The 288,358-nt window shown below is 47.4% G+C and overlaps 9 protein-coding genes and 1 long non-coding RNA gene across 27 annotated transcripts; 3 read left to right on the forward strand and 7 right to left on the reverse strand.

Moving 5' to 3' along the window:
* Window positions 1–17,900: 17,900 nt before the first annotated feature.
* On the reverse strand, window positions 17,901–34,034 carry LOC142929756 (uncharacterized). The gene is made up of 3 exons (XR_012945908.1): window positions 33,737–34,034; window positions 22,383–22,517; window positions 17,901–19,691 (listed from the first exon to the last, which is right to left on the reverse strand). It is a non-coding gene; the product is annotated as an uncharacterized LOC142929756 (long non-coding RNA).
* Window positions 34,035–38,530: 4,496 nt separating this feature from the next.
* Window positions 38,531–98,547, reverse strand: LOC116948740 (parathyroid hormone/parathyroid hormone-related peptide receptor-like). Of its 2 annotated transcripts, XM_032965776.2 has the most exons (13): window positions 96,000–98,547; window positions 83,197–83,299; window positions 73,221–73,331; window positions 65,192–65,310; window positions 61,921–62,012; window positions 59,133–59,352; window positions 53,105–53,261; window positions 52,247–52,307; window positions 50,538–50,604; window positions 49,841–49,935; window positions 48,941–49,079; window positions 48,609–48,650; window positions 38,531–43,694 (listed from the first exon to the last, which is right to left on the reverse strand). In XM_032965776.2, the coding sequence occupies exons 1-13, from the start codon at window positions 96,042–96,044 to the stop codon at window positions 43,359–43,361; spliced, it is 1,587 nt and encodes a 528-aa protein (XP_032821667.1). In that variant the 5' UTR covers window positions 96,045–98,547; the 3' UTR covers window positions 38,531–43,358. The 2 variants fall into 2 exon arrangements, with proteins under 2 accessions (XP_032821667.1, XP_075927843.1); XM_076071728.1 differs by lacking the exon at window positions 48,941–49,079.
* Window positions 98,548–98,645: 98 nt separating this feature from the next.
* On the reverse strand, window positions 98,646–138,922 carry LOC116948739 (uncharacterized). 8 transcript variants are annotated; one of them, XM_076071725.1, is made up of 22 exons: window positions 138,737–138,922; window positions 127,531–127,651; window positions 125,193–125,465; window positions 124,167–124,278; window positions 122,116–122,151; window positions 121,751–121,912; window positions 118,495–118,803; window positions 118,061–118,219; window positions 117,545–117,703; window positions 116,706–116,812; window positions 115,437–115,685; window positions 114,560–114,761; window positions 113,715–113,798; window positions 112,958–113,077; window positions 111,617–111,849; window positions 110,933–110,992; window positions 109,661–109,714; window positions 108,858–108,947; window positions 106,988–107,069; window positions 106,194–106,426; window positions 104,953–105,043; window positions 98,646–101,138 (listed from the first exon to the last, which is right to left on the reverse strand). In XM_076071725.1, the coding sequence occupies exons 3-21, from the start codon at window positions 125,448–125,450 to the stop codon at window positions 104,960–104,962; spliced, it is 2,793 nt and encodes a 930-aa protein (XP_075927840.1). In that variant the 5' UTR covers window positions 125,451–125,465; window positions 127,531–127,651; window positions 138,737–138,922; the 3' UTR covers window positions 98,646–101,138; window positions 104,953–104,959. The 8 variants fall into 8 exon arrangements, with proteins under 8 accessions (XP_075927840.1, XP_075927841.1, XP_032821662.2 ...); XM_076071726.1 differs by lacking the exon at window positions 127,531–127,651 and having other exon boundaries at window positions 122,116–122,148; XM_032965771.2 differs by lacking the exon at window positions 127,531–127,651 and having other exon boundaries at window positions 112,964–113,077.
* Window positions 138,923–142,400: 3,478 nt separating this feature from the next.
* On the reverse strand, window positions 142,401–151,639 carry LOC116948741 (myosin light polypeptide 6-like). The gene is made up of 7 exons (XM_032965777.2): window positions 151,430–151,639; window positions 147,852–147,879; window positions 145,919–146,062; window positions 145,585–145,758; window positions 144,355–144,432; window positions 143,576–143,612; window positions 142,401–142,646 (listed from the first exon to the last, which is right to left on the reverse strand). The coding sequence occupies exons 1-6, from the start codon at window positions 151,553–151,555 to the stop codon at window positions 143,584–143,586; spliced, it is 579 nt and encodes a 192-aa protein (XP_032821668.1). The 5' UTR covers window positions 151,556–151,639; the 3' UTR covers window positions 142,401–142,646; window positions 143,576–143,583.
* Window positions 151,636–165,088, forward strand: LOC142929755 (uncharacterized). Its single transcript, XM_076071591.1, has 4 exons — window positions 151,636–151,680; window positions 152,184–153,436; window positions 160,462–160,848; window positions 164,708–165,088. The coding sequence occupies exons 1-3, from the start codon at window positions 151,636–151,638 to the stop codon at window positions 160,481–160,483; spliced, it is 1,320 nt and encodes a 439-aa protein (XP_075927706.1). The 3' UTR covers window positions 160,484–160,848; window positions 164,708–165,088.
* Window positions 165,089–168,309: 3,221 nt separating this feature from the next.
* On the reverse strand, window positions 168,310–178,267 carry LOC116948742 (transmembrane and ubiquitin-like domain-containing protein 2). The gene is made up of 3 exons (XM_032965779.2): window positions 178,137–178,267; window positions 173,866–174,535; window positions 168,310–173,535 (listed from the first exon to the last, which is right to left on the reverse strand). The coding sequence occupies exons 2-3, from the start codon at window positions 174,510–174,512 to the stop codon at window positions 173,130–173,132; spliced, it is 1,053 nt and encodes a 350-aa protein (XP_032821670.1). The 5' UTR covers window positions 174,513–174,535; window positions 178,137–178,267; the 3' UTR covers window positions 168,310–173,129.
* A 4,961-nt stretch (window positions 178,268–183,228) lies between these two features.
* LOC116948743 (melanoregulin-like) lies at window positions 183,229–207,118 on the reverse strand. Of its 2 annotated transcripts, none has more exons than XM_032965780.2 (5): window positions 205,941–207,118; window positions 189,706–189,880; window positions 187,666–187,756; window positions 187,042–187,208; window positions 183,229–186,745 (listed from the first exon to the last, which is right to left on the reverse strand). In XM_032965780.2, the coding sequence occupies exons 1-5, from the start codon at window positions 206,036–206,038 to the stop codon at window positions 186,419–186,421; spliced, it is 858 nt and encodes a 285-aa protein (XP_032821671.2). In that variant the 5' UTR covers window positions 206,039–207,118; the 3' UTR covers window positions 183,229–186,418. The 2 variants fall into 2 exon arrangements, with proteins under 2 accessions (XP_032821671.2, XP_032821672.2); XM_032965781.2 differs by lacking the exon at window positions 205,941–207,118 and adding an exon at window positions 190,092–190,391.
* A 17,633-nt stretch (window positions 207,119–224,751) lies between these two features.
* On the forward strand, window positions 224,752–235,097 carry ENDOU (endonuclease, poly(U) specific). Its single transcript, XM_032965301.2, has 9 exons — window positions 224,752–224,860; window positions 225,089–225,211; window positions 226,304–226,417; window positions 227,192–227,369; window positions 227,920–228,122; window positions 229,746–229,859; window positions 233,101–233,207; window positions 233,732–233,874; window positions 234,180–235,097. Exons 1-9 carry the CDS (start codon window positions 224,788–224,790, stop codon window positions 234,292–234,294), a joined length of 1,170 nt encoding a protein of 389 aa, XP_032821192.1. The 5' UTR covers window positions 224,752–224,787; the 3' UTR covers window positions 234,295–235,097.
* Window positions 235,098–235,934: 837 nt separating this feature from the next.
* On the reverse strand, window positions 235,935–269,660 carry LOC116948744 (nck-associated protein 1). Of its 8 annotated transcripts, none has more exons than XM_076071730.1 (33): window positions 269,438–269,660; window positions 266,422–266,439; window positions 263,709–263,819; window positions 262,362–262,448; window positions 261,915–261,971; window positions 261,576–261,718; window positions 257,812–257,902; window positions 256,923–257,060; window positions 256,622–256,670; window positions 256,247–256,403; window positions 255,995–256,051; window positions 255,741–255,837; window positions 255,316–255,425; window positions 254,743–254,875; window positions 253,718–253,799; window positions 253,189–253,247; window positions 252,015–252,160; window positions 251,262–251,394; window positions 250,381–250,494; window positions 247,950–248,069; window positions 247,424–247,563; window positions 245,739–245,870; window positions 244,655–244,873; window positions 244,089–244,219; window positions 243,694–243,791; window positions 243,134–243,227; window positions 242,919–243,001; window positions 242,369–242,449; window positions 241,659–241,752; window positions 240,982–241,098; window positions 240,734–240,843; window positions 240,092–240,181; window positions 235,935–239,505 (listed from the first exon to the last, which is right to left on the reverse strand). In XM_076071730.1, exons 1-33 carry the CDS (start codon window positions 269,540–269,542, stop codon window positions 239,389–239,391), a joined length of 3,513 nt encoding a protein of 1,170 aa, XP_075927845.1. In that variant the 5' UTR covers window positions 269,543–269,660; the 3' UTR covers window positions 235,935–239,388. The 8 variants fall into 8 exon arrangements, with proteins under 8 accessions (XP_075927845.1, XP_075927844.1, XP_075927848.1 ...); XM_076071729.1 differs by having other exon boundaries at window positions 262,362–262,454; XM_076071733.1 differs by lacking the exon at window positions 266,422–266,439.
* A 1,299-nt stretch (window positions 269,661–270,959) lies between these two features.
* Window positions 270,960–275,251, forward strand: LOC116948745 (uncharacterized). Of its 2 annotated transcripts, XM_032965786.2 has the most exons (2): window positions 270,960–272,548; window positions 274,020–275,251. In XM_032965786.2, exons 1-2 carry the CDS (start codon window positions 272,247–272,249, stop codon window positions 275,038–275,040), a joined length of 1,323 nt encoding a protein of 440 aa, XP_032821677.1. In that variant the 5' UTR covers window positions 270,960–272,246; the 3' UTR covers window positions 275,041–275,251. The 2 variants fall into 2 exon arrangements, with proteins under 2 accessions (XP_032821677.1, XP_032821678.1); XM_032965787.2 differs by lacking the exon at window positions 270,960–272,548 and having other exon boundaries at window positions 272,909–275,251.
* Window positions 275,252–288,358: the final 13,107 nt, after the last annotated feature.

Genomic DNA, 288,358 nt, shown 5'->3' on the forward strand with positions numbered 1-288,358 from the left:
AATGGAGATGTAAAAGTGCACAGCTCCAGTGGCTTCCAAATATCGGAAGGAAGAGCGTCCCAGACGGCCGCAGAAGTGCATCTGAAAGCGAGCGATGCGGTGACCACCGTCTTTGTTCGATGGATAGCCAACAGGGGACCGGAGTTCCCGTGATGGTTGATGCTCCTTGACCAGATCAGCAAGGTGTTGTGCTACATTTCGAGAAAGCACTGTGTGTAATAAGTGCGACCATGTAACATATTCGTTCGGCAATCGGCACTATCCATAAGAGATTTTTTGGTGAGATCGCGTAAATAATTTACGCGATCTCACCAAAAAACCTATATTATGGATGATATTGGTCGCGAAAGCCTTCGTGTTAAACTAACCGGCACTATGTCCGACGTTCCGCTCCACGTGCTGTGGGAGCTTCTTCGGGAACGTAATCAAGCGGCTCACTTTCTCCCTCAATGGAATTCCGGCACGCGGAGCGAAACATCGGGGGCATCGCGGCGAACGCACGCGCGCCACGAGCCGACACCCCACAGATGGCGGAGTGTGAAGGACCGCGCAGCGAGGCCGACCCCGCGGTCTCGCCTCCAGCCACGCGACCAGCGACCCTCATGCCACCCCCGCTGTTTAGTGCCGTCTCGTAGCAGGGGGTTGACTTATAAAAGCCAGGCCAGAGGCAGTGGCCGTGCGGCCGTCCTATTTAAATTCTGGCTCCGTGTCCATGCCCCCCCCCCCTCCACCATCGCCACCGCTGGGTTAATGCGTTATATTTAGCGCTGGTTGTGCATTTATGGCAATGACCGGACAGTAGAGCCCCCCCCCCCCCGTCTCAACCGGCGGGACGAGCGTAAGACACAGGACCCGGACGCGTGATGGGAAGCCGGCCTTGCGCTTCAGCTCGCTCATTTACGTTTGGGTAGATTCACCTCCCTCCTACGCTGTGGGAAGACACAAAGAGTCGGTAAAACACGATAACTCACACGGCGAAGCGTGAATCGACGAGTCAAGGACCCAGCGAAGTCATTTATAAGTGGAAATCAAGGTTGGAAAAACAAATCTGTAGCTTTGAGTAGAAGGGTAAAGGCGCAGCCCTGCAATGACTTGGCTCACGCCGCTGCTGCTGCTGAAACGGCCTCCGCCAGCGTGAGATGCCGAGAGCCCATCCGGAGGATATTTAGGCATCTTCTACCATGCTGGACAGATGTCTTAGAAGAGGTGCGAGAACCCCCACGCTTTTCATCCGACCACAATTCTACAGAGAGCGGGGAGAGTAAAGAAACTCGCCTATCGCCTCTACTGCCTCGCCTCGTGGGTTGCCTGCTGGCCGCCGCAGTGCCAGCGTCTCGGACTTTTTAGTACAACACCGACCGCTACAGCACGAGGAATCCCAATGGAATACAATGGAGATTTTAAGTCTGAAAATGTTTAAACACCCTATAATATGGCATTATCTAAATGTTTAAACACACCATACAGCTCACATTGACATTTGAAAGCAGCTGCAGAGGGAAGGTATAGCGACTATTGATTTGCCTGCGACCAAACCGTCCTGAATGAGCCCAACTGTCAGATGTCCTGGTCAGTACTGGATGGGTGCCCACACGTAGGGCTCGCAAGGTGTTGTAGGAACTCCCACACGCCAAGGAACTCATTAATGGAATTGGCCAAAACCCTTATGATTTTTAAACAAATACTGTATTGCGTTGTGATCACAGTGGTTACCACAAATTATTTCGTCAAGGATCATAAACCATCACGCGAACTCCGGTCATCCTCGCAGCGGATTTGGCGATCTATCAAACAAAGACGGTGGTCTCTGCATCACGCGCTTTCAGATGCGCTTCTGCGGCCGTCTGGAACGCTCTTGCTTCCGATATCAGGAAGCCACTGGGGGCTATGATGCACTTTTCAACCATCGAGATTGAAAACTAATTTCTTTATCAATCCTCTCTGTGTTCGGTTCGTTGTCCTTCCCCCGGCACCTCCGATTAGCACGGTTGGCTAGGTATGGCGCGAAAGAAGTTTGTAAGCATATTTATTTATTTATACGTTTGTCGCCGTGCGATAATTATCCCGGTTTGAAGCAACGCGTGAGTGCCTCCATGCAGCCCGAGTCGACACGCGAATCAACAGGTAAGCACGCGAATCAACAGGTAAGCAAGCACGCGAATCGACAGGTAAGCACGCGAATCGACAGGTAAGCACGCGAATCGACAGGCAAGCACGCGAATCGACAGGTAAGCACGCGAATAAACAGGTAAGCACGCGAATAAACAGGTAAGCACGCGAATAAACAGGTAAGCACGCGAATAAACAGGTAAGCACGCGAATAAACAGGTAAGCACGCGAATAAACAGATAAGCACGCGAATCAACAGGTAAGTAAGCACGCGAATCAACAGGTAAGCACGCGAATCAACAGGTAAGTAAGCACGCGAATCAACAGGTAAGCACGCGAATCAACAGGTAAGCAAGCACGCGAATCAATAGGTAAGCACGCGAATCAACAGGTAAGCACGCGAATCAAGTTTGCAAGAAAATAAATTAAAGCAAAAAAAAAGTGCTTCATTAAAATGAACCCGCGGTCTACCGTGGGCCAAGCCCGAGTCACGCTTCTGTCTCTCGCAGCGAGAGAGCCGCAGAAGGCAGCAGCGCGACCCCACGGCCCTTGAGGACTTCCTTGAGCGATGGGGCCGCCCTGAAAGCAAAGACGCACGGTCACTTAATTGTGATTCGTACTCTACCTTTAAATCTTGTTATTAATACCCTCACTGTGAGACTGATGTCTTCCCCTGAACCCAATACACGGTGCAACTAACATAACATAGTTATAGCTTACATTTGCTTGTATACGGGTTGAAACACATCCGTAGTAGCTATTCCAGTAAAGTGAGAGTGGGGAGCAAAGAGGGTTGGGGTGGGGCGCTGCAGTAGTAAAATTGACAATTGGTTAAAATATTGACGTGCATTATTCACACATTGATTTCTCGGAAGCATTTGGGGTCAGGCAAAGAGGGGGTGCTCGGTTGGAACAGACTGCGACGAGGGGAGCCACGGCACAAGAGACGCCAGACGACGACTGGGCGGTGCACTGCGTGGGCAGAGCGAGAGAGCACCACAGGGGACGACAGAGGCGCCCCCTGTGGTGCTCATCTTCAAATCGCGTTGGCCCCAACGCCATTCTGCTGCTGTCACTCAGCAGCTGTCTGACGAACTCGACACAGACCCAGTCTCTGAGCTTCCTGCGAGCGTGACGCACCGAAGGTGAAGCCCCGCTCTCAAGCCACTGTCGGGTGAAGGCCTCCCTCTCCACGCCGTCGGTCGTGAGAGTTGTTTGACCATACTTCACCACGCTGGTCAGTGCGGGTTGGTGATGGAGGCGTCCAGGACTAACTCGACGCTAACGTGAGCCGTAGCTGGGAATCAAACTCGGCTAACTTGGTTTAAAGGCTATTGATTGAAATTACAATAAGGAAACGCCGGGGTTAAGATTACTCGACACTAATTGACTTAAATACGTTTTCTAGATTTGAAGCTTTCGTGACTGCAAGGATCCATACTCTTTGGTTCTATTCGGTAAAGACACGGTAAAGTCACGTAGGTGACTTTACCGAATAGAACCAAAGAGTTTAAATACGTTTTACAAACTATATTCTAATTGTGTATTCTGTGTCAACTCACGAGACGTAAGTCTCGGAGCTGGCTATCAGTGCATCACATATGTCCAGTAGGGAGGAGTGAAAAGGTTACAACAAATAATATAAACAATACACAAACCGAGAGGAGTGCAAACTAAAGGAAAGCTAAGCAAGTCACTAAATAAAGTATACTCGTACAACTTGCATAAGTACATTAATTCCTTCAGATTGTTCAACACCAAATACCATCTTGGGCAAGGCAGCAACACAAAACCAGTCCCAGACCACACCAAGGCAATAAAATCACACATTAAAATCACACAATAAAATCACACATTAAAATTGAACATTAAAATTGAACATTAAAATTGAACTATCGATACATGGGCAAGGATCAAAGCTACAAATCACATGACCAAATGTGGTTGTAACTACTTTTGAAGTTAATCAAATAAAGTAGACCCTTTTATCCACAGTAGGGGCACCGCTTGTATCTCTACAAATATTGGATTGCCACTTGTCAATGTAATTTACAAATGTATTTCTTAGAACTAGAATTAAAATTATTTTAAAACCTAACGTAATGGATGTGTTTTGCGTGCAGCGATTAGTGACCGGGCAGCAACGAAGCACAGACAACTCGCTCCACTCGAGGCTGCGGCTTTATTCATCGGTGGTGGCCGATTCCCAGATTCAAATGCTCCGAGTCCCGAGTCACGTGCTGACCTCTCAAATTGACTTGGCATAGTTGCATTGTAAAAAAAATGATTTTTAGAGAGAGAAAAAAATCATTGATCGTTAAAAACTGGATCAGTGGTTTAAAATCTTTCCCGAGTATGGCATTAACGGGCAGGGTGAGAGTGTCTCAGTGCGTGGTTAACTCTTACGAGTCCTGCTTGGGGCGTCAACTCAGCTTTGCATCTCTCAGTGGTCAATGAAATGAATTAGCCTTTTCCGGGAAGCCAACACTGGTTGTATCCTATACCGTACATAGACTTACTCCTACCATAAGAATGTGGAATTTCTACCACTGACTCTGCACTAAAAACAGAACATGAGCCCCGCCTTACACTGGTGTTGAGTGGGGGAACCGCTTTGACTTGCTACGCCTTTATCCAGCAGTGGATAGGTCGTGGCAGATGGAGAATAAACCAAGCCTGCAATACCGTGCGCGCACAGCGGGTGGCAAGTGTGCCACGCCAGAAATGCAAAGCAAACAGAAAAAAATAATGTCACCTAAGTAACACGGTTATTAATGTATGTTGAACTTCTTTCACATCGTACGTAGCCAACCGTGCTAATCGGAGGTGCGGGAGATGGATAAACTAATCACAACACACAGTTCTGAATAATTGAGTTTTCAATATATATAATTAAAATGTGTATAGCTCCAGTGGGTTCTTAATATCGGAAGGAAGAGCGTCCCAGACGCGCGATACAGTGAACATCTCTGTTCGATGGTCACCCAAAAGCCACTGCGAGGATGACCGGCGTTCGCGTGATGGTTTATGCTCCTTGACGAGATCAGCAAGGTATCGTGGTTCATTTGTGTCAAGCACGTTGTGTAGTGAGACCTTAAAACGTATTCGTTCGGCAACCGTTGTAATAAGCACGTTGTAATAATGTAAACAAGAGAATGGGCACGTGCAAAGGAGATGTATGGGTTGCCCACCTATTTTGGTCACCAATAAATCGCTGCCCATCTCCAACACAGCAGTATTTTTAGCATCCTGTCTGCAAGCTGTTTTGGGAAACATGAATATTGTAAAGTCACGTAGAATGGAAATAAAATAATAAAAATAAAACATAACGTGAGAATTTTATTTTATTATGTTTTATTTTAGTTTTATTTTTATTCTAGATTTGAAGCTTTCGTGACTGCAAGGATTCATACTCTTTGGTTCTATTCGGTAAAGTCACGTAGGTAAAACAAATAAAAATAAATTGAAATAAAATAAAAGAAACAATTAAAACACGACGTTTCGGAGTCAAAGCAAGCTTCCGTCTTCAGGTGGGACCAGTCACAGCAAAATCGCTGCACCAAGTGGTGAGGTTCTGGGAACCTCGAGCTTAAATACAGGTTGAGGGGGGGGGCATGTAGGGGACTTTAGTGGAGTGCGGAGCTGAGTTAATCCGTCTTTTGTTGTGTAGATGGGTCATTGTGTGTGTGTGCAATATAAACGGGAGAAAATAGAAGAAAATTAAAGAAGATCGTCGAGGATATGCTGTACGGGGGCAGTAGAAAAAATGGAAATAGAAAAGTTCGGAAAAAAAATATCTTTGGTATACCACTGCTTGAAATTGCTGTTAGAAATTAGTTAACGTTTGGAATGATTTAAAACGTCTTTCTGGGGCTCTGGGAACCGTGGCCCCTCCCACACCCCCCCCCCCCCTTTAACCTGTATTTAAACTCGAGGTTCCCAGATCCCCAGAAAGACGTTTTAACATACCAAACGTTAACTAATTTCTAACAGTAATTTCAAGCAGTGGTATACCAAACATATATTTTTTTCCGAACTATTCTATATCCCTTTTTTCTACTGCCCCCGTACAGCATATCCTTGACGATCTTCTTTAATTTTCTTCTATTTTTCCCCGTTTATATTGCACACACACAATGACCCATCTACACAACAAAAGACGGATTAACTCAGCTCCGCACTCCACTAAAGTTCCCTACATGCCCCCCCCCCCTCAACCTGTATTTAAGCTCGAGGTTCCCAGAACCTCACCACTTGGTGCAGCGATTTTGCTGTGACTGGTCCCACCTGAAGACGGAAGCTTGCTTTGACTCCGAAACGTCGTGTTTTAATTGTTTCTTTTATTTTATTTCAATTTATTTTTATTTGTTTTACCTACGTGACTTTACCGAATAGAACCAAAGAGTATGTATTTTTAGTATTTTATTTCCATTCTACGTGACTTTACCGAAAGAACCAAGCAGATGAGTCCCTGCAGTCACGAAAGCTTTAAATCGAAAAATGAATATTGTATTTAAAGTATTTATTTTGTTTTCATTCTTTAATTTCTAATCATTGTCTTTGTTGTTATTTCTGGCGGCTCCCATGGGGACTTGAGGTGGTGGAGATTCTCTCCGAGCTGTGATTGTGTAACTTGCTGACCCGCCCCAACTGGACATCTGTAAAAAAAAAGAGTTTTATAGCTGATCGGATTCCTCCAGGATAAATTAAGACTCTCATTCTGATTTTTCGAAAGCGAAGACTGCCGAGTCCCTCCTCCGAGACACTTCCAGCTCGACGGTTTCCAGAAGCCACTCCATGACCCGAACTTCAATCCCCCAGGCGAGACGTGTGGGGTTAGAGGTTGGAGCTCAGTTTTGGATTGCCACCCATCCTGGTTCTCCCGGGACATCCCCTTCTTGAGGTAGCTGAGGAATCCCAATGTCTTCCGGATACATTCATTCCAGCCTGTCAGTTGCGTAATAACACACGTCTCAAGACAATTCGTCTACACGTAGCCTCCCCTCTTCTAGCGGTGTGCGATATCCTTCTTCCCATGTTTGATCAGTCCAGTTGTAATACGTCAGGCGGTGGCAGCGAAAGCTCCGTGTCCAACTCACACTCGCCCTCTGGAGTATTTGGTGGCAGCGAGATCCGAGCGGGTGATGGAGGAAGGGAAGGAGGGAGGTAGGAAGGGAGAGAGAATGGGACCGAGGTGGGGTGGGGTAGTGAGGGGAGGAGTGACACAGAAGCCACCTTTCACTGATGGCTTGTAATTGCAAAATTGTCACATTGAGCGCAAAATCTCTGGCGGCAATCGACGGCGCCGGCGCGATGTCCCCTGCGGCCCATCGATGTCGCCCCGTCCCGAGCCCTCGGATCTTCTTCATGAGGTCACTTGGCGTGGTGGCCACTCGCTCCTCGCTGGGCCCGACAGCAGCGAGACCCCGGGAGTCGCGCGACAGCAAAGCGACGGTGGGGCAGGAAGGGAGATCGAGGAAAATAATTCTGATTAAAACGGACCTCCTGTCCACATCCACTTTATTTTTTTCTGTAAGATCTCTTAAACTAAAACCGAACTATTTTTTTACCAGGTAAGGCCCACTGAGCTACACAGCTATTTTTCAGAAGCGACCTGGCCACAAATGATAGCTTAACCAAGTGGCTTATCATGTGGGGATGTATTGCAGCCAAATAATCTAAACGCATGTTTCTAAATCCCTTGCCCTGTGGAGGCCTACAATATGATATCATGCCCGCGTAATATTTGCTTGTTTAAAATAATATATATTTTAAATACGATCACTGAATCAGCCAGATGGAACACGATCTCAAAAGCTCCGCAGGTTTGAGTCTGCATCGATGGATTGAGGGCCACCACGCACACAGACAGGTTGCTATAAGTGCCTGCTACGGGGGTGCGTGGTGGACAGAGGGCAGTGCAGCAAACATCAATTGTTGTGCTGCACTGCTATGCTCCACACCTTCACCAACTCACGCTGACCTGCGTGAAGTTTAGTCAAATAGCCCTCACGGCGAGGGAAGGCCCTCATCCAGCAGTATATTGACATTATTAATATTATTTAATTCTACTGAGCGAGCGGAATGTTGAGTTAAATTTCCGGTTTGGGAGTTAACCATCATTCCTGGGGGGTCGATAAAATAGGTGCCATGTTGTGATGAAGCCAACAGTGTTTGTTTTATAAACTCGCCCCCGCCAAGGGAATGTGGAATTTGCAGTCGCCGAAGGTTACAACCGGTGCGCGAGCACCGCCCCCACGCTCATTTGACAGGGGCACGACCGACTCGGTTTTATTAAACAAACGCCCCCCCCAGCCCCCCAAAGATCGAGCTCCGTGAATCACAGGCGGCGACCGTGGGGGTAGGGGGGGGGGGCTACGTCACCACCCCGCCGCCGCCTCCTCCTGCTGCTGCTCCCCTCCCGCTTGGCGCGCGAGTCACGTGGGGCGGCATTGTGCGCGCGTGACACCTGCAGGGCGGACAGTGGGGGTATCATTTTGTCATTTCAGAAATAAAAGCAGCCTCCGGCATCGGAAAACATTTTTTTACGGACAAATAAAGGAAAGCAAAAAAAAATGCTCAGCGGAACTCAAGCGGGTAGAGGCCACGGAACTTAATTTTTAAAGATGCGACGTTTATTTTTCCCTTAAATAGATTTCTGCCCGTGTGCTCTTCGGTATGACAATGCGACACGGAGCTCACCTGAATTTCGATTTAAAGCTTTCGTGACTGCAATGATTCATCTTCTTTGGTTCTTTCGGTAAAGTCACGTAGAATGAGAATAAAAAAATAAATAGATAAAATAAAATAACACAATAATATTCTCACGACGTTTCGGCCACAACACAAGCGGCCTTCATCAGGTGAAGGGACGAGACTGTCTGGTAGGACAGCGCTGGAGTGAAAGAGCTCTTTCACTCCAGCGCTGTCCTAGGCGCTGGTAGGACAGCGCTGGAGTGAAAGAGCTCTTTCACTCCAGCGCTGTCCTACCAGACAGTCTCGTCCCTTCACCTGATGAAGGCCGCTTGTGTTGTGGCCGAAACGTCGTGAGAATATTATTGTGTTATTTTATTTTATCAATTTATTATTTTATTCTCATTCTACGTGACTTTACCGAAAGAACCAAAGAAGAGGAGCTCACCTGATTATGAATTCACGTGGAAACATTTCCCTATTTGCACCACAACTTCTCTTTTGTAGCGTCAGGAACTTGAAGGTCATGATGCGTCACGGTGCCGAAAAGAAATAACAACTTTTACATTTGCAGACACAATCCTGCAGAAAGCCTTCTCGTAATCTCTACCCACACCGTCGGATATTGATGTGCTGCTCACACAATCTATGCAAGATAGTTTCTGCATGAAGCTAGCAAGCGTGCGTCACACCGCACAGACTGCTCCGGAAACCGACGAAGACAATCCGTGCACAGGATTTAAAGTGAAATCTTAAACAATGAGACCGAGCGATGACATCCGTTCGTTGGTGAGCACACTGGGCCGTGACGAGAGGCCTTCATCTCGCATCGGATAAAGAATTCATGACGATGAGCTTACTTTTATGGAAATGCATTTCAAAACAGGACGGTGCACAGACCGTTGAACTCGGGATAGTCGAGGCCAAGAGTAATGAGTTCCTGTGCGATGTTGACAAATGTAAGCAAGAGTGTGTGTCATGTGAGGCGACGAAGGCGCACTGCACACGACTGACCACTCACACACTGATTGCACGGAAGGCCACCCTTGTCCACGCACAGATAAGAGCAGTCGTGTCGCGCGAACTATCAGTGTGCACGTCACACTCGAGAAAGAAATGGCAGAAGCGGAGACGCATCATCATCAAATCATTTGTCAGCTGGCACGGAACAGGAAGGAATTTCTCTAGATGTTGTCAATGTCATTGTTGCCAGTCCATCATTTTATGCCGTGTGGTAAATTATGCCAATGCCATGGACTCGTGGGTGACTCACAGGAATTTCGTTTTGGGAGCGCAGGCTCAAAATGCCAAGTGACCAGCAACAAACAGCACTGTAGTGGGTGCAGTAGATAAGAGATAATAGGTCTGCCGAGTCGAGCGAGGTCGGTATAAGAACTTGGCTTGAACACATCGTGGATGAGACTAAACGGTCAGGGGCTGGCAGTGGGACAAGTCCTTAAACACCGGTGGCGGGAATCCGCGAGTGAAGTTCATGGCTACCGCTGGGCTACAGTTACCGTTCGGGTTGACAGCAGTGCTGAGTTTCTCACTGAATATTTTCCGGGTTGCTGTCAGGCTGGAGTAGCCGGCACGTGACTCGTAGCCACAACCATAGCGAGAGATATACTGGATGCGGTGTGCCGGGAGCGGAAATATTTTCTGCTCTCGCCGACCCAGAAAACCCCGGTTTGTAGCGACAAGACGTTGTGCGCGAGTGGGCGACACGTGCTCGAGTGGGTGACACGTGCTCGCAGAGGACTCGTGGCTGTGAATTGTAATTCGCGTCTTGGGGCCAATTGACGGGGGTCGTCGCATTTCACAGGTACACGAGGCAGAGCGAGCTCACGCGTGTTTTTTTTTTTAAATCCGACACGTGCTCCGTTACCCGTGCCACTAATTGGTGAGCGTCCAGTTGTGGAATTCCCATGAAACATGCATGAAGGTCATCGTTAAGAATCCGCACTCGTGCAAACTAAGCTTCTCCCAGTTGTTGTTATGGACGGTGTTTTCCAGCGGTTTACGTAATCCGCGTTGATGATGTTGTTGTTGTTGTCTTCCCGTCACCTCCTACTGCTGGGCAACAGCCTCCCCCCCATTTTGTTCCATTCCTGGAATCGCTCCTGCTCGGTCGTGACCTCCGAACTCTGCGATGTCGTCTCTTCCGCCGTCTCCCTCTGCTTCCCTTCTCTATTCGGCCTCCACTCCGTGCTTCTTCTCTCGTCTCTCATCAGCGGTTCTCATCCCGCGTCCTCCTGCCCATTCCTTCCTGATTGCTGTCGCTTTGACACCGGCGAAGTCGGTGAGCGCTACTTCTCTATTTCTGAGCCCACCTCGCCGACTCACTCCTCACGACCTTCTCTCCACAGATCAGAAGAAGCAGAGGCAAATCATCAAATCGTGGTCAGCGGGTTGGGCTTATCAAGGGTATTGCTCCAGTCAACAAAGGCACAAAGCAAACAAAATTAAATCCTCCCGCTCTGTACAAGCCCAGGCAGTGTCTCGGTGTTGATGGCGTTATCCCCACTCACTCACCGCGCCTCATCCGCTCTCACCGACGCAAATGAAATGCATTACCGAGTCGATAAGTGTAGCATTGCAACTTGAACCGATAGAGAAAACTATGGCAACCCGACACACGCTTGCGCCGATTCTTTCTCCCAAGTAAATTTTAATCGACGTGCGCTTTTTTTCGCTGGGAACAGTGCGCGCGCACTTGGCATTGCGAGCCCACAGACGTCCGACAGACGTCCGTTCCGAGCAGAGGGCACAGCTCGGAGTCTCCCAGCGGAGAAGGAATCGCGACCCGGCCTTCCTCTTTCCCAGGAGGGCTCTTAATTAATCACCTGCAAACGCACTTGTCGGAGGGTCTCAAGGATGCGCCAAAAAGCACGGATTCCCCGATTTGCATAAGCGGAGACGAATGAGGAAATTAAAAGAGATCAGAGGAGAGAAAAAAATACAAAATAAAAAAAATAGTATTCCAATCTCGAAACCCGGATCGCGTTTTGATTCTCTCTCCATCAACGCTCACAAACAAATTGTCTGTCATCAGATACTGCGCAGACTGCCCCGTGCGCGAAGCCCATTTGCGATTTTAATGAAACTGCCATCACTTTTCATTAGGCGGCTGCAATCTGATTAAGCAGAGGTGGTGGTGGGGGGGTTATTGTTGCCGGGATTTTAATTTCGTTGGACGGACGCCTGGCTCCCGGGTCTTGCCCCGCGCAGTTGTGAAGGGTTCGACCGTCTTTGTCTTTCCATCGTTTGCATTTTGATCGCCAAGTAGCAGCGCCCACGCCGCGCCCACCGGCAGAGAGACGTCGGCGAAACGGGCCGCGAATGACAATGCCGCTGATGAGCCATTATCTGACAATGTATGGATTAGCCTGTGCAGCGCACAGCTAGGTTACAAGGCCGTCAAAGGAGGGAGGAAGATGTTATTACAACGGTCTTGAGGTAAGTGCTGTGTGTACGAGCAGGTAATTGACAGATAACGCCGATTCTGCCCGTGACCCAGAATGCTTAAGCCCAGACCCTCGGGTGACAATATTCTCGTCTCTCGTGAAATCTGGAAACATCTCTCCACTGCCGAGTGTCGAGTGGTCAATAGGTGTCTCATCTTAATTGGCTCGCACAGTGGCCCCGGGCCACCTGCTGCGAGTGCCGGACAGTTAATGGGGCTATTGAGCTCATTGAGGATAATGATACCTCAGCTGACGATGGGGAACACGTGATGGTGTTGATGATAAGTCTCGTGGCAGTGCAATTTTATTGCATCGTCACTGCGGCGAGGAGGCGAGGTTCGTGATGAGCGCAGAGAATGTGCGGGAGACCCATCTACACACGACAAACAGAGAAATGTTGTGGACAGTAAAGCAAGTAGGTTATGGATCTTTCTGGCGACGTTCGGTGTTATTCTCGCGTTCGCGAGGGTTTTTTTTCTCTCTCGGAATTTTCCTAACATCGCAAGGCTGGACTCCTATTGCGAGATGGTCCTGGGCCCCACCGACGATTTCCAGAGCCTAAAATCCACTTTCTCCTTTTCCTGGCCAAAAGCGGACGGCGCAGCTGCAACGCCTCGTGGCCGTCGCGTCACGAGCATGGTGGCCAAAGCTACGAGTTGGGACCCCCTGACATCCACCGTGAGATGTGTTTTCAACAACAGTGAAAAGGAATAGCACTAATTTAAAGCGAGGTTTAATATTAGTTCATTTTTTTATGAAAATGCTGAATGATGCGATGACGCAAGAGGAGCGGCGATATTTTGCCTAGGAACGACCGCGCGAGACAAATCAAATACCGGGGTCCCACCTAACCGATTGCCCCACCTGACCGATTGCCCCACCTGACCGATTGCCCCACCTGACCGATTGCCCCACCTGACCGATTGCCCCACCTGACCGATTGCCCCACCTGACCGATTGCCCCACCTGACAGATTGCCCCACCTGACCGATTGCCCCACCACCTGAGCCTATGATGTCGTTACGACTACGCCACTGCTTCATGGCCACCGCTCCACAATTGCAATTGCTTAAGGAACGAATCGGAGCAGCGATATGCGTCGCCTGAACAACAGCACACGCGACTCGTCATCTGGGGAAAGCGGTGGCACGAGAGGTCACGCCCTGCGCCAGACGGGTTTCCATTGAGCGACGTTCATGTCGCGCACGATTTTGTAATTGGTTCAACAACCGCCGCTTTGTCATCCGCATTACATGCAGTCGTTAATTTTCTCTTCAAGGCATTGAAACTGCCTCTCTGTTGACCTGCTCGCCTTGTTATTCTCCCCCACGTATCCTCATCCGCCGCGTTGACTCTCGCACCTGTAGCTCCACCTCCTGTCCGTCTCGTACAACGGGGGTGTTTCGGTCGCTTGCGTGATTGGTCACCGAGGGTGTAGCGGTGCAATCTTCCCATAACGAGTGTGGCGTTCGCCCATCCAGAGGCACGGCGGACAAGATTTTGACAGTACGACAACTGCAAGAGAAATGCCGGGAACAAAAGCAACCACTTTGCATGACCTTTATAGACCTTACAAAAGCCTTAGACTACTCTGAACCCGTCATGTCCTCTGGCGTATTCTGTAAAAATTCGGCTGCCCTGACAAATTCACGAGGGTACTGCGACTGTTGCATGACACCGTGCTTAGCAACAGTGCTCAGTAACAGTGGTGCAGAAATTGAACCCTTCACAAGGTGTAAACCGGGGCAGGGGGGGGGGGTTAAACAGGGCTGCGTCATTGCGCCCCCACCCTGTTGGCAATCTTCATTGGTGTTATCCTCCACCTCACAGGCCAAAATCTGCCTCAGGGAATCCAAATCCTGTAGATAGCAGACAGCAGCACTATTTAACCTCAACAGGTTCAAGGCAAAGAGCCAAGTTTCTCCACCACTTCCATCATGGAGCTCCAGTATGCAGATAACAATGCCATCACTGCCCGCTCGGAAGACATGCAGTCCATCCTGGATGCCTTCGCAAAGGAACACAAGCTTGATAGGTCTGGCCCTAAACATAAAAGATGCAAATCCTCCACCAACCACCATCTAACAAGACAACACCGGCCCCAGAAATTAATTCTGACAAAACTACCCTCGAAAATATGGATCACTTCCCCTACCTTCGCAGCCTTCTCTCCTCCTCCGAAGCCAATATCGACGTGGAAATACACCACCACCACCACCACGGCCTTCGCTGTGCCAGTGGAGACTGTGCCAAACTGGGGAAAAAAGTCTTTGAAGATCGCGATATCCCGATCAAACGCAGCCGGAGGCTCTTCCCACTCTACTGTATGGGGCCTAAACCTGGACCACATATAGTAGGCACCTTAAAGCCCTGGAGGAGTCGCACCAACAAAGTCGCCTCTGCCACCAAGAAGGGCCACAACCACCACCAAGAAGGGCCACAACCACCACCACGTGACCCTTGCTCACACTGCAGCAGAGTCTGTGGCTCTGGGATCGGCCTTTTCAGTCATTTGAAGATCCACAAACAGGACCCGCCAGGAGGACAATCATATTCGACCTCGAGTGATCGCCGATGATGACCGGTGCAGTCAATCAATCGAATATCGATTATTTAGCTCGTCATGTGCAGTCACCGCACGGTTATATATTTATATATATAAGAACCCATCTTTTAATCAAACCGTGATCCATGCATTGCGCCCAATCGTTGAATTGCCGGCGTTGGGAGTGGGTTGATTTCTACTCAAATCCCCACAGCTCACAAACTCTGTTGGTGTGGCGGTGCCGCAGCCTCACTATGACTGGGCTGCTGCTTCGGACTCGCGTGGAACAGCCCCAGTGGTGACACTGGATTCTGTGCGCGGCCTCTGCCCCGTCGTCACGAGTTTGCTTATTCCAGGTGCTCGGTGCCTTCTAAGCCGGGTCCCACACACGAGCATCAGTTGCGCAACCAAATCGACTGCAACTTCTTTGTCCACATCAGAGCGAGTAGGCGTGCAACGAGGAAACTAAACAGAGCGTTCAGGACCGTAACACGCGACGAACTGCGTCGCTACAAATCGCCGAGCAGATCGACGCTTGATAGTCCACAGTCTGTCTACTTTGAGCAACCGGTTGAGAGCGACTCTGTTGCACGCAACAGGGTTGCGCGACAATCGTGACGGCGCGCTCGGCGGCTCCCGGGCACGGAGGATGCTCGGTGGGCTCCGAGGAGCGCCGACTCAGGACGGGGGGGGGGGGCTGGGGGTGGGGGGGCAAGGGTGGGGGTGGAACAGACGACCACCGTCTTCCGCGAAAATCGCACTCCACGAGCCAAGAATAAACCGCAGGCGGTAATCAGCGATGCTCGCGAGGTGCACAAAGGCGGCGCCGTTACCGCAGCTGATTACCGCGCGCTCGAATCGGAGGCGAGGCAAGCGGCGAAAGTGCCAAGCGCGGCGGCGGCGGCGGCGGCTCCTCCTCTCAACACCTGGACCCATTCACGCGGAGCGACAAACACGACAATTAGGACATCTACTGATATTTTGGTAAATTGCCCTGCGAGATGTGTCTGCTAAGAGGGTGACGTTATTTGGCCATGAAATTACCTACATTGAATGTGCAGTGGGAGGGAGGACTTGCCGTGGTGGAGAGAGGCCGGGCAGAGGCCGGACAGAGGCTGTGGGGACACAGGGGTAAATACTGGAGACGACATTGGAGAAATGCTGCAACAACAACAAAAACAGCGCGAGGCTGCAGAGAAGTTGGGCAAGATCTTAGAACTCCGTGCAGACCTTCATAACTTTCAAACCCATAAATATCACAGCCTGTGCACACAGTCACAATTAGAGCCCTAAATGGACACGAAGCGGAGGCAACAATCGCATTTTCACCATCTCCTTTTCAAACGAGTAGTGCCAGACCATCAATCTGAGGGAAATGGGCGCTGTTGCAGAATTATATTTTTATGTCTTTTTTTCTCCATCTTCTTCCTTTCTTTCCTCCCTCTTTTTATTCCGATAACCCAAACAACGGGACTCGCCTCTGCCGCAGACAGATTAATTCGTCATTCTGTTGCAGCCCATTGATTTTTGTGTCTGCGGAGCGTGCCGAGAGAGTTATCAAGCATGGTAATTCATTTTAGAGCACGGCTTATTGATCTGGTAGGAAATCCGCACGAAGCGGCGTTCTCAGCGCCACGCTCGGTGTGGCCGCAGATTAAACCGAGGAGGCGGACCGCGGCTGAAAGCGCCCCCATGCGAGTGTGGTTTGCTTTGAAATAATGCCGTGAAAAAAGCCCCAAATAATAAAGTCGCTTTGGAATTTACACCCCTGAAAGGAAATGCTAACACGCTGCATAACACGTAGGCAATTGCCTTCCCTATAACCCAAACAAACTGTTGGGGCAAGTATCGTGAGCGACCAGCTATGAAGGCCGGCATGGCACACCAGGGGGTGGGTGGCCAGCACCACGGTCGGCCGCCTTTGTCTCCCCAGTGGCGATGTTTACACACCGCACCAGGTACTCATTTGAGCCCGAGTCGACCTAGGGGAGGCTCAGTTAAGATATTCGTCAGCGATGTTGGCCGTGAGCGGGAATCGAACTCGGGTCGCCGAGTTCGTCTTGAGACGTGTTACACACACGTGCGCGGTAATTGAAGAAAATTACTGAATACAGATTCTGTTCCTCCTTGGGGTGATATTTCTCTCCTGACGAGATCACGGGGTCAATGTTTTAGGGCAGCGGGCTCTTTCCAAAGTTTCTATACGAATGTATGTTTTCGAAGGTAGATAAATGAACCTCTGAACATTGTTGCTGCAATGATTTGCTGCACAGCACGTTCGATTTGTTTGGGTATCTCGTCGCTCCCCCTCCCCCAATTCCAGTCGTGCTCTTGGCATGACGCCGTGTCGCGAATAAATGTGGTAATTATACTCTGCAGCGGGCAGTGTATCTCAATGTGTGAGAGAATGGCCAGAGAAGAAGACATCACAGAACTACTTGTGAATCACGGTCATTTGCACCTCTTTATCCGCACTAAGAAAACCACGTTAAAATGCAGTATTATAAATCCATCCAAAATATTTAAGTCTCGTGGATTAAATAAGCCAAAGTAAAAAACACATTATGGATTTTTTTTGTGCAGTCATGGGTGACTAGGCTGAGACCATGAATCCTCTACACTTGAGGACTCCGTTTAATCTCACGCGGTTAAAACTCACACGTCAAACGCCACACAGTGTTCACTCGCTGGACACTGCAGGTCACAACATTTCTTCCTGTGCCCCTTTTGCCCGCACTACTACACTCTGCAATTTCCTCCCATATCCCGTCTTTTCCAAAGTTCGTATAACCTTGCTTAATGCAAGAAAGCACACCCTATCTTACCTATTAGCTTAGCATTATTGGGACCTATGGGTCTGCGCTCAGCAGCCTCATAATAAACACATTGCAGGATCTCAGCAGTGCAATGCCTACCCAGTGCTCACTCAGAGACCCCCTGCCAGCCACCTGCGTAACAAATTTCTAAATCCCACTTTCATTGCTGCAAATATTCTAAACCAAGAAGTGATATATTTTATAGCGGTCGCTTGCCGAGCCGACTCGCTTGACCTTTCAGGGACTTCCTGTCTGGCATTCGGGGGAAATGTGCACAAGCATCATAACTGGGTCGCTCGCTCGAAACGATTGCAGTAAGTGTAGTCTGCTCTGATCCATTACAGAGATCGCCGTGTGATGGGAGGACCATGCCCAGCGTTCAAGAATTCTGCCGATCAAGGTCCTTCGCCGATAGCAATCTCATCGCCGCTCATCTCCTGACAACGTTTCCAGGTTTCTGCTTCGTATATAATAAACTCGCCGCATCCAAGCAACGGACGCCACGAATCGCAGCCGTTTGTACAGTGGGTTATTATTATATATTTTTGCCAGATATAGATGCATCCATAAAACATAGTCTAAATGCACCGTTAATGTGATCATAGAGCACGTCTCACCAATTACTGCTGCTTGTAATTCGGACGAAATTGTATAGGGCAGAAGGACACACGAACGACGCCTCTAAAATTCATACAACTCCATTAAGGTGAAGCGGCTGTGCGTGCGTCAATGCTTTTGGTTATTTAGAGGTTACAATTCGCCGTTAAATACCAACCAAGTTGGGCAGGAAACTGACCGGGGCTAGTCAAGTAACGACTACACCATCGGTGTATTAATTCGATCTCACGTGACGCGGTTGTTTTTGTCCAGATTTACGTTTGCTTCTTTGCTGCCATTTATTTATTCGGCTTTTCTCTCGTCGTTTTGTCGACCCAGGGGCAGGGTCACCTCTCGCAACCGAGACCCCATCCTGGTCGCTCGACGGCTAACGTGGTTAAGCAAAATAAACTTGAATTAGAATCAATCATCACCCTCACGATGCACGCGCGTGAGTTTTTTTTTTAAATAAAATTATATGCAAATGAGGTTGTATGGTGGTGGTGGCGCGGTGTCAGTGGGCTGGGTACCCGGCACTAAACGTGGTGAAGTATGGTCAAATACCCCCCCCTAATGCCCGATATGACGTGGAGAAAAAAAACCCTACAATCCAGCAGTGGACTAGCAAAGGGCTATAAACTAAACAATGTATTTACGTCAAGCGAGCACACAAAATTGTATAAAGACGAAAAATATGCAAATCAAACAAGACTGTCAAATTCAGACGGGCGAGAATTTGTTGTAGAATCAAATTGTTGAGGGCTCAGATGCCCCATGCCTCGTTATTGTATTTACTGATTATGCTTGTTCACCCAGGAAAGCGTTTGACTCAGCTTGCTTTGAAAACACGGCACAAAGCCGCTTTTAAACATAATCAAAACGAGCGAGCAATCTGCCATCCTGTGTCGACGCAAAAAGTCCGTTGATGTCCGCTAACAGCGGCTCATCGTCTGCCCGAGTGATGACCAATTCTGATAATTGGCTGCAATTTACCGGGTGGCTCAAATAGAGAGTTCCCTCAGGACCTGCATGCCCATTCAGCTCGGGTTGCCACCTCTGAGGTACAAAACGCCAGGACACAGCATCGGAAAACGAAAAAAGAATGCCTCACAAGACTGGAAGAGCGGAGAAGCGCAAGCAAAAGTTTTATTTGCCGTGAGTGGTGCATCATTATTATTATTATTACGCTACTGACAAAAAAACAGGGATTTTAACGTCCCGGGGACATTTACGGATTCCAGCTTCTTCAAAAAGAGGACAGTAGGCAATCGCTATGAGCAGCAAATGTCAGAACGATGGAGGTGAACGTTGCCACACTGGAGGGCGTCCATGCCTCAAGGCTGGGGGCCCAGTGCTCCGAGCCAGATGACGAGGCACGTCTGAAGGTCTTCAATACGTCTGAAGGTCTTCAATACGAGAGGCACCGCAACCCGCCGACGGCTGGGAGCCCAATTGATGGCTCTTAAGCTGGAGAAAATTAATTATGAATCGATACCTGCATGTACTTAAAAGGCAATTCATCCTAATTGGCTTCTCGTCAAATTATAGCGCGCCTCCCCAAGATGGCGCATCCTGCCTGGTGCAATGAAGTTTGTAAACCGCTTTTGCCGAAACGGATGCCACTTATCGTCAACCAGCCAATCGCGCTGGACTTTTTGACGGCCGAATTGCTGACGAATGGTCGAGTTGCTGATGATTGGTCGAGTTGCTGATGATTGGACGATTAGTCCATTGGGGATTAGTCGAGAGGCGTTCGATGTAAATTAGTCACAAAGCGTTTCAGAGATTAGACTTTTCTTGTATTATAGAGAAATATAATTGATCCCTTTGCTTGAAAATAGAGGACATCAATCAATTGACAATTCATAGAGATATGTGATTATCTCTGAACTAAGCATTGGAGGTGCATTTTTTTTATTGCATTCGCTTCACTTGAGATTTTTTTTCCCAGCTGAATGAAACGTGATATTTATATGTTTAAACTAAGATTCATAATGCATGCACACAATGTTATATGTATGGGGACTTTTTCTATTATGGGGTTATTAATCCAACGACTGTGGATTCGTTGCAGCAAAACAAAAAAAATGTATTCCAACAAAGCAAATCATGCAAGCCAGTTTCTTAGTGAACTAAATATTCTACTTGACCAGCCACGGGAAGCGGCTGAGACGCCACGTGTTTTACCAAATTATCACCTACAGCCATTCACGCATTCTCAGTGACCACCCAAAAAAAAACTGAAATCGCAGCCAAATTTTTTCAGTTGAACTTCGGCGGCGGTTCATTCAGCATCGCGTAAGCTCTCGACTCTGTGAGACGAATCTCTCTGATGTTTAAAAAAAAAAGCAACCTCCTCCCCGGTAAGACATCGCGTGCAACACGAGACCACACGGCGTGGCACTTATCTGCGCACTGCAACTGTTGGGACAGACAAATTGGCGTGCCGAGCGAACTTAGGGGATTAATGACATTTTGAGGTGAGGAATAAATGGGCCCCGTGCTCTAGTCTGGAGAAGCGCGTCAACTCCGTCCCACGGCAAATCCATCACGCGGGGTCGGGCTGCACGCTCCGTGCGAGCGGGACGCGCGGGGCGTTCGCTCTGGGTGGGGGTGGAAATGTTTGGAGCTGCATCCCAAAGTACAGACCCCCCCCCCCTCCGCGTGTTCAACGCGCGCGTTACTAATTTATGTGATTGGGGGGCAGCGGCTCTCTCGCTGTACCGCAATGGATCGCTCACTCCGCTGCTGGCGGGATTGAGCCTCCACTCGACAGAGCTCCAGAGGGCGAGAATATTTGGCCTCCGCTTCCACGCTGCACGGATGCTTTGTAAGCAGTGGGAGTAACCACACTTTCCCCCCCACTGCATGGGACTAACCACACTTTCCCCCCACTGCATGGGACCTGCCGATTAACTTGGTTGTTAGTCATTTATTAATAAATTGGCAAATTTGTTTGCGTTTCATTTGTTGATAGTTTTATGATCACAGATGGGTTAATTTGATTCAGGTCACGTGTGGTGGGGTAAAGTGTGGGTGCCCCCACCTTGTCCAACACGTCTGGCCAGTGTGCACGAGTCGGTCAAATGCCCTCTCAGAGGGGCTCTCAAAGCTCCCTCTCTTGGAGACCTTTCTGCCATCCGTGGCATGAACAAGTAATTATAGTGCTGTACCTTTAAATCACGTATTACATTTGGATCTGTTAACTATTGATAAGTAGGCATGCACGGATACATCAATCAACATTGATTCTTGCGCTTACGATGCATGAGGCGTATAAGAATGTATCCTTATATTTGATTCATGTGTGCTGTATGCAATTGGTTCACATAATAACCACACACTTCCAGCAGCAAGACAGTCAACCCGTATTTTATCTGGACTGGAATATAATTCATGCTCGGTGACTCGACACATATAAATTAAAGTTCGGCTGAAATAAATTACCTTGCAGCCACGAGAATTGACAGACTGGGCACGGACACGAAACTGTGACACCACCAACACGAACTGTGACACCACCAACGCGAACTGTGACACCACCAACGCGAACTGTGACACCACCAACACGAACTGTGACACCACCAACACGAACTGTGACACCACCAACACGAACTGTGACACCACCAACACGAACTGTGACACCACCAACACGAACTGTGACACCACCAACACGAACTGTGACACCACCAACACGAACTGTGACACCACCAACACGAACTGTGACACCACCAACACGAACTGTGACACCACCAACACGAACTGTGACACCACCAACACGAACTGTGACAATTCATCGTGCTCGTTGGTTCTTTCGGTAAAGTCACGTATGTAGAAATAAAGCAACACGAGCAATCTTCATCAGGTGGAACAACCACAGCAGCATTTTCTTGCTGTGGTTGTTTTTACCTGATGAGGATTGCTTGTGTTGCGATCGAAACGTCGTGATTTGTATTATTTTATTTCTACCCACGTGGCTTTACCGAAAGAACCAAACAGTGTGGATTCCTGCAGTCACGAAAGCTTCAAATCAAGATTTAATTCATCGTGCGGCAAGGGCAGCCGATCGCTGTGTGACTTTTGCAGTACACGGTGTCGCTCATTCTTTATTTGTAGACTGCACAGTCACAGAAAGCAGTGCCATTGACGTGTTGTCACCTCCGGTGTTGACGGTGTCTCCTCTGGCAGATGCAATCCGTGTCCGAGACACGCGCTCTCCGATGTGCGTAGTCGGGTCGTATCGCGTGCTGTTTGGCGTGACGTCCGACGTTTCGCTCCACGTGCTGGGAGCTTCTTCAGGGATTGAGCAATATCATGTGAAATATTAAATTTAGCCGCCTACAACTGACCAATGAGTTTTATCGTGAGAACTCGGTTTAGACTACGGCATCGATTTTACAATGAGGCTGGCAGCGGTGGTGCAGTGGTTAGAGCACTGCGCTATGAGCCGATGTTAGATTCCTGGTGGCGGCAAGCATCAGTAACGAGTGCACATTCTGAACTGGTCTTGGACCGCCCTCCCCAGCCCACTTCATCCCACACGGACCAACTTGGTGAAGTATGGTTAAGCAACCTCCATATCCGAGACGACTTTGATTGACAACGGGCAGAGATATGTTTGTGTAACAATGCCACTTAACATGACCTGTAATAGTGGTACGGGTAGATCGTGGCGTTTGAATTGACCACATCTCCTAGGTCCGATGGTCCCGGAGATCGGACGAGGGGCATGGCGGTGCCAACAGAGAGCCGTTCAGCTGGAGATGCCGTCTGCAGGCGAAGGCGCCATTCGCAAGTTTCCTCGGCAAACACTCCATCGCGCAGACACTGCAGCTGTCTCACAATTATGATTACCCCGTTCCTTAACAAGTCCCGCTAGATGTCCCTTTCGCGCTAATCGCTAACGTTGCAGTAATCAAGCATCAAATACCTGCACTGTAGTAGATTATTTGCAGAGAGATATTATTATTATTATTCCCACAGAGGCATTAACATTTAAAGTCACACATCTGGATGCAGCATGGCGAGTTTTAAAAGGGAAAGATAAAGGTGCAGCTCTGCTCTCGCCACTGGGAGTGGAATTACCCCTCCAGTAAATAGAGCTCAAGGGTATTCCTATAGGGAGCGGATTATGGCCTCTGGACAGTATTTGGCCTACTCGTCCAGGCCACACGGTCAAATGGTCCTGCCGCTTTACAGCTGCATGGGAGCCCCAATCTTCGTTCAACCCCGGTCGGCTCTCGCTTCATTCGCAGCTCGCGTGACCCAGTCGAAGGCGCAGGGAAGACCACTTCATCTCAAACGCTTCCCACTCGGGTTCTTAATAAAGGAATTCACTCAATCATTCGGATCGGCTGCAAAATGCTCACTGCACGATTACACGAAGAGAGTGCTTCCAGCCTAAGTCCGGGCAAGAAGATTGTCGCCTCATCCCAACGGTGGTAATCCAATTCTCACTTTCTTAATGGAACTTCGGGAGAGGAAAAAAAATCGCTCTTGCCAGCTTTTCGGAAATCATGGGACAATGCAGCATTGATTGTAAGATAAGGGACAGTTATCACCTTCTCCCAGCTCAAGACGCGTCTCGTGGGATCGGATGGCCAGCTATGGCCAGAGGTCACATTGGGTCGGCTGAAGGATTGCTCTTCGCTGCGGCAATCTGCAGGGAACGCGGCAGATACCGCGGTAACATTATCTCCGAGATGCAGGGCCTCGAGTGAGATGTCACGCGACAAGGAGTGTTGGGACGACACTCGGGAGAGATGCGAAGCCGTTCGTGAGCCCCTCGGAGGAAGAGGGGGGGGGGGGGCGTTGCGCGCTCGGGGGCGCAAGGGGGTGGGGGGAGGCGTCGTGCGATCGCGGGTTTTGGGGGGGGGGGTTGGGGTGTCGCGCGCTCGGGGATGTGGAAGGGGGCGGGGGGGGGTGCTGGGGGGGGGGTGTCGCGTGCTCGTGAAACGTTTAACCCCGCGTTGTGTTTCTCTCTGTCGTGTTATTGACGAAGGCGGCGACCACCACCGCGACAGCCCCGCCAATGTCCATCGCGGTAACTGAGCACCGTCACTGGGACGGATGACAGCGGACGCGTGAACGAATGAGCGTTTCCCCGTTTGACACCGCTTGCCGCAACGGCACTCAATCTCGCAAGGTTCTCATCGCATTCGAGGTGCTGCTCTACAACAAGGGTAACAAATAGAACCGACAACGGGGCGAGGAAATCGCCTCGGCGTGCAGGTGTCGCATGGATTAATAACTTCGCAGGATCGCGAGAGGTGGAGGCTGCTTTGGGGAGGCCTTCATCCAGCAGTGGATTGACCATGGCTGCCGATAATGATTTGTAGAGCACGGTACCGAGAATCGGCGCGCATTGTGCTGTCACGGGCAGATGGACATCTCCCGGATATCTGTGACAAAGGGCTTCATAGCTCATCGGATGCTGCCAGTATATACATAATGAATAGCTTTCTGAGATATCTCCAGCCATACCGGGACGCTTCATAGGAGGTTCACTCCGTGCGAACAGTCACACTCGAACCGACGGCAGGAGATCACCATGAACACTGCAGTTGAACTCGACAGCCACACACCTCGTGTGTATAACCTACGATAAGTGTCGGGTTATAGCAGCAACCTTAATAACTAGAAAGTTCGCTTGATTGAACAAATGCTGCTTGATAATGTTTGGTCTGGGAAGCCAATATGCCGATGGATTTACAATGTTGAGTTTGTGAGGAGACCAAAGATAATATTATTATTGAAAATATAACTTGAAAATATAACTTGAAAATAAAATATACAGTACATTTACATGTGCGTACAGCCTTCTCGCCCCCCCCCCCCCCCACGTTGTGTGGTTCGTGGGGGTTATTTGAGCATACTTCACCACACTGGCCAGCGCACGTTGCCGAAACATTCCCACGAATGACTTCAACTTCGCGCGCACAAACCGCATCCCGATTACGTCGCGGCAGTGCGCGTGGCTCGCAGAGTTCAAAGTTCAAATCCCAGTCGCAGTGGGGGGTGGGGGGTCAACTCAGCCCATTATCCCTCCAAGGAAGACAATTGCTACCAGCATGCAGAAAAATGAATGGTGGTTGACCTATGAGAAGATTCGCAGCCACCATAGGAATGTGGAATTTCCACCACTGGCGTGGGTCTCTAAACAGCCCAGTGCTTAATTGAGCGGGAATCCACCACAATTGGCATGGATAGAGAAGTTTGTTGGGCTCCAAATGATCATGAACCCTAATTAACCCAAAAAAATTAACCCTAATTAACTACAATAATATGTATTGGTCGGCCTAATTGTATTGAACCGATCTCATGGTCCAGTGGTCTATGTGATCGCACAGTAATGAGGTTATGGATGTTTATAAGCCCACTAATAAAGATATAGTTGCGTATTAATGAGGAAAATACCCACTTTACATACATCAGGGCTTAATTTCAGCCAGAGCTGTCCGGGGCTGAGCTCCAGAAAATACCCCCCCCCCCAACCCCAGCTGTCAACGGAGGACAGGGTCTGGGGGGGGGGGGTGGTCGGTCTTGAAAAATATTCTGACGATAATTGAATTCCTGTTCAAGCGTCGCCACCGGATTGGATTTTTTTTACAACTATTGGCACCCTTGGCGCCAACAAATCTACTCAAATTGAAAGACACTTGGCAATCATGGCTCCCTACTACGGTACTGCAAAACGTCGGCAGGACCCCTGCTGAAAGCACATGCAGGCCTGGGACTCGGTGAGGCTTCCTTGGGCAAACAAGCGGCCTGAAAACAAACCCACGGACGAGAGTAACGAGATGCCGTGACCACCATGCGCCGCTGATGCAGATGCAGAGCAACCACAATTTCACATTCAGCTGGTCACGCCAGACAACCGCATCAGGAACAGCGGAGTTTGTCGCCGTGATGTCTCCTTCGTATTTGTGGATTGGGCATTGCATCATTATATGTTGTGTGGTTTGTTCTGGATGGCAAGTCACACATTGGAGAGTTTACCATTTGTGCATTAGGTATCCGCATCTGCCATGGTTGGTATGAATGCGGTACGGATGCGGATTAGGGTGGACCATGCGCTTGGTGGAAGATCCAAAACAGGCATTTTCTACGTTGGGTCTTTCACAAGGAGTTTGTTCTTGATTAGGTGCTTTCGTGACTGCAGGAATTACTCACAAGGAGTTTGTTTGCGACTTCTTTTGAACTCCATTCAGCTCCGTGTCCCATTGTGATCGCAGCAGCGGCGTTCACAATGGGACATAGACCGCGAGCGCTGCGGAGCGCGGCGCTTGCTGCGACAGAAGCCGAGGTGCGTTTTGATGGAGACGCGGACTGCGTGGGAGGGAGGGGGCCCCGCGCGGGCGACCTCGTGCCCAGGAGAGGCGGACGCTGTGAAGCAACTCCATTAACCCGACGTCTGCCAGGAACAGGGGGGCTGCTCTCGGGTCGCCGTGGCGGACAGATGGACCCAGAGAGAGGAGGAGGGAGGGGAAGGAGAGACGCGTCGAGGCGGATTGTCCCGTCCCTGGATGTCCCTGGCTGCCAAGACCGATGATGGCCGCTCGCCGCCTTGCAACATGCGTCTCGAAAGGTGGAATCAACGATATCAAGCGTGGGCCATCTGCTCTGGCTCGCTCCACTCATGCAACCAATTCGGTGCAATTTATTTGAGCGGGAGGAAAGCCTCGCCCCGAGGCATGAGACTGCTTCAGCAGCAGGCAGCACAGGGATATTTGTTCAGTTCTTTAAAAGTCAAGAAAGGTGCTGCTCCAAAACGTCTTCCTCACGCCACCGCTGCTGGCAGTGGGACCCCCTTCTACAGCGAGCTCTATGGACCCCCCCCCCCCCCCCCCATCGTGGAGAGTACGTTGGCCTACTCTTTCATGATGGCCAGACGTCTTGGAAGAGGTGGCCGTACCCAACTTTGCCGCACCACACGCGACCTACTAATCAACTAAGTGCAATCGGGTACCTATTTATTTATACTGCCATTTAAGAAACTTTCGCTATCGCCGGGAGGGCGGATCAAACGAGCGTCCTCTGGATTGCAAGGCCGCCTTGCTAACCATCATCATTATGGCAGCAACCCCTGAATCAATACGACGTCATGTATCCGTGTTGGAAAGCCTCACTCCAGTCGCGTCCAGCATCGGAGTGTTTGTGCAGTTTCTAAAGGAGGGCTTTGTTTTTTACGTGCGAGGGAGCTGCTGATGCTGCTCCAGCAGCAGCAAGAGCAGCGCCTGCCCCTTGTAGGTGGTTTGTCGCGCTGGTTGTGCTCTCGTACGTGTGCTCGGGTCGTACCGCGGCGTCCTATGGCACGATGTCCGACGTTTCGCTCCCGAAAACGGAATTTCAATTCCCGAAGTTCCAATATCACGCGGGGAGAAAAGCGTTGGGCATCACGCAGAACGACACGAGGTGCCGCCTGAACGCGCGTGGGAGAATACAAACCCAAGCGCGCCCGGCAAAAACACGAAACAATCCACTCGCTCCGGATTTGTCCTGTTTCTTACCGCCCGCGCACACGCGGTGACCACCGACTGTGTGCGGTGAAATGACACGGTGTGGAGTAACAAGGGGACGATGTCCCGCGGAGTCGTTGGGAAATCGAGGCGCGGATTTACAGCTGCTGCAGAGCTCTCCAAGGGTCAAGGGTTCGGGGAAGAGCACGCGGGGAGCACGCGGGGAGCACGCGGGGAGCACTCAAGAGCCACTCGGCCGCGTTCCGTTTGGAGCCGACTTCATTTCCAACATTGAGGAGTCCCAGCGAGCGGTATTCCAAGGGAATAAACGAAGAGGCCGTTGGTGTTGGCGTGACGGTGGGCACGGCGACTCCCCCCATCCCCCCTCTGCCCCCTCCCCCTGGTCGCTGGGTCGTCGTGGGGCAGGGGTCGCATGACACGAGGAGGGCGACTTAAGAACGCCTCCTCTGCCCATTGCTACGGCAACACAAACATATTCCAAGGTGGAAATTAAAATGAAGTTAAATATTCATAGCATTGGAGCTATTAAGCCACCAGAAGCACTCATCAAAGCTTCAAAGCAAAACATATTCTTCAAAGAACATGGTAATTAGATGTTTTGTGGATGAACAAAACACGCATTATGTTACAAAGTTATTAGCAGTAAATACACGGCTCTCTTAATATCCATTTCCACACTCACGTTGGTACATTTGGTACGCGCAAAAAGACAACGTCTGTAGAAACCCTGGTGAAAAAAATATACCGCGCACGATCACTGCCATCAAGTCACCGCGACACATTCTTATTTACTCAGCAAAGCATCGCCGAGTCTCAAGACTCTCTCACAAGTGTCCTGAAGTGGGATGTTTGGCCCATTTCATATTGACGAATGCTGTGCCAGGTGGGAGGAAACTGGAGTAAGGAGGCGACAATCCATGCACGCGAGGAGAAAACGACGCTTGCGAGGTCCTCGCGGGCGAGGTTCGAGACGATTCTCTCTGCTCATGGACACTTCGCAGCGCAGCGGGTTTGGGAGTTTCACAAATCTTTACGTGATCCATCAACCCTCATTTGGTTCACTCATTTGATGTCAGTTATCCAAATGTGAAATTCCATCGCTTCGCTAATGCTCTCGACTACTCTGCTCCCATCTAACGCACACTTTGATCATGAGCGGTCGAGTCTTTGTGATAACTTCACCTGCAATTACATTTGACTCATATCCCCGTGTTTGCACATCAGTACAATATTCCGTTTCACATTTCTTTCCAATATAACTTTAATTTGTGATTGTACCATCAATCTAATAAGAATCTGCCAGAATCAACTTAACTACTGGTAATTTATAACACTAACAATTTTTTAATATTTTGAAATTTACCTATTTTCAATGAGAAAACGTGGTGTGCATTTGTGTCATTCCTTCACGTAAAGTCTTGGACACAAAAGCAAAGTTTGTGGGGAATAATAGCCATTTTCTACTTTTTAGGCATGAGCAATTACAAAATAACACTTACTACCCAGGGATAAAAATCGTGTTACATAGTGTAATTTAACATCAATTAACGTTTGTGAAATATTTTCGATTTTTCATGTGAGAGCTGTTTTTTTATTCCGAATTCTGTTTGCCTCATTGCTGTTTATTCGTTTTGCTTTCGTCGTTTTGCTGACCCAGGCGAGTCTTGTAAATTATATTCAGTACCCTCCTTATCTCTTGGGTTCCCATCTGTTTGCAATTACAGTGAGGGAAAAAAGTATTGGATCCCCTGCTGATTTTGTACGTTTGCCCACTGACGAAGAAATGATCAATCTATAATTTTAATGGTAGGTTTATTTGAACAGTGAGAGACAGAATAACAACAAAAAAAATCCAGAAAAACGCATGTCAAAATGTTATAAATTGATTTGCATTTTAATGAGGGAAATAAGTATTTGACCCCTCTGCAAAATATGACTTAGTACTTGGTGGCAAAACCCTTGTTGGCAATCACAGAGGTCAGACGTTTCTTGTAGTTGGCCAGCAGGTTTGCACACATCTCAGGAGGGATTTTGTCCCACTCCTCTTTGCAGATCTTCTCCAAGTCATTAAGGTTTTAGAGGCTGACGTTTGGAAACTCGAACCTTCACGTCCCTCGACATATTTTCTATGGGATTAAGGTCTGGAGACTGACTAGGCCACTCCAGGACCTTAATGTGCTTCTTCTTGAGCCACTCCTTTGTTGCCTTGGCCGTGTATTTTGGGTCATTGTCATGCAGGAATACCCATCCACGACCTATTATCAATGCCTTGGCTGAGGGAAGGAGGTTCTCACCCAAGATTTGACGGTACATGGCCCCGTCCATCGTCCCTTGGATGCGGTGAAGTTGTCCTGTCCCCTTAGCAGAAAAACACCCCCAAAGCATAATGTTTCCATCTCCATGTTTGACGGTGGGGATGGTGTTCTTGGGGTCATAGGCAGCATTCCTCCTCCTCCAAACACAGCGAGTTGAGTTGATGCCAAAGAGCTCCATTTTGGTGTCATCTGACCACAACACTTTCACCCAGTTGTCCTCTGAATCATTCAGATGTTCATTGGCAAACTTCAGACGGGCATGTATATGTGCTTTCTTGAGCAGGGGGACCTTGCGGGCGCTGCAGGATTTCAGTCCTTCACGGCGTAGTGTGTTACGAATTGTTTTCTTGGTGGCTATGGTCCCAGCTGCCTTGAGATCATTGACAAGATCCTCCCGTGTAGTTCTGGGCTGATTCCTCACCGTTCTCATGATCATTGCAACTCCACGAGGTGAGATCTTACATGGAGCCCCAGGCTGAGGGAGATTGACAGTTCTTTTGTGTTTCTTCGATTTGCGAATAATCGCACCAACTGTTGTCACCTTCTCACCAAGCTGCTTGGCAATGGTCTTGTAGCCCATTCCAGCCTTGTGTAGGTCTACAATCTTGTCCCTGACATCCTTGGAGAGCTCTTTGGTCTTGGCCATGGTGGAGAGTTTGGAATCTGATTGATTGATTGCTTCTGTGGACAGGTGTCTTTTATACAGGTAACAAGCTGAGATTAGGAGCACTCCCTTTAAGAGTGTGCTCCTAATCACAGCTCGTTACCTGTATAAAAGACACCTGGGAGCCAGAAATCATTCTTATTGAGAGGGGGTCAAATACTTATTTCCCTCATTAAAATGCAAATCAATTTATAACATTTTTGACATGCGTTTTTTTGGATTGTTTTGTTGTTATTCTGTCTCTCACTGTTCAAATAAACCTGCCATTAAAATTATAGACTGATCATTTCTTTGTCAGTGGGCAAACATACAAAATCAGCAGGGGATCAAATACTTTTTTTCCCTCACTGTAGTACGGTTGGCTACGTACGGTGCGAAAGGTCTACATAGATGCACAATTCATATTGGTTGCACAAAATCTACTTTAAACCCTCGCCTCGCAAGCGATGGATCACAGGCACGTGACCTGCAAACATCATGAACACCGATCCCTCTCTCCCCAAATCCTTCCGTCTTCCCTCTGCTCCTCATTCCAAGCGAAGCATCTGGCCACGGAGGCGAGATGTTATTTGCCTCGCCTGGTATGCAGGAGATCATGGGTTCGATCCCGACTGTGACGCCTGCTGTTTTTTTTTAGAATTTCCATGCTCTCCCCGTGGTGGCGTTGATTTTTCTCTGGGTCCTCCGGTTTTTCCCTCCACGTTATACATTTCCACGTGATAAGCCACTTCGTTGAGCTATCATTTGTGACCAGGTCGTGCTTCTTTAAAAAAGCTACATAGCTCAGTGGGCCTTACCTGGAAAACATTTTTGTTTAGTTTTTGTTTGTCAATGGTAACAGGGGAATGGCTTTTGTTGCAAGACTGGCTTTCAAGAGAGCCCAATGAATCGTGTGTTCGTTCTTCATCTCTCATTAGTTCGCTCTGCGAGGGCAAATATTGGAAAACCAATATCACAGCAAGAAATGCCCGATGGGGAGAAATCAGATCAATGAAAGCAGGACCAGCCAATTGCGAATGCTCAACGATTTCACGAATAAATAAATATTACAAAAAGGTGAAAACCAAAACAGCCTTGATCACCGACTGCATAAAATATATCTTGGCCACGTGACCTCAATCCAGTTACTTTCCTTTTTGTGTTTCTTACTGTTACGTATCTATATATATTGTTATGCAAGTAAGATTCAAACGAAGAACACGAGATAGACAGAAGTGGTTTTCTGTTCGGACCTTTCACCTCTCTCCTCTCCCGGTGCCCCCCCTCCCCCACCAGGCAAGGAGGTCAGAGATGAAGCAGCGCAAGCCGCATCAATATTCCGTTCTCTCTTCTGACTCAATAAACCTTCTCTTTATCACGAACGCGCTGACCATTTCACAAATGACTCTGGCAGCAGTAATGCATCCTTGCTACGCCCGTCGGGGAGCGGATAACGGGGAATGAGCCCGGCGATCCCCTTGGGGGGAGGGGGGGGTCAACGCAATTTTGTGTCCGCTAGTGCAGCTTCCTCACCTCCACTCGCAGCTGTAAGGTTCACCAGGACACGGCGCAACTTTTAAAAGATTGAAATTGGAAAAAAAATTACGCCACTCGGTTCGCTGGCACGCGCGGACACGGTCCAATAACAGCAAAAGCAGAGCATAAAATACGGGGAGAAGATTAAGCTCGTACCTATTGAGCAACGACTCAGCGGTTAGTACAATGCACGATGAATTTCGGCACCCAAGTTTGATTCCCGGCCACGGCCAACGTTGGTGCCGAGTGACATCTGAACCGGTCCTGGGTCCCGCACTTCCCCTACACAAGCCTCGTGGCTGACAGTCAGCAGTGGATTGACAAAAAGCTGCAATTTATGCCTATTCAAATTGATGAAACGGATATCAGCCCGTTAAATAATAATAATGCAACTAGCTTAGAGAGTGCACTGAACGCTCTGGGAAAGGCTACAAAGGGCAAGTTATTTTTATATGCCTAGTTTTATCAAAATTATAATAAAACGGCATCTATTTAATTTTATACTCAATCGCACGGTTAGCAGCGAGTGAAATAATTTGATGCCAGATTTCCAGTTTGCGGTTTTTTAACGTTATCCAACTATGCCATTTGTATACATGTTATCGCAGCGGATCGTTCGCGATTTTTTGTGTTAATAGGTGAAGCCGCAGCTACAATTTCTCCTACGCCACTGCGAGCGGAAACGGCTCGACTCGAGCGAATTCTTCACATTGACGAGACATCTTGGAAGAGGTGGGCGTACCCACACTTTACCCCACCACATAGGACATATCGAATGACCCAACTGTGAGTATACACATTTATACTGCTGGGCGGACAGAGGTGGGATGGGTGGGAAGAGATGGAAGGAGCTTGACCAATTGTTTAAACTGCCATACCGGAAAATGTAATCGAACCGACAATCTCTGATTGCAAGTACAGTGTGCCGACCACAATAACACACGATAGATGCGCTCTCAGCTGATAGTCAACAGGCAGCAAACAACACTTCCCCTCCCCTGTGGATTCCATGAATTGTCACAAATTTGAGGGTTACAATTTGATTCGGAAACCAATTCTTTACCCCCCCCCCCCCATCGTAGTGATTGTGGCAGCATGTAGTGGCAGCAGGGGTTACGTGAACCAATTTTATACAAGCCACGTTGAAGTATTTTTGTCAATCCACTGCTGAAGGCCACTCCACGCCATCGAGAGGATGAGCTTGCTTGAACATAAAAACGACACTTTTTATTTTACCAGGTAAGACCAACCGAGCTATGTAGCCCTTTCTCAAAAGCGACTTGGTCCCAATTGATAGCTCAACGAAGTGGCTTATCACGTGGAAATCTATAGCAGCCAAATAGCCTAAACACATGTCTCTAAATATAGGGAAAACTAGAGGACCCGGAGGAACATCCACGCGACCACGGGAAGATGCAAACTCCAATTATACAGGCGTCATGGTCGGGATAAAACCCACGACCTCCTGTATCTACCAGGCGAGGTAGTCAACGTCGCGCCTCGCCAGTTACTGCCCAAGAATTGCCCACACGGTCTCACCGAAGTCTGTTTCAGTTCCATTTCCAGCTTCCCCCCACCTGCTCCCGCGGATCCTGGAATCTCAATCTATAATCAGCCCCGGCTCTTGCCCCTACTACTGGTTGCGATGAATATTTAAAACTGCCAAAAATGTGTTCGCTCATCCACGCATTGCCGGGTCTTTTTATGTTGCAGAGCCAAAACCATTCAACCATTGGGGTGGTGTCTTGATCATCTACCCTCCCCCCCCACCTCAATGATTTCACCTGTGCTCCCATTGCATGTAACCCCCTCCAGGCCAATCAGTATCGGTGATTGTCTTTGCTGATCACCCCCTGCTCCCTCTCACAACCGGTTTCAAGACCGGTTCTTACTGCGTCTCAGCTGCATACTGCATTCCTACAGCGGGTATAACGAAAGCCGCCCAATTACCACCCCGCCTATCCAGCTTCACCAATTAATATAGCAGTGTATTATTATGCACGTTCGCCAAGGAAAGTCTCACGAATATTTTCAGAAGAGCCCTGTCAAATTTTCGCAGTCGGGGGTGATGAAGAATTTTAATTGCGTAATTTATAGGTGAATATCTTTTTTTTCAAATTTGCTAAATGTGGACCATGTGCCTTGACCTATGTTGCCACACTGATAACCATGTAGCCAGGAAACCTACCACTACACGAAACTACCAAAACTCAGAGGGTAAGATGAAGATAAGGGAAATGAAAGGAAAATATTATACTTGTGTTAAAAATATGCTGCATAGGCTAAGATTGAAAAGCCCAAGCCCAAGAGATGTGTTGTCGTGTCCCAGTGTCAACCCACGAGACCAACTCCACCTGTGCGCTACCACCGTGCGGAATCATCAATGTGAATCGATGATACAATGCTTAGCTTGCTCCTCAAGTCAGGAGTAACTTGTGCAGCAATGCGTGCTTGTAGGAGATGATTGGAAGATCCGAATAACAGCTGCGAGTTCAACTCGCTCGGCTTGCATCATCACTCAGCCACTTTGTTCGCTTTGGTTGAGCGGACAGGCGCCGAGCTCTGCGCTGTCACGGAGGACGCCACTCCACGTGCGGCTCCCGCCGTCATCCTCAACAACACGACGAGCAATCCTGGAGCTCGATTCGCAACACACGAACCCCCGTGGTGTTTGGGCGCGTCAGCACGTCACGATGCCTCCAGATAATGCTTCCTTTCGAGCGTGCGTCCTCCTCATCTCTGCGCCGCACAAGCAACGTCGGTCTCGACGGCGCAGGGAGCGAGTGGTAACATAATTTACGGAGTCTGATAATGATGATGGTTGTTGTTGTTGGTGGTGGTGGTTGTTGGCGTGGCAGTGACTGAGTGAAGTTTGAGCAGAGAGCGCGTGAAGGACGAAATCGTTTGAGTAATTCGCGTGTCGAGGTGCCCCGAGCAGGCGGGTCACGACGCACAGATTCAGCAACTAAACCCAATTCCTATCCTCGCGGTTCGAGACAAATGCGCAGTCCTGAAATTCCTCGCTCGCGCCACTGCTGGCAGAAGAGCCCCCGCAAAAGGGCAGCGATTGAGAGCCCGTCTCGACTCTAGGAGGTTGAATATTGCGTGTGAATGGATGATTTACGATGTACACAAATCCTCTCAGCTCGTATGCGGGTTGGGCAAAGCGAGCAAACAAAACTGCACAAACAAGAACGAAGATAAACTACACTCGAGATAAAAAAACACACGAGAGATTATATATATTTAACATTAAGCCAAACGTTGTTCATCTATCGTCAAGTTTCGAGGAGGCGATATCAGGAGACGATGTCAGGGGGCGATGTCAGGGACGATGTCAGAGACGATGTCAGGGGACGATGTCAGGGACGATGTCAGGGGACGATGTCAGGGGACAATGTCAGAGACGATGTCAGGGGGCGATGTCAGGGACAATGTCAGGAGACGATGTCAGGGGACGATGTCAGGGACGATGTCAGGGACGATGTCAGGGGACAATGTCAGGGACAATGTCAGGGGACGATGTCAGGGGACGATGTCAGGGGACGATGTCAGGGACGATGTTAGGGGACAATGTCAGGGGACGATGTCAGAGAAAATGTCAGGGGACGATGTCAGGGGACGATGTCAGGGGACGATGTCAGGGGACGATGTCAGGGACGATGTCAGAGACGATGTCAGGGGACGATGTCAGGGGACGATGTCAGGGACGATGTCAGAGACGATGTCAGGGGGCGATGTCAGGGGGCGATGTCAGGGGACAATGTCAGGGGACGATGTCAGGGACAATGTCAGGGGACGATGTTAGAGACGATGTCAGGGGGCGATGTCAGGGGACGATGTCAGAAACGATGTCAGGGGACGATGTCAGGGGGCGATGTCAGGGGACGATGTCAGGGGACGATGTCAGGGACAATGTCAGGGGACGATGTCAGAGACGATGTCAGGGGGCGATGTCAGGGGACGATGTCAGAGACGATGTCAGGGACGATGTCAGGGGGCGATGTCAGGGGACGATGTCAGGGGGCGATGTCAGGGGACGATGTCAGAGACGATGTCAGGGGGCGATGTCAGGGGACGATGTCAGAGACGATGTCAGGGGGCGATGTCAGGGTACGTCAAGAAAACGTCGCCCCCCCCCCTCTCCACCACCTCCCGACTGCCGCTTGCCTACTCGTTTATTTTCCTTCCATCGCAAATTGGACGCCTACTTCTTTTTTCCGTTAATAACTTCAAATAGACGTTCTATTAAACAATGAAGATCTCGGCGGTGGCTATTTCGGCGGCGTTTTGTAACGTTGGCAGCACGATCGACCTTGCGAGGCGACAGCTTTGAGCGCGTGGCGCACGCAGGAGGCGGCGGCGGCGGCGGCGGCGTCCTGCAACTCACGGCCGGCTGCCTGGTGGGGGCATCACCGACACCGTCAACGCCGATGCTGAGTGACACACAAATTAGGCCTCATTGCAATTCACGACGACAGCTCCGTGAACAAGGGGAGTGGACCCCCTCTCGTTTTATGCATCGGGTTTTTGCGTTAATAAAGCGCGACCGGCCTGCATTAGATTAGGGGCTCGTTTAGCATATTATAATTCCATCAATTAACGCAAGCGTTATTGTTTGTTACCGCAGCCACATTTATCCGTGAAAAGTGTGCGTAAAAGCATTCGTCAAACATACACGAAAGAGGTGGCAGGGATTTTTTGAGAGCAGTTGACATTTTCCGCAACCAGCGTTACGAAAAACGGGTGCGTGATCAACCTCAGCGTGATCACTACGACCACCATCATCGTCACAACCCCATCACTATCCCCACTGCCATCATTACCATCATAACCACCACCACCACCAAAATCAGATATAACACCAGCCCCATCACAATGGGACATAACACCACTATAACCCATCACCACCAGCCTGCAGTCATATTCGTTCCAAATTGTAATTCAGAAAACTTCTTCTGAAGAAGAATAAGCAACATCCACACATTATCGGTGCAGCATCCTCCTACCCTTACATCTCTGGTCGTGTCAGCCCCTGAGATGAACGTACACGGAGTGAGAGCCACTTCTGGTGAATCAGTAGCCAAAGAAAACGATCCCTGACCTTCGAAACGGCCTTTCAATGGGCAGCACATGGGCAGGTTCACACGAGTAGCCTGAGAACCCCGTTTTAGAAGAGCTCTTCCAGCCAAAGAGATGAGAATTCGCCTCTTCCAGCAGTAGAGGCGACGAGACGGCCTCCACCTTGAGGAGACGCCATCTGCCAATCCCCCAACTTCACCAGAAGATGTTGTCAATCACCTGGAGAACCAGAAGATTCTGTTAACTACCTGGAGAACCAGAAGATTCTGTCAACCACCTGGAGAACCAGAAGATTCTGTCAACCACCTGGAGAAGTCCAGAAGATTCTGTCAACCACCTGGAGAAGTCCAGAAGATGCTGTCAACCACCTGGAGAAGTCCAGAGACCGGTGTGGAGGAGAAACTCCGACTACAGCTTGGGGTCATTAGCACAGACGACTTGGGGAGCACTGCTGCAGACTTTGTTGTATTGTGTGTTGTTGTAACGTTCTGACCCGCCCCTACCAGACATCTGGAAAACAACTTTATAGCTCGTGGGATTTCTCCAGTGTCAATATTTTGTTTCTTAATACGTTAAGGCCTGTGACTCGTGTACAGTCCTCACTCTTGCTTGGAACACCTCGTCAGTCTGGTTCTACCTGGAGTTACCTGAACAATGTTGCCTTGGCAGTGTCTGGGGATACCTGGATAGTAAATTATATTATTTAAACTATTTTGATTTTACCAGGTAAGAAGGCCCACCGAGCTATGTAGCTCTTTTTCAAAAGCGACCTGGCCACAAATGATAGTTCAACTAAGTGGCTTATTATGCGGACATTGTACAGCAGCCACATTCTCTAAACCCTTGCTTCAGTGTCATGAGTTACCTGGACAGTGCTGCCTGGTCAGTGTCTGGAGATACCCAGAGTTCCTGCGAACCTACGAACTCGCCTGTGATTTGCGACCAGTCCTACAGCCAACCCTACGACCTCGTTAAGGCTGCCTAGATCCTGAGAATGAATCAGAGCAAGCCGTTAAACAAAAGCGAAATTGTTAAACTGCGGTCAATCCTTCTGTATTGAAATTACATTCTCCAAACAGATTTTCATGACTGCCTCTGACGGTTGTTGTAGACAAGCGATACCCTTCGTCTCGATGCTTCCATTGCTATTACCCTGGACAAACTCAAATATTCGTGCCGAGATCATTGCCCTTGCGAACTGCGTAGTTGACACCGTTACTGCGAGTTACAGATTCACACCAGACGTACATCCACATTCACTTGTGATTTTATTTAGACAGTTGATTGTATTGGTGAGAGGGCCGAGGGAGAAATAAACATCTCGAAAGACCGGGCTCAGTGTGACTGGGCTCGTTCCCGACTGCGACTGCCTGTACAATAATTCGGTGGAGGCATGGGGGAGAGCCTCCTCAAAGTCTCCCACATTAGAAGCGATAACCAAGACCAACCATCACAATCACGTAAATACATAAATAGGCATACATATAAATAACTTATCACATGTACAGACATTGTTCGTGGAGATCATTCAGATCACAATAAAAGAGCATTTACACACCGACCAATCACGTAAGCAAGTTGGGTTTTAAAATATTTTTCTACTGTCGACCGCCTACGTACTCACAAATAGATTGTGGAAAAGACCACTCAACATCAAACATTACGGTGCCTGGCCAGTACTCACGATTAAAAGGCAGTGAAAATTGATGTAATTGTCATTTAAGCGCTCATAAAGCAAGGCATATATTAAGAACGTTTTCAGTACATTAAGTTTTTTATACATTTTATTCACAGCAACGTTAGAAGTTTCTGAAAGTCTGCATTGGAGAAATAAAGGCATTTATATTGATGGAAAAACATGCTTTACCCTTTTGATTTAAAGCTTTCTTGACTGCAGTGATTCATATTCTTGGTTCTTTCGGTAAAGTCACGTTGAAGGGAAACAATAAAATAAAAATATATAAAATAATAAAATTCTCACGACGTTTCGACTGTAACACAAACAGTCATCATCAGGTGTGAAAACCAACGGCAAGAAACATTTGAAAGAAGTGGCGGTTTGTAATTATTTATTTTTAAACGTTAGCACCACGGATAGCGATTTTACAGTTTGTTTAGATGGACGAGTCCATCTATTGATTTAAAGCTTTCGTGACTGCAGTAATTCATATTCTTAGTTTTTTTCGGTAAAGTCACGTTGAAAAGAAACAACAAAATAATAAAATATATATATTTTTCAACGTGACTTTACCGAAAAAACTAAGAATATGAGTCCATCTATGTTCGGAAAAGAGGAGGGGGAAGACGAAAAATTAATGTATGCTGTCTGAAAGCCACCGTAAGCATGAACAATCAATTAAGACCCGAAATGGTTTATCAAATCCTTCCAATGATTGCTAAGCCAGAATCCATCTTCTCGGTTGAAATTGTCTCTGTGTTTGTATATGTGGATAGCCTCATGAACGAATCTCTCATGGTAGCCAGATGGCTTGCAAAGAACCTCTGTCTTGGAGAAGTCAATGTCATGTGAGCCTACTGAATTATAACAGTGATCTGCCACGGCCGAGGTGTTGGTCCTACCGTGTTTAAGGTCTGCTTTGTGTTCACGAATGCGGTCCGAGACATGTCGTTTGGTTTCTCCAATGGGTAGCTTTCCTATAGACAGAGTGGCTCATTGAACCATCAGGTCTCTTTTTTATTAGGACATCCAAAAAAGGTAGCTTGCCATCTTTTCGACTTCCATGGTAAATCTGTCTACAGGAAAGCTATCCATACGGATGCTTATCTGAAACCGGATTCCCACCACCATCCATCACAGAAGAATTCTCTCATCAAGACTCTGCACCATAGAGCCCAATGCATATCTGACCAGGAACACATAGGCAGTGAACTCAAGCACGTACACCAAGCTCTTAAGGCTAATGGTTACTCCGACTATACAATCCGCAAAGCTATCACTCAAACCATGAAGAAGGACCCTCTTGAGAAGCCTTTCAAAACCATCATTTTACCCTACATTGCGGGGATCACAAAAAAGATCTCCAAAATCTTGAATAAACACAAGATCCAGGTCCGTTTCAACACATTACATAAAATCCGTGATCTGGCTCCGTCTGTAAAAGATGTGATTCCGGACATATAGTACCTTGGTGTCTACAAACTAAGTTGCCTCTGTGGTAGTAGTTACATTGGAGAAACCAAACGACATGTCTCGGACCGCATTCGTGAACACAAAGCAGACCTTAAACACGGTAGGACCAACACCTCGGCCGTGGCAGATCACTGTTATAATTCAGTAGGCTCAAATGACATTGACTTCTCCAAGACAGAGGTTCTTTGCAAGCCATCTGGCTACCATGAGAGATTCGTTCATGAGGCTATCCACATATACAAACACAGAGACAATTTCACCGGAGAAGATGGATTCTGGCTTAGCAATCATTGGAAGGATTTGATAAACCATTTCGGGTCTTAATTGATTGTTCACGCTTACGGTGGCTTTCAGACAGCATAAATTAATTTTTCGTCTTCCCCCTCCTCTTTTCCGAACATAGATGGACTCGTCCATCTAAACAAACTGTAAAATCGCTATCCGTGGTGCTAACGTTTAAAAATAAATAATTACAAACCGCCACTTCTTTCAAATGTTTCTTGCCGTTGGTTTTCACACCTGATGATGACTGTTTGTGTTACAGTCGAAACGTCGTGAGAATTTTATTGTTTTATATATATTTTATTATTTTATTGTTTCCCTCCAATGTGACTTTACCGAAAGAACTAATAATATGCTTTACCCTGTTCAGATTTGCTACTAACAGTCCTTACAACAATTAATGGAAGTGAACTACAGGAAATTAAATACATAATTAATAAAGGCGGCTGCTCAGTTGTACCCAGGATAGACATGAGCAATAGGAACGTCACGTAAAACAACAACAACAACAACAACAAGTTCACTTAACTAGTGGAGAAGTCAAAGGCACACAACTAGAAAATAGCACGGTTTGGCTACATACGGAGTGAAAGAAGTTCAACATACAGCAGAATCTGTGGCGAGCAGAGAATGTCAGCAAATCAAAATCATGAAATAAAGAGACAAACGAGAGCAGGTTGCAATGCTCTTGTAAAAGTGAGCTTAATATAAAAATGAGCGTACCAATGCGCCTAAAGAAGAACGTTCTTAGGATGGCGTGAGGGGGGGGCTGAAAAGTGTGCAAAGGAGCACAGCGGTGCATGCTTGGAGTGACACACACAGCAAGAGGAACACATGCACTGGAAAACAATATTGACTTGTCAGACAAATAAGCTTGGGTAGAGCACATCCAGAGATGGGATGCGTGCCAGTGGTCGAGACTGACGATGAAGTGGCAGCCAGATGAGGGAAGGGGCCGGAGAGAAGATCCACCAGGGAGATGGAGTGATGAAATCAGCATTCGCCGCAGGTGCTCTCCGGATTGGTAAATCGCAGATTTGTGAAAGACGACGACGGCTTGGTAAATTACTTCATTCAGCAGTTGATAGATCACGGCTGATCATCACGATGCTGATGATGAAATAGGCAGTTTAACACATAGGCTTTTGCGACCAATATTATCCATAATAAAGGCTTTTTTCGGGTTAGATTGCGTAGATACAAATAGGACTGTCTTCACAATTCTGGCTATTGCCTGATGGAGCTGGTTGTAATCACCAGCGAAATGTCATATTCGAATTGTAAATTGTGTGAGTTTACTCTCCAACACACCGGTGTGCTGAACTAGTAGTGAATTGACACGTTTTGTTGATGTGACAAACCTTACTCATTGGCTGTCGGGTGGTGGCGGGTTTAACGACACATTTATATTTACACGATCTAACCCAAAAAAAACATTTATTATGGATGAAATAGGCAGTTTAATACATTGATGTTCTTTGTCCGCTCGCAGTCGGGAAGCTTTGTGGGACGGTGATGAAAGGCGACAGGGAGAGAAGTGGCCAGCTAGCGAGACGGGAGAGGGCACGCAGCGCCCCAGGAACCGCGGAGCTGCCATTGTCCCACACATCATCAGCTACACGCCACCACGGCGCGACAAAACGCTAAAATAAATAACGCGCGATCTTAACAGGAGCTAATACACATTACATACCATGTTACAATGCAGTCAGGTATAACTTAAAATGGTCTCAGTGGAACATTAAACATTGTTTGACACATTTTTAAAATTATAAAATAAATGTTAATTGTAAATAAATAAAGTTGAGTGTTTTTTTTTAATGCACCATAAATAATTCACCCAGGTTGTGTGTTTTCAGCAGAGATCCCATTAGTTTAACTTCAATGTCAGATCCACCGTTGTTGGAAATCCCGCTCGAGTATGCAGCGACTTGGTGTGACGACGTCCACAGCGGAAGCACCTCGACGGGCTGCTGCAGAAAACATCTGAGAGTTGTAAGTCGTCGTTTCACTCAGAGAGTCTCTTCCTTGATAGCGGTTCATCTCCTTGATTCTCTCAACAGCTGCGCAGTGAAAACTCTCTATGGTTCTGTTAGGCTTCTCGGATCACCAACATGTGCTCATCATCAAATGGTCCACCAACCCTGGTCGCTGAGCAAGATCGTATGTAAGGAAGTCGATGCTGAAACACGTTGTGTGCTTTCTCTTTCCCTCCCAAGAAGCACTTTTGTCAATAGTAAAACACAAACATGGATGCACATACCAACGTACTACAACAACAGTTGCCATTCACCCCTAAGTGGTGATGGTGATGTCACTTAAGTACCTGTGCCAGATTAGGTGTACTCTGTGGTCACATGAAGCATCGAAAACTCGCTGACAGTTCACAGGACATATCCATGTGTTAGCTATAACATAACTAAACTAGCAGTGGCATGACATGGTTGGAATAGGTGCAGATTCAAGGCAAGATATGGGGCTCCTTGTCCATTTCCTAAATTTCAGTAATCTGGCACCTGGGCCCCAGCAGCCAGAGGGCCACAGTTCAGTTGCACCTCCTGCACACTTGATAGCTACGCCACTGGCGCACACGCACACACGCAAGCACACAGACACAAATACCTTGATCCCCGGCCTCATCCTGCCTCAAATCACCGACTCGTGCGAGTGTTTGGATCGCCACTGGTGGCCGCGATGGTGCTGTGGGTCCTTGGAAAAGAAGGTGACGGTAACGGGGGCGGCCACCGCCACCTTCCCAGCGTCCTCCGTGGCGCCCCCCTCCTCGCTGCACACGTGGGTCGAGGGTTGCTGCGACGTGCCGCCAGCGCCCGCTGAGGAGGGCCACGAGGGCCGGCGCCGACGCGACGCCCCGGCCCTGTGGCCTCCGCCCGTGCCCAGCAGGCCCGAGCCCCTGCGGCTCCTCCTGTCCAGGTCCTGAGCCAGATTCCACTGAGCCCACGCCTTGCGGATTTCATTCTGAACCTGTGTGGGGAGAACACCTTGACACCTCAGTTGAACATTGAGGCTTTCACGACCTAATCCAAAAAATCTTTATTATGGACCTTGAAACCTCATTCAATAATTCACTCGATCATTTATATAATAATTAAATACATTTGGTACTCACGCCATTCTTACAGCGCAAAGGCCATCATCAGGAACACAGGTGCGGTGTTTCCCAGTGTGCAGTACTTTCACAAGTAGGGAACAATGCCACTATATGTAATCCCAATTGAGTAATTTGCAGATTTTTTTTCAATTTAGGAACTTTAAACCATAATGCCAGCAAACGGCCACCCCTCGATCTAAGCAGGGAACGTCATGGCATTATATTCATGCTCAATAGGTTACAACACAAGTCTGCAAAATATCTTCTGGATAATGTATTCCTCCCTGAGTAAATTCCCATGATGTGAGAAGCGCCTCCACCCTGTTCCTGCTGAAAGTCCTCCACTCCGTGAGAACCAAAGTCGGTTTAAAATCCATTCGTGTGGCGGGCGATAATCTCTAGAATAACCAAGCGAAAATGGTTGGGATAAACACCTCGGCATCCTCGTCATACGTGTACGTGCAAATGATCGCTCTGCTTTGTAGACTTTAAGTTACAAATGTTTTGTGTATGTGATGCATTCTACTAGCCTTGCATTTTTGTCTGTTGGTTGTACCATGTTGATGCACGACCTTGCCATTTGGAACTTGGCCACGTACAGTTGTTATTGGATTGTTTTATTCGTGTAATTTTTGTGGTTGCTGCAACCAGGTTTTCTATTGTGTAACTGGGCTCCCATTCAAAATGAGCGTTTATTGCCCAATGGGTTCTAACTGTGCAAAAATAATACCGAACAAAGCACACACTCTCCTACTCCTTTTGAATAACATCACGGGATATTTTAAACGTCCACTGGGAAGCAGACATGTGTACCTCTACAGTTCATTACACCCGCAGCATTAACCAGGGTGGCCTCCCGGATTCAAACCGCGAACCTCTGCGAGGATGAGCAGCGAACAAACTGCCCCGGCTTCATCACCATTTTCACTCGCAGCACACGATCCACTCCTTTGCAAAACGACCGTTAACTTCGTGCGTCATACTCGTTAAAAAAGACGAGCCCAAAGGAATAAACATTTATCTGCCCAACATGCAGATAATTCGCCATGAATGACCGCTGGTTTGAAAACGGCTCTTGATTGCTCTGACAAAAACCTGCTCACGTTCAACAAATATAAAAACCCAGTTGATGGTAATATCATGTAAGAGCTGACACTTCCCCTCTCACTCCCATCATATTTAATGATGTTATAGTTGGTCGCACTAAAACCATCAATCTGCTTGCCACAACAATCTGATCTGACCTGTCATGGATCGGCTGTGTTGCTATTGTGGCTAAGGACGAATCGAAGAAGCTTGGATTTATTTTCTGTGCCCAATTTTGCACTTCATTTCATTTTTTTGTATCGAGTGTTGAACCAGCTGGGCCAGGGTTGGGCAGAGATGCTGCCCATTTTTCACCAAGGCAACCGGACAGCACAGACTTAAGTATTTCTTAACTTATCACAAAAACAATTAATATTCTTAGCTCTTTCGGTAAACAATATATTTTATTATTTTATTGTTTCCCTTCAACGCGACTTTACCGAAAGAGCTAAGAATATGAATTACTGCAGTCACGAAAGCTTTAAATCAAAATTTAAAAACAATTAAATTAACAATTACATATATTTAAGGACACACAAGTTTAACAACAAATATACATCGACTTAAAGCTTTCGTGACTGCAGGAATCCATATTCTTGGATCTTTCGGTAAAGTCACGTAGATAGGATCAAAGAAAATAACAAAAATAACAAAAAACTACGATGTTTCGATCGCAACACAAGCAATCGTCATCGTCTCCTGATGACGATTGCTTGCAACATAAAATAAAAAAATAAAAAGCAGTTTCTCGTTCAAAAGAGCACAGGATAGGGTGGGTGAGATAATCCACAGGACAACCACTGTTGACTCCACAGAGTGGTACTCGTTTTACCATTCCCAGAGGGACGAGGGGCGTATGGACCCCAACTGGGATTTGAACTCCGAACCTTGTGATGGTGAGGCAGTGCACTCTTATCTAGCCAATGCATCACTCGACTGGAGGGGGTAGAATACTACAAGTAATATTTCATAGTGGGAGGGATAGGTTGGCTACGTACGGCGGGAAAGAAGTTCAACACAGATACATGATGCTATGAACCTGGTTACCTGACTTCATTTCCCAGCCACGGCTAACGTAAGTGGCGAGTTATATCGGTTCTAGTTGAACCCTTTAACAAACCAGTGGTGAATAATGGTGAAAAAACCTCACGGGTTTGGCATTGCATGTAGAAGCCTTCATACAGTCGTGGATTAACAAGTGGCTGTGAATTATTGCAGCTCAGCTGCCCGCTACGACACCAGTTCAGCTACTCGTTACCACGCGAAATGCAAGGATGAATACAAAATGTCAGTGACAGATGAACTGAGATATGATCACCGCAATATTATCAGCCTGCCACTTACATTACAGCAATTGTTAAACATCACAAATTATATTTCGATTTAATATATAGTATCGTAATTGTATAGCGAATATATAAAGTGAATATACAGCAGTGTGGTATACAGTAGGGTTGGTAGAATAATACATAGTGTAATATTACAAGTCTAATATTTTATAGTCTAAAGTATAGGGTAGTGTATAGTAACGCATTGTATAATTCAAGGGTGGGGTTTGTCTATGGCAGTGTATATTACGGTGTATAGTCGTGTAATGTAGAAAAAAGTTTAGTTGGAGACATATCAATATAATGCATAATGTTAGAGCTTACATTGGGGGGTGTATACGACATTATACAATGTAGTTTAGATTGGAAGGTATAACATTGCAATGTATAGTAGTCTAATTCATAACAAAGTTGTAACGCAACACAGGACAGAGCAGCGCATCGTGGCTGTTTCTCCCCCCTCCTCCGTTCCGAGCATAGATGGACTCGTCCGTCTGAACAAAGCTCGTCGCTTTCCGTGGTGCTAACGTTGAAAAGAAAAAACCGCCACCCATTTTTTAGCCATATGGCATTGTAATGTATAACGTCTTATTGTTAGTAGATCAGCTGTATGGAGAGTATATTGAGTTTATTGATAACATTGATGTAGTTTATATTTTAGTTTTTTATTAGTTTACTATATGCTATTCATTATATAGTGTAGTGTATACCCAGTTACTTTATGTTAATAGCTCAACTTATTGAAGAATATATTGAGTACATTTATTATATTGATGTAGTTTATACTTAGTTTTTTCACATCGGTTTATTGTATGATAGTTGGGTAGTTGCAGTCCTTTAGCGTCCATATACTAAATGCCTCTGTTGATATATAAACTTTGACTTTAACATAGCTATTTCCGTGACCAGTTACATGCTAATCCCTCACATTAACATCATGCTAATCTCCCAGTTACATGCTAATTTATAACTTTAGCACCCTGTTGATCCAACACTTTAACACAGCTATTTCAATGCTAAATTCTCCTGTTTGATATGTAAACTCCTTTGTCAAGGTGCTCTGCTCCTCCCACCCAGCTTAAAAGACGCTGCAAATCTTAGCAGCGTTCATTGAAGCGCTGTCGTCCCGACAGTTCTGTTCCTTCACCTGAAGAAGGCTACTTGTGTTGTGGCCGAAACGTCGTGAGAATTTTATTTTATTATGTTTCATTTTTATTATTTTATTTCCATTCTACGTGACTTTACCGAAAGAACCAAGAAGATGAATCACAAATTATTTGAAATAAGTAGTTAGATTTCCACTGTTCCAATCGTTGTGTGAAAACACTGTGGAAAGGGAACGTTGTTAATCCATCTCCCATGACCACTCATTACTCACGGCACTCTGCGCTGTCACCCAGCACAGAGTTTTCCCTTCCCAATGTACATTTCTAAACTCGCTTAATGGTTTTGCGATCAACTGTATATTTCGTTGCAACGAACATTGCACGAACATTGAGGAGCGCGATATCGAGTCAATGCCGGTCTGGCACCTGGCGCTGTTCGTGGATGCCCAGCGAGCACAACGCTAAACTTGTTTTTGCCTCGTTATTTATGCGGTGCTCGTCTCGAGGCAGAAGACATTAAAAGTTCAAGTCGAGGGCAGTCGGCGCATTTCAAATTAAACCCGGCTCTACGATCTCGTTATTTTTTATGCGTAATGAGGCGTGCGACGTTCAAAATATCCAGCGGCACCGGTCAGAGGGCAGTGCGCTCCCGCCCCCACCCCCCCTACCGCACCCAAGGACGGACGCCTCCAGTGTGTGCTCACGTCCGCGTGGCACGGGAGACGCTCCCCTTGCGAGACGCATTGCAGCACTATTTTTGCCAATCCTAATTGGCAATTCATAACGGCCGAGAAAGCCTCGTATGGAGGACGATTGTTTTTGTCTGGATAAACCTCAAGCGCAGGGAAAGAATAGCAATCATTACTTATCTCCGGCTCGCACGCTCGCCGCAACGACGGGGAGCGGCCGGCTTAGAGTCAGCAGCGTGAAATGAGGGGTTAAGAGGCGATCGCCCTGGGCCCGTCGCTGTGGCAGCGCGAGTGGAGAGCGCTCTGTATAATCGCCGTTCCTCGTGGGTCGGTCCCCCGTATGGGGGCCGCCCCGTGCATCCCGTCGTTGCCCGCCCTAAGTGCAAACGGCCGCGCTTAATTCACGCCCCCACGAAAGATCCAGACGCGGCCGTCGCTGCCGCCGTGGGCGAGCGCGTTCCGAGGCCGCTCGGTCGACGGCCACCGCGTCGGGTTGAGCAATGAAACGAAGTCGTTTCCGGATTGGCGTCGCGCAGGGCGACGCTTCCGCGAGAACGGATCGCATGTTCGCAACTCACCTCCCCATTGCAGAAGCAGTAGATGATGGCCACGAATAAGCCCTGCGGGGAGACAATGACGGCAGGAGGTTGAGCAATGACATGTCACGCAATCCGGCAACGGGAGTGACATGGCCACGGACAGGGCAGTGAGCGAGCGGACAAATGGGGATTATTGAGTGAGCAAGCGAGGCAATGAGTGAACAGGTAAACGAGTGAGTGAGCAAGAGAACAAGTGATCGAGTAATCGAGGGAGTGAGTGAGTGAACAAGCAATCAGGTAAGTGGGTAAGTAAGCGAGCAAGTGAACAAATTATTGAGTAATCGAACAAATGAGCTGGTATCACAGGGAACCTGGAGCGAGTTGAAGAACATATCGAAGTACATGCGCGCCTTCCAGAGCCACCCGTCCACGGATTCCGACATGCCGGCAAACACCATGTAGTGCGCTCCGAACAGCAGCGTCAGCACGAGCGAGGACTTCGCCAGTTTCCTGCGAGTGCAGACGGCCGTCAGTCAGTGCCGCTCTGCGCTCCCGAGGCGGCGCTTCCGTTTAGCGTCGTGACTGCATCAGGGCGTTGGGTTGTTCCTTTTTCATCAGAGAAGCCGGTCAATTGAGTGTTTTGCGGTGAACAGAGGTGTCATGAAAACGACTGACGAGAGACAAATTTAACCACGTGGTGGAGGCGGAATAGAAAAGCAAAGAGAAGCAGAGGGAGACAGCGGTAGAGACAACAGCAGCGAGATGACATCGCAGATTTCGGAGGTTACGAGTGGGCAGGAGCGACTCAGGAAAGTAAGGAAGTAAATGAAATGAAATGGGGGAGGCCCTTTGTTACAGGTGAAGAGCAATGACAACCAGTAACATCATTTGTAGCTCGTGTTTTTCAGCCCGTGTTTTTTCCCCTGATGAATATTTGCATGTTGATTTATGGACGCACAATTATTAATAAACATCATGCATTTATATGCATAAGTCCGACTCTCTTTACACTGCACGGAGTTCATAATTCAGGCAGCCTGTGAGTAATAAGGCCGAGTCCCGTAGATGCTGCCGTTTCGACTGGGCACCCCACAGCGTGCGACTGGGCACCCCAGAGCGTGAGACTGGGCACCCCACAGCGTGCGGGGTATTTATTCTCATGCCCCACGAAGGTGCTCCGTGCTGTGAACGATCATAATTACGAATGAACCAATCACTCTCTCCATCTTCGGCTCCCTGCCCACCATGCAGCCCTGACTGTGCCAACTCACGTGTACTGACGCCGAGCATCATAGCGGCCGGCGTTCGTCTCCCGTAGTTTCGTCGCCAGGACACGAACGATGTTGACAAAGAAAGCGAAATTCACCTGCGGGCAACAGCGGCGCCGATCGCGCCTCTTAGGCGGAAACTCCCAGCGAGGTCTGGATGGTGACGGTGGAAGAGGAGGCAGTGGAAGGGGAGGAAGTGCAAGGGGAGGAGGTGCAAGGGGAGGCGGTGGAGAGGAGATGACCTAACACCATCCCAAGGTGTGATGATGCCTGACTCGTACTGACGAGGGGTTCACTTGCCCGAGGGCAGCGGCGACGCCGGGAATCAGCGGAAGCTAAATGCACAATTTCCAACCTGACCGATTTAAACTGTATGCTGCCGAAATTGAAACAATTTTACCACGTACTGACGTAATTACAAAGCTATTCATATTGCGTTATATTTACATTTAAAACATTTCTTCATGCAATAAAAAAAAATCGGTATGTGGTCAAAGGATTTAAATATTGACTGCCTCCCGCTTAAATCGGTGGTGGGTCTGGAAAGTATGCTGCCATAGCAATGTCGAATTTCTACCACTGCCTGATGGCTGTGAATGGACACAGGAACCGCGAACCTCTCCTGGTCTGAGCACAGAGATGCCGGCCTTGGCACTGTGGCATTGTCTGTGACTGTCCTTTATGCTGGAGCGCCACTTACTGTGTTTGCAATGATCATGGGTGCCTGGTAGATCCACTTAATGTTGCCGGCGTTGATGTTCCAGCATCTGGAAATGAATTCACATCACGCACACTAATATCATAATTTTAGACCCACCAATGCTGGATAAACGCCTCCCCATGCCGTGTGAGGAAATTCTTTTTTTTTATACCCAACTTTACCAGACTGGGCAGTGCAAGTTGGTAATGGAGGGGAGGGGTGCCCGGACCGGTTCAGAAAATCACTCGCAACTTAGGTTAGCCATGTCCAGGAATCAAACTCAAGTAGCAGGGTCCATAGCGCAGAGCATGGCAACAGTCTACCCGAGCACACAATATAGCCAGATGAGACACCGTCAACACCGGAGGTGACAACACGTCAATGGCACTGCTTTCTGTGACTGTGCAGTCTACAAATAAAGAATGAGCGGCAACGTTTGCTGCAAAAGTCACGCAGCGATCGGCTGCCCTTGCCGCACGATGAATTCAATCTTGATTTGAAGATTTCGTGACTTTAGGAATCCATACTCTTTGGTTCTTTCGGTAAAGTCACGTAGGTAGAACATAAAATACATCCCAATGCAGGACCCTGCATTGGGATGTTTGGCCAATATGACTAATGTTTTACATGTCAGAAGAAACTGGAGTAGCCGGAGAAAATCAAGACATTTGTGACTCTATCCAGTGAGGGGACCAAACTCTCTGTGGACCAAACCCATTGCTGTACTGCCATTCCCTGGCACTTACCAGCCCCACGACTGCATCGACTGGCATGCACTGGCTGAGACCGAGAGGCCGGACAGCAGAAGCAGACGAAGACTGTGGTATGGATACCGTGCAGGAGAAATGTTGACTGTGCGCAGGAATCGTCATGGTTACGTTGCGGTGACGACAAAACGAACCGATACACAACGTGAAGCAAACGCCTTGCTGAAGGCGCGTTGACTAGGGGCGTGGACACATTATCTGTGTATCCTGGCGTGAGTAACCTGGGGGGTGGGGTGAGGGAGCACTGCACCGAAAAGTTTGAGAACCACCGAGTGAAAACCAAGGGGGCACACAACCCACGACCGGTTGCTCGGACACAAAAATATTTGGCTTTGTTGTTGGAATTAATGGCAACGACCTTGCAGACACACGGCTGTGATAACAACCTGGGCAATCAGGAGTCGCTGGTCCCGTGGGAAATTTGGAGCTTGTTTGGTTTGCGCTCTTCCTATTTTTGGGTTTTCATTCAATTGTCAATTAACAGGCGTTTGTGCAAGCTCGTTGCACAGTATTTTCAGATGACATTGTATTTTAAATTATTTGCGGATGTGCTTTTTATTTATTTTATATATAAAAATTACTTTCTGTACATTTTGTGGAGTTAGTGGCTCATAGGGAGTGTAAGTTAGCAGATAAAATCCCAGCCAGAGGCAGACTGATATCACAAACAGCATGGCCATCAGAATCAACGTCGTTGTCATCATTCAGCATTCACTTAATCATTATTATAGTTATCGTCATCATCATGATTGTCATCAATCGTTATCCTTTTGGGGTAATGAAATGAGTACTGCTCCAAATGAGCATTGGCTGTTCTCACGACAGGTCCAGCCACAGTAATGTGGAATATCCATCACTGGCTAGTGGCACTGTGTGTGGTGCTGGCGTGAGCACGACGGAGATCGGTGAGCGAGGGGGAGCCAAGCGACGATCGCTCCTCACCTGGTGTCGGCGAGCACGGCACGCACGACGGCCCAGGCGCCGACGAACAGCGTCGGGAACCCTGGGCGCCCAACGCCACCATTGCGCAACAAAACAACAACGACATCGAGCGGCCGAAATAAACAAAATCAACAACACAGTCAGGCACAGATAAATGGATTGGAGCGGACAATTGCAGGGGCCGTATCTCGTCGCGCGCCACGTATGCATGAGGCTCTCTCTGGGGGAACGCGGTGCCTCCGAGATAACCTCCCCCCGCACCCCTCTATTTGTGGCCGGGCACCGGCTGGCTCGCTCTGTGAGAAGAAGCCACGACGCTGTCTTTGTGCATGCGGCGGTGGTGGCGGCAGCAGCAGCTGCAGCAACCGCCGGCTGTGTCCCTACTTGCTCTGCAGTGCCTGCACCATGGAGTGCGCGCAGTGGAATTCTGGGTTACCATAGGGACTAGGGTTGCGAGTTTACATTTAACAAATGGCCTCCAATTAAATTGAAAAGATTAAAAAGCAACTGGAAGATTACGCTCGCCACCTTCAAGTTTCTCCATGGCCTCTCCTCCCTCTTCTACTCTCAATCTACACTCCTCCACGCACTCTCTGCTACCCAGGTAAGGCCAGACTGAGCTATATAGCTCTTTTTCAGAAGCGACCTGGCCACAAATGATAGCCTAATGGAATGGCTTATCACGTGGAAATTTACAGCTTGAGCCAAAGACTCTAAAACCTCCAGTCCAACCTCTGTCGGAGGTCACTCCTCTCTTTTGCCCACTCGGTCTGCAACTTCCCCCCTCCACCCCCGCCCGTTTGAATGGGCCCTTTTCACTTTTCGAAAGTGTTCATCGCAGTATCCATGACCTCTCACCCCAGCCGATGAAGATGTAGGTCCACAGGTGTTTGGTGCGGTTGGAGAAGAAGCTCATGAAGACCAAACTGTGCAGGTAGAGACCCTCGGCGAACACCCAGTAGTAGTTGGTGGCCAGGAAGTAGAGGAAGAAGATGACGGACAACTTACAGCCCAGCTGCGGAGAGAGCACGGAGTGGCGCGTCAGTTCAGACGTCGCCCTCGGGGGATTCTCTGCGGGCAATGTCCCTTGTACAGAGCTCTGACGGGACGATTGTCATCATCGGCGACGGTCAATCCACTGCTGGATGAAGGCCTTCCCTGAAGCCACGGCCCACCTCTCGCGACCGTAATCATCCACGCGGTCAACGCCGATTACGTCGTACGCACGCACGCACGGACGTACGACGATCGACGGGGCCTTCGTTTTCAGGGCCAAACGATGCAGTGAATAAAGCAGGCGCCTCCGAGATGCGAGAAGCATCTCGGAGGAGGCCAGCCGGTCGTCAGCAGGATGACAAATGCACGCGGAGCACCGCATAATTGGGGGTCGTCGTGCCGAGGGACGTGCGAAGCGGTCCCTCGGCTGCGGTCTGCAAGCGATAAGCGAGGACGACGCTGACGGCGTCGCTCCGAGTGACGGAGCCGTGCCGGAGGAACTCCAGCCGGTCTGCGTCTCCTGCTACGGGGCCGTCACCTGCGAGTCCGCCTGCCTCGTTTGTACCTCCAATTAAACCCCGGGTTCGTTTCAAACAATACATCTTGTGCTTTTAATAGCGCACCTACAGTCAGGCAATTATCGATAAACTTACCAGAGAATTACGATTGCTGTGCAGAGGCGTGGCCGTGTGTGTGCAGTGAGTGGTGTGTGTGTGTAGTGGGTGGTGTGTGTAGTGGGTGGTGTGTGTAGTGGGTGGTGTGTGTAGTGGGTGGTGTGTGTGTGTAGTGGGTGGTGTGTGTAGTGGGTGGTGTGTGTAGTGGGTGGTGTGTGTGTAGTGGGTGGTGTGTGTGTAGTGGGTGGTGTGTGTGTGTAGTGGGTGGTGTGTGTGTAGTGGGTGGTGTGTGTAGTGGGTGGTGTGTGTAGTGGGTGGTGTGTGTAGTGGGTGGTGTGTGTGTAGTGGGTGGTGTGTGTAGTGGGTGGTGTGTGTGTGTAGTGGGTGGTGTGTGTAGTGGGTGGTGTGTGTAGTGGGTGGTGTGTGTGTAGTGGGTGGTGTGTGCAGTGAGTGGTGTGTGTGTGTAGTGGGTGGTGTGTGTGTAGTGGGTGGTGTGTGTGTGTAGTGAGTGGTGTGTGTAGTGGGTGGTGTGTGTAGTGGGTGGTGTGTGTGTGTAGTGGGTGGTGTGTGTGTAGTGGGTGGTGTGTGTAGTGGGTGGTGTGTGTAGTGGGTGGTGTGTGTAGTGGGTGGTGTGTGTAGTGGGTGGTGTGTGTGTGTAGTGAGTGGTGTGTATAGTGGGTGGTGTCTGTGTGAAGTGGGTGGTGTGTGTGTGTAGTGGGTGGTGTGTGTGTGTGTAGTGGGTGGTGTGTGTAGTGGGTGGTGTGTGTGTGTAGTGAGTGGTGTGTATAGTGGGTGGTGTCTGTGTGAAGTGGGTGGGGCGTGGGTGTAGTGAGTGGTGTGTGTGTAGTGGGTGGTGTGTGTGTGTAGTGTGTGTGTAAAGTGATTGGTGTGTGTGCAATGGGTGGTGTGTGTGTGTAGTGAGTGGTGTGTGCAGTGGGTGGTGTGTGTGCAGTGGGTGATGTGTGTGTGTAGTGAGTGGTGTGTGTGTGTAGTGGGTGGTGTGTGTGCGTAGTGGGTGGTGTGTGTGTGTAGTGAGTGGTGTGTGTGCGTAGTGGGTGGTGTGTGTGCGTAGTGGGTGGTATGTGCGTAGTGGGTGGTGTGTGTGCGTAGTGGGTGGTGTGTGTGCGTAGTGGGTGGTGTGTGTGTAGTGTGTGTGTAAAGTGATTGGTGTGTGTGCAGTGGGTGGTGTGTGTGTGCAGTGGGTGGTGTGTGTGTGTGTAGTGGGTGGTGTGTGTATGTAGTGGGTGGTGTGTGTGTGTAGTGGGTGGTGTGTGTGTAGTGGGTGGTGTGTGTAGGTGTGTGTAGGTGTGTGTGTAGCGTGGTGTCATGTGCGGAGTGAAGGCTCCAGCCCCCCTTCTAAATTCTTATAATCTAGATGTATTCATTTTTTACATCGACTATCATGTCCACGTTGAGTTTTTGTATGATCCCCCCCGCACCCCACTTTGAATGAGCTCCACACTGCAGGGATGGCGCGTGGTGGTGAGGTGTGTGAAGTGGTGAGGTGTGTGAAGTGGTGAGGTGGTGAGGTGGTGAGGTGTGTGAAGTGGTGAGGTGGTGAGGTTTGTGAAGTGTGAGGTGGTGAGGTGGTGAAGTGGTGAGGTGGTGAGGTGGTGAGGTGGTGAGGTGGTGAGGTGGTGAGGTGGTGAGGTTTGTGAAGTGGTGAGGTGTGTGAAGTGGTGAGGTGGTGAGGTGTGTGAAGTGTGAGGTGGTGAGGTGGTGAGGTGGTGAGGTGGTGAGGTGGTGAGGTGTGTGAAGTGGTGAGGTGGTGAGGTGGTGAGGTGGTGAGGTGTGTGAAGTGGTGAGGTGGTGAGGTGGTGAAGTGGTGAGGTGGTGAGGTGGTGAGGTGGTGAGGTGGTGAGGTGGTGAGGTGGTGAAGTGGTGAGGTGGTGAGGTGGTGAAGTGTGAAGTGGTGAGGTGGTGAGGTTTGTGAAGTGGTGAGGTGGTGAGGTGGTGAGGTGTGTGAAGTGGTGAGGTGGTGAGGTGGTGAAGTGTGAAGTGGTGAGGTGGTGAGGTTTGTGAAGTGTGAGGTGGTGAGGTGGTGAGGTGGTGAAGTGGTGAGGTGTGTGAAGTGGTGAGGTGGTGAGGTGGTGAGATGGTGAGGTGGTGAGGTGGTGAAGTGGTGAGGTGTGTGAAGTGGTGAGGTGGTGAGGTGGTGAGGTGGTGAGGTGTGTGAAGTGGTGAGGTGTGTGAAGTGGTGAGGTGGTGAGGTGTGTGAAGTGGTGAGGTGGTGAGGTGGTGAGGTGTGTGAAGTGGTGAGGTGTGTGAAGTGGTGAGGTGGTGAGGTGTGTGAAGTGGTGAGGTGGTGAGGTGGTGAGGTGTGTGAAGTGGTGAGGTGTGTGAAGTGGTGAGGTGGTGAGGTGTGTGAAGTGGTGAGGTGGTGAGGTTTGTGAAGTGTGAGGTGGTGAGGTGGTGAGGTGGTGAGGTGGTGAGGTTTGTGAAGTGGTGAGGTGGTGAGGTGGTGAGGTGGTGAAGTGGTGAGGTGGTGAGGTGGTGAGGTGGTGAGGTGGTGAAGTGGTGAGGTGGTGAGGTGTACCTCTCAGCCATGCCACGGCCGACCCACTCGGGGTCACGAGTGGGTCCAGGCCACTCGTGACCCCGACCCACTGGCTCGGGTCGCGGTGATCGCGGTGTGAGAGGAAAAGGGGGGAAAGAGGGGGGGGGGGGAAGGGGGGAGGGGGGGAGGGGCTACTGGCACCCCGACGCTGCGCCGCGACCGCGGTCGTCGCTGAGCGACTTGTGCCGGGTGGGACCGATTGCGACATCGCTCCACCCTGGACCCCATCGCCTCCACCCTGGACCCCATCGCCTCCACCCTGGACCCCATCGCCTCCACCCTGGACCCTATCGCCTCCACCCTGGACCCCATCATCTCCACCCTGGACCCCATCGCCTCCACCCTGGACCCCATCGCCTCCACCCTGGACCCCATCGCCTCCACCCTGGACCCCATCGCTCTCACAGCGCGCCGTGGGCGAGTGCAGGCGACGATCGCCGAGGCGGCGGTGCCCCACAGCGATCAGCGCCTGGGTCTGAGTCGCCGTTCTGTGAGCAGTGAGCCGGCCCTCCCCGCGCTCTGTGAGCAGTGAGCCGGCCCTCCCCGCGTTCTGTGAGCAGTGAGCCGGCTCTCCCCGCGCTCTGTGAGCAGTGAGCCGGCCCTCCCCGCGCTCTGTGAGCAGTGAGCCGGCCCTCCCCGCGCTCTGTGAGCAGTGAGCCGGCCCTCCCCGCGCTCTGCCTGGGTTTCCTCTGGGATCTCCGGTTTCCGCACACAGATAACAAAAAACACACTGGCGAAGCGTCGTACTCAGATTGTAAATGTTGTGGCTTGGCTCTCCAACACACCGGTGTGCTGTACTAGTGACGAATTGGCATGTTCTGTTTACGTGACAACCCCTTACTAGTTGGCTGTGTCGGGTGGTAGCGGGTTTAACGACACAATTATATATTTTCGCGATATAACCCCAAAAAAAACCTTTATGATGTAATTGTTGTTGGCCAAAACATTTCAATGCTGAAAAACGACCCGCAAATGACTCAACAGGGGATGACAAAGAGCAGCACGCGGGGCCGGCCACACCACCGCCGACGGCTCCGCCTGCCTCGTCCGCAACGCCGCTCGCGACCCCCGAGGCGCGGACCACGGCAGCTGTGCCGCCCGCAGCAACTGCTGCTGCTGCTGCCGCTGCTGCAGCGACTAACTGCTGCTGCAGCGACGAGCTGCTGCCGCTGCTGCAGCGACTAACTGCTGCTGCAGCGACGAGCTGCTGCTGCTGCCGCTGCTGCAGCGACTAACTGCTGCTGCAGCGACGAGCTGCTGCTGCTGCCGCTGCTGCAGCGACTAACTGCTGCTGCAGCGACGAGCTGCTGCTGCTGCTGCTGCCGCTGACGGCGCCACGCCGTGTCCACGGGACGCGGCCGGCGGTGGGGAGGGGCGGGCAGTGTTGGGGTGGCGGACTTGGAGCAGCAGTCGCAGCAGCAACAGAAGAAGCATCATTAACAGCATCATAGACAGCAGCAGAAGCAGCAGCACCCAGCAGCCCCCCCCCCCCAGTCATAGCAGCAGTAAAACGAGTACCGGCGGCAGCAGTAGCTGCTGCAGCAGCGGAGTGGGGGTCAGGACCCCTGGGGGGGGGTGTCCGCGTGTCGCGCGTGCAGAGACGCTCACGTTGATGAAGCAGCGCGCCAAGATAAATGACCTCGCACACTGCAGCGCAGTGAAATATGAACCAGAGAATGGAAACCCTCGAAATCGAGTGACAGCCCAATGAGACAATGCATTACATGCAACGTTGCGATGTGCTCACGGTTATAAATACCTCGCAAGTAACTCTCGGGATACGATATATTAGAGGCCTAGCCAAGTCACTGCTCGTCAAACGCCGCGGCTAGGCCATGTCAGTCTGGAGGGTTGTTTAACCATACTTCACCACGCTAGTTCGTGTGTGTAGGTCAACATGACTGGTGTAATAAGTACCCCATACATATATAACAATTTTAATTATATAAACACGGAATCTATTGATATCAATCATATAATTTATGAATGAGCTTTCACCTGATTCAATTATTTACTAAACTGTCATATCCAAGTGCCTCGCTGATCAAACGAGTGTTGGTGCTGTGCTCGTGGTGGAAATTCCACGTGCCCATGGCAGACGCCAGTCCCTCCGCAGGACAAGTGCTGTTGACAACTCACAAAGCGGTACAACTCACAATGCGTTGTTGTGTCAAGGTAATGCGCAGTGTTGCGATTGCGGGCTCATTGCCAGTGCTGGCTAAAGGACCTCCACTAGGGGGAGCTCTCTTTATCCCCCTACCGTGGATATTTTCGCTCAACTCCTCCACAATGACCACACCTCTCTTCTTTAAGTTTTTATTGCAACAAAACGGGAGCCCCGCTACAATGCGCCAATGGACTTTAGGAGGGGTGGTGGGGAACAGAAAATCGACGAGAATTACAGCTGACCGTCCGTAGTGGGAGGGGGGATCGTGCCTGCAGCCCCAGCCAAGTGGGGACCCCGCGTTGTGGGGGGTTGAATATTTATATGGGGGAGAGGGGGGGAATGGCCAGACATCTTTAAAATTACGTATGAGTACCCTAACTTTACCCCCACCACGTGAGACCTGGAGATCCACTGACCGTGGTGAACGCATTCACAAGCACCGCCGATGAGGACGGTTAGCTATATACGGTGCAAAAGAAGTTCAACACGCGTACGCACACATTCATACGGCTGGGCGGACTGGGGCAGCGGCCAGACGGAGGGGGAACTCACGTAGGGGGACTTGTCGAGCGTCGGCACGGCCGTGAAGGTCCGTAGCTCCTCCAGCAAGACCGCGTCGGCGTCGCCGCCCTCGGCCCAGGAGCCCACGATGGCCCCCGCCTTGGGCATCACCGCCTCGATCATGATGTTGCACACGAAGAAGCTCGCCCCTCGCAGGATGAAGGACACGAACAGGTGCATGTGGATGTAGTTGCGTGTGCAGTGCAGCTTCCTTAGGCACAGCGGGGAGAGGATGGGAGAAGGCTTTACTTCCACCCGGGTGAAATTTAATTTCACCTGGGTTGGCGACCCAGAATATTTCTGCACGCCCGACGCAACCGCACCCGGTGTACCTCTTGCTGCAAGTACAAATCACGTGTCACCTACCGCAATCCGCCAGCGATCCAGAAAACATTCCGTGAGAAATTAAACGCTGGGAGTATTTATCAGGTGTGAGGCGGAACAACTGCACCAGGGCCCAAGGGCCAGACGGGCCTAGATGGTTAGAGTTAGGGGTAGGGCTAGCTTTCGGCTTGCGTGCTTTTCCCACAAATTGGGTGCCTCCCCTTCCCTGTCGCAAATGACGGCCTTCTCCTTTACCATCTCCGCCGCTCAATTCCGGTGTTCGCGGCACCTGCACGGGAATCTCACTCGGGAATGCCACGGCAACCTCGCCACCTGCACTGCGTCTCTCGGGACGGGGAGGGAACCACGTCGGGCGGAGCCGCTGATCCGATCGGTGGGATCAGCGGCTCCTGCGTCGCTCCCCAGCCCCATCCCCCCGACTCCCCCAGGGGTTCGTGCTGCGCGAGCGTGCGGGGAAGGGGCCTCGGTGGTGTCCGTCACTGGCTCGCCTCTTGCAGCAGCCGCAGCCGTCGCCCCGAGCGCACCGCGCCGCTTGCCCACGAGCCCCAGAATCCTCAGCTTCAGCTTCTATCCAATTTACCAAATGCCCTTTAATTAGTGTCTATTAAGCCGGCCCCATTTAGCATTCTAACTCGGTTACTCGCAGGGCTACAAAAGGCCACAAATAAATAATCAATTGCCAAACTGCTTGGGAAGGGAGGCGGCCGAACCCCCTCAGAGCTCAAATCCTGGGGGTCTTTACGGTTCGATCGACACAATAAGTGTGATTGTTTGGCGCGCGATCACAGCCCGCGGCAAACCGCGCCGCTCCCAACAAACGGCGCTGGCAGCCAGCGCCAAAGTGACTGAGACCTCAAGCCGCTATCATCGATAGCGGGAGAATGAGGACGCAGACTGTGTGTGTGCGTGCTTGCGTGTGCGTGCATGCATTGTGTGCGTGTGCTTGTGTGCGTGTGTGCATTGTGTGCATGTGCGTGTGTGCATTGTGTGCATGTGCTTGTGTGCGTGCGTGCGCGCATGTGTGCGTGTGCGCGTGTGTGTTCGTGCGCGTGTGTGTGCGCGTGTGTGCGTGTGTGTGTGCGTGTGTGTGTGTGTGCGTGTGTGTGTGTGTGTGCGTGTCTGTGCGTGTGTGCGTGCGCGCATTTCACGCAAGTCACACAGTCAGCGTGGGATGGCGAGATTGCTCGGAGTTTCAGGCGTCTTGTTAAAATGGAATTAGGATTTTTTAATTTACAGCTAAAGTGTCTTTACTGCAAAGACTCGCTGAGCTGCGCACGTCTCAGTTACACGCGCGACAGCCAAGAGAAAACAATAATTGATTTTTGATGATTATCCGGGTCAGGGTAATTAGGCCTGGCCACAGACGCTATTGAGCTGTGGTGACATTTAAGCAGACACGAGCGTTGGCACCTTTGCTCTTCGTCAACAACGAATGCCACGAGAGCATTAATGTCCAATTTGGATGAGACTATTTGTGCTTCTGAAAAGTGACTTTAGGCATTTTTCCAACTGCTTGAGCTCCTGTAAATCACCCCCCTCTGTTTGGCCTAAACAAGAGGATCGAGTGCTGCTGGCGAGCAACTTTCAAATCCTGCGCGTCGCAGGAAGGCGTTGTGGTCGTGTGGCTGGCACCACACACAACTTGTCACCTTTATGATAAAGGTGACAATTCGTAACAGCGCGCCACCACACAGCAACCGCTCGCTCTCCAACAGAGAAAGAGGACAACCCAGAGGCGCGAGGAGGAGCCACAGGCAAGTGGCGAAGGCAACAACCATGTGATGAACTGGTCTTCTACATATGAAGGTGTTGTTAGCCAATGAGTCAGTGTTGACATGCGGAAGTAAACCGGAGCACTCGGAGATGTCATTCAGGGGGGGCAACGCTCTGCCCCTAAAAGATGGAATAGACAGAGTCCACATGTTTGCTGTACTGCTCTCTCCTGAGGGGCCAGGTTATGGCACGCCCATGGGGTTCCACAGCATCTGTGCGATTCACCAAACCTCGCTTCCACAGTGCTGGATCAGTGCTGGATGACAGGCCATCACTGCCCAGTGTTGGTGTTTAAAACAGAGCACTGGGGATTCGTTGAGGCCGAGTAAACCTACAGCAGGTCCAAGTAAATGTGGATGCCACGGTGGCGAGATGTTAACTACCTCATATGGGTTGGATCCCGACCATGACGCCTGTATATTCGGAGTTCTCCCCGTGGTCACGTGGTTTTTTCTCCGAGTCCTCGGGTTTTTCCTTCCATATTTAGAATCAACAACACGCGTTTAGAGTATTTGGCTGCAATAAAGTCACTTCATTGAGCTATCATTTGTGGCCAGGTCACTTCTGAAACAGAGCTATATAGCTCAGTGGGGCCTTACCTGGTAAAATAAAAAAATAGTTTATTAACAGTTGAATGTCCAGTGTGGCCACGCAGACCTACTTGAGGTAGGCGAGGATGGAGAGTGCGACGAAGAGCGAGGCCATGGACACCGAGTAGCCGATGGTGGAGAGCGTGTACAGGCGGTGGATCTCCTACGCTCGCACAAAGACAAAGGTCCTCTAGAGCCTACACAGGTTGTTGGGACAAGGTGCTGTTGGCGAGCACTTACACAGGCCGACTCGGCACCACGCCCCGGCAGTCTTCGTCTCCCCAGTGCTGATGTTTACACACCGCATCAGGTACTCGTTTTGGCTGAGTTCACCTAGGGGAGGCCCGTGAACGGTTCATATATTCATCACTAAAGTGGCTGCACACACACATGCAGAGCCATACAGTATATGCAAATGCACATGCAAGAACACATGCACAAACATGTGCACACAAGTCATACACAATTGCACAAACACACAAATGCAAATACACATTTTCACAGCCATAAACATAGGGAAACATAAAGACACAAAGAAATATAAACACAAGCACGCATGCATGCATGTTGTATATAAATGCACACACAGAATACGCACATAATCATTTCTTAGCGTTCATAATTTTTAATGTCAATAAAACAAAGATGTTCTGATGATCAAAGTCAAATTCAGTGATCATCAAACTGTAAGAATATTCAACAAAACATCTGCGTTGGCAGTGGTACACAAGCACAACTAAATACTGTCTCTATGTGGCCTCAAAAGGAAAAAATATACAACAGGTGAAGTTTAAGGCAATAGCTCTTTTTCATAGTACACAAATCATTTAAATAATGAATGTACTATGAAGAAGGGTCATTGCCTGAAACGTTACCTATTATAATATGCTCTACCTTTTAAGCCCATACGGTGTTAACTTTGTGTCAACAAGAGTGTGTTTGTGTGTGTGTGCAAGTATTGGTTTGCAAACTGAGGCTATCAGAATCAGTCTTTATTTAGACTGGAGGAATCCGATGAGCTATGATAAGCCATCACCTCTCGCTCGACCTGGAATCCCAGGTTTAACCACGGTCGGCTGAACACCTTAACACCCTGAACGGACGTATGTTTGTATGTATGTATGTATAATGTCTTTCGCACCGTACGTATCCAACCGTGCTAATCGGAGGTGTGGGGTAAGGACAACAAACAAAACACAAGAAGCAGTTCTAAAGAAATGCGTTTTTAATTTAGACGGTTTAAATGTGTACAGGTCCAATGGCTTCCTCATATCGGAAGCAATAGCGTTCCAGACGGCTGCAGAAACACGCATCTGAAAGCGCCGCGCGATGATGATGCGGCGAACGTCAAACGCGGCACCTCAGCCCCCAAACCCGCGGTGGGCCTCCTGACGGCCACCTCCTGCCCGAGTGGCACCCCACTGGGCCCCGAGGGCTTTCTCCTCATCGTCCTCATCATTCACTTAACACGTCGATTCGCGGCCTGCTCAGCACAGTTCCGAAGCGGCCAAGGCCCCCCTGCTGGGTTGAGCAGGGAGGCCTGCACGGGCGGGGATGTAGCTGGAGGCGTGGTGCAAGGCAGATTGGCGACAGACCATTATGGATGGTGCACTGTTCGCTAAGGCCAGCGGTGGTCTGAGGGCAGACATTGCTGCTGCTGCCTGGCTAACAAAACACAATAAAACACTTCACGAATAGGTTTTTGCGGCCAATTATGATTACTAGTTCATAAACCCTGTCTTCCCCAGGAAAAAGTTTTCAATAAATATAATAATTAACTTGATGTGACTTTTCATAATTTTTATCCACGATCAGACACTTACAACTACTTCAAAAATGTGTATATTCCACGAAACAAGAAATTGACGACTTGATTAAACTTCGTATATTTTAAGACGTACCCATCGGAAACCACAATAAAAAAATTAATGAACTTAATACTCTATGAGGGGAAGCTCCTATATTTTATCGTTTTCGAATTACAGTAAATCCTTGGATTGCGAGTAACTTGGTCTTCGAGTGTTTTGCAAGACGAGCAAAAGTTTTAATTAAATATTAATTTGATAAACGAGCAAGGTCTTGCAATACGAGTAGTACGTATACGCTTTGTCTGCCGCGCATCACGTGATCACAACGGATATACGAGTGCTTCGGATTACAAACACATTTCCGGAACGAATTATGTTCGCAATCCAAGGTTTTACTGTATTCCGATTTGAACAAATTAAAAAGCGTATTTTTTTTGTTCAAAACCGTTTGAATCAGAAATATCTCAAAACCAATAAAAGATAGAATGGTTCTCACTTAAATTTTATTTGCTATTTAACGCTCTATCAAACGACAAAAAACGCAATCTTGTATTTTGAAAGGTTTCTGAATGACACGCACAGACATGTTTATGGGGAACTTAAAATCGAGATTTGGTGGGCCTTCAACTGAAAAATCTAGAATTTGTTTTTATTTTTCCTATTTTGTGTGTCCTAAAAGCTACTTATGGACCAAATTTCAGCTTCCTACCTCGTCGTGAAGGATCCTCGAGGTTTTTGAGAAATACAGATTAAGGTCTTCATTTATCTAGATGCTTGAATTTTTGGTCGGGTGGTGAAGGTTTCATAATGACACAGATTTGGTCAGATCATTACGTGGCCTGATCCAAAACTCGATTACTGTTTAAATCCACGTCCACCATACCGTCAACACGCCTTGGCAACACTTCTCGAAGCGTTGGCCGTTCTCGCAGCGAGCCAGCAATGTGTCCTTGACGGCATCTCCCTGCCCACCCGTCACCTGAGGTCCATTTTTGTCTGATCGTGTTTGTCAACACACACACACACACGTGTTCGTGTATCTGTGTATGTGTCAACACACACACACACACGTGTTCGTGTATCTGTGTAGGTGGTGGCGCAGTGGTTAGCGCTGAGCAAATAACACCGACGAACCAAGTTCGATTTACGCTCACGACCAATAACAGTGGTGCATATCTTTAACCCGGTCCTGTACCTCCCCTAGGTCCACTCAGCCTCAAATGAGGATCTGGTGCGGTGTGTAAAACATCACCATAGGAAGGCAAAGGCGTCCGGGCGTGGTGCTGGCCACCCACCCTCTCGTATGCCGTGCCAACCTTCATAGCTGCTCGCTAACAGCACTTGCCCCAACAGTCTGTTAAGGCTACACGGGGGATCTTTGTCTCTAGGAGTTAACCGGAAAACCCAGAGGCAGTGCACGCAGAACAAACTGCACACACAGGAAGGTTCCCCAGTGGCGAATCGAACCCTGGCATCGTCCTGCTGCGAGTGTGACCACTGCGCTGCCACCCTGGATGTGCGTGTGTCCTCTCACCTCCAAGTTGTCATCGTGGCTGGTCATCTGCATGCACTCATTGTAGTTGGTCCACGTTTTGTTTTGGTTGGGCGCCACCAACCACTGTCCACCATCGTCGCACCGTCTGTACGCCTGCCCTGCAACCCCCACAGGCATCAACAAATCAGTGTCCTCCTCTGCAGTGCTGCAGTGAGGGGGGAGCGGGCACCGCCCGAATGGGTGGCCAAGGCGATTTGTTGCAAACTCAAATATTTGTGGGATAGTGCCGGGGACAGTGCCCGTGCCGCAGGAAGGTGGTGAGGGATCGGCACGAGGATGCTATCTCGCCCGTACGACAAAATGTCAAGTTCCGGCTCTGGTCTTTTATTTAACCAGGCTAGAGCCCGATGAAATGAATTCCATTCTCCAGAAAACTTGGCAAAACGGTAGTCATGTACCGTTTTGAATAAATAGTTAATGTACATATCTGAATAAATATATACAAATGTGGGATTTGAGCTCGGGTATGGCCTGACAATAGCACGCTCTTGTGAGTGATGTCACAGCATCGCTCTAGTCCACTTTACCAGAGATGGCACGTTTAGTCAATTCCCACGTGGAAGTCACAGGACAGTAAACAAACGTCGGTTCTGCCAAACGATTGATCCACCAGCATGGGGTTCACCAACTGCCAGGGCACCCTCTCACCCACTCATTGCTTTGATGAACATGCTTTATCATATTTGTACCCCCAGGGGAATTAAGATCGGTTCCCTCCAGCAAATATTTATTCCAGTTATAGTTAAGGTTCCTTTATTACGATAAAAGGGTATAAATATTCAGTAGAAAAACACATTGTCGAATATTGTCTCATAGGGGGAAATGAATATTATTCCAGGAGGAACATGTTTGGTGGGAAGATAATATTATATTATTACATCACAGGATCACGAGAGATGGTGGCGGCTTGAAGAGGACTTCATCCAGCCGTTGATTGGCCATGGCCGATGAAGATACTGTACATTTTCTGGCAACGGAACCAAACCGGTGTTCTAGCAGTGTAGGGCTCAGCACCGGCCAGGGTACACCGCTTACCCATCCAACGCTTCCATTGAACACGATTTATCACAACGGGAAAGCCTCGCTCTCGAAGGGCGCCACTTCCGAGAGGAGGGCTTCGTGTTTGCCTCATGACTTCACATCGCAAGCCCTGGACCAATATCTACGTTTGTCCTTTCTCAAGGAGAGCCACCTAGCCGTGACCTTGTGCTGACCTTGTGCTGACGATTCGTGTGAGCTGCGAGTTTGGGTAATTCCAGAATCTCCCAGACAGAATTGGATCTGTCAAAAGTACGCCAGCTTGAGGTTGCCAGACGACTTCTTTTGCTCGGGGAAAAAAAAACCCGAAATGGTTTTTGAAAATAAAATCCCTTTAAAGCCCCCAAAATCCCCAGGTGTTGATCACTGCGGGGCTCGGCTGTTTGCTGTCGAGATCCGAGTGAGCCACGGGGGCTGAGAGCTTTTGAGCATCACCAGAGGAGCATAAATATACGAGGTCGAATGTTTGCATGTGTTTGTGTGTGTGTGGGCGTCTGTACTTGTGTCTGAGCGCGCGAGTGCATCTGTGTGTGTGGGTGTTTGTATGTACGCATACGTGAGTGTGGGGAGCAGTAGTGTAGTGGTGAGTGCACTGTGCCACGAACCAGGCAACCCGAGTTCAATTACTGCTTACAGACAATATGAGGAGCGAATATCAGTTCTGGGCCTCCCCTAAAACTATATGTATTTTTTATTTTACCAGATAAGGCCTACTGAGCTATATAGCTATTTTTCCGAAGTGACCTGGCCACAAATTATAGCCCAATGAAATGGCTTATCATTTGGAAATTTATAGCAGCCAAATATTCTAAACGCAGGTTGATTTTAAATGTGGGGTGAAAAACTGAAGAACCCGGGGAAAAATCCACATGACGAAGGGGAGAACAAACTCCAAATATACAACAGGTGTCTGGGTCAGGATCGAATCCACGACCTCCTGTATACCAGGGGATGTAGTTAACATCTAGCCACCGTGGCGTCCTAGGGCTATTTCAGCCTTAAATTAGTAGCTGGAGGTCTGTAAACATCAGCACTTGGGATACAAAGGCAGCCAGGCGTGGTTCTGGCCACTCACCCGCCCGTGTGCCGTGCCTGCCTTCATGGATGCTCGCTCATAACACTTGTCCAAACAATGTGGTTAGGCCACATAGAAGATATGTCTTTGCTATTGTGTTTGTGTCCATTTGTGAATTACTCTGTCAGTGTGCGTATTTGTATGCATGCAATCATTTTGTTTCCATATATTTGGGCGGTGACGCGGCCCAGCGGTAGGGCGTTCGCCACTTGTTGCAAGGGTTCACGGTTCGAATCGGCTCGCCAACCTGGCTACTACTGCTGTGGATGTATTAACTGTGAAGCACTACACGCCGTTTGTTTCACAGTGGACGTTAAAGATCACCTGGTGACGTGCAAAGAGAGTCAGCCACTGTGTGCTGGAGTTATGGTCCAAATTTGTCAAAGTCCAAGAAATTACAGTCCAAGAAATTACCTGTAAAACTATATTTTTTTATATTCTTGGTTCTTTCGGTAAAGTCACGTAGATAGAAAACAAAAACAAAAAATTCTAAAATGAAAAATAAAAATTGAAAATAATAAAAGCAAAAAAATCCACAATAAAACAAAATTTAAAATAAATAGAAAATTAAATGTTTTACCAGGTAAGGCCCACTGAGCTATATAGCTCTTCTTAAGAAGCAACCTGGCCACAAATGACAGCTCAACGAAGTGGCTTATTATCACGTGGTAATGTATAGCTGCCAAATACTCGAAACACATGTTAAATTTAAGTGTGAAGGGAAAACCGGAGGACCAGGAGAAAATCCCATGTCACCATGGGGAGAGAGACACGCAAACTCCAAATACACAGCAGGCGTCAGGGTCGGGATGGAACTCCCAACCTGCAAACCAGGCGAGGAAGAGAACATCTCGCAATAAATAATAAATTAAGTATAGAGCTTATCATCACCAACAGTGGAGGAGAGACGCAAACTACGGGAAGAGACATGCAAACTTCAAAGATACAGGCGTCAGGGTCGGGATCGAATCCACGACCTCCTGTATACCAGGCGAGGTAGTCAACATCTCGCCACCACGGTGCCCACCTGTAAATAATGGATATGAATGACACCTCGCAACATCGCCCGCCACTGTAAAACTGCAGACCATGTCCGTGAAATTGCATCTTCGTGATAATCACCTTGCGCTATAACAACGGCACTACCACCAAATCTACTCAATAATTGTTGTTATTCATGTTTACGGGTGCGGTATATTTGAATATGTACAACTGTAACGGCGTGCCAGACGGTACCGGCAGAGTTAAACAAAGGGACAGTTCGCGATCGCAGTGCATTGAATGTTATAACAAGCTATATATATACACACACGTACAATAGGCATACGATATACTGCAAATTAGAAACATCCTTCATTGCGCTTCTTGCCTCCAGCAGCTTGTCGTTTAATTTCGATATGCGGCACCCTGCCGCTTTATTGCCCAACGCTCAGCGCCGCTGCTGAGGATGTCGTCACGGTTCGCTGTCAGCCGCCCGTCGACCCCGGCCTCCGGCCCAGCGGGGCCAGCGCTGCGACACTGCGACTCGCGAGCGTTCCTCAGTTCCTATTTCCCTCGAAGTTATCGCTGCTCAGCCCCCGTCGGGGCTACGCAGGTGGTGGCCGCGCCATCGGGGCCCTCTCCCGGCGGTGAAGACAACGAGGGGACTCGTTTGACGGATAGGGACACGGGCGCCAGCGCTTCATTTCTCACCTCGCTGCTGCTCGCCCGGCTTGGGAGCAGAGGTTTTGGTACAAGGCACTACCACTAGAGTACAAGGTACGCCTATCAATACTGATCCTATGTGATTTTATGTCCCCTGTATTCCCTATGGTCCTATGAACAGGTTTAGATGCAAACAAGGCGCGGTGGATGTGGCTGGGTCTCAAGACAATTATCTGGACGGCGTTCCGCACTGATCCGGCTGAAACGAAGCGCCGAGTGGAGGGGTGTCCCGCGGTAAACCTTTCCCGTGGTTATTGGTGAAATCACAAATGCACGGTGGCCAATGACTGTGCGTCTGTGGAGTGACCAGTCAGTTGCGTATGCTATCCTTAATACAAAGCCGCCACGCTCGATGTAGTGCTGGCAAACCCTATTTACACATGTTTGACTAAACTCTATCATAATTTTATTAAATCTATGCGACTACTGGTATTAGCATTCAGGGAGAAAACTTTAAAACACCACAGGGATTTTGCTAAAAAAATGCTGATCGTGTCCAGACCCATGACACAACCCATGGCCTGGCTCGGCACCTCTCAGGTACAAAGAGCCAATAAGTGAATCACGGGAGTGGTGTATAATCACGCAAACCACAAAAAAAAACATAACTTTTAATACCCGAGGAAGACTTACAGATTTCCCAGAACAGCCACTTTGAAAGCAGGATAATCATGGGCAAGCGAGAACAGGTGACAACCCTCCTCTGGATTCAAGCCACCCAGACGTGACAAATAGACCCTGTCAAGACATCTGCGGTGGTGTATTTTTGAATTGCCCTTTGACCCATCGATCCACGTTGACCAACATGACCGACCGGCAGGTCGTATGGCAGTCAATGTATCAAAATCTCACGTTCAGTGTTTATCTCACATTTTCTGGCTCTCATTCCCTGTGTCTTCATCTTTGGAAAAGCACTAAACACTGGAAATGACTGCGGTAACCACCTCCCGTGAGACGCGAGGGATGTTCAAGGAAGGCCGTCGCGAGCTCCTGGACTGGCTAAAATGACAGCTGCCCATGCCCCGTGTCAATCCAGCAGATAATTATTTCAGAGTGAGACATTTTGCTGGGGCAGTCAGTCGGGCGAGCGATGTTGGCCGACGGTACTCAACTTCACCGCGCCCCACCCCGCGTGGCCCGAGGTGTGGTGTGACCGAGCAAATACGCGCAATCCTATTCCACTTCCAGCCACCTTCCCGACTCAATCTCCGGGCTCTCATTGTGAAAAAGCCGCGGCAAATCTGAGCCGTCCCCCAACTTCATCATTCCTTCGTTTACTCGGCGAGCCTGGGAAACGCCAAGACCGCGCGGGCAATCGCGGGACTCTCTCTCCATGCCTCCACACAATATGACGGTCAGTCACTCGGGGCGCTTGAAGACAGCCTTCACCTGAGATAACCTGTGGCGTGTGGCAAACCTGTGGCGTGTGGCAAACCTGTGGCGTGTGGCAAACCTGTGGCGTGTGGCAAATAAAAAACATGGATATGCTTTTCTTTGTAGCTGCTCGGTCTGTTTTGCCTTTTATTTTTTTTTATCCCCAATGTTTTGTTGTTGTTGCCGTTACAGCAGAAGCACAGAGGGCTTTGCGGGATCGGTCGCGGTTTAATAAATACACACGAAGCACCGCGTGCCTTGCTGCTGATATGAGCGTGGCCAATCACGGACGGGTCGCCGATTTATTGCGAATGCGCACCTCTCAAAATCCGCGATTGTCTCCCAATATTTTACTTTCCACCATCCCCTCCGTCGAATCCCACGAATTAAAACCCAGCACCGCTCGGTTGGGAGGTCATTAACCGTGGTGTAATTCCTCACTCCTATGACGGAGATCAGTCTCTCCATAGAACAAATACTCTTCAATAAACCATTTTGTGGAGTTGGTTTAATTAATCAAAATGTAGTTTTTATATGCTAGAAATATGAAATGGTCCATGTGAGCACGCATGCTCCGAGGTACATTACCTCAGCTATCATGACATTGCACGGACTACGTTCATGCGTGTACATTTGTCAATCCAATGCTGGATGAAGATGACGATAATTGATTGTGCATAGAGGCCTGTCAAATCCTAACAGAATGCCATGAACACATCGTCATGGCAATTCGTCACGTTCATTTGGCTCCGCTTTCAATCGAGAAAGCTGTTGCAAGGGGAAGATGAAATTCGACGGAAAAAACACGCAACGTTCCGTTGCACAACTTCCCGACACTGGACCGTCCCTACCTCTTAAAACTAATCACGCAGGCTTCACCGACTTATCGCTAGAATACCCAGAGTGTCGTCGCTTGCACAAATAAATGCTCCATTTGCCGCAGCAGCAGCAGCAGCACGGCGTGGGCGCGCGGAGCGTGGCGACGGAGGAGCCGGAGGCCGCGTGATGGAAATGAATCCGGGGCCGCGATCGCACAAGAAACCTGGCACCACTTTCATTTCCTCTCCAATCTCGGGGCAATTTCATTCGTCCCGACGCTGTGCGCGTGCGTGCCTTTGTCTATCCATCTGCATTAGAGGCTCCGTTTTGTCTTTAATTAACCCAGCGACTTGCGCTTTCACGCGAACGCGCGCGTACCTGCCAGCCCCGACCGATCCTATGCTGCCGATTTTTAAAAGCAATTGACCGCACACAGAATTTCACAGCAAAACAAATTAAATGTACATGTTTTTTTCATAAAGCGGAATGACGAGCTTTCATATCAGTATGCGGTACCAGGGATTAAAAATCAGCAGCCTATTATTATGCTTGTTTTCACGCAGGAAAGCCTCATTGAGTCTGACTCTTTTTCAGGATGGTTCTGGCAAGTTTTTTGCAGGAAGTGGCGATGGTTGCTGTGTGGAGAATCCCCATCGAGTAATTTGCGGTGTAATTTTTCAAATTCGGAAAATGTGGACCGTGACGCCGGCGCATGATGGCCTACTCTTGTGAATGAAGTCACGGGATCTTTAACGTAAACTTCAAAGCAGACTGCGTGTAGTATTCTCATAGTTTTAACACTCATCGAAGTATTAATCAGGGCAGCCACTGGATTCCAACCGTGAACCTCTGCAACAAGTAGGGAAGGTGCAACGGGAGAGAGATGTTAACTACCTCGCCTGGTATACAGGAGGTTGTGGGTTCGATCCCAACCCAGATGCCTGTATATTTGGAGTTTGGATGTCTCTCTCCCCGTGGTCGTGTGGATATTTCTCTGGGTCCTCCACATTTAAAGACATGCGTTTAAAGTATATGGCTGCTGTACATTTCCACATGATAAGCCACTTCATTGAGCTATTATTTGTGATAGCCAGATCACATCTTAAAAATAGCTATATAGCTCGTTGGGCCTTACCTGGTAAAATAACAATGGTTAAAGTTTAGTTTGAAGAACCGTTGGCCCAACGGGGCCTTCATCGCCTCCACGTTGATGATCATGACGATACTGGTAAGTACAGTATTCCGATGTTATTCGTTAAGAACTGGGTACTACACAATAATTGCAATGTAATGAGAAATATAATGTGCACATTAATTCATTAATTGATTGCAAGTTATTACGTTTTCATGACAGAATGTTGTTTCTGATTAGAGTGATTCTGATGATATTGGCGGTTATGACGTTATATATGATTTAGAAGCATGAATAATTCAACATACTTTATTTTTTGGAAGGGAGACTTGGTATACAGAAAAACTAACACGATCATTAAATCAAGATAATAACGATGTTTGTCACAAAAATTACTTTGCATTATATGTGCATAGAACAAGCATAAGATTACATTTCAGTCGTATATTTCACATCCACGAAATTGCGAATGTTTAGTGCTGTAATACTCTAACGTACAGGACCTAAGCTAAAAGACCTCCCAGAGGTCACCAGTTATTATGATGGCATCAATAATGAGATCAATGACGATGGTGATGGCAACAACGGTCATGATGATGATGATGTAGAGACCTTTTGAATGGGCTTCAGAAATAATCAAATGTCATCGTCTGGGAACTGACACGAGGTGGTGTGGACCGTCAACTTCGACAGACGCTGATGACAATGATAATGATGACAATTATAACAATGATAATGATGACAATGATGATGGCGGCGATAATGTTAACGGTGGTCATCAATGATGATTTTGATGGAGATGAAGTTGATGACGATGTTGATGTTAATGACGATGTTGATGTTAATGACGACAGTGCTCCGTGTACCCTTGTGGTTGAAGTCATAGATGTAATGGGGACACGAGACGTTCACCCACTGTCCAGGCAGCGTCGGAGGCCAGCAGAAGATGGCATCCCACTCCGGAGGGCACAACGAGCCTGGCTTACACACACACACGTGTACACACACACACACACGTGTACAACAACAACCGCCATTCGACACTAAAGGCTGTTGACGTCACCACAGTGCTTGTGCCAGGCTATGTGCACGCTAAGGCCACGTGAAGTGTGGAACGCCCGCTTGCAGGAGACCCAGGCACCATGGGTTGACTGAGATGACTGGCCGATGCACAAGCTGTGCCCCCTACTGTGCCAACACACGTGTACACACACGTGTACACACAGAGATCATCTTATAGCCATTTACAGCCAACCTCGTGACGCAAGACTCCTCGGCTCCCTCGAGCGTTTGTAAAAAATAAAAATGTTTAAAAAATAAAGAACAAAAGTAAGCGCTGGGGTGAATTCAGTGAAACAAAAATAAACCCCGACAAATAAATGCGATGTAACATTAACTGCATGCGACTGGCTCGCTGGAAATCCTGGCCACAAAGTGGGTTTGTCCTGCAGCTCTTCCGCCTAGCCCAATTCTCTTCCCGAGTCCGAGGACCACCGCAGCCGATGCGGCCAAATCAAAGGGCGTTGGGGTTGGCACGGAACGGCGAACACAGGGGAGACACGGACACACGCAGTGGCTGGCCGTGAACCAAGCGACCCCGAGCCCAGCAATGGCACGGTGGTCTCTGCAACAGTGGAAAAAGCGGCGCGAGATCCTCACAGACGACAAATCACCACTGCCTCTGCATAAGTACCCAGAGTCTTATCGAAATATCTGCTGCGTTGTTCAACTTGTAAGCAAATATGATTGTCGATTGCCGACCGATCCACTGCTGGATGAGTGCTTGCCCACGTCACGCGGGTTTATCTGAACACTCGCTGGTCAGTATGGGTTTGGTGAGGGCGGGGAGCGCATATAAGCACAGTACAACGATTGCATTTTTTCTGCGCTGCCCTCCGCTTACCACAACGTAGGCCTTTCCCAAGCCCCGTTTCACACGTGGTGGTCTCCAACAAAAGCACGGTCCAGGCTCAAACTCTGCTTGGATGAGATCGGCGCGATCTGGGTGACTGGGTCACAGGCGAGATGAGGCTCATCCATTACACGCCGCCGAGGTGTCCTTGGGTGACCTTGTTGCTTGTACACCGCGGTGTGTCATATAAACGCGTCACTATTATTGTTGTTTCTGTTTTCATTAAAAAGCTCTCTTTTTTGCAACGGCATTCGATAGAATTGGAGTCAGCATAATTTCAATTCCCTTGTTTGCCAACAAATTAGAAATGCGTGCAGACGCAGCGGAAATCGCCTCGTTTGTGCTACCTGAGCTGTGAACACCCCCAGAGTTCCTCCCCCCGTCACCCCCCATCACCACCAATAATTGGCCCCACCGCCCATCACCCTCATCACCGATAAACAGAGTTCCCGGTATGCCAACTCCTCTTTCACCAGTGAACAATGTCTTCATCCTGTCGGGAAATTCACAACGCTTTACCAATTCATCATTTAACTTGGGAATTAAATAAATATATACAATGATGACAAAGTGCTCATGCGAGACCGTGTTGCTGTCTATGAGCTTCAATATTATCTCAGTGCTCAATTGATGTGTGCTGTGTTTACAATATGGAGCAGTGAACTCGGCTCGTGTGCTGCAGGCACTGGCTTGGGTTGTCACCTCACGGGACACGGGAGAGATGGCAGGGTGCGCGGAGAGGCATGCATCCAGCAGTGAATTGATCATGGCTGAAGATCATGATCACCATGAACGGGTCATTGGAGGTCAACCGTGGGCGGTGATGGACGGAGGTGAGGGTATTGAGTGTTCACACGTGGCATGTAGGTTGTAAAACTATACAACTGTATAGTTTTACAAACTATACAACTGTATAGTTTTACAACCTATACAACTGTATAGTTTTACAACCTACGTGACTTTACCGAAAGAACCAAGAATATGAATATACAACTGTAATGGAGTAGTGTGGGTATACCATGAGGGAACGAGCGGAAGGAGATGCGAACGGGTTGAGAGTCATGTGGGCCCAAGGATGACGTAACGTTACGGGTTACGGAAGGGGCTTTCGTGTGGCACTTGCGAGAAGGTGGGCGGTACCAAGCTGGGGGGAGGAGCCACCCAAAGGGGTTCTTAAGGGGGACCCTGGGACGGGGGTGGGGTCGTTGTTGGGGGCCAGGGTAAGGAGCGGCTAGAAGAGGGTCTCCTCGTCCTGGGGCGGTGTTGGCTGATTCCCCGCTCCGGGCAGACGAGTGAGAGAGCCGAGGGGATAGCCGGGGTAGGCTCTAAATAGTTACTAAGTGTTCGGGTGAAGGACTGAGACAGAGTGCACCTACACTGGTGTGAGTGTAGGAAGACGAGTGAGAAAGTGTTTAATAAACGGCAATAACCCTTATACTATTCCTTGTCTCCGCGTTGTTCTACTGCACAACAACTGGTGTCAGAAGTGGTTCCCTACCTTCGCCGTCGTCATGTCTAAGTCGGCTGCGAAGCGCAAGAACCTGCCCGTGGTGCAATCGGATGACGAAGACAGCTTGGATGTGGTCCCCACAACGCCCCCGGAGTCTGGGGCCCCGGAGATGCACCCCGTGGTGCAGGAGGAGGATGCGGCTGGTCCCGATCGGCCACCATCGCCGGAGACCTGGCAGGCCATCACCAGTCAGCTCGGACATCTCATGGAGTTCGCCGTGCGCCTGGTCACGCTGATGTCGGAGCGACCGCTTCCCGCCATTGTTTCTTCTAGTGCAATGCAGCAACTGGACCACATTGTTTCTTCAGGTGCGACACAGCATTCGGGCGTCATTTTATCTTTGAGTGCGACGCAGCAATTGGCCGCCATTAATTCTGCCGCACTGACGCCGCCGTTCACATCCGACTTTACGTCCAATCTTTTTAAACTTCATCGTCAGCCAACAATTCGCCCTTTCACCGTGGCTGGGGGAGATTGGTCGGCTTTTCAGTGCTGTTTTGAGGCGGCTTACGCCTCGGTGGGGTGGCCGCAGGAGGAAGCGCTCAAGGCCCTATTAATGGCGTTGGATGATGACTCCCTGGCCTCTTTCAACTCCATTCCAGCCGCGGATCGGGCGACGCTCCCCTTGGCGTGTGCTCATATGGCCACGATTTTTGAGCCGCCCTTTAGCGCTCGCCGGAATTCTTTCTGCGGAGGCGAGGGGAGGCCGAGATGCCTCTCGCCTTTTGCAGCGCCTTGTTGGCACTCGGACAGTTAGCCTACCCCAACATGGACGGTGCTGCGCTTGACTCCCTGACACTGGAGCGACTGCTTTCACTGGCGCGGGGAGCTGGGCGTCATCCTGTCCATCGCGGAGGAGGCCGACCTGTCCTCTCTGAAGGTGGCGCAAGGTATTCAGGCCCACCTCGGCCTGCGCCAGTGGCCTAGCGTGGCGGCGTGTACCGGGGACCTGAGGCCACTGGATGCCGTCACGCCACACGCGGATGAACAGGTGTGCGCTTTCATCGCACGCGACCAGTGCGGGAGGGGTGCCGGAGGACATCGGCTGGGACAGCAGTGGTGAGCGAGGGCTCCTCCCTCGCGTGGGCCTTCACCCACCGCATGCTTCAGATGTGGCCAGCCGGGCCACATTGCCAGGGGCTGCCGCAACGACTTCGAAGCCTTCGCCAGGACTCTGTCTTACTCCGCATCCACATTGTCCTCTTCCACAGGGCCACAGGTGAGTTACGACACATCATCCATTCGGCCGCTCCCCGCACCTCACCCATCTAGTGGGGATCGGGTACCTGATCGCCTTGTCACGACAAACCTTGTTAAATCTCACGAACAGTGTTTGCGGTCGGTCGCCGGGTGGCCAAAGGGCGTACACCAATGGGATGCATTTGCACATCGTGTTGTCGGAGCCGCGGCAGGTTCCTCCGCAGTTATTGGTCATATTCAAGGTGTTGAAGTACGTATTTTGGTGGACACAGGCGCGTCTGCCACACAGCGTTGGTCAATTGAGTCCGGTCAATGGAGTTTGCGTTGCTGCAAACGGGGGTAGTTTGGGCATTTTGGGACATATTATCGCCTCCATTAGAATTGGTCACATCGAATTGGTGGGTCCGGTCTTGGTCTCAAAGACATTAGCCGTGGCATGCCTTTTCGGCACGGATTTTTTTGGCCAGGATGCCCCTTAAGATCTTAATCGACTAAGGGTGTATGGAGATGCCATCGGGCCGCCGACTGAAATTTTTGGATTCCACTACTCGTTTGACTTCTGTGGCCGCCAGTGTCTAGGCTTTAATGCTGGTGCCCTTGAGGTTGCGGAAACACCTGCTATTGCCAGTGCCTAAGGCGGGTGTCCTCTTAACCCCCTCTAATTACTTGTCATGATCCTCCTTCTTGGTGGGTGCTCTGATGGTCGTGGCGGAAAGCCAAGAGCCCTTTTTTACAAATGTTAAATGCAGGTCCATCCAGGCCAGTACCGTTCTGGCGCACGCGACCCCTGCTCATTCAGCAGAAGACGCCGTGCCTGTTGATGGTCTTGTGGGTGGTGTTGTTGGGGCTAACGATTCTGACGAAGCATGGATTGACAGGCTTTGTGAAGAGAATCCGCTCTTATCCCTGGATGAGCGGAATTGACTTCATAGCACTTATAAATCAATTTGGCAACATTTTCAGTCAAGGTAAATTTGATATAGGCCGTACTTCCCTATTGTATCATAACATAGACACAGGAAATTCACCCTCCATTCGATTTAACTCCCATCGCCTAAGCCCTGAAGAGAAAATCATGTCCGCTTGGCTGTTGATGAGATGTTGGCGGACATCATCTCTCCCTCGAATAGCCCGTGGGGGCCCCCCATAGTTTTGGTTAAGAAACGGGATGGGGGTCTCCGGTTTTTCATGGATTTTCAAAAGCTAAATAAAATTTCCGTGGCAGATGCCTACCTGCAGCCCCGCATGGACGAATCGCTGGATGCTCTCTCGGGTGCCCGGTTCTTTTCCACACAAGACTTGCTCTCGGGATTCTGGCAGTTACCGTTAGATGATGATTCAAAACCTAAAACTGCGTTCCGCACACCTCAGGGGCTGTTCCATTTCAATTGGCTTCCTACGGGCCTCCATTCTGCCCCGGCCACTTTTCAACGTCTCATGGAGCTGGCCTTGGCGGGACTTCAGTGGGACTTGTTTAATATATTTGGACGACATTGTTTTCAGCCTCACATTCGACGAGCATGTGCAACACCAGAAATCGGTCTTCGTCAAGGTGCGTGCTGCTAACCTCAAACTTAAACCACAAAAGTGCCACTTGCTGCAGTCTTCTGTTAAGTATTTGGGCCATGTGGTAAGTGTATCAGGGGTTGGTACTGACCCTGACAAGACTGCTTGTGTTCGTACGTGGCCAATCCCTACATCGGTCACTGAGGTTCGCAGTTTTGTGGGGTTTGCCTCGTACTACCACTGTTTTGTCCGGGATTTCGCGACCATTGCAAAGCCACTCCATGCACTGTCCGCTAAGGGCCAGAAATTCCATTGGGGCAAAGAGGAGGAAGCGTTCATCATGTTTCGGTATTCCCTTGCTGACACGCCTCCCCTGGGTTACCCCGACTTCTCACTGCCCTTTGTCCTGGATACTGACGCCAGCGACACGGGCATAGGGGCTGTGCTTTCCCAGGTGGTCAACGCTGCCGAAAGGGTTGTAGCCTATGGCAGCCACGTGTCATCCTCCGCGGAGCAGCGTTATTGTGTAACACGTATAGAGCTAATTGACATTGTCTATTTCGTATAGCTGTACAGGCCCAACTCGTATATTAGGTTTATTGTCCATACGAATCATTCCGCCTTGCAATACTCCTTGCGCATAGATCAACCTTCCGGTCAGCTGTCCAGCTGGCTCGAAGTGTTGCAGGAGTATGCATTCGATGTTATTCACAGAAAAGGGGTACTGCATGGTAACGCGGATGCCTTGTCTCGGTTTGCACCAGACGGTGGGTGTGCACGTATGATGGGCTCTAGTCGCTGCAGGCCTGCTGCTGAAAGCACGCCTCAGTTAATGGCGATGGCCAGCACAGCTCCTCTTCAAGGAGTGCCAATGCCCGCGGATTGCGTAGTGGATGGTCCCGCCTACAGATTTGAGAATACCTCTGTTGAAATTGCAACGCCATATTAAATTGGACGACCATAGCACCGCTCCGGTGGCCTCCGCAGCCGTTGCCCTTCATGATGGCCTTCTTATATGATGGGACGCTGAGTTACACAGGTACTGTGTTGTGGTGCCCACAGTCCTCCTAGGTAAACTGACTCGCGTGATGCACAAAAAATGAATGCACTTGGGTGTTCGGAAAACTTTGCTAACCATCAAACGTGACTATTACTGGCCAGGCATGGAAGACGACGTGGCACTGTTCATCAAGGGCTGTCAAGATTGTGCACACTGGAAGCCTCCGGTTTTGCATGATTAGCCCCCACTGCAATCAATCAAGGTATTACGCATTAACAAACTTGTGGCCCTGGGCATTTTAGGCTCATTCCCAAATTCTCAGAGGCCACAAGTATCTCTTGGTCAGGGTAGAGCACCTTACCTGCTGGTCCATGGCATGGCCCTTGCATGATCAGTCGGCCACGTCCACAACCGATTCCTTTTTGCACGGCTATGTGTTAGACAAGGGAGCCCCGGAGCAGCTCCTTACTGACCTGGGTCGAAATTTTACTTCAAGACTGCTGAAAGAGGTCTGTGACCTCCTGGACACGCACGAGGAAGATGAGAAGTTTGCCCTACCACCCTCAAACCGATGGAATGGTAGAGCGCTTACATATCACCCTCATCTCCATGTTGTGCCACCAAGTGAATGCGACCCAGTCGGATTGGGATTAGTTTGTTCTGAGCGTCCTCACCACATATAGGTTGGCCCCTCATGCCTCAATGGGATTTTCACGTTTTTATTTCATGTACAGGATGGAGCCTGAACCCCCAATGCACATACAATTGGGCATGGGCCCATCTAAAAAGGGATCAGCTGTACCCACTTCCATGAAAGTCACACTTGACAAGTTGCGGGAAGCATGTGAGGCCTCTACAAACAATTCGGCCAACCAGCAAGCAGCTAATGAGTGGGTGGAGAAACATTGGGGATCCGGCCATCTGTGGAAAAAGGGGGATAAAGCATGGCTGCATTGCCCACATGTACCCATAGGGACGTCCCCCAAATTACATCGCACTTGGCAAGGTCCTGTTGAGGTCGTGGAGGTCCGCCGGTCACAGTGTGTGCGCATCCGATTTGGTCACCATCACTGGATTGTTCACCCATCCAGGTTAAAGAGATACGTGTTGCCATGTCCCGACGATCCATCCCCAAGTTTGGGGCGACCGGTGCCTGATGTGTCCGACGAGCCTGGCCACCAAGGCCAGGAAGTGGTGCATGAAAAGCTTTCTGTTCTTCCGCCCACAAGACCCCACCAATTAGCTCCCGAAGAGTCGCCCGCATCGTCGTCGGGAGAAAAACCGACACCCGAGGACACACCACCCTCGCACAAGCAGGATACTTCTCGTGGGAGTGGACCGGCATCACGTACATGGTCCAGAGGCGCTCTGCTCCGTTGAGCACCTCCTTCTGGCCCCGTAATCAACAGACGTCTATCGTCACCGACGGTGCGTTGGGCACCATGGACTGAGGGATGGAGGCCTACCTTTGTACTTTGCATTCTGCCCTAATACCCTTGTTATTACTCTTTGTTTTTTTTCGGTAAAGTCACGTAGGTAAAATAAAATAAATAAAAACAACTAAATTAAATCACAACATTTCGGAGGCTACACAAGCCTCTGTCTTCAGGTGGAAACCGTCACAGCAAAATTGCTGTATCAAGTGAAGAGAGCTCTAAGATACCCGAGATTATATACAGGTTAAGGGGGGGGGAGGAGCCAGGAAGGGCCGTGGGGGGGGGGGCTAAGTTAAGCTGCCTTTTGTTATGCTGCAGGGGATTAGGGGGGCAGAGAGGTGATGGCGAGCGGTTGTCGAAAACGAGCGCAACCAACTGGAAGAAATGGAAATGGCTGTACAATTATAAGGCAGCTAAATTTTGACTTGGTTGATGACATCTTTCCAATGATTGCTCAATTTAAAACCATCCTCTCGGTTGAAGTTGTGTCTATGCTTGTATATCTGGATGGCTTCATGGACAAATCTTTGGTAGTATCCGGGAGGTTTGCAGAGTACTTTGGTATCGGAGAAAATAATATCATGAGAACCCGCTGTGTTGAAACAGTGATCTGCTACAGCCGAATAATTCGTTCTGCCGTGTTTCAAATCTGATTTGTGCTCGCGAATTCGGTCAGAAATGTGTCGTTTTGTCTCCCCGACATAGCAGTCACCACAGGTACAACTCAATTTGTAAACACCGGGGTACTGTAAGTCAGGAATGACATCCTTTACGGATGGGATCAGATCACGGATTGTGTGTACTGTATTGAACCGGACCTGGATCTTGTGTTTGTTTAGAATTTAATAAAAACATTTGGTAACGCCTGCTATGTATGGCAACATGATGATTTGATGCAGTAATTTTGCTGTAACGGTTTCCACCTGAAGACGGAAGCTTGTGTTGCCTCCGAAACGTCGTGATTTAATTTAGTTGTTTTCATTTATTTTATTTTACCTATGTGACTTTACCGAAAAAACCAAAGAGTATGAATCCTTGCAGTCACAAAAGCTTCAAATATAGAAAAAAACATTGTTATTCCCTTGCAGATGGCCTTGCCTCCTCACTTCCAGTGCTGTTATTATTGTTGTAATTGTTGTTGATATTTTCTGGCTATTTGCCGTCCGCCCGCCGCGGTTTTTAATTATTGTTAGCAGCAGGGATGGCTGATTTTTTTATGGGTGGGGGGGGGGGTGATGTAGAAGAGTAGTGTGGATATCCCATGAGGGGGCGAGCGGAAGGAGATGCGAACAGGTTGAGAGTCATGTGGGCCCAAGGATGACGTACCATTACGGGTTACGGAAGGGGCTTTCGGATGGCACTTGCGAGAAGGTGGGCGGTACCAAGCTGGGGGGAGGAGCCACCCAAAAGGGTTCTTAAGGCGGACCCTGGGACGGGGGTGGGGTCGTTGTTGGGGGCCAGGGTAAGGAGCGGCTAGAAGAGGGTCTCCTCGTCCTGGGGCGGTGTTGGCTGATTCCCCGCACTGGGCAGACGAGTGAGAGAGCCGAGGGGATAGCCGGGGTAGGCTCTAAATAGTTACTAAGTGTCCGGGTGAAGGACCGAGACAGAGTGCACTTACAGTCTTACACTGGTGTGAGTGTAGGAAGACGAATGAGAAAGTGTTTAATAAACGGCAATAACCCTTATACTATTCCTCGTAATAAACGGCAATAACCCTTATACTATTCCTCGTCTCCGCATGGTTCTACTGCGCAACACAACTATCAATTATTTTTTATTTTACCAGGTAAGGCCCACTGAGTTGTATAGAAATTTTCAGAAGCGATCTGGCCACAAATGATAGCCCAAGGAAGTGGTTATTATCATGTGGAAATGTATAGCAGCTAAATACTCTAAACGCTTGATGTTGATTCTAAGTGTGGAGGGAAAAACCGTAAAACCCGCAGAAAAAGCCACACGATCACAGGGAGAGAGAGACATGCAAACTCCAAATATAAAGGTGCCAGGGGCGCGGTAGTAAACATCTCGTCACCGTGGTGAGTGACTGGTGAGAGTGGTGAGCACACACCTGGCGTGTGGGTGGTGAGGATGGTAAGCACACACCTGGCGTGTGGGTGGTGAGGGTGGTGAGCACACACCTGGCGTGTGGGTGGTGAGGGTGGTGAGCACACACCTGGCGTGTGGGTGGTGAGGGTGGTGAGCACACACCTGGCGTGTGGGTGGTGAGGGTGGTGAGCACACACCTGGCGTGTGGGTGGTGAGGGTGGTGAGCACACACCTGGCGTGTGGTTGAAGCTGTGGATGATGCTCTCGCACTGCTGCCTGGGGACGAGCAGCAGCAGCATTTGCCCTTCCTTGGTCAACACGTCGTCCGCGTCCATCTGAACAGAGGCAGCACAGACGCAGTGACACCACAACGGGCAAGTGCAAAAACCACCCGGCACTTGAAAGCCACGGGGACTGCGCCACGTCAAGCTGCGCGTCTACCCTGCCAGAGAAACCACCGGCATTGGTGCGAATGGAAACACCTGGCGAGTTACTCCAGGGATCTTCTCTCTCCGTTGGCGTCACTTATCTGGCTTGTCAGCCAAATCACAAGACAGCCCGCCATGGCAAGGCGTGCGTGTGGTGTGTTAGATGATCGCCAGAGCACAGTTGCGCGCTTTGATCGTGCACGTGTCAGCCTACAAGTCACACGTCAATGCCATTTCTTGCTTCAATGAGCATCGAGGCATTGATGCCTTTCTCCTGATTACAGCCGAGCTGAACCAGCAGTGGGAATTCCACATTGCTATGGCGGGGTGAGTATATTCATAGGACAAGCACGGTTGACTTCGCCACAAAGTGATACTTATTTTATCTACCCGGGAGGGATCATGGGCCGTGTCAACCTGCAAGCAGGATTTAAGCTCTCAACCTTCTGCACGCGAGCCCCTCTCTCCACCGCTGAACCACCTAGGCGGTAATTAGCCGACACAGAGCCTATTAGCGATGATTGTACTCCCACTGTGACCAATTACACCGAATTAATTACCATTAGCAGATTGTCAAACAATAAGCTTCTTGGTTTAACACGTAGGCTTTCGCGACCAATATTATTCATGATAAAGGTTTTTGGGTTAGATCGCGTTATTTATAAATGTGTCGTAACCTTCCACCACCCGACACGGCCAATCAGCAAAAAAAGATGTCACATTGACAAAAGACAATTAGTTCACTACTTTAGCCCACTGGTGTGTTGAAGAGCGAATCCACAACATTTACAGTTTGAATACGACGTTCCGCTGGTAATTACAGCCAGCATCATCGGGCAATTCACCAGAATGGTAAAGCCCTCACCTGCTCCCGGTCTTAAATAGAGCAGCAGGGTGACGTCATCATTTAACTCATTCAGGTACAGTAATTATATAATCGATTGATAATCAGTCAATGATTATGATAAGTAATGAGTTGTAATGTGTGTTATTGTGGATATATACTACGTTAGTAATCCGTTAATTAGTATGTGTTTCCCCTATAAGGAATTGTAATATGTATTATTTAATCATACGCTTCCAAGCCGCACTAAGCCTATAGCTATCAGAGCGATTAAAGTTATTTTTATTTCTCTCAATTCCAATGGATTCTCTAATTAGTCTTTGCCAGTAATTATTCGTTTTACACAACACTTCAACGTTATCAAAATCAATTGAGTGTCCTTGTTGACAAGCATGTTCTGCCACTGCCGACAGTTGTGTTTGAGATAATTTAATATTTCTTTGGTGTTCTTTTAGTCTTACGCTGATGTTACGTCGCGTCTGTCCAATATAGCATCTGCCACATAAACAATTAATCCGATATACACCTTCTGTTGATAATTTAGGTAATTCGTCTTTAGTGCAAGATAATAATACAGAATGAAAGCTTCCGTGACTGCATAAATTACTCATTGTTTTTTTTCTAGTAAAGAATACAGGTTTACCAAAAGATATTCCGAAACTTGCTGACCATTGCACCTGAATGAGTTAAATGATGACGTCAACCTGCTGCTCGATTTCAGACCGGGAGCAGGTGAGGGCTTTACCATTCTGGTGAATTGCCCGATGATGCTGGCTGTAATTACCAGCGAAACGTCGTACTCAAACTGTACATGTTTTGGATTCACTCTTCAACACACCGGTGGGCTAAAGTAGTGAACTAATTGTCTTTTGTCAACGTGACACTTTTTTTGCTGATTGGCCGTGTCGGGTGGTGGAGGGTTACGACACATTTATGAATAACGTGATCTAACCCAAAAACATTTATTATGAATAATAAGCTTCTTGGCTGAGTCGGTGCTGTCAAGAGTGGAGTCGGCTGCTAATTGTAAGGCACGAGTTCACAGGCACGTCATCAGTTCTCCTGCTGTGTTTGTTTCACCTGATGACGGTTGCTTGGGTTGCGATCGAAACGTCGTGATCTATTAATTTTCTATCTACGTGACTTTACCGAAAGAACCAAAGAGTAGACATGTCAAGGTGAACTCGGCCACCACCACCACCACCACCACCCCATGATCATTATCGATTGTAGTCATCACCACTGTGCTGGCGTCAGCGTCACATCCTTACGCCTTCACCATTCGGTGTGAAAAACGGCGGTTTATGTTATGGATAGACCGCGTCACGTCACAGGAATGTGGAATTTCCACCCAAAAAATGTAAACTGTGGAGCGGTGGTACAGTGGTTAGTTCGCTGCGATGACGAACCAGACGACCCGACGAGTTTGGTTTCCTGGCCACTGCTTATTCACACTGGTGGCAAGTGAGATCGAACTGTTCCGACACACACTGGCCGCCTTTGTCTCACCAGTGGCGATGTTTGCACTGCCCAGCGTGGTGAAGTTAGGTCAGAAACCCCGTTGCGTAGTTTGAATTCATATTTTAAAATCAGAACTGACAAAGGATTTGAGCACCTGACATTTTTTTTACTAAAGCTTCTGCATTTATTTTCCACAACAGAATGTGTTTTTCTCAATAAATAAAGCGAATGTTATTTATAACCTTATTACAACAAGCATCCAGCCGCTGACGTCTGTTATTACAGAACCGTGCACACACCGCAATATTTACCGCTGTTATTGCTGAGACATATGCGCGCACTCACACACTGGCAAAGGTCCCTGTATAACCTTTTAGACTGTTGGGTCAAGTCGTGTTAGTGTGCACATATGAATTCCGGCACGGCACACGAAGGAGTTCAAGTCCATCACCACGCCCAGCCACTTTTGTCTCCCTCGTGGCGATACTTGCATACACATCGCACCCGGTACTCATTTGAGACTGAGTCGACCTAGGAGAGGTCCAGGACCGGTTCAGATAATCGTCACTGGTGTTGGCGGTGAGCGGGATTCGAACTCGGGTCGCCGGGTTCGTATTGCAGCGCGTTAGCCGCTACACTACTGCTCCCCATACTCACACAAACGTAGCATTGCACTGAAGAACACACAGAACACACATTGTAACACACGTTAAGAAACAAGCACACAAACACACACAGACGCACAGTCACGTGCACACATTGGCACACGCAAAGACACGTATTCTTACAAATTTACACACACACCGACACACACACACACCTGCACACACACACACCTGCACACACACACCTGCACACACACACACCTGCACACACCGACACACACAATACAATAAATAGCTCGATGAGATTATGAAGGAGCCCTGGCAGATGTAAACGATTTGAATGTTACTCAGGATAGTATAAACTACCTTGCAAATACAAATATACACCTTAAGATAGATAAATATATTCATGCCTTCAATATGAATATACTTACTGTTTATTAACCTCCATATATTTCGCAAGTTGTGTTGCAATAATTACCTAACACACTCAAAGATAAATGTCCCCGTATATCCTTAACATACACAGACAGTACTTTGTGGCAAGTGCTGTCAGTGAGCAGCTCTGAAGGCCGGCACGGCACACGAGGGGGTGGGTGGCCAACACCACGCCCGGGCGCCTTTGTCTTCCTACTGGTGATGTTTTACACATCGCACCAGGTACTCATTTGAGGCTGAGTCGACCTAGGGAAGGCCCAGGACCGGTTCAAATAATCGTCACTGGTGTTGGCCGTGCGAACTCGGATCGCCGGACAAAGACCCCCTGTATAAATTTCGATTTAAAGCTTTCGTGACTGCAAGGATTCATCTTCTTTGGTTCATTCGGTAAAGTCACGTAGAATGAGAATAAAATAATAAATTGATAAAATAAAATAACACAATAATATTCTCACGACGTTTCGGCCACAACACAAGCGGCCTTCATCAGGTGAAGGGGACGAGACTGTCTGGAGGACAGCGCTGGAGTGAGAAAGCCACGCTGAGATCACGACCTTCAAGCTGTGTGAGAAGAAACAAAGCGTCTTGACAAAGGAAGAAATAAAGCGCCTTGACAAAGGAATTCCTTTGTCAAGGCGCTTTGTTCTTCTCACACAGCTTAAAGGTCGTGATCTCAGCGTGGCTTTCTCACTCCAGCGCTGTCCTCCAGACAGTCTCGTCCCCTTCACCTGATGAAGGCCGCTTGTGTTGTGGCCGAAACGTCGTGAGAATATTATTGTGTTATTTTATTTGATCAATTTATTATTTTATTCTCATTCTACGTGACTTTACCGAAATAACCAAAGAAGACCCCTGTATAGCCTTAACAGGCTGTTGGAGCAAGTGCTGTTAGCGAGCACCTATGAAGGCCGGAACGGCACACGAGGGGGTGGGTGGCCAGCACCACGCCTGGCCGCCTTTGTCTCCCCAGTGGCGATGTTTGCACAGCGCCTCAGGTACTCATTTAAGGCTGAGTCGGCCTATTGCATACACAACCTATATACACACAGACACCGAAACTCATACGAAGCACGGACACACGTACAGGCAGAGCTCGCCAACATCAGCAAAGCGAAGCACAAACACGGGCGCACGTTCACGCTGTGTCCTAACAAAGGGATGGGTGATGGCCAGGAGACAACAATCTTCAAAGGCGGCCCAGGCGTGGTGCTGGCCACCCACCCCCTCGTGTGCTGTGCCGGCCTTCACAGGTGCTACTCACTAGCAACACTTTCCCCAACAGTGTCAGGAAGATGCACAGATCCAGTGCGACATGCGCACCACATACACGGTAACACCTCCGATGAGTGCTGTTGGCTACGTACGATGACGTTCAACATACAAACAATACAGAGATGTAGTGACGTATATTGAGACACTACGGCATTTAGCGTTTGGTACTGACAGAAGAGTGGCACTGTGCATGTGAGAACCTCTCTTTGGCACCAGAGTATGTATGGCATGGAAGGGGGCCCTGGGGGGCATGGTTCTGGTGACTGTCAGAGAGAGGGCAGTTGAGAACGTGGCAGTCTGGGTGAGCCCGAGAGGGCACGTGACCAGGGCAGGGTAGCGAGGGGGGGGCGAAAGATGGCGAGAGGGACACGTGATGTGTGGCCCAGAACCTTCTGGTCGGATCCAGAAGGGGCGTGGCCGAGGGCGGAGCCAGGCCACGCTTAGGGGCATTAAAGGGAGGTCCCGAGAGCCGATCCGGGCTGTCTGTTGGAATGGAACCCGTCGGTGCTACGTCTCTTCGGTCCTTGGTCTTCGGTCTTCAGTCTTTACGCTTGGCATCGTGGGTTAGGCAGTGTGTTACTGACTGACCCGGTTATGGAGTTACCCTGTTGGGGTATGAGAATAAACGTGTTGCCTTCAAGTTCCAGTGTGTGCCACCGTGGAACCCACTACACATACACCATAAACAGATGTCAATTATAGAGAAGAGAGAGCCAGAGGAAGATGTAGCGATTGTGTTAGACCGGGAGTCGGCAGCAGAGGAAAAGGAGCAACCTCCCACCAGATGGAGGTTGACTGCAGGTTTTGACGGGCGGCCTTGAAGCAATGCACAGAGCAGGGCTGTCCTCTGCCAGAACTAGCACAGAGGCACAACTAATGGAGAGTCAAAATTCTCGTTGCCTTGCAAGCAAGTAACATACGCCTTGAGTGTCTATTACGCACTGGTTATTACACCCACATCGTATGCGCTCACGCGTATACATGCATACGCAATGCGGGGCGAGACATCATTGTGTAAAGAATAAAAAAAAACATTTCCATCTCACATTTTGTATCAAACGCAAACATGTGATGCATGCACAACGTATGCATAAATCATGATTCCGTGCAGTAAAGCATCTGTCATAGGGTCGCCTCCTTCAATTAGGTGGCACCTGCTTGGATGCTGCTTGCAATGTCTAGAATGTTATTTTCTCTGGCCATGCACACTGCAGAGACCCCTTCCCATGTTCAAGTTCAGGCTCAAGCCCCCCCCCCCCCCCCCCCGCTTCTCTTTTGCCTGTGACGGTCTGTCCCTGTGAATCATCTTCTTCGTGTGCACTTCCCCACAATATCATCTCAATGCCTTCTCTGGTCTGCAAAATTCCGCTGAAAATATATATAATAATAACGTCGTTCCATTTTGACACTACAATCTCAGCTTGTATTGCCGTACGTTCAAAGCCTTTGGCCGAATCACCCGTCGACTCAAGCCTCGATTCCCCTTCGAGGATCGCGCTGTCACCACCCTAGAATGTCACCCTGAGCCGTTAAGAACGCTGCTGGCGAACGGAGTGGAAGGACGCGGACGTCCGGAGTAATGAAGACTCCCTCGGTCGAGAAACAATCATCGCACCTCCTCCTGGCTTGGGCATCCCTTCTCGAAGGCACCGGTGTAAAGCACCAACAGCATCAGAACATCAACAGGCCACTGCGCATTTCTCCATAAAATGGGAAATTAAAGACAAGCTACAAGTACGAGTGTGGCCATGCAACACAAATTACGGAGCACAGTAAATCACAGACACCTGTGAAACGTCACGAGCTCTCTCTCTCTCTCCTGCAGCCCCTTTGGTCGTAGCCATCAGACCTTGACATTGGCATTTAGCTCCCGAACACATCGTGCCATCAGACGCTTGAATAGAATTTGACCAAATGTTACCAAGCTGCGGGGTGATGGAGGCGGTGAGCATAGCCAGTGGAGCAGAGGACAGCACAGGAATCGATTTTGCTGAATTGCCCCTCGACTGCACACCACGTATCCCCACATGAGCCTACATGCAACAGCTGTGCCGTGCACGGTAGTCCAGAGATGTGATGAGAGGGAGGATATTACGAATGGGTCGCGATGTGTATCCGGTGATAGAATGGCTTATTTTCTGACTCTGGTCAATCTCCACACACAACGCGCGCAGTCCCATCGCGTGGCATGGGCTAGAACGTTGAGCTGGAGCCGCGCGTGGAAGATGGGGTGACATTCCGTTCATTCACTCTGGTGAGAGCCATTTGAGACACGACCACAGCAGTCAATACAGATGTAATAACACTTAACTATGTTAAATGAATGTATGCACCTGCCGTATATTTACGTCGCAGAGATAAGGAAAGTTACTCTTTGGTTTTATTCGGTAAAGTCACGTAGGTAAAATAAAAAAAATAAAAGAATACAATTAAATCACGACGTTTCGGAGGCAACACAAGCTTCCGTCTTCAGGTAGAACAGTCACAGCAAAATCGCTGCATCAAGTGGGGAGGCTCTCATAGCCTCGAGCTTAAATACAGGTTAAGGGGGAGGGGGGGGGGGAGTCAAGTAGGGGACCTTGGTGGGGTGCGGGGCTGAGTTAATCCGTCTTTTGTTATGTTGAGGGTGTGGGGGATGAGTCACTACACGGGGGCAATGGAAAAGGAAAAAATATAAAAGATCGGCAAGAAAGTGCTGCACGGGGGCAATGAAAAAAAGAAAAATCGAAACGTTCGGAAAGAATATGCTAAACTATTAAACTAAACTATTAAACTAAGCTATTAAACTAAACTATTAGGCTAAACTATTAAACTAAACTATTAAACTAAACTATTAAACTAAACTGTTAAACTAAAATATTGAACTAAAGTATTAAACTAAACTGTTAAAGTAAACTATTAAACTAAGCTGTTAAAGTAAACTATTAAACTAAACTATTAAAATATGGTATTAAACTAAACTATTAAACTAAACTATTAAACTAAACTATTAAACTTAACTATTAAACTAGACTATTAAACTAGACTATTAAACTAAACTATTAAACTCAACTATTAAACTGAGCTATTAAAGTAAACTATTAAACTGAACTATTAAAATAAGGTATTAAACTAAACTATTAAACTAAACTATTCAAATAAACTATTAAATACTCTTTGGTTCTATTCGGTAAAGTCACGTAGGTAAAAAATAAAACAACAAAAATCACGACGTTTCGGCCACAACACAAGCGGCCTTCATCAGGTGAAGGGACCAGCCTGTCTCGAAGACTGCGCTGGAGTGAAACAGAGCCAAGCTCAGACTACGACCTTTAAGCTGTGTGAGAGGGATTAAGGTGCCTCGACAAAGGAATTAGCATAAAAAAATAGCATTTGATTGGCAGACTTAGCATGATGAAAGGTGTAGCACGCGGCAGTGCACCTTTAAGCTGTGTGAGAGGGATTAAGGTGCCTTGACAAAGGAATTAGCGTAAAAATTAGCATTTGATTGGCGGACTTAGCATGATGAAAGGTGTAGCACAGTGATTGGCACCGGCAGTGCACCAGCCTGTGCTGCGAAAGTTTGGGGTATCATTACTTGAAAAAATATACTGTACCAATGAAAATTAGTTTAATGTTTGGTTCGATTTAGAACATCTTTCCAGTGGTTGCTCAATTTGAAACCATCCTCTCGATTGAAGTTGTGTCTATGTTTGTATATCTGGATGGCCTCGTGGACAAATCTCTGATAATAACCGGGAGGTTTGCAGGGTACCTTGGTATCGGGGAAAACAATATCATGATAACCCACCGCGTTGTAACAGTGATCAGCTACGGCAGAAGAATTCGTTCTGCCGTGTTTTAAATCTGATGTGTGCTCGCGAATTCGATCAGAGATGTCGTTTCGTCTCCCCGATATAGCAGTCACCGCAGGTACAACTCAATTTGTAAACACCGGGGTACTGTAAGTCAGGAATGACATCCTTTACGGATGGGATCAGATCACGGATTTTGTGTACTGTATTGAACCGGACCTGGATCTTCCTCCCAACCCCCCGGCAGCAAAACAAAAAAGGGGTTTTACCCGTTCTTTTCCGCACGGTACAACACCGCTCCCCCGAAATCCTGCAGCATAATAAAAGGCTGCTTCACTCAGCCCTCCCCCCCACCCACGTCCCTTTCTGGCTCCTCCCCCCCCCCCTTAACCTGTATTTAAGCTCGAGGCTATCAGAGCCTCCCCACTTGATGCAGCGATTTTGCTGTGACTGTTCCACCTGAAGACGGAAGCTTGTGTTGCCTCCGAAACGTCGTGATTTAATTGTTTTCTTTTATTTTGTTTTATTTTATTTTACCTACGTGACTTTACCGAATTAAACCAAAGAGTATGAATCCTTGCAGTCACAAAAGCTTCAAATTTAGAATAAGGAAAGTTAATAATTTCCCCAAACGGTTAAATAAGATATCGACTCTACAAACGCATCCTTTCATTGCACAACTCAAAATAATAATGAGCCTTCTCACGCAGTAGAAACTGAAAATGACGATTGTGGTGGTGATGCATGTTGATAATGAATGTACGATGACAATTGTTGATGTAAAAATGTTGATGCTGATTAATGATTAGGGGCCGTCCATAAATTACGTCACGCACCTAGGGGGGGGGGGGGGGTCAGACATTTGTGGCGATGTGTGACGAGGGGGGGGGGTTTGAAAAAATATGACGTCACATCAAAATGCGCAACTTTAAATAAATATAAACAACACGTTCTACTGAATTAAATAGATATTTTAATGAATGTTTTATCCTACAACATCAGAGTGCAGTGCCACATTAAATACGCACTACAATGACAATAGTTTAAAGCGATTTGAAGCATGTTTTATTTTTTTTGGGGGGGGGGCAGAGCTTTGTGACGTCATATTTGAGGAGGGGTCTGACTTTTTGCAACGCCGTGTGACCGGGGATGGGGGGGGATCAAAAATCGTCCAAAATCGCGTGACGTCATTATGGACGGCCCCTTAACCGTGATACTGATTATAAATGATTATTGGTGTTATTTAGGCCTTAATTCTTCACTCGATATTTTCCTGATCACTGCCAAGTATGGCTTGTAGTAAGGATTACAGGTGTAAGGCACTACCACGACAGTATAAGGTACGCCTATCCAAAATAAACCTATATGATAATATCCGACATTCCTACAATACAACTCGCAAAGATATTCATGAAAAAGATCGATCCAGTCAAACGAGGACAAACCAAAGTGAGAGGGAAGTGGCCGGGTCCCAAATCGACTCCCAGAACCCCCTTCGGAAATTGAAGCCCTGGCGAGAACGACAATGATGACCAATGATGACCAATGATGACGAAGTTAATGAAAAATGCTTAATAGTCGTGATGGTTATGGATGATAACGGTCATGATGCATTAGCGATGATGCCGAATTATGAATGTTACGCATTGGCTTTTATAAATGATTCCTGTTGATGGTGTGAACGATGACCAATTAAGAACATTGAAGTTTTTACATTATTGACGATGTGTCTGCATTATTGACGACGTGTCTGCATTACTCACCTTGATGGAGGCACAGCACACGAAATGAGACAATGTCGCCTTCATACACCCGTCTCTCCACATAACCAACGTATACAACTAAACATTCTTTTTACACAATCCATGAACCCGATGGCCCCTGTGAGTGCATCATCTCAGCAACATTGATTCAACAAAATCAAAACTCTGGACCGGCCCCGACACGCAGCGTCTCATCAGCAGCAACCAACCAGTGGCGGTGGACAGCCAAGATGCCAGATGACATCGGCTCAGGGGCCCTTATCCTCAAGACACGGCTCACGGCTCGACGCGAAACTCGCGGGCACGGTAAGGCAACGAGAAACGAAAACGCAAAATGTGCGAGACGACTGAATGACATTGGGGAGTCCCGCCGCCTCGCAGTTCAATAACCGCGAGCGGCGACCCGCGACGCAACGTGAAGCCACGCTCAGCCGTCTCGTGCCGCCATTCATCTCACTCCAACCCCCCCCCCCCCCAGTGACCGAACCTCGGCCGTTGCGCCAATGAAACATTCCTCAGGGTGCCGAAGGGCTGCTGCTGCTGCTGCTGTCGTACGTGTGTCACGCTCAGCACACGAGACTTGCGATCCAAGGATCGCCGGTTCGATCTCCCGGAGGCAGTTGAAACAGTTTGCAGGTTTCTTTAATACTCACCTACCCACCTACCCACCCACCTGCCCACCTACCCATCTACCCACCCACCCATCTACCCACCCATCAATCTACCCATCTACCCATCTACCCACTTACCCACCTACCCACCCACCCACCTACCGATCTACCCACCCACCCACCTATCCACCTACCCATCTACCCATCTACCCACCTACACATCTACCCACCTACCCTCCCCGCTTATGTTCCATCCCGACAAATAAATGGGTAATTCAGATCGTCTAATCGCCAGGTCGTGTGTGGTGGGATAAAATGTGGGTACTCCCACCTCTTATGTGGGCCAGCGTAGAATAGGATAAATGGCATTGACGAGGGCTCTCGAGCTCCATCCGGTGGAGACCCTTTCGCCAGCAGTGGCGTGAGCGAGACATTGCAGGCCTGCGCCTTTACGTTGATATCAACACTCACGGAATAGCCCGTAAAGCAAAATAGCCCACACTGCGCAGATTCAGCTGAATGATCACGATAATTGAGCGTTGTTTGGTCACGGGGCGTGAGTGGTGGAAAATTCATCGCGGCTTAATTTAATCCGGATCTGTTTGAGTCGGGCACACCACATCCAGTATCCCTCTCGCTACGGGTGTGGCTGTTACAGATAGTCACGCCCCGCCAGACTCCCAATGCTCCTGGCCACACACAGTGATAAATTGAGCCTTGGTGAAGTCAAATTTTGTTGTGGAAGGACGAGAACGCCGACATTTGGCATAGTCTATGCTAAGTTATAGATAAAAAAAAATCTGAAAACTAACTAAAAAAACCACCACGCTAAAGTTGATTGGTTTCACCTAGAGGCAGGGCCAGCCTATGGTTCAACTTTGTAGCTCCAACTCTCATTCTAAAAACACGAAACACAAACGATCCCCAGGATCAGTGAGTCCAGTCGTAATTATCCTCCTGGGGGTGACGCCAAAGCCGATAAAGAGCAAGAAGGCAAAGCCCGACACCGTTTGCAGGAAGCGTGGTAATGTTGATGGTTACCGGTAGATATCACGGTGTGCACACTGCACCATGCGTCGAGAACGTATGAGGGGCTGTGTGTACGCATATCGTCCACGTGCATATTTACACACACACCAGCCTGGTGCGTACAGATAGTGGATTACCAACGACTTACAAGCACCAACAACAGCAACAAAACTCGGAATATTCGTTAGCCACGCACCGACTAAAGAGGACACAAAATAGGCAACGTTTTGGGCAATGGCCCTTGGCATATGATAGAGAGGACTTATCTTTAACTCGTTTAAATGTGTGCACACGTAAGTCTACTATTCTAAACAGTACTGTATCGTGCACTTTGTGCATTACTAGGGTGTAGCACAAATCCAGTGTAGTTTGTGTAGAGTACTGTGTGTGCAGTGTTTCGAGACATGCGTGCGATGTGCATTCGTATGAGTGGTGTGTACAGAGTGCTACGGGGAGCGGTCGTGTAGCGGTTAGCGCTACGCTGCGCTACGAACTCGGCGACCCGAGTTGCATTCCCGTTCACGGCCAACACCGGTGACGATTATCCGAACCCATCCTGGGCCTCCCCTAGGTCGACTCAACCTCAAATGAGTACCTGGTGAGATGTGTAAATATCGCCACTCGGCAGCCAAAGGCGGTCGGGAGTGGTGCTGGCCACCCACCCCCTCGTGTGCCGTGCCGGCCTTCATAGATAATGCTCGCTAACAGCACTTGCCCCAACAGTCGAGAGCTATCGTAGAGTGAGCATGAGGGCTGTGTGTATAGAACGGAGCACTGTGTGATAACGCACCTGCATGCTTGCTGCTGCTGCTGCTCCTACTTCAGTTGCATTCATGTCAGCCCACGTGTCTCCCCGTCTGCCTATGAATGATTATTACCATCTTAGTTCGATCAGTGTCTGTGTGTCAGAAAGTCCGTTCCCTGTTATTGACAGCAGTATCCATGTCATCTCTGGCTGTCCCTGTGTCGCGTGTCTGTCACCGTCTGTCCCCGTGTCGCGTGTCTCACTGTCTGTCCCGTGTCTCACTTGTGTGTATGTCTGTATCGCGTGTCTCACTGTTTCTGTCCCCGTGTCCCGTGTCTCACTGTTTCTGTCCCCGTGTCGCGTCTCACTGTCACCGTCTCTGTCCCTGTGTCGCGTGTCTGTCACCGTCTGTCCCCGTGTCGCGTGTCTCACTGTCTGTCCCCGTGTCGCTTGTCTCACTGTCACTATCCCCGTGTCGCGTGTCTCACTGTCACTGTCTCTGTCCCCGTGTCGCGCGTCTCACTGTCACTGTCTCTGTCCCCGTGTGCACGGCGCCCGATCTCGCGTGGCGCGCCCCACGGAGTGAGCGCGCGGACTTGCCGCCGCGGCTTTTGTAGAGGCGAGGCGACCCCCCTCGCTCACTCATTCATGCAGCAGCACGCAGAGCGCGCCAGCCACCCATTCAAGAGGTCAGCCCCATTCACCATCCAGTCCCGATCAATATGGAGGCCAGCCCCATTCGGTAGATTCCAGTCCAAGAGATCTACTACATCAGCCCCAGCTAACCAGCACTCATAACCGAGACCGTCACCCCGACACCCAGATCCCTCCACTGGCTCCCAATCCAACATCCTCCATGGGCTTGCCTTGCCCCCCCCACACACACCTCTCTGGCTACTCCCATCTCATCGCACGACTCCCCTCTAAGCAGTCCCTTTTTCGAAACCAAGGGCTCTGCCTTCGGTGGGAGGTCATTTTCGACTCCCCTACCTCCAATTTGAAACTCCCTCTAGCCATCTGTGCTGTCGACTTGCTGGCCTTGCTCACGTTGAAATTCTAGAACATCCTCTTTTTACGTGGCCTAAGGTTGTCTCGATACTAAATAAACCTCCTTGATCCGCAGGATGTACGTCCAGCTGTGCTACAGTTTGGAAATCCGGCTGACATTTTAGAAGCTCCATCAAATAAAGAAAAAACTATTCATTGGCATTGTATTGCAGACACCATCTCCATTTAAGAGCAGACCTATTCAGGACGCAAACCTTGGTACATTGTACCATATATCATTACCAGTCCCAGCCAATATACAAACAGTAATATTAAAAAACATTGGTGGCATCCAATGTATATTCTCAACCCTTGGCTTCCACGTCTTGCATCTCCCCCACCGCAGCACCGATGTTCCACAGCAGCCGTCAACTGCATGCAGCATTCTCGTGCCATCATCCTCGAGCTCTCAATTCTACTTGTCAAAAGTCAGTCTTCTCAAAGCTTCTTAAAGTTTCACGACTTACATTATACATTCCTGGCAACAATTTCTCTCCATTTAGAACCTCATGCTAATAGCAATTTTTCCAATATATGCTCTAATTCATAATTGGTCACCCGTTGACAGGAACTCCCTGCGTTGGCCTCAATTCTTAGAAACATTGCTACACACCTTATTTAAATTGTACGAGCAGTTTGTCTATCTTTTATCCCTCTTAACGATACCGCATTCTACACCAACCTAGTTTTGATTTAAATCTTTCGTGACTGCAGGGATTCATATTCTTGGTTCTTTCAGTAAAGTCACCGAAAGAACCAAGAAAACCAACCTAGTTATTTAACCCAATGTTTTGTTTATATTACATTTCGCACTGCATTAACTTATTTAAGATTACAATTGGCAACGCACAATTTCTCGGACTTGCAACACAATACCAATGTATATTACAAATTACAGGAAAATGTATGGCAACCTCAATATTACATTTTACATCTACTTTAAAAACGTAGCCGAGGCCACACACCCCAACGTGGTGGATTGCGTGCTCTTCAACCCTGGGTTCTGACGGGGCTTTTGTAGCCATTGGTGGCAAACTTCCCCGGTCGGGTTCTGCAAACGATGTCACCACGCCGTGCAGTGAGCGATGTCAAGTGACCCACATCGCCTGCTGCTGCAGCTGCCACGCGTCCCAGATTATTTTGCCGGAACGCAGATTAGGTTCAAATTTTCACCGCCACCACCAAGTTTAAGCACATTTTTACCTCTGACAAAGGCACTAATTCTTGGTTCACGCACAGCGATTCTAAAACCTAGCTATGGGAAGACAGGACCTGCATAGCTTCTGGAGTAGACTGCTAGGCAGGATTTCCGTTTTACAGCATTAGGAAACTAGAAACGAGTAAGGTGGTGGGAGCTACAAAATACTTTCATGAAACCCTGCTAAGACTGATCACAACCAAAGTTAAGAGTAAAGGACTTAACATGTACTTGCCAAGTCACCGCAGCATGAACAGAATAATACGTTAGCAAATTACAATCAGGTGCTGCATGGGACAATACTTGTGAAACGCCAACTGTACGAGTGCGAATATAAAGCTCGAAGCATATTTATAGGGTATTAAGCGTTCCATATATGTAACTGCAGGAAAAACAAAACTTCACATTTAAACGAAAGCTAAACAAAACCAGGAGAGCAAAGTGCGTCGTATTAGTGAACTTTATTGCAAACTATAACTTTACAAAATACAAGTGCAAATTGGATTAAGTTAATGTTTTTTTTTTATTTTAAAAAGGGTATTCTTAAACTTTGGCAACTGTTATAAAAGCAATCTGCTCTCTCCAAAGTGTTCGCCACAAAAGCAGATGGTTTCTGTTCAACAACTATGCATTCGGCCTTATCAAGTCTGGTGGAATAATCGGTTTTCTTGAGCCGGTGGGTACCACCGATATTTTAGAATCACTCCCGTTGACCAAAATAAATTTTGCCACTAGAATACGGTTTTTGTAATACCAGTTTGAGCAACAATCAAGCCGTGATTTGTATATTTTCCATGAGACAATAAAAAAAATACTGAATATATTCTGGCCTTAACGAATGCAGTCCACAATGCGTTAACTCAAGTGTTTCAGCGCAGAAGTGAAGTTTCGAAGTGCACTCGACCAATGTTATTTTGAAAGGAAGCTATTTCAATCCTAGCACTTTAACGCAGAATGATAAAGAGTACTGAACAGTTAATCGTGTATTCAGCTTTATTCAAATAGGACTGATATCCATCCAGCTGCTCCAAAACCCTATATATATTTTATCTTACTTGGATTCCCACACAATCAGTAAAAAAAAGTCTTATCCACCTTATGTCAACATTTGCTCAGTTTAATAAATTTTTATTGAAAAGTTTCACACAAATGTCTCAATTCACGTCGGAGGCGTCTACCTCTCAGATTAAAAACATCCTGCATGCTCAAAATTAACTGAAAGCCAGAATTCAATGTAAAAAAAAAAAATCTGAAATTGCCAAACTTTGGAAAACAATTTCACAAGCAGAGAAACAAACCCCTAAAGTACAAGAACGAATCTATCATTTACCTGCGTAAAGCAAAACCACATCACACCTGTTGGGCGAGAGCCTCGTTTGGGCAGTGGAGCAACACGCGTTGGCCTTCATTCACGTCTCTCACTTTACAATCACTGATCCTCCACACATTTACTAGAGGGCTCAACGAGGGCTCCCCCAAAAGCTGGTTCCTACACGTGCTCGGCAAAAAAAATCCATAAAGAGCATGCTGGTCTCGCGAACGAGTGGGAGAAATTACCACACTTGTAAACATCTTCGTCGTCAACAGGAGGGAGGAGGCGAGGCATCTAACAAAAACCAACGTGAAGACCTCCTGCGCAGACACCTGGAATATTTGTACCGAATTGTAATAAAGATAAAGGTTTGCACTGGTTTGGAATACCCTCAAGTTCATCGTGGTAGATAATGATGTATTATTTAATGTTCGAGAATCGGAGTATTGGTAAGGGTCTAAGTGAAGTAAAATTGTAGCAATGCACTCTCGCAGGGGACATTTCACGCAACACAACCTGTTGCTTAGCAATTGGAACAATTTCATGGCCTGGCAAATTTAGCAAGTTTTGCACAAGGAAAGTACACTAAAATGTTATAATCTACATAGGGTCATTAGTATGGCTGTAGAGACATAAAAGGGGCAACTACATGAGAGAGAAACAAGCTCAGATTAAAATGTTACAAGCAGACTGTTAGGAGAAGACAAGCATATTGCATAGGACGTGTATACCTGTTTTGTTAAGAGGCTAGTTGTTTTAAAGGCTTTTATTGTTAAATAGTTATAATTCAAATTATTAAAGCCCTTACATAATTATAAAAGCAAGCAAAGTTAACTTTCTGAAGAGCCATCTCTAAAACGACTTGCCACAGACCAACTTCAACATTCCGGATACCACCACCAAGGGCCTCATCGCAAGCGTATCGCCAACCACTTCTACCGCACTCAAATGCCATCAAATCCACCCCCTTCAAAAGGAACCTTTACAAATAAAAGGCTGCCCCACGTCAGCTCATTGCCATCCAAACCCAAAAGCAGCTTAAACGCAATTTGCCTCGGGGAGGCATCTTCCATCTGTGAAAGTAAACGGGCAATCCCTTCCATAAACCATCAGCCTTCCCATAAATCCTCACCGCAACGATTAACCTTCAAAAAACATGCTTATCCATTTGGAATACTCAAGATATAAATGGATAGGCCCGAGAGCCAGCTAATCAATCTTTTATCAAGGAGCCAAACACTAAAAATGGTATTATTAAATTTCACTCAGATCTAACATCTACTCCGCCTTAACCGAGGATTAATAACATTAAAGGTTTGACACAATTAGAAACTGCATTGATGCCGCCAACTCCTTGCAGGGGGAAAGCGGGCAGAACCTGCACGATGTAAAAGCCAGGTGACCCCACCTTGAAGACCATTAACAGGTAAATAAATTAGCGTCCATGGCCATACTTTCAATATTGTGGTAAAATATGATATTACGTGAGGGGGTATAAAGCAGCAAATGACAACGCCCTTGCGTTTATCGGCGTCACAATATTGTTGAGTAAGGGCGACCGCTCCACCGTGAAGTGTCTTCCGAGCGCGACATCCGCCTCAAGGGCCCCGGGTCGCGTCGACTCCACCTGAAAAACGGAATTCACTTAATTACCCGTTCATCCACACACAGCTTCACCGTTCTTTCTGCACGTTGGGCACATGCACCGCATGGACTCAAGCCCTTTTGCTTTGCCTCCTGCAACCCCGAAACTAGTTTCAGAGCTGCACCCATCAACAATTGATTAAATCAATTACTTGTCTCAAAGTCACCAAAAAGTGGCATACAATTAGCAAATAATTTGAATAATTAAGGACAGGGCTGGACTCAAGGTCCAGGTGGGAGGGGTTAAATTACATCACCACCACCTGGAGTCACCGTCCTGTTGGGTGTACACCATGGCAAATTTGCAGCATCATGGAGGCCGGATGGAAGTCTTCCACTTAAAAATAAGCAAATGCTCAATTAAAAGCGACCAAAACTAGTTGCTTAACGCCTAAACTAACAGGTAAAGGTGCAATCCATAAGTTGCTTGCTCACCAATGCTGGCAAAGGGACTTCCACTCAAGGGAGTTCTAGAGCTGTCCTTTAGAATTGTATTTTTTGGCTACTCACAATCCAATAAAATGGGATTAATGACGGATTACCAATGCCCATTAAAAAAATTGGAGCAGTACATTTTTTATGGCAACTTTTTACCTAACAATTTTACAAAAGAGACTTTCCCTCAGCTGTGAGATGAAACTCAAACCCACAAAACCTTATGTTCGTCCGTGCGGACTCCCGCAATTACCTCCATGCCCCCCCGTGGCTTCTGCCATCTTCTCGGAGTGCAGTGGCAATCTAATAAAGTTTCCACCACAAAATATTTGGCCCAATGTTTCGTTCCGTCATCCAAGACGGGGACGACGACAAAATTAATGTGGATGCACGCGAGACTGGGTCGGGCGCCTAGGGCAGCGTTCATTTTGAACCCAAGGCAGCCCCAGCCCCGAGGCTCGTTGGCGTGTGGGCACGGAACCCTGACAGGCTGCGCTTGACCTCCAAGCCACCAAGTCATCCGTTATCTAATGTTCTTCCTCGCGAGTCATGGTTACTCTCTGGAACAAAGTGATGGATTGTAGCCGTGGCGATGTAAATAAGTGAAATAAGTAAACGGTTGCATGTGGATATCCCAATATTTGTTGGCAGTTTTTCCTTTCAGTAGCATAATTTTTGCACGCGCTCGGACCTCTATCTGATAGAGTGAAGCTGCATGGGGTCCTCTCGTTAAGATCTGATTTGCACAGGAAATCGAGGCACATTAAAGTTACATTACAAAGAATGATTTCGTTTGAAAAAAACCAGGCTATTAGGGAATAGGTCATTCCGGCCAGCCAAAACCTTACATTTTCAATTATTTATGGCGTGATGAAGAAACACTATTTTACTGAAAGGAAATGGCTGGTAATCTAGTAGATACACAACTCGGCTGTGTATTCTGCACTATCCAGACATGCGTTGGAAGTATTGTTAATAATAAAAAAACCTTTTAATTCAGCACTCTCGTGGCATCATTGCATTGACACATTAAACTGAACGTGACAGTGATGTCACTACATTATCACATGCTATAGTCTTTTATAATCGCCAAACTTATCGGACAGGCTTGGACACAAAGCCCTGGTATCTATAACAGGGGACATTTTTATCTCTGCTATGAAGGTGGGCCATAGCCCAAGGCAGCTATTGACAAATGTGTCCAGTTGTGCACCAGTGCCAATATTGCACGTAATAATGCGTTTGTTTGGGTTACATCGTAACCTGACAATGAACACCAAGGCATGGAAAGACTGGGCTTTGCAATAAAAATGGTAACGGTTCACTTAGCTACAACATTGCCCGAGTCCCTGGACAAATACATTTACTAAGACTTTCCGTCACTGCACAAGGTTCTTCTATGGTTGAATGTCGAGATATGTTAAATGCGTTATAAATACAACTGAATTGCAAGGAAAGCAAATTACATTGTGCTGCCAGTGTTGTGACAAATGTGAAGATCACACAAACATAACTACCGTTTGCGGCTAAAGCCCTAAAAATAAATATATACACCACTTAACTCATCATTCCTGACAAATTAACTCGTTACATTGACAAAAACTTCACCTTCAATAAACCGAATTGAATTTAGACTGAGCGGGGCTTAAATCATAATTTGTCAAAATAAAGCTGCCGCCCTCTGCTGGCAGAAGGGGCAACTGTATTATAAAGCTTACCCAAGTCTATTCATTAAAGCAAAAGCACATTTACAACGACTTTCCTGAACTTACAACAGTGGCTTTAAAAAACTATTTTGCAGCACCGAAATGCCTCGTGATCATTAGGTCTGAGAAAAGGTCCAACCAGCTACATGAAGACATTAAAACTTACATCAAAAAGTTAATTTGCAAAGGGCTAATCAGGAAATTTTGTGAAGCTTCTTCCCATCCAGTCCCGTTTAAATAGGCTGCTGGGTGTACACAATTCTGGGAGCAGCAGTCCTTCACTGTTTGGTGATGATACTTAATGTTTTTTTTTATTTAAAGGGTACCACAGTGGCATGTTCTCTCCCTCACCTGGGGAGTTTGATCCAGATCCAGACCCTGACGCATGTGTATTTGAAGTGGCATGTTCTCTCCCTCACCTGGGGAGTTTGATCTAGACCCTGACGCCTGTGTATTTGAAGTGGCATGTTCTCTCCCTCACCTGGGGAGTTTGATCTAGACCCTGACACCTGTGTATTTGACGTGGCATGTTCTCTCCCTCACCTGGGGAGTTTGATCTAGACCCTGACGCCTGTGTATTTGACGTGGCATGTTCTCCCCGTGGGTCGCGTGGATTTATTTCCTCCGCGTACTCTGGTTTTTCCCCTCCACATTTAGAAAAATGCGTTCAATTTTTTTTTATTTGGCTGCTATAGATTTCCACAAGCCACTTCGTTGACCTATCATTTTGTGGCCAGGTCGCTTCTGAAAAAGCTTATAGCAGTGAGCTTTACCTGGTAAAACAGTTTAGCTTATTTGCGAGCTGTTTACCTTTCTTATACTTTGTACTCCCATTGTGTTTTTGTACCGTTTGTTGTTGTCATGTTCTAACCCGCCCCTACTGGACATCTGTGAAAAAGCTTCTTAGCTCATTGGAATCCTCCAGTAAAAATACATATTCTGATTTGGACAACACAATTGTGGTCTCCCCCCTCTTAAAAACAATTCCATGGATTCTATTGCAAAGGGCATGGTTAGGTCCCTTCTCAAAGCATGTTATAACAGGGATCTGGGTTTGTACAATGTATACACCTCCTGTCACTCGACTGGCCGACATATAGAGCAAAACACCCAAGAGAAAATCAAGAGCTGTCAAGTTGAAAGCTTCATACTTACAAGGTATTAACTAAACTTCACGCCTGCCAGCTGAGCCAACTCCTCAGGCACAGCATAGCCAATGCACCTAATGAGATGAGTGACAGCTCCTTCTATGTCTATTGGTAATGCCCAATACTGCGCATGCTGACCCAAGAAGACTAATTTGGCTAAAGTATGCAGACCTCGCTGCTCTTTCAGCAGTAGCACAAATGAATGGCAACCTAACTGCAAACTCCACACCACCTCACATCCCAGCTGCAATATCAGCTGATCAATAGTCCACCCTGGTGCACGGTTCAGCCACAGTTTGGTTTGCATTTTGAAGTATGCTTTCCATTGCTATTGATAGGCACCAAAGCCAGACATGCACGGGAAATAAAGCGGAAATGGATGCCAAACACTCATGCGGAGGAATTCCAGAGCATGATTCCCCACCCACAGCTCAAGTCTCCTGAGTGGTTGGTACCACCAACTTCTGCACAAATCATGCGGTGGTGGGGCGATTCACCCAAAACTTACAAGGTAATTAGTTTTGTTCGACTTCCACAGGCTGGGGATGCTGTTCGTGGATTGGCTCCTCCAACTGGGGGTTTCCACTCTGCGCTTCCTCCTGCCAGTGGGGGGTGGGAGAGGGAGAACATGCATCAGTCATGGTCTATCCCCATTTGCCCTCGCCAGCCAAGCCTGTGCACTCTTACATTGCAGCATTTTTTTTCCAAGGCTCCCGGCACAAAACAGCACCAAATTATTCCGTATCGTCTTGGCTGTTTAAGGGTAATACATTCATAAATACACAGGGAAGGGTCTATACACTTATATAAATTGGGCAATCATTGGAAGGATGTTATTAACTGGGTGAAACCTTAACTGCTTTATAGTTTGCCTTCATATCGCAATCTCAGGTCTCTTACACCCAGCCCTGCTCATTTCCATCAGAAATTTACCGTGCAGTGCAGTTTCATTTACTGTTCCCTACTCCTGTAATATTTGCTCCATCCTTCCGCCCCCACCCTCCCTATCTTTGGCTACGCCCCCCCCCCTCCCTCATCTATATAATACCCTGTTACCAGCAGCTCTTTTGCCTATTTCAGCAACTGTTTTTTGCCGTGGTTGTCCCAGCTGATGACGGACACTTGTGTTGTGTCCGAAACGTCGTGATTTAATTTATTTTCTTTACCTACGTAGAGTACTTTTAAGTTAATTGACCAATGTTTTTCCAGCAGCATTTGCTTGAGACAAACCCCGGACTGGTTTTAACTGCAGATTGTCAGTGTGTTGTGGCCCGTTACATAAAATGCCACGAGGTTGCCGAGTGCGAGAGCTCTCGAAGTACCCATCGGTCTGGACGACACATCGTTCAATTGACTTGGCATTTTTACTTAGATCCTTCCCTTTTAAAAAACAATTTAAATCCCCCCTTCCGTCCATGCCCCTTTTCCATATTTCCTTCCCTCCCGTTTAAAAACACTTGGTCCCCAATCGTTGGCCATGCCATGGTAGGGTGGCGAGCCAGGTGCTCCAGTCCATTCCCCAACTGAGGGTGTGGCAACTCAATATACCAAATTGCACATTATTACATGCAGTCCCGCCCTCATGCTGACATACCCACTGTATTATCCTTGGCTCTTGAAAAACAAAAAGATGAATAAAGAGACTAAATTGTAAGACCACCGAAGCAGTTTTAAAATGCTCGTCGACAGCCGCTGAAATGTGACGTCGCTCGAGTCCGAGCGCGTCGCGGGGACGCGCGCTGCTGGCACCTTGCACGCCGACGGCGGCGCGTTGTGGTGCTCGTTGGCGTTTTCCTCGACGCCGGGTGAGAGGGCGTTCCCGTTCTGGCGCACCGGCGAGCCACCGTGTCCCCCGACACCGTCGCCGCCGCCCTGCTCCGCGACGTTGCCATTTTCGACCGCCAGGGTGTCATCCGAAGGCCCGTTGGTAGAGGGAGATTTTGTGGGGCTGGGCTTGTGGTTCTCAGCCTTGGAGCCGCCAACTTGAAGACGATAAAACAGAGATTATACGCGCGGGGCTACGTGATGGACAGCAGAGGGCGGTGCAGTAAAGATCCATCGCTATACTTGGGCTTTTTAATGCTTCCCATCTCGCCAGCTGCACTGACCATCGTGGTGAAATGAGGGTACACAATCACCCCAAATTTGTTATATACAATCTGCATAATTGATGAATTTTTAACTGCTTACTGAAATGGTACTCGCAAACACTAACAACTTCTGGGTCCAAACCAGTTTCAATCTCCTTGTTGGATTTGTAGTTGACAAAGGTATCAAGATTAATGCTCCAATTCCGTTACCTAACACTATACGACAGGCAGTGCTCGTTCAGCGACCATGCAGCACGACTGTAAGATTGATAATTTTCCTGACCTCGAGACCGCATGCAAGCATTGTATTCATTTTGAAGTGAGTTGTCCAACGAAATAGACTGCCAGCTCCACTAAGGGAAGATTGAGCCACACACACCACAAATGTTGCAGAAATCGCACTAAAACAAGCAATTCTAATAGTGCCTAGTCTTAAACAAAACAGAGACGCACCGGATTTCTTTGGAGTGGGGGTTTTCGGGGTGAGTTTTCCGGTGTTTTTCTCCAATGGCGGCTTCCTGTTCGTCGCCGCCACCTGTGTGCGAGATAGCGGTGGCCATGGGTTTTTTTTAAAGCTCATCAGGAAGCGTTTCCTGGAAAAGCCACAAAGCCAAGAAAAATGTATCTCACTGGCCACAGCAGTGTCAGATGTAAACAATGCGGGTCAAGGCTCCACGTTTCATTGGTCTGCAGCAATTGCGCAACAAACTGGTTTAGATTTTCCTGAAAAACCGCAATGAGTTAAGAGTTTTGCACGTTTACATTTTCATGGATATGCGTAGGGTGGCTCGGAGAATGAATGCTCATGATTAGAGTTGGGGCGGAAGCAGCCTGACTAGACCACACATTTTGGCAAGATATACTTAACCTTTTCATGGTGGTAGGTAATACATTATTTAATTGAATTACAACTTTGAATGACAGATGATCAAATCACTGGACCAGTGAAGCATTCCATGGATGACAACAAATCACATCTGAGATCAATCACACTTGAAAGGCTGGTTGTGCTACAAATTGTCATCAACATTGTTATTATTAATACTTATTAACTAGCAGGAAGTACCTGGTGTTGCCCGGGCGAAAAATATACGTCAAAACTTCTCTTAAAAACATTACATATACATAGAAAGATACTAAGCGATTGTGAAAGCCCTGTGGGCCGTTTGTCTATTTCTCCACCAAAAAAAATATATAAGAGGGTTGCAGAAGTCAAAAGTTACAGAAAGTGGGGAGGTAAATGGTTGAAATGAAAGGTTTCCAAAAATTGTCAAACCCCCCCCCCCCACCAAAGATATTTTTACCCCCGCGTAGGTATATATACCTACACACCCTACATACAACATAGTATCTATTGACTCTGTAGTTGTATCTACTGAGTGTACAGTAGTATCTACTGTTTAGTAGTATACTGACTGTAGTAACTATTGACCGTAGAAGTATCTACAGGCCCTACAGTAGTAACTACTAACTATATAGTAGTATCCACCGACTACAGTTGTAACCACTAATTCTATAGTAGTAACTAGCAGTAATTACTGACCGTTTTAGTATCTACCAACTCGATAGAAGTATCTACTATCACTACAGCAGTGCATACGGACTGTGGTGGTACCTGCTATGACTAGAGCAGAGCATAGACTTTGGTGGTACCTGCTATCACGACAGTAGTACATGCCAACTCTATAGCAGTATATAGACTATAGCACAAACTACTAATTTGACAGAGTGCCGTATTGCGGCCTAGTCCCGAGGCCTAGTCCCGTGCAGAACCCCCGGCCCCGCCTAGATTGCCCAGTCAGCCGAGGTGGCACCTTGGCAGGCTGAGGGCTGAGCGGCTACCCCCGCCCGTTCTACAATAATTGTATCCAAGCGCTATAATATTATTATCTACCGACCCTAAAGTAGTAAGTGCACACATTGGGGGGGGGGGGAGGACATGGCACTGATAAATTAACCTCAGCGTTGTGTTGATTTTTTACGTGAAAGATAATTTCCCCCCCCCCTCCCAATGAATGCCTGTGCGTTGCTAGGGGCAATCCCCGGTCAGCTGTCACCCATGCGCAAATGCGTGCTTTGGCGCACGCCGAGCAGTGCAAGTAAATAAATAAAAGGCACAAAATTGTTAATTTAACTACTTTAAATTTGACGATGCGAAAATGGAACAGCACTGGCTCATCACGGGGCTTATGGCGTCGTACCTGGCTACTTTTTTTTTAACATAAACCCCACGGTTCGCGAGCCAAATCCTTCGCAAGCACACGCAGACAGACCGACGGACAGACACAAAAAATGATGTTTATAGGCAAGATCCAAAGCTCACATTTGTATTCTTCGCGTCGACCTTCCCAGCAGTTTTAAGCTGGGTACGGACGACCGTCGTCTTTGTGGTCGTCAAAGTCGACTTGTTAACCTACGCACAACCACAAGGTTCATTATTTCACCAGCCATCATAAATGATCCACCAATCAATAATGTGGCCGTAAAATTAAGATATTCGTAAAAAAACACATTTCAACTGCTAAAATTCACAATGTGCACAACGGATTTTGCTTAGCAAACTGTATTTTACGTCGACCGCCTTAGACAGGACACCACTTGTAGAGTGATGGCCAGTGGACATTATCTTATCTAGGATTTTAAATAGCACTTTCATTAATGTATTTTACAAGAATAAAATTGTACATTAATATTGGCTGATGGGGTTTGAGTTTTGGAGAGGGGAAGGGATGGCAAGGGAGGGTGATTATAGGGAAAGGGAGGGGCGAGGTAAGGGGGAGGATGGTTAAGGATGCGGACAGGAAGTAGTAGAGGGATACGCTATTGAAAGAAAGAGTCAAGTGAGGAATGAAAAATCGTTCGTGAAGTTGCCAATTTGATGTGGGGGGGGGTGGTAGTGAGGGACAATAGAGATTGTGACTGCAGGGGCCTAGATGAGACAGTAAGAAATAAAGGACTGGCGACAGAACGGCAGCCCAAGGAGGGAACATTTCGGTGTCGAGAGATCACCATGCGTGGACTGATGAGATCAGCTCAGGTGCAGAAGCGAGAAAAACTGAAAGATGCGATTGTGTGGAGAGGCCTTCATCCAACAGTGGATGGGGCAACAACTGGCAATGGACTTACTTCGGTGGGAAGGGTCGGTTTTGTGCCATCAGTTTCCACTTTCTTAACCGTGACCTTGAGCAAAAACAAAAATCAAACATTTATGTATGCCAATCCATTGCCAACTACTGTACAGTGGTAATGCTTATATCCAATAAACTGGCTGCCAAATCTAAAAATAAAACCAAAAAACCTCGCGTACGTCAAAAACACTGCCTTAAAAGGAAAAGGTGACGTTCGGGCAATAGCCCATCTTGACACATGCATGTGTTTCCCCACTGTCAACGCAGTATCACCCAAATAATGTTTATACATAACACCTAGGTTTACACAGATCATTAATGACAAGTACATTTTCAGCAGACTTAATATAATCAATTATATTTGGATTCGTACAAGAGCATTATGCTGTTAAGCAAGGTCGTATTGTTAGCACAGTACCAAAAAAGGTGGTGTGGCCAACCCTACACCTGACTGCCTTCGTCTCCCAGTGCTTAAGTTTACACAACACTAGCTACTCATTTAAAGCAAAGTCGACCTAGGGGATGGTGCAGGAATGGGTCAGATGTTGGCCACGGCTGTGAAACGAACTCGGGTCAATAGGTTCTTAGCACGCGAGCTAACCACTAAGCGACTAGTGTAGCGGTTAGCGCGCTGCGCTATGAACTTGGCGACCAGGGTTCGATTCCCGCTCACGGCCAACACCAGTGACGATTATCTGAACCGGTCTCGGGCCTCCCCTAGGTCGACTCAGCCTCAAATGAGTACCTGGTGCGGAGATAAAAACATTGCCACTAGGGAGACAAAGGCGGTCGGGCGTGGTGCTGGCCACCCACCTCCTCGTGTACCGTTCCGGCATTCATAGGTGCTCGCTAACAGCACTTGCCCCTACAGTCTGTTAAGGCTATATGGGGGATCTTTATCTTTGTTTTGTATATATCAGACAAATACCAAGATCTCTGTATATAGCCTTAAACTTTGAGCAAGTACTGTTAGTAAGCACATATGAAGGCTGGCACAGAACACGAGGGAGTGGTCAACACCCCGCATGACCGCCTTGGTTTCCCCAGCGGCAATGTTTATACATCACACCTGGTATTCATTTGAGGTTGAATCGACCTAGGACAGGTTCAGATAATCGTCACCTGTGTTGGCCATGAACAGGAGTCGAACTCGGGTTTCCGGATTCATAGCGCAGTATGCTTAACGTTGCACTACCGCTCCCCACATATATATAGATATGCACACACAGTGCATCTTCACACAAACCTGCAGCTTTACAGAGCCACTCACTTTAGTCGTTGTGGACTTCACTCCTGTCCTTGCAGGGGCACGAGCAGAAGCATCCTTGGACTGCAAAATGCCACGTTTACACCAAGTACAGTGCATTTTATTCAATTGAGATCAAGTAATTGAATCATATTATTCCAGTAATAAAAGCACAGTAGACTGGCCTCGAAATACCGGGATAATTCAAGGTTGGGTGCCACGGTATGTTCAACAAAACGCCATTATTTTAATGAAAACTAAATTGAGCTCATTTACAGCTTGTAAGCTCGTGTTTTTCATTTTCGGGTGTACAATTTCACTATTTTCAATTCTGTTTATAATTTAAGAATCCTTAAAAAACCCCTTGTGCGATATGGCCCATCTGCCCATGTTGTTGAGGACCCACTATATTCTCAAAGCACCATTCCCGAACGCCAACATTTATGCGAGCATGACAGACAGTACCGTCGTGGATGGTTTGCAAAAGTGAACAGAGATTCTCTCCATAATTTAATATGAAGAGTCCCTAATGCAGCCAGACCTGGCAGCATCTCCCACCACTGCGACCTTCACCCTCCGCACGAGCGTAAGTGACCACAATCAGAATATTTATACTGGAGAAATCCGATGAGCTATGAAGCTCTTTTTCACAGACGTGACCAACACACAGCAGCTTCCCCCAGCGCCTCCCTCAACCCTGCCACTGACCAATCTCCCGGGGACAGCGTTGGGCTTCCCATTCTCGATGGGCGCTCCCGGACGGGACGACGCGGCACGGGCCTCAGGGGCCGTGGTGGGCCGCAGGGTCCTGTTCGCCATCGGCGATGCCCTTGCCAGGGGTCCAGTTCGTGCCGCGGTGGCAGACGAAGGTGCGGGCTTGCGTTCCGTGCCACCACTGGGCGTAGGGGCCACCACTGCGTTCCTGCTGCTCATTGTTGCTCCTGGGGGGGGGGGGTCGAAGTGTAAAGAGAAAGGGGGCGTTAAATGTGCTTCATTATGCACCAGCTACCAAGATGATGGCTAGCCATTGAACAAAGACGGTCACTGTATCACGTGCTTTTGGATGTGCTTCTGTGGCCGTCTGGAATACCCTTCCTTCCGACATTAGGAAGCCACTGAAGCTATGCACTTTTAAATCTAGATTTAAAACTAATTTCTTTAGAACTACTTGTGTTTAGTTTGTTTTCCTTCCCCCACACCTCAGATTAACATACATAGATGGCCAGACCCGACACAGGTGTACATTTAAAACTCACTGGGCCACTTTGACTTTGCCCAGTGTGTAGTTGTGGAGCCCATTTTGTCAGTCCACTGCTGGATGAGCGCCTCCCCCACACTGTTGTGGGGGTTGTGCGCCTGTAATTCCCCACTGGTATGGGGTGAAGGCAGAGAACAGAGGCTTGGGAGGACTAATTACATTCTAACAATAAATGTGTTTCATCATTAGACCTCCTTTGCCAGTACCAAAATGTAATAGGGTTTTTCCCCAATTGGTGCTCTGGTCAAGCACCAATTGGGTCGAGGCTCAAAAGAAAGCCGTCCCTTGGTGTGGACCAATCAATTTCAAGGACAATGCATATATTATCATAGCATGTTTTTTGTTTGCATTTTGACTGCAGGTATTGTGGTTAATGCAGGCATGAATCCTTTTAAAAAGGTTTCAGTTTTGTTGCCAGAAAGGGGAAAAAATCTTAATATAATAAATGTGTTGCACTGCCCTCTGCTGCCTACCATGCAGCCCCGGCGGCTGTTAGCAAGCACCGAGAGGCCAGCACGACGCACAAAGGGGCGATGCACGACGCACAAAGGGGCGATGTGGCTAGCGCCAAACCTGGCCACGTTAAATCGCCCCAGAGCTGATGTTTAGCCACTGCGGCAGCTACTCAATGCGAAGTACGACCCTCGGGGGCGGCTCTGGACAAGTTCAGATATCAGTCGCCACCTATGGTAACTGACTGAAAATAACAAAAACGGTTCGACGGGCAAATAGCCGTGTGCGCCAATCATTGCGCTACCAAACTAAACCACAATCCAGTACTCCGTGCATACCCAGACCATGGCGGCTGGGGGCTGTGGCTGGCCGGGTGCGTGCGATGTTGCTGGCCCCCGCTGGCGCTGGGCCCTTTGTGTCTGTAGTCGCTGCTGTCGACGCCACCTTCGGCCGGGCTCCTGTGGGCAATGAGAGAGCAAAAACCAAGCAACGTTAAAGTATAGGGCATGAGCAGCGGTGGTACCGTGTTTAGCGCACTGCACTGTGAACCCGGAGAGCCCAGTTAGATTCCTGGGTCACAGCAAAAACGAGTGGCGAGTAATGTCAGAACCAGACCTGGACCGCTCCTTAACAGACCCACAGTGACCAGCATGGGGAAATATGGTCAACCACCATGACGTCATGTGCATGGAGTGGAGAGGTTTTCATCCAGCAGTGGGTTGGTAAAAGGCTATAAAATAGCTGTCGAATAAAATGGCAATGTTTTAATGTAAAAGTTACAAGTGACAGGCGTCCGAATAAGAGGATATATAATTTATTATTTTATTGTTTCCCTTCAACGTGACTTTAGCGAAAGAGCTTAGAATATATATAATTCAGTTGGACGATGTTGACCAAGACAAAAGGCCAGAACTCCCGTCTTGAAGAAATGGCTAATGCACGTCACTGGACATTCACCACGTGCCACCAAAATTGGGACATCGCAAATAATTGGACAAAACGAGCACCGGTCAAGGCGATGCTATCATCTATTCTACACAATGAACACACAAAACCATTGGCAATGCATATATTTGTGCGAGCCGCTTTACACACCAGAAAGCTTCACCGAAGGCCTTGTAAGTTTCTTGGGCTCGGCCAGCTTTGCCTCTCCCTTTGGCTCTCCCTTGACACCAGTGGCTGTGGGTCAGTGTGAAAGGTTGCACTCTGGGTTTAACTGGTCCTTGCCATTTGTTCGAAATCTTCACCACTGGCTCGGGGTCAACACCACAAGCACTGCCCATTGCTCAGCATGGAGGTGTGGGCTTATGAAAAAGCAAACCACAGCACCAAAAAATAATATTAAAAAGGAATGGAACAATATGAATTTAATACAGCCATAAGAACAATATTAAAAACAGGTAATAGGGACGATGATTATTCATTGTTTAAAATAAATTAGTGCACAATGTAAGCATTGAATCATGTATTAATTATACAGGATTCATGAAAATTAACAAGGTTACTTAATGTGAAAGTGTTGCCTGAAGAGTAATACGAGGTCAAGGACAACAAATAAAACAGTAAAAAGAGAAATAGAAGAGACTTTTGAATGGTCACCATTCATTCAGTTGCTGGAGGAGAATTTCTACAGGCCCATGACTGCCGTGACAAGTCAGTCCTCCAATTGCCATTTTACAGATTGGTGAGCCCAAATTGTGACATTCAAGAATCCGTTCCGTCTCTTTTGGCAAGATAATTCACTCTCAAATGGTTGTGTTTTAAGTTGTTTACCATCAACCTAAATAAAACATTTGACAATTTAGAAACCGTCACACGTACAATTATATGCATGCATTACGAGGAACAGAATACATTCTTTGATCGACGGATGAAATGTAGTTGCAAGCCTCTGAACAGAACTTGTCGAGCATTCACGAACGTCTTCGTTACAGGCTTACCGACAGTCCTTTTGGCGGTGGCCGAGGATGGTGGGGGAGCCTTTAGGACGCTGGTCGTAGTTTTGGCAGCCATCCTAGCGGTGGCAGCCCGTGGCGGGGTGTCCGTGGCAGGCTTGGTGGTGGCGGTTGTGGTGGTGGAGATGCGCGTTGTTGCGACGCGTTTCTCCAACGGCTTGGGCACCGCCTTCCCCTCCATCGCCAGCTGGGATGGCGGGAAAGGATGCAGAAGAAAAAATTCGGCAATGACGAAAACAGCAAATCCTCACTCGTTCAAGGGTGACAAGCCAGAAGAGCAACATTTAGGTAACCAATGCGTTTTTGTGTTGCACCATATTTAACTTTTTTTATTCCAACATGTGAAATGAAACATCAGACACTGCCCAACAGCAAGTGGTACAACGCAACAAAACATTGGAGGGCTGTAGAGTACAGCCAGAGAAACCTACATAAAAGTATCTTGAACCATGCAGATACATGCTGCACTTAAGGCAGCATGTGTCACACCTCATCCTTCTTTGTATGCTTACAGGCTAAAACTCAAATTAAATAGTATACTGGTATTTAGCCATCAACAGCTTAATGTCTCGATCATAGAGTTCATTTGACTACCTCAGCACACTGGTCAGTGCAGGTTGGAGGAGGGTCCATAATTAGTTCGGGTAGCATTTCGCTACTTATGTTAGCCATGGCCGGGAATTAAACTCAGGTTGCCCATTTATTAGCATGGAATGGTAACCAAAGCATTATTATCTTTGGTTCTAAATGCCACAATGTAAAATAGTGAAGTAATGAGAAAAAATATATATATCAAAACTTAGACACCAAAAATTTCATCGTTACAATGGAATGTCGACAGCCCTGCAGTTTCCTCCATTACCTTGCCCTTTGGGTCCTTATTGGCACCGGCCGTTGGGGAAGCCTTGGCTGCGGTGGCAGATTTGGCAGTGAAGAGGGGCGACCGTTTAGCCGCCGTTGCCGGTGACGCCACCCCCCCCTCGGGCCGGGGCTTCTTGGATGTGCTGGCGACTGGTGTGCCTGCGGGCCGCTTGGACGCGGCCAGCCCTGCCAGCCCTGCTCCTTTCGTCTTCGCGGGGGTCATCGTTTTGGACTGAGGCAACGAAGAGGCCTTCACACGCACAGACATACATATACACGTGTTTAGCGCCGGGCGCCGGTGAAAATAGAGGCACGTCCGAGCACGTAGGCAGTGTGGGTGCGTCGCGCTGCATCAGCAGAGTCGGTGGATGACAGGTATTTGGGAATTAAATCTCTCGGTTAGTATTGCCTGCGGGGGAGGGCTTCGATTTGTTAGTGTTATTCTGGAAGTGCAAAGAGTAATTGGAAAGGTCCCATCACAAAGACTGAAAACGCTCGCAATATAATGCACATTCATGAAATTCATGTAAATCAAGAATAACACCTCTAAATGTCTTGTCTGCACGTAGTCTTATTGGCGTCAGGCCAAGCGAGTGGTGGCATGGCTATGCACCGTCCCTTTCTCTCGTAAGACCCCCAACTCCTCCAACAGGCCGTCCCCATTTTACCCCCTCCACAGATTTACACTGTCCTGCTGCAACCAGAAAGGATTTGATGCCATATTAAAGTCAAGTGTTTTGTTTTTACACAATGTTAAATTACCACAAGATATGGACAATTAAAATAACTTTAAAAAAGGCCTACAAAACAAATTACTCATTTACCCAGGAAAGTTTCAGAGCTAATCATTTTTCTTATGGGGTTGGTAAGTTTCCACAATAGGGGGCGATGTTGCCATGTAACCAACATTTCCTAGTATTTTTTTTTAGCATTGGTCTCTTTGGCCAAGACCGGTTAGTGTCTTTTTAGCTCATTCATTTAATATTTATGGGTCCGATTCCAGCACTCGAATGCAATTAAACAGTGGATTATTTTAATGTATCATTGTTATTCTTGTTTACATTGCGTCAGTCCTTTTAGTTAGTCATGTAAAGCACTTTGTATTGCATTCTTTGCACAAATTGTGCTATACAAGTAAAGTTTTATTCGATTTTAAGCCTCTTACTTAAAGCATAACACACCATTAACACAAAACAATTAACTACAGATGCTTAAACCTAAAAGCCACCGTGTTCACTGGCCAGTAGCCACACTCTTCACTGCACCCCACCTTGGGTTTTAGCGTGGATTCAACAGCGGGCTCGCCGGCCGGTATCGGCTCGCCGGCCGGTTCAGGCTCCAAGGAATGGGCACCGTCTTCCCGTTCTGGTGGTGTATCTGAGCAGACAACAAATAAGATCCGTGAGCATCCCAGGGACATTTCCTTAAAGACAGCCTCGTTATTTAGTGACGATTACATCAATGAGACGATGCTACTGTAAACAAGTCAGATGGTCAGAAATGTCAAGCAGCCATTCATACACAAGCCAAGTTGACCCTGATGAACGGTATTCATCTCCATGTGCAACACTAGAGCCAATGGTGAGAATTCCACATTAATAAAAACGGTAGAAACCAGGTCCCTCCATGGTACAACCAGTTAACATTACACGTAAAGTAAAACAAAGTTTATCAAAAAGGACGATAACGGAGGTGGCTAGCAAGTGAAGGGAAAAAGAGCACCGGACCCAGCATTGCCGAGTCCCTAGGTTCAAATCAAAGTTCCAATTGCCCATGTTTAAAGCAGGCTCTTAAGAACAGCGCTCTGATGGTCTTCAGTCCAGATTTGGAAAAATTCCTAATCGGAGAATTGAAAAATGGCTGCCATGTGGGAAAGTGCAGCGTGGACGAGAGGTCATTTTAAAGTATCTCAGGAGTCGTTCCATGTCACCTTCCACGGAGGACCATTCTTGAACATACGGGCGTTTACAACTGCCTGTCAGAGCCTTGACAAATGACACTTGGTCACATGACGAGACAAACACTACTGTAAATAATATTTAAGGAAAAGAGAAAAGTTTTATAAAGTTCCTGGATGATAAATCGGATAGCGAACTGCGAGGGGCGCACCTGGAGGCTGGGGTGTGGCAAGTTCCGGCTGCGGTAGCGCGCCCTCCTCATCGGAGGTCCCGGCGCAGCTCGGCTGCGCCAAATCGCGACCCTCTGCCTGCTGCGGGGTTGCTGGCGGCGTCAGCTCGAACGCCAGGTCCCCCAGCAGCCGCTCGTCTGCTGTGGAGACGAGAGGTCAATACGGGAATCGAACTAACCGGCTCGCTCACTATCAACACCCTACGACTAAAACGGTTATAGTCGGAGCGTGTGCCAGCGACATCCGTATCAGCTACACTGTAGTCTCAAACAACTCACTATATTATATTTGTTTGTATACTTTCAGGCAAGTCAATTCATCTCGTCAAAATCGATCATGCTTTAGTCTTTTCGGAGGTAGCCATGACCATTGCTCAAGGGAGTTGTCAACCTCGGTCAGACTAAAATAAAAATCGATGCGACGAGTATTTTTTTTAGGCACCAAATTGGCTAAAACAGAAACTAACAGTGGTGCAAGAGGAATGGAAATGTTCGCGCCGAGGACTGTACGTGGACAAATTGCAAGCTCCGGCACGGGCTCCACTTCCGAGACGAATGCCACACTGGGCACCAGCTGCTCCTCCTCTCGGTCAGCCGCCAGCTCTGTGGGCTCCACCCAGTCCGCCGCGGGCTCCACCAGCTTGGCCGCTGCGGTATCTGCGGCAATAACAAAGAGGATTCTGTGACTCCCGTCTTGACTTAAAGCTTCCTTCGCACGGAACACTAATACAGGCATGGACCATAGTACGGCAGTGACCACTTCAATCGTTCATTGCCAGCATTTAAGATTCACCAGGCTACACCTGAAGCTGTCCCACTCAATCGATAACACGTCCCCACCACACAGAAGACAAATCAGTCATGGACTTGACGTCACACCTTTTTCCATAAACTAAATTCTAGTCCGTGTTTTGTGAGATTTGAGGATTTACCTTCCGATGCGCAAGCTGGTTGGGGCTCCTCGTGATGATCGAGCGGCTCTTCTTGCGACACATCAGCCGCCTCTTGCACTGAACCGTGGTTCTCCAAGTCCGCAGGGGTCAACAGTGACTCCACATCGCTGTGCGGACTCTCCAGAGGGGCACTCTCAACAGCTAAAGTACCATCCTGGTGAATCGGACTCTCAATGGAGCAGGGACCATCGGTGGCCGCACTCTCAAAGAGGGCACCGCTCTCCAGCACTTCCTCAGCATTCAAGGGACTAGGTCCAGTTTCCATGTCGTGCCCAAGCCAAAGATTTTCTGTAAAAAAGAAACACCGAGTTATGGAGTAACAAATATGATTTGTTCTTAAGCCCCCGATACAGCGGTCCATCTCAGTGTACTCGACACAATTCGTGACTTGCCTCACAAACATTTTAAATGAAACCCTAATGGGAGTCGCTCCATGGGCATGCGATTCAGCTCCTGGCCTGCAAGCGGGTATTAGTCTGACGGTAGGGGGCAATCCAAATTGAGTAAAGTTTCAAATTCAATGAAACCACCTTGTGTATGAATGGCAGGAAGCGCTAACTTATACTTTTGTCAGTGCCATATATTCAGCGGAGCTAAATTTCATATAAAGGTGAACCAAGATCTATAGAAAAAGACTACAATTAAGAACGCAGGTTTTCAACAATAAATCTGTCCATGGCAGGCAACGCCAAACCAACAGCTGTGAAATGACGTGACAATCGGGGCTGGACTATCAATGGGCCTCGGTACTATGACCACGACTCTCCCCACCAGCAGCAGGAGAAAAATCTAAAACTTTCTCCGCCATCCTGTCCCGCGGCACCAATAACGCAGCGCACACCACAAACGACTAACAACGAGGCTCCCATTCACATCCAAAACCATGTCACTTCTACACCAACGCCTCAGTCAGCCACATTGATTACACCTTTGCGCGTAGGGGCAAACAAAACTTTATAAGGGTGATATAATAAAAAGCGCTCACTGGCTTATTTTCAATGCAACTGCTCGTAACTGCTAAACACTGGTAATGCAAAGTAGGATAGGAGCAATGGCGATTGACTTTGAACAAATGCTGGATTAATTGCTACTATATACTCTCTCCAGCCTAAACACTCATTAGAAGGTTCAAGACAACTACTGTAATTATTCAGAATTTTATCAAGATTACAGTCATGCACAGAAATTACTTTAAACTCCCTCAATATAGCAACAATTTTCAGCCTTTGTACATTTTCTGCTGGATGAAGGCCTCTTCAAGTTGTGTTCTCATGGGGATTGTCGGACCATACCAGTCAGTGCAGGTTTGCACGAGCAGGTGCCTAGAAACAGTTCTGACAATTGCTCCCCACCCATGTTGGCAGTGGCCAATAATCAAACACAGGTTTGCAGGGTTCAAAGCAGAGCACTTGAAATTCAGTAAGCAGCTAGAGAATTTACATGTATAGTCTATTACAAAGCACAAGCAACATGGTACGTCTCGCCAACGTGGATGCTACGGTGGCGAGATGTTAACTACCTCGCCTGGTATACAGAAGGTCGTGAGTTCGATCCAGACAGACACGCTGTATATTTGGAGTTTTCATGCTCTGTGTTCGCGTGGATTTTACTCCGGGTACTGCAGTTTATCCCTCCACATTTCTGAACATGCCGTTTGGAGTATTTGGCTGCTATAAATGTTCACATTAAAAGCCATTTTGTCGAGTTATCATTTGTGGCCAGGTCGCTTCTGAAAAAATGGAGCTATATAGCTCAGTGGGCTTTACCTGGTAAAATAAAAAGTTGTTTAAATATCAATGAAACCAACTCACATCATCGAAGGCAAGGTTGGGGGGGGAGGGATGGTGGGGGCCTTTGGAGGAATGTTTAGGCAAACTCCAGACATGTAAACCAGAGCAGATCCAAGACGCGTCCCTTGCACGGAACCTGTCAGGGCAGGAGTAACATCCCCCAGAGCGCAGCACTAACTCACCAGGGGACGTGTTTACTCATGGAAGATCCTCGCGGAACACATCCCATCAGGATGCTTTATTTAAGGGTTTGTTTTAGTTTTTATTACATTTCCCGTTGACTCGTCCTTAGAATACAATCCAGGAAAGGAAAAGCGTTGGGATGAAATTTCATCTACAATCCATGTTTTTTCACTTCGCGTACATTTTACATATAGTACAATCAATGGTGTTCCACTATGCCCTGGGTATAGAGATGGGATGTTAAAAAGGTCTGATATGTGAACACACATTGAAAATGACAGTTATATCATGCACCATTAAGGTTACTGGACAAACTGCTTTAAAACATAGAGTAAATGCTATGCTGTGCTTTGGAAGCGAGTGCAAGTGAGATAAAGAATACATTGATGTGAAAAGGTCACGTTTGGAAATATGGCCGGTTAATTGGTCGGAGCAGATAGAAGATTGTGCGGTATTAAAAAAATATGGACAAAACAGCGTCGCAACTCAGGTTCAACGTGGGTCAATACTGTACTTGGAGGCGGGTTCGCTATTTTTTACACGGAGACTTCCTCACCAGTGACACGCACGGCTCTTTCCTACAAAAACTTTTCTCGGTCAAAACACGTGCAGTGCACACCACACATTGTCCTGCTCTCGAAGCGGTCAGCCAAAGCCGACACGACCACAAAGCCAGCGGGGCTGCCACCTCGTGTACGCACGCAAATACACAAGATCAACGACTGCAAGTTGTTTTAAAAACGCCTTCATCTCTGCATATGAACACCTAAATAGTATACGCGGCGTTTGCTCTACCTGGAGATACAAGAGAAGTAAACTCTGGGTAAGAATGGGTTTCTTTAATTGAGGAACGAATATTTTACCTCAACAGCCCTTAGAAAGAAATGGACTTTCAATTGTAAATCGAATTTGTGACTATCGTTGAGATAACCAAATTCCAAATTGAAAAGTCAATTTCTTAGCCGAGTAGACTTGACTGAAGATGTTTCTGATAAGGGCGGTTGAGTCAAATGTTGGCTCCTCATTAAAAAAAAAACACATTGAGGTACCGATCGTTACCTCTACCGTGGTCGGCCGGCGAGCCTGGATGCCTTTGCTCGGTTCCAATTGTGTCAGGATACACCACATTTGGCCTATTATAACGTTGCACATTGTTAGTCTCCTCTTGATATTGCCACTATTTCAGGGTTTTTGGAAGACGATAAAAAATGCTTACACAAAAAATATACCCAGGTAGAATTCTGCATAAGCCTCCCCCTTACCTCCAGCTCCAGCAAGCAGCAAGTTGTCTTGCGAGGCTGCTTCAGCACCAGCCGGACTACTCGGCTCCGCCACCATGCTGGTTGGTGCCATCAAGGGGCCCAGATCTTTTTCCAACGGCAATTTCAAGAGGCACGTAGCTTCTTGCAGCGACAGTTTCTCTTCTGCAAGATGCAAGTGTGCAGGTGTGCACGGTTTAGACAAAGATCACACCCACCCCCCCTATGTAGCCTACACAGGCTGTTGGGGCAAGTGCTTATTATTAGGTGCTACACGTACATGTTCCCTGTGTTTCTAAACACCAAGGTGCGTTTAAAACTCCGAATTCAAGTCAAATCAAATGCCCAAGTGGTATTGTGCGTTTCACCTTCGAGTGTAGTGGGATTCTCTTCGACAGAATCTTCTGCAACGAAATGCAAGTACGAAAGAAAGAAGCAGCATGTTAGACACATACACACGAAGAAACATGAAGCATGTTAGACATGTACACACGAAGAAACATTAAGCAAGGAGTAGATGCATGGGCAAGGAAATACAAAGTATCGCATTGTCTATGCATGCGGGCACCCATGGTCTTAGAATGTTCGTTTAAAAGAGAATCCGACAAAAGTCACAGCATAGTGCTGTATGAGTCACCTTGCAGTATGGTGGCAATAATTAAAATTTCATCTGCAGATTGTTCTGCAATGAAATACAAAATTGCAGAAATTTTTAACACAATTAGGCACAGCCTATGATATATTTTTATTCTTGCTAAGTAAAAAAAACAAGTCCAATTCCATCATACCAAGAAAAATAAATGTCAAACGAAACTAATTCACGACAAATTAGTTTACCTGGGGCCAAAGTGAATACTCACAAAACAGATTAGAGACTTTCACAGCTCATGTCCACAAATGGAAAGCAAACAAGAACATTTTTACAGCATAAGCCAATGCTTGCCCAATACCAGTCACCTGATGGGCGTGAATGCATGAGAGGCTGGCCACAACGACCCCCTAAGAGCCACAGAATTCCAGAAATGCGAATCGTGATGGGGCATGCCTCAAGAGAACTCAGCCGCTGGGAGAGTGCCGAGTCAACTCACCAGAGCCTACAACTGTTCACCTGAGGAACCCAAAACACGGGGTGAAATTTAGCAACCACACCCCGGTTATACCAGTGGGCTCAACAGATGTAACTGCAAGCTGCTGTTGCTGCTGCTATGAAATTCTTTATTGCAGAAGCCATGGGTTAAAAAAAAGTTTTCGTTTTCCTAGTAAAATTGTGCAAAAGCCTTGTGGCACACCTAGAATTAACTGTAAATGTTTTAATGTAAATGTGGCATTTAGGTTACACCAATCGATGCTAGAGTGTGAAAGTGTCAATGAGCAAGCTAAAACATAACTATGTTTGCATTTCACTTGAGTGGTCTGCTCAGGCAACAAACTGCCTAGAGTATGCACATCTCTTGTTAATCCACTGCTGGATGAGGGCTTCTTATACAGTGCGGATCGTGGGGGCGATTGGACGACATTTCACGATACTGGCAAGTGGGGGTTGTGACGGCAAAAGACAGACAAGTTTCACTCGTTTAACCACGTGACTATACAAGAGACCAGAATTCTCATTTTGCAAAAGCAATCTGGGGCACTAAAATTAAAGCAAAAACATTAAATAAAGCTCAGCAATTAAACAGAAAGTGGCACAAAACCAATTAGCAAATGAAGAATTCGAAAACAGCATAAACCAAGGTCGAAATTATAATTTCCTTGCAGTGCAACTCGGGCAGATTATGTTTAGACCAATTGGAATGAAGGTATATAAAACAATAAACAGACATAGAACATCCTTATCACTAGGATAAAACAGTAGAGGATTAATGTCAAATAAGTACAACTACGGATTTCGCTATTGTCCTCAGTTGCCCACAACACAGCCCCCCCTACAGCACCCTAGAACCCTGCCGCTTGGATGGGCAACCATCCAAGCGGCAAAAAAAATCTGCTTCTGCTTGCCTTCTGACCCACAACACCGGTCATTCTTGAGTATTGGTGAAAGGGCTGGAGTACAAAGGAACAAGTATTTAACTGTGCAGTTCAAGTCAAAAGTAATACAAGATTGTAAATGTGGCTTGGTTCTCCAACACACCGGTGTGCTGGATTAGTAACGACTTGGCATGCTCTGTTTACGTGACAAACCCTTACTAGTTGGCATGGTGGCGGGTTTAACGACATTTATATTTTACGCGATCTAACCAAAAAACCTGTATTATGGATATTGGTCGCTATAGCCTACATATGTCAAAATAAACAATACAACTTGACTGCACAATGGACTGCCATATGAAAGGGCATACCGAACTTAATGCAGTAATATCAATGAATCAAGGCCACAACAGTGGGAGGACCCGATGTCATCGCGCGCTCACACACTCACCTCTTTCCTCGGCGACCTCTGGGTCGTCGTGCGACGACGTCTCTGGGTTCCCCACACCGTTCACGCAGGCTGCGGTGGAGTCATCCTCTTCCTCGTCCGCTCCATATGGCTGCTGAAATGGACATGGGGAAGATGGGACAAAGATCTCGTAACCATAATAGACGATTGGGGGAACTGTTAGGAGTACCTACAAAAGGATTGAACAGCACACACGGGTGTGGGGGATGCCAGAAATAGGACCAGCTGCCTTTGTCCCCCCCATTGTTAATGTTTACATCCTGTTAGCGAGATACTCATTTAAGGCAGAGCTGGCATAGGGGAAGGCCCAGGACCAGTTCAGATATTCGTCGCCAATGTTACCCATGGCCAGGACTGAAGCTCAGGCCGCCGGGTTTGTAAAGCAGTACTACCGAAAGAATGCATGCGCGGGGACGTCTCCCACAAATGTTTTTGAGCACCCTTAGAAACGTTACTTAATATGAATGTACTCAATTACAGTTTAGTGCAGATGCTATGAATACACAATTCAATTGTATTCATTTGAATAAAAACAATGGACAAGGTTTATACATTTAAATGCTATTATTAACTAAAGAAAAAAGCTATTTCAGTGATAAAGCACGACAAAAATCCAGAAGCTCATGCATTATTAAAGTCAATCCATCCGAACCGAATGCTTAAGTGTCTTTGGATCACTCGGCTAAAGCAGGCACCAGATTTTAAATGGAACATCAACCACGTGTTAAGATGACGCTACACATAGCAGACACCAAATGCACCAAATAGCAGAGCAGCAGCACTGGCTGCACATCATAAAAGGAGTACACAAAAGTCATAAACTGAACAATGACAGTCGAATTAAGTAAATCGAAAGTCAGAGTCAAAGCACACAGATTTGTTAGGAGGGCATATAAAGTTACATTCCACAATGCATGCCCAAGGAGGAATTTTCTTTTTCCATGCCGCCCAAACATTCCTCAACGTCCATTGGGTTAGCGATGGGCACGCCATCGGCGAATGCCTTACTTGCTCGTCCTGCAGAGAATCAGACGTGGTGGCCTCCTGCAGGCTCGTCGGAGATTCTTCCAGGGCCTCCACGCTGGCCACGCCCTTCGTCACTTCCTCGACGACATGGTCCTTCCCATCGTCACCAGCATCGGAGTCATTAAGCACGGTTGCCTGGGGTTCGCCAGTCCAGGGATGTGCCGGGGAGCTATTGATGTCCGCCGCCTCCTGTGCAGGGAGGTCCTCCGCCAACCAACTCTGCTTTTGCTCGTCAGCCATGGCGTCGCCCACCGACTGCAAGCATGTCCCAAAGGACGCAGGAGCAGGGGTCAAGACAGGTCGGCGGGCAGATTTTTTTTTACAAAGAGACGCAGGAGGGCAAGGATTGACAAGCCCTAAAGTCTAGATTTGAAGTTTGTGACTGCAGGGATCCGCTCTTTGGTTATTTCGGTAAAGTCATGTAGGTATAATATAAAATTAAATCACGACGTTTTGGGCGCAACACAAGCGTCCGTCATTAGGTGGGACAACCACAGCAAGAAACAATTGCTGAAGTGGGAAAATGGGCTGCTGTAACAAGAGGCTATATAGGCAAGAGGGTGGAGGAGCAATTGTTTCTTGCTGTGGTTGTCCCACTTGATGACGGACGCTTGTGTTGCGCCCAAAACGTCGCGATTTAATTTTATACCATCCGTTTGGTATGCATGTTGAACTTCTTTCGCACTGTCCACAGCCAACCGTGCTAAAATCGGAGGTGCGTGGGAAATCTGATTAGCTGCGATTGTGTCTAAGGCAGCATCAGACGATAGCAAGGACGCGATTTCCTGCTGGAATGAGATAGCAAGGACGCGATTTCCTGCTGGAATGAGCACATTGTCCACATTTTATTTTATTCAACACCCATTAGCTGTCAAAAGCCTCACTAAAACCACCATTTTTTTTCCCCTTCTGAAATAGTAACACATGCAGCACAGCGATTTTCGAGCAATGGACCTTGGTGAATATCGCTGTTCGGGTAAAAATTAACCAGCTGACCGAGCTTTTAAAGGCTGCTTCGACGCTACTCGACAAGGACATCCCCATCCAGCGTTGAGGACATGGGTTCTGCGTGCGCCACATTCCCAGGGTTCTCAACCCAATGGACACTAACGCGAGCAGTGCCGTACCAAATTAGCAATGCATGGGGTAAAATAGGCAGGTGACAAAGCACTCTCTGTGACCAACGTGGGCATAGCAGCCTGGAAAGTGGAACACCGAGAGCTCATGCAATCCAGGACACAATTTAATTGTGAAAAGTCAGAATTTACTGAAATTGCAATCCCTTTGTGCGCTTAAAAATACATACGGGTATAGAACACCAGTGTTAACTAAAGAGACTAGGATTAATAAGACAGCCCCTCAATCAACATCTACTTAAGGAGGCTGACATCACCCTCTCAGACACGCACCGGGCAGAGTAAACACTCAGAGCCCTCGTTGTCACAGAGTGGTTGTGGCACGACGTTATTTAATTAATCACCTAGAAAGTTCCACGACAGCTAATAATTACTCTGGTTCTTTCGGTAAAGTCACTTAGAAAATAAAATCAAATAATAACAGAATACGACGTTTTAATTGCAACACAAGCAACCATCAGGTAAGACTGAATGATAAAACAGACACAAAACAGGCAGACACACAAAGACACACGGAGTGAGACACACCAAGAAACAGAAGGACAACGAATCTGTGCCGAGGCCTGAAATAAAGAGGGGAGAGGGGCCGGGGCAGAGAAAGGACTGGGGAGATGGACAAACGAGGGGACCAGCGGACAAATGAGGGGACAAGGAGGAAGCAGTGTGGAATTCTGGACCACAGTGGCCAGAGGAGAGAATGGTTTAAAGCAAGAAAATCGAAAGTTTGAGAAAGCAAATTTAGTCAAATTAAAAAATATAATGCAATGCAACAGAGGGTCGGTTAACACAGTTAACGCATAGCCTGGTTGATTAATGTTCTCCCAAAGATTGCTAAATTAGAAGTAAAGTGTGAGTTGAGTAAACCTTCCCCGTAGAAGTGGTTCAAACTAGATTCAAAGCCTTCGTGACTGCAGGAATTACTCCTTGGTTCTTTCGGTAAAGTCACGTAGAAAATAAAAATAATAGAATACGACATTTCGATTGCAACACCAGCAACCATCATCAGGTAATGAATGTGTGTGTCTGCCTATGTTGTTTCCGTGTCTGTTTTATCATTCATTCTGCCATATGCACCCTGAAAGTTGTGTCTGCAGCAAGCGCGTGTATGTTTACCTATGAACGCGTGCGCGCGTGTGTATGTGGGGGGAGTGGTAGTGTAGCAATTCGCGCGCTGCGCTACGAACCCGGCGATCCGAGTTAGATTCCCGCTCACGGCCACCGCCGGTGAAGATTATTTGAACCAGTCCTGGGCCTCCCCTCGGTCGACTCAGCCTCAAACGAGTAAATGGTGTGTCAACATCGCCACTGGGGAGACAAAGGCGGCCGGCCGTGGTGAATCCCAAGTCCCGGGTGAAACCGGGTAGTAAAGCTAGTGTATAATATGACGCGAAGCCGTGGCAGCGGTTTGCACATTGCACTGATCCCAGCGACCTCTGTTCGACTCCCATCCATGGCCAATAGAGGTAAGTGACAACTGAACGAGTTGTGTTCCCTTTAAACCCACACTGACCAGCATGGTCAAAGAACCCAAGCCCGACAGTATGGGGAAACTTTAAATTGGGTATTGGATTTTATGTGGCGTTGGCACAGAAAATACACAGCGCCAAGTAAATTGTGCCAAACCATCTGTCGGGTGTAAAAATACCAAAGGTAATTTTAAACAAAATTTCCTTGATGGATCAAGCAAGTTCCACCAACAGACAAGTCACAGGCAGAAAAAATAATCTGCACGGGGTGCAAATGCTATATATAATCTCAGGAAGAATATGACAAGACTGCATGCATTAAAAATAAAACAATCCCAATAGCTGAATTAACAAATTGTCCATTAATGAATTTTCAACCATTGGGAGGACAAAGGACAACTCCTCGCAAATTAATTTAGCCACAGTTCCTATTGAATTAAAGTGATAATCAGCTCCAGATTTACTCTTGAACAGTAGTTATAATTCTGCAAGAGTTTTACATTTCTAATACTTAATGTTTGCTTGATAGCATGGAATTAATCTCGTGTTAAAAACTGTATGACACCAAGAAGAGCGTCCCAGCAGCACGAATGGCAAGCGTGACCTACAATTTGCAACACCATCTAACACAAAACAAGGTCAACGCCGCAGTGTTGTGTTTGCAAATTACTACGCAATGTTACTGGATGGCAGCCCAACCATGGCATTGCAGTTACAGCTTCAAATATTTAAAAGCTGCTGTATGTAAACAGAGCGGAAACACTGCCCCCCCCACCCCCTATACAAAACCTCACACTAGTGGCAAGCTGATGCTACGACTGTACCTCAGTTTACACGAGCCGCCGCACTTCACTAGCCTGTGCCACCAAGCAGTTGGTTATAGGTCACATCTAGAGCCGGATCAGAACCAGGTTGGTAGGCAATACGAGCGCCGTCACAATGCAGCGAGCGCACCGACCGTACGTGCCGTGTCCGTGCCAGCACAGACATGCCCTGTTATTGTTATTTCGGACAAACCCCCGGCCCTGCAGCCTGGCGGGGCTTGCCATGCCTGTGCTCGCCCTGCCGGGCATTCCGGCATGTGTCTAGGTGGTCGTCTTGGTCCCACAAATCAAGCATTCCACTTGCGAGCCACGTGGCCCTCATCCCCGTTGGATAAGTCTGGTCAGGCAGCTGCCGGAGGAGGGAGAGCAGGGGGATGGGGAGCACATGACGTAATCCTCAAATCTTCTGACCTGCGTCAAACGTCAAGTGCAATTAAAGCGGGAAAGCGCAGAGCGGCAACGTGTACACAAACGCCTCGGTGTTCTCAAGAACCCGTGCGAGACGTTGTGTGTGGGCAACAAAGACGCGCGTGCTGAAATTAACAGGGACCTGCATTACCAGCCAGGGCGGTGCTGCAGGCGTTTTTAATTTAACACGATGCACCAAGTAACATCACTCACTCGCTCAAGTGCAAGCGCGGACGGGTGTCACGTGCGGGCATCACGTGTGGGCAATGCTTCATCGTCAAGCGGCCAAGTATAGATCGCTTGCCCTTATGTGCATGATATGCGATGCCCAGACAAGGTTAAAGCAACAATTTATTAATGGAACGCCTGCCAATGCAATTGATCATGATAAATCTAATGGAACCTTTGACCTCTGCTCCTCCTTGGTGGGATTGTAAAATTGCAGCATGACAGCTTTTTTAGAGACCAACCCACACAGCAAGATGAACTTTGTTTCTTTATCATGCATTACAACGGGTAGGAACAGGGCTTGAAATGGCTCACATTTTACGAGGCTGGATGAAGGCCAACTAGAAAACAACTGTTCGTGACAAGTGGCTCCAAGTCCCGCAGCGCATTAAAATAACAAAGCTACTGCATTTGGTTAGTTTCTCGTTCTCATGACAGGGTTATAATGCATTGGGATGTCCTTAACAACGAATGATCACTTGTAATGTCTTGATTAAGATCGATTCAGCTCACGATTTGCTTGTGTAAGAATGGGCTGTGTTTTTATTTGTATACGTTGCATGGAATAGATTCACATGACACCTGCGAATATTAGAAAAGGTGACCACAATTCACCAATTTAAAAACAAGTTATGGAATTGAAACGACGGGTGAATGGTCACAATGCTCTTGTTAAGGGCCATCCATTTAGTACGTATGCATGGAGGGGGGAGGTTAACCCAAATTGGCCTTCAAATTAGTTAGATAGTCCAGCGGTGGACTGTTTGCTTAAAACACGTTAATATTATTCATCCTTGATAGTTTCTGCGTGGTTTACATATCGGTCGTTCTATAGGATTCGGGGGGGGGGGGGGGGTGCATCAAGCGAACGTACGCAGGTGGGGGGGGGGGGGTGTGTAAAAGAACACGTGCGTACAGGGAGGGGGGGGGTGTCAAGATTTTTGCGTACGTACTAAATGGATGGCCCCTTAAGAGACTGCCTTGCTTCTAAAGCAACACTGCGGTGACATCCTATAAAGCTTCTGTAATCACCCAAGTGTTTTTGTTCTCAGACACGAATATTTAAACTCGTGCTAGATAACCTCAACACACAGCCCAAGTACATAACACAGCAAGAGCTTTTTGTTTATTGGGTTGCACCTAACCCGATGCGTTGCCATTAACAAAACCATTACCGCTGCAATTATAAATCCATTCCATGGATGCAGGATTTGTAAAAAGCTAGTTCCACAGACCGCACGTCCACGTTGGACAATCTTATTTTTTATTTTGTATATTTTTATTATTTTATTGTTTCCCTTCTACGTGACTTTACCGAAAGAACCAAGAATATCAATCCCTGCAGCCAAGAAAGCTTTAAATCGAAATCTTATTCATGTCGCACTCCAGAGGGAAAGTCGCCAAAATCCTTGCACGCACCTGATAACTGCGCAAAACGATGGGGTTATGGACTTATGGGTCAATGTGGCCAAAAGCCTAACTTTTAAAAGTTATTAGATGTCACTAGATAGACCTTAAGCTTTCAAAAAATGTCAAAAGACAATTGATCAAGTATTACACAAACAGCTGATGCATGATCCTAACTACAGACCTGGAATTGACATGTCACCGGTCCCAGAAAATCATATTTGGCATAAGAGGCTGTGACAATTTTGCCACTCTCGAAACCCAAAGCATGGCTGGATCCAATCGCCCAGTTGGTAATACGGACTGGGAGCTGTAGAATCCGCGGGTTAACTAATTTGACATCATGACCATGTCAATGAATAGGGCCAACGCGACATCGATCTGTATTGCGTTTTCAATGGCATAATTATATAATTGCTCTGCCAAGAAAGGTGATCCAGTCCTACACAGGCCAGCTTGTGGAAAGAGCAAACTTATAAAAATGCAAATATTTGTCAGCTGCATTCAAGGGCAGTGCACAATCTGCACTGGAGCAAAGCAGTCCTATAATTTGGAATATTTCTATAACCATTACGGCAATTTAATTTGGGCCTACACCAAGCAAGTATATCCAACACTATTTATAGGGACTGATCTACACATCGTTGAAATGCCAACGTTGAAATTGCAGTAGCGGCATCGCAAAATAATGTATTGTTTATTTCTGTAGGGTCACACATGCACGCACACACTGGTCAAACTGCAAATCGTTTGGAATGCAGTACAGTGCACAATCGGCGCAACGCTCATGCAATTACTCCTGGGATGACACAATAACATGATTATAAGACTTAGAATATAAATATTCTGGAAAACCACAGCATTAGCAAATTGCGGTGTCTTGTCAACATTGATCAGAACCTCAACCCGAATGAAGCTGCCCATTTGACTATTTACAAATACAGCGAATGCTATATTTGGAAACTGCATATGAACAGCAATATATTTGGGAGTTCAAGGATTACTGACACACCTATGCATTGTACAAAGCCAAGCCCCAAAAATTAGAACACTAAAACCAGTCTGGGAAGTACAATTCATATTTCGGAATACAATGGAACATCCCTACGATTAACATGGGTGGCTAAGTACGTGCGAAAGAAGCTCAACATGAACTAAACTATTTTTTATTTTACCAGGCAAGGTCCACAGAGCTACGTAGTAGAGCTACGTAGTAGCTACGTAGTAGCTCTGTTTCAAAAGTGATCTCGCCACAAATGATAGCTCATCAGCTTATCACGTGGAACTTTATAGCAGCCAAATACTCTAAACATGTGCGATAAGAGGCTCAATGGATCCAACTATAATTATTACCATCCCCAAATGCAACCTTTCTGAATGTGTATGCTTGCTTACAGGGATCACACTTGCACGAAACGATGACCCGACAACGCCCTGGCACGGCTGGGACAGGTTCTGAACCACGCGACCTAAAGCAACATATCCCAATTCTTTCAGTTCTGAGCTTCTCTTCTTGCACTTTGCGCCGATACAGGTTGGGTGTGTTGTATCACTTAACCATGCAACGGAGAGATAGCATGATAGGGTATCAATGAGTTGTTTTACTGGGGCGGTACAGCAAGACGACCTTTCCGTGTTAGGTTACTATGTGACAACCTAGAAAAACAAATGAGAATCACAAAACACACCAAGCATCTGCTGCAAGCAGCTGCTTTAACCACACGGGCAATTGCACAAACGAAAGACAGCACCGTAATGAAGCTTGTTTAACTGTAGTAGTTCACTGGAAAGTCCCTATTCAACAACCACAACTGCCTATGACAAAGCCTCCAGTCACGATGGCCTACATTTACTTACGGATATTAAAAAAACATGAAACCCCCGAAGAATCAAGAACTGGAAAAACATGAATAAGACACTTAGGTTGAAAACTTTCTTAAACTTTGCATTCCACACCTACATTAAAACCTTTGTAATTTTTTTACACAGGCTTAGTTGCATTTTTCGCCCTTGGCCCGTACCGTGTTACCATCCGCGCTGTATCACCACGGACATCTGTCATCACACCAGTGTGGCGAGCTACCGTAAGCCCGTGTTTCACTCCTTGCTGCTTCAGCTCACGTGGGAGATGCGCACGGACGATTTCTAACCACTGCACTCTTCATGCACTCCCAACCCAGGAATAAACTCAAGGAAATGGAGCAGAGCTGCATCATCCGATGCATCAAAAGCAATCATGATATCGGATAACCATAAGAAAAGCTACTAATGGAGGAATAAAACAGAAAAAAAAAACTTCACTGGTTATTAACACCGCCTTAAAAAATAAAAGGTTAGACAGGCAACGTTTCAAGCAATGGCCTTTTATAGCCAATAATGAAAGGCAGCCCATGTCAGTCTCGGGGGCTGTTTGACCATACTTCAGTGTGTTCGTGAAGCAAGGCAGGAGGGTAATCAAGGACCAGTTGAGAGGTTACTCGCCCGATTTTTTTTGTGGCTGGGAACCAAATTGAGTAGCGGGTTCATAACATATGTGGCGCCAACCACTGCGCCACAGCTCCTCTGTCAAAGCTCTGTGATACATAGCTTTACATGGTGAATCAGAGACAATGTGGTAACTTTTTATATGATAATGATCTAAGTTCTATACGAGAAATTAGTGGATGCAATTATGCCTTTTAGTTATTGTACAATTTCATAACAGATAATATTTTTACACCTGAAGGGGCACAAAAAAGGGGAATATCGTACGTTTGTGGCTCACCAATTCTGTCGACGGCTGCAGTAAGTGCAGCACAACTACCTTACACAAGCACACTAGTTAACGAGTAATAAACCCTAAGATGGCTGTACCAAACTAAATAATACCCTTCAGTGGGGGGTATCCTTCCTAACCTTGAGCACAAACCAGCCAGTTGTAGGATTAGAAGGCCTCACAAGGAGTGTTGTTTAATGCTCACTACAAACGCTGCACAGCACGGTTGGCAATAACGGGGGGGGAAGGGGGATGGCCAAGATCCCTGGCATCTTGTTTTTGGTTCAAACAACCGAGACGGGGCAGCAGGGGTGCTATTTGGGAACGTTCCGCTGCACAGCCGTCAACTACACGGCGACCTTAAATAACTTGGCCGGCTCTCACGAGACACGGCCACCTGCTGACAAACAGCCACAGTGCAGGACCCTGGTTTCCAATTTACCACCAAAGCATAATGATGTTCACACACTCGCACACCACTGTGAAGTTACGCACTACTGGCAGAGGCAGGGGGATCAGAGCCACTCCCTCCAGCTTAAGGCTTCGGCGCCGACCTTAAACGGTCGCTGGGGCAAGGACTGTGTGACAATCACCAAGCCAGGCCTGGGCAAACAACGACTCTCGGTTATTGCTTTTGTGATACAACTGCGGTGATAAAAACTGCCTGGTTTGAAAAATCTGCAGGTAAAATGCTTTTGCAGTCAAACTGTACAGGTACAATCTGCAAGGCACTGCCATGGCAGATGCAGACTTTGGAACAGTGGTTTGTTACAAGAATTGCTGCTCAGACTGGTTGCGTGCAAAGGATTTCTCGCCACTTGTGATGCAGGATGTGCCGATTGTCTTTACAGACGTTACATTTGTAGAAAACCGATGTATTATGTAATCCAATACCAGTAGTTGAACAAACCGGACTGCTGATGAAGCCAAGACGGTTGGTACCGTTTGCTTGCTTAAACAAATCCTATTGGATATGGGTCTGGAAAACCAAGAGGCCGACACTGAAAACCAATGTTAATTCATGTGGTGGCACAGAACAAGTCCTGCTTATTACGTTTAAATTATTTTATGCATTAACTTGGAAATACCGTACGAAACAATGCAATGTTATCACTTTCCCTTGCAGGGAATTTTTTTACAAAAAATTAACATGCATCATCATTTGTAACATACTGCACCAATGGCGAGACTTGCAGATAGCTTACCTTGTTATGGATAAAAGGGAAAGTCCCTTGGCATTCTTAAATAAATTGAGCATACTTGTGTGGGGTATCCAGTGTTAGTGCAGTGGTTTGCACACTGCGAACCCAGTTCGATGACCAACACCAGTAATGCTTATTTTAAATCGGTCATGGGCCTCCAAGGTCGACTCGGCCTCAAATTAGTACCTGGTGGGGTATACAAGCATCAACATTCAGGAAACAAAGGCGGCCAGGCATGGTGCTGGCGACCCACCCCCTCGTGTTCCGTACCAACATTCATAGTACTGTTAGTAAGCGCGTTGCTGAGGCTATACGGGGGATCTTTGGGTCAACTACTAGAGACCTGCCATCAAGGGAGGCATGGCAACCTACAACCTTGAGTTAAGGCAATTCACGTTCAGGTTAAAACTGAACTCCAACTGTTTATTAAAATCTATACTGCCAAAGATTACACTATATTCGAGGGCTCATCAGATTCCTGACCGGTATGGTGACGCAAACATGGTCTGGACAAGATTGAGCACTGTAAATCAATAATATATCCTGTGCACACTGCAACTCCTTCAGCGCCACGATCAAACACACCTGTGTCCACTTGAACTCAATGTGCTTTGTCATGCAGCAACGGTGCAGAAATTCAGAAGCCGATAAAGAGAATACTGCCTGCAGATTATAATTATTAACGATTTGGGTAATCAATTCAAAGCAGTTTGGAATGGCAATTACCATTCCGCAAGTCTGTCGGGATGTTTTTTTTTTAGTGCGACATTTAAAGCTCCAGAGTGAACTGTGGCAGTTGAAATGCACCCTACACAGTTCGGGGCACCCATTTAGTACGTACGCATGGAGGGGGGGTTAACCAAAACGCGTACGCTTGCGTATGGGGGGGGGGGGGTCTACTGACAATGTTCAGACGCATAGGAAACGGGGGGGGGGGGGGGTGAAGACTCGATAATAATTTGTCTACATTGGTCTTCAAATGAGTTACATAGTACGGCGGTGGACTATCTGAAACACGTTAATATTAGTAATCTTTGATCGTTTATGCGTGGATTAAATATCGGCCGCTCTATAAGATTCCGGGGGGGGGGGGGTGCGTCAGGCGTAAGTACGCAGGTGGGGGGGGGGGTAAAAAGTCCGCGTGCGTACAGCGAGGGGTCAACTTGACAGATTTTTGTGGACACTCAATGTATGGCCCCTTAAATTGAAAGACCGAGTTAAAGTCCCAGCGACGGGTAACACCGATGAGGAGTGATAGATATCTTGGTTCCGGCTCATTCCCTTCAACAACCTACGCTCACCGGTGTGACGGCGTCTGCTCAAATACCACTCAACCCCAACGGCGAGGGGGGAGGCTTCCATCCAGCAGTAGATTGGCAAAGTTGTACATACAATTTTGATCTAAAGCTTTCGTGACTACAGTGATTCATATTCTTGGTTCTTTCGGTAAAGTCACGTGGAAGGGAAACAATTAAATATATATAAAACAATTTGTACATACAAGTTCAGTGAGCGCGGAAATCGAAACTTGTAGGCGCTAGACTGAAGGTTTAATTGCACTGTTTACATTCACTTGTGTCCCACTTTCCGAGACTGCTCCACATATGGTCTGCGTCTCTCCGGCCCACTTCAAATCTGCAGTCAGTCTGTACAGTTGACAGAAAACTATTGCACTTGTCCAATAGGAGCGCTTGTCAATGGCAAGACAATCGGACAGATGCATAGGAACTCGCCATGCACACGACCGAAACTCAAGATGAAGGGAAAACGTAAAATGCGTTTATCCCAGCAACTAATAAACTCAAGGCACCATTTGGGAGAGAATACGGAGTAGACGAGGGAGCACACTGGTTGTTATGACTTTACTTACAGTAATAATATAAACTACATAAAGAGTGGCACACAAGACAGCAAGTGCTGTTAAAATTTATTGAAATAAATAATTAACTCAGCAGCTACTGAGTAGCACTTACTGCTATTCTGCCGGCCTTTCATTTTTCAAACGCCTCAAAACGTACCGTGTTCAACGCGTGTTGTGTTACTGTGCAAGCCACGTTCCCAAAAAAGGAATACTTTGAGGTGAATGTGCGGAGTGAAAAAATAATAATTGCACCGAGCATTCAATGCATCTGCAGGAGACACTTTTAAACAATGGGGGCATATGAATTCACAATGCACGAGACGCTGCCCAACTTCTCCATCTTGGAAAAAAAAATCACTCCCACTCCTCCACGCACGAAGTTAGGGAGGAGTCCACTCCACATGGCTCAAACACGACGTCTCTCTAAGGAGGCGACGGCAGCTTGGGAAAACATTCATCAAGCAGTGGAACGACTGAAGAGGTCTTTAGGGCGGTATTCCTATACGAGCTACATATGAAGAAAGCCCACTTCTTACGTTGTTGTAGAGTACGAACCTCAAATTGGCCAATTAACTGCCCACAGACGGCGCAGTATTTTGCACATGGTATAACAAACGCATCGTCTACAGATGCTTACAAATGAGACCTTTTCACAAACAGTAAAATGCATTCTTAATATAACTACATTATCTTAATTAAATTATTTGTCCACATTCAAAACTGTGTACAGTACTTATTTATGTCCAGTAACGCACGTGTGCAACTTGTCATTTTCTAAAGAGGTTCGCATATCTGCTGCCTACACCTCCCAAGTTAAGTAATCCTGTTACCGCCGAAACACTACCGGCAAGTGCTTGGGAGCTTGCGGGTACCAACGTAGTCACGGTGCTTCGGTGTGAAGTCCCAAACGCGTTTAATTATTAAGAAAACCCGTTGCTCTCAGTACACACGGAAGCAACGCGGTCTCCAAGGCAGGAACTGCACCTTGGCACTAGGGAGTGCTGACACTAGAGGCGACAAAACATGATCCAAGGACTACAGCTAGACGATAAGGCCTTCTTCACAAGTGCTCGCATTCCATTAAAGTCAGGCAGCTCATTGGCCTGTGCACATTGAGGTCCTCCCTATGCCATGAGATTATTCGACCTAGAGCCCGATTGTGGCAATGCAACTTAAAACTATGAACCAAGAAGTAAACCACTGTAGCCTGCGCTCCGTCAGAGGAATAGCAAAACTACACTAACTCTTCCGACTCACTCTCGTCGTGGCAAGCAGCAGACCTCCACATTGGCGGGTTGGTGGAGGCGGCAGACGTGAGTATAGTACGGCAGAGCAATCAATTTGCTGCACTGCTCTCTGATGACAGAGTTTATAAAAAGCTTCGTGGGCTCACGGCACGAGACTGCAAACCGCCCGCGTGGGCCGACTTGAGGGTTTGTCTTGTGAACACAGCAGGGGGTAACGATACGCAAGAGGATTGTCATGGCCCATATGCTAAATTTGACGATTACTCACCTATTTTAGTCTTCATGTACCCATGAAACCATAGGCCATTTGGCAAAGTCGAATTCAAACCATTAATCAATATCAACGGCCTATCATCACTTGTACCGATTCTACTGGTACTACTCACGAGAGGACTTGTATTAAACTCCTCAGTTACCACTTTCCCGGACCACCACTCACGTCCACCATTTCAATCAGCACCGCCTTCCGTCACCACATCCGTGATCATCACCAGCACCACATCCACCACTAATTCTCCCACTTTCCACCACCAGGGTCCGACTCAACAGCATAACTAACAGCAACCATTCTGACCACCACCAACTTCCTCTACCATAACCATTATTACCTCAACCACTACACTCCCCAGAACGAGCTCCATAAACTTTCTGCACCACTTAAAAACAACATCACAACTTTGTGCCGCTGTTATTGCTCTTCCAAGTGCGAGGCAGGCGGGCCCGCGCTACGAGGGGCGGCAGCGCCGATCGCAGAGCGGCTGCCGCGTCCCACGAGACGCTCGTGGGGGTGTTCGGGGCAAGTGAGCGAGTGAGGAGAGACACCGCCACTGCGGCGACCGAGACACCGCCACTGCGGGGACCAAGGCCCCCCGCCCCCTGCCCACGAGCGAGACACGAGAAGAGAGCACAAACGCGAAGAAAGGAGGCTAAGACGCGCCTTTCCCGCCATGAGCGTCAACCCCTTCCCGTCCCGCCTCCGCATGTCTCCGCACCTCGGACGAGTTGAAGGGCGGCACACGCAGCTAGCTGTGTGCCTCTTTCCCGTCGGTCCTGTGCTTGCTCGCCTGGGCCGGGTTCTGTGTTGGGTTCGGCTGGACTGGGCTGGATCGGGTTGCACAGCCGCTCCCTGCTCACCGCCTCCTCCTTATGGGCGACACGAGGCGTGGGCACGCCGTGGGCGTGGTCAGAGGGGCGTGGTCAAAGGGCGTGGCCTCAAGGGGAGGTTCTGAAGTCTCCGATTGGACCGCACAGTGTCTAAACGTCATCGCGCTGTAACGTGACGCGAATACGTAGCGAGCGTCGTCACGTCTCAACGCTGGCGCGCGCCAATTCCATAGGCGGGGGTCTCGTGACGTCAACGCGTCGTTGTTCACCCGACGCGACGTCAACATCCGTTCTTCATGCACGACGACATGGGCTCACGTCATCACGTGGTCCTGCGCCTCGATCTGACGTCAGGACGTTCGCAATGACATCCACAACCAATAGCCACCATTCGCCACTAAGTGACGGTGACGTCTCCACGGTGCCTGTGCCAGGCCAGGTGCACTCTGAGGCTATCAAGAGGTCTCGGGACAGACTCTGCAGGTGCCATGGGTTGGCCGACTGAGATGACCGCTGGATGCACCACCAGATTGTGCCCCCTGACTGTGCCAACTTGCCGGAGCTTCGCCTTACACTTGCACAAAGACGTCTGTGAATGACGTCATCGCGCGTGGTCGCTCGTGGGTAACGCGTCATGTCACCGCGGCGCGTCACCACCGCGCTCGTGACCGTTGGGAGTTTGTGAAGGGAATACGCAAGGGGGGAGGGCGTGGTCCGGGCGGCGCGAGTCTCCCGCGTTAAAGTGATCGCCCTAAGCGTTTAAAGCTTTAAATTGCCCAACCGATTGTTGGGAAGATCAAACAGACGTCTCTAGTTACACAATGATACTCAAACGTGTCGTGAGTCCCCTCAGATAAAGGCGTAAAACGTGACAATTATTGGATTTTTACAATGCGTAATTCTGTTCCCACAAAATGGTCGTAGGTAATTACCATTGATGAAACTGAACATTCCTATTAACTTCAAGAAAGGAAGAAACTCGATTATGAATAGGTGGCACTCGCTCGTAAATGAGTTACAGTATTTTAAGCAAATTCACTTGACCTTGATTAGATTTAACTTTAACAATGCCAATTACAACCAATTGATGTGCCCATTAATGCTCATTCAGTGGCCACGTGCACTCATTGCTGCAGACAACAATGTTTACATTCAGTCGTACACACCGAGTGTTGCACAGAATATGCTGCTTCACAATCGATTACAACTGTAATCGTGCTGCTTGTTGCTAGCCACTTGTATTGGGCCTCTGTTCGGCAACCGTGATAAAAAAAAACAAAGCCCTTAATTGCAGGTGTCTGCCACCCGGAGGCCCAGGTGTAAAAACACAAGACACGTTTATTAACACCGTCTGTGCCATAGCAGGTGTTGGTGCTTTATATGTACAGTATTTGTGAAATTACTCAAGTCCTCGGAACAGGCCACAAGATGTGCCCCTAGCGATTCACACGGATCTGCCAAATTGTTAAATAGTTGGTACCGAAATTAAAAGATTTCTCCACCATGAGGTAATGCCAAGGGCTTTCAAAATTCCTAAAACACCCGCAGTCCTACACGTAATTCATGCAGTTTCGATGTGGACATCACCGTGTTACCAACGATCTTGGGCCATTCCTGTTGTGGGTAAATATATAATAGTGGATACAGCACAGCAGCTAAGCAGGTTTTTGTAAGGACATTAAGTCTAAGCAAACTCTATTAAAATATTAGATTTTTTTGTGTAAATTATAGTTTTGTTTATCTACAACCATACTTACTTCACCTAAAACTCAACACGTTTTCATTTAAAAAATGTATGGACACTGCGCCTTGACAATTATTAAGAGTCCATTGGTGATGCATCATATTTTGTCTTCCACATAACACATTCACATCTAAGCCTCATATATAACATTACCTTGTAAAAAAAAAGCTTACGGAAGTCCTTTTGTGTGGATGCAAGTGTGAAATTACAGAACGCGACACACACAAAGACAAGCTAGCACTATATACTAATTCACAGAAAACCCTACACTGCTAAAGCTTAGGAGGTAACTTCATTAAGTTTTTTTTTAAAGAAGCTGTTGAACACCAAACGATGTATTTAAGAACCACCATTCAAGAAAATTTCAGGAATTAAAACTGTGGTCAGTGTGATATAATACGTCGTGTCAGCAGCTTCTGAATATTAAGTAGCACGTTGGAAAAATAGCATTATATAGGCAGCATTTGCACAAGTATCTCAATACCTCCACAGACCCAAATTCCACGAGAAACCAGCACCCCTGCAGAAAATCACGTGTCACACAATTAGGGCGTTCTCAGGATTTATTGCTTCAGTGATCAAGTAGTGTCCACCTGTTGCATCTCAGCTGGCCCCAACACCCCTCCGTGTGTCTCAAGGTCTCATTCTCCTGATTTCCCATTTATAGCACCCCGCCCACCACCACTACCCCCCCACAAGCATTCCACGTGTTGTAGGAGGGACGTTGGTAGGAGTACTCGAGTGTTATGAACACTGGGACTATCATGGCTCTTACCGACAGCGATTTGATGAATTGCCGCTATTCAGCTCAAGGTTCGATTCAAGGATCACACGTTTTGTCACAATGCGGTGAACGCAGATGAATCCTGAACCGATTACATATCACATATAAAAACAAAACATTGATTCTTACCAGACTTTACGCATTTATTGGGAGCTTAAGAATCAATATTAGTCAATTTTACACATCATCATCCCCATCATCTGCATTGATCTTTCCTCTCCTAGATGAAGGCCTCCCCATGCCATCTCCATCTCTCAGTATTGCAATTCAACAATCCATCTAGTTACGGCAAACAAACTGATTTTATTACTTCATCTCTGGTAGACACTAAAAACGGTTTAGACAAACATCTTGCAACAAAGTGCAAGACAGTAAGCTATATATTGACTTTTTATGAAAAAATTAGAATAGATTTTACCCTTTCTGGAAATAAAACAGGTGTTAAGATGTTCAGACATCAAATATAAACCTTTTGCAAGGAATAAAGTCTGCATTAACCACACGTACTTGTGGTGAGCATGCAAACAAACACGCTCTCATAATATACGCATTGTCTTTGAAACTTATTGGCCTACACCAGAGGCAGTCTTCTTTAGGGCCTAGTCTCACCACCCGTGTCAGACCAGAAAACGCAAAAGGTGAACAGTACAAGGACAATGCACTATCAGAGTATTTATAGCTCAGGATGAGCAGCTATTATTTTTTTTTCAAACTTTGATACTGGCAAAAAGGTCCTAGATTGCCTTTTTATTTGTGAATAAACAATGGCGAATCCACCAGTCAACAAAACTCGCGATATCCAGGGGTAACAGATTACATAGTGTGCACTTTGAACACCTTTGCAGTTCGCACACTTCCAGAATAACTAACGCATGGCCCACAGGAGTAGAAGACACCGGTGACTTTCACTTGCAAAATGGTAAATGGAAATCCGCATTGCAGATGGGGCATCTATGTTCCCAAATGCTCTTATAATACAGTACTAATTCAAAGTGAGGCTGTTAAAGATGGCTCAGAGACTCGGTACATTTTTTCAAAATGTATTTAAAAATCCAGTACATCACTGTAATTGTTATCTTTATTTCACGACACTCGTTAACACACAGCATTGTTTTATAATGCACAAAACATGTCTACGACAAAATGTTCATAATACTCATCAGCACGTCATGACTACACAGGTTTCGTAGGGGGTTGACATTTTAAACATTTTCATTGACACAATAGGTTGAGCTGTTCCAGCCTTTCTGTTAACACCAGCAGAGTAATTCTGAAAAACAAAACACAATACATTGTTTTTGTTTACTGAAGCCACTCTCAAGGTTTTCATATGAGTCAATGAGTGGGGAAGGAGAATGTGTGTTTAATTATGTTGAATGGGAAGCGTGTTCAATGGGAGGCGGGTGTCACTCGACTTGCACTGAGCAAGTGGCCCTCGGGGAGTGGAGGCAGGAAAGGCGGACTTCAGTCCAGAAAACGGACATACAATACGCGTGCAGTGTAAGTCAATAGGTTTGTGCATTTAGTCAAGATCGTTTTGACCGCAGAGGACTGCATGAGCCTTGGAAATTGTTCAATCGATCATAGATAATGATAGATGGTAATGTTTGATTGATATTGTTCGTTTTTGTACCGACGATTATAAATACTCTATTTAGGTTGCTGCTTTAGTGAACATATGCGATAAAACGGTTAAAGTACAATTGTTAAAATAGTGGTTTGTTTATATTACTACAAGAAAACGATAAAGTGTATGGAGTTCTCTTGAACTCATTTGTGCACAAATTAACAAAATGCCACAGTCTCACACCTCTGATTAGCACGCTTGGCTACGTACGGTGTGAAAGGAGTTCAATATTCATACAAGTGAAGTGCTAATCGATGAAGTGTACGTGTCAATGTCTGTTCCCTTTAGAAGGCCATTCTCATAAGCCGGGCACCAGTGTTGGTGCCAATTCTATTACTGGTACCAGGCCGCACCTTCGATTAGCACAGTTAGTTATGTATGGTGCGAAAAAAACTTCAACATGCATACATACATATATACACACCAAACAGGCAAGTACGGGAAGAAAGAGGGAGCGAGCCGAGTGTATCGTGACTCTCTCCTACGCTTCTACTCCCTGCTGGTGCCATGCCAGCCATGTGGAATGTCACATTTGTTGCAGATTTGTGAAAAGCAAAGGATGGAAAATGTACCTTGAGTCTCAGCCAGCCAAGATGTGTTTGATGAAAGCTGGAAGTCATAAAACAATGAGACAATACATTTCAAGTAAATATCCTCCAATGAATATTATACACATAGGAATGAGCCAGGAGCCCTCATTATAAAAAAAATCGAAGTGGGTTATTCATTCAGATGAGCACTGAGGTGATTTCCAACTCCAATGTATAGCCCTGAATCAGTGGTGGAAATTCCACATTGCTATGACAGCGGACCAAATTTGTTTCCCCATGAGGGGGTACTAATTGTATCGACCCAAAATAATGATGAGCTGACCTGGGGTTTGAATGAAACCTGCAAATTGCTCCACCCACTGTACAATGAAGATGGTCCTGATTGGTTACTTGAACACACATGTTCATCGCCATCGATGATTATCCCACTCATTGGCATCATTCGTGAGAAAATGAAGCCACAGACGCCTTGCGTAACCACTCTATCGAAATTACATGTGGCACACCCAGCTAAACATTTCGAAGGGGGCTTATTGTTTTTTTTCTATAAAGAGTATAAATTGATTGCATATACAGTATTGTGAAAAGAGTTTTCCTTATATGTAATGTCGAAAATTAAATGAGCAGTACATCAATAATAATTATTTATTGCCAATTTTACATTTAGTAAAAATGTCAAAAATTATCCATGACATACAGTGACCCCTCCAGCACTCCTGGGTGAACCCCTGGTCCCAGTAGAGTGGCGTTGGCCGAGTCTAACGCCACGCAGTGGTGGAAATTCTACATTGCTATGATACCTTCATAGTTGATGCAGCCACTCGAGTCCTCTTGTCCGGTCATCAGCTGCTCCACCTCATCCTCCGTGAGCCGCTCGCCTGCACATAAACACGAAGACAAAGATCGCCCAAATAGGCTGTAAACATACTGTTGGAGCAAGTTCCGTTTGAGAGCTACTATATGAAGGCCGGCACGGCACATGAGGGAATGGGTGGCCAACACCACACCCAGCCATCTTTGTCTCCGCAGTGCTGATATTTACACACTGGGCCGAGTACTTGTTAAAAAGGCTGACTAGACCTAGGGGAGGCCCAGGATCGGTCAAGATATTCGTTACCGGTGTTGGCCATGAGTGTGAATCGAGTTCGGGTCACCAGTTTCGTAGCGCAGTGCGCAAGTCACTGCACCGCTGCTCGCAACACTACACACTCGTGCGCACGCAGATATACGCGTGCACGCACACAGTTTCAGATTCACCCATAGCCAAGTTGTTAATGAACGTTGCACACTTTACTAGTCAGCTACTCTCGATTATCTGTGGAAACGAGAGGGGGGGGGCTGGGATTTGAGGTAGTGTGACCCGGGAAAAACAACAACACAAATAATTAGGCTATAAAAACACGAGGGTGAAGGCATACAATGTGTCGTCTCTTTTTCTTGTCTCTTAAGGTAATCGGATTATTTGCCGACGTGTTCGCGGCCATGTGGCCACGGAGTCGCTACGCTCCGAGGTTCGATCGCGAACGTGACCAAGTTACTGCTTTGGAATTTGACCGCAGGAGAGGCGGTGGCCGGGTGGCTCAGAGGTCACAGAGCTGCGCTGGAGCACCCGGCAACCTGGGTTCTGAAGAGGAGTGAACCCATGGTTTCCGCCCGGTCACTAAAATAACTGCACACAAAAACATCATCACATCAAATGTTTGGTTCTGCTCTTGATTAGGCTAAATTTAATCTCTTGAGATTTAGTGGCATGGCGGGTGGGCAAGTGCTGCCCCCTACTGTATGAACGAGATGTAATTTGTAGGGGTATCGAGGATATCCACTTCCACAGGTCATCCCCTCTGTGTTCTTCATCCCATGACATGACACCAATTGAGCAATCGGTATGAAATTGGCGACAAAACTGAAAATTTAACGTAAAAAGAAGAATATTCGTGACCACGGGAGGTCACCCGTACGCTCAGTTTGAGCCGCGTGAACTGGGCCGCTACTCTCCGAGGAGGCCGTGAGGGCCCCGCGTGAGGGTTCACCGAGCGTGGCGAGCACGTGGCGCAGCTCAGCCCCCATCACCCTGCCGTTGCCCTCCTTGTCGAACACCCTCAGGCCCTCCACGAAGTCCTCGTACGAGCCCTGGTCCTTGATCTTGCAGATGGCCTGCATCATGGGCAGGAACGTGTCAAAGTCCATCGTCTTCACCAGCATCTCTGCGGAGGACAGGGGCGAGATGAGCGATATCAGTCAAAAAAAGAGGCCCACTGCTGTTCGTATATATATTCCATACGTGGCATTTCCCACCGCGAAATACCCTCGTGTTTTTACCCCACCTACAACCAAAGTGAAAGCCCACGTGAGTCGGTAGCGAACCTTCAGGCTTGGGGTTGCCCAGCACCTTCATCACGTCGCAGTTGGTGGGGTTCTGCCCCAGGGCGCGCATGATATCCCCGCACTGGGAGTAGGTGATCTTCATCTCTCCCGTGCGGTCGAAGAGCGAGAATGCCTCGCGGTACTCTGTGTGCACACGCACACATACACAAAGATCCCCCGTGTAGCCTTAACAGACTGTTGGGGCAAGTGCTGTTAGCGAGTAGCACCTATGAAGGCTGGCACGACACACGAGGGTGAGTGGCCAATACCACGCCTGGCCGCCTTTGTCTCTCCCTAGTGACGATGTTCGCACACCGCACCAGGTATTAATTTGAGGCTGAGTCGATCTAGGGGAGGCTCAGGACCGGATCAGATTATCGTCACTGGTGTTGGCCGTGAGCGGGAGATCGTGGCGCAGTCACCAATGATGCCGATGACTGGCGAGCCAACACATCCCAAAGCAAGACCATAACACGAGGACGTTGGATGAAGATGCAGACGAAGATAATTTAGTGACGTTATGGGGAAGGGACTGCGGTCCACTGAGGTAATTGGGTATTATTATATTACTATGTAATTGGGTATGTTTACGTATGGTATATGTATATATAAAAAACATTTACTGATGTCACCGTTAGGCTGACCTGATAACATTTAGCCAATAGCGGTTGACTAAATGTGCGGCTGATTTAGTCGACGAGGCTTACAGAACGGTGACATTAAATCCACTGACTTGAACACCATTCCTCAGGTTGTCGTCGACTCTGGACTAAAATAAATACATACAATGTCCACTAAATTAACACAGCCACAAGCACTCAGGATTACAGACTACAGGCACACGTTTTCTGTTGGTGAGCACCTATTAAGCACACGAGGTGGTGCAGCTCATCTCCCCCTGGCCGCTGGTTGTCTCCGCAGAGATGATGATGATGATGAACGCGAGCAGCATTCGGTTCAACGCTGGCTTAAAGCCGAGTCCTGGCCCGCACTATCGCACTCACCATCGTCTTAGCCCTTGGCATAGTCTAAGTCCTAACCGCAGCGTTAAATCTAGCCTAAGCCCAAACTATGGCTCATACCATAGCATTGGCTTAACCCTAGGTAAAGCATAATCGTGGGTCTCGTCATGACTTGAGCACTCACCGGAACTGGAATAAGAGTTACCTTGGCCCCCTACCCAAAGTCGTCGCTCGCGCCGTGCTGGATTCTCGTGCTAAGACGACAGAGAGCTCGCTCCCCGTGGGCTCTCCCCCCACTCCTCCTCTATGATCGCAGCGCCGCCTAGCGGCAGCGGGGATGGCGAGCAGGATAAACTAAACTCTCAACAAACTTTTTATTTTACCAGCTAAGGCACACTGCGCTATGTTAGCTCTTCTTCAGATGCGCCGTGTCCACAAATGAGATCCCAACGAAGTTGCTTATCTTGTGGAAATGTCTAGCAGCCAAATAGTCCAAACGCATTTTTCTAAATGTGCAAACTGCTGTACTTGGCCAATCCACTGCTGGATGAGGGCCCTCCCCACGGCGTGCGGTTCGTTGAGGGTAGTTGACTTTATTCTACCACGCCGGTCCGTGTGGGTTTGTGAAGGTAACAATAACGTGTTTTCCTGTACTACACTGGACTCCACTGCTCTCCACCATGCAGCTCCCCTCAGGTGCTCGCCCATCCAGGCACCAGCCCGGCTCAACGCTGCTTAGCTTTCTAGGTCTGACCATATCGGGCACATTCCAGGCGACTGTCAGAGGCAGTGATTACGCTCTTGCAATGGTCACGGAGTCTCAGAACCCAACAGCGAGTGGTCGGCTTCACGAGGGCGCAGACCGCAGAGCCAGGAGAGACCGCACTCACACGAGGGGATGACACTCGCAGTTCCGCACAGATAGATTACAATAATGGAATTCTGGCAATGGGGCGCGAATGGAAACTGACCTTCGATTTGATCCTGCGTGAATTCAATCTGGGAAAGAAAATAAAAGAAACACGTCAGGTTAGATCACGGAAAACGCCTTTCTTCAGCCGGAGCTATCCAGGGCTGTGCTGTGGAAACTATCACCTTTAACTTCAAGGGTGACGGCGGTCGCAATGCGACATTGCGACCAAAAAGAGATCTCTGACCCGACGTTTTTTTCTAACAGTTTAAAAACGATGTGGATTAAATAGTAAAATTAAGGAACACCATTGGCTATATTTTCACAGCCCTTAAGTCAATCCACTGCTGGATGAAGGCCATCTCACGCCGTGCCGGTCATGGGGATTACTTGCCCATATTTCACCACGCAGGTCTGTGCGGCTTTGTGAAGGATTGGATGTGCACACCTGTTTAGGGCAATATGAATGTTTTTATTCGTTCACATACAATTCGCACCTCCGATTAGCACAGTTTGGCTACCTACGGTGCGAAAGAAGTTCAACATACATACACACATTTTTTTTAAATCACTGAAAGACAGAAATAGGGGCACGTGGATTAGAGAACGCACCCAGGCTAATGACGAAATTCCAACGGTTACGATAAGTGAGTGGGGCTTGTGCAGGACACGCCATGGCCAGAAGGGACCACGGGCGATGGTCAAGAATAGTGGCGGAATTGCAGCCAAGGGATGAAACGCTTCCGCTGGACCGCCCGTCCTGGAGATGGAGCGGTGTGACCAACTCGTGTTACAGCTGCTGGGCTGGATTGTTGCATCGCACGGGAGAGATGGCGGCGGCTTGGGATCAGTCAATCCCGGTCGTGCGATGCAACAATCCAACCCAGCACATGTAACGCGAGTTGGATGGATCGTGGCTGATCGCGATGACGATTGATCTCACGAATTCAGAGGTCATCACAGCGTGACCAGCAGGGGGCCCTCGCGGACAGCAGCACGGGGACTCGTAGAGTCGGGCGAGTTTGGAACTCGATGGTTTTCCCAACGAGGGCAGCATCACTTAATCGATTAACATCGATCGCATGTGTAAGATCCGATGTTATTGTAAACTCGTACGTAGGTTATATGTACGTGGGGCTACGTGGTGGGAAACAATACATGCTCCCCGCATTCACGCACGGACCAGCGTGGTGAAGTATGGTCAATAAACCCCCAGGAACCGATTAGCACGGTTGGCTACGTGCGAAAAAAATGCAGCATACACCATGGGGGCCCTCACCCAGTCGTGGCCTGAGAAATGCTGTGTATGTACAGTATTTGTGTTGTGTGCAACGGGTTTACGTGATCCCACCAGCCACTGGCGGCCGCTACATTCATCGCAGTGTTTAAACGTAGCAATCAATGCAATAGAATCGCGAGCTTATAATCGACTATTGAACAATCGATTATATTTGTCTCGATTTTACGTCAAGTTTACACGGCTTCTCGGCCGTTCTGTCTCGTTTGTAACACAGTCGAGTTCGACCGAGCAGCAACATGACATCGGTGTCCAATTCGCATGTAATTTGCATAAACAACAAATAACCAATCCGCACGCATGAATCGCCAGATGCACCATGAGCGTGAACACAATGACATCTTGATCGGATAACGACTGCTCCACCTAGAATCCACGTGTGTCACCGGACCTGTCACCTGACCTTGATAATCCACTTTGTTGAGCTTTCATTTGTGGCCAGGTCGCGTCTCAAAAATAAGTTAATACCTCAGTGGGCTTTACCTTGTAAGATTAAAAAAAACCGTATTTTTATATTTTGAAGTGATGTGCTTACCTTTCCTATACTTTGCACTCCTATCGTGAGGTGTACTGTTTGTTGTAACATTCTGACCCGCCCCAACTGAATATCTATCGAAAATAGCTTTATAGCTCATTTAATTCCTCCAGTATAAATACATATTCTGATTCTGTGGGTACTCCCATCTCTTCCGAGACGTTTGGTCAGCATGGAAAAGCAGGCCAAATACCCTGTATAGAGGGGGCTTCTCCAGAGCTCCCACTGAGTGGAGGCGCTTCCGCCAGCATTGGCGCGAGCGGGCAATTGCAGGGCTGCGCCTCTATGGCGGTGACGCGGGCCAGCGGGAGCGCCTTCGCCGCTTGCTGCAGAGTTCCATTCCAGCGGCCGCCCTTGTTAATGATAATTATGGCGCAATAACCACGGTGATAGGCGCTCTGTCTTCTTCACAGTGGACGGTAATGATCACCTGACGTCATTCGTAAGAGTGGGCCACAATTGTGTGTCGGCGTCAGGGTCCTTATTTGTCAGATTATATAAAAATTACACCGCAAATTACAGTACAGCACTCAATTGGGATTCTCCACTCAGCAGCGGCAATCATCGCCCTCTACTGATAGACGAATGCCTCAGGTGACTCGTGTAAATTAAACTATCCTGGTCTCGAGAGTTTTCGCCAACAAAATAAACTAAACTAAATATTTTACGGACGGCTCGGTTGGTGGTGCGACCTTGCACTCCTCGAAATCATTAAATTACCCAAATCACTCTGCGCGGGCGGAGTGATGGCGCGTTGGTCAGCGCACTGCACCGTGAGCCGTGATCGCATGAGATCTCTATTCACCAGAGATTCCCAGCCACGGCTAACGTTAGTGGCTCGTAATGTCTGCACCGACCCTGGGCTACTCCCCTGCGCCAACCCGCACTGACCAGCGTGCTGAAGTGCGCTCATATCAACCCGCACAAACCACGCGGCGTGGGGAATTCCCTCACCCAGGAGTGGATTAACACTGGTGCTGTAATTATTTAAATGTTAGAACAATCGAAATGTGGCACTCCCTTCGGTTGAGAATATCATGCAAATTTCAATACATTTAAGCTGGCAACGTGAATACCTGTGAATACACAGTTCATATAACTGTAATATTTTCGCTAGCTTGCAGGCCATAACTGTTGTCTTGTTTTCCTCTGTAAACAGAATGTGATCACTTGGTCGTTAGCAGCGGTTTCTCAGTAGAGCCAATCAGTTACTGCAGCTGTCACTTAACACGTGCGCGCTAATCACCAACTTATTGCGCAACGATAGTGACTGTGGTGGCGACAAGCGTGTGACGTCTACAAATGTTCATCCACCATGATCACCACAGCCACCACCACCACAACTTCTACCGCCATCAACATTATTACCACCATCATAATATCTATAACGGCCATCACCACCACTGCTAGCACTATTAACGAAGATAAAGATGCCTCGTATAGCCATAGCAGACTTTTGGGGCAAGTGCTGTTAGCGAGCATCTATGAAGGCCGGCACGGTACACGAGGGGGTGGGTGGCCAGGATCACGCCAGGTCGCCTTTGTCTCCCCAGTAGCGATGTTTGCACACCGCACCAGGTACTAATTTTCGGCTGAATCGACCAAGGGGAGACCTAGGCCCAGTTCAGATAATCGTCACTGGTATTGGCAGTGAACGGGAATCAAAAACTCGGGTCGCCAGGTTCGCAGCGCAGTGCGCTAACCGCTACACTACCGCTCCCCACGATTAACGCCACTATCACCATAAACCACGATCACCACCGCTACCACTGTCACCAACCATGACTCCTGCCACCAGTGCGCGTACCACGATGGTCGAGGGATCGAACGCAGGTTTGGGCGGCTCCTCGGGCGGCGGAGGGGCAGCAGCAGCCGGCTTCGCCTCCTCCTTCTTCGGGGGCTCCGCCTTCTTAGCCGGCGCCTTCGGGGCCATAGTTGCGTGGAGGGTGAGAGGTGTCGCCTGGTCTATGGACGGGTCTATGGACGGCTGCGCTGCGCTTGTGTTGGGCAGCTATGGGAGATCTCGTCGCATTTATAGAGGCGCGCAGTGGTGAGTGGGTGGGTGAGTGGGTGGATGGGTGGGTGAGTGGGTGGGTGGTTGAGTAGGTGGGTGTGATGTGTGGCGGGTGGTGGTGATTGAAGGAATGGTGGTGAATGCAGGGGGGGGGGGGCTGTAAGTAGGTATGTCACGTACCGTGCCCCCGTCACTTCACCCGAGGCCAGAGGTTTAAGGCTATAGATGGAGAGGGGCTGTGCCTCTGGCTGTTGCGCGCGGTTTCCGTGAGCTGCCACAAAGAGACAAAGATCCCTATTATAGCCCCAACAGACTTTTGGGGCAAGTGTTGTTAGCGAGCACATATGAAAACCCATACGGCACATAAGGGTGTGGGTGGCCAGCATCACGCCCGACCGCCTTTGTCTCCCTCGTGGCGTTGTTTAAACACCTCACCAGGTACTCATCTGAGGCTGAGTCGACCTAGGGGAGGTCGAGGGCTGCTTCTAATAATCGTCACTGGTGTTGGCCGTGAGCGGGAATCGAACTCGGGTCGTCGGGTTCGTAGTCACACACACTGCCACACACACCACACACACACACTGTCACACACAGACCACGCACGCCACATACACCATACACTGCTGCACACACTACACCACACACATCACACACTGCATACACCACACACAATACCACGCACAATACCACACACACTTTACACACCACAGTCGCACACACACTACATACACCACACACACTACCACACACACCACACACTACACACGCCACACACTACATACACCACACACACTACCACACCATCCACACACTACAGACGCCACACACACACTACATACACCGCACACACTACCACACACACACCACATTGCCACACACCACACACACACTACACACGCCACACACACTACCACACACACACCACACACACACTACACACGCCACACACACACTACATACACCACACACACTACCACACACCACACACGCCACACACACACTACATACACCACACACACTACCACACGCACACCACATTGCCAAACACCACAAACACACACTACACACGTCACACACACACTACATACACCACACACACTACCACACACACCACACACTACACACGCCACACACACACTACACACGCCACACACACTACCACACACACACCACACACACACTACACACGTCACACACACACTACATACACCACACACACTACCACACAACACACACACCACACACACTACATACACCACACACACTACCACACACACACCACATTGCCAAACACCACACACACACGCCACACACACACTACATACACCACACACACTACCACACACACCACACACTACACACGCCACACACACACTACACACGCCACACACACTACCACACACACACCACACACACACTACACACGTCACACACACACTACATACACCACACACACTACCACACACCACACACGCCACACACACTACATACACCACACACACTACCACACACACACCACATTGCCAAACACCACACACACACGCTACACACGCCACACACACACTACATACACCACACACACTACCACACACACCACACACTACACACGCCACACACACACTACATACACCACACACACTACCACACACACCACACACTACACACGCCACACACGCGACAGATATTCCCTCGGCGCGACTCCCTCTGCGGCTCTCAGGGAGGACGATTGCAGCTCCACGCCCCAAGCACAGCAGCCACAGAGATTTACCGTAGGCTCCGGAGTACAAGACGCTCCAGAAAGTAAGAAGCACGCAAAGCATGTGTCCAGAAAATTATGAAAATCTGGACAAAGACAAAAACATTCTAGTTTAAAATACGGGGTGGGGGTTCTTATAATCTGGAGAATAATGTAGCAGTCAGAGACAGCTCTCCTCTTCACCAACACGCTTCGTGTCTCGTGTGGTGGGTGGTGGATTAGCAGTGCTTCTATGTTCTTGTGGAGGCTGCTGAGTGATCCAGTGGATGGCTTCAAGAGTAGGGTCATGGTGATATCATGGGAATCCTTAGAATCGCATGGAGACCCATAGACTCACTCACATCGAGACCTATAGACTTGCATAGAGACCCATAAGTTTACATAGACCCACAAGGAGATTCATACACTTCCAAAAAGAACCATGGCCTCGCACAGAGGCCCTCAGGCTCAAACAGACACTGATGCTTTCGTGTTGTGGCGGAGTGGATCCGCAACCTGTAATTGTTCGTGTGGAGGTTGCTGAGTCAATACAATGGCGGTTCATGAAGCCACCTGGAGACCCATAGGTGGTGAATGATGGAAGCGGGTAGTGGACCATGGTCGTCTATGTTGGCTCGTGACCGCAGTGGCACCGTGGGCTATTCGTTATTGTCCATCAGTGTAGGGCATAGCAGCAGCATGGCGGCAGCGCAGTGGTAACCCTTTAGCGTCACAGGAAGAAGGCCTCCTGGGCTCGAATCTCGACTCGGGCGCCTTTCTGGATGGAGTTTGTATGTGCTCCCCGTGTTCTGAAAAGTGTGAGAGTGTGTGAGTGAATTTGGAGTTTGTATGTGCTCCCTGTGTTCTGAGAAGTGAGAGTGTGTGAGTGAATTTGGAGTTTGTGTGTGCTCCCCGTGTTCTGAGAAGTGTGAGAGTGTGTGAGTGAATTTGGAGTTTGTATGTGCTCCCCGTGTTCTGAGAAGTGTGAGAGTGTGTGAGTGAATTTGGAGTTTGTATGTGCTCCCCGTGTTCTGAGAAGTGAGAGTGTGTGAGTGAATTTGGAGTTTGTGTGTGCTCCCCATGTTCTGAGAAGTGTGAGAGTGTGTGAGTGAATTTGGAGTTTGTATGTGCTCCCCGTGTTCTGAGAAGTGAGAGTGTGTGAGTGAATTTTGAGTTTGTATGTGCTCCCCGTGTTCTGAGAAGTGAGAGTGTGTGAGTGAATTTGGAGTTTGTATGTGCTCCCCGTGTTCTGAGAAATGTGTGAGAGTGTGTGAGTGAATTTGGAGTTTGTATGTGCTCCCCGTGTTCTGAGAAATGTGTGAGAGTGTGTGAGTGAATTTGGAGTTTGTATGTGCTCCCCGTGTTCTGAGAAGTGAGAGTGTGTGAGTGAATTTGGAGTTTGTGTGTTCTCCCTCTGTTTTGCACAGGTTTCCTAGGATTTTCCGGTTTCCTGCCATACCTTAAAGAACACGAATATAAATGTAACTGTTGTTGGTCAAAACATCCCAGCGCTCAACATTTACCTGCAAATTGCTCGATCACACATCGCAGCAACTTCGCCCGCCGACTGGAAAGACTTGGCAGGACCCTCTGGAAAAAGAGTCTTAAGATATTAATGATGTTTTCCTGAGTAAACAATCGTAATAATCACATAATAAAAGCAACATCCACATCTGCTGTGCAAATTTCTAACAAACTAAACTATAAACGAAACTATTCTTTATTTGTTATTCCAGCTAAGGCCCACTGAGTTAAATAGCTCCTTTTCAAAGCGACCTGGCCACAAATGATAGCCCAAGGAAGTGGTTTATCATCATGTGGACATTTACAGCTTCAGCCAAATACTCTAAACGCTTGTTTCGAAATGTGGAGGGGAAAACCGGAGGACCTGAAGAAAAATCCACGCGACCATGGGGAGAACATGCAAACTCGAAATATACAGGAGTCAGGGACGGGATCGAAGCAGCAGCAGCAGCAAGTCTTTGTTAAATACTGTAACACTCAGTACTGGGTTGTTGTGTTACAGTGACAGAGCCCCATTGTTGAGAGGGAGTCCTTTCGCCAAACCGGCAGTGTTTGTGTCGCGATCCTGACCAGGGGGTAACGTTCAAATACCTGATGAAGGCCACTTGTGTTGTGGCCGAAACGTCGTGATTTTTGTTGTTTTATTTTTTACCTACGTGACTTTACCGAATAGAACCAAAGAGTAACGTTCAAATATCCATGCAGACGGGGTCATGAACCCACTTGCTGTACTACCATCTACTGGCCCACCTCGCATCTTCCAGTTTTGTTTTGGGAAGTTAACAAATCTGCGCGTGATCCACCAACCATTGCCTCCAAAGCCCCGGGTCATTCCAGTCTACCCAGCCACCCGGAAAATATTCAGTGAGAAATGAAGACCTGTCAGCAGCCATGTAGCCTGACCTTGTTTAAATGGGGGCACACACACACACACTGGGAGGGGGGGGGGGCACCGGACAAAGTCAACGTTAAACAAACGTTGGACTCGAGTTAAACGCCAATCAGGGTGAGTGGCGATGGGATCCGCCGAGCGTTCTCTGCTCTGCACGAGGAATCCGCTGCGGCGACGTCAATCGATGAACCGCGCCCGTCCGTGCGTCGTGTCCCCCACAGCGGCTATCGCTCAGCTGCACCGTCAGCTTTGGCCAGCTGTTCCTGCTGATCTTGCTGTTGTTACTGCCAATTGCTGCTGCTGATATTGCTGCTACCACACCTAGGACTGCTGCTGCTGTGGCTGCACTGCTGCTCTTGCTGCTGATGTAGCTACTGTTGCTGCAGATGCTGCTATGCGGGGTTGGCTGTGTGCGTTGAACGCGACTCGGGTTGTCTGCAGGCAGATGCTCCCAACTGAGCTGTGAATACACGCTGTTGTCACCTGTCCTCGGCTGCTTCATTAAAACCCCTTCAATTAGCCCCGCGCCGTCGCTCCCTCGGCACCGCAACCCTCCTTCATAACCCCTCTCTGCCTTCATTAGGGATAGAGCCCTCTCCACTCTCCACTCTCGCCCCGAGTCCACTATCCACTCTCGCTCCACTCCCAGTATTCGTCGCGTCTTCCCGACCACTTCAATTAACGCGGCAGCAGCAGCAGGAGGAGGGAGGGAGGGGAGACTTGATGAGTATTTTTAGCAGCGCCGCTGAGACAAACAGCAGGTTCCGTCTATATAAAGACGGAGACGGCCCCCCGGGGCCTCAACAAAGCCAACGGGCCTCGAGAGGGCGGCGAGACGACTCGCGGAGCGCGTGGAACATTCACAATGGATGTGTCACATTCACAATGAATGTGACACATTCACACTTGCGTGTGTCACATTCACAATGAATGTGACACTGCACATTCACAATAACTGTGTCACATTCACAATGAATGTGTCACATTCACACTTGCGTGTGTTACATTCACAATGAATGTGCCACTGCACATTCACAATAACTGTGTCACATTCACAATGAATGTGTCACATTCACACTTGCGTGTGTCACATTCACAATGGATGTGTCACATTCACACTTGCGTGTGTCACATTCACACTTGCGTGTATCACATTCACAATAACTGTGTCACATTCACACTTGCGTGTGTCACATTCACAATGAATGTGTCACTGCACATTCACAATAACTGTGTCACATTCACAATGAATGTGTCACTGCACATTCACAATAACTGTGTCACATTCACAATGAATGTGTCACATTCACACTTGCGTGTGTCACATTCACAATGAATGTGCCACTGCACATTCACAATAACTGTGGCACATTCACAATGAATGTGTCACATTCACACTTGCGTGTGTCACATTCACACTTGCGTGTGTCACACTAACAATTAATGTGTCACTGTACATTCACAATAACTGTGTCACATTCACAATGGATGTGCCACATTCACACTTGTGTGTGTCACATTCACAAGGGATGTGTCACATTGGATGTGTCACATTCACAATATATGTGCCACATTCACACTTGTGTGTGTCACATTCACAAGGGATGTGTCACATTGGATGTGTCACATTCACAAGGGACCTGTCACAATTAATGTGTTATATTCACGAGGGATGTGTCACTGCACATTCACAATGTAACTGCGTCACTGGACATTCAAAATGTCAGTGTTGCTGTACATTCACAATGGCAGTGTTACTGCACATTCACAATGGCTGTGTCACTGCACATTGAAGGTGGATGCGACGAGAGAAGAGGTGCAGAGCTACACCGATAGATAAATCCCAGCGTGATTGCTTCCTGCGTTGAACATAGCACCTGAGCTTAGACCAGACATGGGCAAAGTACGGCCCCCGGGCCGTATACGGCCCGTTGGGCTTTTTAATCCAGCCCGCCGAACTTGTCCAAATATTATTAAATTAAATTGTACCTTTCTCCTGTAATGCCCCCATTTCCCCATTAGATGGCGCACTTTGACCGGGAGTTATGTCATGTTTTTGTATTGTTCATGTTCGTGCAATTTGTTAAATTTCCTTGCAAATAAATTCTTTGCTAACTGTTAAAGGCCAAATCCTTTCATGTAATGATTTTTACATGTCATTTATATTAGTTCACACAAACACTCCATCCATCTGTCCCTGGGCCGGCCCCTCTGTCAAATTTTAGAACCCATTGTGGCCCGCGAGTTAAAAAATTTGCCCACCCCTGGCTTAGACGGAATGCCTTTTGCCAATAACATCTCTCAGCACAGTAGCATGAAACACCAATGGAACACCAATTGAACCTCGTGGCGGGACCCCAGGGTCCCGAATAAACGGAAGTCAAAATCGTAAACGCCGCGACCCGCCTGGCGCGGATCGCTCTGTTGTCTTCGTCCATGCGCAGCAGCAGCGAGAACGAACGCGCACAAGAGCTGAACAAGCGAATGAATGCACTCCATGCTCGGGTATGGGCAAGATCATAATAAGCACAAGAGCTGAACAAGCGAATGAATGCACTCCATGCTCGGGTATGGGCAAGATCATAATAAGCACAAGAGCTGAACAAGCGAATGAATGCACTCCATGCTCGGGTATGGGCAAGATCATAATAAGCACAAGAGCTGAACAAGCGAATGAATGCACTCCATGCTCGGGTATGGGCAAGATCATAATAAGCACAAGAGCTGAACAAGCGAATGAATGCACTCCATGCTCGGGTATGGGCAAGATCATAATAAGCACAAGAGCTGAACAAGCATATGAATGCACTCCATGCTCGGGTATGGGCAAGATCATAATAAGTCTTATCCAAAGCTGCTCAAACTGCCGACACGACTTAAGTCCTTTATTTATCATCACGGTATGTATAATACAGTGAAACTGCTCTCTTGTCTTCATTATTATTTGTGACCTACCAATGTCTGCAGCCAGGATCAATCGATGACAATCCTATTACCTGCAGATATTTAACAGATGAGATGCGTTGCACCGTTAATTCCTCCTGTTTGATAATACTTCTCTTGTCCGTATGCATCTGTGCAGATAGGTTTTTTTTTGCGGTTGAGGCATACTCCCCACATACCGCTCGTATCAATGCGGATAAGAGGAGCGGCGACCCACTATGTAGCGTAACATTGGTACAAACGCTTGTTACAATATGAACAGCGCATTGAAAACGCGTACTATTTTATTTACTGTTTACAAAGTGTGTTCACAATCCACACCGAGATACACGATGATTGATAGAGTGGTGTAAAATATTGTTTAGATAGTGTATTTAGAGGTACTGCAGGTAAGTAGTTTTCAGTTTTAAAGGCATCATTTAACAAGACAACACTTGCCACCATCCTTCAAACCGAGTCAAGAGCCGCATGGCTCACAGGGCTATACCTAATAAATGAAATGAAACTGAAATCCATTGGTGAAAAAGAGCAAAGTTTTAGTTTACATTATAATAGAACGTTTACATTATATATAATATAATGTTTACATTATATTAGAATGTTTATGCGAGATCCAGGGGCTTATGGGACCCCGGCGTCCTGCCATGAGGTTCAATTGGCCTCACGTTGTATTCAGTTAACTGTGGAGCTGCTGGATGTATTTTTTGCATCAGGATCGTGAGAGGTGCCAGTGGCTTGGGGAGGCTGATGATGATGGTGATGATCACCATGGCTGATGATGGTGATGATAATGACCATGGCTGATGATGATGGTGATGATCACCATGGCTGATGATGGTGATGATGATGACCATGGCTGATGATGTTGGTGATGATGATCAATGGCGGAGCCAGGATTTTCAAGTAGGGGGGGGCAACCCCTCCCGCAATGAACAATGATAGAGGAGTTGTTAGTAAGTAAGGAGTTGTTAATAAGTAAGGAGTTGTTAGTAAGTAAGGAGTTGTTAGTGAGTAGGACTTGTTAGTAAGTAAGGAGTTGTTAGTAAATAAGGAGTTGTTAGTAAGTAAGGAGTTAGTAAGGAAGTAGTTGTTAGTAAGTAAGGAGTTAGTAAGTAAGGAGTTGTAAGTAGGACTTGTTAGTAAGGAGTTGTTAGTAAGTAAGGAGTTGTTAGTAAGTAAGGACTTGTCCCTTGCTTTTTATTCGACGCGTGTGCGGCGATGGCGCAGCCATCGATCGAGGGTCGAATTCAAACCGCATTGTGTGATGCCTTCAGGGAAGTCGTGGACTGTATACGCAACTGCGCACAATGCTGTGAGTCACTTATAACTGCTTTGCCGTTACTTATGGCCAATTATGGACTCAGACTATTATCCAATCATCTCATAGAGTCCCTGGCACGTAATAATATGCTACACGGTGGCAGTGGAGGTCGCAAAATGCCGATTTATTACTACTAAACCCCAATTATCAGATCGAAATTAGGGATTTCGATCGGATCATTGGGCGGCCACGTGCCACCCCACCCCCCACTGGCTCCGCCAGAGATGATGATGATGACCATGGTGATGATGACCATGGCTGATGATAATGATGGAAATACCGGAGGGATTTCTGCTCCTATGGGCTATAGCTCTTGCAAATTGAGACTTCTGGCTTAGAAATACCTCGTGCTTTGTACATTTTTCGGCCTGCATTGCTCTGTTTTGATTGGGTTTTTTCGTCTTTTACAGATTTCATCACAAGGAGATGTAAAGAGACACCGTTGTACGTGACCACGGGGGGCGAATGCACAATTGCGATCCCTTATCCCTGCAGCTGTTGGCAGGGGCTTGTCGGCATTCGAATGACAACAAGACAATGACACTCGCGCTGCTAAATTGAGTCCGAGGCCCATCCCTGAGCTCACGCACGCACGCGCGCCCTATTGGGCTAGGGACCGGCCGAGGCCGGGAGGCCGCTGATAACAGCGGTCCCTGCCGCTGCTTCTGCTGTCGCTGCTGGGTGACGGCCTCGCGTGACAGGTGGCGACAGCAAGATCAATGCTCGTGTGTGTGCGTGTGTGTATATACGAGTCGCACCTGCCACAGCAGTCTTTGGAGCCTACACGGGTGGTCTTTGTGAGTATTTGTAGACAGTGTGTTTGTGTATGTCTTTCTACGTATGTGTATTTGTATGCAGTGGCGAGATGTGGGGAGCGGTAGTGTAGCGGTCAGCGCGCTGCGTTACGAACCTGGCGACCCGAGTTTGATTCCCGCTCACAGTCAACAACAGTGACGATTATCTGAACCGGTCTTGGGCCTCCCCTAGGTCAAATCAGCCTCAAATTAGTACCTGGTGCGATGTGTAAATATCGCCACCTGGGAGAAAAAGGTGGCCAGGGATGGTGCTGGTCACCCACCCCCTCGTGTGTCATTCCGGCCTTCATAGGTGATCGCTAACAGCACTGGCCCCAACAATGTGTTAAGGCTATACGGGGAACGGCTGTTTGTATATGGTGGGGAGATGGTAACTACCTCGCCTGGCATACATGAGGTCGTGAGTTTAATCCCGACAGACACGCCCGCTGTATATTTGGAGTTTGCATGTTCTCCCAGTGGTCGCATGGATTTTTCTCTGAGCCCTCCGGGTTTTCCCTTCACATTTCGAAACAAGCGTTCTGAGTATCTGGCTCCTGCTATAAATGTCCACATGATAAGTCACTTCATTGGGCAAACATTTGTGGCCAGGTAGCTTCTTAAAAGGAGCTATACAGCTCAGTGGGCCTTACCTGATAAAAGCACCTGCCCCAACAGTCTGTTAAAGGCTAAGCATTTTTTTGACAATTATTTGAACCGGTCCTATTCAAGCGAGTAGCTGGTGCGATTAATAAACATCGCCACGAGGGAGACAAAGGCGACCGGCTGTGGTGCTGCCCACCCACTCCCTCGTGTGCCGTGACTGCCTTCATAGGTGCTCGCTAACAAAACTTACCCCAACATTTTCTTCAGGTTATAACCTAAATGTATGTCAGATTCTGTGTATGGGCGTGTACACAGTTGCCCTTCAACGTTTACATTCTGTACTTGAGCTCTCTCGCTGCTATGCCAAATGGATATTTCCTGAATCGTTGGCTCTATACGCACACTGTCAATCATCTGAATCACCCAACTCTAAGGCGAGTAGCGTGATCGGCACCGACGGAAGGAATTGTCACGGGGCCGCCATTTCTCCATCGCCCTCTGCGTAACCCAATACTCCATCCCCCCCCCCCCCCGTCTGTGGGCTCTGGTGCAGTTGCACCGCCTGCACACTCGGTCGCTACAACCACTGCCTAAGGCAGGGGTCGGCAACGAATATAACAAGAAGAACCATTTTTTTTTTCAAATTCCGTAACCCCCCCCCTCAATATTTCAAGAGTCGCCAATGCGCGTGAACACGAAACAGGGGTCCTGGACAGACGACGCCACGGAGCAGCCATCAAATAAAGGTGATAGAGCCATGGTCTAAGGCGATGGTCATTACTGGGTTTACCATTTGCTCAAACAAAGTATAGTTTATCTGTGCAAAGAATATTCGAGAAACTCGATGAAGCTGATCATTATCAGCAATTAGGAAATAACACGACCCATGAACAAAAAATAATTGTTACACAGTGTCATTAATCAAACGATACAAAACAATGTCGGTTTATAGATTGATAGTGTATAAATGAAATGCAATGCCAAGAAGCTCTTGCGGAAAAGTGGGAATATTTATTGTATATAGAGGCAGTCGGTAATAGTCAGAAGGGAAGAGGAAAGTCTTCAGCCTGGACTTGAACTGGGCAGGGAGTCGACATCATCAAGAGATTTGCTAGGAGAGGTTCAGACTATGGCGGTTAATAATTTAACAATGTCACAAGACACACGAGGATAAATATTCACACCTCGTTGAATGAGAATAATTATATTATTGTTAGACATGTAACGATTCGTAAATTAATCGATTAATAGAAGATTACGCTCTCAACACGCGTTTCACATCGCGCATTCAGGAAGCGATTATTTACGATAAACCCGGCATTTATTAAACGTGACCTGGCTAGTGGAACGAGACAACAAACGAGAAAGAATATCCCACGAAGAGAGATGCAGTCATACCCCGGTTTACGTCGGGGAGGATGCGTTTATAAAAAGTGCGACGGCGAATATCGAAATGACGTCAACCAAAGCGGTTTAGAGGGTCGGTGGAGGCGAAGGCTGAGGTGACGGATTCAAGAAAGGACGGACGATGTTGTCACCGACGTAAGTGGGGGTTGAGGCGACGCAAATCGGGTAGTAGCGGTGTTAATAAAGTGACGTCATTGCGAAGCGACGTAAAACGGGGAGACGTAACTCGGGGAATGACTGTGACATCAACGAGACGGAAGGCAAACAATACAAACGAGACAGAACGAGAAGGACAATGTAAACGCGGCAACACAGACAGATGTACAATATGTAAACCACGCAGACAATATATAACACCGAGGCAGGCGATACAAATAATACAAAACAGGGACGAAAATAACTCTATTCAAATCGTGACCCTCACTCGCCATCTGTGGATGGTTTATAAAGCAATAATCATTCAGTCCTTTGTCGATCCACTGCTGAATGAAGACCTCCGCACGTCGCGTCGTTCGTGGGGGTTGTTTCGCCATACTTCACCGCGCTGGTCAGTAGGGTTGGTGAAGGAGGTAGGGTCAGGAACGCTTCAGATTTCACTCGTTAGCTCTGGCCGATAAATCATTTATAACTCAGGTTGCCAGGTTTTGAGTGTAATGCGATAACCACCGCATCACTCCGCGTGGACGTTTATTAGATGAATAAATCTACCCTATGAAATCTAATAATACGAAGTGGAGAGATTGTTCCCACATGGATCCGAGGACCCAGTGATTGATGGACGAGCATGACCCGTGACCTTTCACAAAGCTTCTTACAAGAATAGACAAAATAAGGCCCAGATAGATGGGTGCGGCGTGCCAGGGAAAAATAAACCACAATTCTCCGAAGAGCGTTTTCCGGACTCTTCCATTGAACATTCTCTAAAGTATTCACTAAACATTCAGCGATGCGCTGGCCACCCACCCCCTCGTGTGCGATGCCAGCCTTCATAGGTGCTCGCAAATAGCACTTGCCCCAACAGTCTGTTAAGGCTATACAGGGGATCTTTTCCGTAATAGAGCGGCTCGCCATCGAAAGGGTTGCGAGCTCAAATCCTGGTTGGGCGTTGACTTCGCCCATCATGCATCTGGAGTCGATACCACGAGTGCCACTTTGCGGGAGAAGTCAACGGCGCTCGTCCTGTGGATAGATCTGCGAAAAACTCCTGGCGCCTCGTACACAAATGTTTCTGGACCACGAGTCAACACACTGCTGGATGAAGGTATCCACAGGCTGTGCGAGTCGTGTGGGTGATTTAACCACACTTCGCCACGCGGGCTAGTGCGGCTTTAAGAAAGCGGGCAGCATAGACGTGGGAGCACATATGTACAGTACAATAATTAATTTCGCACCTGAGATGGGCCACTTCCCCCGGGGTGATGTGAACACGCCCGGGGCACCGCGCGGCTACTGAACGCGGTGCAGCGCAGGGCTCGGCATCCTGCGGCTCTTGAAGGACTGCCTTGTGACCTCACTTCTTCAGGACCATCGTCCCGTGTCTACCACGTGCGTTGCGGCACTTTAAATATTCAGCTTTCTTTTTATCGAACTCGAATAAAATGGCTCTTCTTGTAATGTTGGTAGCCTATCCTTGGTATAGAGCGACCAGTTGTACGGCAAATTCAGACGGAATACTCCTTCGTTTGGCCACCAGCTCTGATGACCTAAACATTTAGGGTATCCTTCTAGGATCCAAAGCAACGGATGGTTAAGATCGGTTACATTCGCTGTGTGTGTAATCGGTCCCGTGCTCGCTAGCAGCACTTTCCCCCTCGTCTGTTAAAGGCTGCACGGGGGATCTTTGTCTCAGGGCGTGAAATGAAGACGCGATGGGCTCCACTCGGCACCCGCCAGTTCTGCGCTGTCTGCACCACGCGGTGGGGTCAGCCAACGCCCTCGACTACTCTCAATCAGCGACTCTCATCCCTTTAAGGCCGCTGCAAGCAACATCCATCTCGGTCCGTGCCGAGTCCATTACGTGACAGTATTTGTAGCAAGCACACTCATCCTATTAGTAGTGTAGATCTGTAAGTGTGGATTGCTTTGATGTTGTCTGCCGGCTGAGTCGCCCTTGAACTGATGTGTTTCATTGTTGTCCTTTCCCCGCACCTATGACCTCCATACTGTACATACAAAAATAGATCCTTAATTTAATGGGCTTTATAGCGGAAATAAACTTCCGATTATGATTCTACGACACGGAAAATTCGCAGCAAACCTCCGTATTTTTACACGGTGCGCTCGACACAACCCTAACCTTACACACTATGGAGAAGACAACGAGAGCCTTACCCAGGATAGTGGAGTGCACACCCATATCGTGAGAGTACGGGGTTGGGTGGGTGGGGGGTGAGCAGTACACGGCCATGTGTCCTCCCGACGGCCACTGCACCCTGAGGTACACCCGGCACGTTCGGCGAGCTGCCCACGAGGCCGTGGCTGCGTGCCTGGCGCGTGGATCGACGCGAGGGCGGCTTTACGAGGCTATCGCGTTGCACAGGTGCAATTGCTCCGGTCACCCACTAAATTCAACCGCGGACGCATTGTTGGAAGGTGAGGCAAGAGCGGACATTGTCAACCGTCCCTGTTCTCATCTCGCTCAGCTCGCACGAGTTCCACAAGAGGCCGTGACAGCTGCAGCCGCTGTAAGTCACCATAGGCCGTGATCTATCAACCGATGGCCTCGCCCAGCCGGCGCCGTCACTCACGGCCCCGCGACTCGCCTAGGATGCATCTCAGATCGTCGAGCGCAGCGCTCTTCTCTCATTTTCAGAAGAGGGGGGGGGGGACTTTCGCCGATAAGACATCACCATTGAGGGCCACCGCCCATTTGAAACCACTCGGATTTGATGATGGGGGTGTTGTCACATTGTTGGCCTTTTGGCCGCGCAATAGGGGCCCGCCAGTGGCCCGCGCAATGAAGAACACTGCTCTCGCTCCCGCACACGAGCCGGTCAACACTGGCCAACTCGGCGGTGGGCGTCCTATCTCTAGAGCGTGTTTCTCGTTTGGTTGCCATTCCGTAGTTCGTCTTGACCATCGTCCATTATCCCTAGGAGTCATGTCGTGTCCTGCCCAAGCCCGCTTACTCTACTCGACTGCTGTTGTCGAACATGCGTCTGTTGTCTCATCCACGTGTTCCTCCTCTCGGCTCCCGGTGTCATTCCAAGAATGTATCTCTCCAAGCTTCTTTGCGCATACAAATATTTTGTTCCACGTTTTTTGTTAATGCCCCCTGATCGACGTCATAGGAGGAGGTGCTCATGTTAAAAACGTTCGTCTAGACAAACTGGTTTGTATGTACAGGTATGTTGACCTTCTTTCGCACCGTACATTGCCAACCGTGCTAATGGGAGGTGTGGAGGGAAGACAACTAAACACAAGCATGACGTTCAGCTTTCCAAAGGCACTCCAACCCCTTGTCCGGCTTTGGATGACATCACTTTGATCCTGGTTTGCCTTCAGAGTCTGCGCCAGATACTCACGGTTCTGCTTTGTTCCGCGTCCCTCTGACGTCTTCAATTGTCTAAGCTCAGTTTTTATTCAGTCGCTGTCATAACTTATCGTTATGGAATAATTAAGAATTAAATGGATTTATTGGGAAAAGCATCGTCGAGTCTTTTAGAAGAGGGTCCTGCATTGGGATGTTCTCCTCGTGGCCGCGTGGATTTTTCTCCGGGTCCTTACCTCCACATTTAGAAACATGCGCTTCAAGTGTTTTGCTGCTATAAATGTCCACATGTTAAGGCACTTCGTTGAGCTATCATTTGTGACCAGGTCGCTTCTGAAAAAGAGCTTCATAGCTCAGTGGGCCTTAGCTGGTAAAATAATAGTTTAGAATTTAGGCCGATTCACTTGTGAACTAAAGTGGCAACTGGCCCCATGCCTCCCTCTCGCCAGCTCACTCCCCTCGGTCACGTGAGTGGCAGCGCCAGTCCATGATGTGACCGGAATAGACTCAGAATGAGTAGCAATGCATGGATTGATATTTATTTAGCAAGGGCAATCACACGCTACACGGCCATGTGCAGTGATCAGAGCGCGCCCCTCCCAATCTGAACGAGGAAGAGTTCAAATCCAGGCGGAGTGGGTGGCTGGCTCATCCTTTTGTTCATCAGGGACTGATGAGTTCCCATTTGTGGAGAGAGAAAAAGGTTGTAATGCTGTGATGGATTCGCGCCGACGCCACGTGAATGTGGAATATCCACCTCTGGCTTCGTGTTGTAAATAGATGTTAACGCGGAACGTCCTTGCCTGCAACTTATTTATCTTAAATACATTAAATCTTCCTGCCAGTGCTATACCCCAAGGCGACACGGCCTCAAACGTGTTGTTTGCAATTGTGTTGTCATCTAATAGCGCTGGGGTAAAAGAGACAAATGCGACCGGGCAGGGCAAGGGCGCGCGTTGTCCTGCAGCAGTCGACACGGAGAGCCTTAATTGGGCGGCGTTAATAACAGCTATAATGTGCGAGCCAACGCTGCGCTCGTAATGCGACAGGCCGCGCCCACACGGGAGCGGCCTGGAACCACGAGGTAGTCCTTATCTAAACAATGGGGGGGGTGGCAGCGTGGGCCGCGTGTTTTACCTCTATTTGGATGCACGCAACCGCCGCGTTATCGGCCGCTCATCGGTGCTCGATAGGAGGGACTTAAAATAGCCTTGGGGCAAGAGGGGGGCAGCAGTGGGGGTGGTGGAAGGGGTTGGGGTAGGGGGGGGCTGAGGGATAAAGAGGACAGGCCCTGCTCTGGGAACAAAACACTGCTCCGGTCGTTACAACACTTGCCAGGTGGCTGCATTTATTCCGATAAATCAACGACTAAAGAGACAAATGAACGTTGAGTGCCATTACGTCAAGGCTAAAATCATTCCTGATGACCAATAGGCAACCCTCAGTCTGCCCTGTTTATAAATTAGTTTGTATCGGTGGAAATGGCAGTTTTGAGAAAATCCGACGATGTACTGCCGACTCCTGATTGTGAAGGCCTCTCTCGTTGACATCTACGTGACCCACCAACCCCGAGAAGTTGCCGACTCAAAGGTTCCCCACACCAAGCCATGCGAAGAGAGCAGTGATTCGCAATCACTTGGAATCGGCGGAATTCATTGTGCCAATACGTTATGTACGTCAGAGGCGTCCTCTCGAGTCACTCAAACATCACCGATATCACTGCCCCCCGCCACCGCACTCACATCTGTGTCTTATTGCTCTCCACACTTCCAAAGCGTCCCTCTTCAGTCATCCTCTCAAACCTCACTCCCCCCTCCCCACCAACCTCGCTCTCGTATTGGTCTCCACAATGTCCAAGCGTCACCGTCTCTCTCCAAACCCCACTACCAAACCACTCCGCCTGCAACTCGATACCACGGCACACGAGTCCGACAGAAATGACGCAGTCTGACCACGGCTGCTGGCGGTCGAGCTTTGTGAGTTCCTGTCTTTAATTGGACAACAAAAACCACACGCACCAAGTATGGCTGTCATGATATGGAGTAGAGCTCTACATGTTTTCCCTTCCCACGTACATTTCACGACGAAAAGGAAATGTGGGTCCACGAGTGACAACACTCCCGACTGATGCACACGGTGCGTGAGAAGCACAACCCTGTCAACACCAATGTGAAAACAAATGTACAAAAGACATCGCGGTTTCCATAAGCATCACACCAGGAAACCCTCGCGAGTCAACTCCCGATTGCACACGAATTCCTATATTACCAAGCAACGTTAGCTGGTGCAGCAGAGCATTCAAACAAAAAGAGGACCGAGGCTGATCCTGCGATACCTCGCACACAATGGAGACGAGTAACTCCTGGTGTGCATGGCGAGGGGCTGAGGCTTGCGCTAAACACAACTACTCAAGCTAGCCTCACATTTAAGTAAAAGGTTTGCAGAGTCTCTTTAATAGATCGGAAGCTTGAATAAGTTAGAAACATTGCCTCGTGTTTCTCACGTTCGCAGCTTGACAGTTTTCCTACACCAATGGAATAAAATGCAAAATGTGAATTACAAATAAAAACCCCACTAAAACGGATTACGTCGCGGCATTCTCAGATTAAAATGGGTCTCTGAAGAAGGCTCTAAAATGAGCTGTTCCAACTGCACACCAAGTATTTACAATAAAATAATTCTGAACAAAAACACCGCAGCACCGTCATAAGTGGACTGCACTGTGCTGCAGTGCGAGCGTGGTACACTGCACATTCGGAACACGCAAGCCTTGGTGTGCGCTATTTACATGAATGTGGAATAAATGTTATCATGCATAATTATTCCAACACAACTAAGAAGATACAACATACCTACTGTTTACAAATAATAAAAAAATATACGTTCATCTCATCTCAATCGAGGCTGTAAGCAAACTCCATTCAGCCCAAGAAAATAGTTTGGAACACTGCTGACAACGTGGGGTAAAGGTTTTTTCTTAATCGATTGCAGTGATCCCATTTTGTCAATTGCATTTTTCTCAATAAATTAAACACATTATAGAGTTGTGCAACGCGGGACTGTGCGTTAATTTTCTCATTCATTCCTCCGATGTTTAAAACGTAACCCACAGGAATGTGCCTCGGGGCCAGCATATCGGTACAGTGGAGCAGTCTGAGCCTCATCTCTCAATGTGAGCGAAGCATTTCGAGTTTTCACAACTTGTCTGAGAGTTGAAGGTGCCTCACACTGGCTACAAGCCCACGTCTCACGAGCTTTGCAGCAGCACATCTTAGGTTGAATGGAGTCCAAGAAAGCCCTGACCAGAATATAGAATTTCTGTCAATTTTAAGACCAAATATCGTTTTACACCAATGCCAATGTCAAGTACAAGACACTCTTTGGAATGACGTACATCCGAAATGAAAAGTTGCGACGATTACTTTAAAGAAACATTCACTAACGTGTTACATCTAGAAACCGTTCCTGCTCGTGCTTTGGTGTCACCACGTTCCCCGATTGAACAAATCTTAACGGCTGTCATGTTGCTGTATATGCATCACAAGCACGTTTTAGCGTATTGTTGTAATTGGCCTAAGCATCCCCTGTAGACAAAGCAATCTTACGTTTGCAATATATTGCTGCCATGGGTAAATTCAACACAAGAAGCCAAAACTAGGGGTCTGACACTGCTTCTCATTTCACGAGCACCGAAATGACCCCACGAGTAAAAATCAACTTTCCAAAACAGGGTCATGTGCTGGGCATGTGTGCGTTACGCAGCTGTAATTCGATTCGCTCATCTCTCTTATTTGACCTGCGTTTCATTATTTAGGTGAACGTCTTTAGGTAAAGACCATGCATCCACGGGCACGTTTGTCCATTACTTGACGAACATAGTAACTAAATCTTACGGGTGCGACTACTCGACTCGAGTCTTGACAACAAAACTGCGTAAAAAAAGAGTCGAAGTCAAGTGGAGCTATTTGACTTTCACGTGGCAACGTGGCGAGACGTGGGCCAAAGCGATGAGATCATGGCACGAGTGTGGAGGGCAGAAAACAATCGACATAGGCGAGACGACGCACAGCATGCTCACAGCACAAGAGCAAAGCAGGAATAATGACGATGCGAAGCCACAGTTCCTGTGGCAACCAACAAAGCGCACGCAGTCTCGAGATGCGCCAAGCTCAACCGCCAAGGTGCTCCACCAATGTTCAAATGTTTATGAGAACCGCAAACCCAGTAAGTGCCAGATGTATTTTTTTTGTCTGCACCATGTTCCGAGCGGCGCACCTATCCAAATATTGACTAAATTGTAAATTAAAATAGGTCACCATTTAGTTTTTGTAATACATTTCCTTTCGAAATACTACATTCGACATCCCTATAATTAACTCCATTTGGCTAAATGGCAGTCATTCCTTCATACTTCACAAGTGTTCTATTAAGTCATGTGAAATGCATACGTGATCAATTCCTTTTCGCTTCCTATTCCTATGCAACACACCATGCGTACATACGTGTGTAGATAAATTACTCTTCTGGACAGATCGTTATAATAATTAGGTGTCTCTGGGCACCCTCGTCAGTAAAAGTGAAGGAACCCAGCCAGCACAGGCAATTGGAGCATTCATGAGATTTGTTTGTGGGACTTTAGCCACTGCAGTACTTTCAAACGCACATGAATATAACACGTACTTAACCTTCATGATCCAAATATATTCAAAGCCCAAGATTTCTAAGCGACTGAACGTTTTTAATAGCAAAGAATAATGCTTAAAATTGTCGATCAATTATTGTTACTCCAACTCCCAGGATAAAAGGACATTTTAAATGTGGCGCTGTTAATTACGTAGGTAATGCTTGAGGAATTATACCTCTACATAGAAAGTTTAAGCTATACCATTTACCATCGAATGCAAGAGTGTGAGTTTACAATCAGGCTTCAATGAGGCAGGTTTCATTCTGGATGAACTGACTGCAGTTACAAATTATATTGACATCTCAGTTTTCCACACTTGCCAAGGGAGCTGTGATGGGCCCATAATCAGGATTTCAAGTTGGGTTTTTTTAGCGTTAACAATGACAAAAAATATGCGAAAAACATAAACACCCAGCCGTGTCTCTGTCTGTATCACAGTGACCGATGAGCCTTGCCGTTGGTGCCTCAATGGCTGCTGCCGACCAATCACATTTGAACGTTCGTGCGTGCCAATAGGTTCAACCACTACTAACATTGAACGGAATTCCGTAATTAATTCCGTGACTTTAGGAATCCATATTTGATTCTGAAAACCATAACTGAAAAACTGATAATCGATTAACAATCCTAGAAAATACCCCAAAACATTTAATAACATAACTCAGAAACCTAAATATCAAAGGTTGAACATGGGCTGTAATTCCATTGGGAAAAAAAAGTTTTAGTCTCAGTGACCAGTCACACTAAATTAGTTTGAAGAACTTTGCAAGGTTACTTTCAAATAAAATACGAAATAGCTCACATTGAGCCACAGTTGACTTACAGGCCCAAACTAAATTATTGATCAAAGTAATTTGGAGGAAAACAAAAGTATACATTCTCACATCACTGGAATCTCAAAAGTGACATCAAAGTAACAGTAATCACCTCATATGGTTAATTTACAACTGTCTATTGGCTATATGCTATTTGGGGTTTTTGACTTTCTGCTTACATCTCACTGACATGCAGGTTTTTCACTTATTCCCAATTCACTACTTTTTAAGTGAATTAATGGCCAATATAAACACAGCACCAAGGGGAGCTTCATTTACTCAACCACCACCAAAGATGCAGGAATATACGTAGTGGGACTCCCACACCCAACATACAGAGTGGTGGGGAACAAACTTGGCCTGGAGGTGAAGGGTAGGAGTCTATCACCATCATAATATAAATTCTACCGCACCTTTCACACCACACGTTGAGAGGCGTGCCGCATTCAATACGAGTTGACATTGTTTGCGTAGCATACACAGTGGGGCAATTCTGCTTGTATTATCAGGTTGGTGTCGCTCGTGTGGGAATGAGCACGTGGCAATCTCACCACAGGGTGGCACCCACACACCGCAGAGCTCACACGTCCACAATACTCCTTAATGCACAGGACGCACATCAGTTCAGAAATCTTAAAAGTCCCGTATGGCAGAGTCCGCATCGATTTCAACCAAAGAAGCACAGGAACCAATACGGAAACTCTCCAAATCATCCAGTAACCCACACCAACACATGTGGACTCATATTGCACACAATCACTTAAACATTAAGTTTAGTTGTTGAGTGACATTCAAATGCATATATTTAGCTTCAGCGACCTGCTCTACTCAAAATCTAATTTCTATAAAAGTTTGCAAAATGTAAGCCAAAGGCTGTAACTCATTTGCATTGCAATATGTGGTGACCATCGGTCAATGTAAAATGTGTAAGATGAACCAACGGATCTCTTACATAACTGACCAAAAATGATACAATTGTTTTGGATGATCCTAATGCATGAAAGTTGCATCCAAGGAAATAAAACATAGCCTCCTTGCATTGTTTCTCATGCATTATCTGAAATACAAACCTCACCACAGGTCACAAACCAGTTAAGGCAACAAGTGACCTTTTCGTTTTAATGTGCCATAGGTGGGTCACTGTGACGAGCATAACTGCACAATTTGTGTGAAATTATTCCATTGAGCAGTGGATGATCTGCGTTGGCTAAATCCAAACGGAAAAATTATGCCGAAGCCCTGGGAGAAAACTTTGTATCGATTTCCCACCTCCTTTACTATTTTATGACCGACAAGCGACGTACACCACCGCCCCGGCAACAAGCGTCACCGCGGCAATTGAGGCCGCGGCTGGAACAGACAGATAGGGTCGCAGGTTGGCGCAAGCGTACAAGCCGGCACACAGCGCGAGTGTGAACACTGGGATGACGAGTACGTGCAGGCCGACCGACGTGCTGCCTGCCGCACCCTGCTGCGGTACATCCGTCGGCTCGACTCTGCCGCCCTCTGCAGGTCCCGGGCTGCCCCCCATGGGCCCCGTGAGGCCACTGGCAGAGCGCCGCGCCAGCTGGCAGTGCAGCACGGCGTCTGCGGCAATGCCCAGAGACTCGAGGGTGCGCTTAGGGTCTCGAAGTAGCTGCCCCCGGTAAATGAGCTTCACGTGCTCCTCCTGCCCAGGGAAGTGTGTCCTGGAAGAAAAACACTAATTATGTGGGTGCGGAATCACGAAAAAACATTCTTAATTAGGCATAGAATATAGCCCATTTTCATCAGGTAACTTCAATCACCGAAATAAAATTGTTTAACATACAATAATGCACCTTCTGACTGCAAAAAAGGAGTATAACAATGTCCAGCCTTACATTATATTAAAAACAAATTAAATGCTTATATTCCAATGTAAAATGCCACATACAGGTTTCCATGTATAGAAGAGGTAAAACCTTTCTCTGCTACTAAAATGTTATCTTGGGTAAATTCACACCTAAACAAATGTGAAAGCAGTGCGCGGAGCTCACGTTTTAAGGAAGGCGATGGTGTCTTCTGGCATGACACGGATGATCCTCTCAGAGTCATTCAGAAACTTGAGTCGAAGCTGCACATCCCCGGGTCGCACTTCACGGGGGTCGCTGCGTGGGCTTTCAACCTCGCCTGTCCCGCTGCCCTGCGTCGCGTCGAGCCGGATCCTCTTGCGAAGGCCCGTCACATTCAATGGATCCTCCCTCCCTGCCGTCGCCTCTGCTCCGTCATCCATCGGCACAGAGGCACCTTCCTCCCCGTCGCTGGCACTAGTGGCGTCAATGGAGGTTCCGTTTTGGCTGCGAGCACTGTCTGAGGAATCGCCCTCTCCCACTTTGTTCCCAGTGCTTCCGTCACTCTCTGTGTCACCCCCGCTGGCTTGCGGCTCAGCCGGGGATCGTGCCGGTGCCACGCTCCTGATCAAGAGGGCGCCGGGTTCGGCCGACGTCGACGGCTCGGTAGGAGAGGCGGCGGCGCTGACACTGGTGGAGGAGCCGGAAGAGCCGATGGGTGAGCTGCTGACGATGGAGCGGAAGAGCTGCTCGGAGCTGTCCTCCACATAGGTGGAGAGCCATGCGAGCACCAGTGCCACGGCCACGAGCACGGCTGCCAGCATGGGGCCCGGCTCCACCTCCTCCCAGCCCATGGCAGGAACCAGCCAGCGCTGCCCTGTATGGCGTAAGAGCACAGATGTGTCATTTCACACAAGCACAGACATACACGATAACATTCCCCACTTTTAGACGCAAAGAAGGTGGGAATCACAATACTTGCCAGGTAAGATGACAGAAATAAGGCACATGCAAATTTTCAATTTCCCTTCAAAAGCTTTATCCCAGCCTTCTGTCTCTTGCAGTAAAGTATCAGTTGGTGCACAAAGCGCCTTATCAGTGAGCGTTCTCTACGGTTTCAACTGAACAGTATTGTCATACTCGCATGTACTGTTTACACAGGGCAAGATACGAGTCGAGTATTTCAAATGTGCAATGTATGTTTTACAGTGGCATTTGGCTAAAGCGATTAAACTATCACCTTTGCAAGAGTGACTGATAGAAAAAATATATGCGCCTTCAACACACATTGCCAAAATACAGTTAGAAAAGCAATGTTTTTATTTTGGGTTTAATAACTCTAACAATGCTTTACCACCTTTTTATATATGTATACAGAATTATCGGAAGTCCTGACTTCATTGCACCCAGAACTCACAGAACATCAAACAATACCAGCAATGAAAATTATACTCATTGTAAATGTTACCCCAGATGTGTGCTAACCCAAAACCTCATCAAAATATGAAGACGTAATGTGCAGTTGCTAATATCCACCAACTTCAACTCCTGGAGAAGATTGTTGGGTCTGGTCTCACTTTCACAAAACTCACTTTTGTGATAAGTGGGTTTTGTGATTGGGATGGATGATGGCTGTCTTTAAACTGCAACTTATAGCCTGCCAGGCAAAAGTTATTTGGCTACGTTGGTAAACATGAACACTTATTTATTTCTGGTACACCTGTACTTGTAATGTATTATAACAGAGAGGAATCCTGACAATGTGACCAACAACACGTACAGCTTTTTATTTTATGATTTAAAAATGGTTATCACATTGTATATTGAATGTCTGACAAAGGAAGAAGTCACTTGTGAATGGGCTAAACATTAACAGACCAGAAAGTAAAGCTTGTGAGATTGGATGAAACGTTTACTTAAAAGACTGATAAATGCCTAACAGGTTTATCTCCTATATTTGGAGAGTCGTACAAAGCGGATTGAGTCAACCCAGTTGAACTGCTGTTCGCCAATAATCAACACCATAACTTTAATCTCGAGTTTAATTCATATCTAAGTATGCATTCTGCTCTGAAGTAAACGTTAACGACTACACGATTGTAACATTAAGGATAGTTAGCAATTTTGTCCTGACATATAAACCCAGATTACCTAGAACATCATAACCACATTTTAGTTACTCAGTCCTACTTTATGAATATTGCACTACAAATAACATCATTAAATTAGATTGGTCATTACATTGGTCACTAATGACAATGTCACCATTACAGCACAAGCAACTATTACAATACAAATGGGCGACCAGCTCTGAACCAATTCCTCAACCACATGAATTCCATACACCCAGCCATCAAATTCACCATGGAAGTGGAAAAGGATGGCAAGCTACCATTCTTGGATGTTTTAATCGAAAAGAGACCAGATGGCTCAATGGGACACTGTCTACAGGAAAGCCACCAATACGGATGCATACCTAAAACCTCACTCCTACCACCATCCATCCCAGAAGAATTCCCTCATCAAAACTTTACACCATAGAGCTCGATGCATTTCCGACCATCATCACCTAGCCAGTGAACTGGAACACGTACAACAAGCTCTCAAGATGAATGGATATTCAGACTACACAATCCGTAAAGCTATCACCCCAAGCGTTGGAAAAGAACCATCTGAGGACCCAATAAAAAACATCACCTTGCCATACATAGCAGGTGTCACCAAAAAAGTTTTCCAAAATCATGAACGCAAGATCCAGGTTCGATTTGAAACAGTACATAAAATTCGTGAACTGATCCCATCTGTGAAGGATGCGATCCCTGACCTGCAATACCCCGGCGTCTACAAACTAAGCTGTTTGCGACAGTAGTTACATTAGGGAAACTAAGCGACATGTCTCGGACCATGTTCGTGAGCACAAGGCAGATCTGAAACACGTTAGGACCAATACCTCGGCCGTGGCTGATCATTGTTTTAATGCGGTGGGCTCACACGAAATTGATTTCTCGAAGACGAAGGTACTCTGCAAACCCACTGGCTATCAACAAAGATTCGTTCATGAAGCCATCCATATATACAGACACAATTACAACCGAAAAGATGGGTACAAACCTAGCAATCATTGGAAGGACGTTATCAAGCAGATTAAGTCATAACTGGCTGTGATGTTCCCTTCCTGCCACCTTCCGATGTTAATTTTTATTTTTTCCCCGTGGCTTCGGCTCACTGATTTCACATTAACAGGTTGAATTTCTCGCGCCAACGTGGCCACCTACGGATGCCGACCTCAACGTCACGGTGGCTCTCCGATCTGACATTAACATGCTAATTTATCATTAACATCACTAGCTCCGCCCACTTCTGCATCGAGTTTTTTTTCTGATTATCCGAATTCCTCCTATAGCTAAAATAATATACAATGTAATTGGTATTGGCCAAACATTCAAATTATGAGAAGTTACATGCAATTACTCGATTTGGATTACTCATAACATCGCCATCTACTGTGAAAACGTGACAGAAGCCTCCTGAAAAGGGCATGAGACTGTGACGTTTCCTAGGTAAATAAGCGTAAGACTCTAGAAGTTACACATATATCATATACACATTAACAGTTCTTATTATAAATTACAGTTATAATAGCAAATTGTCTTTTGATCAACAATATGACTCAATAGTTTATGTTAAAACTGTTAACGTTGTGGTTTTACCTTCAATACTACCAACGTTAATGCACTAAATGTTTTAGCGCATAGCAGTATTAGCTTATCTAGGATTTTATATAGCGCTTGTGTCAAAGCGTTTAACAAGAATTGTAAATTGTACATTAATATTGTCTGATGGGGAAAAGGGATGGGGTTAGAGACTTGGGGAGGGGAAGGGATGGCAAGGAATGGTGATGATAGGGACAGGGAGTTGACTACTGTTATAACTGTTGTAATCAACTGTTTTATACTGTAGTTAATATTTTACTATTGTTATTTTGGCGGTTACTTATATTATCAGTTAATGTTATTCCTCTCCTGAGACATCTGATCAGCGTGGAAGAGTAGGCCAAAATAATCTCTCGATGGGACTCTGTAGTGGAGGTTCTACCACCCGCAGTGGAGTGCGCAGGCAATTGCAGGGCTGCGCCTTTACCAGCGTTGTTTTATAATCACTTCACCAACCTCCACCGACCAGCGTATGCTCAAACACCACGGCCGACAAGGCGTGGAGAGGCATTCATCTAGCAATGGACTGATAAAGATCGGTACATAAACAATATTAATTTGATAAATATAAACGTTGTCACTGTTGCCTGAAGAAGGGTACGCCTCAGGCCTAGACGCTTCGTCCTTCAGGCCCGCGGCGCCCTTAACCACAATCTTCAACCGTGCTAGCTCGCCACCTCAAGGAGCACACGACGATACTTAAAAACAAAACAGCGACATTTGAGACGTAAATAAATACAATAACCAGCACAGACACGGCCCCACCGAGAAACGGGAGCGACCCGGATCCAAAACGCGTCACGACGGCGCCCCGGCCTCGTGACGTCACGATCACGTGGTCAACAAACGCTAGACCACAACTTCTGGCTGTGGAGAAAGTCGTGGTGAACGATTTGTGGAAGGGGAGTCACGGTGCCAGAACCGACAGAAGTGAGGGATTATGAGAGGGGGGGATATGACGAATAAAAACACAGGCTTCTGGCCCAAGTCCAAAGTCAATCCCTTTGGAAGTTATTAGCATGTTATTATTAACATGTTATTATTAACATGTTATTATTGATGTAAAGCTTTCGTGACTGCAGGGATTCATATTATTGGTTCTTCCGGTAAAGTCACGTAGAAAGGAAACAATAAAATAATAAAAATATTGTTTACCGAAAGAACCAAGAATGTTAATATTGCCTCAATTGTTTTTATTATCTTCGTATAACAATACGCATGTCATCTATTCATATCATAGTAAACATGTTATGCTGCTATAAAGGTAGTGTTATTGACGAATGTGATTAGCTTGTGCACAATTGCCAACGCAAGCAGCATAACATGTTTACTATGGCTCTGTGAGGTTTAATGGTGGGTACCTTTGGCGCTTTATAATTGAGCGGGTGAGCTTCCTGTATTGACACTTGTGCATGTGCTGCCTTTTTGTAAATGCACTAGCGGATGAGGGGCTCCCCACCACGTTTAACCACGCTGGTTTGTTTGGTGAATGCGGGTAGCATAGAAGTCGTGCGAGCCGGGAAGCACATTACAATGGAAGCATGACCATCACTATCCAGGCTCGAACTTGCTCAGCTTTCGAGATCTGACGAGCTCGGAGTGCATTCCAAGTGGGTTGAGTGCAGTAAACACTTATTGGGTACAATTTGTATAAATTCGCTTGCGGATCACAGTATTTCTGGGTGCACTTTGTACAAATGCCAAGGGGCGTGGCTCGGACTGGCCACGTTGGCTCAAGATCGAAACCATATCGCGATTACGATTCTCACGATACGATACTAATCCACGATACGATTATCGCGATATCAGATTTCCATGCTTTTTTACTTGAACTTCGCATTTTTATCGTCTTGCTTTTGTGCTTTGCTGTACCTCGTGTAAAAATCAAGATTGCTTAAGAGTTATTTAACTCCACAGCAGTATGACAATCCTGCCACCAGCCTTCTCATCATTGTAGCTTTACACTCGACATCACGCTTTAAAGGCACATGCTTAAACAAGCAATCATCACATAATTCCATTAATTACGAGCATTTTCATCGTCATGCCGTAAAAACTGCGAATAACAATTAGCAAAGCCACTAATGTAATGGAGTATAATGTTATTTAAATCTAAAAAGAGTTCTAGATTTGAAACTTTCGTGACTGCAAGGATCCATACTCTTTGGTTATATTCGGTAAAGTCACGTAGGTAAAAAAATAAAACAAAAAATCACGACGTTTCGGCCACAACACATGATGAAGGCCACTTGTGTTGTGGTCTAAAAAGAGTGTTATTTTCTGGGTATTTAGTTTGGGGAGATGGAATATTTCCAGATGAAATAATACGACAAACACGCACATGGCAATATTTTATTTAGAGCTAAATGCTCTAAAGACAGTTGAGATGGTTGTGGACTTTAGGAAGAATACAGCACCACTCACCCCCATCACCCTGTTAGACTCCCCAGTCAAAATTGTAGAGTCCTTCCACTTCCTGGGCACTATTCTCTCCCGGGACCTCAAGTGGGAATTGAACATCAGCTCCCTCACCAAGAAAGCTCAACAGAGGATGTACTTTCTACGGCAGCTGAAGAAATTAAACCTGCCAACGACAATGATGGTGCAATTCTATACAGCGATCATTGAATCCATCCTCACCTCCTCCATAACCGTCTGGTACGCTGCTGCCACTGCCAAGGACAAGAGCAGACTGCAGCGTATCATCCACACTGCTGAGAAGGTAATTGCCTGCAATCTACCAACCCTCGAGGACCTGCACACGACAAGGTCCATGAGGCGAGCGAGGAAGATTATGGCCGATTTCTCCCACCCTGGACACTCTCTGTTTCAGCTACTCCCCTCCGGCAGAAGGCTTCGGTCCATCAGGACCAAAACCTCATGCCATAAAAACAGTTTCTTCCCATCTGCTGCTGGCCTGTTAAACAAGGCCAAGGGCTAACACTGTTTTTAACATTTGATCTACATAACGACACCTTGCCGATATTAACTATGTTACCCTATTTGTATTTTTTTATTTTTAAATTATATCTTAAAGCTATTTTATATTCGATATTTATTTAATTTTATATACTTCAGCCCCTTGGTGTTAGACTTTTAACCCTTATTATAGTAAGACTTGTTTAAAACTTATTTAAGATTTTAGATTCCTATATGTTGAATGTATGCACCATCCTGCCAAAGTAAATTCCGTGTCGGTGTGAACTTACATGGCGAATAAAACCCTTTCTGATTCTGATGATCGTGGGTCCTTATATCGAAAGATTTATCGTAGAATTGGCATATCGCGACCCGAGGCTTGCAGAGCACGTGCTGGCTTATTCGACGTCATTGCCGGCAGGTGGAGCCATTCGCCGCAATGTCACAGAGGTCAAGGTTCATCGTCTACCCAGGAATGCCCGAACGAACTGCAGGGTATGTTACAAAGTGTTGAATCTCATCTGACTAATTTGCAGGTCATGTTTCGGCATTGCGATGTTTTTGGACGATACAAGTGACGTTGGGGGTTTTTTTTCGCCCATAGGAAGATGCCGGAGAGCCTGGAGGAAACGCGTGCAGATATAAAAACAAATTTACACAGAGAAAGGTGCACCCCAGGCGGGAATCGAACCCAGCCCCTTCACGCTGTTGCCAATACGCTCCCCTGTCGCCCATATTTGATATCGACACACCGAGCACACGACATTAACTTTACTGCCGAATGACAAGCTGGCAGCAATACGCAGACGCTCACCGCCAGGAGTCGCAGTTTGTGAGAAATTATTCCCTCTTGGACAATGGGAAGTTACTCGACTTACACGAACAAAAGACGGCATTTTTTATACGAATTCTATAACTTTGTTCTTCTGCTTCAGGGAAACCCGTGTAGAGGACATCTTTGACATCTCCGACCCACAACAATGCTACATCAAATTCATCGTATAACCAAATCAAGGTAATAATAATAATGACGCCAATGAACAACACAGGACATCTTCACGATGGGTATTTGTTGAGATGTTTAGCCCTCTGCATTTTTGAGTGTTTGGAATGTCGGAGGACACTAAAGATAAAGGTGCCGCTCTGCAATTTCTTGCTCACACGACAACTGACGGAGGGGCCTCATCTGGAGGGAGCTCTCGACAGCCTCTCTGGAGGGTATTTGGTCTACTCATCCATGCTGACCAGACAACTTGGAGCTGGTGGGGGCACCCACACTTTACCGTACCACACACAACCTGCCGATCGACTTCAGTGTGAACCATTTCTCCTGTTGGGTGGACAGGGATTTAAGAAACTTGCCCCAATGTTTCAACATTAAATTCAGTTACATACACTCACACTCGTGTATACATAGTGAAGAAGGGAAAACAGATTGCTATTTCATATTCTTAGTTTTTTCGGTAAAGTCACGTTGAAGAGAAACAACAAAATAACAAAATATATATAAAACAATAAAAAATTCTCACGACGTTTCGACCATAACTCAAACGGTCATCATCAGGTGTGTCGGTTTGCATAAATTTATTTTGAAAACGGCATATTTATTTATATATATAAAAAATAACGTTTGCGTCACGCGCAACGATGGCAGTTTGCCAGGACTAGTCCATCTATTTTTTGAAAAGAGGAGGGGGGAGACGAAATTTGTTTTTATGTATGCTGTCTGAAAGGCACTGTAAGCGTGAACAATCAATCAAGAACTGAAATGATTTATCAAATCTTTCCAATGATTGCTAAGATAGAATCCATCTTCTCGGTTGAAATTGTCTCTGTGTTTGTATATGTGGATAGCCTCATGAACGAATCTCTCATGGAAGCCAGATGGCTTACAAAGAACCTCCGTCTTGGAAAAGTCAATGGCATGTGAGCCTACTGAATTAGAACAATGATCTGCTACGGCCGAGGTGTTGGTCCTACCGTGTTTAAGGTCTGCTTTATGTTCACGAATGCGGTCCGAGATATGGCGTTTGGTTTCTCCAATGTAACTACTACCACAGAGGCAACTTAGTTTGTAGACACCAGGGTATTGTATGTCCGGAATCACATCTTTTACAGACGGAACCAGATCACGGATTTTATGTAATGTGTTGAAACGGACCTGGATCTTGTGTTTATTCAAGATTTTGGAGATCTTTTTTGTGATCCCAGCAATGTAGGGTAAAGTGATGGTTTTGAAAGGCTCCTCAAGAGGGTTCTTCTTCATGGTTTGAGTGATAGCTTTGCGGATTGTATAGTCGGAGTAACCATTAGCCCTAAGAGCTTGGTGTACGTGCTTGAGTTCACTGCTTATGTGTTCCTGGTCGGATATGCATTGGGCTCTATGATACAGAGTCTTGATGAGAGAATTCTTCTGTGATGGATGGTGGTGGGAATCCGGTTTCAGATAAGCATCCGTATGGGTAGCTTTCCTGTAGACAGAGTGGCTCATTGAACCATCAGGTCTCTTTTTAATTAGGACATCCAAAAAAGGTATCTTGCCATCTATTTCGACTTCCATGGTAAATCTGATGGCTGGGTGTATGGAATTGATGTGGTCGAAGAATTTGTCTAGAGCAGGCCGGCCATGTGGCCAGATGACAAAAGTGTCATCCACGTACCTCTTCCATAAGGTTGGGCGCAGAGTGGCAGTCTGGATGGCGTCAGTCTCAAATTTCTCCATGAAAATGTTAGCTATAACTGGAGAAAGGGGGGAGCCCATTGGGGTGCCCTCAGTTTGTTTGTAGAAAGTTCCATTCCAAGTGAAGTATGTATTGGTTAAACAGTGTCTCACCAGGGGGGGTACCTCAGTGTTTAGTCCTTGATGAACCAAGTCTTCAATGATTGCAATGGTGTCAGGTACAGGAACCTTGGTGAATAAGGAAACTACATCAAAACTGACAAGCAGGTCGTCTGGGGACAGGGAAATACCCTTGATTGTTGATACCAGGTGAGTAGAATTTTGTACCGCAGAGGTGGTCTTTCCAGTGAAAGGACGCAGGATTTCAGACAAAAAACGAGCTAGTTTGTAGGTGGGGGAGCTGATAGTAGAGACTATGGGACGAAGAGGTGTATCAACTTTATGTATTTTTGGTAAGCCGTATAATCTTGGTGGCCTGGCAGCAGAAGGTTTCAACGAAAACTGTTTAGATTGATCAATTAATGCGGTTGAATCAGAAATTATTTTGTTGGTTTGTGTGACGAGGCTGTTGGTGGGATCTCTTTTTATTTTTGTATAACTACCATCGTCGAGTAATTCTTTAATTTTGTTGTTGTATTCTATTTTATCCATGATAACAGTAGCATTGCCTTTGTCAGCTGAGAGAACTACAATATCATTCCTCTTTTTTAATTTATATAATTCAAAACGCTCATCTTTGCTGAGGTTGCTAGCTGGCATCTTAACCATCACTTTACCCTACATTGCTGGGATCACAAAAAAGATCTCCAAAATCTTGAATAAACACAAGATCCAGGTCCGTTTCAACACATTACATAAAATCCGTGATCTGGTTCCGTCTGTAAAAGATGTGATTCCGGACATACAATACCCTGGTGTCTACAAACTAAGTTGCCTCTGTGGTAGTAGTTACATTGGAGAAACCAAACGCCATATCTCGGACCGCATTCGTGAACATAAAGCAGACCTTAAACACGGTAGGACCAACACCTCGGCCGTAGCAGATCATTGTTCTAATTCAGTAGGCTCACATGCCATTGACTTTTCCAAGACGGAGGTTCTTTGTAAGCCATCTGGCTTCCATGAGAGATTCGTTCATGAGGCTATCCACATATACAAACACAGAGACAATTTCAACCGAGAAGATGGATTCTATCTTAGCAATCATTGGAAAGATTTGATAAATCATTTCAGTTCTTGATTGATTGTTCACGCTTACAGTGCCTTTCAGACAGCATACATAAAAACAAATTTCGTCTCCCCCCTCCTCTTTTCAAAAAATAGATGGACTAGTCCTGGCAAACTGCCATCGTTGCGCGTGACGCAAACGTTATTTTTTATATATATAAATAAATATGCCGTTTTCAAAATAAATTTATGCAAACCGACACACCTGATGATGACCGTTTGAGTTATGGTCGAAACGTCGTGAGAATTTTTTATTGTTTTATATATATTTTGTTATTTTGTTGTTTCTCTTCAACGTGACTTTACCGAAAAAAACTAAGAATATGAATTACTGCAGTCACGAAAGCTTTAAATCAAAATTTAGATTGCTATTTATTCTAAGATTCACATTGACAAGGAGGTCCAATATTTACATTGCAGAAGTTAATTCATTGCCTACACACGAGGTTTGTGAAACATTTACGGTAGTTTTAGTGAAAAAATCGTTCAGTGCCACTACCATTTTCGAAAATACGTTCAGAATAAAGATTTACAACACCGGGCGTACGTTTCCCCGATTTAGCATTGCCATTTGGCAAGAAATTAATTTTTTTTTACAAGGAGCAATGTTTCATATTTACATATGAATCACGTACAGACACAAAGGCAACAAAGATCCTCCACGTAGCCTTAACAGACTCTTGGGGCAAGTGCTGTGAGCGAGCTCCTGTGAAGGTTGGCATAGCACACGAGGGGATGGGTGGCCAGCACCATGTCTGACTGCCTTTGTCTCCCCAGTGGTCATGTTTACACACTGCACCAAGTACTCATTTGAGGATGAGTCGACCCAGCACCGGTTTAGAAAATCGTCAGTGGTGTTGGCCGTGAGCAGGAATCAAACTCAGGTGGCCGGGTTCGTAGTGCAGCGTGCTAACCCATGCGCCACTGCTCCTGTGTAAACGCACACGCTGGCACGCACATGTACACAACCTCGGAAAACCCGTGCACGTTGCAACACATCCATTACACAAGACCTAAAGTCATGGCTGAACAATACTTCTGACATCACGACAATAAATTAAGCGGAACCGAGAGTGGGAGTGCTATTGTATCTCATCCCATTATAAAGAAACCCATAAGAGCCAAGACACAAACCTACAGGGTTATGCATATAGAATAAGTAAAAGCTCTTAAGTTAATTTACATAATGAAGATTGCTTAAAATGTGGATGTTTTGGGATTTAACTTCTGAAAACACCCATACACCCACTTCACTCGTAAAGAGTGATAGTGTTTTGTATTCGGCAATTGAAGAGCATAAGCGCTCGCATTGTAAACGTTGGTAAGGTAAAGGCACAGCCCCGCAATGTCTCGCTCACGCCACTGCTGGCAGAAGGGGCCTCCACTCGAGTGAGCTCTAGAGAGCCTCTCTACAGGGGATTTGGCCGACTTCACCATGCTGGCCACAAGTTTGGAACATGCGGGACTTCCCACTCTTTATCCCACCACACGCGACCTGCCGTTCGCCCAGCTGCGGAGTACTCACATTTATAACCGCTAGGTGGATAGAGGTTGGGCTGATGACATCTGGACTTGACGTTAACACAGACTTCAGTGGCACTTTGTGCTTGCAAATCTTATTTTTACACAAAACATCACCTTGAACACACAACACACACCGTGCGGATCTTGATTGCCGTTCGCAAATAATCTCTTGCAGGCAACATTTTCAAGCTGGTTGCATTTTCAAAAACGAAAACTTGTAAAGCGAAAAGAAGTGACCACCAATGACCATGTCCAGGGAGTTTTGCATCCCTCTGAGTATGAGCTCTGTTCAATCACTCGGTGAATGTCCACGAGTGGTTATGAGGTCCGTCGTTCTTTTTTTAATGTTCGCCAAAATGAGACTTTCCGTTCTTGAACAATAACGTGCATGCTCCAATAGTGTTAAACCGTTCGTCTCAAATCGCACATGGACAAGTGTCTGGTGTCATCTTCATAACCTCACCACCACGACCCACTGGTGACGCAGCGTGCTTGGCATTGGCCCCGGTGCGGGGGATGGTAAGGGGTCCTCTGCCACCACCCCCCCCCCCCCCCCCTCTTAGTCGCCCGGCGCTTGCGGGCATCGGTGCAGTTGCACCATCTGCGCCCTCAAAAGAGAGACGTACTCATGCTGTCACCCACTTGGCGACCTCTGACCCCTCCTGCGTTTTCAGTTCTTGTTCTCCAACACCACGAGCTAGAGCTTCAACTCGGTGGGGTTTGGGCCGTTGATGCTGAGGGTCTCCCCGTCGCGCCTCGCTCGTCCCGCCATCGTCGTCGTCGCGGTGGCGATGCCGTTGGCCTGCACGGAGCCGTGCGGTGTCACGGCGGCCTCCTCCGCCGGCTCCACCCCCGCCAGGCCGCCCGTCTGGTCCAGCGACGTCCTGCGGATGTCGGCGCGGACTCGCGTGACGCTCACGCGAGTCCGACGGCCGGACGGCGGGCTCTTCCCCCCTCCCTTGGGGAAGAGTTCCTGCGCCTTGGCCACGAACGCGTCGGCCATGTCCAGCTCGACGAGACGGTCCTAGGGAAGAAGCAGCAGCGGCTTAGTTTAGTTTTATTTGTATATTCATTTACCTCTCTTATACTTGTTGTAACGTTCTATCCCGCCCGTACCGGACATCTGTGAAAAAGAGCTTTATAGCTCATCGGATTCCACCGGTATAAATAAATATTCCGATTGTGAATACATGAGATTCGGTCACGTATAAACAAACGCTATATTTTATTGTCTTCATGTCGGTCGAAGATGTACGCCCAAGTTGAAGGTGAAGGCCCTTTGCATGCGTAATGCGCGAGCGGAACAGGCGGGGCACTCACAAGCACGTAGACGTATCTTTGCGGCGTCTCGTGCAGCATGTCGAAGAGGTAGCTGCTGCGCTCCAGGGTCAGCAGCAGCGCGCGCGCCCGCCGAAGGTTACGGAAATCCTCGGGACTCAACGCCGCATTCACCCGCAGCAGCTCGTCCTCCTGGCCCGATCGGAATCCTGAGACGATCGCGGCATGCAACAGAGGCGACGTTCAGACAGGGAAATCACACACCGTGACTCTCGCATTCGACCCCTGGCCCATGAAGTCATGCATATTGCTTTCCAGAGCAGCTTCCACTTAAAATCGTGAAAATGTAAGGATGAGCAAACGGCTGAAGGCATAAAGCACTTATTGAACCAGTGCATTGACATCAGAGCAGATGACTGGGCTGAAGCGATCGTGAATATCAGATCTCGAAATGTAGCCGCACTTTGACGCTTCGAAAATTAAAAATGTTTCTGCGTTGACAATTTCACTGCGAGTGTTGCCCCTTAGTTCAGCAATTTTGCCCATGTACCTTTCTGTGGCACCCCTGATATTATACGTGCACGATAAAACTTGGCGTCGATTCCTTGCCCAGTGATGTGCGTGGTGTGCGGAGGGTGCACGAGTTTCAGTTGAGGAGGTTCGTACCGAGCTGCCCCAGAACGAGCTTCCAGCGGTCGTTAATCTCTCGTCGTAGTTGCATCATGGCGCTGAGTCGCCTGTTCAGGTCCGTCCATTCCTGTGAAGGGAAACCAATTGTAACTCTGTATTGCCCATGGGCATTTGTCCCATAACTATTAGAATACAGGCGTGTTTGCCGACACTGTCCCGTGCGAGCTGCGCGCGTGTGATAATTACAGTGACAATGATAATAATGACGCTCATTTGTTTTTGATACAGCATCTTATACGCTGGGGCGACTCACGGTGCTTTACATCACATCGCATCTCAAACATTTAAGAGGGCACCAAAGTGTTACTATCCCCGTGGACACAAGGTGCCTCAGCACGTGGTCTGCGAACGTAGTAGGCTTTTGCGACCAATATCATCCATAATATAGGTTTTTTGGGTAAATATATAAATGTGTCATTAAACCTGCCACCACCCGACACAGCCAATTAGTAAGGGTTGTCACGTAAACAGAACATGCCAATACATTACTAGTACAGCACACCGGTGTGTAGGAGGGAAAAGCCACAACATTTACAATCCGAGTATGACGTTTCGGCAGCAATTACAACTAGCTTCATCAGGCAAGAGCCAGATTTGTGGAGAAATCCTCCTGTTTCGTTCCTTACACTTGTGAGCAATTTATTGCGTGAAGTGAGAGAGGGGAGTAATGAATGCATATAAATAACCCACTGCCGGTTGGGTTATTGTATAGTAATCAATGTACATTATGCAACGTGCATTATGCAAGCCTATTGTTCTTGTACCTTCTTTCAATTGTGTGCACTAAAATAGCCGTACCTGTAATTCTTAAATAGTAATCCCTATTGAAGTACGGTGACCTGTATAGGTATGTATTTAAACAATGTATTACTTGATGATTTGCTTCCAAGCAGCACTAAGTCTGTAGCGATCCGAACGGTTAAAATTATTTTTATTTCTCGAATTAGTCTTGACCAGGAGTAACTAGTTTTGCACCGAACTTCAACATAATAAAAATCAATTAAGTGTCCTCAATTGCTTTTGATAATGTTGGCACGCGTGTCCTGCCACTGCTGATATTTGTATTTGGGAGTATTTCATATTTCTTTGGTGTTCTTTTACTCTCGTGCTGATCATTCATCCTGTTTGCCCAACATAGCATTTGCCACACGTCCAATTAATCCGGTACACACATTCTGTTGATAGCTTCGGTAATACATTTTTGTACCAGATATGTGTTTTATGTACCGTGCCAAATCTGACTCGGATGTTTTGTTTTTCAAAATATCTAGCTAGTTTATCAATTATTCCCACAATGTATGATATTTTAAAAGTTTTAATTACTTGGTCAGTTTCAACGGTCGTATTATTTGATATATTCTGATATATTCTCAGCAGCTCTCCCGCTATATTTTTCCCCTGGTGACGATTGCTTGTGTTGCAATTGAAACGTCGTGATGTTGTTAGTATTTTTATTATTTTATTATTTGTTCTATCTACATGCCTTTAACGAAAGCCCCAAAGAATATGTTAATGTAAGTGGTGGGCAGCAGCCGCGACGGTGGATCGGTTTCCACAAATTAAAGGTCTGCCAGGTAAAAATGTGCCTCCATGGCAAGCGCGCTGAGGTGGCTATGTTAATGAGAGAGATTAGCATGTTAATGTGAGATCGCAGAGCCAGAAACCCATCCACCCATTTCAAACCTTTATAAACAGTTTGCCTTTAGACGCTAACCCCCTTTTCCTGATGACGACCGCTTGTGTTGCGATCAAAACGTCGTAGTTTTTTGTTATTTTCTTTGAACCTATCTACGTGATTTTACCGAAAGACCCAAAGAATATTAATTCCTGCAGTCACGAAAGCTTTAAGTCAAGATTTGGACTTTAACCTTGCATTGCAGCGCCGAGTTGCCCATTCAATTCCATCCTGCAGAGAGATGCACGGCCGTGTCCCTGCACCGTGTGTGTGACCGTGTGTGTATGTTACGCATGGCCGTGTCCCTGCACCATGTGTGTGACCGTGTCTATGTTACGCACGGCTGTGTCCCTGCGCGCGTGTCTCAGTTGCTCGGCAAGCTGAGCGACGAGCTGGTCGGAGGGCGAGTGCTTGTGCGTCGCGTCGTGAGGCTCGCTCCACAGAAAGGCCTCGTCGTCAAGGCGACGCCGCTTCATCTGCTCCTGGTAGCACAGCACCGAGTCCCCCTGGGCATGACTGCCAGTGTGCACACGCACGCACGCACACGCACGCACGCACGCGACCAACCGATCAATCAAAACTGTCAATCAATCACAGATCAATCAATGAATCAGCCTCTCGATGGATCAATCAATGAAAGCCATGAAAATTGTCTGTAGATTTCTTGCCGGAGAGTATGTGGCTGAAAGACATTCAGTGAAGGGTATCTGTGTGTGTGTCTATTTACACGTGTAATAAAGCACTTCCACGACGACTTGTGACTTCCGTCTTTTTCTTTATGAATAATCACTGCTCGGCTCCGCACCCCCTTTTCCAGATGGTCACTCTCTCTCTCTAAGGCGCGCGCTCCCTCGTCCACTCTTGCCACGCGGCTCCCCTCGCTCTCTCTCGCTCGCCGCTGACTGGCGCCGCGCAGGGAGTAGAGAGGGCTTCGGGCCCAGAGGTTGCCACGTGGCCGGTGGCGTGGCGAGGTGGCGGAGATGCAGTCCGGGCTCCAGGTTCCCACACCGACCCCGAGTCCTCCCCCTGCCTCTCCTTATATCACTCTCGGCGGAGCTAAGCCCCGCCTCTATCCACGCCCCCTCCTGGAACCTTCCGGACGCTTCCCCGAACGTACCCCCAGAGCTCCGCCTATTACCATTGGCCCAGATGTAACCTTTAGCTCTGATTGGCTACAAATAACCATGCAGTGCCTATACAGCCCATCGTCGTTCCTCGGTGGCGCTCTTACATTACACATATTGCAGTTACCAGACAGATCTCAGCAATCGATTTGTTTTGTGCACAGTATTAGAACCGAAGTCTTAAAGGTCATCAAAAAGTGACTCCTCATTGTTGCCCATATACTGTACATACTGTACAAAGGTCAATGTGAAGGGGTCATCATGGTGATTGCCACTCAATGAATTTCCCATGAATTTCCCATGAATAATTTTGATAAATAATTTGAGCTGATCAAATTGGAATTACCCAGTGACTATTCGAATGAGATAACTTTCAAATTTCCCAAACAGAAATTGTTTCCGTTTAATGGCCACTGCTGTGCTCTGATTTGTGCGTCGTTTTTAGAGTCAGGTTCTGATTAAAGATGTATTTTATTGTATGGAATCCATCACGCGTAGCTTATGTCGATCGCTGTGTCCTAAACACATTCTTTTGACAAAATAAACAGAAAGTATACATTTTATCCTGCTGTGAATAGGACTAGTTTTTCGAAATGACGAAATATATATTTGCACATCATATTGATGTTTTGCAAATGCATTTTATTCTATTACTAGCTTTACTACCCGGCTTCGCCCGAGACTTGGATTCACCACGTCCGGCCGCCTTTGTCCCCCCCGTGGCGATGTTCACACACCACACCAGTGACTCGTTTGAGGATGAGTCGACCTAGGGGAGGCCCAGGACCGGTTCAAATAATCGTCACCGGTGGTGACCGTGAGCGGGAATCGAACTCGGGTCGCCGGGTTCGCAGCGGAGCGCGCTAACCACTACACTACCGCTCCCCCCACACACAAACACGCGCGCGTCCATAGGTACACATACACGTGCTTGCTGAAGACACACACAACTTTCAGGGTGCGTACGGCAGTAAACGACTGAAATAATAAAGCAATGCTGCGCGAAGAATGCCTTAGACCTGCAACACATTTGTGTTTCACTTTACCCGCGATGAGCAGGCACACTCCGTTACGCTTCCGCACACAGGTCACATGACAGATGTGATGTCACAGCTCATGTGCCATGCAAAATATATGCATTATTGCGCCCCCCCCCCAAAATTTTTTATATACAAAAGTCTATTTTGATCATTTTTTCATGGTGTACAGTCTGGAAAGTACCCCACATGGCAAATTTCAAGTTTGTTGCATGTCGGGAAGTACGCTAAACATTTTGAACAGACACACATATTCACAAATTTCCCTTTTACATATATAGATATTTCACTATTTTACTTACCTGGTAAAGCCCACTGAGCTACATATAGCTCTTTTTCAGAAGTGACCTGGCCACAAATGATAGCTCCATGAAGTGGCTTATCATCATGTGGAATTTTATAAATGTGGAGGGAACAACCGGAGGACCCAGATAAAAATCCACACTACCAAAGGGGGAACATGCAAACTTTGAATATACAGACGTCATGGTTGGGACCGAACCCATGCCCCCTTGCATACCAGGTGAGGGAGATTCGATCTCGCCAATAAACACCTATTTGAAACGCAGTGACTGATATAAACACATCTATCCAACACTTATTTCTGCCAGATCCTGTAGTTGTCACAGAGTTGAAACCCCAACTCAGTGACATGTTCTTACCGTAATTCACCTGTGGTCACCGACCTTTAAACTGCAGATGCTTCCGCTCACTCTTTTAGTAACCTGCCCTCCTCCTCTACCACCCTCAGCACCTCCTCCACACCCAAACATCCCGCAACCTTCACTTCGCACATACATCTACAGTACTCTCTCCCAACGTGCTTAAGAAACATGCGTTTAGAGCAGTGGTTCTTAACCTGGGTTCGATCGAACCCCAGGGGTTCGGTGAGTCGATCTCAGGGGTTCGGCAGAGCCCCCGCCACGGAGGCCCGGACACACTTGAATTATTGTGTAAATTTGTGATGACACACACGGCCCGCTTGGCCATCACTGGCTGCAGATGATCATGCTACACTGCTTGGCCAATCAGCGCTGCGGGGAATTTAGTGCGTACTCAGTAGTCAACGTGTGACTGTTGTTGTCGTACGTCGTGTGATTTCTTTAATATTTTATCCATACTAACTATGTCGGGCAAAAGAAGAAAGTGGTCGGACGAATATGTACAACATGGATTCTCATGTATCACGGAACGTGATGGGAGTGAGCGTCCTATCTGCATGATTTGCAACGCCAAGTTGAGCAACTCTAGTCTTGCACCGGCAAAACTAAAGGAACACTTCTTGAAGCTGCATGGAGACGGGGAATACAAGAACACAACACTTGCTGAATTCAGGGTGAAGAGAGCCAGATTCGATGAAAGGGCCACTCTGCCTGCTCTTGTACCTGTTAACAAACCGATCCTGACAGCATCGTACGAAGTTGCTTACCTGATCGCAAAGCAGGGCAAGCCACACACCATTGGTGAAACACTTGTGAAACCAGCTGCATTAAAGATGGCGAATCTGATACTCGGAACAGCGGCCGAAGGTAAATTATCCCAAATTCCCCTTTCAAATGACACCGTCAGTGACAGAATAGAAGACATGAGTAAAGACATCTTGGCTCAAGTAGTCGCGGATCTGATTTCAAGCCCGGCAAAATTCAGCCTTCAACTCGACGAAACCACAGACGTTTCTGATCTAAGCCAGCTTGCTGTTTTTGTACGCTATGTGAAAGACGACATGATAAAAGAAGAGTTTTTATTTTGTAAGCCTCTTACAACAACAACGAAGGCAGCCGATGTGAAGAAGCTTGTGGATGACTTCTTCAGACCCAACAATCTGTCATGGGATATGGTTTCTGCAGTTTGTACGGACGGAGCTCCAGTCATGCTGGGAAGAAAGTCTGGTTTTGGTGCGCTAGTAAAGGCCGATGCACCACACATCATTGTGACGCATTGTATTCTGCACAGGCATGCGTTGGCAACAAAAACCTTACCTCCAAAAATGGCAGAAGTATTAAAAACTGTGGTGGAATGTGTGAACTATGTGCGAAAAAGTGCTCTGAGGCACCGCATCTTCAGTGAGCTGTGTAAAGAAATGGGCTCTGAATTTGAGGTACTTCTGCTCCATTCTAATATTCGGTGGTTATCCCGGGGACAGGTGCTGAATCGTGTTTTTGCCATGCGTGTGGAATTAGCCCTGTTTTTGCAAGAGCACCAACACTGCCATGCAGATTGCTTCAAAAATCCTGAGTTCATTCTCATTTTAGCGTACATGGCTGATATATTCGCAGCTCTCAATCATCTCAATCAGCAGATGCAGGGTGGTGGAGTCAATATCATGGAAGCAGAAGAACACCTGAAGGCTTTTCAAAAAAAGCTACCGTTATGGAAACGACGAACAGAGAACAATAACTTCGCAAACTTCCCGCTTCTGGACGACTGTGCAAGTAAGATCGAAGATGTGTCTGGAATCGGAGATATTTCTGTATCCACGGAACTGAAGCAAACAATTGCCACGCACTTAGATGAGCTTGCAAAGTCTCTCGACGGATATTTCCCTACAAGAGAGTCATATCCAGCATGGGTGAGACAGCCGTTCACGTTTGCTGTTGAAACAGCAGATGTCAATGATGAATTCCTCGACGAAATCATTGAAATTCAGCAGAGCCAGGTTCAACAGCAACTCTTCAGAACAACAACGCTCTCAACGTTTTGGTGTCGACAAATGAACAAGTATCCAGTTATTGCTAAGAAAGCCCTGGATTTTTTTATACCATTTGTTACAACATATCTTTGTGAGCAATCCTTTTCGAGGATGCTGGACATAAAAACGAAGAAAAGGAACAGACTTTGCTGTGAAAATGACATGAGAGTGGCACTTGCCAAGGTGAAGCCACGCATATCTGAACTGATCTCTCAAAGGCAACAGCAGAAGTCACATTGATTTCCAGGTATGTAATTTGTTGTGAGTTTATGCATTGTGTTGGTTTTATTCTTTGAACAAGGTAATGTTCATGCACGGCTCATTTTGTGTACCAGTAAAAACATATCTATGTCTTGAATTTGAAAAAAATCACATTTTATTTTTCACTAAAGAGGGGTTCGGTGAATGTGCATATGAAACTGGTGGGGTTCGGTACCTCCAACAAGGTTAAGAACCACTGGTTTAGAGTATTAGGCTACTATACATTTTCAATTAATAAGCCACTTTATTGAGATACCATATGTGGCCAGGTCACTTCTGAAAAAGAGCTATATAGCTCAGTGGGCCTTACCTGGTAAAATAAAAATGGTTTATAGTTTTATTAAGAACTTAAGTCGCTAACCCCATCATTCCACACAAATTATATCGTACTCGGTTGCCGTTTCTAACTAAAGTTACCTCCAAGTGCCGACAGCTCTGTACTTAAAAAAACAACGTATCGCACTTAGAGAAGTTTGCTACGTTATGGGCGCAATATATAAAATAAGGTTCTTGTTATTGTCACGGCATCATTAAAAAGTGCTGTTGTTTGCAAAGTAAGGCAAGGGAGGGGGGGAAGGGGGTTGGGAAGATCATGCGGGGAGCTGCTGTGCTCTCGGACGCGGTTGCTCAGAGACAGCAGCTCCCACGTGCGTCAGTGCCGTGGGACTCTAACCTAACGCTGGAAATGGAACACAGTGCTGACCTCCTGCCAGCAGCACGCAGCCTGCCCGCGTGGGCTTGCCCCAGCTCACAACTCCCATCATCGGACCTCTGTGTCAGCAACCGAGGTCTCCTACCCACACCTTCCCATGGTCAAACTCCATTCAACTGGAAGCTGCCACTGCTCCACTCCTGCCACCAGTCTGGAGCTCCTTCCCCTCTCCCCAAATCATCCACACTTGCCAAGTCCCATGAGTCCGGCCTTATCTCTCTGCACAGAATTAATCTCTATGTACTGAACCTATGTTCTACAACAGCTTCCGACTGCACGATCCGTGCGGTACACGCGGTAATATCTTCAACTACCCACGTGTATTACTCATGTACGACCTTTTTGTTAATCCGCTGCCGGATGAGGGTCTCCCGACGCCATGTGGGTCGTGAAAGTTATTTGACCATTTTTTACCATGCAGGTCTGTGCGGGTTGGTGAAGTTGGGGATCATGGACTCGAGGACATATAAGCACAGCACAACAAATATTTTTGCTCCTCTGCTGCCCGCAGCGTAGACAACAGGAGCCGAGATGTCGATGACAACCTGGCTTGATATTGGTAAACCATCCCAGCAGTATCCAGGCTCCAAATTGCTTAGCTTCCAAGGTCCCTTGAGGTCAGGTCCACTCCACGCGATTTGGTCGTGGGCTCTCACCCACGCAACCCTTCGGTCAATTCCACCGCACGCAATGATCCAGTTCCATTCCGCGCGGGGAGACACTGGAGTGCCCGGAGAAAACCCACGCATGCGAGCGAACTAACTAAGGTTTGCACCACGAGGTACGACCACGTACTTGCCTGCTTGCTGTACTGCCCGTCGCTGGCATTCCACTGCCCACGCAGGTGTGCGTCTCGTGCACGTGGTCGCCGGCTGATGCGCTTCATGTGTGCTGACTGTACGCTTACTCGCTGAATTAGCTAATTCCTACGCTGGTGTCGCCGCCATGTGGATAAACCCAATCACATGAGCACCTCTGGCACTGTTGCCTCTTTGTTAAACATTTTCTGCTTACCGACTTTGGCACCGAGTTAATAAATAAATAATACCTCGATGAAAGGCCAAGGTTTTCCTACATCGCATTAATGTGAGGAAACATTCGACTGGCGTTGGCTCCTCCTCACCAGGTCCACGTGAAGTTTTTGTGGGGGCACATGGCTGCTATACTTTTCCTTCCCTTGACTTTTACCACCACTGAAAACTAATTTCTTTAGAACTGCTTTTTGTGCTTAGTTTGTTGTCCTCCCACACCTCCGATGAGCACGGTTGGCGAGGTACGGTGCGAAAGAAGTTCAACATACACCACCCATGCCCGATGCCAATCACCCCATTGTCATTCACCTTGGTTATTTCAGTTATAGTTGCAAAATGGGATACACCAATTGCAAAGCTAAATTCAAACAAACAAAACGAGTTGTTCCAAGGGATTCCTTTGTGTGTGCAACAAACTCCTCAAAATCACTGCAGCGTGGCTCAACGATGGCGACGTTTAAGCCTACGGCGCCGCGAACTCTGTATGTATGTTGACCTTCTTTCGCACCGTACGTAGATAATGCTTCCTGCTCGAGCCACGCCGCAGTCTTATCGCAGCCTCGGCAACATCACCGGGCTCCACTGACGTTCCCAACCTCAAGCACTTTCTCCAGCCACAAATGAACCATAATACCTTGTTGATCTTGTCAAGGAGCAGAAACCATTACACAAACTCCCGTCATCCTCGCAGCAGCGGCTTTTGGCTAGCCATCGCATCAAGACGGTCACCGCATCGCGCGCTTTCAGATATGCTTCTGCAGCAGTGTGCAACACTCTTCCTTCCGATTTTAGGTTGGCTACTTATGGTGCCGAAGAAGTTCAACACATATACCTACATACATTTGCCAGCAATAAGGACATGACTGCCGGCCAGAAACGTGTAAGGTTGTACCGTACACGCCTTGTCCTTTTGATGCTTAAGTTTAAAGAGCCACAAACCTTGGCTCGCTTGAGGCGGTAACCATCTCAAGACTGTGTGCAGAATGTACCCGAGAGTGATGTCATCTTGACATGCAAAAGTATGCTGGGATTAACAAGTAGCAGGCTTTCGTGACCAATATCGTCAATAATAAGGTTTTTTTTTGGGGTTAGATGGCGCAAATATATATGTGTCGTTAAACTCGCCACCACCCGATACAGCCAACTAGTTAGGTTTGTCACGTAAACAGAAGTCAATTAGTTACTAGAACAGCACACAGATGTGTTGGAGAGCAAAAAAAATCGTGTCACTCGGGACACGAGGGCGATTTTTGTGTCACTCGGGACACGAGGGCGATTTTTCTGTACCACGCATTCGGCATGAGCTGGGCAACCATGGGGGGCTTCTAGTGTCCTCGAGACAAATCTACTTTTACTTAAAAGCAGATGGAAGGCGAATTCCTTTCTGCATCGCTGCATATATGTACTGTATGTAAAAAACAAACCCATGTGCTTTAGTCCATCAGCCAGACCAATATTATCCAGCTGCTTTTTTTCAAGCAAACTGTGTATTTGTGAAGGTTGGTGGATCACACAAATGTTGTAAAACTTGCTTCCGTGGGCGTCAAAGAAGTGCCATACCCTGACTTGCCAGGAAAAGGCAGCAGAGCAATAACGTGGACTCCACCGGTCCCAACTGTATGGGGCAAAGTGTTGCCCTCTCTCATGCATGAGTTTTTCCGGGTGCTCCAGTTTCCTTCCACGTGTATAAACACTCATTAATTGACCGATAACTGCGTAATATAGAGGAACGCAGAGTTTCGGCATTTGTTGGTGCCAGCTCACCGCTTAGCTGCCGCCTTCCCGCTCATCTGTGATTCTTCCTCGCCCCTCCGAGTCGCCCCCTCTCTTAAATAGTTAGCGAATATATATATCATGCGGTGCATTATAAGTTGAAATGCTAAAGAAGGAATGTTGTGTGACTGTTTTCCCTGTGTCAAAAGCCATCCATAAGTGAAAACATTTTCAAATTGGTTAGTAAAGTCATTTAATTTTGCCATGCACTTGACTGTCATTTGCAGGTACAGGCACAACAGGGAAGTCATTCTGAGGCTCAACCAGCTCACACACGATGCACGTGACATGGGCGCACTGGGGAGACGGTCACGGACGTAGGAGGTAGGGCGTATAGTACAGCATCCGTGTACAGCGCGATATTTGCTTTACAGCGGAATGTCATTGCAGTTGGGTTAATATCCTGGCGGCTCACGTGTGTGAAAGCATTTAACTCCACCAGCAGCCCCCACACGTGGCCAGCAACAGGAACAGCCCCAGACAAACAGGGTCATTGTAAGAACACGGCACAAACAGCTGTCCCGCGCTGCCTGCGTTCAAGGGGGCGACACAGTGTACTACGCGAGACACATGTTAAGGCTCGAAGCTGCGACCTGGGTTACAAGTGGGCTACCGTGAGATGTAGGTGGACGCCATGGTGGCTTAGAGATGTTAACTACCTCGTCTGGTATGCAGGAGGATGTGGGTTCGATCCAGAACCTGACACCTCTATATTCGGAGTTTGCGTGTCTCTCTCCCCGTGATTGCGTGGATTTTTGCCTGGGTCCTTCAGTTTTCTCTCCACATTTGAAATCAACATCACGCTTTTTAAGTATTTGGCTGCTATAATTTTCCACATGATAAGACAATTCGCTGAGCTATAATTTGTGATAACCAGGTCACTTGTAAAAAAAAGCTATATAAATCAGTGGGCCTTTTCTGGTAAAATAAAACATTGTTTAGTTTCTTCTATTATTGGAAAGCGAACTGAAATCGGGGAATGCGTCGGCCGGCATTGCGTAGTTTGTGTCCACCTGCGGAAACGAGTCCCGGAGTCGGTCTAGTTGGGAAATCCGCGGCACCGCAGAGCGCGCCGCTCGTTAGGGAGGACGTGAAGCTGGATGGTCTGCCCGAGGATGCCGCTCCGGCACGGGGTGTGATGCGACCCTCGCCGCTATTTTAAAGAAGGGACCACTTCTAAAAATAAAGTGTTACGGTGCTGGGGGTAGACTTACGCTTGACCAGCACAAAGCTCCAGAGGGCAAGTAGCCTGCGAGACCGAACCATGGACAAAGGGCGAGGACAGATTCACAGCAGCTCTCCCTGCTACAGCTTCCCCGAATCTCTCATCTCCAAGCCCCAACTCATCAAAAATGTCTCTGCCAAACTCTTCGCCCATGCCTGTAAATGAGACCACATCGCCCCAATACTCCAATCCCTCCAGTGGCTCCAAATACAATCCAAATCAATTCCAGGATTGTACTCATTATCATCTACCATAGTCGACCCCCCACACATCTCACTCTACCCCCCCCCCACACATCTCACTCTACCCCCCCCCCCCCCACACATCTCACTCTACTCCCCCCCCCACACATCTCACTCTACCCCCCCACACATCTCACTCTACCCCCCCCACACATCTCACTCTACCCCCCCACATCTCACTCTACCCCCCCCCCCACATCTCACAATACCCCCCCCCCACATCTCACTCTACCCCCCCCCACACGTCTCACTCTACTCCCCCCACACATCTCACTCTACCCCCCCCCCCCACACATCTCACTCTACCCCCCCCACACATCTCACTCTACCCCCCCCACATCTCACTCTACCTCACCCACACATCTCACTCTACCCCCCCCACATCTCACTCTACCTCACCCACACACATCTCACTCTACCTCACCCACACACATCTCACTCTACCTCACCCCCACACATCTCACTCTACCCCCCCCACACATCTCACTCTACCCCCCCCACACATATCTCACTCTACCCCCCCACACATCTCACTCTACCCCCCCCACACATCTCACTCTACCCCCCCCACACATCTCACTCTACCCCCCCCACACACATCTCACTCTACCCCCCCACACATCTCACTCTACCCCCCCCACACATCTCACTCTACCCCCCCCACACATCTCACTCTACCCCCCCCACACACATCTCACTCTACCCCCCCACACATCTCACTCTACCCCCCCCACACGTCTCACTCTACCTCACCCACACATCTCACTCTACCTCACCCACACACATCTCACTCTACCTCACCCACACATCTCACTCTACTCACCCCCACACATCTCACTCTACCCCCCCCACACATCTCACTCTACCCCCCCCACACACATCTCACTCTACCCCCCCACACGTCTCACTCTACCCCCCCCCCACTACTCCCCCCACACATCTCACTCTACCCCCCCCACACACATCTCACTCTACCCCCCCACACATCTCACTCTACCCCCCCCCCCCCACTACTCCCCCCACACATCTCACTCTACTCACCCCCACACATCTCACTCTACCCCCCCACACGTCTCACTCTACCCCCCCCCACTACTCCCCCCACACATCTCACTCTACCCCCCCCACACATCTCACTCTACTCCCCCCACACATCTCACTCTGTATAAATCCATATTGCAGTGCGATGTTGTTGTTCTTGTTTTGCATTACTGTGCGGCGATGCTCGCCTGAGTACTGCGTGCCCCTGCACGCCCACCGAGAGGGCACACACCATGCAGGGCGGGCCCTCTTGTCCCCACATCCTGTTGGGAAACTCAGCTGTGGAGTGCCGCACGGTGAAGGGAGACACGAACAGTCGCTCTGATATCGCCCTCTCCCTCCCCTGCGTGCACACGTCCTTACAAAACACGGTTGTCGAGTTGAACAACCCAGCAACACGACCACCACACGCCCACCCACCCTGCACCACTATCACCACTACCCACAGAAGCAGATACCACAGAGTTACATCTGATATTCCTTCAAAGTGTCGCATTGTGAGAAAGGCGATGTGTCTTTTTCACGTGTGCTCTGACGGGATCTCTACTGAACCCCGATTGACAAGCACAGCCACTGTTAGCTCGGGTTATTCATGGCCAGGAATCGGGTTGCTGCGATGATAGACGCAGCTGTATGTGCACAAGGCCACGATTTCTCAAATGTAAACAAAGACAAATACTCATAAAAAAACATAATTTTTGGTTATTTTCTTTTAACCTATCTACGTGACGTTCCCGAAAGACCCAAAGAATATGAATTCCTGCAGTCACGAAAACTTTAAGTCAAGATTTAAAGACAAATACCCCCCGTATAGCCTTAACAGACTATAAGTGCGGTAAGCAAGCACCTATGGTATGCCCAGGACCAGTTCAGGTGATCGTCACTCACGTTAGCTGTGAGTGGGAATCGAACCTAGGCCACCGGATTCGTAGCGCAGCGCGCTCACCATTACACTACTGCTTCCCATAATGGAAACACACGAACGTACCCACGAGTCAGCTTGGACAAACAGGCAATTGACAGAAACGCGAATGCAGGACCCTCCTGGAAATTATTCCTGAGGATCAGCGAGGCTCTTCCGAGTAGACCACATCTGCTCCCATCATTCTGGGGCCCCTTTTGAGAATCATAGGAAAATGTTTTTTGTCTTTTCACGGTTGTTGATCACAGGCACAAAGGAGCAAAATGCCACGTGGTCAGAAATGAACAGCCCTATTGAAGGTGTAGTAAATAGGAGTTTATAGATTTCTTGATTTGAGCGAGGTTGTTTGAAGAACTTCGGATGAAGGGATGATGGGAGGGAATTCCAAAGCAAGCAAGCAGTGTTGTGACCTGCACTGTAGCGAGTGGATGGGTGGATGAGTGAGTGGATAAGTGAGCAAGCGAGTAGGGAAGTGAGTGTGTTGTGACCTGTGGTGTGGTGGTTCAACAAAGCATGGACGAGAAGAAACAGCGAGTCCGGTGGACTTGAGTCTCCAACATCGGTGTCGGAATGAATGCGTGAAGCTCATAGGAACGGTCGCCACTATAGAGGTTCCGTTTTTTGTAAATGTTTCATGGTCGACGGTGCAACGTTGCGGAAAGCATTTGCAGGCAGCCAAGTGTACTTTTACATGAAGGTTATGAATGGCAAGAGCTTAACGACACAAATGCGTGCTTGAGTTTTATATCTCAATGAGTGTGTTTGTGGGAAAACCTACAGCGGAAAATGTGTGGTGAACACAAGCACCAGGGCAGAGTGAGAGAGGCAGACTTACGCCGCTTCTGTGTAGGCAGACCTAGACAGAGGCGGTCTAGGCAGACCTTGACAAAGGAGACCTAGGCAGGCCTAGACAGAGGCGGTCTAGGCAGGCCTAGACAGAGGCGGTCTAGGCAGACCTTGACAAAGGAGACCTAGGCAGGCCTAGACAGAGGTGGTCTAGGCAGGCCTAGACAGAGGAGACCCAGGCAGGCCTAGACAGAGGTGGTCTAGGCAGGCCTAGACAGAGGCGGTCTAGGCAGACCTAGACAGAGGCGGTCTAAGCAGACCTAGACAGAGGCGGTCTAGGCAGGCCTAGACAGAGGCGGTCTAGGCAGGCCTAGAAAGAGGCGGTCTAGGCAGGCCTAGACAGAGGTGGTCTAGGCAGGCCTAGACAGAGGCGGTCTATGCAGGCCTAGACAGAGGTGGTCTAGGCAGGCCTAGACAGAGGTGGTATAGGCAGACCTAGACAGAGGCGGTCTAGGCAGGCCTAGACAGAGGCGGTCTAGGCAGACCTAGACAGAGGCGGTCTAGGCAGGCCTAGACAGAGGTGGTTTAGGCAGGCCTAGACAGAGGTGGTCTAGGCAGACCTAGACAGAGGCGGTCTAGGCAGGCCTAGACAGAGGAGACCTAGGCAGACCTAGACAGAGGCGGTCTAGGCAGACCTAGACAGAGGAGACCTAGGCAGGCCTAGACAGAGCTGGTCTAGGCAGGCCTAGACAGAGACGGTCTAGGCAGACCTAGACAGAGGTGGTCTAGGCAGGCCTAGACAGAGGTGGTCTGGGCAGACCTAGACAGAGGTGGTCTAGGCAGACCTAGACAGAGGCAGTCTCGGCAGGCCTAGACAGAGGCGGTCTCGGCAGGCCTAGACAGAGGCGGTCTAGGCAGGCCTAGACAGAGGCGGTCTAGGCAGGCCTAGACAGAGGCGGTCTAGGCAGGTCTAGACAGAGGCGGTCTAGGCAGGCCCAAACAGAGGTGGTCTAGGCAGGCCTAGACAGAGGTGGTCTAGGCAGGCCTAGACAGAGGCGGTCTAGGCAGACCTAGACAGAGGCGGCCTAGGCAGACCTAGACCGAGGCGGTCTAGGCAGACCTAGACAGAGGCGGCCTAGGCAGACCTAGACCGAGGCGGTCTAGGCAGGCCTAGACAGAGGCGGTCTAGGCAGGCCTAGACAGAAGTGGTCTTGGCAGGCCTAGCCAGAGGCGGTCTAGCCAGACCTAGAGAGAGGCGGTCTAGGCAGGCCTAGACAGAGGCGGTCTAGGCAGGCCTAGACAGAGGCGGTCTAGGCAGACCTAGACAGAGGTGGTGCAGGCAGACCTAGACAAAGGTGGTCTCGGCAGACCTAGACAGAGGCGGTCTAGGCAGATCTAGACAGAGGTGGTCTAGGCAGACCTAGACAGAGGCGGTCTAGGCAGACCTAGACAGAGGCGGTCTAGGCAGGCCTAGACAGAGGCGGTCTAGGCAGACCTAGACAGAGGCGGTCTAGGCAGGCCTAGACAGAGGTGGTCTAGGCAGGCATAGACAGAGGTGGTCTAGGCAGATCTAGACAGAGGCGGTCTAGGCACGCCTAGACAGAGGCAGTCTAGGCAGGCCTAGACAGAGGCGGTCTAGGCAGGCCTAGACAGAGGTGGTCTAGGCAGGCCTAGACAGAGGTGGTCTAGGCAGACCTATACAGAGGTGGTCTAGGCAGGCCTAGACAGAGGTGGTCTAGGCAGACCTAGACAGAGGCGGTCTAGGCAGGCCTAGACAGAGGAGACCTAGGCAGACCTAGACAGAGGCGGTCTAGGCAGGCCTAGACAGAGGAGACCTAGGCAGGCCTAGACAGAGGTGGTCTAGGCAGGCCTAGACAGAGGCGGTCTAGGCAGACCTAGACAGAGGTGGTCTAGGCAGGCCTAGACAGAGGCGGTCTAGGCAGACCTAGACAGAGGCGGTCTAGGCAGGCCTAGACAGAGGTGGTCTCGGCAGACCTAGACAGAGGCGGTCTAGGCAGACCTAGACAGAGGCGGTCTAGGCAGACCTAGACAGAGGCGGTCTAGGCAGACCTAGACAGAGGTGGTCTAGCCAGGCCTAGACAGAGTCGGTCTAGGCAGACCTAGACAGAGGTGGTCTAGGCAGACCTAGACAGACGTGGTCTAGGCAGGCCTAGACAGAGGCGGTCTAGGCAGGCCTAGAGAGAGGCGGTCTAGGCAGACCTAGACAGAGGCGGACTAGGCAGACCTAGACAGAGGCGGTCTAGGCAGACCTAGACAGAGGTGGTTAAAAGTGGTGAGCCGGGAGGTTGGAGGACTGCAGAGTGGATGTCGAGATGGCAGTCTGGGGCAGGAATGAGTGGAGAGAGAGGAGCAGAAAAGCAAACCCCACAAAGGTGGAGAAACAGGCCAGGAAAAAGAACAATACATTTTCGTTATAGACATGTTTAAATCAAATGTAACTCTGTGAGTTGCAAACGGACATAAGAATTGACGGGAATACGTATACGGTATGTAACGTTTTCTGTGTCATTATTCTGTATGAGTAAGTTATACTAAGGGATTAATGTCAGCCGGAAATAGTCCTGAACTTTGTTCTGGGAATTGTTTTTGGCACGCGAGCCACATCAAACTCTGGCTGGAAGAAATACAGTGTACGATAATGATGCATACAAAGGCTTTTCGGAATATAGGGTACAATAATACAGAACTATTTTGGATAGCTGTACGTTGTACTGTAGCGTAGTGTCTAACGCTGTTAAGCCATTGCTCCAAGCCTGCCCTAGCAGCGTTCCGGAAAATATCGATTGGTAAGTTAAGCCCCTGGATTATATCACTTTGACTTACTGTAGTTGAGTGTAAACGTTGATGTGAGAGTGAAGGACCTCTGGCCCTGCGTGGTATCGAGCGGGTGCCGCTTGAGGAATCTTACAAACCCAGCACCACGAGTCACCCTCCGTGCCGTCCCTGATGTCCCCCACGCCAGCAGGACGCAGCCCCCCACCCCCCGAGGGAGGCGACTTGAGGTGTGCAAGTGGCGCGGTCACATTGCTCAGATTGTTCAACTCACACTCGGGCCTTGAGCACTTGCAGGTGGCCCACACGCGTGCAGCCCCGCGTACACGAGTGCAGCCCCGCGTACACGAGTGCAGCCCCGCGTACACGAGTGCAGCCCCGCGTACACGAGTGCAGCCCCGCGTACACGCGTGCAGCCCCGCGTACACGCGTGCACACTATGCTAAACTTATTTTGCATCGTACGTAGACAACCGCGCTAATAGGGGGCAGAACAACAAACTAAACACAGGAAGCAGTTCTGTGTGTGTGTATTTGAGTGTGTGCCTTGGAAGCAGTGGCGCAATGGTTAGCGCCTGGTCCTGGGCCTCCCCTAGGCCGACTCAGCCTCAAATGAGTGCCTGGTGCGGCGGTGTGCAGTCAAAATCGCCACGGGGGAGACAAAGGTGGCCGTGCGTGGTGCTGGCCACCCTATAGCCTGAACCGACTGTTGGGGCAAGTGCTGTTAGCGAGCACCTATGAAGGCCGGAACGGCACACGAGGGGGTGGGTGGCCGACACCACGCCCGACCGCCTTTGTCTCCCGAGTGTGCGATGTTTCTACACACCGCACCACCTACTCATTTGAGGCTTAGTCGACCTGGGTACACACACACACAGTCTGGTTCACTCACTCCAGCCAGCCCGGCCTTCACAGCCCAACTCAGGCCCGGCGTGGCTCACCTGATGAGCGGCTCCCTCTCTTCCGACTCATCTGGGGGGCAGCAGCAGCAGCAGAGACCCCCCCAGGGCGTGCGGGGCCGTCCCGAGTGGCTCCCCATCGTCCCGCGGCGCCCGCGGGCTGCCCCCGGGGCGCACCCCGAGCGGCTGAGGCCGCCGCCGCCGCTGTTGTGGTAGTGGTGGTGGTGGTTGTTGTTGTGGTTGTTGTTCTGGTGGTTGTTGTGGTTGTTGTTGCTGTTGTTGTTGCTGTTGTTGGGCTGTGATGATGGACGCGGTGGCTGAGCTGTGCGCTCTGCTGCGGCTGTACTCCGTTCAGAGCTGCGCCGAGCCACGCTCGTGTCTGTCGCTGTGTTTGCGATACTCTGTGTGTGTTCGTCTGTGTGTGATACTCTGTGTGTGTTCGTCTGTGTGTTCGTCTGTGTGTGATACTCTGTGTGTTCGTCTGTGTGTGATACTCTGTGTGTTCGTCTGTGTGTGATACTCTGTGTGTGTTCGTCTGTGTGTGTTCGTCTGTGTGTGATACTCTGTGTGTTCGTCTGTGTGTGATACTCTGTGTGTGTTAGTCTGTGTGTGAGACTCTGTGTGTGAGACTGTGTGATAATGTGTGTGTGTTAGTCTGTATGTGATACTCTATGTGTGTTAGTCTGTATGTGATACTCTGTGTGTGTTCGTCTGTGTGTGATACTCTGTCCGGCAAAACAACCCCCTACCTCCTCGCGGTGCCGGACGGGCAACTCTGTCGTGGACAGTGCTGTGGGGGGAGTTCCAATTTTGATTGGCTCCTCCCCTCATGGCATATGTGTCCACCACAGGGGCTAAACGGGGGCTCTGGACGGGTGCGAGGGGCTGGTAACCCCTCCACCTTCAATTAATTACCACAAAACCACGAATTAAAGTGAAATATGTAACAACTAAGCTTGTGCCGGAGGCCCCGGGGGGCCAGGCGTCTATGACGTCTCCTGGCCAAACCCCAATTGGCGGAGCCAGGAGATTGAATACCTACCCTCGGGGCTACTCCAGAAACAACGAAAAGCCACTACGGGTGGCCACGTGGAATGTTCGAACGCTCACTGCAGAGGAGAGGCTGCCACTCCTCTGTCGGGAGCTGGACCGGTACCGCCTGGATCTATGCGGCATTCAGGAGGTCCGGTGGACCGGCTCTGGCTCCTGCCACCATGAGGGGTGGACAGTCCTCTACTCGGGGCAGCAGACTGCCAAACAACAGGGTGTGGGTCTTCTTTTGAACAAAAGAATGAAGGGGGCGTGGGAGCGTGGCGGTGAGGTGTGGGAAGCTGTAAGCCCCAGGCTACTTTGGGCTCGCCTTCCCATCAACCGGAGGCGAGGAATGGTGGTCGTGGTTACTTATGCCCCCACCGAAGATGAACATCCGTGGAGGGATGCAGGCAAAGCCGATGAGTCAGATGCCTTCTATGACCTCCTGTCACAGGTGCTGGCTAAAGTGGCCCCTCGGGATAGAGTCATCATGTTGGGTGACTTCAATGCCCGAGTTGGTCATGATACTGGCACCTGGTCTGGAGTGATTGGAGGGCATGGGCCAGATCAGCTCAATAACAATGGTAGGAGGCTGCTAGATTTTTGTGCAGCCCATGGGCTTGTAATTACCAACACGCTGTTCCGGCATCGGCGCATCCACACAACATCATGGATGCATGCCGGGTCCAAGCAAGAACATCTGCTGGACTACATAGTGACGGACCAGCGAATGCGAGCCCATGTCCTTGACACCAGGACCTACCGTGGAGCTGATCTGCCCTCTGACCATCGACTAGTCATCTGTAAGATGCGCCTGCCATTCTTCCACTCCGGTGGTGGGTGTACACCCAGGACCCCATTCCAACCTAAAGTGGCCTGGTCTCAGTTATCTGATGAAAGTTGCAAGCGAGAATTTCATCATCGCTTGCGGCTGGGATTGGCATCGTCCCCGACTCCTCCTGATGTCGAGGGTAAATGGGCGAGGTTTAGGACTGTGACTCATGCAGCTGCAATGGCTGCTTTGGGTACGCGGTCCAGACCTCCCCAGACACCCTGGATGACAGAGGAGTTGTTCAGGATGGTTGAGAAAAAGCGACAGGCCCACTGTCATCGGCTACAGAATCCCACGTCAGAGAATGAGGAGGCTTACCGCAGCCTTCGCTCGGAGGTTCGGAGAGCCGTGAGGCGCTGCAAGGATGGGTGGTGGTCGCGGGTTGCTGAGGAGATGGAGTCTGCCTCAGTGGCCCGTGATCACAAATCGCTATTTAACTCCATCAAAAAAGTAACCTGCAGCGCCGCACCTATTACCATCATTAGGGGAAAAAACGGTGATCCAATTTCCGACCCCCAGGAACAGGTTCGCAGATTTGCTGAGCATTTCTGTGAGGTCCTGGGGGAGGGAAAATCCCACAGCCAGGAAAACATCGTGGCACAAAGTGAGGATGACCCTGCTGAGGCTGCGGTGCCTCAAATATTGGATGAAGTCACCCCCTGTGAGTGGCTGGCTGAGGTGCCATCTGCTGAGGAAGTATTGAAGGCGATCCGGAGTCTGAGACCAGGAAAGGCAGCGGGCAGAGATGATCTCCCAAGCGAAATGCTGAGGGAGGGTGGCGTTTGTGCACAGACTGCCCTATATGACATCATAACAACAGTCTGGACCACTGGACGGGTTCCGCAGGATTGGAAGGATGCCCTGGTGGTCCCCCTTTTTAAGAAGGGGGACCGCACAGACTGTAACAACTACAGGGGCATCTCACTCCTCAGTGTGCCGGGAAAGGTCCTGGCAAGGATTATTCAGCATCGCCTTGCCAGGCACGCTGAGGAGAGGCTTGCGGAGCCCCAATGCGGTTTCAGGAAAGGGCGGTCCTGCACAGATGCCATATTTTCTGTCCGTCTGCTACAGCAGAGGTGTAGGGAATTCCAACAAGACCTACATCTCTGCTTTATTGACCTGGTCAAGGCCTATGATACCATCAGTAGGCCTGGGCTCTGGGTCGTTCTTCGTGCTTTTGGAGTACCTGACCCTCTGCTCACGATCATTAAGGACCTTCATGATGGTGAGCGGGCCCGGGTAAAACTACGTGGCCGGGAGTCAGAGCCATTCCCTGTACACCTTGGGGTGCGACAGGGATGTCCTCTGGCTCCCACATTATTTAACATCTATTTTGACCACGTAGTTCGTGAAGCCTTCAATAGCTGTACCGGGGGAATCTCCATATGGTACAGATATAATGGGAGGCTAATCGATGCCCGGGTGCGGTCAAGGGATGGCTCCCTATTGCTCAACCACGTTATGTATGCTGATGACTTGGTAATAGCTGCTCAGTCAGAGGAGGAGTTGGAGACGCTGCTGCTGAGACTGGAGCGTGCCACTAAGAGGTGGGGCCTTACCATCAGCCCCACCAAAACTAAGCACCTGCCTGGGTATTTTGTACCATCGGACACTCCACCCCCACAACTCCCAATCGGTGATGGGGCAGTTGTGGAGAGAGTGGAGAGTTTCCCATACCTGGGCAGTGTGCTTATGACTGGCTCCAGTTTAACAGCAGAGGTCTCACTCCGAATCAGTCGAGCGGCAATATCTTTTCATCGGTTGCGTAACGCTGTGTGGAAGCTACCTGGTCTATCGCTCCGCACTAAGCTTCAGGTCTTCTCGGCCACGGTCATTCCCTCCCTTCTCTACGCTTGCGAAACGTGGACCCCCCTAATGGAACATCTTCGCCGGTTAGAAACATTTAGGCTGACCTGCCTACGATCCATCCTGGGTTTAACCAGACTGGATTGTGTGAGGAGCTCACAAATCCTTGAAAGATCTGGGCAGGGTCCCATCGGTGAGCTCCTCCGGCAGGCAAGGCTGCGATGGCTGGGTCATGTAGCCCGCATGCCCAGCCACCGCATGCCGAAACAGCTTTTGTTTGGCCGGATTGAGGGGGCTAAGCGGGCGCGGCACGGGCTAGAGAAGAGATGGAGTGATGTGGTACAGGAGGACGTGGAGCTGAGTGGACTTGCCGATGACTGGTACCAGCGGTGTCAAGATCGGCCTCTGTGGAGGAGGCTCGTGAAGGATGCTACTGGGCAGTTGGAGGCAGTCGCCCTCCAACAACAACGGAGGGCGGAGGAGCGACGCTCACAACAGCGAGCGGAGCGCCGGGTGGCTAAAGCACAGCAGGTTGGCACAGTAGGGGGCACAGGTGGTGCATCAGCCAGTCATCTCAGTCAGTCGACCCGTGGCACCTGGGTCTGCCCCGTGACCTCCTGCCAGCGGGCGTTCGACACTTCACGTGGCCTCAGGGTGCACATAGCCTGGCACAAGCGTCGTGGTGACGTCACCGCCACTTAGTGGCGAATGGCGGTTGTTGTTGTTGTTGATACTCTGTGTGTGTTAGTCTGTATGTGATACTCTGTGTGTGTTAGTCTGTGTGTGATACTCTGTGTGTGAGACTCTGTGTGTGAGACTGTGTGATAATGTGTGTGTGTTAGTCTGTATGTGATACTCTGTGTGTTCGTCTGTGTGTGATACTCTGTGTGTGTTAGTCTGTATGTGATACTCTGTGTGTGAGACTCTGTGTGTGAGACTGTGATAATGTGTGTGTGTTAGTCTGTATGTGATACTCTGTGTGTGTTAGTCTGTGTGTGATACTCTGTGTGTAAGACTCTGTGTGTTAGTCTGTGTGTGATAATGTGTGTTCGTCTGTATGTGATACTGTTCTGTGTGTGATAATCTGTGCGTGTATTACTCTGTGTGTGCGTGATAGTCTGTGACCTCCTGCCAGCGGGCGTTCGACACTTCACGTGGCCTCAGGGTGCACATAGCCTGGCACAAGCGTCGTGGTGACGTCACCGCCACTTAGTGGTGAATGGCGGTTGTTGTTGTGTGTTACTCTGTGTGTTACTCTGTCTCTGTGTGTGTTACTTTGTGTATGTGTTACTCTGTGTATGTGTTACTCTGTGTGTGTGTTACTCTGTGTTACTATGTGTGTGTGTTACTCTGTGTTACTCTGTGTGTGTTACTCTGTGTGTGTCTCTGTGTGTGTGCGTGCTACTCGCGTGCCTGTAGGCCAAGCACGCTCAAGTGACTACTGTGAGTGACTACTGTGAGTGACTACTGTGTGACAACTGTGTGACTACTGTGTGTGACTACTGTGAGTGACTACTGTGTGACTACTGAGTTACTACTGTGAGTGACTACTGAGTTACTACTGTGTGTGACTACTGTGTGACTACTGAGTGACTACTGTGTGACTACTGTGAGTGACTACTGTGAGTGACTACTGTGTGACTACTGAGTGACTACTGTGTGACTACTGAGTGACTACTGTGAGTGACTACTGTGAGTGACTACTGTGACTACTGTGTGACTACTGAGTGACTACTGTGAGTGACTACTGAGTTACTACTGTGTGTGACTACTGTGAGTGACTACTGTGAGTGACTACTGAGTGACTACTGTGAGTGACTACTGTGAGTGACTACTGTGTGACTACTATGAGTGACTACTGTGAGTTACTACTGTGAGTGACTACTGTGAGTGACTACTGTGTGACTACTGTGAGTGACTGCTGAGTGACTACTGTGAGTGACTACTGTGTGACTACTGAGTGACTACTGTGTGACTACTGTGACTACTGTGTGACTACTGTGAGTGACTACTGAGTGACTACTATGAGTGACTACTGAGTGACTACTGTGTGACTACTATGTGACTACTGTGTGACTACTGAGTGACTACTGTGAGTTACTACTGTGTGACTACTGTGTGACTACTGTGACTACTGTGTGACTACTGAGTGACTATTGTGAGTTACTATTGTGTGACTACTGAATGACTACTGTGAGTGACTACTGTGAGTTACTACTGTGACTACTGTGTGACTACTGAGTGACTACTGTGTGACTACTGAGTGACTACTGTGTGACTACTGTGACTACTGTGTGACTACTGAGTGACTACTGTGAGTTACTATTGTGTGTGACTACTGTGTGACTACTGAGTGACTACTGTGTGACTACTGTTAGTGACTACTGTGTGACTACTGAGTGACTACTGTGAGTGACTACTGTGAGTGACTACTGTGACTACTGTGTGACTACTGAGTGACTACTGTGAGTGACTACTGAGTTACTACTGTGTGTGACTACTGTGAGTGACTACTGTGAGTTACTGTGAGTGACTACTGTGAGTGACTACTGTGTGACTACTATGAGTGACTACTGTGAGTTACTACTGTGAGTGACTACTGTGAGTGACTACTGTGTGACTACTGTGAGTGACTGCTGAGTGACTACTGTGAGTGACTACTGTGTGACTACTGAGTGACTACTGTGTGACTACTGTGACTACTGTGTGACTACTGTGAGTGACTACTGAGTGACTACTATGAGTGACTACTGAGTGACTACTGTGTGACTACTATGTGACTACTGTGTGACTACTGAGTGACTACTGTGAGTTACTACTGTGTGACTACTGTGTGACTACTGTGACTACTGTGTGACTACTGAGTGACTATTGTGAGTTACTATTGTGTGACTACTGAATGACTACTGTGAGTGACTACTGTGAGTTACTACTGTGACTACTGTGTGACTACTGAGTGACTACTGTGAGTTACTACTGTGTGACTACTGAGTGACTACTGTGTGACTACTGTGACTACTGTGTGACTACTGAGTGACTACTGTGAGTTACTATTGTGTGTGACTACTGTGTGACTACTGAGTGACTACTGTGTGACTACTGTTAGTGACTACTGTGTGACTACTGTGAGTTACTACTGTGAGTGACTACTGTGTGACTACTGAGTGACTACTGTGTGACTACTGTGAGTGACTACTGTGTGACTACTGTGTGACTACTGAGTGACTACTGTGAGTGACTACTGTGTGACTACTGTGAGTGACTACTGAGTGACTACTGTGTGACTACTGAGTGACTACTGTGTGACTACTGTGAGTGACTACTGTGGGTGACTACTGTGCGACTACTGAGTGACTACTGTGAGTGACTACTGTGTGACTACTGAGTGACTACTGTGAGTGACTACTGAGTGACTACTGTGAGTGACTACTGAGTGACTTCTGTGTAACTACTGTGAGTGACTACTGTGTGACTACTGTGTGAATGCTGAGTGACTACTGTGTGACTACTGAGTGACTACTGTGTGACTACTGAGTGACTACTGTGAGTGACTACTGTGACTACTGAGTGACTACTGAGTGACTACTGTGAGTTACTACTGTGAGTGCCTACTGAGTGTGACTACTGTGAGTGACTACTGAGTGACTACTGTGAGTTACTACTGTGAGTGCCTACTGTGTGACTACTGAGTGACTACTGTGTGACTACTGTGAGTGACTACTGTGTGACTACTGTGTGACTACTGAGTGACTACTGTGTGACTACTGTGTGACTACTGTGTGACTACTGTGAGTGACTACTGTGTGACTACTGTGAGTGACTACTGAGTGACTACTGTGTGACTACTGAGTGACTACTGTGTGACTACTGTGAGTGACTACTGTGAGTGACTACTGAGTGACTACTGTGAGTGACTACTGTGTGACTACTGAGTGACTACCGTGAGTGACTACTGAGTGACTACTGTGAGTGACTACTGAGTGACTTCTGTGTAACTACTGTGAGTGACTACTGTGTGACTACTGTGTGAATACTGAGTGACTACTGTGAGTGACTACTGTGAGTGACTACTGTGTGACTACTGTGTGACTACTGAGTGACTACTGAGTGACTACTGTGACTACTGAGTGACTACTGTGAGTGACTACTGTGACTACTGAGTGACTACTGAGTGACTACTGTGAGTTACTACTGTGAGTGACTACTGAGTGTGACTACTGTGAGTGACTACTGAGTGACTACTGTGAGTTACTACTGTGACTACTGAGTGACTACTGAGTGACTACTGTGAGTGACTACTGTGACTACTGTGAGTGACTACTGTGAGTGACTACTGAGTGTGACTACTGTGAGTGACTACTGAGTGACTACTGTGACTACTGAGTGACTACTGTGAGTGACTACTGTAAGTGACTACTGTGACTACTGAGTGACTACTGATTGACTACTGTGACTACTGTGAGTTACTACTGTGACTACTGAGTGACTACTGTGTGACTACTGTGACTACTGTGACTACTGAGTGACTACTGTGAGTTACTACTGTGTGACTACTGTGAGTGACTACTGTGTGACTACTGTGTGACTACTGTGAGTGACTACTGTGAGTTACTACTGTGACTACTGAGTGACTACTGTGAGTTACTACTGTGTGTGACTACTGAGTGACTACTGTGAGTGACTACTGTGAGTTACTACTGTGACTACTGAGTGACTAATGTGAGTGACTACTGTGTGACTACTGTGAGTTACTATTGTGTGTGGCTACTGTGAGTGACTACTGTGAGTTACTCCTGTGAGTGACTACTCAGCAGCCAGCAGCGAGTTCAAGAGGCGGATGATGATCTCCTGACGCGTGCCACAGTCACGTGCACGGAGCCTGGGAGGTGCGGGCGAGAGCGTGGGTCGGTGGGTGGAGGGGTGATGGGGCTGATGATGCTGATGGGGCTGATGATGGTGATAGGGCTGATGATGGTGATGATGCTGATGGGGCTGATGATGGTGATGATGCTGATGGGGCTGATGATGGTGATGATGCTGATGGGGCTGATGATGGTGATGATGCTGATGGGGCTGATGATGCTGATGGGGCTGATGATGGTGATGGGGCTGATGATGGTGATGATGCTGATGGGGCTGATGATGGTGATGATGCTGATGATGCTGATGGGGCTGATGATGGTGATGATGGGGCTGAGTGGGTGTGTGTGGGCGAGTGACCATACCGGTCAACCCATAACCCCGTATTCGTGTGCAGGGAAATTGAGTTTTCAGGTCCATACGGCGTACAGCCGTTTCAATACGGGCACAAATGTGTTTTTGTCAGTGTTTCTCCCTTGTGATGGGACTTTGTAGGATGAACGTTGAGATGTATAAGGGCACGGGGTGACCAATAAGGTCTCTGAGTTGGTCTGTATCAAGGTAGGGGGCACTGATAAGGGGTTGACAGCGATGTGGGGAGTGTGGAAGTGCACTACGACACCCGGCCACCCGAGTTCGATTCCTGCTCATGACCACCAACAGTGGCGATTATCTGAAACGGTCCTGAGCCTCCCCGATGTTGACTCAGCCTCAAATGAGTACCTGGTGCGGTGTGTAGTAAACATCGCCACTAGGGAGACAAAGGCGGTCGGGAGTGGTGCTGGCCACCCACCCCCTGTGTGCCGTGCCGGCCTTCATAGGTGCTGCTCGCTAACAGCACTTGCCCCAACAGTCTGTTAAGGCTATAGGAGGCATCGTTGTCTTTGTGGAAACATACAGGCAGATTTAGGGGCAGATGAGAGTCGGTCTCAGTGCGCGTGGGGAGCTGAACTTGAACACGGACGTCGCAATGCGCCTGAAAGAGACCGCGTGGCGTGCGTTTGTCCGGTGTGCTATGGCAAATGGTTCAAAGCTATAGCTGTACAGTACAGTACTGTACCATGTCCCCCACCCTCTAAATGTCACTGGTCGTGTTCGTCTCACGCGCTCCTCGCCCACCCCGCACCTGGTGACACCGCGTGGGCGCGGGCTGCCTGTGGTGAAGACACTCGTCACGTGGCGGGCCCTCGTCACGTGGCGCTGTTGTTGTTTAATGTGCCAGCTGTGTTGGCGCTGTGTTGTAAAGTTGTGCGGCGTTCGACCCGGGGGTAAATTCTGCCAGAACCGATTTGTGCCGCGGATAATGACGTTTGTGCAATATTTTAATTTCCTCATCACGTGACAGATGCAGTGTTTTGTTATTACTATTTTTATTAGTTTGTTTTGCGTTTCTTGTGTTGGTGACCTCGGCCACTCTTGCACATAATGCTTATCCTGGTGTGTTGAGTTTTCACCTGGTTAAACAAAATACACTTTAAAATGTATCATCAATATTCACGATCAATGCACCGCTGGCTGAAGGCTACCCCCAAACCGCCTCCACCCATCGTGTGAGTCGCAGTAACGACTCGCAGCGCCGGGTCGAAGTGTGTTTGCGCCATGTCATGCTGCCCGTGCCTTGGTTCTCTTCAAATGTCTGACGACTTCCCCCACAAACCCCGCTCCCCCATATCCCACCCCGACAGCTCTCACCTGGTCGCGCAGGTTTTTCAACTCAATTATATCGCGGCCCGGGTTGTCTCGCCAAAGATTCCAGGAGCGCGCCGCTAGGGGGAGACACGCGCAGTGAAACCTTCAGCAGAGAACCATTTGAAGCGTCCACGTGTGGGATACATCTCGAGACTCTGCGAGGCAGAAGGACCATTGCCAGAAACGTCGTCTCATATATCCGTTGCCTATCAGGGCAGTGCATGCCGATGAATGTGTTTGCGTTTCTGCTTATCCAGGGCTCTCAAAGTTGGCGAACAGGCGCAGGGGAATCTTCCACAGAGGCCAACGAACAACGCGGATTTTTGAAGCGCCTAAGTGTGGCTGCATCTCAAGGCGCTGTACAAATACATGCAGGAGGAGTGATTATCTTGGGCGCAAGCGACATAGGAGTGGAACATTGGAAGGGTTTGTTATTTTCATAGCAGTCATTCTCGCAGCGGCTTTTGGCTGGCCATCGAACAAAGACGGTCACTGCATCGCGCACTTTCAGATGCGCTTCTGCGGTCGTGTGCAACACTCTGATTTTAGGAAGCCACTGGAGCTATCCACTTTTAAATTCAAATTGAAAACTCATTTCTGTGGAACTGTTTTTTTTGTATTTAGTTGTCCTTCCCCCCGCACCTCCGATTGGCACGGTCGGCTACGTACGGTGAGAAAGAAGTTCAACATACATATATAGCAGGGGAGGGAATGCACATGAGAGACAGGAAATGAAGCCGCTTCCCAGAGAGTCACAGGCAGTGGACGAGAGGAAGGGCGAGAGTCTTGACGTGCAGTGTGGACGGTAATTCATGGGTTGAGTGAATTGTCAGCCGACATTTGTTTTATCGAGGGTCGGGGATCGGAGAGGAGTTGGCGTCGTGGCTGCAGTTGTCTGCAGCCCGGTCCCCAGAGCCCCGCGGTGCCCGTCACGGGGGTGCTCCCCATGGGATGTCACTCACACTTAGTTATTTCATAATAATAAAAATACGTTACCAGTAACTTGTATGGCTTTTTATGATTTACATGACTGAATAGAGCTCGATTAGGAGCGCTTCACAGTTACATCTCACGGGCTCACGTTTGCTCTACCTCCGTCTGCTTGTCCATCCACTGCTGGATGAAGACCTCCCTCTCCACGACCCGCACTTGGTGCGGATTGATTGACTATACTTCGCCACTGAATACCGTTTACAGGTTTTAAATATTTGAACAGCTCCATCTAGTTGGTTTGGTAATATTTCACAGTTTTTAATATTTTTTTAAAAAATCGTGCTTTTCAGTCGTATCTTATCTTGTATCTCGTGAAAACGGTGGTTTTAATGCAGAATTTTGCCGTGACTTTGTATGATATCATTACAGCTTAAATTTGTAAACAAAAATTACGTGTTTATTTGCCTGCATATGAGGCTTTAAAGGGTGAAATATCGACCCGTAGTGGCCAATGTCAAAAACGTTATTCCGGATGTATTGTATACTTTTAACTTATTTACACGATTTAATTTGCACAAAAAATTCTGAATTGAAAAAGTTAGATTTCAACCCAGGACTTTGGCTCGCAGCTCCACGAGGTTACAATACGGTGGTGGCGCCACATGGGATTGGCCCTCTGGTGAAGACAATTTTATCGCGATCTGTAATGCACACGAGTTGATGAGCAAGGTGTCATCTGCGTAGGAATGATATCCGACGCCAAAGCTGTCGGCCGACAGTGGATGTGCAGCCTGCTTACAGCAGGGAGGAGGCGAGCACAGAACAGCCTACGAGCTTGGTTTGCGCGGGGTTTACAGGGCTACGATCAGAGCGGCAGGGGACGGTTCAGCAAAATCCATTGTTCTACTGTGCTTCTATGCTCCCGCGTCTATGCTCTACGCCTTCACCAACCCACACTGACCAGCGTGGTGAATGAAGTATGGTCGAATAACCTTCAGGGCCCGTGCAGCAGAGAGAGGTCCTCATCCAGCAGTGAACTAGGGCTCTATAACGCGTGTCGGTATCGCTAGAGCGTACAGCCCAGGGCTAAATATATTTCTCTTCTTGACAACGAAAATGTTTTAAATTCCAGTTATAGATCACGCTTAATCATCTTTCAATTGAATATTGATACATTATTCGACGGATTTCATCAGTGGAGATTACCTGCCATGACGTATGCATCAGAAACCTCGTGCGCGTCGACCGAGTATGAAGAGTACCGTGCAGTGACCCACGTGGTTGTGCGCACGACTGAAGTTCGGAACCCGGTAAGGTCGAAACATTCCATAAATAGCTCCCCTCTTGAACCCGATAACAAGTGCGGCTGAGACGCTTGCAGTGACGGGTAAATATCGTTTGCGTGTCATTTGTACGGGGCCCATATGGGCCTCATGAAATAAAGTCGCGGGTTGTATTCGGACCGCGGGCCGAACCTCCTCCACTGCTGGTATACGCAGGGATGCAAATGAAAATAAATTACTGGGGGAACTAATTAATCATTCCCCGTACCCCCACTAGATCTGAGGAGGAGGGGGAAGAGCTTCGCTCTGCGTGTGGGTCTCTATGCGTGTTTGTGGGTCTGAGCGTGACTGTGGAGTTCTGTACGTACCTGTGGGTGTCTCTGTTAGTCTAGGGGTCTACCTGCGAGTCAAATACATACATAAAAAGACGAATCCTTGATTTTTTCCCAAACGCAAACGGGTTCAAATTTTCACCCCCACCACGGCGTTGCGGGGCGTCTTGGCCTATTTCCACCACTGGGTATAAGTTGACCAAAGATTTGAATTTGCACCACGCACGATGCGGGTATGTGCACAAATTAATATATAAGTGAAGCGACACATCATGTACGCAAGCGAGGTACGCCTCTCTCGCCCACAGGTCGATGTCGACTCCAGAACTTTGTGTGGCCTTGATAGAGAGTTAAAAATAACTATCGATCATGAGCATGAAACTAGGCAGCTGCTCCATACGCAAAGTGTGACCTCAATGCAGGCAGCTGCTGGGTCCCGCATGCTGGCCAAAACGATCTGGAGTTCAGGCATCGAGGAGAGATGGAACAGAGGCTATTATGTTATGGAGATATTTAACCTGGATAATCCCTTGAGGTGAAACATCTAGTTAGCAAGCTTACAGTCCCAAGACAGTGGTAGAAATTTCAAATTCCTATCGCGGGGATCAGTCTATGCACTGGACAACCTCTGCTGACTCCCCCACAAAGTTATACCAATTTTGTGGACCCTGGAGGGATGATGGGCTGAGTAAACCCCCAACTAGGATTTTAATTCGCAACCTTCTGATGGCGAGCCGCTCGCTCTGCCACTGAGCTTCCTGGCCGGTCATCTGTGCTTCGTACATTGGCCACCTCAGCCCTGCAGGTTGGGAGCATCAGTACGCTCGAGGCTTCCTTCTTAGCAGCGTCTGTGCGGATCGGTGACCCGAAGAATATTTACGCACCGGCATACCACGTAAAGTATACCCGTTACGATGACTCTGGCTCAGAATCAGAATATTTATTTTTCCTGAATTAATCCGGTGAGCTATGAAGCTATTTTGTTCTGGACATCTGTGAAAAAGAGCTTTATAGCTCATCGGATTCCTCAAGTATGAATACATATTCTGATTCTGATTCACAGATGTCCAGAAGGGGTGGGTCAGCAAGTGACACGAGTTACACTAGCCAACAAGTTACTAGTCACGTGTCTTCTCTAGTCTACCAGCGATTCAACAAGAATTCAGTGAGTAATTAAACCCTGATGATAACCATACATTATTGAATAGTACTATACCCGTGGCCAGTCCGTTATCAATCCACAGTTGGATGAAGGCCTCCCTCCCCACGTAGTGTCGGTCATGAAGGTTTTCTGGCCACACTTCGACACGCGTATTGGTCAGTACGGGTCGGGATTATTTGCATCCTTATCAGAACATTGCGTTCGGTCACAAATATATCAATTTCCCTGATAAAATAATACAGCATACCTTTTATAAGAGTTACTGAGTGGGCTTTTTTTCCCGTGACGGTGGTGAGAAACACCACACGTGCCGAATTCGTTAAGATGTTCTCTCCATCGGCTCCACGTGAACGTCTTTCGGTATATTGAATGTTCATTGAGTCTGACGACTCGGCAAGGCGGGGGGCGGAGATGGGGTCGATTTGGATCGATTCTGAAAGCCCCCCCCCCCCACCGCTCTCCGCCGTTGTAGGTATGTTCTCAATTCGCACGTGGAGGTCGTTGACCCGCGAGGGGCACGTTAAGTTCCTGGTGGCCTCGAGCAAGTGAGCACCTGGAGTTGGAACGATGAACCCTGTGGGTGGTTGTGGTGATGGTGTTGATAGGGGCAAATACAACCCCCTACCTCTTCGTTGATGCCGGACGGCAACGCCGTGGTGAGCAATGCCGTGGGGGGAGGGCCAATTTAGATTGGCCATTTCCCTCATGGCGTTTATAACCACAGCGGTGAAATGGGGGCTCTGGACGGGTGCGAGGGGCTGGTAACCCCTCAACCTTCAATTAATTACCAATAAACCACGATTTAAAACTTTAATTAAGCTTGCGCCAGAGGCTCCGGGGGGACAGGCGTCTATGACGTCTCCTGGCCAAACCCTATTTGGCGGAGCCAGGAGACTGAATCCTTACATACGGGGCTCCTCCAGAAACAACAAAAATTCACTACGGGTGGCCATGTGGAATGTGCGAACGCTCACTGTGGAGGAAAGGCTGCCACTCCTCTGTCGGGACCTGGACCGGTACCACCTGGATCTCTGTGGTATTTAGGAGATCCGGTGGACCGGCTCTGGCTCCTGCCACCATGAGGGGTGGACAGTCCTCTACTCGGGGCAGGAGACTGCCAAACAACAGGTAGTGGCTCTTCTAATCAAAATAATGAAGGGGGCGTGGGAGCGTGGCGGTGAGGTGTGGGAAGCTGTAAGCCCCAGGCGACTTTGGGCTCGCCTTCCCATCAACCAGAGGCGAGGAGTGGTGGTCGTGGTTACCTATGCCCCCACCTAAAACAAACATCCATGGAGGGATTCAGGCAAGGCCGATGAGTCAGATGCCTTCTATGACCTCCTGTCACAGGTGCTAGCTAAAGTGGCCCTTCGGGATAGAGTCATTTTGTTGGGTCACTTCAATGCCCAAGTTGGTCATGATGCTGGCACCTGGTCTGGAGTGATTGGAAGGCATGGGCCAGATCAGCTCAATAACAACGGCAGGAGGCTGCTAGATTTTTGTGCAGCCCATGGGTTTGTAATTACCAAGACGCTATTCTGCCATCGGCGCATCCACACAACATCATGGATACAAGCTGGGTTCAAGCAAGAACACCTGCTGGACTACATAGTGATGGAACAGCGGATGCGGGCCCATGTCATTGACACCAGGACCTACCGTGTAGCTGATCTGCCCAATGACCATTGACTTGTCATCTGTAAGATGCGCCTGCCATTCTTCCAATTCAGTGGTGGGCGTACACCCAGGACCCCTTCAAACCCATAGTGGTATGGTATCAGCTAGCTTATGAAAGTTACAAGCAAGAATGTCATCATCGCTTGCGGCTGGGGTTGGCATCGTCCCCCACTCCTCCTGATGTCGAGGGGAAATGGGCGAGGTTTAGGACTGTGACTCATGCAGCTGCAATGGCTGCTTTGGGTACGCAGTCCATACCTCCCCAGAGACCCTGGCTGACAGAGGAGGTGTTCAGGCTGGCTGAGAAAAAGCGACAGGCCCACTCTCATCGTCTACAGTATACCACGTCAGAGAATGAGGAGGCTCACTGCAGCCTTCGCTCGGAGGTTCGGAGAGCCATGAGGCGCTGCAAGGATGGGTGGTGATCGCGGGTTGCTGAGGAGATGGAGTCTGCCTCAATGTCCCGCGATCACAAATAGCTCTTTAACTTCATCAAAAAAGTAACCTGCAGCGCCACACCTATTTCCATCATTAGGGGAAAGAACGGTGGTCCAATCTCCGACCCTGAGGAACAGGTTTGCAGATTTGCTGAGCATTTCTGTGAGGTCCTCGGGGAGGGGAAATCTCTCAGCCTGGAAAACATCGTGGGACAAAGTGGAGATGACCCTGCTGAGGCTGCGGTGCCTCAAATATTGGAAGAAGAAATCAACCCCTGTGAGTAGCTGGCTGAGGTGCTATCTGTTGAGGAAGTACTGAAGGCGATCCAGAGTCTGAGACCAGGAAAGGCACCGAGCAGAGATGATCTCCCAAGCGAAATGCTGAGGGAGGGTGGCGTTTGTGCACAGACTGCCCGATATGACATCATAACAACAGTCTGGACGGGTTCCACAGGATTGTAAGGATGCCCTGGTGGTCCCCCTTTTTAAGAAGGGGGTCCGCGCTGACTGTAACAGCTACAGGGGCATCTCACTCTTCAGTGTGCCGGGAAAGGTCCTGGCAAGGAATAACATCGCCTTGCCAAGCACGTTGAGGAGTGGTTTGCGGAGCCCCAATGCGGTTTCAGGAAAGGGCGGTCTGGCACAGATGCCATATTTTCTATCCATCTGCTACAGCAGAGGTGTAGGGAATTCCAACAAGACCTACATCTCTGCTTTATTGACCTGGTCAATGGCCATAACACCATCAGTAGGCCTGGGCCCTGGGTTGTTCTTCGTGCTTTCAGAGTCGCTGACCCTCTGCTCACGATCATTAAGGACCTTCATGATGGTGAGCGGGCCCAGGTAAAACTACGTGGCCGGGAGTTAGAGCCATTCCCTGTTCACCTTGGGGTGCGACAGGGATGTCCTCTGGCTCCCAAATTATTTGACATCTATTTCGACCACGTAGTTCGTGAAGCCTTCAATAGCTGTACCGGAGGAATTTTCATCTGGCACAGACACAATGGGAGGCTGATCGATACCTGGGGGCGGTCAATGGATGGCTCCCTATTGCTCAACCATTTGATGTATGCCGATGATCTGGTAATTGCTGCTCACTCAGAGGAGGAGTTTGAGGCGCTGCTGCTGGACCTGCAGCTTGCCACTAAGAGGTGGGGCCTTACCATCAGCCCCACCAAAACTAAGCACCTGCCTGGGTATTTTGTACCATCGGACACGCAGTTGTGAAGAGAGTGGAGAGTTTCCCATACCTGGGCAGTGTGCTCATGACCGGCTCCGGTTTGACAGCAGAGGTCTCACTCCGAATCAGTCGAGCAACATTATCTTTTCATCGGTTGCGTAACGCTGTATAGAAGCTACCTGGTCTGTCGCTCTGCACGAAGCTTCAGGTCTTCTCGGCCACAGTTATTCCCTCCCTTCTCTATGCTTGTGAAACGTGGACCCCCCTAATGAAACATCTTCGCCAGTTAGAAACATTTAAGTTGCCCGGCCTACGATCCATCCTGGGTTTAACCATGCTGGATTGCGTGAGGAGCTCACAAATCCTTGAAAGATCTGGACAAAGTTCCATTGGTGAGCTACTCCGGCAGGCAAGGCTGCGTTGGCTGGGTCATGTAGCCTGCATGTACAGCCACCGCATGCCTAAATAGCTTTTGTTCGGCCGGATCGAGGGGGCTAAGCAGGCGCGGCATGGGCGAGAGAATAGATGGAGTGATGGGGTACAGGAGGATGTGGAGCTGAGTGGACTTGCCGATGACTGGCCTCTGTGGAGGAGGGTCGTGAAGGATGCTATTGGGCAGTTGGAGGCAGTCGCCCTCCAACAACAACGGAGGACGGAGGAGCGATGCTCACAACGAGCGGAGCGCCGGGTGGCTAAAGCACAGTAAGTTGGCACAGTAAGGGGCACAGGTGGTGCATCAGCCAGTCGTCTCAGTCAGTCGACTCGTGGCACCTGGGTCTGCCCCGTGATCTCCAGCCAGCGGGCGTTCGACACTTCACGTGGCCTCAACGTGCACCTAGCCTGGCACAAGCGTCGTGGTGACGTCACCGCCACTGAGTGAGGAATAGCGGTTGTTCTTGTTGTTGGTGGGGGTGGGAAGGGGTGGGGGTTGTTGATGCTGGGTGGTGGTGGTTATGGACAAGGGTGGAGTACGGTACGGTGTTTTTTCATCACCTACGGTACGAATTACCGCGTTTTTTTCGTACCATTTCTGTACTCTTTTCGTAACAGCTCAGGTGATCAATTAATTCGAAGCTAAACTTCTTAATTCCTGATATTAATTGTACTCTCTTGTCATTAAAGGCGGCTACACGAATTTAACATATCGGTTATCAAAAACTAAAACGGCAAAATGGTATTTGCCATTGATAACGAATGGAAATTTTAAGCCTTTTAAAACATCTTGCGAATTTACACGATTTTGGATTTAAATATTTTTGTCAATGCGAGCAATAACAATTCAACAAATATTCTTTGGATCTTTCGGTAAAGCCACGGAGATAAAAAAAAAATATATCACAATCCAACAAATGTATGGCACGAACATTTTTTCAAAGGTACGGTACGAAATTACGGCACGATATTCTTTTCGAGTACGAGATACGAAAAAAATATCGTACCGCACTGCAACCCTTGGTGGTGGTTGTTGTTGTTGTTGATGCTGGGTGGTGGGTTGTGGTGGTTATGAGATGGGTGATGGTATCGGTGTTTGGTAGTGGGGGGTGAGTCGTGGTCGTTGGCTAACCAAGGGACTGGGGAGGGCCTCAGCACGTCGCGCTCAAGGTCGCCGCTCCCCGCGCTATAAAGGGGGCGCTCCTGGCTCTCTCCATCGCTCTCCTCCTCTAGCGCCATGGCTCTCCTCATCGCTACCTGGACGCTCCTGGCTCTTGCCGCACTCTGCCAGGTGGACGCGCTCCCCTACCGTGAGTAGCCCCTCCGTGTGTGAGGCACACAACTCTCTCTCTCTGTCACCAGAGCGGCACAGGAGGATCCTCCTGCTCCCTCACCAAGAGTCTCCCCTATCACAAGAGGCAGCTCCTGCAATGTTCTCTCTTTCCACACTCGGCATGTAGAGACGCGTTCGTTAGCTCGCGAGTGCCTTCCCAGACACCGTGGGAAGCTGCCTCCGTGCCCTCCCCCACCCCCCCCAGGCGCCGTGGACTCGTGCGAGGGTCGCTGCGATGCCCCCCTCGACAACGCTTTCACGTGCCAGTGCAACAGCGCGTGCGAGCGCTACGGCGACTGCTGCGCTGACTACTCGTCCCTGTGCAACTGTGAGTGAGCTCACCTCGACCTGCCCTCACCACAGCTCACCTCGACCTGCCCTCACCACAGCTCACCTCACTGCCCTCACCACAGCTCACCTCACTGCCCTCACCACAGCTCACCTCACTGCCCTCACCACAGCTCAACTCACTGCCCTCACCTCACTGCCCTCACCTCACTGCTCTCACCACAGCTCACCTCACTGCCCTCACCTCACTGTCCTCACCTCACTGCCCTCACCACAGCTCACCTCACTGCCCTCACCACAGCTCACCTCACTGCCCTCACCTCACTGCCCTCACCTCACTGCCCTCACCACAGCTCACCTCACTGCCCTCACCTCACTGCCCTCACCTCACTGCTCTCACCACAGCTCACCTCACTGCCCTCACCACAGCTCACCTCACTGCCCTCACCTCACTGCCCTCACCTCACTGCCCTCACCACAGCTCGCCTCACTGCCCTCACCTCACTGTCCTCACCTCACTGCCCTCACCACAGCTCACCTCACTGCCCTCACCACAGCTCACCTCACTGCCCTCACCACAGCTCACCTCACTGTCCTCACCTCACTGCCCTCACCACAGCTCGCCTCACTGCCCTCACCTCACTGCCCTCACCTCACTGCCCTCACCACAGCTCACCTCACTGTCCTCGCCTCACTGCCCTCACCACAGCTCACCTCACTGCCCTCACTTCACTGCCCTCACCACAGCTCACCTCACTGCCCTCACCACAGCTCGCCTCACTGCCCTCACCACAGCTCGCCTCACTGCCCTCACCACAGCTCACCTCACTGCCCTCACTTCACTGCCCTCACCACAGCTCGCCTCACTGCCCTCACCACAGCTCACCTCACTGCCCTCACCACAGCTCACCTCACTGCCCTCACCACAGCTCACCTCACTGCCCTCACCACAGCTCACCTCACTGCCCTCACCACAGCTCACCTCTCAACCCTGATCACACGGCCGACCCCTCACTACTCTGGCCACGCTTCACAGTGCGTGTACACACCCTCCATACAAACTGTCGCTGTCACCAAATGGATGGTGGTTGTTCTCCTCCTCCAGTGTTGTTGTGGTTGTGTGGTCCTGCAGCGTTGCTGTCATGCAAGGGTCGTTGCAATGAGGCCTACGTGGCAACGAACCCGTGTCACTGCAACAGCAAGTGTCCTCAGTACTCCAACTGTTGCTCCGACTACAACGCGCTGTGTGAGTACCACCACGCGCCGGTGGTAGGTCATCAGGAAGGGCCGAGGCAAAGGTCATTGAGGCCTCATCTGGAATTTTGCCCCGGGTCTCCATAAACCTGACAGCGGCCCTATCGGACCTCGGTGAATCATTAATGAATTGCGATTGAGAGGCACCTAACCTGGCGGCCGCCTATGAGGTGGGTCCGGACGATGGCAGGACAGCTGGCCAGTAGTTTGCTGGCTTATCTGTACAGATTTGAGCGTCACACTTTCGCATGCGTGGGTTTATATTGGTACCCAGGCGTGCTCCTCTCGCATGCAGGAATATCCAACACGAATGCAGTTGGACGTCCCAATGAGTCTCGAAAGTCAAATGCGACTTCAGTTATAATTGCAGCTTCGATGCATGCTGTGTGTGGCAGATGCCACTGTTAAAACACAACGGATTAGACGAGGGATAGAAATACAGCATGTACGCATTCATACGTGATGCTCTAAAGTCTGAAGTTAAGTCCCGTGCACCCTCATCAGCACACGGCAGGTGTGAATTTGGCATGAGTACGGGAAATAATGATTGGCTGCGTGATAGTGTGAGTGGTTGATTGAGTAAATCGGCAGCTGTGTGGGTAAATGAGTGAGTGTGAGATATTATGGCTGAGTGGGCGAGTCAGTGAATAAAGGAGTGGGTGAGCGAGTGAATGGGGAATTGGGTGAGATAGTAAGTCACTCAGTGAGTGTGCGAGTGGACGAGCGATCGAGGCGAGCGCCTCTCACCTGTTTCTCTCTGCTGCAGGCGAGGGAGGGGCCCCTCCCAGTCCCACATTGATCACGGAGGCCGAGGTGCAGGCCTTGACGGAGAAGTTGCTGTCCCTGGACACAAACCGCGCTGCGGCCTCCGACATTTCACTCAACAAGCAAACGCTCATCGCCAACTCACAGACGGGCGCGGGGACGGACCACTCCTCCCAGCGGTCAGCGCTCTCCTCCCCAGCTCTCACTCGCTCTTCTCCAGACTGTCTCATTCTCCCCACATGCTCTCCACGCTGCCTATTTAATTTCTCTTCCCGCCGACTTCTCTAGCTCGCCCCACTCTCTACGTCGCTCAAACTTTTACCTCCAGCTCCCCCGCTTCCTCGCCAGCCGCTGCTCTGTCGTTCTCCCGCAGTTCTCTCCTCCCGCTCCACCCAGGTCTCCACACTTGGTTCAGAATGAAAATCTGAATATTTATTTATACTGGAGGAATCCGATAAACTATAAAGCAATTTTTCATAGTTGTCCAGTCGGTTTATCTGCCCTCTCCGGTCACGACTCTTCACTATCCGTCTTCATCTGCCGCACCAGCGCGGTGCACTCCCAGCCTCCACTCTGCCCCTTTGCCCTTTCGTGCCATCTCCTCCCACCCCACCATCCTCCCTCTTGACCTTCTCTCTCATTCCGCCGCGGCCCTAACCCGGGCCACGCGAGCTCCACCCCGACTCGTGCCTTAAGCGCCGCCGTGTTGCGCGTGGTGTGTGGCCGCAGGCTCTTCACGTCGGTGAACGAGGCCGCGCTCTTCAACCGTCCCACGTTTGCAAGTTTCATCGCGCTGCGTGATAACTACGCGCGCATCACCGGCACCACCGAGGCGTTCACCGCCGCCCAGCTCGAGGAGCAGCTGAATTTCTTGAGCCTCGCACTCGACACGCCGCTCATGAAGGAGCTCTTCCTCTTCCTGCAGAGCAAGGGTGGGTAACGGGCTGCCCTGCACGGCGGTGACATAATTTTCTCGCCATGGTGCAGAAGTTACAAAAAAGATATCCAGGCTGCCAAGGGGTTAACTGAACAATTCGTGCAGACCTCTTCAGTTATCAACCATTTAAGGGTCAATAAAACGAGTACTCTACCACTTTCTAAGGCCGGCTATCAGTGGTTCTCCAATGAATTTGCTCCAGCAATAGGAATGTGAAATTTCCACCACTGTTTTGAGGGCTATCAATCTTATGTTCACTTGAATTCCACTTCTTATTAAACACTCAGGGGTGGGTTAAACAAAAGCCCAGGTATCGTTGCTAATCTACAGCTTGTGTCTGGTCGTCAGAACAGCAAAACTAATAAACAGCTTATTCTTGGTTCTTTCGGTAAAGTCACGTAGAAGGGAAACAATAAAATAAAATATATATAAAACAATAACATTCTCACGACGTTTCGATTGCAACACAAGCAATCATCATCAGGTGTGAAAACTTTCTTGCTGTGGTGAGAATTTTATTATATATTCTTGGTTCTTTCGGTAAAGTCACGTGGAAGGGAAACAATAAAATAACAACACAAAAAATATAAAACAATAAAATTCTCACGACGTTTCGACTGCAACACAAGAAATCAGGTGTGAAAACCACAGCAATAATTTTCTTGGAGGGAGCATTTTCTTGCTGTGGTTTTCACACCTGATGATGATTGCTTGTTGCAGTCAAAACGTCGTGAGAATTTTATTGTTTTATATTTTTATTTTATTGTTTCACTTCTACGTGACTTTACTGAAAGAACCAAGAATATATAATAAAATTCTCACCACAACAAGAAAGTTTTCACACCTGATGATGATTGCTTGTGTTGCAATCGAAACGTCGTGAGAATTTATATGTTTTATATATATTTGTATTATTTTATTGTTTCCCTTCTACGTGACTTTACCGAAAGAACCAAGAATATGAATCCCTGCAGTCACGAAAGCTTTAAATCAAAATTTAATAAACAGCTGTTTGAGTGAATCATATATTTCTCAGCTGGGAGTCTCACAAACCCTGTGACCCTTCACTTTTGCAATGGACTCCATCAACAACTGTCTTGCAATGCCACAGCTACCAAAAGCACATTTGGTGCAAAAGCTCACGAGAGACATACATTTCAAACATTCCAAATGGAAGCTTTGCTCTTTCCTCAAACTTAATTCTTCCATTGTGTCATTTTACAAACATTCCTCCCAAACTTTACCCATCCTCTGCTCTCCCGAGTTTGACCGCCGGGAGCGCAAGTCACTTGCTGAGGAGGTTCACGGTGCAAGCCCCGTGGCTAAGCTGGTCGAGATTGCGGTGTATTAACGATTAGTGGTGCATGTCGCCGACTTAGCAGTCGATGTTACTGAGCCCGTGACGTTATTCGAATAAGAGTAGGCCATGCGAAAACAATTACTCGCAATTAAAAACGATCCACGTTGCAACACTGCTCCCTCCTCCGTCCGTGAAACATTGTGCTATCACGATCGCCTTGCGGTTTAAGAATGGCGCCAATACCAAACGCACTTATGATTTGATACACATGTATTTCGCGAGCGAAACTGAAGCCCACCATGTGTTTCTCTGCTACAGAGAGGTACACTACCGTGGAGGAGTTCAAGCTGGACCTGCAGAAGATGTGGTTCGGCCTCTATTCACGCTACAACGGAGCCCAGGATTCCAGCGGATTTGAGCACATCTTCCTTGGTACACAATCACTCAAGTTCCAGATTTACTCAGCTACTGTGTTCAGGGTAGCTCAGGGGCTGCTGGAGACCCGGGGCAGAATAAGATGTGGGGGCCCCCTAACATATTAGCGAGAAAATAAACAGGCCCAATGTGAGGGCTTCTTTTGTGTGAGGGTCGACTGCAAATTACTCCTTTGCCACCCCACCCACCATGCCTCGGCAGCCCTGGCCAGGGTGGGGGGTGAAGGCTTCTGGAGACTCAAGGTTGGAGACCCGGGGCAGAATGCCATGTGGGGGCTCCCTAACATATTAGTGACAAAATAAAACCAAGCCGTCTTTTGTGAGGCTGACTGAAAATTCACCCGTTTGCTCCCCCCACCCCCCCCCCCCCCCCAACGTCTGAGCAGCCCTGACCGTGCCGTCTGGTTTATAAGGGACACCGCTTTCCCTCTGTATTGTAACGCACACCGTGTCTGTCCAACCCAGGAATGTGTAATATATTCACAAAAACTCCGAAACGAAACGTTACAAATGTAACTATATAGCTCACCAATACAAAGGCCCAGATCTTTATACTTGTTGAAGATTGGGAGAAAATGCATACTTAAAAAAATAATTTTCACAAAACGTCTTATCACTTCCCTAAAAATATGTGGTTGGTTGCAAGATAAAAGTGATGTCATTCCATCCCCTTACAATATACGGGATTAAATTATAAACTAATTATGAATTCCATTAATGTCCATAAGAGGTTTTTGGGTTAGGACGCGTAAATGTATAAATGTGTCGTTAAAACCCGCCACCACCCGACACAGACACGTAAACAGAACGTGCCAATTCGTCACTAGTACAGCACTAGTGTATAGTGTAGTGTATTGTGTATAGTAGTGTAGTGTATAGTGTAGTATACTAGTACAGCACACCGGTGTGTTGGAGAGCCAAGCCTCAACATTTACAATCTGAGTACGACGTTTCGCCAGTAATGACAACTAGCTTCATCAGGCGACAGCCAGTCTTACTGTTTCGTTCCTTATATAGAGGCGTAGATTTGTTGACCACGCAGCTGCGCTCTTACACAATGTGGGGGGCGGGGGGGGATTACTGAGGCAACGTACATTATGCGAGCCCTTTGAACTTGTCCTTCCTATCTATTGTGTATTAAAATAGCCCTACAACGGTAATCCCTATTTAAGTACGCTGCCCTTTGTAGGCATGCATTTAAATAATGTATTATTTGATGATTCGCTTCCATGCAGCACTAAGGCGGTAGCTATCCGAACGATTAAAGTTATTTTGATTTTTTTCAATTTCGATAGATTATCGAATTAGGCTTGGCCAAAAGGAGCTAGTTTTGCACAGAAATTCAACATTATCAAAATCAATTGAGTGTCCTTGTTGGCACGCGTGTTCTGCTTCTGCTGACGGTTGTATTTGGGAGAATTTAATATTTCTCTGTTCATTTAGGCTCGTGCTGATCATTCGTCCTGTTTGCCCAACATAACATTTATCACACGTGCAGTTAATCCTGTACACACCTTCAGTTGATAGCTTCGGTAATACATCTTTTGGACCAGATATACATTTCTGTATTTTATGTACCATACCAAATCTGACTCGGATATTTTGTTTTTCCAAACATCTGGCTAGTTTATCAGTTACTCTCGCAATGTACGGTATTTTGATAGTTTTAATTACTTGAGCAGTTTCAATGCTCTTGTTATTTGATTTGGTTTTGGTATTCTATACCCTGTTGATTTGTGCTTCATTGTAACCGTTCATTTGCAGCGCCTTTTTAGCATGTTGAATTTCACTTCTCATACTTTCACCATCTGACACTTTCTTAGCTCGATCAAAGAGCGTCTTGATAAGAGCAGATTTCTGTGCGGGGTGATGGTGTGACTGCATTCAGATAGGCATCAGTTGCGTTTTCTTTCGGTAAACAGTGTTATTTTAGCATTTCTACCCGGTCCGAGCAGAATATCCAGAAATGGTAGACTTCTGTCAGCTTCCACTTCCGTGGTGAACTAGATGTATGGGTTTTGCGAGTTGAGATTATTTAGAATGCGTTCAGTGTATCTTTGCCGTGTGGCCAGACCACCAATGTGTCATCCACATATCTAAACCAAGCAGATGGTTTTAGTGTGCTTGAAGCTATTGCTTTTATTTCAAAATCTTCCATGCACAAATTCGCTATCACAGGAGACAAAGGAGAGCCCATTGCTGCTCCTTACTTTTGTTTATAGAAGTCACCTTGCCACAAGAAGTAAGCGTTCTTTAGACAGTGTTCAGCTCGTCTTTGGATAGCTTTGGCTAAACCTTTGTTCGTTACCAGTGTCGAGTAATTTAATTGATTCGTTGACCAGAACCCTCGTGATCAGAGAGGTCACATCAACATTTTCGAGATTATCATTAGGGTTAAGCTTAATATATTTAATTATATTTAAGAGATGTTAAGATTTTTTGATGAACGAAGAGGTCCTATCAATGTAGGACTGTATTTGTTTCATTAAGTATTGTACTCATTTGTACGCGGCAGAGCCTATTGTACTATGGGTCTGAATGGGACATCAGGCTTGTGAATTTTTGGTAGCCCCCAAAGTCTTGGTGGTTTTGATGCCCTTGGTTTGATCAGGTATTGCTCTTCCTTGGGAATTGATGACTTGGCAATGATTGCCGTTTAATGATCCCAGTTGCTGGTTGGGTCTCGTTTAATTTTAAGGTAGGTACCTTCATCGAGTAATTCTTTGATTTTATTATCATAGTCCTCACGGGGCATCACAACAGTCAATAGGCCCTTATCATTAACGTGTTTTAAACAACGTTCCTCTGTAACAAAAACACCGAGAGGTAAGCAATGTTTGCTCAAAGCGGCGTCTGCCCGATGTCTCCTTTTATTCACAGCATCACGAAATTGAAAAAACAGCTGCTGCCACCACCTGTGGTTATCTATCTTTGGGCGAGAAACGAGGGAAGCAATCGATCCACGTGCAAATTCCACTTTACTCGAGGCCAACGAACGCGACCTTCACCAACCCCGACAACCGTGCGAGCGCGATGGCTCAGCTGCCATCAGCGTGACGCAGTCGTCCCTGCTGCTCTAAACCTGGTGACGCAGTCCTAAACCTGGTGACGCAGTCCTAAACCTGGTGACGCAGTCCTAAACCTGGTGACGCAGTCCTAAACCTGGTGACGCAGTCCTAAACCTGGTGACGCAGTCCTCCCTGCTGCTCTAAACCTGGTGCTGCGTCTTGTGCCCACAGGGGAGATTAAGGGAGGCAAGGTGTCTGGATTCCACAACTGGGTTTCGTTTTACTTCCTGGAGAAAGAAGGGAAACTCAACTACTTTAGCCACAACTGGGATGGGCCGGTAACGCACGCACGCACACTGCCACATGCACTGGTTCATCGATTAAAAGTTTTTTTTTATAAATCAAGATACATCCAGAAAACCATACTTAAAATCAATTATTTTCAATTCATGCACATTACATATTTCTGCATTTGTTTTGTACATATTTGAACTATTTACTTCCAGTTGAGGAATCAAGAGATCACATTACATTTAAACTGCTAAATGTATAAATACACCACGGGCTAAAAGGCTCTGCCTTCTTAATACTATAACCCTCGTGGGCTTTCTAACATAATGCAACAAGATGTAATGCGATGACCAATGTAAAGGAGGAATTAAAGCTAAGCGGGCTCTTTTAACAATAATTCTACACTCTTTGGTTCTTTGGGTAAAGTCACGTAGGTAGAAAAAATAATAGATTACGACGTTTCGATCGCAACAAGCGACCGTCTTCAGGTGAGAGAAATAATTCTATAAATACCTCCAACGGCGGACGAGGACAGGACCTGTGCGCGTAGCCGTGCTCGCTCTCTTCACAGTGGACCAGCTACCCCGACGTGCTGGCCATGCAGTTCAACTGGGACGGCTACTTCAAGGAAGTCGGCTCGGCTTTCATTGGCAGCAGCCCTGAGTTCGATCTGGCAATTTACTCGCTGTGCTTCATCTCCAAGCCCGACGGAGCGTGAGTGCTCGCTGTCACCGACCCAAACATCGCTTATTATCATGTCCGGTTGCCAATTAGTCAAACCGATTAACCTGCATTCTCCGATGTGTTTTCGGGTCGTGCCGCGTGTTGTTCAGCGTGATCTCCGACATTTAGGTTTCTGGAGTGGTTCCCAGCATGTTGAGTTGAAACGTCGGACTTTATTGGCCAACAACTCGCAGTGCAGCCCAAAATCACTCTGGAGGGTTGTCAAGCAGAACCGTGAAAACCTACGCAGAAGCAGCCTACATTCAGCGTAACCGATTTGAACCTTCTGTCACCAGGTGTAAAATCAAGCTGGACGGCAACATCATTGGCATCCAGACTTACACCTGGACCAATTCCAGCTACGACAACGGCAAGAAATACGTGGCGTCGGCTTACCCCATTTCGCCCTAACTTGGGCGCTCAACGCCACGCCGCTCCTCCACCGTTAACAGTCAAGAACTCGCAGAGCCACCAACTGACGTTCACCACTCTCATTCACCCACGGACATGATCACACTTAAGTAGAATACATTGAATCACCCATATGTAAATGTACTTAAGATATTTATCCATCAAATGAACAATGTTTTCTCCCCCAAAGACTGCTCTAGTTTAAATATGACATTCACACGTATGTGTCAGTGTGGTCGAATACACATAGGCCGAAGTGTGAAAGGGAAAATACGAGCACATAAAACTCGGTTCTCCAAGCAACTGTTCTGCTTAAACCGTTCCATAATTTTAGTACCAACTGTTTGTCATCATCTAAAGTTGTACAGATGTCAGTTTGCCACATAGCAAGGACATACTATTAATATGTTATGGTCATCAAGTCGCTACATTTAATTCATTAAGTTGTACAGTCATTAAAAACAAATTGGTTACATAACCTGGTGATAAAATACAGGTGTTAATTGGTATTAAAATATAAAAAAATGAATTCCTTAATACTCTTCTCGGAAGCAAAAATAAATTTGAAATTGAGTACTGCGTTGCATAAATTGTCACATGTTGTACTACAACAGCAAAGCATGTACATCTAGGAAAAACATCACAGAACAATAAACCATGTACTTTATTTGTTACCACATATGTTAAATAGTAAATGTTGATGCACACGTCATTTTTATTCACGTGTCCAGCAAAGTTAGGGTGGAGTCAGGCAAAGCGTAAACATGTGGCTTGCAAGAAATAAAAAAACCTACATCATTAGACCTCCTTTGTCAGTACCAAAATGTAATAATAGGACAATGCATATATTATGAAAGTATTTTTTTTGTTTGCATTTTCACTGCAGGTATTGTTGTTAATGCAGACATGAATCCTTGTAAAAAGGTTTCAGTTTTGTTGCCAGAAAAAAGGGGAAAACCCTATTATTATTATTATTATAAAAAAACCTAATTTGCGCACAAGTTACAAGCATGTAATTAACACGGTTGCCCATCACCAAAGCGTGTCTGCGCGAGATGCCTTTTGCATCACTGATCGACCCCTAACCCCTGGTTGAGGGTAAAGAGGGGCAGCGAGCAGCAGCAAAGGCGGCGTGTGGCTTGATTCAACAAAGGGGATTGGCCCCTCGAATCTTTTCACCGTCTTCCTTTCAAACGCAGCCTCTACAAAAAAACCTGAGCCGGACCCGGCGAGAAAGCGCAAGGTCACCATGAGCAGAGCACGTGGTAGACTACTGCCAGTGATCGCGTGAGTCGACGTGCTCTGCTTGTGGAATCCTTGCACCCTCTAGGTAAATAAAACATTTACCTGTTGCCTATGGGCTGGGAGAATGGAATGGGAGGGGTGAAGCTCATGGTGCTTCATGACTCGTAACGACTCAAGACACCGACGCTCATTCCTGGGGTATTTCTGGATCAGCAGAACCTGGTTCTTGATGATCGTGGAATCCGAGCACCCATTGTTGCAGTCCATACAAACACACACTCGTGAACGGACCTGGAGCAGAGGCTACTATGCGCAGGGAACCGGCACAAACACTCCCTTTCAGTCCTTCACACCGACGCGGGGGTGAGTAGCAAACGGAGACAATCACCAAGGAGTCTTCAAACCTTCATTTATTGTCGATGGAGACCCCATGCAGTTCGGAGCACCCTCGGCTAGAGTACGGTAGTGAGCACGTGGCCGTGCGCGCCACTGCATCAAGCCGCTTCTCGACTACAGAGTAAGCGGGGGCCAAGCGTTTCACTCGTATGCTAATGCAGTTCACGACAATTACCGCCGCAACAATATACAGTAGCAACCTGCACACTAGAAAGAGGATAAACTCGATAAGCATACAGCGCAAGCCTTGGAAAGTTTAACTCGTTAAAAATATCGTTCCAAGTTTGGTCACTCTACACGGAACAGTTTTACGTTTCAGATGCAATGTTTATACAGCTGTAAATATTAATATTCCATTTTTTTTTATTGTCAAATGATGCAAAATCTCATTCATAAAACAAACACGTATAAGAGCATTGTCAATCCAGGCCATTCGTGCCACCATTTAAACCATTTGTGTTAAGACATTTGTTTGGACACGCACCTTCTCATCAACTCCCCTTGTCGCATGGCAGGGTCGTGGGGATATAACAGACACGCATATATAACAAGCTTGCTCTATGCTTGTGTTCTCAGTTGCTTAGCTTACAGTGGAAATGGCAAAGTCTTGAAAACTATAACAAAGATAATGAAACCAAAACAAGACAATGACATCACATACAGTAAATTGCAAACCATAAAAAACTCAAACTCAGTTTTTCATCACTGTCTAAAAAACCCATCTGACCCATAACCCTCCGGCAACATGACACACTTAAACGCAGTTAAGTCAATCGTTTCATATTCCCGCAGGGACATTTGAAACAAACTTAAAAAATGGAAACACATTGACCAGTAATGAATATCAAAATCTACCAGATCACTTTTAGGAAATAATTTTTCCAAAAACTCAAAAGATTCTTTGGCCTCAGCCACACCACAGTCACCATGAACAACCGTTTCACTTTGCACCCCGTATTGTTACACACGTCAGTTTGAAAATTTATATTTGTATCCCAGTTTAATAATCTGCAAAGTGATTACTTAACACAAATGCATTTTTTGTGGTAATGTGTGGCTTGGGAGTGTGCATCATACCATTTTAACCCAGAAACAATTGAGGTTGTGAAATACACTGGTCCGATTTTTTTTTCCACTTTGCACAGTTAGGTTAAATATCATCAGACTAATATTGAGGAAGAGTGGGTCAATACAGATGACTGGCTCTACAAGAGATGGAGGGAGAGTGAAGAGCTGATCTCTGCTGTTCCGTGTCCGACTCATTCCAGTGCCACACTTCGGACATGCATTTTTTTCATACTATCTTAACAAAAAGAATATTTATGAACAAAGTAAAATGACACATTTTTCATTTTGTACAAATTTTCAGATATTATAATACGTGTAAATTAATGCATATAATCGTATCAAACAAACCGAAATCTAAAGGATTAATAAATGGTGTAAATGCTTTCTTATTGTTTGCTGAATATTCAAAATTATGAAAATTGCAAGTTAACACTGCATATATATACACACACACACATCTAGACCACAGTGATTTGAGTAAAGAGCAAATAATAATAATCAGTGATGTGCATCTTCACTTCCACCAGGCAACTTAACAAAAGTCGCTAATATAATAGAAAAAAACATCTAAAAGAGAACCCGAAAGTCTGGATTCATGTTTATGTTACAATATGTAAACAAGAGCAAGTAGGAGAGCCATTTACTACTACACATGGCATGTAGAAAACAAAGCATTTGGTGACAGAAGAGTGAGTGCCTATTGCCAGCTATGCAGAATAACCACAGGCACACGGTGCCACAACCCAAGCACACAACCTCCGTCCATACGTCTCTGATCTACAACACCACCTGTGGTGATGGTGACACTGACTGGGCACTACTCCTTGCTCAGGACAGGATCTGAAAGAGCTGCTCAAAACAGCTCTGCACACACAATGAACATCGCAAGCTTTTTGCCCTTTTGTTGTGGAGGATGAGGGTGAATGTTTTCGCACCAGCAAAAGTAACAGGACTAGCCATGCTGGGCATAAGCCCAAACGCTTCAGTGACCACACCTTTGCATGTATACGACGGAATATTCGCCCACACAATGCCACAAATGAATGGCACAATCTGAAAACGCAAAATTTGAACCAGAAAATATAAGCGTTAATCAGTGCAGTTTGTAATGCAAGTTTCAAATGCAGTTAAAAAAAGTAAAATAATGTTAAGAAGTTATATGAACAGTTTACATTTTTGGAAACACTAAAACCTTTAAATACAAAAATTGTAATGTTTTTCCACACGTGCAAATTAACTGCCATCAACCCATTCCTCAGGACTGACTAGGTGGGCACAATACAGGACCCACAATGCAACGGCAGCTTTCAGTTTCAGAGCTTCACTGATACATGAAACCCACAGGGTTGAGGAGCATTTGCATGAAGGCAGGTGCCTGCCTCGAACCCATGCAGGAAACCTTTGTGCCAAGCATAGAACGTGTGCCACCACTGAACTAGCAATGACAAGCAACACGCCAATCCCAACCAACTCAGCTGGTCTGCATGTCAAGCGCATGTCTGTGTGCATTTTTGTCGGTGCACACCATAAGAAATCTCTACAGCGTCGTTTTCAATAGGAACATTCTATTTTGTCATGTTTCTGGTATATTTTATTACCACATGTAAAGTTGCAAGCCATGTGGTTGGCTTTCCAACAAGTGTTAGCATATGGTCATGGCAGTAACCTTGGATCGACTCTGAGCTCTTGATTTCCTGCTACTCTCTAGTCTGGAGTAATGGGATAACCAAATGCTTTGAATTTTCTCATCTCAAACAGAAGGAAGCATTTGAGACACACAATGACCATGTTTGGCTTCTACTCATTCCAATTAACAGATTTTAAGAAATCAACTTCTGCCGTGCTTAACAGTTGACCTACTTCATTGTCCTTCCATTTTCCTGGGAAGATATGTTTATCATTTACAACATTAAATCGTGCAGCAACTAAGTCTGGATGTCATAGTTTACTTTGCCCTGAGAACTCAATATTTGAAGGGATTTACACTCCCGTGACTAATGTGAAGGGGATCTGCTAATTTACAAAAGATGTGGGATTTTTGGCACCACCTCTTATACAAGATTAGACTTTCTAAAAATCAAGAGGTAAACACTGCCCCCATGCGAATGCCTGTCAGCACAACCACCAGGTGATTGCCCAAGAATTTCACTCGTTCAGACGAACATCTTCGTGCAGGGCACATGGGACAGCCTGCCTGAAGATCGTCGCCCAAGCCTAGGCAACGCACACCGAGGCACATGTCAAAACATTTCATTGTGCAAAGTAACTCTCTTCAACGAGGACGCTACAACAGACAGAATAACACCACACTCACTTGACACAACAGTGGGCGGAACAGACGAACGTGATAGAAAGACGTCAACGGGCAACGTTGGGGCGTGTACTCTAGGAGGCGGCGCTCAGCCCCTGCTTGTAGACGGCGTGGTAGGCGTTACGCAGTAGAACGTATGGAAAGCACGATTCCAGCAGGTCCATCGTCAGGAACGGGGACTCCTGGACTATCTGTACGACACACCGACATTCGCGCACACACACCACCTGTGATGTCTTTCCTAGATGTACATGCTTTGCTGTCGTGGTACACCATGTGACAATTTATGCAACACAGTACTCAATTTAACATTTATTTTTGTTTCAGAGAACAGGAATAAATTTTTTTAGATTTTAAAACAAATTAACACCTGTATTTTATCATCAGGTGGCGGCTCCGGCCTGACTACACGCATAACAGCACTGCTAGTGAAGAGTAACTGCAACATAATGTGGCAAATCTAGCATCATTTTTTTACATTTGAATGCATTGTTCTTGAAGTAAAAGTGGTCTAAGATTTATTTTTATTACCCTGCCCCATTTTAATCCCATGACTTATTGTTCTAAATAAAAAGTAACTTTTGGAGGCCATAACTCTGTGGCTGATAACCACGCAGTGAGAGCAACCACACCACCGCTATATTAAAATAACTACGGCACAGACCTGACTCTGAATGTGATATTGCGATGGTTCAGAGGTTCCACAATGTGTTATGGATAAGCAGCCCTATAATTGGCTGCCGTTTTGCACCATATTAGCACCACATCCAGCCTCACCATATCTAGCAGGAGGTAGACAGATTCACGGTTTCTGGTCGATACTTTGTCCGTCTCTTGTCCGATCTTTAGCAGACTGGAGGAGGCCAGCTGAGATCATTCAGAGACAATGAGAACAAAGACAATAATGAGCAAACAATTGAGCATCTGCAGTGTAAATATATTTTATTTCAGCTGTGAAATGACTTTTCTTTAAAAAATGTTGTGTCCTACATTATGTACTGGGTTCTTCTATAAATATTTAACAAATACTGTGAAATATATGTAAGAACAACTATTTTTTAAATGATGACGGTACATGGCAGAGAAGAGGGAGACCGAGGGTAAGATGGAAAGATTTTGTGGAGTGAGAGAGATATGAGGACAGTGGACGTGACAAGGGAAGAGGTGCAGAGTCGAAGCAAATGGGGAAAGAAAATCAGAGCAGCCAATCTTTTACGATAATGCATATTTTGGTTTAGAAGAATCTGAACTCTTATAGAAAATAATTATTATTATAAAAAAAAAAGATTAAACACTGCATCAATAATCTCACACAATGTTCCTTGAAGGACTTCTCCACTAGATGTGGGTGGGGGCCAGTTTGGGTGGTTACTTAAAGCCTTGCCAGGAGAAACCGGGAGCCAAGGGGGGGAAACGCACCGCCAAGAACTCCTTGAGTCGATCCTCGATACTGCCCTTGTGGATGGTGAACAGCGCTGCTGCAATCTGGTTCACGGCTTTGGCCAGGCAGTGGATGTTGTTCACGTGACCTGCAATGAGCATTCACCGGTTGCTCAAGGTGCTCGCTGTGGCGTACGGCACATTTTGCGGTCAATCAAACGGCAGGAGAGCGATATGCGAGAATAGTGACGAGAAGTCGGACAAATACAGTGAGAGGGGAAACTTGCCTTCCAGAAGTGGGCTGTACTGGGAGAGTGGGTTGCTGGCCAGGGTCGGAATGGCCACAGCCACAAAAACCATGAGAAGGCAAGCAATCTTGTACTCTTCCTCTGGAGACAGGTTTTCTGCAGGGATGTGCAATGTGTGGAGTACACATCAGATGTTAAGCAAACAATGTTAGCTACTGTTCACCTGTCACTATTTACATGACGATGCACATTAACCAGGCTTTGCAATCGCACATTGTCACGATGCGTTTGTTATCTTGTGACATTAAGTGTAAAACATTCGCAATGCACCATTTAATTTCTCAGAAGTAACTGCGGCAGCCACTTGGGAGTTAATCTCCAGAAATGTCTCCATAAATGTCCCCAATTCGTCGTTGTCAGCTTTGGTCACAGCTCATGGTCCACCCTAAACCGCATCGGCAAAAACCATGACAATAGATGCGGATACCTGATGCACAAATGGAAAATTAAAAACTCTCCAGTGTGCGACTGTGGTTATCCAGAACAGAGACCATAACAGCGCATTGCCCGATCTACACATACGGAGGAAACATTACGGCGATTCACTCTGCTGCTCCTGACGCGGTTTTCTGGCTTGACCATCTGGTTCTGAAATCGTAGGTGTTGCGCTCTGCATCTACATCAGCCGTACGAAAGAAGAAGACAGCTTATCTTACCCCCTTTCTGTGAGGTGAGCGCGAGGACGAGGGCCGGGTCTATCTCGCACGGCAGCCCCGCGGCAGACGACAGCTCGTACACCCCCATCGCCACCTGCACCATATGCAGCATTATCACTGTTATCTGGTACGTATATTATGATTTCACACATCTAGTAAGAGTTATTATGATCATCTAGGTCAGTGGTTCTTAACCTTTACTACAGCCTTGCACCGCCCCCCCTTTGGTTCTCAATCGCTAAAAAATGTATGTTAATAAATACATAGGTTTGATCAAACAAAGTAGTCTTACTTACGTGCCCGTACATAATGTGTTTTGATGATTTATATATATTAAAAAAAAATCTGGCATGTCTCGCACGCCCAGAAAGGGCATCTCGCACCCCCAAGGGATGCATGCACGCTAGGTTAAGATCTAGGTGTTTTAGTCACTTCCACATCATGGTAGCATTTCTGAGAATGCTCTTTTATATTAAAAACAAGATAGCCTTTGGCAAATCTAGATGCTTTAAAGATTATATTTACTTCAACTAATTCTTAATAGTTTTCAAAATCGACTAAAATTTGTTGAACTTCTCAGAACTAATGTGTCCATATATTATGAAGAAAAATGTATCGTCGAAAGATAAGAGAAATAAGCACTTTGTCTCAATATCACTCTGCTACGCGAGTGTTATCGCATAATCAATTATCTCCTGAGTGCACATTACCTTGATATCTGTCTCACGAGGTATGTGGTCCTTAAAGTCCTTAATGGAGCTGAGTAAGAACGGAATGTGATGGGATAACACCTAGAGAAGACATGCACACACATTGTTGTGTTTAATTGCACAGCAAGCAGTGTATTAAAATAAATAAACAAATAAACATACAACATTGGAGGCATTACACCACTGTAGGATGTCCCAAATAGCAATATTTTGTTAAAATCAGACATAATAATTAGACCAAATAAATTACATTTTAAGTCGCTACTTTGCAAATTCTGGGTGGGCTTCAATAAATTAATTCTGGTTGCATATTAAATGTTCCTGAGCTGTTAATCCAGTACTTCTATAAACTCACCTTTTCACATATATACACGATTTAATGTCTTGTGCAAAAATGACAACTGCTAGTTAACGCGATTAAATGTGATGGCCACATCTCGCACGTGAAGGTGAGAAGATGAAATGGGTTGGACTCGACTGCCTGGCTCAGAATTAAACGACCCCGAGCGATCAACGTGAAAATCTTGGTGTGATGCGTGCAATGACTCACATCACGCAGCGCCTCCTGTGCCAGGGATCGGAAGGACAAGATGACGCCGATGATGGTCATCCGCTTGAGCACACTGTCGACAGCTGCAGCACAGGCCACACCGACACAGGAACTTTAACTCATCCTGTACCGAGCGGTACAGCCCGGGGGGGTATGCAAATTAACCGGTGTGGGGTTGGTTAAAGGTTTGCAAAAGGCACACGGCTGACACGTACACTGGAGCTTCTTGAAAAGTGCTGCCATGTGTTCGGGCTTGTCAAAGCTTGTCCTCATGTGCATCAGAACTTCCATGTTCTCCATCACCAGTTTCTGCAGGTAGAGAGATTGTTACACGAGTGGGTTCGCCTTTCTTGCATGCTTCGTGCGTGCGAGTGTGTGTTTGTTCGGCACTTGGAGAACAGGTGTTGCATCTGCCAGTCAATTAACCTCTGACAAACACTTGTATCTTTCCCATGACCTCCTGCTAGGGAGCATCCAACACTTCATGTGGCTACAAAGTGCACCTAAGCTTGGCACAAGTACTGTGGCAACATCACTGTTACCTTGTGGAGAACGGCAGCTATTGTTATTGTTGTTGTGTCTGGAAATATATTTATCCAATTCAGGACAGTCTTAACATTAAAGTCAAACTCATCGTGATGAATACAAAACATTACGAGTAGCAATATCACTTGGAACATGAATGCAGGCCTTCCTTTTGAAGAGTACACTTTTAACTTCTAGTATCGTCGTTGTTTTATGTGCAGCGACTGTGGCATGGACGAGTCGTACCCACCTTCAACTCGGCCACCTGGGAGGAGATGTGCCACATAAGGCTCTCATTGAGGAACTTCATTCCGTACGGTCCCAACAGCTCGGCCAGCGCTCGCATCTCTGCAGCGAGAGTCGATGCGCAAACACAGACATCGTGTTCAGAACTTGCATGTATTCGCCCTATCTCATGTGCTCGCAGCAACAAAACCTTTTTGGAACGGCCCATTTGCAAGGGAGCTTTGGTATGAACCATTAATCACCACCGATGTTAGCTGTGGTAATATCTGAATTAGTGGGGGTTTGTGGTGCAACGCACTAACCATGGCACCATCACTCCCACCCTCAGTAGTATATTTAATTGTGAAGACTGCTTCCACGATCATTTTTTTTTCACTGGTACCCGCAGTGGGAGCGCACCGGTTATGTCCGAGTACTCCTCCGCGTTGAACGTGAGCTCGTTCTCCGTGGGCAGATTGATGAACGCCTTCATGGCCGGGGAGTACGCGATGAAGCCATTGCTCACCTGCCTCAGCAGAGTTTCCAAGTACCTGCCACACGGACAGTGGGGTCAGCGTCGTACACACACAGATCAACATCCCTCGGCCAGCTGCACAGCATGGCACTTTACAAACTGGAAACTGAAATGCTGCCAAAAACCGACACCAGATGTATGTTGCAATAGGGTGGAGGGGGCAAAACGTTTGCAGATTAAGTGTACTAACCAAGCAAATGCCGGCCGTAACTCCAGCCCAAATAGACTAGCCAATGGGATACTAGGACTGGCCAACTTTGTGAACCCAAACATTACACCTAAACTCCACCTCCAGTCAGTGTATCACACCAGAACCAATTGTTTCCATTTGTTCGATTTTCAGTTTGACGTTCACTCAAGTGGTTCAATGATGAACAACTGATGGTTGAACCTCTCATCACGGACGCTGTGGCCAAACACCAGTGAAACCTCGGTGAGATGTGGTCCTCACCAGTTGGTGTACAGCGTGGTGATGGTGGTGTCACCATGGCTGTCCATGTGCTGCGTCTGCTGCAGCAGCACGTTGTTGAACACGCGCGTGATGTCGATTTGAACAAAGTTCTCGATGGACTGCAGCACCGACATGTAGGCCTTGACGCTGGTGAGCAGCTCCGAGGGCTTGGCGATCTCTTGCGTCGCCTGGTTGTACATCGTCATGCCCACAATGGCCCTGCGTGCCGCGACAACAAATCCAGACAAATCAAGATAAAACCAGACGCTCACCCATCGTGTTTGCGAGCGTGAAAGTGTGATAGCAGAGTCACGGGTATACACCGTATCTTGTACTCAAAAACACTAAATTCAGGAATATCTGTTTAGCCAACAATGGCCCATACTTATTGGTTCTTTCGGTAAAGTCACGTAGAATGGAAATGAAATAATAAAAATAAAACATAATCAAATAAAATTCTCACGACGTTTCGGCCACAACACAAGTAGCCTTCCTCAGGTGAAGAAGCACTGTCTTCTGGACAGTCCTGTTTCTTCACCTGAGGAAGGCTACTTGTGTTGGGGCCGAAACGTCGTGAGAATTTTATTTTATTATGTTTTATTTTTATTATTTTATTTCCATTCTACGTGACTTTACCGAAAGAACCAAGAAGATAAATCCCTGCAGTCACGAAAGCTTTAAATCGAAATGGCCCATACCACAAAAGGAGGAACACTACACTGGCGGCCTGACTGACCATACCAAACCATTAGTCCTCACAATTACGTCAATCGTATCAAAGGGAGCTAACAAATGTATTCATTTATAGAAAACTTCTGCTTCCCACAGAGCTATCCAATTTCACATCCCATCTTTAAACACATTGTGATGTATGTGACGGATCATATTTTAATGTTAAAACTTGTATTGAAGCAGTCTCTTTGCTAAATGAGACGACGTCTTTGGGAGTACTTTACCACCAAACTGCCACGACTCACGCTTGAGCGTGAAACTCAGAATAAAACCCAATCAAGGGGAACACGTCAATCTGTCTGTGTGTGCGTGTAAGCCGTTCGCACATGCATCTATGTGCACTTGTGCGTACTTTGTAAAGCGGTACTCCAGGTGCAGGGCGAGATACTCGCGTGGTGTGAAGGTGTGGTCCCACACCACGATGGAAGGGGCATAGTTGATGGCGAAACACAGCTCCACCAGTGCCGTATGCAGCTTGTCCAGACTTCACACAGCAAGGCAGCCAGACAGAAGCCCTTGCGTTAAAACCCACATTAAAAACCTGCCTCCGATATTCGCACAATCAGGTTCATAAATACAAATAATGTATTTTATTTCTTCTCTCAAATGGCAGTGTAACCTTGCATGCTAGGGAAACGAACCACAGAGGTGGACATCATAGAACTACAGGAATACCTTGCACTTTCGTCTGGTTAGGGACCAGAGCATGGACGAATGTAAAAAATGGACGAATGTCAAAGCAGAGCCTTTATTTAGCCTTGCTCGTCAAGTTTGATTATGGTAAGCTTTTCTTTCAAATTGAGAACCGTATGGGTTATTTTAGCTTTACTATCACCACACTTTAGGACCCATTATGAATATATTAAGGCACAAAAATAAGTATTTTACAGTAATCACAAAAATACGCACAGTATGAATACTGTACACGTGTTATATAATCACGAAAATAACTATGAACACTGTAGTATTATACTGTTATCACAAAAATAACTATTATTGTTTACAGGATAATCACAGAAAGAAGTACTGTATTAATAATACTCTTACATAAGCGCACAACTTTCTCTATCTGTGATGAACGCTGCACTTTCCGTCATGTTCATGCAGGGGGCGCTGCAAACCTACGCGTCCCCTGCATGAACGACGGAGGCGCAGGGACAAACGTTCGATTACGTTGGAATCGATCTGCAGACGGCGGTCTTCTCGTACGGCCAACTCTATGTCGCCTTATCTCGATCCCGCAATCCCAACCAGGTGAAAGTCCGCATCGAACCGAACACCTAGCAAGGCCATCTACTTAACGACGAGAGAAAATTCACATGAAGTATCCTTTTCAATGAAGTCTTCCAGATGTAAAATGATACAAGCTTTTAATGAAGAAATAGAATTATCTAATTCAAACATAATACAATTAAAAAATGTTTCATTTTAAAACTTCAAAACGGGGCATCGGGTACGAGCGTTAATGCGTCGTTTGTGTGCAATTTTTCGTGACTTTCCTGGCCGAAGGCCATAAATAGTATATGCATGAACACAAATATAAGAGATGCTCACTGAACGACTTCTATTCAAAGACTGAATGAAAAAGATGGCTCGTGGCACGAACGTCGTGGAAGGTTTGGGATGAAATCGGACAAAAGACAAAAGCACGTGGACGAAATTTGAAATGTGGTAATAATTGAAAACGGCCGAAAGAGCGATGTGATGAAAATCAAGGTATCTCTGTACTCCCGAGATACTTTCGTTTGACCTCTGAGCCACATAAAAGAGGCAGTACATTCCCATGTGCCCAGGTACAGTGGTTAATGTTCATCACACGTCAGCCAAACCGATATTTTTACGTGATTTTGCAGAATCACAGGTGGCTGGCTTGCTTCAAACCCAGTGTCTCAAAACTACCTCTTAAGCATCAATTATTTCTTAAATCGTTAATGAAAAGAACAGTGCGTTGGCCACGTTTAAGAGGGGTTTTTGGCTATTGGAGCAAGGCATGTTGTGTATATGGATCGATCGCAATGCAGACAACGCAGCGCTCACTTAGTGCTGATAAGACGATCCTTGCGCATGCTCTCCACTCCGGGTTTTTCTTTCTCCGTTTCCCCTTTCTTCTGCGCCTGCTTTTTGGACTTCTTGCTCACCGCCTGGCTGATAGTCTTGGCACAGTGCTTGGGCAGCAGCTGAATATAAGATGCCGCCCACACAAAACACACAAGTGAGCGCGCACACACAAAAGGTAAGATAAAGACCAATATCCTTGTGCAGCCTTATTGACTGGTGGGGCAAGTGCTGTTTGCGAGCAACTATTAAAGCCAGCTTGGCACACAAGAGGGTGAGGTGTGGCCTGGACCACACCCAGCAGCAGTGCGATAACTACGAGGCTGTTGCACATGCACAAACACCAACAGAATTCTAAACTGCGTACCACAAGTTCCCATTTTATACACTTGACCACACTTCCTGTGAGACTCATGTTCCTATTTAGAATTAGAAAACAAGCAGGAGGATTCTTAGCTCTGCCAGTAAACTTGCCTAGAATGAAAGGCCATTGGAATACAGCACGTACCTGGTCACTGAGGGCGCACTGCTCAGAGCAGATATCCGTGATGAGGTTGCGTGCTTGCTTGGCCATCTCATCCAGGAAGAAGTTGCAAAGCGAGAGGCTGCGGTCACCAATGTGATGACGCTGTCAAAGTAAACATCGGCAATTACCAACGCCATTCGCAATGCCAGGAAATTTGCATGCGTTTAAACTGTTGTGAATTTTAGTTGACACACTCGAACAGTTATTATCGAGTGGTGGGTATCTCTCATCATTTACAGATACCACTGTCAAATATTCCCTGTGTGATTTTTAAGTGCCCAGTTTGCATGATATTAAAATAAATGTATTTGCATTGCTCCCGTAAAATGCAGTCAGCATTTCCACTGGAAAAGACTTATTACCTATTAGGGGTCTTTAACCTGATTCTAAATGTATTCTTTAATTTACTCCACTACATGGAAGTGATGGCTCAGGTTGTGTGTGTTGTGCAATGCTCAATGAAGCCAATGGGCCTTCCTAATCTGGACAACGCAGACTCCCATCCTATATATCGTTAAGGATTTTACAACCACTCTCCCCATTATACCTGCATTGCAGCAGACGCAATCAGTCGCAATGTATTACATGAGTTGCCAGTCAAGTGTTCAGGAAGTTCTCAAAATAATCTAAACCATAAGTCAATAATTGATGATCATGGCCAAGAGCGTCCCACAATAAGGATGGCAAAACTTAACCTTTGCACAGCTAGTCCCGTCTATTTTTGTCAGCTGGCAATTCCCTCCACTATGGCCACTCCCGATATTTCTCATGACTAAATGTCAGGTTTGTTTGTGGGCTACACACATGCGTTTGCTGCTGCCATTTCGTGGTTCTTTCGGTCAAGTCACGTAGATAGAAAAAAACATGAAGTGAATACAAATAAAAAACAAAATAACCCACTAATGTAGACTGTAGCCTGGTTCTTAATCAGAGTGCACTGGCAATCTATAATGTAGACTGCAGCCTGGTTCTTAACCTCGGTGAGCATACTGGCAGTCTATAATAAAGACTTATTGGTTCTTTCGGTAATAAAAATACATGAAATTTGTGATCTGATCCTGTCTGTGAAGGACAGGATTCCTGACATGCAATATCACGGCGTCTACAAACTAAGCTGTATCTGCGGCAGCAGTCACATTGGGGAAACTAAACGACATGTCTCGGACCGTGTTGGTGAGCATAAGGCAGATTTGAAACACAGTAGGACAAATACTTCTACCGTGGCTGATCATTATTTTAATGCGGCTGGCTCACACGAAATTGATTTCTCTAAGACGATGGGACTTTGCAAGCCTACTGGCTATCAACAAAGATTCGTTCATGAAGCCATCCATATATACAGAGACACAATTTCAACCAAGAAGATGTTTATAAACTCAGCAATCATTGGAAAAATGTCATTAACCACTTTGGGTCATGACTTGATTTGTGTTTTCTTGTCAACCTCCGTCAGCAGTGTGGGTGTGTGAAGCGAGGTGCAATGATTGCCTGGCGGTCCTTTGATTGGTGTAGTTGCTTGTCTTCTCCGACAATAACATTGCCTGCCCTGCCCATGCTGCTGACACACTTGGGCTACGCCCATCTCTAAACCTTTCACAGTTTGCCTTTAGAGGCTAACCCCCTTTTTCCTGATGACGACCGCTTGTGTTGCAATCGAAACATCGTGGTTTTTGTTTTAATTTTATTTCAATTACTGAAAGAACCAATAATAACTCTACATTATAGACTGCCAGTACACTCACCGAGGTTAAGAACCAGGCTACAGTCTACATTATAGACTGCCAGGACACTGACATAGCATAATAACCTTTGCTATAGTCTACATTATACACTACCAGTACACTCAAACTTAATAACCAGGCTACAATCTACATTAGTATTTATTATAATTATTAACTTTATATTTTATTATTATTTTTCTACCTACGTGACTTTACCGAAAGAACCAAAGAACATGAATTCCTGCAGTCACGAAAGTTAAGTCAAATTTAAAGATATTGCACAAGGAAGAAAGGGCATGCCCTATTCATTCTGAAAATATATCCAAAAGCAATGAATTAAACAAGTGACTGGCTGCAGGGTGACATACAGTAAAAAAAGCATGGCTGTGAAAAGGTTAATAGTCTTGATACTCAGTGAGACTTCACATATTCATAACAATGCCACTGTAGGTGATCACACTAGAGGGCCTGTGGGCTAGATGCATAGGGCTGGGCACTCATGATCAGGATAGCACCCAGCAGGGAAGCGTAGCCATAAGAGTTATTCTCCCCACCATTTATCCCGAGACACCCACAAAGAAGGGTGCCCCGGTCGAATAGGTGGGGGATATCGCTGACAATAGCACCTCAGAACTCTATAAAGACTTTATAATGGATGGCAGGGTGGCGCAGTGGTATCACTTGTGCCTCACAGCAAGAAGGGCCTGGGTTGGATTCCTGACTCGGGCGCCTTTCATTGTGGGTTTTTTTTGTTCTCCCCCTGTTCTGCATGGGTATCCTCCGGGTTCTCCGGATTCCTCCCATAGCTAAAAAAAAAAACATACAATATAATTGGTATTGGCCAAACATCCCAAAGCTGATAAATTACCTGCAAATTACTCAATTGGATTACACACAGCAGAAACATTACCCCCGACTGCAAAAATCTGGCAGGACCCTCCTGAGTCTTGAGACTCGGTGAGGCCTCCCTATTTAAGTGATAGGTTAAGCAATACTCGAGTCTGCGCTTTCCCATTGCCTGGGTGAAAAGTCGGCATGTCTTTGCCAAATCCTGGCGAGCTTGCACAACACTCAATAACTGAATACATTGGATGTATTGGCGAAATTTCAATAAGCTGTTACTTTTAACACTTAGGCTTTTGCCAACAATATTATTCGCATTGATTGCTGGATCAGATCACGCAAGTAAAATAAGAGTGTACAACACACATTGGAATTTTACTCGCGCATTCCGACCCAGAATTATGAAGCGCTGTGTGACAAAATATTTTTCAGTGACAATTACGGGTAAACTTGTTTGAAAATAATGTACAATTTGTTTCCGGAATGACTACCTGTGGGGGTTGATTACTGTTAAGTCAGAAAGGTTACAGAATTTGACCATGACCACACAGATATGCCAGGACAGCCACTGTCTACAAAGTTAGCGCAGCTTGTTTGAATAAGCTAACACATAGCACATATGCATAGCAACGCTATGAGGACCACCACACAGTGAAACATCCCTACATCACATGGCATGTATGCGTGATCCATCCGTGTGTGCGTGCGAGTGGACATATGCGTTTCCAACCTCCTCGGGGCAAAGCTCATGGGTGCAGCTCATGAAGTGTGAGCAGATGAGTGGAAAGGCGACGGAGTGCCTCGACTGGGAGGGCAGCTCCAGGCACTGCTGAAACATCTTCTCAAACGGGCGGCTGTGGAAACTGCAAAGAAAACATTCACGACAAGATTAAAATTGGTGTACGCTCGTTGCTTTTTCGAATACCACACATATAAAAAAAATCCAACCATACCTCTACAACCGTGTTATATTAATCTTGTGCATCAATAAACATGACTGAACCACGCGAGGAAAAAAATTCCATTCATTCTCAACATTTGGTTAACTCATGATGATGCCGCAGTAGCGAATGTTGCATCTTTGAAAGAAGAAATGCACAAGACGTGGCCTAACCAGGAAGGACCGCTTTTGGATTGCAAGTCTTCCTTTGCTGCACATTTTGCCAGACCGGTGGTGCGCGCCACTTATTTGTGAATATGATTGCAGTGAAATGTTCATGCACGCTTCCTGGGCTGTCTTGTTCCTGTTCTTGACTTGCTATAAATGTACTTTAAATTGTATGAATGCACACTGTACATGTTTAAGATTTTGAAATGTTTCTATACGTCTCATTACGTTTGCTATTTATGTGTCACTTGACACCCTTGGCACCCTTGCATTTGAGATGATCTAACTCACGGGATTATTCAAAAACATGTCGTTAAATAATTGAAAAACTCAGAGTAACCAGTGTCAACGCTGTGTGCAATGGCAGGCTCATACCAGAAGGTGGAGAGGTCGGAGGTCTCCACCATCATCTCGTCAAGCGAGTCCACCATCCGCGTGTGGAACACGATGGTGTTCATCATGCGGCCCAGGTCACAGTGGTCCTTGAGGTGCAGGGAGGCGCGCGACACACTCGTGTATGCCTGCAGTGAAAGCAACGCAACCAGCTAATTAATGTTTCGCCAGATTAAATAGGACGGTGTATACCTTGCAGTGATAAACCCAAATGCCTTTGCAACTGGGGTTGCCTTGTTCAAAATGCAGCTTTTTATACCAGACACACATCAGTGATGCATAATATCACAAATCGAGGATATGTTGCGATTACTGCCATTATAGACAAGACTAGCTTTATATTTCCACATAGCTCTAAAGAGACAGAATAACACTGAGTTGTTAATGGTCTAAGCAGTACGTTTAATGCTGTGCAAATAGCACTACATTTCAGCATTTACCATGCAAGCTTCTCAAATTAAATTTCATATTATTGAAGAGGTATTGTTTTGAAAGGTCAGCCATTGAGGAAAGTGCCAGGATAGGAATGAGGCAGGCAGAGAGAACCGGTTTCAGGCTGAAGATGATGTCACTTGATTACAATCAAACGGATAATTAGTCATCCTCTATGAGGCATCTGTGTGAGAGTATTAAGAGTGTTGTCATTAGTAATGGCTGTGATGTACCTCTAAAGAACACATCGTGCAACAGCATTGCCATTTTATAAGAAATTGTGGCCAAAATGCACATGTACACCTCTTCTGTCAATTCACTTCTGGATGAGGGACTCCCCATGTGGTGTGGGTCGCTGAGGTTAAATGAACGCAATTCACCGTGCTGGTCAGTGCAGGTTGGTGAAGGCAAAGCAGGTACATAAGACCATAGGACATTACAATAATATATTTTTGCACTGCGCTGTGCTACCCACCACATAGCTCCGCAGCGAATAACAACCTGTTGTGGTGCTGTGCATGCTGGTTACCCACCCAAGCATTATCCAGGCTCAACCAAGCCTAGCTTCAGAGAACATAATAGATTGGGTATTTTCTGGGGGAGTTGGTCAAAAGTGGATAAATATTAGGGAACACAATCTTTAGAGAATGATCAACCAAGCTGGAAGTAGAGAAATGCATTCAGGGACTTCTCCTGTGATTGTGGGGGAATCAAGGTGTCTTACCTGTAGCCGGAACCAGTCGAGTCTCATGCCTCGGAAGTCAAACATCTCACCTTCCTCAACTGCAATCAACAACAAACACTTGCCATCACTTTTTACATTAACAAACATATGATTGATGTTTGTCAGGCCTCAAAAATTAGGACTAAAGTACATAAACATGTTCTTGGTTCTTTCGGTAAAGTCACGTTTCCCTTCTACGTGACTTTACCGAAAGAACCAAGAAAGCTTTAAATCAAAATACATAAACATGGTCTATTTTAAATAGGAATTGACACCTGTTATTGTAGACTGTGTTGCTGGTTAGCTGGGCTGAATAATAGGTCAAGAGACTGTTGGAACAACAAACTGATGCTATTTTTAAACTGCACTGGAGTTGTCTAAATTTAATTGACTGATCGTGTTACATTTTCCATCTGTGGGAAGTTCCGTCTCCACCACTCAGAAAACAGCCACGGCATAAACTCCGGTGAGCCAAACAGGTGAATCGCGAGAGCGAATAGGTGGCGCGATGCATGAGCAAACAACCCACCCTGCTTGACGCTCAGAGAGGTCATGGTGTTGACGAAAGAGGACATGATGATGGACTCATCCTCTGGGCACACAGACAGATTCTGGAAAGGGCAAAGGACACGAAGCAGCAGCGTGAGGGCAACACAGGCTCTGTACACACACACACAAATTCTGCCAACTTATTTTCCTCACCGACTGGAATGGAAATACTTTATCACTAACATCATTAGCAAACACTGGCTTGTGTTTACACACTGGTTGAAATTGAAATGGTTTATCACCAACATCATTAATAAACATTGGTTGGTATTGAAAAATAAAAGCTACTATTTTGATGAATAGAGTGTGGAATAACGCGAGAGAAAAACTTTGGACTTATCATATGGATCTAGAATGAAAGGGCTTGCATTGGTTGTAGTGAGAAAGCAAAGGCTGAAAACACTTTACTGAAATAATTATCACAATCATCTTCTACCTTTCCTAATCATTACTTTGTTCGGACTATAGGTGTTTTGTTGTGTTAAAGTGTGTTAATTATTGATTCTCATGAACTGCTAAAGCAGCCCCTAGAATCTCACATGCTGGGTATCATTTCATCATATTTATATTTATTTCAGTGCATCGCTCATCTTGTACAACTACATATAGAGCTCTTTTTGTCAACCTATTGGATGAGGACTTCCTTATTCCCTTGCGGGCCGTCATGGATATTTGGCTATACTTCACCACAATGGTCAGTGCGGGCTGGTTAAAGTCGTAGGGTGTGGGTGATATTTCTGCTTCCCCTCTACTACCCACGACGCCTATTATATGTCTAATATGTGCACGGTCGCCATCCATTCAAACACTATCCAGGCTCTGCTCAATGTCCGAGGTTAGGTGCATTCCAGGTGATTTGGCCATAGGCATTGCTCTTCTTAAGTCGACTAAACCCTGTATGTGGTGTGCAAAATCGTGACCGTTTGAAAGGAGTTAGAGCGGATGCCGACTTAGTCCAGGGTCGATGCGACAAAAAACCGGGATTGTGAGGGCGCAAGCGGGCACCTGCACGAGCTCGTTGAGCGCGACGGCGTCGAAGCTGAAGAGGTACTGCACGTAGTAGCGCTGCATGACAGGCCCGTACTTGCGCACGAGCGCCCGCAGCTCCTCCATGTAGAACATCAGCTCAGCCAGGTGCCTGTGGAGCGCGCCAGTCACGTTACTACACCGTGAACTCGCACCCCTACGTGCCAACGTCAAAGAGCAAAACGCCAACTCACGAGCAACTTAGCGAGCACCCACACTTGCGATGCCCCAAGACCAAAACATCAGTTGCGTAGACGCGATGTATCTTGGTTGCTCAAGGCATCTCATAATCGCAGGCCAGCCACTCAAATGAATAAACTTACATAAAATGGTTTCTAAAACATTAGAAGCTAAATATAGGCACATGTTATGCAAGCACAGTTGTGATATAAGCAACACATGCTGACAATTCACTGGCGGGGGGAGGAAACAGGCAACTTCTCATGAAAGAACACTAATTCAGATATAAGCACACCCGACCTTGCTCCCAAGAGGTTTGCTTATATGCAGCGTCTACTGTATTAACCTCAACGTGCAATCAAGAGTCCTCACTTGTCCACGTAGTCATCATAGTTCTTGGCCTTTGGAATGTTCTCGGCGTGGCGCAGCAGCCAGAAGATTTCGTCCCTCGCAAATGACAAAGACATGAAGACGAACAAAGCCTGGGGGAAAGGAAACATTTTCACTACATTGTGATTAAAAATGGCATACTAAGGTCCAAGTTTTTTACAATGTCTCCATGGTCGTGCATACCTCTTGTAATTAAGCATTTATTAATGACGGAGGACAACCTTGGGTTTGAAAGTATTATAACTGAAAGTGATAAACTGGATCCAGCTATAAAGGGTCAATAATATTTACATTAGAAAGCATCTCTCGGACTTGAGACTTCCTTTCGCAAGAACATCCTGCGTGGGAAACCAGGCCATCGCCTGTTCAAAGTCTGATGTAACGGAACGGACGAACGATCTTCATACCTTGGGGCCAAGCAGGCCGGGTTGGTCGGTGAGAACCATGACAAGTTCTCGCAGTGCAGCCCTTAGGAATTTCCTCCTCTCGCGGTGCATGGGCCCCCTACCAACATGACAACACCCCGTCAACACGCCGTCCACACGCCGTCCACACCATGTCTAACATGGAAAAACTTAAAGTACGTCAATGGATTTCCGAACACCATACGACCATTCAAAGAACGTTATCTCACACATGCACGTGTGAATGCAGCACTTACGCGTGTGTCAGAGCGTGGTCCTTCAGTTCCCGAATCTCCGTGGCACGTTTATTGTACCTATTCCAGGGGCAAAAATAATAGAAAATAGGTTCTGGTATTTGTACAGCTTTGTGTCATATGCAACAATATTCAATATCAAATACGTAAGATTCAATATCATAAAGTATAGTTAGCAAGTCATGGAAGAACATTGCTCAGCTCAGAACAAGGAATGGAAGGACGCGATGCATGGACCAAGCTATGGCAGCCCACCCCTTGATGTTGAGGAAGAGCTCCTCAATGGTCTTGTGGAAGTGGAACACCTCGTCACGGAAAAGTGTGAGACAGAAGCCACTGTTCAGCGCCAGACGCCAGAGTGTAACCGCCATCTGTTCTGTGTTGAGGTTGGCATGACACAGCAGGAAGCCGACTGGAAAGACCAATGCATGCACACGCACGAGTATACACACACACACACAAACACATGAATAAGATGCATATAAGCCCAACAATTTCTGTTAAAATAATTCCATTGCAATCAGAGCCCAGTTTTAAAGCACCAACGTTTTTAAGTCAAGTTTAATGAAGGGCAATGGAACACACTAAGTCTACAACGCTGATGCATTGAGAATAAGAACGTGTACGTACAAATAATCCACTTCTCCATGACATCCAGGGAGAGGTACTCGCATGGCATCTGCAAATACAATTTAAGACAATGTCTTGGAATCTCACGCAAAATACGAGGCAATAAAAATTAAGTTTACTATTGTGCTAATGGTTGCATATACTACATACTGACATCATGCGATCCAACTGCCACCAAAAGCACGTGCATTCTGCATATTTATAAAATCACAATTGCCATTTAAATTTTCCAGGGGCCTCCAACCTCACGTTGTAGGTCACGAGAAGTAGCAAGGCGCGAGTGGGGAGGTCGGTGGCGTACCGTTTCGGACTGCGCCGGGTTGAGCATGGCGGACGGGGCGCTGATGAGGCTAAGCATCTGTGCCGCGCGCCACTGCTCGGCCGACAGGTTTCGTCGCGGGTACACCGTTTGCAGCGAGAAGAGCGCCTCTGTCACCGACTAACCGGGCCACAAATGTCAGTGGATCGTCCCATCAGCATTATTACATGTGCATTGTCATAAATGTAAAAATAAATCTCATTTATGAAACATTTAACGTAGAATGAAGTGGACTAAAGAGATGTTATGAGCACGTTATGGGTATTCGATATTTCTCAATCAATTAATGAACTATCAATGTGATGGCACAGTTGTTTGTATGGATATAACGCTTTACTCCCAAGACAAAATTAGTGATAATTTAGGATCACAATTCCATTTGTTAACTAATTTTATGTCATTGCTGTGTATGTGGATTCTACAGTGACATACAAAGCGAAAGTAATTGATTATCATTTACACAATGCAAACATTGTCAGAAAATATTATTATTGCCAAAATATTGTTAGATCCATAATTTTCAGAAAACAGTAATATAAAGACAGCAATGATTTGATTTTGTCAAGTACAATTAATGCACACAGATCATGACTGGTTGTTTGGAAAGTTAAAATGTTATTCTGTTAGTGCACTGGACTACGGATGTGGTGGCCAAATCTTGATTCCGGGCCAAAGCCAATACCAGTGGTGCGACATCTAATCTGGTGTGCGGGCCCCCCCCTTTCCCAACCTTTATCAATCCATACTGACTAGCAGAGTGAAATATGGTCAAACAAGCCCCATGATCGACACAATATGGGAGGCGTTATATCAGCTGCCAAAAATATGTAAATGTTTATTAAATGGGAATAAAGGCAAAATGTGGCCTGACTTTGCTGTGCGGTCCAAACTCCTCCATCATCTTCTTCATGGGGTTCTCGTAGTCCAGAATCAGCTGACCCAACCGTGGAAAGTCTTTGTCACTGTAAACATTGCAAAAGGAAACAACTTATCGATCCTTAAGTCCAACAAAAACCGCCAATATACTTCGCAATACCCATAATAATAGACATAATGGATGTATTCTTATTTCGATTTAAAGCTTTCGTGACTGCAAGGATTCATCTTCTTGGTTCTTTCGGTAAAGTCACGTAGAATGAGAATAAAACAATAAAACTAAATAAGGCAATAAAATTCTCACGACGTTTCGGCCACAACACAATTAGCCTTCTTCAGGTGAAGGAACAGAACTGTCGGGACGACAGCGCTTCAATGAACGCTGCTAAGATTCGCAGCGTCTTTTAAGCTAGGTGGGAGAAGTAAAGCGCCTTGACAAAGGAGTTTACATATCAAACAGGAGAATTTACCATTGAAATAGCTGTGTTAAAGTGTTGGCTCAGCAGGGTGCTAAAGTCAGAAATTAGCATGTAACTGGGAGATTAGCATGATGTTAATGTGAGGGATTAGCATGTGACTGGTCGCGGAAATAGCTATGTTAAAGTCAAAGTTTACATATCAACAGAGGCATTTCGTATATGGACGCTAAAGGACTGCAACTATCCAACTATCATACAATAAACCGATGTGAAAAAACGAAGTATAAACTACAACAATAGAAATGTACTAAAAATATTCTTCAATAAGTTGAGCTATTAACATAAAGTAACTGGGTATACACTACACTATATATTGAATACCATATAGTAAACTAAAAAAAACTAAAATATAAACTACATCAATGTTATCAATAAACTCTATACTCTCCAATCAGCTGAGCTACTAACAATAAGTCGTTATACATTACAATGCCATATGACGAAAAAATAGGTGGCGTTTTTTTTTCAACGTTAGCACCACGGACAGCGACGAGCTTTGTTCAGACGGACGAGTCCACTGTTTGGTCTGATCAATTAATGCTGTTGAATCAGAGATGAGTTTGTTCGTTTTGGTGACCAGGCTGTTAGTGGGATCTCTTCTATTTTTTGTATAGCTGCCATCATTGAGTAGTTCTTGAATGTTGTTATATTCTATTTTGTCCATGACAGTGGCATTGCCCTTGTCGGCTGAGAGGATGACAATGTCATCTCTCTTAAAACCGGATTCCCACCACCATCCATCCCAGAAGAACTCCCTCATCAAGACTCTATACCATAGAGCCCAATGCATTTCCGACCAGGATCACATTGCCAGTGAACTCAAACACGTACACCAAGCTCTCAAGGCTAATGGTTACTCCAACTACACAATCCGCAAAGCCATCACTCCAGTCATGAAGAAGGATCCCCTTGAGGAACCATTCAAAACCATGACCTTACCCTACATTGCGGGGGTCACAAAAAAGATCTCCAAAATCCTGAACAAACACAAGATTCAGGTCCGATTCAACACAGTACATAAAATCCGTGATCTGGTTCCATCTGTAAAAGATGCTGTTCCAGACATACAGTACCCAGGCGTTCACAAACTAAAGTGCCTCTGTGGTAGCAGCTACATTGGAGAAACCAAATGACATATCTCGGACCGCGAACATAAAGCAGACTTGAAACACGGTAGGACGAACTCCTCTGACGTGGCAGATCACTGTTATAATTCAGTGGGCTCACATGACATTGACTTCTCCAAGACGGAGGTTCTTTGCAAGCCAACCGGCTACAATGAGATTCATTCACGAGGCCATCCACATATACAAGCACAGAGACAATTTCAACCGAGAAGATGGATTCTGGCTTAGTAACCATTGGAAAGATCTTTTAAACCATTTCAGTTCTTAATTGTATTTTACGGTGACCTTATGATCGCAGCCCTTTCGCTGGCATTGCCTCTTAATACCTCTCACACCACGGTTAATGGTATGGTTTATAACATGTAGTATAACAGCGCATCGTGGCTGTTCCTCCCCCCTCCTCCGTTCCGAGCATAGATGGACTCGTCCGTCCAAACAAAGCTCATCGCTGTCTGTGGTGCTAACGTTGAAAATAAAAAAACGCCACCCATTTTTTCGCCATATGGCATTGTAATGTATAACGTCTTATTGTTAGTAGATCAGCTGATTGGAGAGTATATAGAGTTTATTGATAACATTGATGTAGTTTATATTTTAGTTTTTTTAGTTTACTATATGGTATTCAATATATAGTGTAGTGTATACCCAGTTACTTTATGTTAATAGCTCAACTTATTGAAGAATATATTGAGTACATTTACTATATTGATGTGGTTTATACTTCGTTTTTTCACATCGGTTTATTGTATGATAGTTGGGTAGTTGCAGTCCTTTAGCGTCCATATACGAAATGCCTCTGTTGATATGTAAACTTTGACTTTAACATAGCTATTTCCGTGACCAGTCACATGCTAATCCCTCACATTAACATCATGCTAATCTCCCAGTTACATGCTAATTTCTGACTTTAGCACCCTGCTGATCCAACACTTTAACACAGCTATTTCAATGGTAAATTCTCCTGTTTGATATGTAAACTCCTTTGTCAAGGCGCTTTACCTCTCCCACCTAGCCTAAAAGACGCTGCGAATCTTAGCAGCGTTCATTGAAGCGCTGTCGTCCCGACAGTTCTGTTCCTTCACCTGAAGAAGGCTACTTGTGTTGTGGCCGAAACGTCGTGAGAATTTTATTGTCTTATTTTGTTTTATTGTTTTATTCTCATTCTACTTGACTTTACCGAAAGAACCAAGAAGATGTAATCTTATTGTTTCTCAATATGGAAATATTTAATAGATGTGATGCAAACAAATTCATTAAAATGAAGAAAACCGGAAATTGTGACTGTGGCATGCACGAATTCAGCACACATTAATTAATACAATGCATCACCGAAGTCACAGATAACGGCACAGAAAAGAGATAACAAGGACAAACACACCTTTACAATTGAAAGATGATTAATGTGACTTGTAAAATACTAAATAGTATAGAATATAATGGAGTACAATACTTTCAAAGTACTGTATGTACAGACCACACCCTGCTGTTGGGATTAAATCAAGACTGGCCCAAATGTTACGAAAAGAAAATGGCCCACAAACTCTTTTGGCCGAAAGACCTACATTTTAATGTCATTTTTGGAAATGAAACAAACCCATGATTTTATTTATTATTTAATTGTCTGTAAATCTCCCAAATGCATAATGGCATTGTATATACTTGATAATATATATTTTGAGATAGTCACTGCAAAGCAGATATTCAATGAGGCACCAGCCAAATATTTACATTGCAAGACTCGACTGAAAAAGTTGTGAGATTACGTGAAGCTTTCCTTGGTAAACAATAATTGTTGAATGGACTTATCTGGGAAAAGCTTGCTGAATTTTTACTCAAAGTCCCACTTTGAAATTTGTAGGTCAGTTCGTTTCAACAAGTGTTTTGCATGTGGCAGGAAACCAAAGTACCGGGTGAAAAAGACAATTAATTCACGGGACAGCAATTAAACGACAACACAGATAAGTTCACGAACCAACTCGCTGCATTGTCACCTTTCCTGGCGAGGTTGAGAATTTTCGAAATCTACGCTAGCCACCGACCGTTACTTCCAAGGCACTTGACTTTGGGTGTGCACCACCGCATGTCTGTTATTTAACCTCTGGCAGTACACTGTCAAAAAGGGTGGTTGGGGTGAAACGGTCCCGCACTGATACCTGGAGCCATTGGTCATCTCGTGCGCATAGTTGTACAGGCCAATGATGGCCTTGCGCTCCTCAATGCGTGACAGCATGAGCATGATGGTAGCGTACATCACGATCAGGTCCAGATAGCTCTTGGTGATGTCAAAATTCACCGTCTGCAGGCAGCAAGAAGGCAGCAAGACAGAATCAGAATCTTTATTTATCCTGGAGAAATTCGACAGTATATGTTGAAATGCTCTAAACACTTTCATTTTACTTTTATTTCCCACCGGTTGTTATATGGCTATGAAATAAGATTGCATTTTTGCTTAAGGTAGAATACATAAGTAATTGTAAAGGTTTACCACTTACAATGTCAAAGTAGATCTGACAAGCATCTATGGTGTTCAGCAGCTCCGTCACATGGTCCTGAAGGGTGAGAATGTGATCTTGTTATTCTTAACCACGACATACAAAAGCGCTGCAGCTAGTCCAGCTACCGTAATTTCTGGCACATTTGGGAGCAGAGGCCCGGTTTAATCTTAAACAATAAGACCTATTAGTAGTTTCATGTTGTCCATTCAAAAATTCACAAGCGAAACATTTACAGGAAAATTAGACAAAACTGTAAATCAGGATGCATAAAACGATTTGTAAATATTATTACATATAACACATGTTCCACAGAAGTAGAAAAGTGAAATTCAGTGGAAACATTTCACCTTTGACAATGTAAGGGCATGTAATTCCCAGGTCAAACAATTTAAGGTATTACACTAGTGGAAGGTGCACAAAGGTGTAACCATAAATGAAACAGACCTTGAAATCCATGATATCAACAAATGTACAGTAATAGAGACTCAGGTTCTTCATAATGTCGGCCTTCTGAGTGTTGAGATGGGTAAGCTGTTGCTGTGTTGAATAAGCAAAACGGGACAGTATATTACTACATGCAATGTGTGTATGAACATGGTCGCCTTCTAAAAATGCAACCTATTTAGTATGCATTTGCTATTCACAGATTTTGTTTTTATCCTGATGGTGAGAAAACAAATTAAAGTAAAATAATGAAAAAATATCAAATAATCCAAGTTATTTGGTATGAGATTAATGTTGAAAGCAAATGAAACAGCACCATCTGGAACACTGCCAGTTTGAGATTTAATCGGTTAGCACAACAAACCAAGAGCCACTGAAAGCACTTCTTTTTATACATATTTAAATCTGCTGAAAATATTAATTTGCATTATAGCCTGAGAAGTTCAGCTGGAAAGACAAACAATGGTATGTTGTTAGGATCAGTGCAAATTTATATTATGCAGGCATGTGCAATTACGGATGCAGAAGCCACACAGCGGACAATGAGGTGCTGTTATCATGTTTTCTTATAAACACATGTTAAGAAGCATCAAAGCACGTCAAACACACATTGCACTTACCATAAATCATATCCAATAATTGAATGATGTTGCCATGCAAGATAAAATTTTGGAAAAAAAGTAATTGATGATAATAAGCAAAGGAAAAACAATGTACAAAGTTTGATGACGAGCAGAAGAATGGAAAAAAAACAGAGCAGTAGTCTACAACCGCAGCTTAAAAAACCCTTAAATCAAATATTACCCAAAGTGTTTCGTAGAATGTTAACCAAAGTACAAGAAACAAAATATGACGCAATACTAGCTAGGACAACGCAAATATGACGTGTTATTGGCCTTGAAACACTGAAAATGTGTCCTCCCATCTCCTTTTTAAAAATCTAATAATGTACTGTAATACAAAATTCCTGTATCAAAATATAATAAATAATCAGTCGAGGCAGATTGACTAATTCCTCCAGAAAGTTCATAAGCTGCCATGATCAAGGGTTGTAATTCAATTTGATTAGATAATCCATTTATATAACATTGCGGTGACCGCAGGTGCCGAGCGGCAGCGCCAGGGGTGATACAAATCGATTAAATACAAGTCCTATGACTGACTTGAAAAACATAGATGTTTACCCACGTAAGTATCAACGCATGCATCAAACGCTTAAGAATTAACATTAACGGATTCATAATTTGTACCCCCAGTCGGCAGCGTCAGCAAAACGCTGTAATGGCACATGATGGGCCGTCACCACGACGCGTGTCAAAACCAAACCTGACCGCGTGCAACACTCACACTGTTGTTGCGCGTGTCCACGTGCGGGAATTTGCGCACGATGAATTTGACTGCAGACTCCAGGTTCTTGTCTGCTAAACATTGTGGCTTGGCTTTCGCATCTCCGCATGCCTGTAAAATAGAAAATGAGAAGTGGTCATGGTTAGAAAAAATATATACAAGTATTGAAATGTCTTCAGTTTGGTGGAAAAATAAGCACATTGTGCAGAGTATCAAAGGGTGCTGGAAAAAGTTGCCGTTGTCATTAATCAGGCAGGCAATGACAAACGAGCACGGCAATCAGTGGTGAGGTTAACAGGACAAATGAAACCCCATCAGGTTTAGAGCAGTTTGTATCTGCCGCAGGTGCTCAGTCCTTCAACCCCCAAACACAGCCCAGTAAAATAAAACAGTTGTAAGCTGTGTTTTTCTCTCCATTATTAACATTTCACCATATTCTTTGGGTGTTTCGATAAAGTCACGTAGATAGGTTCAAAGAAAATAACAAAAAACTACGACGTTTCGATCGCAATACAAGTGGTCGTCATCCTGACAAAAACTTTAAGTCAAGATTTAACATTTCACCAGTTTTATTAACCATAGGTACCATTTGTCCTGTTAAGTTAATGTTGTGTTGAATTAGTTCAATAGGTTGTTATTAGCAGAATTATATCATTGTGTATCTACACCAGGCACTGCTCACATTTGACATGCAGACAAAATGCATGGTGGGGAAACTTAAGCCGTTCAGTTATAGCACTTTCAATCATGCGATTGCAACGAGTCTTTGCAGAAGCAGCACATCCCACCAATTGTGATGATTAATGCTGCGCACCTCACCCACTGCAAATGAATAACTATTTAAACTAACCATTTAAAAGGGCTGGTCTTTCTACTGTACATACCTTTGATAAAAAGTTATTATTTGAAAATCATATACTGCAATGTCACATCTACAAAAAGAAAGGCTCAGTGGAAAATATGTTATTTTGTTGATTATGATCAATTTATTGTCAAGGTTAGGGTAGATTATACAGCATTACAAAGAGTGGTTTCTCTAATGAAGGCGCAATAGTATTCTTGTGAATTTATCACACCTACTGAAAGACTCCAAATAATAATATACAGATCGTATTTAAAGGTCATGCCATGCATCATGTCCAATGCCATGTCAATGAACTGAATGCTGCTGAACAAAATACCAATGTATGCACATTTATATTATTTAAAATAGGCACTGCATGTCACTACACGCATGTAAGCCTTCTTCAAACAGCCAACTTTCACACTGTACACACCAACTTGAAAATCTACTGCACCTCATATGAGATCAGTGATCAATCCCTCAGTACCAATATATATTTTAGCAGTATTTTAGCTGGTTCTTGATGTGTGATTCACACACAGTCGTGGACATAAGGAATCCTGCCATGAAGATTGAGATGTCCCATGTGAAGACAGCTCTATAAAAAATAAATCATTATTTGTATCAAAATAATTAGTGAACAGGAATTTTTCACGTAAAAAGAGCTGACCGAACAAAAATATTATTAAAGAGTCGTTTAGTGTCAGTTCCACCACCCTGTTGAGTTGGAACAGCAAAAATACACACACACCTTCCAACAAACACATTTCACAGTAATATTTCACAGTAATATTTTACAGTAATATTTTATTATGTTAAGCAGAAAAACAACCAGCGCATACACTGGGACACAGACAAAGCGGAAGGCTACCGTTAACCTCACACCTGCAGGAAGTCGCAAAATGTGGTGGGTGGAAGGTTACCGCCAAAACAATAGACTGCAACTCTTGTAATTACGGTTGCTGCAATTATAAGTTCCTACTTTAATTCTGAAAATTATATTTGCTACTGTATTGTGTATCCCTTATTGGAAGTACAGTATATAATACTTAGGATATTAATTTATTTGATGGACATGAACAAAAACACTATCACAGACAACAAATACATTCCCTGAACCAACCGTTGTAGCATAGGATCAAAAAACATAAATTGTATTGGCAGTTAGCCCACATAAATGCTTGCCCTGCATTACAGACGGCTCCATTGTGTGCAGTCTGCTTCTGCACACAGAGGTCGGTGTGCACCAGCTTCAGTTGATCACATCTGGTTACTCATGATGCAGTCATTCTGGCAGAAGTAACAATGCACTTACGAAACTGACATTCACCCCCAGCCCCATATTTTGACTGCAAGGCAGACATTTGTCTTTGCCTAATAAATGTACCGCACTAAGCTCCCACTGATCCCACTGGACAATGCCAGGACAGAGCTAGCCAAAAATAATAATTCACGTAATACAATGTAGACAATGTTATGACTGTACATTGATGTTATTTAAGTACATTTTCTGAAGGTCTGCTCTCTAAAATGCTCTAAGATATTTGTCTCAATCTCAGCGAATAATGAATATCATATTAAGACAGTTCAAACAATAATAAAACTGGCGATGGAAACATTAAGTGTGGAAAAAAAAGAGTGACCAGCAAGACCAATGCAAACATGATGAGTGTTAGTATAGCAAGCAATTTGTGGGAAGGGGACCCTAAATCAGGGCCACTGACAACAGGCCATGCCAAATGATATCCCACAACGGAGTTACGTTATCAGCATCCAATCAGGCTAGTGTATGCATTCATACAGCATAGACTGCTGTATGGGCATGGTAGTCTGTGGATTTGGTAAAGGAGCATAAAACATTTTTCAAACCTTCCAGACTTGTCCTTGCTGAGAGAGGCATTGCAACAGAAAAAAAAACACAACAGATATATAACACAGCGACCTCAGCACCAAACAACGAATAAAAAAAAAAGTTTATGAAGCGCTGTCACTATCAAAAACATGGTTATTGTTAACTGCTACAAGTATAGTTTATGCAAGTTTTACCCACTTTGGGTAAAGGGTCCTTTGATTGTTAAAAGTCTATTCTGCATTTGAATGCAGAACGTAAAGGGATGTGGAATGGTGGACTGGAGTGGGACAGTGTTTGGTGACTGAAAATCAGCATCGCTTCCATTATGGGAAGGCCAGATGATTAAGGGGCCAAATTATTCATCTTGCTTCTTACTAAACACTGAATTGGTTAACCTTTCACTACAATAATCTATCGTACAAGTTGCACAAACAAAATCTAAAAATCTTACCTGCAGCACGTGTGGCAGAACTAATTTTCCATTAATTTATAATGGTGATTACTCTCATCAACTACATTACTGTGCGCTCCCGAGAATTAACCAGCCATGTTATACAACTGTCAGCAGTTTTCTTAAAGTCTATATATGGGGGTAATTCAGTAAACGACAAACAAATCAGAGATCAGTTTTTCTTTTGATAGTGATTTTGCTCCATAAGTGACATGCACACATTAAGACAAAACACCAAATGTAGAGCTTACATTTAAAATGCTTAAATGATTTTCAAAAAAATAAAAAAACGTGACCAAACTTCACAATACACAATATGGCTCATCACAAACACTGCATATGTAAAAAATGATTTGGGAAGAGGAAATGGAGTAACACGTTTCTGAATGAATCAAATGCGTTTACCTGCAAGAAACCTTGAAAAACTTACCGTAAACACCAACATAATACAAGGCAAACAATGTTGGTAATTCCAAACTCAATGTAAAACTTGTATCAAAACACATTTCCTTAATGTGTTACAAAAGCTAACCATGTCACAGGTAAATGGCCTAAATATATCTGAATAAAAAAAACACCAACAGAGAGGAGAGTGACTGGTACAAAGGCACTGCTCCTCTGCAGCCTCAAAATCACCCCATTGATTTTTATATACACAAATCCATCTGCTACTAGCAGTCTGCAAATTAACTGGAATGAATATACAATATATCAAGATGGCCAAGTGCAGGACATTGATAAACCAATGAGACGTAGGCAACCTTGGTAGAGAACAATAACGTTTTTAAATACAAATACCAAAAATCGGCTTACGTGTGCAGGTCACCAAGCTTACTCATCTCAAATAAGCAATGTAATCGAGAAAAGTTGATATACGAACTCCGAACATCATGCACAATAATTTAAACCAAATAAAACCACAGGTTATCAAGACTTTGTCAACTATCGGCATAGGCCACCCATAAGAGATGAAGAGCAAAGTATTTACTTATAAAGAATACTACCCGAAGAATAATTAGTTTTCTTGTCCCACTTAGGCCATGTGTCGCAGGCTGGCCACTCAAGAGTTTGAAAGCCTAATTATTGATCAAATAAAATGTGAAGATATGGTTAACATCATCATATTCTACAGTGTTCTATAGTTACCTAGAAGATAAAAGATTTGTGTTTTGGGCTGTCTTCCTTTAATGCTATTAAACAGCTCTGAACAAGAATCAAACGAGGTGAACCGGATTTGCAACACTTCGTGTGGTGGTCTCAACCTAATCCTACGCGATAGTTGGTTTTGTTTAGGGATATGCTTCACATATGTCAATAATTCAATAATTAATAATGAACACAAGTTTTGTGTATTTTAACTTACATATAGCAGTTCTGACGTTATATAGTGAGTACTGTTTTCTGAAACACGTCAGATTAAACACGTTGGTTCAGAAACTTTAAAATTGTTTTGATCTATTTCCTTTTTCTTACACATGGCCCAATAAAAAACATGGCTTTTAAAGTAGCGTCACATTACATAGAGAAACAACGCACTCTTTCTTTCCCCAAAGGGACCGACACATACCACAAACGAATGTGCAGACGGTGACATTTCAAAGGTATAGTAACGCATACGCAGCCACAAGTGAGACAATAACATTACCATCCATCATGATCACGGCGTTATTTTCTAATGGCCTTAACCAATTCTTTGAACAGTGTACTGTGCTGTATAGTATTCCGTAAGCTACGCACAGGATACCGTAACGATTTCTAATTACACACCAACGATTCACGAATGTTGGAAAACACTACAATCTCCACCCTGTCTTCGTGCAAGGCGTATGGAAAATAATTAGGTGCTTTATAAATAAATCTACGTTGCATTGCAATTTAATTTTACTTATGTTGTTATTGCTTGGGATAAATAATTGTGGCAATTGTTACGAATTTGATCCATTATTCCTACTAGCTCCCAAGAGAATCCACCAACTATTCGTCAAGATCTCCATGGATTCACCCCAAGCTGCCCATCCCTCAAACATCATCACTCTTCCCCTTCACGTGTCCTCTCCTCCAGCAAGGACTGCCAAAAACCTCAGCCAACCTTCTTAGTTCGATGGGAGTTGCTCTTTTACCGCTTTTGCATCTAATATGGAATTACCTTCATTTAGCCATTCACACTATAATTAGAGTGGAAGCGGTGAATCCGGCCGCCTGAGACATTTTCCCAGCCGAGGCTAACATCGGTGGCGATCACCTGGACCGGTCCTGCGGTTCCCACTTCACTAATTCACACGGACCAGCCTGATGACGTATGGTCAAACATCCCCACTGAGTGACACAGTGTGGAGAAGCCTTCATCCAGCAGTGGATAAACAAGGACTGTACATTATTGATAAGAATTGTCATAGCATTGTTACTGTAGTTTCCTCGTTCCGTCTGTCACCCCCCCCCATCCCCACCTATAGGCCCTAAGCCGCGTCCACTCCTGGCCGTGTCTGCGGGGCGACCTCGCCCCAAGGCCCGCGGGGGGCGCTCAGGTGAGACGGCAGGGCCCGTGACTGCCGGGGCCCGGGTCGCCTGTCCACCTCGCTCACCTTCTTGATGTTGTAAATGCGCGTCAGCATGCCCACGCCCCTGTCGTTGAGGATGGTGAGCTTCTCGGCCAGCTTCTGCTGGCTGGGCATGATTCCCCGCGACATGGTTGCGGTGGCGGCGGCGGCGATAGCAGCGGCGATAGCAGCAGCGACAGCAGTAGAGGCGTAGCGAACAAGACGAGGAAGAGCGCGGGTCGCCGGGCTGCAGCGCGCATGCGCGGACAGATCCCCCCCACAGCTGCCCCGCCCCCTTAAACCACGCCCATCGCAAATTCATTCACGAATCACCACCAGCAGCTGTAATAAATGCAAAGATCGATCGAACATGAGGGATTTTAAACTCATTATTTTGTAATACTGCTACGTAGGCAGCGGTGTACAAGCACAAAGAACAAAACAACTCAACACATTCGTCAATAACACTGCCTTCAAAGTTAAATGATATAATAGGCGACGTTTGGTTTATGTGCCATGAAGAAGGGCCATTGTCCGAAACGTCGCCCAATATATACTTTTTCCTTTTAAAGCAGTGTTACTGACGAATGCGTTGGAATTGGTATTGTGTTGTTTTATCAGGGTGACAAAGTAACAACATTAAAAATAGAAGCCAGACGCAGCAATGTGATCTCATCAAGAATATTTAATAGCTACACGAATCGTATTGGAGAAATTAAAGCATGCAGATAAACTATTATTACACTTAAAACTTCGGTTTTCGTAGCCAATAATGATCCATATCTGCTTTTGGATGAGGCCACGTAGACGTTTTATGGCACAATTCTTGCCATTAACCCTCCACCATTCAACAAGATTTCTCACATTTTTATTCCTAGTTTTTTCGGTAAAGTCACGTTGAAGAGAAACAACAGAATAACAAAATATATATAAAACAATAAAAAATTCTCACGACGTTTCGACCATAACTCAAACGGTCATCATCAGGTGTGTCGGTTTGCATAAATTTATTTTGAAAACGGCATATTTATTTATTTATATATAAAAAAAAATAACGTTTGCGTCACGCGCAGTGATTGGCAGTTTGCCCAGGACTAGTCCATCTATTTTTTGAAAAGAGGAGGGGGGAGACGAAATTTGTTTTTATGTATGTTGTCTGAAAGCCACTGTAAGCGTGAACAATCAATCAAGAACTGAAATGATTTATCAAATCTTTCCAATGATTGCTAAGATAGAATCCATCTTCTCGGTTGAAATTGTCTCTGTGCTTGTATATGTGGATAGCCTCATGAACGAATCTCTCATGGAAGCCAGATGGCTTACAAAGAACCTCCGTCTTGGAAAAGTCAATGGCATGTGAGCCTACTGAATTAGAACAATGATCTGCTACGGCCGAGGTGTTGGTCCTACCGTGTTTAAGGTCTGCTTTATGTTCACGAATGCGGTCCGAGATATGGCGTTTGGTTTCTCCAATGTAACTACTACCACAGAGGCAACTTAGTTTGTAGACACCAGGGTATTGTATGTCCGGAATCACATCTTTTACAGACGGAACCAGATCACGGATTTTATGTAATGTGTTGAAACGGACCTGGATCTTGTGTTTATTCAAGATTTTGGAGATCTTTTTTGTGATCCCAGCAATGTAGGGTAAAGTGATGGTTTTGAAAGGCTCCTCAAGAGGGTTCTTCTTCATGGTTTGAGTGATAGCTTTGCGGATTGTATAGTCGGAGTAACCATTAGCCCTAAGAGCTTGTTGTACGTGCTTGAGTTCACTGCTTATGTGTTCCTGGTCGGATATGCATTGGGCTCTATGATACAGAGTCTTGATGAGAGAATTCTTCTGTGATGGATGGTGGTGGGAATCCGGTTTCAGATAAGCATCCGTATGGGTAGCTTTCCTGTAGACAGAGTGGCTCATTGAACCATCAGGTCTCTTTTTTGGTAAGCCGTATAATCTTGGTGGCCTGGCAGCAGAAGGTTTCAACGAAAACTGTTTAGATTGATCAATTAATGCGGTTGAATCAGAAATTATTTTGTTGGTTTGTGTGACGAGGCTGTTGGTGGGATCTCTTTTTATTTTTGTATAACTACCATCGTGACTTTACCGAAAAAACTAGGAATATGAATTACTGCAGTCACAAAAGCTTTAAATCAAAATTTAAGATTTCTCACGTTTCTAAAGATATTAATAAATGTCTGCGCAAACCTGACCATCGTGTATGTACGTTTAACTCTTTCACATCGTACGTAGCTAACCGTGCTAATCGGAGTGCGGGGGAAGGACAACAAACTAAACACAAAAAGCATTTCCAAAAAAAATAGTTTTCAATCTAGATTATTTAAAAGTGTATAGCTCCAGTGGCTTCCTAATATCGGAAGGAAGAGCGTTCCAGCCTGCCGCAGAAGCGCCTCTGAAAGAGAGCGATGCAGTGACCGTCTTTGTTCGATGGTCAGCCAAAAGGCGCTGCTGCGAGGGTGACCGGAGTTTGCGTGATGATGGTTTATGCTCCTTGACGAGATCAGCAAGGTATTGTGGTTAATCGTGCATAGTTAATGACAGTACTGTTGGCATAACACTACCACGTGGCCTAACACAAATACTAATATTATCATTCCACCTGTTTATCCAGAAAAGCCTCGTTGAATCTCAAGTCATTTTGCAGGAGTCATGCTGCGATTCCCCGTTAAGTAATTACGAATGGTGAAAGTATTAACCATCTGTCATTAACTGCCAAAACGTGAGTCTACCTACCCTGTTCGGGGGTTTCTATGTACGGTATACGTGACGGAGCGTTATTGTCTTCTTAAAAGAGAGTATTGCGACTCAGTTGAAGCGTTTCTGAATGAGTTCATGTGTATTTTCCATTCTAATGGTGATATGAACGAAGATGCTGAGTTGGGGTCGTGGAGCGGCTGCGCAATCGGGCGAGTCATTTGCACACGCGGTGTGGCTGGGTCTGGGCTGAGACGGAAAGCGCTCTCCCCTTTCCTATTAACTCACTCGCTCTCTCTCTCTCGCTCACGCACTCTCACCCCAACTCATTCATTGAAACATAATTCTCAGTTGCAGCAATCTTGCGGGGACGCATCGCTAACATCCCAACGTCGACTCATTCACGCCGGACGGAACACGCGGCACGGAGCGTCGAACAGGTACGCACATTTTACACATCACCCTCCCCACACACACTCATGCACAAAGATCCCCCATTCAGCCTTAACAGATCGGTGGGACAAGGGGTGTTAGCAAGCACCTATGAAGGTCGGCACGGCACCTGGGCCGCTTTGTCTCCTCGTCAATGAATCATGGCATGCATCGTCTTACACACACACAACAGCACGCACTTTATTCGTATTGTTTGGTGTTATTGATGTAGTGCATATTGCACCGCTATCTACATCTAAAACGCCGTACCCCGAGCACGCATTGTAGGTTGAAATTTGAGTGCGGGTGTGGATACAAGAATGTGGCGAATGTAGGGTGAGAGGGCGGATGACGGAAATTATTCCGCGGCGTAATTACGCTTGGTCGGTGGTTGATCGTGACATAGATCGCATAAATTCGACGTTAACTCACTCAGCCTCCTGTGGACGGGCAGAGTCATAATTAACGATCGTTGTGGTTTAGGTATTGGCCCATTACAAAAATGACGCATTAAACCGAATTGAATGCTCGTAATTAAATCATAAATAGTTTCGATCTTTTTCCGCTTTCTGAAGACACTGACTTGGTGCAGTAGTGTGTATGTATAGACGTTATGGCTCGCGTGCATGTACTTATTATTAAGTATAAATGCCAGGCACAGACGCTTAATGAATTTACATGGAATTGGGACAGTCACGTTAATCTGACTGCAGCTGTGCACACAGAGCAGAGTGCGCATATTAACACAGCGCACGCATTGATGATTCGCTTATAATTATCCTTGGGGTTATTGGGAGCCGTGGGATTAACAACAGCTGTAAATACCGTGACTACCTTTTAGAATGGCGTTTGGGCACCCATAAAAAGGGCACCAATAGGAATTTTAAGCGTCGTAAAGTTCCCTACTGTCCTCATTGGTTTTGTCATCACCTGCACCAGCGATCGAACCGTGCGGCCGCTTTCGTGCAGGGGGCAAACTTCGATCGCCCAATTCCACAATGTTGAGTTGCAAAAGCGTTATGGCGGGGCTGTACGTCACATGGGTGGCAACAATACTCCAGGGGCGTTGCCTCGTTCGAGCGAGCGACGTAGAGAGAATTGTCCTTGAGTAAAAGACACAGAGCTCGGTCAGTACCACAGTGTGTGCGGATCACTGCCAATGCAGGGTAATCTACAACTCTGTAACCAAACCCGCAGATTATTTATTTGTGCACACCCTCGGTTATAGAAAATTAGAGAGACACGCCATGTTTTGGTCGCATGGATGAGTTGGGTTGTTTGCTAAACGCTCGCTGTTTAACTTCAGAAGCAGGATAACTTATTTCTAGATACCACCGTGATATATCTCCTAATCGGAGCGGCGCGGCTCTGCTTGAGCGCTTTAAAGCCAGGAGTGACGGCGCGTCTCTGGGGAGCGAGAGAGAGGGAGAAGGCACTGGCTTTCAACCCAGGTGCGCCTCAGTTTTCTTGTCGTCTCAGGGACCGGCAGATACTGATCGGCGTCTGTAGAGAGACAATCGCGATGGACGATGAGGTGGAGGAGGAAGACCGGGTCTCCGTTTCCTGGGGGTCGCGTGCCACGGACGGCGCCACCTGTTCCGATGGCTGCTGGGGCGACCCTTCCACTCTCTCCACCAGCTTCTCTCCTCCACGCCGCGGTGCCAAAGACCGCACCGGTGCTGGTACCAAACCTCCGGCAGCCACCTACGGCAACGAAGACAGCAACGAAGTGGACGACAACGACGATGACGCGCAACAGCAACCCCTGCTGATGCAGCCAGGAGGCGAGGCGAAGGCCATCCCGACCTGCCGCCGGCGAGGTCCCAAAGCGCGCAAGGCACGGCCGGAGCGCTTCAGGCTGCGGAGGCTGAAAGCCAACGCCAGGGAGAGGAACCGCATGCACGGGCTGAACGCGGCGCTCGACGGCCTGCGCCGTGTGGTGCCGTGCCACTCGCGCACGCAAAAGCTCTCCAAGATCGAGACGCTCAGGCTGGCGCGCAACTACATCGGCGCGCTCTCCGAGATACTGCGTACGGGACGCAACACCGATCACGGCGGCTTTGCCAGGACCCTGTGCCGGGGTCTCTCGCAGCCTACGGCCAACCTCGTAGCGAGCTGCCTACGCCTGGGTATCGGGCCGTGCCACAAGGTGGCTGGGGGCTCGTTTGAGTCGTCTCAACCGTCGTCAGAGCTCGTGGGCGCGCAGTGCGTTTCGTACGCGAGGGTCAGCACCGCGGACAGCGCCCTCATCCCGCAGCAGCAACAGCATCATCACATTCCCGTTGTCGGCGCCCGGTGCGCTCAGGTGTGCTCTGCAGCAGACGGGCTGGCTGACTCCGTGTACAGCCCACCTTACCCCTATGCCAAGCACGACGTGCAGAGGCAGCAGCCGGGGTTCGTGGCGAGGGGGCTCGTGGCAGGGACAGGACCGGACCCCCTACAGGTCCCGCTGACATCCCTCCTGCACGCAGCTGCCGGCCTCCGTGATGAGTTTTCCTGATCAGCCGAGCCAAGACGGCCTCTTCGCCCACGCGAACTGACTTGCAGTGTTTGTGGTGCCATATAGATGCACTGGGTGAGGGATGTTTCAAAGCACGTATGTGGACTTTTGGATACTATGTGTGTCACGATGCATCGGGTTTTTTATCGTCAAATAATATCGATTTTTTTCCGCCTCGCGATGCAAGCGTCGAATAAAGTGTAAGAACGTGTTTTTTGTCAATTGTTTGTATTGTGTATGATACCGTGAGCGGCTCACGCGGCACCCATAGTGGCCGCTATATTCACAAAATTCTAAAATAATCGATCCTGGAATCGAATAGCGACCATGGCCCGTGACAGTTGCATCTCGAAGGATCGTCATACCCCTGATGATTACAGAACTGTGCAAGCAGGCACACCCGGGCTAATGGCTGGCGACGTGGCAGTAAGTGGTGGATGAATGATTCTTGTCTCCTGCTTGCGTGTCACTCTTCCAAATGTTTTCATCTGACATATATATTGTGGTTTTCCTGTACTCCAATACAGTAACATCTGTACTTTACCAATATTGTATGCTATATTTGTTTCATACTGCGTTGGCGGCAGTGGTGCAAAGGCACAAATAATAAAACAGTCAACGCATTCCTCAATAACACTGCCTTAAAGGGAAAACTATATAATATACGACGTTTCGGTCAATGGTCCTTCATAGGTCACTGTTATCAACATAGCTCAAAACATTCGCTATTATACACTTTTAATGTGAAGGCAGTGTTACTGGTTAATGTTATTGGTACTGTAGGGATGAAGCAATGGGCAAGGTCATATGAACTGCATAACTCGTATAATAAAATATGCTCGTGAAAAATAAGTTTGCCGACCAATTACTTTATTTTTCATTCAGTGGACAAGTGTTATTTTGTAATCGACAAACAACACGATTACTTGATGGCGTAAAATAATGGGGAATTAGCACGAGTGTGATTATGGCTAAACCGACAATCGAACTCGTTCACAGCTTTATTTGATCAACGCCCATGAATTGCTTTTAGCGCATCTTTCCAAACAAGGATTAATTGCGTTTATGCGTCAGCTCTGCATGTTCGTAACGGATAGCACTAACTGTCGTAGATATGACCCCAAGTTAATTAAAGCTAGTATAAAAACATGTATCCATCTTTGGCACTTACCCGATTTAAAACTATCCAAATTCATCAAAGGGTTATTACACCAAACGTGGTAACACAAGCAAGAGCAAAAGGATTATTGGCAAATATGCCTTGCCCTAACAGGTACCCTTCGGCTTCTGTCCTGCTGGTTAAACACTTCGCAAATACCATATCGTATGAATAAATGTTTATAATTTATTTATCTAAATGCTGTACAGGAAGAAGTGGCTATAAACAACTGAGAATAGTTGCGAGTCATAAAAATACTGAACTGATATGGTGACGAACCGGGGCTGGGCTCGGAAAGAGCATGTCTCGAATCACCTGTTGAAGTTCACTCGTGTTAAGATACACCCCAGTGGCATGAATACAATGCGAAAAATATAACTCCATGATATGGGAATAATTGATGGGAAGTTCACTTCTATCCTCTGCCAAATATTTCCTTTAATATCATTTTATATTTTTTAACCATATGGCCTGACATTTTTTTACTAGAATTCTCTCCAAGCCACCCATCTTATGAATTACCTGTCAAACTCGTGGCTAATTAGCATGGCTGATGAACCTATAGCACAAGCCGGATAATTAAATCAGCAAACGAGGCGTAACATTCATTACGATGCCAGTTGGGTCTATCGAGCCCAGTACCAGGGCGCTTTCAACGGTGCAAAGTGTTAAATAAAGAAGTGTGTTTTAAGTTATCCATTACCATGTACCGGGAAAATATATTGCCGCTCCGCATGAAACCCATTCTGGGCAGACACTTTATAAATGAGACATAAATGTCTTAATAGTAAACGTTGTTATTAATATATTAAAAATAACACGTATCTTTAATGAAATAAAATCCCTTAGAGAAACTGTACATACATTTTGATTTAAAGCTTTCGTGACTGCAGTAATTCATATTTTGATGACGACCGTTTGTGTTATGGTCGAAACGTCGTGAGAATTTGTATTGTTTTATATATATTTTATTATTTTATTGTTTCCCTTCAACATGACTTTACCGAAAGAGCTAATAATATAAACTGTACATAATTAAAGATAACCTATTTATGTATAGTAATTCTTAAATATTTCAGCAGGTTATATAACTGCGGAGATCCATATATGACACGTGCTGTAAAATGAAAGCTCTCAGAAGGAAAATTAACAGACCACTTTAAATTAATATTTTACACCGTGTGCGTTCCCTGGCTAACATCACCCAATCATAATCTGGCTGGGTGGTGCTATTGCTGCTCGACTTGCAACCGTAAGGTTACAAGTTTAAATCCTGTCTGGGGTTGACTGAGCCCATCATCCCGCTGTGGTTGATTAAATAAGTCGCATCACTTGGTGGAGGTCAACAGTGGTTGCCCTTTGGTAGGGATTTCCACATTCCTGTTTTTACGACATATCACGATTCACGTTCAACACGTACCGATCTTCACTGTTGAGGCATGCGCCTGTTGATTTTTAGGTATATTCTACGCGACGTAAGAAAGTAAATTCGAATAGTTAATTTAGCCACACGCAACGAAAATCAAGTTGACGAAGTTCTGAAGTCATGTGCGTGTATGCGTTTGTCCCATGTGAAGTAGTGTCGATTCAAATTTGTAGATATTGTGGATGTGTGTCCCACCTGATAGCGTTGATTTAATAAATAAAAATATACATAAACATAATGTGTGCGTATGTGTGTCCCAAGTGACGCAGATAGCACTCTAAACTTGAGTCAATATTGTCTACGTGACGTGGGAAGTATTTACCCATCATCATGCGTGCGCAGTGTGTAATTCCTTAATTTGCATTTGAACAGAGAAGAATAGTAAACATGGAAAGGAGTGTTGCTGTGAGTCAGGGGTTTTGGAAGTCCTGCCCCATGCACGCACTGATAGAGTGCGCCGCGTTCGCTACAGGATGCTCAGTTTAGCTAGCAGGTGCACATCGCAACAAGGGCACATGCATCAGATTAGTTTATGGGATAGTGCATTAGCACGCGCGAAAGTAATCCGTTCACATATGGTGTTAATTTACATCCATTGGAGCCATCAATTATAATGTATAACATTTGACAATAACGGACGAGCGAATATTCAAACCCTCGCTCGGCTCATCGCTCTCTTAAGGCTCAACGATCCACCCCTACCCTAGGCACTCAACAGCAGCAGCACGCACAGATCGACATCAAAGCAGTTTAAATCTTCCCACAGAAGCGCTTACAATACCGTGCGCATGTGCGGTGACCCTTTTAAATCCACTGCTGGACGAGGGCCTCCCCATACAATGCCGGCTGTGGTGGTTATATGACCATACTTCACCACGCTAGTCAGTGTGGGTTAGTGAATGCGGGTTGCATAGACGCGTAAGCAGAGAAGTGCAGTCCAGCAATGGGTGTTACTGCTCAGCCTACAATACCTGTTATGCACAGTGGTATCCCATTCATGTACTCTCTAGGCTCCAGCCTGATTAGCTTCTAATATGTGACGAGAATGTACGCATTCAGGGGTGATTTGGCCATTGGTTACGGTACTACAGTGCAGCACTGCTCCTAATATGTTTCACATTGCAGCTGGCGCAGAAGGAGCATGTTAACAAAAGCTAAAGGTGATCTAATCTTTATTCAATAAACGAGGGCAAAGGCCCACTGCCATATCCGCACCTGTGTTATTCATGTGCAGGTGAAACGCTTGTTTTCGCAGCAGCGCTTCATGTGAGGCATTAGTCCGATGCGTCATCGCGTTTTGTTTCCGAGCGCCTCGACCAAATGTGCATTGGGGATGCTCCTTGCAAGCGGCGGGATGAAGGTTTACATCAAAGATCATTGTTCCACCGTCGCTTGCGGTAAGTGGGATAGCAAAGCGTCCTCCTTCTCTCAGGGCTTGCTCCCAGACAGACGCACGTGCCCTTCACGACGCATGGGTTGTACCCTGATAACAACCTTCGCGATTAGTTCTGAGATGTGTGGAAAGCAATGCAGTGAAGAAGACAGTTGTTAGTCATTGCACAATATCCACTGTGACGCACAGGCCAGAAACGTGGACATTTGTCAAAGAATATCACAAGAAAGCTGAAAAATACACAGAGAATCGTGGAGAGAGACCCAATCTTGGAATTACATTGAAACACACACACACACACACAGAGGAACACATGGGCCAGGGAACAAACACAAAGTATAAATATTATATTGAATGTTAAGAAATATTATTAGACTTGGGCAGAACACATTGAGAGAAGGGCGAGACTGGTGACAGAACGGCAGGCAAAGTAACAAGACCTTTCAGGGCAGCACCTTTAGTTTATATCGGCGTGTTTGGCAAGTGTGTCTGCCAGCCGAACGTCCATAAGCATTGCTGTTCGCGAGGCCACGCTCCCTACCGAGTGTGGCCGATCGCGGCCCATTGGCGATGCCACAAAAGTCTCGAGTCGAGCCCTTGAGAGAGCCGTTAACGAGGCTGCACGCCACTGAGCGATCAAAGCGGGAAAGTTTGTCAGATGCCTTGCACGATGCAGTTTATTTTTTTGTTTGTTTAAATACTTGAAAGCTGGAGCAGAAGAAGGTGGCTGTCTCTCGTGGCTGCGATTGAGCCGAAGCGGTGTGAAGAGGCTGTGTTGTGCCTCCTTGACAGTCTACTGGTGAACAGACGACTTAGGCGAGCGTTACTAATGGTGGTGGTAAATTGGCCCCGTTAAAACCAAGAGGCTATTTGTAAATGTACACCCGCGTTGAAAAATGCTCCAGCACCAGCTGTTAACAATTAAGCGTGTTGGGAGAGAAACACAAATTAGATCGAAATGATGACAAATGTTTTCATCTTTAAGGCTTCGTAAAAAAAGTGCCATCAACTTTCACGAGCTATTCAAAGAGTTTGTCTTTGTTGCAAGCAAGGGGTGGTAATTAATCGCAGCAATGGCACGGGCTAACGGAGAGATCATGAACCCGACTCTCACAAGCAGCGCTCTTATTTGTTTAATAATTCCTATCGTCACTATCATGACTCTTGTACTCTGCTGCCATCATCATGAACCCCTCTTCTTGTTGCGATTACTAGGTTTGTGAGGGAAGAAATATTTTGGGGGAACCAAATTTGTGTTCATGTTTTCATTACAACAAACTCGCTGCCCTCTTCGCTTTTCCATGATGAGCCAGGGCGTGTGCTGCGCCACATGGCACGGACGTCTGGGACGCACCGAGCTCAGCCAGCATCATCAGGCAGGGCTCGTTCCCTTGTGTGGCGTCCATTGGACAGGCGCTGACCCTTCAACTTCGCGGCCACAACACAGAGTTGTGGCCTCCGTTGCCGGCACGCAGCAGAGACCCTGTCGACCGTGGCATTTACCCGCGCCGGCATATTCATTTGTTCACGCGTCCCGGCGCGAACGGCCCGAACTTCCCGGCGCACCGCGCTGATATTTACCGTGTGAAATGATGAAATGACTTTTGCCGTCCGCTGTTTGCTTTGCACTGCCGCGCGTGCCCAGAGCGACGCGCGGCGCTGTCTGGCCACGGGCTGCGCGGGTGTTTGAAACTTGCGTAATGCCAAGGGCGTCTGGAGCCCTCATGCCCTGCACTCAGCCCAAGGAGCTCTCAGAGCACAGCGATATTGAATGTCAGCTCTGCGGAGCCAGTGGGAGGAGGTAGCAACAAAGGGAAAGGGGACGTGATATGTTGTTGTTTATTTGCTGTTGAGTACACAACACGACTTTCACAAGTGTAAAAGTGGAAAACGTTTGGTAGTGGTAGTGCTAGCATTGGTAAAAAGTAGAACTATAAAAAAACTCACCGCCATGGTCATTACCACCGAGTTATTACATTGGCAGCCCTCTTGCCAATTCACTGCTGGATGAAGGCCTTCCCATGCCATGTCGGTCATGGGGAATATTTGACCAGATTTAAATAACAGAACTGTATTGGACCAATGCCATCATGTCCCCTCGCCATTACGAGCAATTGGTGGTGCTCATCTCTGCTGGAGGTTCATTTGAGTTACAACGATGCTGCCTCCAAGGTATTAAGACACCGTGGGCCAGTTTAAAATATTACCTTAACAATACAGACAGAACAGATCACATTGGTGAGATGCAACCGTGGGATGGCATTTGCCCGAAATGAAATTATTCTTCATCCCAAACGTGAATGAGGTCCTGTGCATATCGCAGATCGACGGCAATGTGTCAATTTAAGGGGATCCACAATACTGGCTCAGAACAGATGAAGGTGAAATATGGCAACTGAAATGCAATACACAATCACCATAACCGTACAAATACTAGGAAGACGTGTTGAATACTATAATAACGTACTATCGTTAGTAACTAATCAATTAACTTTCAACTACAACTGACCTTTAGCCAATAACGCAATTAGTCACGAGTTGCAGCTGTATCCCACTGCATATAGAAATACAAACACGTACACATACACACGTATCTACAGATATATAAGTATTCCCCAATGGGGCGTTGGGGATATAAAAATTAGACAACATGAGAAGCGAAGGAGTGAGGGCGCAGTGCCTCTGAGAATCTCCATGGGACTGGCGACCTTTCACAGTCTCCGCCAGCCAGATGTGCGGTCGAGACGGGGGCACGGCCCGCACTCCGCACAGAGGGCACGGAGGGGCACGGTTGGGCACGGAGGGGCACGGTTGGGCACAGCCGACACTCCGCTCGTGGCACGGTGGAGGGGGGGGGGGGTGAGCGGTAGTGCAACGGTTAGCGCGCTGCTCTACGAACTGGCGATCCAAGTTCGATTCCCGCTGACGGCTAACACTAGTGGCTATTATCTGAAACAGTCCTGGGCCTCCCCTAGGACGACTCAGCCTCAAATGAGTACTTGGTACCGTGTGTAAACATCGCTACTGAGGAAACAAAGGCGGACGGGCGTGATGTTGGCCACCCACCCCCTCGTGTGCCATGCCGCTTTTCATAGGTGCTCGCTAACAACACTTGCTTCAGCAGTCTGTCAAGGCTATGCGGGGGATCTTTGTCTTTGGGATGAGGGGTTGGGCACGGGGCGTTCTCCACTGAGTGTGGAGTCTGAACGCGGCTTAGAGCAAATCTGCCTCACGCACAGCTCACGAGGGTCACGTGCTTTTCTCCATCTCTGAGCTTATTCAATTAAAATGTGTTGTCCTTCCACCTCGCACTTCCGATTAGCACGGTTGGCTACGTACGGTGCGAAATAAGTCTAACGTACATACAATACTAAGATGGCAGGGATTCAATTACAAAACGAATGTTCGGGATCCTGCCGTAGTGAAACGGCGAGTGCAGGTTCGATCTCTCGACGTGGCAGTTGAAAACAAGTTTCTTAAATCCCCCCACCCCTTCCCTAGCCCCTTCCCCACACCCTCGCCTCTACCCAGCCAGCGGCAGACTTGTGTAATGTAGCTCTCAGAGACACCGTCTTGTTCAGTTATTATATGTCTATTTATTGTGAATAAAGTCCACCGACTCACTGATAACTTAACGAGTAACCGCGAGTGACTATATACACTTGGGTAACATCTGCGACTCTACACGACGCTCCCTGTGTAGTTGGCTGGCTACACAGGAGCGGACGCGTAGTTGTCACCGAGACAATATAATTCGAGCCTTCCAAGACTACAAGGTGCCCGCTCCAAGATGATGACGGCGGCGGCGACGACGGCTCCTTGGTTCCCCCACAACAGCAGCAGCCCAGAGCCCTGTTCCACCCCGGCTTTTATCCTCCTCACGACCCGGCCACACCCCATTACTCGAACACTCTCTCACTTCACCTGGCCCTTTCTGTCTCTGTCCCAATGACTATTTACGACCATTTAGGTCCCGTGCTTATACTCATGCGACCCTGTCTGTTCCCGTCACGTTAATAAGTGACCACGGCCACGGGGAGCCGTACTGTCCTCACATCCCCCCGTACTGTCCTTACACATGTGTAGTGACTAACTCGGAGACGATAAGACTTGGAGGCACTTCTTTATTAACGAGCACCATCGGGATTAAAATGCTTAATGTTTAGTCTGTCTGTTATCGGCGACGCTACTCAGCCAGGACAATTGGTGGGCTGTTTGACTAGCGGCGCCCCGAGATGGTAGAGACGGAGAGGACGACGAAAGAACGGCGAAGACGACGAGAACAATGGCGACTATGGACTTGAGCAGCACGGCAGGGATCCCACTCCAACAACAGCCCCGAGGTCTCCCACAGGGGCCCCTCTTATACTCTCAGCGTGGCCTCGCTCCGCCCCCGGCCACGCGCTCTTTCTGGAACCTACCAGCGGGTGCCTGGTGTGCCCCTTCTGTGACCTTTTCCCCAGATCCCCCTCTCGTGTCTGTCCTGGCCTGCTAACGTCAGGACTGCCGTACGCCGCAGATCCCCTTTTCTGTCAGCAGCCAGCGCTATGCCACTACACATGTATACAACACAGTCAAACGTCAGATCGCGTGCGGTGGGGTAAAGTGTGGGTACTCCCACCCCTTCCCCTGTAGCTTGCAGCTGCAGCAGCAGCAGCAGCAGCAGCTCCAGAGCGGGCTCAACATCCGCTGCTGGAGGATGGCTGCTCGATCTGCGATGCTGCACCAGGTGTGGAGTGGCTGCCTCACCTGCACGCTCCTGAAAGCGTGCTCGTTAACAATCATACCCGTCATTAATAATAATCATCATCAATAATCACTCTCCGCTACAGAAATGCGTGACGGGCTTAGAGCGTTGTTGTTTGGCGGCGCCGAGGCGAGCCCTGCCCGGGACAGACAGTTAATCTATAAACATTGCCCAGCTCGGAATATGCATGGAGCAGTGCTTTACAGGTGCAGGTCAGGCTTCCGAGCAAGAATGCGGCGTGTGAGCTTCTATGCTGCGTATAAATTGATCATGAATTAGCAAATCCTGGCAGCCGTGGGACAATCTAAACCATCACAAACAATGCATCACCCTATCCAGTTGCTGGAGAGGGAGGAAGAGGGAGTGAGCGCAAGTTACTGAAGGCATTGGAGTGGCACACAGAAGCCAGTGGCTGGGGTACAAAGAGGCTCAGCGGGGTAATGCCTTGTCAGGGCACTAAGCTGGCATTGTTGAGATCCTGGGATCACAGTGATCCGCACCCCCGATTAGCACTGTTGGTTACCTACGGTGCGAAAGAAGTTCAACATACATACATCAAACCAGCCATGGAATGAGGTTACCCCAGGCCATGGTACTCCGGTTGACCCCAAGTGGGGGCTGGGGGTGGTCACGTGCCGGGGCGAGATCCTGCTAGAGGGTTCTAGAAGGTGGTCATGGCCAAGGACGGAGCCAGCCACGGCCAGCGAGTATATAAACCGGGTCCCCGAGAGGGACCGGGGTTCTGCGTTGCTGTTGTTATCTGAAGATCTACGTTCTACATTCTATGTCCAAGAAGAAGTCACCAACACGTGGACCGGGACCCAAGCCGGGGTCCGGTCCGTTGTAGCTACTCCCAGGCTAACTAGTGTAGTTAGCCTGGTGGTCCACCACTATAGTTTGTAGTTAGCCTGGTGGTCCACCACCATAGTGTGTAGTTAGCATGGTTGGTCCACCACCATAGTGTGTACCTAGCCTGGTGGTCCACCACCATAGTGTGTAGTTAGCCTGGTGGTCCACCACTATGGTGTGTACCTAGCCTGGTGGTCCACCACCATAGTGTGTAGTTAGCCTGGTGGTCCACCACTATAGTTTGTAGTTATCCTGGTGGTCCACCACCATAGTGTGTAGTTAGCCTGGTGGTCCACCACCATAGTGTGTAGTTAGCCTGGTGATCCACCACTATAGTGTGTACCTAGCCTGGTGGTCCACCACCATAGTGTGTAGTTAGCCTGGTGGTTCGCCACTATGGTGTGTACCTAGCCTGGTGGTCCACCACCATAGTGTGTAGTTAACCTGGTGGTCCACCATTATAGTGTGTAGTTAGCCTGGTGGTTCATCACCATAGTGTGTAGTTAGCCTGGCAGTCCACCACCATAGGGTAGAGTGTAGCCTGGTGGTCCACCACCATAGTGTGTAGTTAGCCTGGTGGTCCACCACCAAGTGTGTAGTAAGCCTGGTGGTCCACCACCATAGTGTGTAGTTAGCCTGGTGGTCCACCACTATAGTGTGTAGTTAGCCTGGTGGTCCACCACCATAGTGTGTAGTTAGCCTGGTGGTCCACCACCATAGGGTGTAGTTAGCCTGGTGGTCCACCACCATAGTGTGTAGTTAGCCTGGTGGTCCACCACCATAGTGTGTAGTTAGCCTGGTGGTCCACCACTATGGTGTGTACCTATCCTGGTGGTCCACCACCATAGTGTGTAGTTAGCCTGGTGGTCCACCATTATAGTGTGTAGTTAGCCTGGTGGTCCACCACTATAGTGTGTAGTTAGCCTGGTGGTCCACCACCATTGGGTGTAGTTAGCCTGGTGGTCCACCACCATAGGGTGTAGTTAGCCTGGTGGTCCACCACCATAGTGTGTAGTGTAGCCTGGTGGTCCACCACCATAGTGTGCAGTTAGCCTGGTGGTCCACCACCATAGTGTGTAGTTAGCCTGGTGGTCCACCACCATAGGGTGTAGTTAGCCTGGTGGTCCACCACCATAGTGTGTAGTGTAGCCTGGTGGTCCACCACCATAGGGTGTAGTTAGCCTGGTGGTCCACCACCATAGGGTGTAGTTAGCCTGGTGGTCCACCACCATAGTGTGTAGTTAGCCTGGTGGTCCACCACCATAGTGTGTAGTGTAGCCTGGTGGTCCACCACCATAGGGTGTAGTTAGCCTGGTGGTCCACCACCATAGTGTGTAGTTAGCCTGGTGGTCCACCACCATAGTGTGTAGTTAGCCTGGTGGTCCACCACCATAGTGTGTAGTTAGCCTGGTGGTCCACTACTATAGTGTGTACCTAGCCTGGTGGTCCACCACCATAGGGTGTAGTTAGCCTGGTGGTCCACCATTATAGTGTGTAGTTAGCCTGGTGGTCCACCACTATAGTGTGTAGTTAGCCTGGTGGTCCACCACCATTGGGTGTAGTTAGCCTGGTGGTCCACCACCATAGGGTGTAGTTAGCCTGGTGGTCCACCACCATAGTGTGTAGTGTAGCCTGGTGGTCCACCACCATAGTGTGTAGTTAGCCTGGTGGTCCACCACCATAGTGTGTAGTTAGCCTGGTGGTCCACCACCATAGGGTGTAGTTAACCTTGTGGTCCACCACCATAGTGTGTAGTGTAGCCTGGTGGTCCACCACCATAGTGTGTAGTAAGCCTGGTGGTCCACCACCATAGTGTGTAGTTAGCCTGGTGGTCCACCACTATAGTGTGTAGTTAGCCTGGTGGTCCACCACAATAGGGTGTAGTTAGCCTGGTGGTCCACCATCATGGGGTGTAGTTAGCCTGGTGGTCCACCACCATAGTGTGTAGTTAGCCTGGTGGTCCACCACTATAGTGTGTAGTTAGCCTGGTGGTCCACCACCATAGGGTGTAGTTAGCCTGGTGGTCCACCACCATAGTGTGTAGTTAGCCTGGTGGTCCACCACCATAGTGTGTAGTTAGCCTGGTGGTCCACCACCATAGGGTGTAGTTAGCCTGGTGGTCCACCACCATAGGGTGTAGTTAGCCTGGTGGTCCACCACCATAGGGTGTAGTTAGCCTGGTGGTCCACCACCATAGTGTGTAGTTAGCCTGGTGGTCCACCACCATAGTGTGTAGTTAGCCTGGTGGTCCACCACCATAGGGTGTAGTTAGCCTCGTGGTCCACCACCATAGGGTGTAGTTAGCCTGGTGGTCCACCACCATAGTGTGTAGTTAGCCTGGTGGTCCACCACCATAGTGTGTAGTTAGCCTGGTGGTCCACCACCATAGTGTGTAGTTAGCCTGGTGGTCCACCACCATAGTGTGTAGTTAGCCTGGTGGTCTACCACCATAGGGTATTATCTGGTAAAGGGGCAGTTACCCCTTTGTGTTAATGTGTTGGTATTAATAAATGTTTTGCCTCCAAAGAGTACTTCTGCGACTGAGTTGAATCCACTACATATGTATAACAGTGGTGGCCAATACAACAATAACTGTAATACATTTTGGTGGATATCTATGGGGTTCGCGATCCACCAAAATGATATGACCAACAGTTACCACTGTAGAGTATAGACGTAAAGCACTAGCTCTTTCTATTGGTAAAAGTTATTATTCTTGTTCTTGTATTTGTAATGAGCGACTTCCATTACACGTCGTATAGAGGGCACTTCTTCTTTATTACTCACACTGGGCACAACACAGGCCAACACTGGTTCTTCCTCTCACTGAATATACTCGAGGCAATAACACCGCTACCGGCTACATGCACAGCCGATCACTTAGCGGGGTCCTCTCGCCCTCTCTCGTCTCCGCCGCTGGCTGGCGGCGTGACGACGGAGAGAGATGTCGGTGAACAGCGACACGCCAGGAACCAGGATCCCACACACGAGCCCCGAACTCCGGGTCCGCTCCCCCTTATATCCCCCCAGGCGTGGCTAGGCCCCGCCTCCGGCCACGCCCTCTCGTGGAACCTTCGAGCAGGTTCCCGGAGTATCTCGGCTAGCCCCACCTGTTACCTTTGCCCCAGATGCTACTCCTTCTCCGATTGGTTGTTACCTCTGTGGCCATACCCGTGAATCCCTTCCCAGGCCAGCAGGTGTCACCCTGTCATTACATTTTCATTCAGAGTCGGGAATTCGTATTTACCATCATCCGTAACAAAAAATATGGTGTTGCTATGTTAGTGTTTGTTCTGGTTCTGAGATGCACAACAAATCTTCTGCGATCCACTTGTGGATCGCGATCTACGTATTGGCCACTGCAGTACTGGTGCATACTGTATTACAATCGCATCAGACTCGGTGGTGCAGTGGCGAGATTGCATGACTCACAGGGCGATGTGCTGACATTGTAGTGGAACAAAGGGAGCGCGCTGTTGTGACCACGCGTGGCTTCTGTCACCAGGGCCGGGTTGTTCATCGAGCACAAAGCTCACCGCTCGCCTTCACACTGCTCATGGACGCGACTTTGCCAGCCACGCGTTTGAGGGGGCTGGCGCACCCGCCCGCTACCGCGGACTCATCATCTTCATCGCCCACCTCGTCTCACGGCAGTGGCGGAGGATCAAGGGGTGAGTGGATGGGCGGGGGGCGGCGATGGTGGGCGATGGGGACAATTGTCTCCCACAACATGACCCACCCCAC

This window comes from Petromyzon marinus, chromosome 34 (assembly GCF_048934315.1).
Source record: "Petromyzon marinus isolate PM22_M1 ecotype Great Lakes invasive population chromosome 34, UKy_Petmar_22M1.pri1.0, whole genome shotgun sequence".
NCBI lineage: Eukaryota > Metazoa > Chordata > Hyperoartia > Petromyzontiformes > Petromyzontidae > Petromyzon > Petromyzon marinus.

Bases quoted from the DNA above. Each gene is read 5' to 3' on its own strand.
- LOC116948742 (XM_032965779.2), bottom strand. From the start codon at position 174,512: ATGGGCTGGGAGGAGGTGGAGCCGGGCCCCATGCTGGCAGCCGTGCTC. The intron at 173,536-173,865 runs GTGAGCTCCGCG...TTTTTCTTCCAG, and splicing joins ACCATCGCCTTCCTTAAAAC to GACACACTTCCCTGGGCAGG.
- LOC116948745 (XM_032965786.2), top strand. From the start codon at position 272,247: ATGTGTATTTTCCATTCTAATGGTGATATGAACGAAGATGCTGAGTTG. The intron at 272,549-274,019 runs GTACGCACATTT...TTGTCGTCTCAG, and splicing joins CGGCACGGAGCGTCGAACAG to GGACCGGCAGATACTGATCG.
- LOC116948740 (XM_032965776.2), bottom strand. From the start codon at position 96,044: ATGAATGCAACTGAAGTAGGAGCAGCAGCAGCAGCAAGCATGCAG. The intron at 83,300-95,999 runs GTGCGTTATCAC...GCCTCTGTTCAG, and splicing joins CAGCAGCAGCAAGCATGCAG to ATGGACGCGGACGACGTGTT. The intron at 48,651-48,940 runs GTTCCCTGTGAT...GTCTCCCCGCAG, and splicing joins TGTTCTTCAACTCGCTCCAG to GGCTTATTCGTGGCCATCAT.
- LOC116948744 (XM_076071729.1), bottom strand. From the start codon at position 269,542: ATGTCGCGGGGAATCATGCCCAGCCAGCAGAAGCTGGCCGAGAAGCTC. The intron at 256,671-256,922 runs GTACGCCACCGA...TTGTATTTGCAG, and splicing joins ACCCGGCGCAGTCCGAAACG to ATGCCATGCGAGTACCTCTC. The intron at 255,426-255,740 runs GTATGAAGATCG...CCTTTCCCCCAG, and splicing joins CCGGCCTGCTTGGCCCCAAG to GCTTTGTTCGTCTTCATGTC.
- ENDOU (XM_032965301.2), top strand. From the start codon at position 224,788: ATGGCTCTCCTCATCGCTACCTGGACGCTCCTGGCTCTTGCCGCACTC. The intron at 224,861-225,088 runs GTGAGTAGCCCC...CACCCCCCCCAG, and splicing joins GGTGGACGCGCTCCCCTACC to GCGCCGTGGACTCGTGCGAG. The intron at 228,123-229,745 runs GTGGGTAACGGG...TCTCTGCTACAG, and splicing joins CCTCTTCCTGCAGAGCAAGG to AGAGGTACACTACCGTGGAG.
- LOC116948741 (XM_032965777.2), bottom strand. From the start codon at position 151,555: ATGGCCCCGAAGGCGCCGGCTAAGAAGGCGGAGCCCCCGAAGAAGGAG. The intron at 145,759-145,918 runs GTTCGCTACCGA...TGTCCTCCGCAG, and splicing joins GGGCAACCCCAAGCCTGAAG to AGATGCTGGTGAAGACGATG. The intron at 143,613-144,354 runs GTATCATAGCAA...TATGACTTCCAG, and splicing joins TGGCTGCATCAACTATGAAG to CTTTCATCAAACACATCTTG.
- LOC116948743 (XM_032965780.2), bottom strand. From the start codon at position 206,038: ATGGGGAGCCACTCGGGACGGCCCCGCACGCCCTGGGGGGGTCTCTGC. The intron at 189,881-205,940 runs GTGAGCCACGCC...GCACACTGGCAG, and splicing joins GAGAGGGAGCCGCTCATCAG to TCATGCCCAGGGGGACTCGG. The intron at 187,757-189,705 runs GTGCGTAACATA...TTCCCTTCACAG, and splicing joins ACGCGCGCAGGGACACAGCC to GAATGGACGGACCTGAACAG.
- LOC116948739 (XM_076071725.1), bottom strand. From the start codon at position 125,450: ATGGCTGACGAGCAAAAGCAGAGTTGGTTGGCGGAGGACCTCCCTGCA. The intron at 115,686-116,705 runs GTGGGGTGCAGT...GTGCGTGTGAAG, and splicing joins AATCCACGCTAAAACCCAAG to GCCTCTTCGTTGCCTCAGTC. The intron at 113,799-114,559 runs GTAAGCCTGTAA...ACTGACCCACAG, and splicing joins CACCGCCAAAAGGACTGTCG to CCACTGGTGTCAAGGGAGAG.
- LOC142929755 (XM_076071591.1), top strand. From the start codon at position 151,636: ATGGGAGATCTCGTCGCATTTATAGAGGCGCGCAGTGGTGAGTGG. The intron at 151,681-152,183 runs GTGGGTGAGTGG...TCGGGTTCGTAG, and splicing joins AGGCGCGCAGTGGTGAGTGG to TCACACACACTGCCACACAC. The intron at 153,437-160,461 runs GTAAGAAGCACG...CGTCTTTTACAG, and splicing joins AGTACAAGACGCTCCAGAAA to ATTTCATCACAAGGAGATGT.